Source organism: Monodelphis domestica, chromosome 5 (genome assembly GCF_027887165.1).
Source record: "Monodelphis domestica isolate mMonDom1 chromosome 5, mMonDom1.pri, whole genome shotgun sequence".
Taxonomy (NCBI): Eukaryota; Metazoa; Chordata; class Mammalia; order Didelphimorphia; family Didelphidae; genus Monodelphis; species Monodelphis domestica.
The window spans coordinates 308,071,313-308,359,670 of NC_077231.1; the positions used below are offsets into that span (position 1 = coordinate 308,071,313).

The window sequence follows — 288,358 nt, forward strand, 5'->3', positions numbered from 1 at the left end:
CTTTCTAGGTCTGAGTTTTTTCACCAGTAAAACAAAGAGGATGAAGCACAAGATTTCTAAGATCCCTTCCATCTCTAAAGTCTATGATCCTTGCTAGGCCTCAATTTCTTTCTCTGTCTATAACCATGCACTAAATGATCTTCAGATTACACATGGAAATGACTGGTGAGCTTCTAATGCTAGGAAAACATGGTATTGCTAAGAATATTTCATCAGATTGCAGCTGAGCTTTCTAGCCCTTTAAATCAGCCTGCCTTGGGGAGGAAAGCAGGGGATTTAGAGTCAGAGGACATCATTTGTAAACTTGGTTCTCCTATTTACTACTACCTCTATGACATTGGGGAAGTCACTTTCCTTCTCTGGACACAAGTTTGCCTTTCCCTATTTCTCACCCATGATACCAGAAGAGTCATAAAGTCCCACTCAGCAGCCTCAGGATAGGCTGGCTTCCAGAGAGCAGGGAGCAGTCTGTAGGAGTGTCATTAGCTAAGAAATTGCTGAGTCTTATGCAATTATCATGTTAAGGAAAGAGCAGTGGTCTAGCAATAGGTCAAATAACCAGTGTGGTTTGCTATTTGTGGAGCCCATCCTAGCAGAATATAAAAATAATTATAAGCACAGCACAGATTTTCAAAACTGCTTATTTCGTTTTCTAGGTCAGGAATTCTGCAAGTTTTGTTGCAAGCTACTGTCAGGCCAGCAGGGCTCCCTGGCTTTACCCATTTCAGTATCCATTTAGGAAATGTTCATCAGACAAGAGCCTTTCAATCCACCCCCCTTCATTAAAGGGTTTCCTAATAAAGGGTTTCCTTCTTCCTTAGGTAAAGGACCTGAACACCGGGCAGACCCAAGGCAATGCCCCAAGAATAGTTAACACCCAGTTTTCCCAGGAAACAGTCAGGGCCCAGGTGCAATAAAGTTTGAAAGAACTTTGAACCAACACCCCCAAATAAGGAGAGAGGCTTTGAATATTGTCAGGCCAAACAAGTATTCCTTTCATAGGCAGAGCTAAATTAATGGGAAGACATGCAAATTTTACCCTTGTCCCAGTTCTCCATGGCTTCAATAATTTGCAAAGATTTTGCATGACTCTCCTCTTTTGCCTTATATGGAGGGAAATAAGTTGATACCTAAGTCCCTGCAGCCCCAAGCAAGCCTTTAGTGGTCTCAGAAATTCAAAACATCCCCTATCTTAAACCAACAGAGACTTGAACCAATAAGAGGAAAACAAGATTGATGGGGGAGGTGGGTAGGAAAAAAGAGGAGAGGCTAAAAGGAAGTGGGTTCTAAGAAAGCCCAGAAGTATCAAGAGGGGTTGGGGGAAGAGCTTGAAGGAATCCAGCTTAAAATGATGGCATCTAGCAAAAAAAAAAAATAGAATGAAGGTCATTTGCATAGATCTTCTAAGGAAAGAAAAACAAAAACCAGATTTCAGATCTTATGGCTTCTCATAGTCAGAATATAGGGAGGGAGGGGGGGGAGGGAGGGAGGGAGGGAGGGAAGGAAGGAAGGAAGGGAGGGAGGGAGGGAGGGAGGAAGGGAGGGAGGGAGGGAGGGAGGGAGGGAGGAAGGAAGGGAGGGAGGGAGGGAGGGAGGAAGAAAGGAAGGGAGGGAGGAAGGGAGGGAAGAAGGAAGGAAGGGAGGGAGGGAGGAAGGAAGGAAGGAAGGAAGGAAGGAAGGAAGGAAGGAAGGAAGGAAGGAAGGAAGGAAGGAAGGAAGGAAGGAAGGAAGGAAGGAAGGAAGGAAGGAAGGAAGGAAGGAAAACAGGCTTGGTTTACAAAGTAAAATTAATTATATGCTATCATGTTAAATGAAGCAATAAAACTTTTATCCACTAGATAATAAGGTCAATAATAAAGCTTTTTTATTTTTTAAGGTTTTCACTTTACATGTGTTTGGGTGGATGATCAGGTATAGAAGATTCTTGTTTAGGAATGGGTTAGAACATCAGGAGAATGTAAGCTCCTTGAGGGCAGGGACTCCTAGTGACTGATAAATTATCCTTGAATTAAAATGGAATTGACTAGATGGCCTCAGAGATCCCTTCCAACTCTCTTACGGTCCATGATTCTGTTCAATGCTGGGTATAGGAACTGCCCTTCCTTTCTACACCCTCCTCATCCTTCCATATGAATCCTCTGGCCATGGACTAGAGCAGGAGCCCAGTCCTAGCTTCCTGCCTTCCATTCACACCTCCTTCCCTCAACTGTATCTCTCAGGCTTCAGAGCTTCATCCTCCTGGAGATAAAATCTTGTAGATCATCTCATCTCTCTGGGCTTCAGTTTCCTCATCTGTGAAATAATGGGCTTGGACTAGCAGGCCTCAAAGTCCCTTTCAGAACTCTGGCCATGGTCCTAAATCCCTTGATCTCCCTGGGCCTCATGGTAAAATGAGGGGGTTAGTTACGCCAGTGGGTTTCATTGGTCCCTTTTACATGGGATGCTCCTGCGCTCTACAGTTGCTGTTACAGTCCCTTTGATTTCTCCTGGTTTCACTACACACGCTTCCTTGGCCAGGGCTCCATGACAGGACACACAGGTGGGGGGGGGGCACCTTCCTTCACCTTTCCCCTTCTTCCTCCTGCCTTCCATTCATGTTGCTGAGTCACTGGCCCTTGCCCTTCTCCAGGGTGATTCTGCTCAGGGCCCCGGGTTTCCCAATAGCATCAGAAATACTTGGCACCTACAGGGGATGATAGCAAACAGTTCCCGCCCCCTTCTAGCCCAACGAGGGCAGGGATTGGAAACACAATGTCAATTTTTGCTTGCTTGTTTTCTGGGAAAGTTAAGGATTCACGAAAGCAGGGCCTGAGCCGTGGGTGCCCTTTGGTTTCTCCCACTGCCGGATGAGTGTCCTGGACGGTGAGTATTGATAGAAGGATTCCCAGGAACCCTCCTCCAGCTAGAAGTAACAGACAAGCTAGTTTGGGGAGGATCGGCCCCTGTGCCAGGACATTTTGTCTATTATGAATCCAATGTGACCAGCTCTGGGGGAGAGAAAGGGCTTCATGGAAGACGGCCATGGCTCAGTTTCTTATCGGTCTGGTGGGCCTCCCTCTCTGTCCTCAACATTCTTGAGGAATGGAAGGAACAGACTATCAGGTTGGGTGTGATAAGGGGTAGAAAAGAAGGGGGAGGAGGGATGAGCAGGCACTGATTAAAAGAGGAAGGCCCAGCTGTCAATAACCAGAGCAAAAAATGCTCCAAGAGAGACAGCGGGGTGGCTCAGTGGATGGAGAGTCATGCCTAGAGATGGGAGGTCCTGGGTTCAAATCTGATCTCAGACACTTCCCAGCTGTGTGACCCTGGGCAAGTCACTTGACCCCCATTGCCTAGCCCTTGCCACTCTTCTGCCTTGGATCCAATACACACTATTGACTCTAAGATGGAAGGTAAGGGTTTAAAAAAAAAAGAATAAAGATGAAAAAGGGCATTCGAAACTAATCATTTCATTCTCCTACTCACGGCTCCCTATTGACCCTAAGTTCAAAGGCAAACTCCTCTGTTTGACATTTCAAACTCTGATCTATCCTAAATTCCAGCCCTCCTGAAAACTACTTCCTTTCCCAAATGCCACCATACAGTCAAAAGGACCTTCTAACTCTTTTTCAAGACTCTTCCATCTCTTTCCTGTCCCCTCCTCTCCTCTCCTCTCTTCTCTTTCCTTTTCTTTTCCTTCATCTTTCATCTTAGAATCAATACTGTGCATTGGTTCTAAGGCAGTAGAGTGGTAAGGGATAGGCAATGGGGGGTTAAGTGACTTGCCCAGGGTCACATAGATGAGAAGTGTCTGAGACCAGATTTGAACCTAGGACCTCCCATCTCTAAGAGGTCTGGCTCTCAATCCACTGAGCCACCCAGCTGCCCCCTTGTCTATTTTCTCACTGTGTTTTGCCCCCAGAGACATATTAAATGCCAGTTTTTAAAAACTCATGGGTCCCAGCTGTGTGACCTTGGGCAAGTCACTTGAACCCCACTGTCTAGCCCTGACCACTCTTCTGCCTTGGAACCAACACACAGCATTGACTCCAAGACGAAAGGTAAGGATTTAAAAAATAAAAACATCAGAGGGTTGTATTCACACTATCTTGCACTGGATTGTAAGACCTGATTGTAAAACTTTCAGCAGGAGCATTCATTCATACATCAGAAATGGCAAATGCAAACAAGTCTTGACTTATTGTTTTGCTGATTATCTACACTTAAGAAAGCCATGGAGAAAATGTAAAAAATGCAGATTAAACTTAAACACGGATCCTACATACATTTTCTTTTTTGGAAAGATGGTTTTTCACATTTCCCAGTCCTCCCCTGCTGTGAAGCCATTATTTCTCTAGACCTACAATCATTTCAACATGAAATTTTATTACGATAAAATTTTATTAAATTAGTTCAATGCAGAATCGGGCTAGAAAAAAGACCTACTGAGTGGATAAATGAGCACCCCATCTGGAGAGAAATGTGAGCACAGCAGACTTCCTTCGAGATCAGTTCTGGGTCCAATCTTATTTTAAATGAATATAAATGATGTGGCTCCTGAAGGGCCTAGTGAAGCCTCTGAGTCCAGGTGTATGAAGATTTCTAGATAATGAAACACCAAAGTGATGGGGATAACCTTCAGGACAGTCTCAAAAGCCTACCTGACTGGGCAGAAAAAATGGCTGGAGAGTTTTCTGTGTGGCTCTAGAGTAAAGACAAGTCTGCATTAAGAGGGGAAACATATCCAAGTCCTATTTCGAGGATGATGGGCTCTGAGCTATCTATTATTTGCCAAGAAGGAGACCCAGAAGCCATTCCTTACGGTCTGAAGAGAAGGCTGAGAAGGGATATTCTCAGGTTTTTAAAATTACAAAGGCTTCGGCTCCAAACACAGACTTCTGTAAATCTTGGCATACTAGGGCTGGGGAGCACCCCGTGAAATTGGAAAGAAGCAAATTGAGGAGAAATAAACCAGAAACACTAACTTATACAACAGGTAATAAACCGAATTCATTATCCCAGGAGGTGATCAAGGCTAAAACCATAAAGTAGCAGAGGGGAGAAAGAAAGGGGAGGTAAACTCCACGATGGGGGGCCCACAATATTATTAAGGAAAACCAGGGTGCTTAGAGGCCACCCCTAACCTTGAGGTCCCTGTAAAGTGAGATATGCAGAGCTTTTCCTCCAAAACCCATTGGATAAGACAATGGAGGGAGCCCCTTCCATTCAAAAGATAAATGTCTTCTTATAACAGCATCTTACCATTAAATGTAGTAACATTGTCTAAGTGTAGATCTCAAGGCAGGATGGCATTATCCATAGAGGGCTGTGCTCCTAGGAATCCGGAGTCCTGCCTCAGATATCCACATAGGGGCATGACCAGGGGGCAACTCAGCTCAACTTTGGGAGAGCAGATGAATGCACAGTTTGCATTGGTATGTCCTAGGGGTCTCCATCCCTCCAAGCTACCCACTTCCCCAAGGAAATCCCAAGTCTAGACCAAGAACAATTAGATTCCTCATTGGAATTTGCTTCAGTTCTAATCTGAATCCAATCTAGATTGGGAGTGTTTTCACCTAGATAAGTCCTGGTAGACTGCTTTTCTTCTAAGCATTCATGAATTTACAAGGGCACTGGGGTATGATGGGTAAACCTCTGAACCTGCAGTCAAGAGCCAAGTGTGATTGCTATTTCTTACATTTGCTACCCCTGTGACTGGAGGAAACTCACTCTATCTGAGCCTCAGTTTACTCATCTGTAAAGTGAGGAATAAGAAGAACCTGTCGTACTGACCTCACAGGGTTATTGGGGTTTTTTAAAAGGGTAAAGTATATATCAAGAGACATCTAAATGTTAGTTATTATTCAAAATTTATGCTGCAAATCATCTGTACTGGTTAACTAAATTCTTTAGCTCCTGTTGCTAGCCAAAGGGACCAAACTTGACCTTGAATATTCTCTTTAGTAGTAGTGGTAGTCTCTCAGTGACCAAGAATGACTACTGTCTTTGTGCATTATCATCTATTGATGTACCCTCATGTGGCTTTGGAGTCCAAAGGCTGAGGCGCAGAGTTTGTGGCACATGGGGCATGGGACGCCAGTTGTTACGGGAGTATATTCTCTTTATTTTATTTTTAAACCCTTACCTTCTGTCTTAAGAGTCAATATTGTGCATTGGTTCCAAGACCAGAAGAGTGGTAAGGGCTAGGCAATGGGGGTCAAGTGACTTGCCCAGGGTCACACAGCTGGAAAGTGTCTGGGGCCAGATTTGAACCCAGGACCTCCAGTCTCTAGACCTGACTCTCAATCCACTTAGCCACCCAGATGCCCCCCCCCCACCTCATATTCTCCTAATGGTGGAATGGAAACTCCTTGGGGGCAGGAGCTGTTTTCTTTTTTCTCCCCTGTAACTATCAGGGAGTTTTATCTAGTATTTTTTCTTTCTTTGGTCTTTATCCTGGACATTAGCCACAAGAGACACTGAGTGACTAATAACGAGTGGCTGGCTCAGAGATAGGTCTGAAAAGCATCTTCCCCTCAATCCTCTCTACCACCCCCAAAAAACAACTTGAAGGACACACAGCCCCTACACACAAGCTGGCTCAGTGATGTGGTCCATGACTGTGAAGGACAGCACATATTATTTACATAAGACACGCTCGGTAAGAGATCCTTCACTACCTATGGAGAGAAAGAAAATGGCACCCCCACGAAATGCCCAATTATTCTATTATAGAGTCCATGTGAATAAGTAAGTAGAATCAATATTAGACTGCAGAAGGCTGTGTGTTAATAGCTGTGTGAGATTAAGATAGCCCCAAGTGCATACTTTCATTACTGAAAAATAATGTTTTCATTGAGTTACACTTTCCCCATAATTTGTTTATACCTTATGTGAATTTGTTTCAAAGGGAATTGTGTGGAACCTCAGGTACTCGCCACGAATACACACAACACCCACTGCTATTGGTGACATTAAGCCCACTCTTCCGAGGCTACCAGCTCAATAAGAATTATGCTCCCAAGAGGAGAAAAAACAACAACATTCCATTCCTGAATCTCCTGTTCTTTTCTTTGTAGGGAAAGAGAATATACAAATCTAGCAAGAAAATAAAGCCTGGAATCATGGGAAGGGGGGAAAAGTTGCCCTCTGGAACCTGAGGCAGATCCTGAGAGCTCTCTCTGTTTTGTAATCTCTCCCTTGAACATCACTTTGTTCAATCAATCATGCAGCATTGATTTGTAAGCTCCTACTATGTGCTTCTGAGCCAGGGGTGGATAAAAACAGCCAAGAGATCTCAGAAGTACATTGGAATCTCCCTCTAGTCTTTGTACAGGAGACAGCTTGGGATGTGGAATATTGCCACAACAGCCTTCATTGTTGTATTAATTGGTTGTATTGAACTGTTCTTTTTAAACATTCTCATTCTCTGGTATATGGTGGGCTCCCTGGGTGGGGGAGGGGAGGGATAGGAAGGGGGTGCCTGCTGGGTGTGCCAGCTAGAATAGGTCAGACAATCCCCCTCATCACACCTCCTCCCTTTCCCCCCTTTTCTTTCTCTTTTCTGCACACCTGCTACACAGGTCAGGAAGGACTAGGTCAACAACAAAGAATCCCCCTTCTGTCTCCCCTAACCCATGGAGACTAAATCTGCCCTGCAACTTGGCTTGAGGTGAGGACAAGGCTGATTGGGGTTTGAGAGGTGTGCTCACGCACTGGAGAGGGGCACGGTTGGGTTGAGGAGAGCAATCACAAGCCAGGAAGAGGATAGGGTTGGATGTTAGATTGTGAGCCCTTCTGGGGCCCCCTTGGAACTCTACTTAACTATCTGCCTCGAGTTCAACAGATGCCTCCCATGGCAGATGCCCCCTTCCAGAAGAGAAATCAAACCAGCTTGCTGCTTCGTCATTGAGAGTCTTGGTTTGTTTGTTCTTTTTGAGTCAGTGGCCTCACATCCCATGCACATTGTTCAGGATAGAAGCAGATGCAAAAACGAAGCTTATCAAGAAAAATGGGAATATTATGAAAGTAAATGTGCTGGGCTAGGACTCACTGAACTGAGTGGTCCATTAGAGAATCATCTAATCTGACCGTTAATTTGTCCTATACCTGACTGAGAATCCCTCCTGTGACTTCTAATAAGAGGAATCCCTCTCGCTTAATATATATATCCCAATGGGTCAAACTTGTGGTCCTCTAAGCCCCTCAGATTTTTTTTTACAGTTATTTCTTGCCAGGATCCCTCCATTTCCAGTGGAGAATTTGATTTGTTGAACTCTCCCATAGGACACTTTACACTGACCTCTAGTAAATGTAGTCTGGCTAGATTCGGTTTATCATTTCACAGAGGGTGGTGGGTATGCAGAGTATAATGATATGGCATAGATCTTTCCAGCTCTAGCAAGGAGAACTCAGAGATCATTACTCTGATGTCCTTATTTTACAGGGGAGGAAATCGAGATCTAGAGAGGAAGAATTTGTCCAAGGTCCTTCCTACAGGTGGTCTGCAACTAAGTGGGTCTTTGGAATGAGGTTGTGAGCTTTTCTGAGGACACCCAAAAAGAGACAAGCCATGCCTACAGATTTGCATTTCGTTATCAAGGGATCCTTGGATCCTTAAGAGCCTGTTGGGCTATTTATATCCATGAGATCACATGCCAAACACTCTGCATTCCTTTCCATGCTGTGAAGTTAGAACAACCAACATTGACCTTGGAGAAGAGATGAGAAACTGAACCTTCTTCCTTTCTTTGGAGAAATGGGAGACTATGGATTTGAAAGACTGCACACACTGGCAGACATAGTTAATGTATGGTTTTTGGTTTTATTCTTGGCTATGTAAAAATGGAGACTTGAATCCAGGACTTCAATCCCCAGAAGTCCTTGCTCCACTTCCCCAGAATGCCTTGTAACCTCACCTGGGCCAAGAGCAAGATGGGGTACTTAACTTGGTTGTAAAAAGGCTCAGCCCTTCTTTCCTACTTCCGCTTGGGAGCAGATGCAGCTCTCCACCCAGCAGACAAGATGAGAGTGGTTGTGATTGTATGTAGTCTGGCTCTTTGGGCCTAGACACGTGCCTCTCTTACTTGTATTTTCTTTATATTTTAATCTTCAATAAACCTCTAAAAATATAATACTCCTGGCAGAGAGACACTAATTTCTACCTGCCCTCAGTTTCTTACAGCTATAAGGGATGGCTTGATGAGAGGATTCACAGATTAACAAAGCAGAGCCAGAAAGGAGCCCAGAGACCATTTAGATCAATCTTTTATTCAACAGATATAAGTATTATAGACCAGAGTTGAAATGACTTCTTGAAGGATACAAGCAGTACCCATCAGAGGTGGCATTTGAACTCAGACCCTCTGGCTCTTTGACAGCTGCTACCTCCTACTGCCCAGGGATGCCTCCTTGTTCTTCTTGTCCATGCTTCCCAAATCAACCCCATTGTCATTCTACAATATTAATAAGTGGCATTGACAGAGTCCTCTAACCTTGCAAATCCATTGAAGAACCAAGCTGATATGAAGACAAAAGATAACAATAACAATTTAAAAATCAATTAAAAAACACTTTCCTGCTCAGGAATGGGGCGATAGTATGTGCTCCAGAAAGCAGAATCCTTTTCCTTCCTCAGGAGCCGGCTGCCTTCTGCCTCTAATTGGGACTCACTTTTCCCAGTCCAATACAGTGAAAATTTCAAAGACTGACTCGTTCATAAATCTCCATCCGTTCCACCCCATAAGCAAAGGCTCTTGGGGAAACACAGCGTGTTCCCACTGATGTTCCATGGCAAACAGACGGATGGCTAGAAAGTGTACCAGCTGGTAGAGAACGTTCTTTTAATGGCATGGCTTAGAAATGCTATCATATACCCATCTTCTTCTTCCTGTGTGTATGAACCACTTTGATCCTTACACAATAACTCCATGATGGAGGTGCTATTATTATTAGCATCCTCTTTTTACAAATGGAGAAACTGAGCCTGGGAAAAGATAAGTGATTTGTCCAGGGTCACATAGCTATCGTGTAGCAGTCTTCCGGTTCCCGAGTTTAATGTTCCTTCCACTAGACCATCTAGGAAATTCAAAAACAAAACCAAAAACGCCTTAACCTTAGAAGACCCCAAATATCCTGGGATCCTAGAGTGAGGAAGGATCTCAGAAGCCAGCTAATCTAACCCTCCCATTTTACAGATGTGCAAACCGAGGTCCAGAAGTGAAACACCACAATCAAGGTCACATAGACAGTAAGGATCAGAGAGGTGAAGTGAGCTTAGAAGACCCCAAATATCCTGGGATCCTAGAGTGAGGAAGGATCTCAGAAGCCAGCTAATCTAACCCTCCCATTTTACATATGTGCAAACTGAGGTCCAGAAGTGAAACTCACAATCAAGGTCACATAGGCAGCAAGGATCAGAGAGGTGAAGTGAGCCTAGCTTATCTGACTCCACTGGACATACCAAAAGAGTGGGAGCCCCAGTTGGGGAAAAGGACTATCAATTGGGACATCCAGTCTTCTTGCCATGCCTTATTGACTTCCCTTTTCTAGGTATCTGCTGTTTAGTGAAGTGAGAGACTGGTCCTATGAGCCTCTATGCCACAGCATGATAAAGATGGCAACTTCTCCTGGTGACAATGAGCTTTCCTCATGCCTCTTTCAGAGGCAGCAGGTTCAGTGCCTAGAGACAGGAAGACCTGTGTTCAAATCTAGCTCAAATTCTTATGATCTTTAGGAGAAAATCACTTTCCAGTTTCCTTAAGTGTAAAACAAAGTAATAATACCACCTAGCTTTCAGGGATGTTGGGAGGATCAAAGTGCTCAGCCGAGAGCCTAACCAAACACATAGTAGTTGCTATTATTTATAAATCACTTAGCATTGCAGCTAGCACATAGTAGGCTCTTTGTAACAGTTATCTATTTTTATTAGTAGTAAACACTTGTCATTGTGCCTGACACATAGTAGGCACTTAATAAAAAATATGTATCCTTTTCTTCCTTCCTTCCATGAGAATAGCACATAAACTATCCTTTCCATATAACAGATGGGAGAAAAGAACCTGAAAGAGGAAATAAGTTGCCGGAGGGTCAAACAAGTAGCAACTGTCTGAGGCAGGAGTTGAACCCACACCTCTGGACAGCACCCACCCCTCAATAAATTAAATACAAAGTTCTTTTATTCCTTATTTTTGTCAATTCTAAAGAATTCTTCTTTTTTTTTCCTCGTAAGCCTGAATGAGCCAAAGAACAAGATTCGGCAGGAGATTCTCCCGGGATTAGACACAGACTTCAGCTACCCAGAAACTTCAAGTCAGTCTAGCTGAATTTCCCTCCACTGGAAGAACAAGAGTGAAAGACAGCCCGTTCCCAGAGTGCCCCGTCGAAAAGCCCGGCATTTGCCCTCCCCTGTAATTTCATCCTGAATCCTAACCAACATTCCCGCCTCCAGCTGTGACCTGGGAAGCAGACCCTGCCTGGATCCCGGAGGACGATGGCTCCAATAGTTGGCGAAATGATCCCGGGCTGTCTGGAGCTGCCCTGTGCGACTGTGGCGCCGAGGCTCCGTTCATCAAAGGAGATCAAGGGGCTATTTCTAGATCTTTGAATGAAAGGCAGTAACTGGCTGAGCACAGTCACCGGAGGATGCCTCCATCCCGCCCGCTCCCTCAGGGAAGCAGGACAAAGCTGCCCCGAGCCCGGAGAAGCCTGCTCAGAGATGGCCATGTTTGGAAGAATGGCACAGAAGGCACAGCCTGGCTTGGGACAGGCACGGAGACCTCAGCAAGCCCTTGGAGCTCTCTCCTGCTGCAGGTCACTTTCTAAGATGGCGAGTGACAGAGGCATCACGTGGTAGATGGAAGCCCTCTCGGGAAGGGCACTGCATGGAGGCTATCACAGGTCCACGAAGAAACCCCAAAAGGTGGCATTGACACGGCCATTGAAAGTGTGCAGATAGGTTTCAAAAGTAGAATTTGAACCCGAGCCTTTCTAAGTCCGAGGTCTGAACACTGCACTCCCCCTCATGGAGGAAGTCAAGTAAGATGGAAGAATGCTCCCACTCACTCACTAATATTTCTATTAATGGAAAGGCTGCACTAGAACAGTTCTGAGAAACTTTGTTGGCAGGATTGCAGAAGACCACCAGAGGAAGCAGGCTACATTTCGGGACCCGGTCAAGGAGGGAGGCTCCCAGAATCCTGGGGGGCTCCTCGCTGAAGCTGCCTTCCAAAGGGGTAGCATCACAGATACTCCCAGGGCTACGGAGACCAGAGCTTGACCCCCCCTCCCCAGTTGGCTTTGTCTCCAAGCAGCTTTTGGTCCACAATTCCGTTCTTTAATTACTCCATCCATTCCTCTCGTGGGTAAAGAACTACGTCAGATCTGGGAGCCCAAACTATCCCATCAGCCCCTGCCCTCAAGGAGCTTCATGTTGTTTAGAAACGGTCCAGTTAAGCAAATACAGACTAGCTGTTGGAGGAGGAGGAATCAGGAAGGGCTTCAAGAAGGTGACATCCAAGAGGAGCCTCAAAGGGACTCGGAGATTTCAAGAGGCAAAATGGTCTGGAAGGAGAGCGTTCCCAACATGGGCAACAGGAGTAAAGAATGGGATGTCACATAAGGGGAAGAACAAATAGGCTAGTTTGTTAGGAATGTAGAGGAAGCTCAAAATGTGAAATCAGGCTGATAAAACAGCCTAGAATCAGCATTGGGAAGGGTGCTGAATGGCAAACAGAGTTCATATTTTGTCAAAGAGGCCATTAGAGAGGGAGCACATAGGTGGCTCAGTGGAAAGAGACAGGAGGGTCTGAGTTCAAATGTGACCTCAAACACTTCCTAACTATGTGACCCTGGGCAAGTCACTTTACCCCCATTGCCTAGCACTTACTGCTCTTCTGCCTTGGAATCAATACTCAGTATTGATTCTAAGCTCATTCTAAGATGGAAGAAAAGGGTTTTAAAAAAAATAAGAAGAGAATAGGGAGCCAGTGCAGTTGCTTGAGCAGAGGAGCGGTAGAGTCAAACATGCATTAGGAATATCAATTTGACAGCTGAGGAGAGGAATGGAATGGAGAGGGAAGACACTGGCATGAGGGAGATCAATGAAGAGGCAGTTGCTATAGTCTTCTCCAGAGTGATTGAGACTGAACTAAGATGGTGACCTTCTGAGCAAAGAAAAGGCATCAGACTAAGTGGGTGATTATAGTTTTGACATAAAGAGTTCCAAAATAAGAGGGCCAAAGTAATTGTTAATGCTTTATCTTGAAAAACTATTGCAACATTTGGTGTTGTTAGGTGTTAAGCTGTGAATGTGTTCACAGAAGAAGCTCTGGAAGGGATCCTAGTAACCATCTGGACTAAACATCTCATTTTACAGCTAAAGAAACTGAGGTTTAAAGAGTAACAGGAGCTCAAAGGGACCCATCACCATATTTAGTTCAACTTGTTCCTATTACAGTTGAGGAAACTGAGGACAAAAGAATAAAATGACTTAGGCTCACAAAAGCTAGTAAAATGGCAAACCTGGAATTCAGGACTTGGGACTGGAAAGGACCTCAGTTCATCTAGAACAACTCCTTTGTTTTACAGATGAAGGAACTGAAGACCAGGGGAGTTACATGACTTCCATCATAGGATCCTAGATCCAGAGCTGGAAGGAACCCAAGAGGACATCTGGTACAACCTCTAATTTTAAAGATGAGGAAACTGAGGCCCAGAGAGGGAAGAGACTGACCCAGGTTCACATGACCAGTCATTGATAGACCTAGAACTCATGATTTTATATCTTAGAACTGCAACGTCACTCAAAAGCCTTGTAGCCTAACTCCTTCATTCTACAGTGGGGAAACAGAGTCCCAGAGATTCAATAACATGTCCTGGGTCACATAGTTAGTGCCACATTGATTCTCTAAGTAAAAGCTTACTGGGGAAGGAAAGATTTTATTAAGATGCAGAACTCTGATTGACCAGCGTTCACAACCCACCCACACCCAGGAACATAGACATCCACTCCTACTAGTCACATCGCATCGCTCCTTTCAGTGACCTGCAAAAGCAGAGATGAACAACAGACTGGTCCCCAGCGTGAGCGAGCAGGTTTTTGGCTAGAGCCCGAGTGAGAGCTCAGAGGAACACACACACACACACACACACACTGCTTGTTTAAACAGGTTACCACATTGCTTTGTTTTCACCCACACCCCATTCTGAACAGAAAACAGCTCACTTTGACAGGTGACATCAGGTAAAACATTCCAGCGACTTTCTCAGCCAAAACCCAACTGGAGGGAGACAGCTCCAGAAGGAGCCCAGGGAGCTCTCCCTCTCCCCCTCCCTCCCTCCCTCCCTCCTTCTCTCTCCCTTTCTCCCTTTTCTCTGTCTCTGTCTCTGTCTCAGTCTCTCTTTTCTCTGGCTATGGCTGTCTCATCTCTTTTTCTCTGGCTCTTGCTGTCTCTCATCTCTTTCTCTCTCTGTGTCTCTTTTTCTCTGTCTCTGTCTCTACTCTGTCTCTTTCTCTCCACCTCTGTCTCTATCTCTATCTCTGTCTCTGTCTCTGTCTCTGTCTCTCTCTCTCTCTCTCTCTCTCTCTCTCTCTCTCTCTCTGTCTTTCTGTCTCTCTGTCTCTCTCTCTCTCTCTCTCTCTGTCTCTCTGTCTCTCTCTTTTCTCTGGCTATGGCTGTCTCATCTCTTTTTCTCTGGCTCTTTCTCTATCTCTCCTTTTCTCTGGCTCTGGCTCTCTGTCTCTCATCTCTTTCTCTCTCTGTGTCTCTTTTTCTCTGTCTGTCTCTACTCTCTGTCTCTTTCTCTCCACCTCTCTTTCTCTCTTCTCTCTCTCTCTCTCTCTCTCTCTCTCTCTCTCTCTCTCTCTCTCTCTGTCTCTCTCTCTCTGTCTCTCTGTCTCTCTCTCTCTCTGTCTCTCTCTCTCTTTTTCTCTGGCTCTTTCTCTATCTCTCCTCTTCTCTGGCTCTGGCTCTCTGTCTCTCATCTCTTTCTCTCTCTGTGTCTCTTTTTCTCTGTCTGTCTCTACTCTCTGTCTCTTTCTCTCCACCTCTCTGTCTCCCTGTCTCTATCTCTGTCTGTCTGTCTTTTTAGGAAGGCAGGGGCTTCCAGGGCTGCACACGTAGCAGGTGAAAACCTCACCAGTGAAATTGGGGTGATGGAAGGTCACCCAAACAACAGCAGGAGAGCGTAATCCTAAGCACAAATCTTTGAACTGAGGAAATGGGTTTCCTGGGGGCAGGGCTGGGGAGGATGTCGAGCTTCAGGTCAAAAATACAAGATTTTCAATCTGAAAGTCACGTTTGCTAGGAATGCCCCCTTTGTTGGTCCACCCCAGAGAGCTCCCAGGGGCGTGATTGGTAGAAAATGAGCAGATACACAAACGTTCTTATCTTATTTGAGGACAAAAGCTGTGAGGTTGGGGATGCTGCTGTCCCCGTTTTGCAGATGAGCAAATAGGTGGCAAACTCCAAGCTCCATATGTGAACCCAGAGCTTTCTGATTCCTGAGCCAATGTTCTAGCCACTAAGTTGAGGCCCTGATTGCCATGAACAGCAAAAGTCCCCTTAATGCTGGTGCCTCACCCTAGAGATCATCTCCAGTGAGTCCCTGTTTGTTCACAGTTGTTTGCATATAGTCTTCCATTCTCTTCCATTCGATTGGGAGTTATTGGAGGGCAGGGACTGTGTTTTGCCCTTTTCTATATTCCTAATGTCTGGCCCATTTTCTTTTAAACCCTCACCTTCCATCTTAGAATCAATACTGTCTTTTGGTTCTAAGGCAGAAGAGCTACTGGGCTAAGCAATGGGGGTTAAGTGACTTGCCCAGGGTCATATAGCTAGGAAGGATCTGTGGCCAAATTTGAACCCAGGACCTCCCATCTCTAGGTCTGGCTCTCAATCCACTAAACTACCCAGCTGACCCCATTTTTGTTGTTTCTCAGTCATGTTCATCTCTTGATGACCCCATTTGGGGTTTTCTTGATGATACTGGAATGACTTGTCATTTCCTTCTCCAGCTCATTTTACAGATGAAGAAAGTGAGGCAGTTTGGAAGTTTTCTTGGCAAAGATACTGGAGTGGTTGGCCATTTCCTTCTCTAGCTCATTTTACAGATGAAGAAACTGAGGCAGTTTGGGAGTTTTCTTGGCAAAGATCCAGGAGAGGTTGGCCATTTCCTTCTCCAGCTCATTTTACAGATGAGAAAAGTGAAGCCAACAGGGTGAAGTGACTTGCCTAGTCACATAGCTACTAACTATCTGATACTAGATTTGAACTCAGGGCTTCCTGACTCCAGGCCCAGTTCTACCCACTGGGCCATCTCACTGCCTGTCAAGAGTCAGTGCTTAATAAATGTGTTTGGATTTGACCTAATTTGACTTTCCTATTTTGCAGCCTCCATCAAGGAAGGGGACACAGAAAAGGTGTGCCGCTACTTTGGATTTCCTGGGTCAGCACCAAAATAAAACCATCACCAAGCCAGACTTGCCTTAGAGTTCTATTTAAGAATAAACAAAAGCCAACCCACTTCCTCTTGTCCATCTTCCAATGGTGGCTTCGAGGCTCGGCAAGCCTACTGCATTCACTTTCTCCACACACAAGAATCTTGCAGGTGAGCGAGCATCAGTGCCCGGCAGCTGCCATTCCTGTGATGGGCTCTCAGCATTTCCTGTCTCCAGAGGGCTCCTGACTATCAGGTACCCCCCCACCACCTTGGTCAGCTCCTGGAAGACCTTTTCTTTCACAATTACTTTCCATGTGTTAATTAATGTGTTCCCTCAAAGGAGTCACCAATTTGGGAATGAAGTTGCCTTCACACTCACACACACTCACACACACACACTCACTCACACACACACACTCACACACACTCACACTCACACACACACTCACACACACTCACACTCACACATACTCACACTCACACACACTCACACTCACACACACACTCACACACACTCACACTCACACACACTCACACTCACACACACTCACACTCACACACTCACACTCACACAAACTCACACACACTCACCCTCACACACACTCACACGCACTCACTCACACACTCACACTCACACACACTCACACTCACACACACACACCTCAATTCAATTATAAACAATATCATAACAAGATTAATAACGTTCTCGTCTCCAAATCAATCATTGTTTATTTGGAAACATCATCAGCCGTGATCGATTTACTAATCTGCTGATTTCAGGTGCCTTTTTCCCAGGCATTTCAAACAAGGAAGAATGTTCTCGAGAATTGCTTTCAACATATTTTATGTGCATTGTTTGTTTCAAATCCCCCCTAAAAATAATAGCAATAGCAAAAATAATACCACGTTTATTTATTAACTCGAGGTTTGCAAAGTGCTTTGTGAGTATCACTCTGTGAGCTTAGGTGCTATTATTAACCCCATTTTGCAGATGAGGAAACTAAGGCAGGCAGATGTTTAGAAAAACGTGCTCAGGGTTAAACAGTTAATAGTGTCTGAAGGCATATTTGAATTCAGGACTTCCTGTCTCTCTTCCTAGCTGGCACTCCATATACTTGTGCATACATATATAAACACACACACACTACCAAGTTGCCTTTCTATACCTTTTTTTTTTGTTGTTGTTAAACCCTCACTTTTCGTCTTGGAGTCAATACTGTGTATTGGTTGCAAGGCAGAAGAGTGGTAAAAGCTAGGCAATGGGGGTTACGTGACTTGCCCAGGGTCACACAGCTGGGAAGTGTCTGAGGCCAGATTTGAACCCAAGACCTCCCCTCTCTAGGCCTGGCTCTCCATCCACTGAGCCTCCCTGCTACCCCCTTTATACATTTCTTGAAAGCAGGGATGGTTTCATTCTTCACTTTGTATCCTCAGCACCAATCATAGTCCTCCTTAGTAATAGGAGCTTGATAGATGCCTATTGATGTACTAAGGACAGTTTGGTAGTACAGTGGATAGAGGACCCACCTTAGAGTCCGGAAGACTTTCTAAGTCCAAATCTGGCCTCAGACTCTTAGTAGCTGTGTGACCCTGGGCAAGTCATTAACCCTGTTTGCCTTAATTTCTTCTTCTGTAAAATGAGCTGGAGAAGGAAATGACAAACCACTTCAGTATCTTTGCCAAGAAAACCCCAATTGGGGTCACCAAGAGTTGGATATGACTGAAAAACAGCTAAATGACAACAAATACACACATACACATACACAGATGGTGCCATTCCCATCTATCCAGGAGAACAGAAGCACTTTGATGGCACACACTGTTTGGCTGTTTGTCTTTGCATCCCCATTACCTAACGCAGTGCCTGGCACATAGGACATGTTCCACAAATGTTTACTTAATTGAATGGAGTCAAACATTGCTACAAGCCTGGGAAGAAGATGAAGAACATTGTCCTTTGAGTTAGCGGACCTGGGTTCCAGTCCTACCTCTGTTACTCATTACCCAGATGACCTGGGAAAGGAAGATGCTTCCCCTCTGTGGGTCTCATTTTGTCCTCTGACCAATGAGGACTTGGGCTTGACCATCTCTATGGTTCTGAGTTCTAGATTCTGAGAGAACCCTCTAAAAGTTCTCTTTCCAGCCACTCTTATGTTGTTCTATAATCCTGACCTCTCCTGATGATTTCTCAGAAATGGGACTGTTTAAAAGTGAATTTGAAATGTGGCATCTCCACAGACCACCCCTCTTTCTTGGAATAAGTGGCAAATGTGGTCCAAACGTCAAGTCGGAGCCTCATCTCAGAGGAAGTCGATTCTCGCCCCAGGCTGACTGGTCAGCATCAACGGGTCCCTCCAAAATGGGGAGAGCAAACGGAGAGCAAACAGCCATTGCTCTGTGAACAGCCTGGGAGCTGCAGACACGGTCCTACATATGGAGGCAATGATCTAGGAAAGGGTGCGCATCCACAGAGAATCAGAAAATCTTAGGAGAAAGGTCTGAAACCAAGATCAGCCACGATGTGCGGAAGAAGCCAATCTGCTACTTTTGGGGTAATTTTCTCTTCCCAGTAACTCCTGTCAGAAGGAATTTACCTCTTCTTGTTGTTTGCCCTTCATTTAAAAAAAAAAACAAAAACCCTTAACTTCATTTTTAGAATCAATGCTGTGTATCCATTCCAAGGCAGAAGAGTGGTAACGGCTAGGCAATGGGGGTGAAGTGACTTGCCCAGGGTCACCCAGCTAGGAAGTGTCTGAGGCCAGATTTGAACCCAGGGTCGCCCGTCTCTGTCCATTGAGTCACTCATCTGCCTCTTGACCTTCATTTTAAAAAAAAGGAGTAATGATATCACATGGCAGCATTTGTGCACAATGACACAACAGTTGGCATATACTTCCCAGAACTCAAAGCTGGAAAGGCTCAGAGAGGTTGTCCAGCCCATCCCTCTCCCTGTACCGATAAGGCTCTCTGAGAGGTGGACTGACTTTACTGGAGGCTACAAAGGGAATCAGAGTGGAGCTAGGATGGAATCAGGTCAAGTTGGAGGTGGTATGAAATGCCTACTATGTGCCAGGCACACTGCTAAGCCCTAGGGACATAAAGAGCCAGAGAGCCTCGCTGCCCTTCAGGGTTTCTGACTCCAAATTCAGAATCTGTTTCACTGGACTGAAAAGTCCTCCAATAGACTCACAGAATGTACAAGTTGGAAGAGACCCTGGAGAGGATCTACTCGAACCCCATCAATTTCCTGAGGTCCAGAGAGGAAATTCCTGGAAGGCAGGGACTCTATCTTAGAGGTCTTGGTATTCCCCACAATACCCTGCACATGCTAAGAAATATTTATTAGTAGGTTGGCATATTGGACAGAACACTGGACTTGGCTTCCAGAAGACTTGGGTTCAATTCTCGCCTCAGAGACGTACCATGTGACCGTGGGGCAAGTCACTTGCACTTCCACTTCCTTCTCTGTAAAATGAGGAGGCTGGCCCGAGCCTTCCAGCTGGGAATCTGCGATGCCATTTGTTCTCTTCGGATTTACACATTTTGTGTCCCAGAATAAAATGTAAATTCCTTGAGAGCAGCCACTGTTCCATTTTCATCTTCGTATCCCAGCACCTGGAAGAGCACCTGGCATGGAAGAGGGGGTCTGGGCCTGCCAAGGCCAGCTCTCCCTCTAGCCACTGTCCTGAAACGCCTCTGCCTGGCGCAGGGGGAGGAGACCCTCTGGGTTTGTCGATTTCCTGGGTTGAATCCCACTCTCGGTTTTTATGGGCAGCCCCAGGCAAGTTACCTCAGACTCTCTGGGCTTCTGGTTCCTCATCTGTAAAATGGGAGCGCGATTCCCTGGCAAGCCTGCCTCACCAGGTGATTCTGAAGTTTACCGAGATAACGTAGGGCGAGCACTTTCCAACAAGTCCAGCTGTTACATGGGAATCTATTTAATATATGTTCTAGCCTCCTAAGTCCTATAGAAGTGTGTACATATATTTACACGCCCAGAATATACCCATTAAACATATATTCACATAAGCCCTCACCTTCTGTCTTAGAATCAATACTGTGTGTTGGCTCCAAGGCAGAAGAGTGGTCAGGGCTAGGCAATGGGGGTCAAGTGACTTGCCCTGGGAAGTGTCTGAGGCCAGATTGGAACCCAGGACCTCCCATCTCTAGGGCTGGCTCTCCATCCACTGAGCCACCCAGCTGCCCCCCACATGCATACTTAGAGTATGTGTTTAGTAACTCAATTTCAGTACTGCTGGCACATCTAGCTATGCCGACAGCTGCCACCACCAGCAGATCCTTCTCCTTCCCCAACACTCACACACATAAATAACATGGCGCCTTTTGTAGCCTTCATGATATTCTTGCCTGTTGAAAATGACATTCTTTTTTAAAAATATTTTATTTGATCATTTCCAAGCATTATTCATTAGAGACAAAGATCATTTTCTTTTCCTCCCCCCCACCCCCCATAGCCGACGCGTGATTCCAATTCCACTGGGTATCACATGTGTTCTTGACTTGAACCCATTGCCATGTTGTTAGTAGAAAATGACATTCTTAAAGCAACTTGTAAGTAAATAATCACTGGGGAATTAGACAATACAGGATGGTGTACTATATCAATTCTCAGCAGGAGTTACTATCCACGTGCTGCCTCATTTCCATTAGTATTGAAGAGAGCTGGGCACAGCCAGGTCTGGAGATGAGAGGTCCTGGGTTCAAATTTGACCTCAGACACTTCCTAGCTGTGTGACCTTGGCCAATTCACTTCACCCCCATTGCCTAGTCCTTGCCACTCTTCTGTCTTGGAACCAATACACAGTATTGATTCTAAGATGGAAGGTGAGGGTTAAAAAAGGAGAGAGAGAGGAGAAGGGGAGAGAGACAGAGAAAGAGAGACAGAGAAAGAGAGAGACAGATGGAATCAAGAATCCACCAGTGAAAGCAAATGTTGGAAGCACTCTATACCACCTCATTTGCTGAGCAACTACAAGCTCCAAAGCTTACCCAAAACATACAAATCAACACTTTGGATCATGTTACTTTGTCCTCAATAAACTCCAGGGCCTCTCTCTTGCCTCCAGAATCAAATGTAAATTCCTCTCGTAGGTATGAGATTCATCTTTCAGAGTTCAAATCTGGACTCAGACACTAGTTGTGTGACCCTAGGTAAGTCACTTAACCTATTTACCTCAGTTTCTGCATCTCTAAGATGAGCTGAAGAAGGAAATGGCAAAACATTCCAGTATCTTTGCCAAGGAAACCCCAAATGGGGTCATGAAGAGTCAGACATGACTGAAAATGAGTGAACAATAAGAGCACAGGCATTTACAGCCCTTCCAGACCTGGCCCTCCACATACCCAGCTTCTAGTCTTACTGACTGCTGTTCCCCTCCATGGACACACCGGCCATCTTGCTCATTCTCATACAGAGCACTCCTCCATGTCCCACTTCTATGCCTTCCAGCTAATTGTTAGCCATGCTTGGAATGAATGCATACCCTCCTCATCTCCTTATTTTTCATTCAAGGCTCAGCTCCAGCTCTAGCACCACCTTAGGCTGAGCTCCTTCCTGGTCCCCTTCTGCTACTTCCTTCCCATCTCAGTCAACTTCAGTCAACTTGACATCTATTTTGGAGATGAGTGTGTTCTCAAACATGCGTAGTGTCTTCCTTGGATAGAGTGTGAACTCCTTGAAGACAAGGGCTGCTTTCACCCTTGTCCTTGTATTCTATACTCCTAGTGTTTTAGCAAGGTGTCTGGCACATAGTAGGTCCTTAAAAAATGCTTATTGATCGATTGGGTTCTCTTCAAGCTCACTGAAGCAAAACCACATCTGAAATTGGAGCAGGAACATACTTCCCCATTGCCTCCTCATCCTTCCCTGCCATCCCTCAAATGCCGGGTCCTTTCTGACAGGAAGTCCTTTGAGGCCAGACAGGTCTCACTACCTCCCTTTGTGTTGTGGACTCCAGGACACTTAACTCAGGGAACTGCAGAGTGCGTCTGGGCCACCGAGGAAATGCCTAAAATAGGCTCTAGCGCTCTTCTCAGAAGTCAAACCACAAGACAGTCAAGTTGCTGCTTTCAAAAAGATATGACTTGATGGCCCAATTGGCAACTGGAATCTTGGTATGTATTACAACCTGGCTATTGAGTTGCAAAATAGATCTATTAGTTAGCTACTGAGGCAGAGGTTCTTTCCCATCAGTAAATTTGCCCCCAAAGGTATAAGATGCTTTTAAGGTCCTCAACTGTTGCCACGTTGCAAAGTTCAGTAGGTTATCCTGTGCAGCATGACCCAGTTAGTTATGTGTCCACAGATAGTGTCCACTTCGTGGCTGCTTGACTTTAAAGTGACCCGAGGTGGTTTTTGTTGTGTTGCTTGTTTTTTAATGGCGTCCATTTTTTTTTAATGCTAAAAAAAAAAAATCCACAACAGAGAAAGCTATAACTAGGACATGGCAATTTGAGCTGTGTCCCATGAAGCAGATAGATAGGGTTTTTTCTTCCTGCGCTTCATGATCCTCAAGCAGATGGGACTTCCTAGTGCAATAGCTCCTGTTTTCTTTCCCAGGGTCACAAGCCAGGGGCCAGTAGGCTTCCATTACCCTGGCTACCTTCTTTCACCCTCTGGCCTCCATTACAAATTCAGTTGGGGAAAAGGGCAGCTGAGCACAATAGATGGAGTATGGCAGAGAACTTAAAGGCAATCTAATCTCAATTTAAAATATAAAATAAAACCCTTATCTTCCAACTTAGAAATACTGTGTATTGGTTCTAAGAGTGGTAATGGCTAAGCAATGGGGGTTAAGTGACTTGCCTAGAGTCACACAGCTAGAAAGAGTCTGAGGCCAGATTTGAACCCAGGATCTTTTGATCCTAGCTAGCTACCTAACTGCCCCCAATCTCTGTTTTACAGGAGAAAAAATCAAGGTCTGGGGAGCTTACGGTAACACAGCACTGGAACTCAGGTCCTCTGGCTCATTCATTCCACTGCACTACATTGAATATTTTTTACCTATTATTGCACATGATGTAACATGTCAATAACATATCCTATATAATACATGTTGTGCATTTCTATGTGTATGTGTGCATGTATCCTGGTCGATACAAGGACTGCCCAAGAGCAGGAAATTTGCTGTCAGTCTGTCAGTGCCTCTAAGACTCCCCACCCTGTGTTGGATGCGAGTGTGCTTTGGGAATGGATGTTGTGACACCCTCTGCTGGAGAAGAAAACCTGCTGCTGGCAGTCTCCAGCCAGCCTTCACACCACCACCGGCGTCCGAGCCCAGTTTGCCCCCTTGCAGCAATCTCGCAGCTAGGGCTCCCACGGTTGGGATGCAGGCTCCCCTCACCATCCTCAGGGGCTCCGGACTCCTGCGGTAGTCTATCTATCCCCAGGAACCCTGAATCACTTTGGCTTTTGTCATTAAAGTTTTCAACGACCTGAGAGGGACTCCTGTCCTCCGTGGATCATCCTGATTAGAAAACTGTCATGCACAGAAAGCAGCGGCCCGCCTCTATCGATCGCGAACTCCTTAGCTCGCTAGATCAATTTTTCCTCTTCCCTGAGACCTGCTGACCAGCGCCTGAGCAGCAGCCAGCCTGGGTTCAGGTACTCACTCAGGGCAGGTAGAAGTGTGCACAGGAGCTCGAAGAAGCCTCGGCAAGGGGCCTCTAATCGGGAACTCGCCCCCCCCCCCCCACACACACACACACCACTTGTAAAACAGCAAAGAGTGAGCAGCTGGCTCGCCTTTAAGCGGTAAGAACAAGAGAAAACCCCCTCCATTCTTTCCGCCTAAGACGTGCCCCAGGAACGCACAAGTCTCCTTTAACTGCGCCTACCCTGTGCTAATTTCTGAAACAAACAAAGAAAATCCAGGAGGCGAAGAAAGGGGGTTCGCTCTCCTTTGGCTTCTGAGCCCTGCAAGGTAGGGGCGCTGGTCCTCCCCAGCCTGCCTCCCCTGGAGGCGTCGCCCCCACCCACTTAGGCGGCCGAAGTCCGAGTGCCCTTTCCCCTCCGCTCTCCGCGGCTCCCGGCGTCTCAGGAGCCCGGGCGAGCTTTGCTTCGCTGCCCAACGACGCTCCCGCTTCCTTTCCCACGTCTGCCCCGGGCAGCAGAGGAGCGATGCCTCTGCTCTGGGAAATAAGAAGCAGCCGCCGCCCCCCCCCAAACAAGTGGCACGCCCGCCAAAAGGCAGGCGAGCGCCGCTCCAGGGACTGGGGCGCCCGCAGCCGAGGACCGGGAGTGAGCCTGCTGCTGGGAAGGATGGGGAAGGGGGACGCGAGGCCAGCCGACCCCCACGCTCGGGCGGATGGCGGGCAACTCACTACTCACTCACCCGAGGAAACCGAGGAGCCCGACAAGCTGGAGTTGCTGGACGCTGCCATCATCCCCCGCTTTCTCTCCTCCCCGGCCGCCCCTCTTTAGCTTCTGAGCCAGATGTGGGCGCCGCAGCCACTGCTGCTGTCCGGGCGCCGCCGCCGCTGCTGCCGCCGCCGCCGCTGCCCCCAGCCCATGGCAAAGTCCCGGGGACGCAGAGCGCGAAGCGGCCGCCTACTCCCAGCCTCCCTAGCCAGCCAGCCAGCCAGCCAGCCAGCCCAGCGCTTCGTCCCCCCCCCCCCCCCCTCCGGGACGGGGCTGCACTTCCTGCTCCGCCAGATGACGCGCGGCCAACGCCGCTATTTAAGTGCGCTTTCCTGCCCTCGCAGCTCCGCTCCGCACGGCTCTGGGCGGCCCGCCGGAGGTGCCAGCGGAGCCGAGCGGAGCCAAGCAGAGTCGGGAGCCGGGCAGCCAGGCGAGCAGCGCAGCCTGGGTTCCGGCCTCAGCCCGGGTTCTGCTTTAGTTTCTCCAGAGCTTGGTCCCAAGCTCGAGGGGAGCGTCCCCCCGCCCCCACTATCTCCTCCGCAGCTCCGGGCAGCCCCAGCAGGAGGAGGTGTCACTCCACGCACACACACACCAGACCCTGACAGACAGACAGACACGAGGCGCAGCCCCCCTCCCTCCCCTCGTCCCGCCTCCCCCACTCCACGCGCCCACACAAAGGAACCGGGAAGGCGCGGCGGCGGCGGCGGCGGCGGCAGCAGCTGCTCGCTAGACAGCTCTCCCGGTTGCAGCCCGAGGCGGCGCTGGCTCGGCTGGATAGGCTGGGCCCGAGGGAGCGGAGCCGGGAGTGAGCCCGCCGGGCCAAGCCTTCGGCACTCCGGGGCCCCGGGCAGGGCAACGCCTGTGCCAGAAGCGACTTGGGGTCGGGGGTGGGGGTGGGGGTGGGGGTGGCTGGCGTTACCGAGGGAGGTGCCGCCGGGGCCAGGGGCCAGAGTCCAGCGAGGCAAACGGGCGCTAGGCTGCCCAGAGTTCTTTGCCCCCCCTGGAGGCTGGCCACCGGGTCTCAGCCCTGCCAGAGCGGGGCTTCCCCGGGTCGGTCAGACCCAGGACAGCGCTCTAAAGGGGGGCTCCAGGCGCCGCCGCCTGCGCCCTGACCCCGAAGCCGGGACAGGACCTACCTAACCCGCCCTTCCAAAACCCGGGCTCTTTTCCTGGTGGTGCCATGTCTCCCTTGGGCAGTTAAGTCCACTGAGCCCTGGGGCTCCGCATCCTGATTTTAATCGAACGACCTAGAACGCCCAGGCTTATAGAGGGGGTCACCTTTGGGGGTGAGGAATGCGGTTATCATTTATTTTTAAGCCAAGTTTGCACACCCAGAGTAAGAACCCCAGGTTTCAAGAGAGGCGCTAATGCCGGCAGCCACCAGTTACCCAAAGCCCAGCCAGACCCAGGTCAGGCGGGTTCAAGGACGAGCGCAGCTTCCCCGGATCTCCTCAGGCCGGATATTCTGGGTCGGGCAGTCTAGACCACGACCACCCATGCGTCTGATCTGGGGCAACGTTCTACAGGGAGGCTTTCATGTGGTGGGGCCGCCCCAGAAGCCTTCTGCCTGGGGAGAAGAGAGCAGAGGCAGAGGACAAGGCAGAAAGGGGCGCGAAGGCGCGAGGGCTATCTGCCTTGGGAGCTCTCCCGTGTCCTGACCCTCCCCTCCCACACCCCCGACCTAGTCCTCGATTGGCCTTGGCCAGTAACCGCTGCTGGTGGCCAGCCGGGCTGAGGAGCCCAGGCCTGGAATAATCCCCTCCCCCGCCCCCCCCCCCAACCTGTGACTGGAACCCTTTGGGAGGCTGGATTTCTAAGCAGCCCCACGAACCAAACAAAAGCCCGACGTCTTAGGGGGCGGGAGCTGGGCTGGAGGGGGGGGGCGGGGAGGGGGCCTGCCGCACCTTAAATACACCCTTTGGCTAAGTAAGATTTAGCCGCAGGCCAGCGGGTGTCCTTGCTGGGTGGGGACCTGCGGAGGTGGGAGAGAGAAGGGCTGCGCCATTCCTCGTATTTAAAGCGAATCAATTTCCCTGGAAGGAATATCTGCCGCCTCTAAAAACCCAAACCTATTTCATGCTCCCAGCAGGGCAACCTGTTCATTTAGACCAAAAGCCGAGGCAAAACTGTGAAATGTGAACAGAAATGTTTAGATCAAAGGCAAGTAAACATTAAAGGAGTGGATGCAGCCTCGTTAGAGCCAAGCGCAAAGGGGGACGCCGGGCTCGGTCCATTTTGTAAAAGCCCCGTTAGAGGGACGCAGTTAATGGACAAATTAGCTGAGACGCAGGAACACTAACCGAGTCCTGCCAGCTTCCAGGCTCTGGCAACGCTTCACAGACCGCGTGTGCAGAAGAATGCTAACGAATAGGGCCGATTTCAGCGCACTCTTGTCTGCCAGAGCGTGCCTTTCATTTCACTGGGTCTGATTTAACAACTGGGCTTGGAACTGGAACCCAGCTCTGGGTGGGCAGAAGGGCAGCTGGTGTAACAGAGCATTGTCTATCTAGAGGCAATACGGAGGCAGCTGGGTGTCATATAGGGGTAGAAACTAGGCCTCCAGTTAGAAAGGCCTGAGTTCAGATCCTTCCCTGTGGCAAGGTGATAACCTCCTTTCTTAATAATAACCTTTCTTATATATAATATTATAATATAATTATAATAACTTTTCTTAATCTGAGAAATGGGAAGGGAAGGGGAAAGAGTCGTGCTTCCCTCCTGGGAAAGCTTATTTTTACAAGAACTGGATCCCCCACTCTGTGTCTCATGAACTGACCTCTCTCACTTTCCCAGAGGAAACTCAGGTTTCCTCATCTGCAGAATGGAGTGGTTGATTCCTTTTAGGAGAAAGGTGAATCACCCACGTGAAATGTTCATACCATTCATCAGCAAGCATTCATTTTTGTTTTATTGTATTTTTATTTATTTTTGTTAAACACTTTGCAGTTATGTTTCTTTTTTATTTAACATTCATTTTTTAAAAATTGGGTTCCAAATTCTCTTTCCCTCCAGCCCCTTCCCCTCCTAAAGTGTTAAGTGATTTAATCTGTAGCCAACGGGTGTCTGAACTTGAACTCAGCTCATCCCAGTTCTGTGATTCTAAGGTCTATTTTCCATCTACACATCAGATCTCTCTTGAGAAGGGATAGTAATGTATTTTAAAGCATCGATAAAATATGTAAACATAATGTCAGTGGATCCAAGATCTCATCAGTGTATTCCCCACAGATTGCAACCCAGTCACACCTGCCCCTTCTATTGTCGACATGGAATCTAGAAACCCCAAACTTGTGCCCTAGTAAGATCTGATGAACCCCAAGTTTTAGGACTAGCTCGTAAATTGGAGATTCCAAAGCTTGTTCCTGAGAGAATCCACCCAGAGGGGAATCTCAGATTAGCAGTTTCAGACTGAATAATGGACCCTAAAGTAAATGACAATCCCAGTTAGGTGGGGCTAAACAGAAACTGAGTGACTCTTTTTGCCTTAGAAGCTTCCCATTGTACCACCTACTCCTTTCGGGATCAAACTCTGGACCTTCAGTTTACAAGACTGATGTTCTGCCTTCAGCTTGGACTTGGCCCCACCTAACTAGGATTGTCATTTACTTTAGGGTCCATTATTCAGTCTAAAACTGCTAATCTGAGATTCCCCTCAGGGTGGATTCTCACAGGAACTGGGAACAAAGACAAGCTTTGGGGTCTCCAACTTACAAGCTAGTCCTAAAACTTGGGGTTCATCAGATCTTACTAGGGCACAAGTTTGGGGTTTCTAGATTCCATGTCGACACTCTAGGAAACTCTTGTCCATGGTGAGTTCTATCATAAAGAGACCCATAGTGACCCCCCCCAACATACCTTTCCTCATTTCTTTCTTGATATATCGAGGCTGCCAAAGTCACAAATAGGCTGACCAATAATCATTCCTGCCTCTTAATTGCAGATCAGCCTATCTTTTCTTCCCACAGATGGCATATGTTATTCCATTTCTCTTAATAATTCCTTCATCTCTTTTGTCCCTCTCCATTGACTTATAGCATAGCCATCCTCATTTTTGATTTTTTTTGGAGGCTGCAATGTTCCATGCCTCACAGCCAGACCTTACTGGAGAAATATTGGTGTCTAAAAGATGGGTGGGATTTGTTTGGGGGGATAGTGTGTGTGTTACGATTAAAATAAAATATCCATTTCCTAAACAATATACCTGGGAAAAACTAAGAGTATAAAGAATGCCGGGTTTCCTCACCTGGAAGTTCCCCTATTCAAATCAAATCAGAGTTCTAGTCTTTCTCCTTCTTCAGATGTTCCTGGCACTCCACTAGACCAAATGAAACAGCCCCTGCCCTCAAGGAGCTCACATTCTATTGGGAGAAATAATGTCCATACACATAAATATAGATACAAGATGCACACACTGAACAGGAACAAGGTAACTCCAGAAAAAGGAGCACTCACAGGTGGGGATACCTAGAAAGGCCTCCTTTAGAAACATCAACAGTATTTCTGGAAGCCCAAATTTGTCCCTGCCCTTGGGAACTTGCCTTAAGGGAAGTCCCAGACTGACCTTGTCTCAGACTCAACAATGGACCACTAAGCATCCATTGAGCATCCTGAAAGGGGTGATAGAAATGCTGAAAACCTCAATTACTCTTTTATCTTAGAAGTTTCTCCCATTGCATTTTAGGCCACTCCCAGCCTCTTTCCCATGCCTGCTTATAACTAGTCTCTGTGTGTTTTCTGTCCTTAATTCCTCAAAAGGTATAAGGTATATAAGACCCTAAGTTCTAGTGCTCTATGGAGAATCATCTTTGGTGTAGCATTCTCCCAGAGACACTAACCCCAGAGTCCCAGAGCTCTGTGTGGGGGCCGAATATTAAGGATTTGTCTCTTATCCCGATTAAAGATTTGGTTTTTCTGACCATTTTAGTGATTCTGTGTTTTCATTTTATTTTTATTATTATTTTGTAAAATTCTTATCTTCTATCTTAGAATCAATACTGTGTATTGGTTCCAAGGCAGAAGAGCGATAAGGGCTAGGCAATGGGGGTCAAGTGACTTGCCCAGGGTCACACAGCTGGGAAGTGTCTGAGGTCAAATTTGAACCTAGGACTTTCCATCTCTAGGCCTGGCTCTCAATCCACTGAGCTACCCAGCTGCCTCCAGTTCTGTGTTTTAAAAATTGACAGAAAGTATTGATTGAATTATCTCATTCTGCCTCAGTTGCTTCCTAACAGGGTAGCAAGTCACAACCACACTGAACTTTCTTCTGTAAAAGAAATATAATAATAGTATCTACCCCATATAATCAATGTAAGGTTATGAGGAAAATACTAAGTAAATGGTACCTTTCTTCCTCTTTCTCTTCTCTTCATCATCACTATTATAAATATTTGGTGATTCTCTGGAAAATCAGCTTCTTCATAAGGGACCATCTCTGTGCCTCAGGCTACAGAAGGAGTAGAGAAATGGAGGATCCCAGGTGCCTCTTTTTCTCTGACCAGAAAAGATGAAAAGGATAAAGAATCCAAGCCTAACCTTGGTTTGATGGTGTATGTTTTGGGTAGATGGGTAACTGCTGAGGATGTCTGGACTTCTTCCTCCCAAGCTGGACATCACCTGCTATTTTACTTGCTGTAACTGACTCTAGAGGGCGGGTTCTTCTGTTTATTCTAGTTTACTATTATTTTGAAGTTTAAAAGCTAATGTGGAAACAGGAGGGAAAAAAATGGCAATCTGGTGGTTGGATCAGTTCCCGCTAGAGAGAAGGAGCATTCTAGGCTTTGTGGCCATTCTTTACAAAGATCTGTCAGCAATGACAACAGATCCTTGGCTTCACCCACAGCAATGAAGCCAGGCATCTATAGGGCTGACAAGGTGCTTTACATACTTGAATGAGCACTTGGGATCCTCACAACAAACCTGGAAGATAGATGCCCACTGCTTCTCAATGAAGCCATTTTGAAATCTGCAGATTTCTCCAAGATAAAAGATGGGTGTGTTGGGAGTCAGTGCAGGCCAGTGGAAAGGATGCTCAATTTGGAATTAGGAGCCTGGGTTCCCAAATCCCAGTTCCTCTGCTGAATAATTGGGTGACTTTAGGAAGGTTCCTTTATCTGTAATTTCCTTTTCTATAGCCCATCTGGGTAGGGTGCACTACTTGGCCTCAGCTTTTCCAACTTCTACCGAGGGTTGCATAGCCAGTAGATTTCATGGGTAGGATTTGAAACTTGGGCTTCTTGACTCCCAGGCCAGGGCTCCATCCACCACAACCATTATAATAGCTGACATTTACAGAGCACTTTGTCTCATTTGGTCCTAATAGCCCTATGATGCAGGTACCATTAATAGTGCTATTTTACAGGTGTGAAACTGGAAGTGTTAAATGACTTGCCCAGGACCACACAGCTGGTAAGTACCAAAGCCAAGATTGATTTCCGAGTCCAGCCTGCTATCTACTGGAGACATCACCAAGCTCTTACACATAGGTTAGGCTAGGCAGGGAAGAAATCCTGCACCTCCTATCGATCTGCCCTTAAATGATCAACATCCACAGATTTTTTCCTACATGATATTTTTTGTGTTCCTTAATTTCAAGTGTTGTTGTATCCCCCACCCACCCATCCCCCCCAATCCCCCTCCACCCCACCCCCAAGGATAGACCGCTTCCCACCCCCGATTTAGAGCACTGATTCTGAAGAGAGTAATTGAATGCAAAATTAAGAAAGGCCATTGCCTCTGAAGTGGGCTGGTGGAAGAAGAGGCCTGATCAGCAGCCCCAGCTGCAGATCTATCTGGGTGGGCGGGGCCAGCCACAAGTTAAGGGTCTGCAATCTAGAGCCGGTTCCAGCAACCCTAGGATATAGAGAGGAACCAAGGGCTCTGCAGTGAAAATTCTCATTTCAATGGTAGCTATTGTGGAGCCCCCTAGTGGTAAAGAGAAACCCAGCAACAGGCACAGAGGTAAGTATAGAAGCTGTTTTCCACACTAGGTGAGATACCTGGAGAGCAGGGGAAGTTTTTACCTGCCTAGACCTTTCCGGAAGACAGAGGATTCCCCCTCCCCCTTTTTAGTGAGTTTGTGTATGGCTGATTTGTTCTCGTTGCAAATTATATTACATTTTTATTCATTCATTTGTGCCCCATGGACGATTTCTGACTTTTAAATCTATTTTGATGCTTCAAATGCCACCTTCTACCTGAGACCTTCCCTGATCTCAGGTGCCGGTGCTTCCTGCTTCCCTCCGAAAAACTGACCAAATCAAATCTACTTTGTACGTGTTTATTTTCTTTATTTGCATACGGCAAGCAAGCTAGCTCCCCTAAAGAATAGAAATTCCTACCAGGCAAAGGACGATTTCATTTTTGCTAGCTCAATAGAGCTGTGTGAAAAATGCTCTCAGTTACTAAGGTTGAGTGAAATGCAAGTGAAATCAACATTGAATTTCTACCTCATTCTCATCGGGTTAACAGAGGGGAAATGACAAATGCTGGAGGGTCTGCGGGGAAACAGGCACCTTAGTGTACTGATGGTGCAGGTGTAAGTTGGTTCAGTCGTCCTGGAGAGCAATTTGCAAGGATGCCCCAAAGTGACTAAACTGTGCATATAGACCCTTTGACTCAGCTATAGCACCACTAAACCAATAACCCAGAGAAATCCGACCAAGAAGAAAAGGATTTAAATGCACAAGCCCCAAACCGGAAAATAAGGAGGTGTCTTCCTATTGGGGAATGCCTAAACACATTGCCCTATGTGAATATGGTGGGATATTTTTGCGTCCTAGAAATTACCAAATGGACGATTTTAGAGGAAACTGGGAAGACCTCTAAGAACTGAAGCAGAGTTCATTAAACAGAACTAGGAGATCAATTTATATAATAATAATAATACTATCTTTGAGAAAAACAACTTTGAAAGACTACAGCTTCCTGATCAATACAATGATAAACCTCAGGTCCAAAATAAAGATGAGGGGGCAGCTGGGTAGCTCAGTGGATTGAGATCCAGGCCTAGAGAGGAGAGGTCCTGGGTTCAAATTTGGCCTCAGACCCTGAGCAAGTCACTTAACTCCCCTTACCACTCTTCTGCCTTGGAACCAATACACAGCATGGATTCCAAGACAGAAGGTAAGGGCTTAAAAAAAAAAGAATGAAGATGAAAAAGGGCATTCAACTCCCATCGGAAAGGTGAGAAATTTAAAATACTGAAGACATTTTCCTAAATGGCCACTGTAGAAATATGAATTGGTAGAGACTATGCATCTATGTACTGAGGACTTTTTTTTAATCTTAAAAAATTGGCTCAGTTGGGGCAGGGGAATAGTGAGAGAGATGATTAAAGCATGTAAAGAAGGATTGAGCTTGGATTGAATGTGGCATTTCTGAAAGTTTCTAAATGTGATTCATGACAGGATTTGGACAATCTTTGGAAAATAAATATAAAAATGTGGATTTGAAATTATTTTGGCTGACTAAAGTTTCCATGTTTGAAAAAAAAATCTGTCTTAATACCTGGCATTTAATAAATGCATAAATGCAGCTCATCAGTCTCACTCTCTGCCTCATTTAAATCCAATTTACTCAAGAGCAAAAAAAAATTCATAATAAATGCTTATTGATTGACTGATTGGTTGATATTTACGTGCTACCCTGGATGTATAATTGTAAACATCTGGAGATGAGAGGAAGGATGGCTTTGAGGGCTGTTCTTGACCATGATGACAATAATTTTTTTCCTGCTTATTCTTATGTATTTAATAGTATTGTATTTATAATATATATTGTATTATATCTATGTACGTATACATATATGTATACATATATGTAATTATATATAATAATATATAATATATATAATGTATTTAATAGTATTGAGCTCTTCAAGATGTCTTTTTTTCTCCACAAAGACTAAACTGTGATTCATTTGATCTTATTCCCCCCCACTCCACCCCCAGAACAGCAACTGGTTGTACTATTGCTTTACTATTGTTATAAAATGTGATACATCCTCGATCTTTGCCTCTTGCATAGATTTTCATTATTATCTGTCTCCCCTGATGTATGTGTTTACTAAAACTGAAGCTCACCACCTGATCCTGCCCCTTTAATATATTTTTCCCTTTAGTCTCAGATGTTTTCATTGCCCCCATTCCACAACACAACCCTCTCAGCAGTGTCCCTCCCTGAGAGAATATGTGAATTTAGCACCCCTAGCCTGAGGCTCAGTATTTGTTGGTAACTGGGGATTACTGACTGGGTCAAGGATAAGGCTAGCTTTCATGAGACTAAGTATATGGTTATCCAAATAGCATGATTTGAAAGAATGAAAAGTCCTCACTGATAATCGCTTCTAAGCCTTCCCCCACCCTCAGCTTCCGGAATTCTTGAATTAGAGTTTCATTTCTTTGGCTTAAGTCCAAAAGAAACTTCATCACTGCGTAAAATGAAAATACTCTGAAGCAATGATGATAATGATGATAATAATGACAACAGCAAAGACTCCTCATGCTTATATAGCATTTTAATGTTTATTAAGGATTTCCTTCACTTCAAGACCTTTGAGATAGATAGGACAAATGCCTTTATACTTTAAAAATAAATCACTTCTATACATCAATTATAGTTGCTTCTAGGTGTAGTTTGGGCCTTGGAGATGAAAAAGAAGAGAAAGAAAGAAAGAAAGAAAGAAAGAAAGAAAGAAAGAAAGAAAGAAAGAAAGAAAGAAAGAAAGAAAGAAAGAAAGAAAGAAAGAAAGAAAGAAAGAAAGAAAGAAAGAAAGAAAGAAAGAAAGAGAGAGAGAGAGAGAGAGAAAGAAAGAAAGAAAGAGAGAGAGAGAGAAAGAAAGAAAGAGAGAGAAAGAGAGAGAGAGAGAAAGAAAGAAAGAAAGAAAGAAAGAAAGAAAGAGGGAGAGAAAGAAAGAGAGAAAGAAAGAGAGAGAGAAAGAGAGAAAGAAAGAGAGATAAAGATTCTTCAAAGAGGGTTTTCTTTCTTTCCTTCTTTCTTTCTTTGAAGAAATTTTTGAAGAAAATTTTTTAAAGAATTTATTAACAAACATGAATACAAATCACCAGAAAAAGAAGGTAGGAATCCATCACCTGGAAGAAACTATGGATCTTTTAAAGTAACAATGTTTAATTAAGATATAAGTTGATATAGTAAAAATTATACGTCATCTATGCCCAGGTAGGGAAGGAAAGAGAGAATGAAGATGGGCAGTGGGGAGAGGACTTGCCCCTGAAGTGGAAAGACAGCATCAGGACTAGAGACAAACTAAGCATTTGGGTTCAAATTCTACATTTTCTACTTAGAGCTTGGATGTCCTTTACCTCACTGAATCACAGTATCCTCTTCTGGAAAATGAGGGCTTAGCTAGATGACCCGGAAGTCCAGGATTTTTAGCCTGAGATTCATGACCTTAATTTTTTTAACAATTGTATTTCAGTCTAATTGATTCCTTTTGTAATTTTATATATGTCGTGCATTCAGAAAAATTCTTCTGAGAATGTGGTCCAAAAAGCTCCCAAAGGAGTTCAAGGCACAAATATGATTAAGAACCCCTTCTCTAAGTTCACTTTGAACTTTGAAACTGTGGTCATTCTCGTGACTCTGTGATTACTTCATTATTATTTTGCCCATCTTTACCAGGCTCTAAGTAAGGAAAAGAACCTTACCATATCCCATTAAGTCCCAGACCTGCTATTGAGATTCTGGAGAGTTCTGAGTTACCTAATAATACATGTTTAAGGGACAATTGAAAATAATAGTTTTCACATTTGAGTCCATTTTGATCTTTTTTTTAAGTCTTTCTTGAATTACACAAAAGATTTCTTCAACTCATGAAAAAACAAGGAAGAAGGCCTAAAACTCAGAGGTTTCACCTCAAACCCCAAAAAGTAGCAAAGAAGACAAGTGATAGAAAGTCAGTACTGAAGAGGCTATGGAGAGATGGGATCATTAAAACACAGTTGCTGGAATCATGAATTAATCCACCATTCTGGAAAATAACTTGAACTTAAGCTTTTAAGGAAGTGCCTAAAATTTCCCTACATTTAACTTAGAGATTCCATGAGCAGACATGTATCTTGAAGGAGATAAAAAAAAGAGAGAGAGAGAAAGAGAACCCATATTTAGCCACATAGTCATAGTAACCAGCTGTGTAGTAGTGATGAACAGGAGACAAAGTAGATGCCCATAAGCTGGAGAAGGGCATAAACACCCATGTTGGTGAACCTATGGCACATGTGCCAGAGGGGGCTGCTCCCTTCCTCCTCTCTACGTGTGCTGAGGACATTTCTCACTATCATCTGTCCCTTTGCCCAGCAGCCCAATGGGAGCACTTCCTTCCTCCCCTGTCTCAGATAAGGCAGAGGGTTCACATGCTGTGTGAGGGTTGCAGTTTGGGCACTCGGTTTCTAAGGTCTCTAAAAGGTTCACCATCACTGACTTAAACAAATTGTGGCATGTGAATATAATGGAATTTTACTGTGCTTCAAGGAAAAATGACTATAGAGAAGTATGGCAAGACGTCAATTAACTGAAGAAAATGGAAATAAGCAAAAGTAGGACAATACTACTAAATACTCAATGTCTATAATATTGTGAAGAGAAAGAAGAAATCTTAATAATAGCTAATGATTACGTAGCTCTTTAGGGTGGAGGGTTGGCTAAGCATTTTACAAATATCTCATTTAATCCTCATCATAACCCTGGAGGTAGATGCTACTAGTACCTTGATTTTACAGATGGGAAAACTGAGACATAGAGCTTAATGACTTACCTAGAGTCACAAAGCTAATCTCTCAGTCTGGATTGGATCTCAACTCTATACCAACTCTAGGTCCAGAAATGTATGTACTGTGTTCCTTTGCATGACTCCATTGGCTCTGAATGGTATGTGATTAGAATGACCAAATAATGCCTCTGGAAAGAGTTGAGAAAATGCACCTCTCTCCCTTCTTTACAGAGATTAAGAACAAATAGGTGTGGAATATTATACATGAAGCCAGTCTCTGTTATTGTGAGTTGGCTTTGCTAAACTGCTTCCCCCCCCCCTTTCTTTTCTAGTCTTTGTTACAAGAGATTGATGACTACAGAGGAGAAGAGTGCTATGTTCTCAGAAATGAAGGTGATGTTTGAGAGATTTTGACAAAACTCCAAGAACAAAAATATTCTTTGCAATGGTCGGTCCTAACTATGCCTTCCCTGCCATGCCCCACCCAACAGGGCAGCTGTCAGAGAAACACCTGGTTTCTCTCCAAATCCACTCTATCATTTCTCAATCAGAAAGGAGATTAGAGAAGGGATTTTCAGCTTAGATAAGGCAGGAGCACATTACTGATACTCAAAAAAGAGAAAAGAAAAGTCCTTCACAACACAAAAATGGTTTGGAAAAAAATAACTTCTTTCAATTTCTAAACATATGGAAACTCAAATTGATGCTGGGTAGAAAGAAGCTTCCTCCTTGGCTCCCTAGACTTTCACCTCTGAGTTATTGATTACAACCAAGAGCCACACACAAGAAAACTCATTTAGTTTATTCTTTTCTCCCCAAGGACTTTCTGTCTTCAAAAATCTCTATATAACTGGCATTTCCCCAGGGCTGGGACTGAAAATGTAACAAATGCACTTATTCCCAACTACATCAACATTAGTGTCATTAGATGCTACCACTGTAAGGGATCAAACCCCCCTTTTAATCTCTTCTGTTCTCCCAAGAAAGCTTTCAGGGACAGCATGATGTATTTTCCTTCCTAGTGCTCAATGATGGGCTGCTATGGATGAATGGTGGATTTGCAGTCATAGAAGCCCTAGCCCTGCTTCTTATTACACATGTAACTGTGAGTGAGTCTTTTAAACTCCGACCTTAGTTTCCCCTTCTGTAAAATAAAAGGAGGCAGGGAAAAGGTAGGGGTGGAAGTGGTATGAAATTGAATCATGGTCCCGCATCTAGATCAGTTAGACTGGGAGAGATGGGCTAGTTTATATATGCTCAGGCACTGATCAACTGGGTTGAACCCAAGGGTAAGAGCTTCAACTTCTTCAAGCACTGGGGAAAATCCAGGTCTGAGGTGGGGTGGAGTGAGATCCTCAGAGTCAGGCAGGTGGTGAGATCACCTGGGTGGAGAGCTGAGTGACTAGAAAGGATTGGAAGATGACAGGGAGTATTTAAAAACCAAACCAACCATCCTTTAAAGCCTCAATAGGCTGAGCCTAGCCAGTGTGGGCAGGAGGAGTGAACCCTCAGATAATAATGAAAATACATTCAGAGCTTTTATACTCTAGGTTTTACCTAACTTGAGTACAGCATTGGGTTTGGTATTAGTGACAAAGACACAAACCAGATGATTCTTACCCTCAGTGCCTTTCATTCTGCTGAAGATCACAAGGAAGTTGCAATATCAAGGCACAGATAACTTTCCATCATGTTAACGGTTTCCTACCTCCTTGTTCCATGGACCACATCGGTGTCTCCTGCGCTTCCTCAGGGCTGCTCATCCTCCTTTGATTGTCACCTGAGATAAAACTCTCACCTGTGACTCCAAGAAGCTGTGGCATGTGTGCACCCCCATAAAACCATCTCTGTAGACAGACTAACCTAAGTTAAGGATAATCAACAGCTTTCAAACCTATCAGGGAGTAAGAGGGATGTCTACCACAAGCAGGGCAAGACTTCCCCCAGTGGACTGGGTGGATGAGAACAATTCATTCTAATGGCCACAAAGGAGACTGAAGCAGGTGCTGTGAAATGATTAGAGCTTGGTCAGACACTGAAAATTCCCAGGTCATCCACTGCTGAAGATCCCTGGCCATCACCAGTCATCCTGACTTTTGTCTTGCCACTGGACTTAGATGAATCTTTTAAGGAGAGTGAGGCTGATGACTTTGTGTAACTGCCTCACTTAAATCCAATTCATGCACAAGTCAAGATATCACCCTGTGATGTCATTGGTCCTCTTTGCAGATGAAAGACAAACAACAATAATGACCATCTCACAACAGAAGCCAGCTACATTACATGCCCATATTTGTGACTTCATTAATCAGAAGACAGTCAGATGATTGATGAGTGTTATTTCTCAAATTGCAAAATGGTTAATGACTCTTTTTAATTTCCAGGGTACAAAGATAGCCAGTGGCTTATCTCAAACTCCCTCCTGGACATCTCTGAATTCCCCACTTCCATATCTTCCATCATCCATTGCTAATTCCTTCCTGTTCTAGAGGAAGGAGTTTGTTGACGATGATTTATTTAATCATTTATAGCATTTTTGTTTTCATAGACAAAGCAGACGTTTTAAAATCCTCTGGGCACATGTTGGTATTTTAGGGTTGTTTCTGCCAAATTGAGAAGCAAAGAAAGGCTAAAAAGCTGCAAAAAAAAAAAAAGAATCCATCAGCTCTGAGACGTTTTATAGGCACAGGAGGAACAATAATGTATGAATTGGGAGAAGTGAAAAATTTGCATAATTAATTAAGGGACATCTTCATTCTCAGTGGTGTTTTTAAAATCCCTACAGGGATGAAGAATAACCTGAAAAGAAAAAAAAAGCAAATAACTGAGGATCAAGCAAATCCTTAGCCATGTAAGTGGGCTTAATGCTCACAGAATGGAAGGGGGATAAAAATCCAGTGACCTCAGTTTGTAATGCAGAAGTTAATTTGACAAGGGTAACCAAGAAATCCCAGAACTCAATAATAAGGGGTGGGGAGAGCATAACCTACCCGACTTACTGAGAGCACTTAACAACAACAAGAAATAAATGAAACTTGCAAGAAGCATCAAAGGGCCATCTCTTTCCACCCTGAACTTTCAAATTGTAAGCTAAAATTAAACATTTCCTAATATGAGCAATAAATACCCAGGAGCCATGGAATGCCTTCTACTTAATGAAATGATGGGCGCCATTTTTCATCTGTTTTGATTGTCACAGACCTCCCAGCAATGACTAGGGCTAAGAAGAGCTGACATTAATATAGTCCTCTAAGGTTTCCAAAGGGCTTTTGGTACAACATCTCTTTTGATTTGCACAACCACTGTGAAGGGTGGGACCATATGACAATAATAACTAGTATGTAAGTAGTGCTAGAAAATCTGCAAAGGGCTTTATGTATGTTCTCATCTAATCTTCACAGCGAAGACGGGGTTATTATTATCCCCATTGTACAGGTGAAGAAATTGGAACACAGAGTCACAGAGAGAGTTACTGTTGAAGATGGTTGGGGACATATTTCAGATATACCACAGAAGCCAACATGGGACTGCTGGTGCAACACAGATCAGGACGTTGAGCCCCCATGAACATCCCACATTCACCACAATTATGACAAAAGGAGAAAGCCTAGGAGTCCTAACTTTTAATTGTTTATTTTATTAATTTATTTTATTATTACAATTATATTTTATTAAATTATTTTTGTTAATAAAACATTTTAAGAATTTATTCTAGAAAATCATATGTTTTATATTATATATAAATAATAATTTAAATAAATTATTATTATTTCTTAAGGATACTACTACTAATTGCTCATTTCAGTCACCCGATCCCTCTGTCTGCATTCTCCCAAGCTCTCTCTCTCAAATATAGCCTGTTCTGCTCAGTCATACACCAGCACTATTTCCTTCCTCTCACTCTCCCAAATAAAGTTTCTAACTGAAGATGCTTGTGGAAGCAAATCAGCATCTAACTCCATTTAGTTTGGGAAATAGGGCAGCGTGATGGAAACCACATTGCCTGGCATTGTAGTCTTAGGACTTGGGTTCAGATCCAGAATCTGACATTTTCTACCTAGGACCTTGGACAAGTCACTAGCCCTCAGGTTCCTCTTTGGTAAAATGAGAGTTCAGGAGTGGCTGATCTTTAAATGCCTTCTAATTCCCAGTCTGTGATTCTATGAGCATGTTCTAGAGAGAAGATATTAATAAACAGCTAGATAATCCTAGTATTTGAAGTTAAACTTGACCTGAAATAAAGTTTGGCTTCTGCAAATAGAATGCAACAAATATCGACCTCAGTGTGGTCCTCTTAATTGTTTCCTACACGTGGATGCAGCCTTTTATATCTGTTGTATTCTGTAATGCTGTCTAGTTTCCAGCAAGTATTTGAGCTTTTTAATTTTTAATAATAATAATAATTAATAACTCACGTTATTAGATTCTGTCTGTCTCAGAGTTTTTCTCCCCCATAACCTTGTCCAAAAACAGAGCTGAAAGTCTTTGAATTGAAAGGCACACCCAGTGGGCACTCAGTAAAGGCTCCGACTATTTGGTTTTTGAAAATGCTCTGCAGGCTGTTGTAGCCTCTGGAATTCCAGCTCAGTTAATTAGGGGCCTGGGTTCCTTTGCCAGTCAGTCCTGGGGCTGCGGACCCACTGAGGGTCTCTTCTATTTCATTACCCATTTGTTCTGTCAGTTGACTCTCCATGGAATAACTGAAGCGAATGAAATTATTCTTCATCTGCCTGTCAAATCCATTGGGTGCTTCCAAGTGCTGTTGGTATGCCAGTCATGGCAGCAAGAATAATGTAGTGGCAAGTTTGTACACGCCAAGCAGGGAACCTGACATTACCGACGGGTCTTAGGTTGTCGAATGTTAGATCTAGAGCTAGAAGAGCCTCTTGTTTTACAGATAAGCAAACGGGAGTCTAGAGAATTCTCATGGACTAGCCCAAGTCAACGCTGTGTTCAGAGGCAGAGCCGAGATCTGAGGCTCAGTTTTCTAACCCCTAACTTCATTATCAGGACTAAAAAGGGCAGTCGAGGATCCTGAGTGCTTTTCTCTCTTAAATGTCCACATGTGCATTGATTTTCCATATGAAATGAATCTCCCCTGATTTTGGAGATGGGTCAGTTGAGTCCTAAAGCAGTTCATTGTTAGCTGAGGCCTCATAGATAAGAAAGTCACTCAGGGAAAACCCAGCAAGTTCAAGCAGACCAGTGGCTGTGATGGGGATGCATTTTGTCTTTTATTTTTGTAATTATTAAATCTCCAGAATGGTCTAAACTATGATTGTGTATATGCAATGAGATTGGGACGCTCTTGGTTGGGACTTATTTGTTTTTTTTTAATTTGGAAATTTTTATTTAATTAATTTAGAATATTTTTCCATGGTTACAAGATTCATGTTCTTTCCCTCCCTTCCTCCCCCCCTCCCATAGCTGATGCACAATTCCTCTGGGTTTTACATGCGTCGTTGATCAAGATCTATTTCTATATTATTTATATTTGCAATGGGGTGATCATTTAGAGTCTACATCCCTGATTTTATCCCTATCAACCCATGTGATCAAGCAGTCGTTTTTCTTCTATGTTTCTGCTCCCACAGTTCTTCCTCGGAATGTGGATAGTGTTCTTTCTCATAAGTCCCTCAGAATTGCCAGGACTCATTTGTTGGTGACTTTTTAAATTTGATTTTATTTTTTTAAACCAATTTTGTGTAATGACAAATTTCCATAGAAGTTTCCCAAAGTTATATGATCCAAATTGCCCCCCTCCCTCTATTCCTACTCCCTTCCAAAGCCCAACTTAGATTTTATTTTGATAACTTAAAAAAAAAAAACAACTATGTGTGACCTTGGGGAAGTCACTTAACCTCTGTCCATCTCAGTTTCCTCATTTGTACAATGGGGATAATAATAGCACCTACTGGGGCAGCTAGGTAGCTCAGTAGATAGAGAGTCTGGTCTAGAGACTGGATTCAAATCTGATCTCAGATACTTACTGGGCAAGTCACTCAACCTCTGTCTGTCTCAGTTTCCTGATCTATAAAATAGGGATAATAATAGCACCCACTGGGGATGGGAGGTAGCTCAGTGGATAGAGATCCAAATCTAGGTCCTGGGTTTAATTCTGGCCTCAAACACTTCCTGGGCAAGTCACTTAACTCTCCTCTTCTGCCTTGGGACCAAGGCTTAGTAAGACAGAAGGTAAGGGTTAAAAAATATAACCGGACCTACTTCCCGGGGTTGTTGTGAGGCTCAGATATTTGTAAAATGCTTAGCACAGTGCTTGGCACATAGTAGACTCTTTATAAATATTAGTTGTGATGATGGTGGTGATGATGATATCACGGTCATCTCCAGAAAACACACACACACTCACACACACACACCTTTCTACCCAGCACCAGAGGGTTGTAAAGAAAACCCATTAGGCAAAACAAACCAACATAATGGTAGTGATTGACCATCTATGCAGCATTCCATGCCAGTAGTTTTCCCTCGCCACTTGCAAAGAGTCAAGCTTGGTCATTCCAGTTAGTCATGGGTCACCCATCTAGTATGTGTCAGAGACAAAGTCTGAATGCAGGGGGTCCCAGTTTCCAAGAGGATTGAGAGTAATTTCTATTGTGCTAAGATGCCTCCTGTAAAGCCAATGAAGGACCACAAGCCAGGCGTGGAAGATGTGCTGGGGCGGAAGGAAGGGGGAATCCAACACAGGCTTGGGCAGAGCATTATTAGAAATGGAAAGGTCCAGTCACCAGATCCCCAAGGGGAAGCTGTTGAGTGTTGTGTTTCGTTTAGAGAGATGCTTCCAAAGTGTCTGAATGATGGACTGATCTTTTCCGATGGAACTACTCCAATAATAGAGTGCTGAAGCCAATTTTAGTGCCGCTGTCTATTGTGGCTCCTGTGTCTTTAAAAAAGTCCTGTAAATACAACTCAGAGACTTTGCAGAATGAAAATTGAAGAAATAAAACAGAATTGAAGAGAAGGAGGAAAGCTCATGGTTTATTATGAAGGAAATCAATTCCTTCTTATGGCCATTAGGAAGACATAAAAACCAAGCCCGACATGATTTCATTTCCCTGATAGTGTCCTAACGTGCCTCTTGGACCATCATTTTCAGGAACAGTATTTATTAGGCACGTCTGCACTGAGGAGAGAAAAGATGGTGGCCAGGATCGCCCTCTTTCCGAGGTCCTTCAGGGTATTAGCAACTTCGACATTTAAATCTCCAAATGCTTTTCAGCCATTATCTCTTTGGATCCTCACAGGTACCCCTGGCGGGTACAGATGCTGAGGAATAATTATCTTCATTTTGCAGGTGAGGGAAATGAAGTATACAGAAGTTAAGTGAGTTGGTCAGATTCACATAAACAGAATCAGAGGGAGCCCATTTTACAGATGGAGAAATGGACTCAATCTGGACAATTGGAAAGTATCAGAAGATAGACTTAAACCCAGGTCCTACTAGAAGGTAGAATCTAGAAATGAGTCTAGAAAAGTAGTCCAGAGTCATTTGTGAAAAGTTTTAAATGCCCAGCGTTTTAACTTAGAGGCAATAGGGAGTCATTGGAGCTTCTTGAGCAGGGCAGTTATATGTTCAAACCTATGTTTTAGCAATATTATCTTGAGAGCTGTGTATAGTATATAGTATATATTCCAGTGTATAGAGCTGTGTATGTGTGATTGGAGAATGGAGATACTAGAAATAGGGAAATGAATAAGGAAGTTGTTGTGATAATACAAGCAAGGAATGCTGTAAACCTGAACTAGGTGAATGTGAATGTGGAGAAGATAAGATACAGATGTAAGACATTGGATGTGAGATGTAAGACACTGCAAAGACAGTAGTGGTCAGGCTTAGAGAACAGGAGAGGGAGATAAAGAAGAGATGAATACAGGATCATTCTTGTGAATCAAAGTGACCAGAAGGATGCTGGTGCCTTCACACAGGAACAGGGATGTTTGGAAGAAAGATGGGTTTGAGGCAAAGAGAAGGGGTTCCATTTGAACTAAGTTGAGGTCGAGATAATGGGAGACCTTGAAGATTTTTCATCAGGAGAGGGAGAAGTGAAAAGAATGTTTGAGCAATCTTAATCTGGTGAACAGTATGCAAGATGGACTGAAATCAGGGAAATGAACCGTAGCCCCCCTCCTTTCCTGTTGTTCTTTCTCTCTTTCCTCCTCTTCCCCTTCCTTGTCTTGCTTCCCCCCCATGAAGACTTCCACAGTGGCCAGGTAGGGGACTACATTCAGAAGGGATGTTATCATGGACTTCATTCCAGAATGTTTTTTCCCTTCACCTTGGGTCCTGTGGTTAAACATCGATCTATAACAGACAAGTTGGAAGATGGGATCTCCTGGGAATCTCAGCTCCTCTGTAAATGGGGATAATAATAGCACCCCTGTTCCAAGGTTATTGTGAGGATAAGTGAGATAGGATCTGCAAAATAATTTACAAACATTTAAGTGCTATTATTTTAATTATTAGCTTGTTGTTATTTGTCCTTTGTTTTTCCAAAATGACCAGTGACATCAAGGAGTGATGAATTGTATTTAGATGAGGTAGAGTTGCATAAAGTCATCAGCCTCATTCTTTCTTCCTGAGTCATTCAAGGCTAGTGGAAAGATACACATTAGTTGGACTAGTGTTGGGCTGGGATGCAGTGGATGACCTTGGTGTCTTCCAAGTCTGACCAAGCTCTAGGTGCTCCACAAGCACCTGCTTCAGACACCTTCATGGACATTGGAACAAATTGCTCTTATCCACCCCTTCCACTTGGGGAAGTCTTTGAACGCATTAACTCAGCAGTGGCTTTGAGGTCTGGTGATTACCCTCAAACTGAGTTATCCCAGTTGTCAAGACATTTCTACTGGGCTGTGGCTACTGCACATGCTACAGTTTCTTGGAGCAACCAGGGAGAGTTAGGAAAAAGGTGGGTGAGCAGCCCTGAAAACCCTCAATAAGCCCTCATCCCAGGATCCATAATAGGCAAGCAACCCCTATAATAGGGGCCATTATACAGTGCATCTAGGGGAGTATGAGGGCCATTGTACTACTGTTTCCCCGAAAATAAGACACTGTCTTATATTAATTTGATCCCCCCAAAACAGCGGGTGTCTTATAACACCCAGTGGCAGTGGTGACTTCTCACAGTAGAGGCCGTCACAGGCCAGATCACCGCTATCTGATGCCTATATACAGTTCTGGAGGCGGTGCTGGACCTGTGACACTGTATAGCGCTGTCTGGGATAGCGGAGGCTGCAGCACTGGCTGTGATGGGCCTTGCACAAGCCCATCACTGCCACCACTATACCGGGCAGCAGTATACACAGTGTGGAATCCCCTCCCCCAGATCCCGCTCACCATGCTGACATCTTCCATTGTGCAGTCACACAATCCTTTGAGTGGCGCCTTGTCCTTGTTCAGTTACTCTCAGAACAAGGAGACATGCAAAGGATGATGTCATCGGAAGTAGTGCTGTAATGAGTGACACCGCCATATACAGTGCTCCTCTCATTGACCACCAACGAAAGAGGTGCCCCTTCCAGAAGTGTGGTGGGGGCTGGATACATGGCCTCAAGGGGCTGCATGTGGCCTGCAGTCTGTAGTTTGGGGACCCCTGCGATAAACTATTAACTATTGCTCTGGAGAGGGAAACCCTGGGAGAAGACAAGTCACTCCAACATCTTTGCCAAGAAAACTCCAAGTGTGGTCACAAAGAGTCAGATACAACTGAAATGACTGAATAGCAAAAAACAAGAAATAATTTTCTTTCTTTCTTTCTTTCTTTCTTTCTTTCTTTCTTTCTTTCTTTCTTTCTTTCTTTCTTTCTTTCTTTCTTTCTTTCTTTCTTTCTTTCTTTCTTTCTTTCTTTCTTTCTTTCTTTCTTTCTTTCTTTCTTTCTTTCTTTCTTTCTTTCTTTCTTTCTTTCTTTCTTTCTTTCTTTCTTTCTTTCTTTCTTTCTTTCTTTCTTTCTTTCTTTCTTTCTTTCTTTCTTCCTTCTTGTTGTCTGAATGCACAAATATATGAGAGAGCCCACAGTGTGGACAATTCCCTGGGAAACGTGGATTCTGCCCAACTAACAAATGGTCTGAAGGCTGATGCCTGATGATTCCCAGTGCTGATCAAACTGAAAGAGCATTTCCATGATCAGTCATTACTGTCAGCAAACCAGCTGCAGATTCCACTCTGGACTTTGTGGCAGATGTTGACAGAGGCACAAATTTCATGGTGTGGCTGTTGCTTACTTCAATGTTCCAAAGAACTGAAATTTTGTGGGTGTGGGAGCCTCCTCTAGAGACTTGGATTGCAAAGCTTCCATAGCCCAGAGTTGGTCGTTAAGACTTGTTGTGGCCAAGATTTCATTCCCCTGTGGCTAAATTAGTGAGGACACTTTCTAAGTATAGCTAGATGGGACCTCAGATGATATGGCTTCCAGCCAATCATTGGAAGCCATTGTAGCTTGTGCCCTGCTATCGTAGCCTTTGAGACTCTAGAGTCACTTCCGTGCCACTGTGAGGTACCCGAGGAAGGCTTTAGTGGAAGATGGCTACCCTATTTCCCATACTTTTCCATCTCTAAAGGAGCTGAATCTTTGGCATTAGGTGACTCCCCCAAAGAGGAACTTCTGAGAGAAGAGATCAGCTGCAAACTCTCTCTTTATAGTAAATCAGTTGGGTCTCAATTAGTATGAATCCCAAATCCCTTGAAGTGGCTGCATTATTGAAATTCACACTGCATATATCCAGTGAGCTGGAACACGAATCGCATATGCCACCCGTGTGGAAGTGAAGATTAATAGGAGCGCCTCCATTATAAATACTAATAAACTTTTAAAGGCTACACTTCAATGAAAGAGCTGAATTTTACTCTATCCAAGGAATTGTTACCGCAGAGGTTATTGTAATTATACCCTTTAGCATACGCTGGTCTTGGGTCTTTATCATCCAAGCTAGTGCTGGCCATGTATAGAAATGTATTGGTGGAATGCTGAGATTAAGCCCAGAATCTAATTCAGCCAAAGACATACTAGTATAAGAATCCTTCTTCTGCCCACAAATGGTTATTCAGAGTTTCAGGAAGGAGAACTCACTACTTTCCAAGGCCAGTTCCAATTCCGGGCAGCTCTAATGGTTGGGATGTTTCCCTTTTTCTCAATTTTAAATCTATCTCCAACTGTTACCCATTGCTTTGTTTTTACTCTCACCAAGGATGGAATAAAATAAGCCTCACATTAAGAAGTAAGTGGTGATTCAGGAATAAGAACTGACCTCTGAGTAAGGAAGATCTAGGTTCAGTTCCTACCTCTGACATACTCTGGTTTTCCTAAGCACTGAGGATATCAAGGTAGATTTAAAGATGAGAGGTCCTGAGTTCAAATCTGGCCTCAGGCAAATCTAACTTTGTGACCTGAGCAAGTTACTTAACACCCCTTGCCTAGCCCTTCCATTCTTCTGCCTTGGAATCTATATAGAGTATTGATTCTAAGACAGAATGTAAAAATTAAAAAACAAAAAACAAAGAGAGATAAAAAATATTATCCTTGCCCTCAAGGATCTCACATTATAATAGGAAAGACAACATATAAGTCACTGAGTATGTGCAAAATACATCCAGAATAGGTGGAAAGTAAGCTGAAAGAGGAAGGCACGTCTAGACTGAGAGAACAGGAAAGGTTTCCTGAAGAAGCAGGGATTGAGCTGACCTTGAATGAAGTCAGAGATGCTAAGAAAGAGAGAATGGGGAAGAGGCTTTCAGGGATGGGGACAACCAGTGCAAAGGCATGAATTCCATCAACCCATCCTCACTTGGCATGGTGGTCACCCCATCGCCCTTCTGTAGACACACTCCAGTTTTGTCAGTGTCCTTCCTAGACATTGATACCCAGAACCAAATACAATAGACTCCATTTATTAAACTTCTTACCGATGTTTAAATCTTACAGATATCTTTGGACACAATGATAGGATTAAGCTGTGATTGCAAGAAGTTCTTGCAAAGTTTTTCTCTTATTCTGGGGGGGGTGGAAATTGCTAACAAGAAAAAATGACATAACCCTGAAAGTCAGCACAGTGATCATGCAGCAACTCCAACTTCCTCTCTGGTCACTGAATTCATTATCTAGTACTGTATTCACTAGAGAAACTAATATGAGAACAAATTAAAACCTAACTATTGCTTATTAAAAACCTATTAATTCATTAGATAACTCCAGTATCTGTCATCTTCATTTTCTCTTTGGGCTCTGGGGAGTAAAACAGCATGCCTTCCTGGGGGAAGGCAAATGGATCTGAACTCTCAGAAAGGGAGTCCTGGATCCTTCTCATATCCAGAGGAATACCATATGGCATGGCCCATTTTTGTAGTGACAGAGACCTGGGGCCATATTGGCATATTGGGGATTCTTAGGTATACTGTTCTAGAGGTGTCTCTTTCTCACCTTTAAACTAGATCAGGTGGCTGCTGAAATGTACAGACCCCAAAGACCCCTTAGCTCCTAAGCAGGACCAGGGAGCAGTGTTTTTTCTCTTCTCTGTATAAAGCTTCAGAGAAAATAATGATGTTTTTCTGTCTTTATATTCTAAGTGCTTAACAGTAGCTAGCAAATAATAAGTACTTACTAAAAGTTTGGTGATTAGTTAGATGAATAATGAAAATAAAAATAATAGCTTAATATTAGTATAGAACCACATTGGCAAACCTATGGCACGTGTGCCAAAGAGGGCTGCTCTGCTCCCCCTCTCCACTGCACTTGATGACATTTTTCACCTCACCCACCCCTCTGCCCAGCAGCCCAGTGGGAGTGCTTCCTCCCTCTCTTGTCTGGGGTAAGGCAGAGGGCTCACATGCGATGGGAGGGTAGAGTTTGGGCACTCAGTCTCTAAAAGTTTCACCATTACAGATATAGAGTGATTGGACAAAGAGTTGAACCAGTCATGTATAAAGGAGGGATCAAAGGATCATAGATTTAGAACTAAAAGGGACCTGAGGGATCACTGAGTCCAATACTTTCATTTCACAGATGAGGAAACTAAGGTTCAGAGTGATTAAGCAAGGTGGGCAGGTAGGTGGCTAGGGGTTGGGTTTGGAGGTAAGGCCATCCAAATTCAAATCCAGACTCACATATTTACTAACTGCATGACCCTGGACAAGTTGCTTAATTCTTGTCAGCCTCAGGTTTTCTATCTGTGAATGGAAGATAATAATAGCACCAACCTCATAGGGATATTGTGAGAATTAAATGACATAATCTTTATAAAGTACTTTTCAAATTTTAATAGCTAAATATGTACTAGATATTATTTTTGTTGTTGAGGGTTACACAAATAATATGTGGCAGATGAACATTTCATGCTATACTGGTACTCATGGAACATTAAAGAATTGAAATGAATACCTTTCTATGAAGGATTCATAGGAGGAATTGGGAAGGGAATAAACATCTAATAAATACCTTCTATATACCAAGTACTATGTTTTGACCTGTACAGGTATGATTTGTTGATTCTCACAACAATCTTGAAAGGCAGGTGCTATTATGTTCCCCATTTTACAGGTGAGGAAACTGAGGCAGACAGAGGTTAAATGACTTTCCCAGGGTCACACAACTAGTAAGTGTCTGAGTTTGGATTTTAACTCAGGTCTCCCTGAGTCCAGACCCTGTGCTCTATTCACTTAGCTGCAAAGAATTACAAAGGATAAGAAGGTGTGGATGGATTCATTTGAATTAATCACTAAGAATGGCTCAGGAGATGTTGGCTCCATTAAAGCTCTGAATTATATGTAATAGTAACTCATATCTATAGGGAGACCAGTGAGGTTGGTCACTAGAATGCTAAACAAAGCCCAATGGTTTTGTTGCAAATAAGTAGGGAAAGTCACTGGAGAAGAAATTACAAACCACTCCAATATCTGCCGAGAAATCCCCGAATGAGATCACAGAGAGTCAGACATGCCTGAAAAGCAACTGAAAAGCAATAATACAACTACAAAAGGGATAGTAAAGGAAAGAATTCTGAACAAAGGAACTAAGGTGGAGACCATTGGCTTTCTTCTTGCCACAGGTTCATTTGGAGGAGCTTTGTAAAGGGCTGAGAGAAACCTCATGCTCCCAGCTCCTTGGGGCAGAATAGAACAAGGAACATTGGGTAGACACATCTGAGAAGCAGCTTTGGACTCGAGGTAAGAAAAGAACTTAACAATGGGAGCCCTTTCCGAAGTGGAAGTGGACCCCCCTATCCCTGAAGCTTGTCATGCAAAGGATCTTGCTCATCATGAATTGTGTTGAATGTTCTCCAAAGTCCTGCTCTGCTCTGGAATTCTGTATGGCTCCCTTTTGCCTTTAGGATACAATACAAACTCTCTTCGGCATTGAAGTCCTTCACAATCTGGCTCCCACCTCTCTAGACAAATTGTGGATTGATGCCCTTCACATAGTAGAACCAAACTGGGCTATTTGTTCCTCTTGATGATGTTTCATTCTCTGCTTCTCAGCTCCTCCTCATGTCTCTTCCTCTCTTCCTTCTCTGGGAATTCTTATCTCTTCTCAAAGCCTATCTCAGCCACCCTGTCACCCTCTCCATGATGCTTTTTTGGATTCTTTCAAACGTTAGTGTTCTCCATTGTCTATTTCCCTGGCCAATTCTTAGTATTGACTTTTCTTTCTTCCCATTGTTTCCTCTCTGTAGAGTGTAAGCTCCCTGAGGACAGATTGTTTTATTTTTTTCTTTTCATTTTAAAATTTTTTTATCTTTCAATATTTTATTTTTTCCAACTACACATAAAAACAATTTTTTAACATTAGTTTTTTAATTATGAGTTCCAAATTCTCTCCTTTCTTCCTGTCCTCCCTGCCTGAGAGAATAAGGAATTTGAAATAGTTTATACATGTGATATCATGCAAAACTTTGCATGATATCACATGTATATCACAAAAATAATGCATATTTCTACATTGGTCATATTGTGGAAGAAGACATTAAAAATGAAGAAAATAAATAGAAAAATAGTAACATTTGATCTTCATTTGGAAATAGTTCTTTCTATTTTCATAATGAGTCCTTTGGGATTTTCTTGTATCATTGTATTACTGAGAATAACTAAGCCTTTTATTGTACAATATTGCTGTTACTATATACAATGTTCTCCTGGTTCTACTCATTTCACTCTGTATCTGTCACATAAGTCTTTCTGAAATCATTCTGCTTATCATTTGTTATAGCACAATAGTATCCCATTACAATGACAAAACACAACTTGTTCAGCCATTTTCCAGTTGATGGGCATCTTCTCAATTTCCAATTCTTTGTTATCACAAAAAGAGCTGCTATAAAGACTTGTGCACAAATACATCCTTTTCTTCCACCTCCACCCTCTAAAATCACCCTAGACAATATAAAATACTTAGGAATCTATCTGCCGAGACAAACACAGGAACTAGATCAACACAACTAGAAAACACTTTCCACACAACTAAAACTAGATCTGAGCAATTGGAAAAACATTAACTGCTCATGGGTGGGATGAGCTAACATAATAAAAATGACCATCCTACCCAAACTTATTTATTTATTTAGTGCCATACCCATTGAACTACCAAAAAACTTTTTTACTGAATTAGAAAAAAAACATAACCAAGTTCATTTGGAAGAATAAAAGATCAAGGATATCCAGGGAAATAATGAAAAAAAAATGAAAAGGAAGGTGGCCTTGCAGTCTCAGATCTCAAACTATATTACAAAGCAGCGGTCATCAAAATAATTTGGTACTGGCTAAGAGACAGAAAGGAGGATCAGTGGAATAGACTTGGGGTAAGTGAACAGCAAGACAGTCTATGACAAGCCCAAAGATCCCAACTTTAGGGATGAAAATCCACTATTTGATAAAATCTGCTGGGAAAATTGGAAGACAGTGTGGGAGAGATTAGGCTTGGATCAACACCTCACACCCTACACTAAGATAAACTCAGAATGGGTGAATGACTTGAACATAAAGAAGGAAACTATAAATTATGTGAATACAGAATAGTGTACCTGTCAGACCTTTGGGAAGGGAAAGATTTTAAAACCAAGCAAGATTTAGAAAGAGTCACCAAAAGTAAAATAAATAATTTGTATTACATCACATTAAAAAGGTTTTGTACAAGCAAAACCAATGTAACCAAAATTATAAGGGAATCAACAAATTTGGAAACAATCTTCATAACAAAAACCTCTGACAAAGGTCTAATTACTCAAATTTACAAAGAGCTAAACCAATTGTACAAAAAATCAAGCCATTGATAAATGGGCAAGGGACATGAATAGGCAATTTTCAGTCAAAGAAATCAAAACTATTAATAAGCACATGAAGAAGTGCTCTAAATCTCTTATAATCAGAGAAATGCAAATCACAACAACTCTGAGGTATCACCTCACACCTAGCAGATTGGCTAAGATGACAGCAGAGGAAAATAATGAATACTGGAGGGGGTGTGGCAAAGTCAGGACATTAATTCATTGCTGGTGGAGTTTTGAATTGATCCAACCATTCTGGAGGGCAATTTGGAACTATGCCCAAAGGGCACTAAAAGACTGTCTGCCCTTTGACACAGCCATAGTACTGCTGGGTTTGTACCCCAAAGAGATAATAAGGAAAAAGACTTGTACAAGAATATTCATAGCTGCGCTCTTTGTGGTGGCCAAAAATTGGAAAATGAAGGGATGCCCTTCAATTGGAGAATGACTGAACAAATTGTAGTAAATGTTGGTGATGGAATACTATTGTGCTAAAAGGAATAATAAAGTGGAGGAATTCCACGGAGACTGGAACAACCTCCAGGAAGTGATGCAGAACGAAAGGAGCAGAACCAGGAAAACATTGTACACAGAGACTGATACACTGTGGTACAATCGAACATAATGGACTTCTCCATTAGTGTCAATACAATGTCCCTGAACATTCTGCAAGGATCTATGAGAAAAAACACTATCCACAAGAAGAGGACAAATTGTGGGAGTAAAAACACTGAGGAAAAGCAACTGCTTGACTACAGGGGTTGAGGGGACATGATTGCAGAGAGACTCTAAATGAACACTCTAATGCAAATACCAACAACATGGAAATGGGTTCAAATCAAGGACACATGTGATACCCAGTGGAATCGTGCATCAGCTATGGGAGGGGTGGTGGGAGGGGGGGAGGAATAGAATATGATTTTTATAACCAAAGAATAATGTTTGAAATTGACCAAATAAAAATTAAAAAAAGAAATATTTCCTGAAAAATGCCCCCCCTCGCTTTCAGCTTTCCTTCTAATCTTGATTGCATTGATTTTATTTGTGCAAAACTTAATTTTTAAAATATAATTAAATCATATACATTTTATATCTTATGATGCTTTTTTCTCTTTTGGTCATAAATTCTTTCCTTCTTCATATAACTGACAGGTATTTGCTTATGGTATCTTCCTTTATGTCTATAGCATGTACCTATTTTGACCTTATCTTGGGATGTGGTGTGAGACTTTGATTTAAACCTAGTTTCTGCCATACTGCGTTCCAGTTTTACCAGCAGTTTAGGTCAAACAGTGAGTTTTTATCCCCAAAGCTTGGGTCTTTGGGTTTATCAAACACTAGATTGCGCTGGTTTTTAACTACTGTGTATTATGTACCTAATCTATTCCATTGATCCACTATTCTTATTTCTTAGCAGTACCAGACTGTCTTTATTGATGACCACTTTATAACACTGCTTGAGATCTGGTATGGTGAGGCCAGTTTTTTTTTTTTTTTAATGTTTGGTGGATAGACTGAAACACAGTCTCTTCATCTATGGATGAGGAAATGGAGATTATAAATAGCACAGGCTTGTTGCAGTATCAAATGTGATAACAAATATCAATCCCCTTTGAAAACCTTAACGTGGTATTAACAGTAGTAGTAATCATCATTGAACTTAATTGTTGAAGATGGGCATAAGCCAACTGGGGAAAAAATAACAATAATAAAGTACAAGAAACATTTCATGAATTCATTCACCAAATATCTATCGAGTGCCTATTTTTATATACGAAGACATATAATGACTCAGGTGCAAGGGTCCAAATAATAACCTGGCAATTTGGGATGGTACAGAGCATGTGATTGTTGATTCAGTTCTGGGCAGCACCTCAGTTATAGTCATCTACTCCAACCCTATCATTTTACAGATGAGGGAACTAGAGAAGTAAAGTCATTTCCCAAGATTCTATGGGTGATAAATGGCAGAATCTGGGTTCAAAATCATGTCTTCTGTCTTCAAAGCCAGATTTTTGGTCGGTTTGTACCGTAGCAGCCCATAACCAATAGAGGTATATCAGTTCAAACAATTCTCAGGGATGTTCCTGGGAGGAGCCTCATTAAGGTACAGCATTAGAGGAAGAAGCTGATTTCACATCCCCATTGACATGAGTTTTGAGCCTTTGTTTTGGCACTGATGTTGTCTCCCTTGTACTGGCTACTTATGATCTCATGGACCCCACCTTAAGGATGACTGATGGAAGGAAACTGCTATGTAGTATAAAACTCAGATGGCTTGTCTGTAAAATGAGAGGGTTAGACTAGATGACTTCTAGTCTGCCTGGATGACTTTAGTATGACCCTAAATTTGTCTCTTCTAACTCTAAATCTATGATCCCACAATCTGTGCAGCATTTACTTGACCATAAATCTCCCTCTACAATACATCTGCCACATGATCACTCGACCTTTGCTTGAAGACCTCTGATGAAGGGGAATTCTTTATTGGCCAAAGCAGCTCATTCTACTTTGGAATAGCTCTGATTGTTAGGATGATTCTCTTCTTATCCATTCATCAAGCAATCAAGGAGCATTTATTATCCCCCTACATGGTCCTAGGGGACTCAAAAGAAAAAGTGAAAATAATAATCGCCTGCCCTAGAGGTGCTTCCAGTCTATCCAGGGATAAGTAGGTGCCAATGGTTCCTCCTTCACTTTCAAAGATAGCAGTGACATCTTGGGGTGATGTCTTGACTTGTGCATGAATTGGATTGAAGGGAGGCAGAGATACACAAAGTCATCAGAGTCATCTGAGCCCACTGGCAAGATGAAAACCAGCATGACTAGTGATGGCCTGCATGCAGCGGAGGACCTGGGCATCCTCAATGTCTAACCAAGCTCTAAATGTTCCACAGCACCTTTTTCAGCCAGCTTCATGGCCATTAAAACAAACTGTTCTCATCTGCCTCTTCTACCTGGGAAAGTCTTCACATGCATGTTGGTTACCCTCTGCCCAAATGGTTTTACTGAGTGTGGCCTCTGTGCATGCTACAGTTCTTGGAGTCACAAGTGAGAGTTGGCTGACCAGTGGATATCAAAGGGGGATGAGATCCCTGAAGTCCTCACATGTGAGGGCATGTATAGGTGTGCATGGAGGATCTAAAGAAGGCAGGGTAATTGGGTGTGTGTATGTTTGGAAAAGAACCTCTCAGGTGTCTTGTCTTTTAGCTCTTATTCCCTGGACTCTGCCAACACTCCCAGTTCTGGGTCATCTTTGTTTGATTTCTCGGAGCCTTTGAAGGGTTGCTTTCTCTAAGAGCCATAATCTTTTGCCTACATGGTAGATCCTCCAACTAGGCTCAGCCCTTTCCCTTCCTAGGGGAGAAGAGAGCAGCCTGATTACCATGGAATTCTTACATTAGCACCATGTAATTGCTTATAATCTGCATTGAAGGAGATTTTTCAAATGCATCCCTTTAAGTGACACTTGAAACCCTCCATGAGTGTGCCAGAGGCTGCTGCAGCATCATTTATTCTAGCAGCAAAATCCCCATTTCTTGCTATCATTAGATCTTGCCCTGGTCACGGCAGGGCTGCCAGTTGCTGGGAGAAGCAGGCAGAATCTGCCTTCCATGCCCACTTATCCCAAAAATAATCAGAGAGATAAAAGCTTCCTTTATACCAGCCTGACATTCAGAGTACAACAGAAACACTGGCAAAATGCAAACAACAGTCCATTTCAATGGAAGTTACCAGCCCTGAATGCTGGGTTTCTGTTGAACACAGTTGCCAGAGCATAAAGCAGGATGATGGGGTCCTTGTCCAGGCTGAGGAAGTTACTTCTACCCACATTTATCCATGAGCTTTCAGCTGGTCCTTGGGGTGATGTGGCTCCTCTCCAGAAACAGAGCAGGGAGTCATGTGGCTCCCTAAAGTAAGAGTGGATAGTAATGGGAAAGAGAGAGCCTCACAGAATCCAAGATGGATGGAGATCGGCATGGCAACAGGCTCTAGGGGTTGGCATTGGAGGGGAAGAGTGCCTATTGGTGAGTCATAGAGCCTTAGCTGGAATATCCCTCTACTACTTACTGCCTGGATGACCTTGGGCAAGTCACTCAACCTCTAGGAACATTTCCTCCTCTGTAAAAGCAGGGGATCTGACTAGATGACCTCTTAAGGTGCCTAAAGCTTTGCTTTAGGTGCCTGTAAATTCCCCATCCTTGGGGTACTTTGCCCATTTATTTGTGGACATCTAATATCCAATTCAGCAAGCATTTTGAGCTCCTATTAAAGGGGATAAGTGATTCAGGGTAAATGTAACACTTTATAGCTCTCAGAGCACTATATAAATGCTCCCCATTATTGTCATTTTTCTTCTGATTATGATTATTATGCCAGGCACTATTCTAGGCTTTGAGATACAAAGCAAAACAACAAAAAAGAGAAAAACAAAAGAGTCTCTGTCCTCAAGTTGGCTTATGTTTTACTGGGAAAAAATAGCTGGAACACAGAAAAATGTAAAGTAATTTTGTGGGAGTGGGTGGGGAGGAGAACACCAACAAATAGGGGGATTAGGAATGACCTCACCCAGAAAATGGTACTTGAGATGTGCTTTGAGGGAAACTAGGAATTGTATGAAGCAGAAGTGAGAAGGGGAGGCACTCCAGGCACCATGGACAGCTGTACAGAGGCTGGAGATGGAATCTCCTACTCAAGGTAAACCATTCAAATGCTTTCTTTTTGACCTTGAGCAAAGGACAAGAAGTAGAGGCCCCAGAGGAAGAGAAGAGAAATGGGTTTGTTCAAGTAGGTGTCTTGGGGACATTCAGAAAAAGAGACTGGAGCCAGGTAGATTTTTCTTCTTGATTAGGTCAGTTTGTTCCCTAAGTGTCCTGGATCTCAACAAGGGTTACTGACTTCAGGTAGGAGGGTCAAGAAGATAAGCCTTAGCTACAAGAAACAGCCTCCTAAAAAGGAAGAGCCATAACTGGAGTTCACATCTCATTATACAGGCCTCTTCCCTATTCTCCTTTGCATATGAAAATGCTTATGTTTGTTAATAATTACTAAGCTCACAATAAAAATATTTAAAAATATTAAAATAATAAATAAATATTTATTTTTTTTTAAATAAAAAAATTATTAAAAAAATAAAAATATTTTTTAAAAAACAGGGATATAATTCAGTGACCACAAGGCCATTTTACTTTCCTTAGATATGGTCATGTCACTAGCTTCTTTTTTGTAAACCTTAAAATTTCTTAGACTTATGAATGTTGGAAATTTCCCCATTGGGAAATTTCATACTTGAAAAATTTCCTACTGATAGTAAGAACTCTATTGGAATGTGAAACTCCTTGGCATGGGAGGATCCTTCTCCTCCCTACTTAAGACTACTTTAGGACAGAAACCTTTTGCTAAACAATGGAAAGGGCTTTGACCTATGCTTAAGCATAGAACAGGAAGTTCTTTGAGTCATGATTGATTTTAGAATTGATACAATAGAGATACTTGGAATGACAGAACCAGGTCTTGGAAACTACAATCTCCACCCTACTCAGAGTAACAGGATTTAGGAAGGGCTGCAGCAAAGATCAAGATTTAATTATTTGAGAATATGACCTTCAACAGACATGTGCAAAGGAAACAGACCTCTGGGCAGTCCTGGGTTAAGCTAGAGCCACCATTGGCACAGGGGAGACATCGACAGTGATTGGTAGATGTGAGAACTGAGGGGAGGGGTCTTAGATGTTTTGCTTAAAGATAGCAGGGTCTGAGGACAGGGGGAGGAGGTTTTGCTCTGGGAGGTTTTGCTCTGGGAGGTTTTGCTCTGAGAGGTTTTGCTCTGAAGGAGTCTGAGAGGAGAGAAGTCCTGGAGGGAGATCTCCTGGAGAGATCTGAGAGGAGGGTTTGCTCTGAAGGAGGCTGGAGGTGGAGGCCCCTGAGACTGTTTCTCCATTTTGGTCACGTGAGTGATAGGGACTGATCTCTTTTCTTTGCCTCAGCTATCTAAAGGCTTGGGCCTTTGGCCCAGCCTAAGCAGAGGGGGTATTTAAGCCCTATTCCCTTCTCTCCCCTTTCTCTCTCTCTGTCTCTCTCTCTGTCTCTCTCTCTCTCTGTCTCTCTGTCTCTGTCTCTGTCTCTGTCTCTGTCTCTCTCTCTCTCTCTCTCTCTAATACCTTTCTTCCTCCTGTTTGTAATTAAAAACTCCATAAAAGGTTGACTGCTGACTTGGGTTTTCATTTAGGAATTACATAGCTGAATTCCTTGGCGACCTTAAATTAATATGTATCAGTCTTTTAAAGTGATTTCCATATCACATTTTACACCAGGTATGTGCAAGGGAGTGGGGAGAGATCAATTCCAATGAGCCTGGGGGTGAATGGGGAGAATGGGGCCAATGGACCCAGAAGAATTTTTGCCTAAGGAAAGCTCTGGTTTGAAGGCTGGTTAGCCATCTGGTCCTAAACTAAATTCAGACCCTAACCTGACTGGCTCAGGGTTCTTCATTCAGGATTCAGGACAATGTTCCCCAAACTCCCAGGCCTTGTTCATTACACAGTTGGTAGTCTTGCTTAGCATTTAACTCTTCTGGACTTTGTATTTAGGGTGGATGAGGGAAAGAAGAGGAGGAGAAAGAGAGAGGGGAAAGGGGGAAAGAGAGAGAATCAGAGAGACAGAGACAGAGACAGAAACAGACAGAGACAGAGTCAGAGAGGGAGAGGAGAAAGAAAGAGGAAGAGAGACAGAGATTAAGAGACAGGGTCAGAGAGAGAAGAGAGGAGAGAAAAAGAAGAAAGAAAGAAATCTTAATTGCATGTAATGCCCTCATCAAGTGACTCCAGGAAATGAGAATATTTTGCATACTAATGAAAAGCTCCCTCATGAAATTTCATGCTAATAAACACCTTTTTTTTTTAATTGGAATTTAAAGGCATTAAAGGAAAAAAATACACATGACCTTTAATAAAGCTATTCTGATAGTAGTTATCAGATGCCTTTAAAAAATGGATAAATATTATGGGCATGAGTGTCAGCATGCTGCAGCAAGTAGAACACTGTGTCTGGAGGTGCAGGACTGGTTCTGGACCTGGCTATGCCACTTTCTATCTGTGTGACCTTGCACAGATCATTTCTTTCTGAACATCATTTCCTCCATTTGTAAGATAAGGGGATGAGTGAAGTGTGGGGCTGAACTTGAATTCACAGTATCTTCTGACTCTCCCTCACTAGCTAGGTGACCTCAAGACAAGACACTTTCCTTATCTGGCCTCAGTTTCCTCATCTGTAAAATGAGGGTGGTTAGGCTAGATGCCCTCTACGCTCCCTCCCAGCTGGAGAGCTCTGATGTTCTTGCTTCCTGTCAGGGGTCATGTTCATCAGTTAGAGACAATCAGGTTTTCCTACTCTTTAAAGGGGCCTCAGTGGAATAGCTGCTTGGGATGGCATCTTTGGGATTACCATCAGTCTCCCTTATTGCCTCAGAAAGATAACAAGTCCAGCCCAATCTATGCAGTTAAATTACGAGATTTTCAGGAGATGTTATTAGAACGTGGAAGACCAAACACTGAAATCCTTAAAAAGAAATATTTGGGGGCACATGCGTAAATGAGTATGGCTGACAAGCAACTTTAGTAGAGTGGATAGAAAGGTTCAAATCTCACCTCTCCTAGGTCCTGCCTGGGCATACCTTCCTCTGGCTTCCCTGCTCAGTGTTCTCAGCAATGATCTGAGAAGGTGGAAGAGCATTTGGCTCTGCAATGGTAGGGGGGATTTCTTCCTGCAGGGAGGTCCTTATACAGTGAAATCATGGATCGACTCCCTATTTCTTAGACCTGGAAAGACCTGACTGATCCCACATGTCCTCATTGCTCTCCTCCTTTCAGGCCAGAGGGTCATGTGCCCCAAAGCAGAACGAGGTAGAAGGAGACATCTGTGGTCCTCAGCAGATCCACATGATGCTGTTTTCTCTGGCCAATGTTGTGAGTCTGTCCCACATGGCCCATATGCTCCTGAGGCTGGAGAGTCAAAGAATGTGTTGGGCTTCCATTCCAGCTCTGCTATTTAGTGCTCGCGAGACCTTAGGCAAGTTGCTGATTTGTTCTTGGACTCAATTTCCTCATCCGTTGGGTGCAGAGGCTGGCCAAGATGACTTCTAAGCTCCCTGCCTTCCCATGCTCCTTCAACCACGATAATCTGAGTATATTCAAAAGTTTGAAAAGCACTTTACAAACATTATCTCATTTGATCGGCACTGTGATTATTACTTCCAATTTTTCAAACTTGGAAAAGGACGCTCAAAATGTTAAGTCACTTGCTCTGATCAGGAATTTACTAAGTACTACATGCAGGATTTTTGGGGAGGGATATGCAGCTGCGTAGTACAGTGGATAGAGCACCAGACCTGGCATCAGGAAGACTGAGCTCAAATCTGGTCCTTGACCTGTGAGACCTTAGGAAAGTCACTCTACCCTTTTTGCCTCAGTTTCCCCAATCTGTAAAATGAGCTGGAGAAGGAAATGGTAACCTACTCCTAATATCTTTGCCAAGAAAATCTCAAATGAGGTCATGAAGAGTCAGACATGACTGAGCAACCAATGCAGGATATGAATCTAAATCTCTCCTGATTCCAAGTCCATTAAGCCATACTGCCTCCGATGTATGACAGCTAGGTGTGGTGGTGCACAGTGTTACATTTAGAAGTGGGAAGACCTGAGTTTAAGTCCTGCCTGAGATACTAACTGAGTGAACCTGAGTAAATCTTAGCCTTTCTCAGTCTCAGTTTTCCTATCAGAAAAATGGGAATAAAAATAGCATTTTCTTCACCAAGTTGTGAAAATCAAATTATGTAATGTGCTTTGAAAACTTTCAAGTGCTATGTAAATATTGTCACAATTTATGTAGTATAACACATTGAATAACTTAATAATATTCATCATTATAGAATGAATTTATAATATTAGTTGTTATAGTTACATATACATAAAACTACATCCTTTTAAAAGTCACTCATATTTAGTCTTGGTGTTAATCTTTTGGGGAACCCGAGAATGCTGAAAAAGTCAGAAACGTGGAGAACAAAGATGTATCCTTATTCTTTAGGAAAAGTCATGTCATGTGGCAAAGTGTTTAGTCATTTGTATTTAATGGATTAGAAGCCGAGAACCTGGGTTCAAATGCTAACTTGTTTGTACAATTTGGGCAAATCCCTGGCTCCCACCCTTTTTATTTGTAAGATGAATGCTTTGGACTCTGTAGCCTCTAAGCTTGCCTTCAGCTCTAGATCTCAGATCTTGGAGCTCTTGGGGGCCTGTCCTGCCCTTCTGACTTAACCACAGGTAGAGCAGCCTGGTGGACAGAAGTAGTTGACCTCAGGCTCCTGTGTTTTGCTTTTCTTTAGCACCAAATTCCTGACAAAAAAGTTTATCATTTGATAAATCACTTGGGTTCTCTTTGCTCCATTTTCCACAGAGCTAGAGGGAATGGATTAATACCATTTGGGGAGATAGATGGATATCACATCTACACATCTGGATCAAACAGCTGGTAGGATTCCACCTTCCAGTGACAAAGGACAATGTGGGCATTGTGACCCTTCTTGAACCAAGTCCAGGAAGGCAAACTCCAGGAGAGAAGAGACTCTGTAGAGTGCTTCCCCTGTAATTAGCCTCACTCTCCTAGAGGAGATGGCCAAGGAAAACGGCACGCCATATTTCAGTTCAAAGGAACTAGAAGACTTCCCTTGAGCGACTTTACTGGGTCCCTTGGGAAAAGAAGTCATGGGATTAAGGATGTACAATTGGAATCTCCACAAATATTTCTTGAACTCATAGAATTGGGCTGTAAGTCAGTTACCAAAACTTCCCACAAACTCAAATCCACTAAATAGCCCTCATCATTCAGTGTATTTCACTGGAAGATATATGTCAATGCAAGATAATTTGAAGAGGGAAGGAACAAATAAATAAATGGCAATGATGCACATTAATCACAGCTACCCCACCCACGTGTTTTATCTGTTCATCAACTGATCATTCACCAAGTCTTTATTAAGAACCTACTGTAAACAAGACACTGAAAAGGCACTGATAGGTGCCTTTTCTGGAGACCAAACAGTCCCAGCCCTTGAAAATAGCACACAAAAAGTATGCATACAAGTAAATACCAACTATAGACAAAGCAAATGATAATAATAAACTGCATTTAAAGTTTAAGGCTTGCGAAGTGCTTTTTAAATGTTATTTCATTTGATTCTATTATTGTCTTCATTTTACAAATGAGGAAACTGAGGCAAATAGAGGTTAAGTGACTTGCTCAGGGTCTTATGCAACTAGTCAGTTTCTGAGGCTAGACTTAAACTCAGATCTTCCTGACTCTGGGTTTAGTGCTTTGATGGGTGTGCCAAATACAGGGTGGGGGACTGTGTTGCAGTAAAAAGAGCACAGATTCTGGCTTCTGGGTTCACTTGCTAGCTTTGTGACTGTAGACAAGTCATCTGACCACTCAATGCCTCAGTTTCTTCATCAGTAAAATGATGAGGTTAATCTAGCTAACCTCCAAGGTTCCTTCTAGCTTTGATTCTATGATCCTATCAGCTTCTCTAGGGTTCAGTTTTCTCATCTCTTACAGTGAAGACTATGCCTCATTTTTAGTTTTCTCATCTGTAGATGTGGGGGATGGACAAGGTGGTCTCTGAAATACCTTCTGGATCTAGGCTTATGATCCCATTTTGGGTGGGCGGTGGGGAGTGTAACATGCATTAACAACTGGGCATTTAGAAAAAGCCACCCATTGGGGCAATGCTTGAAATGAGCCTGGCAGGGGAGCTTGGGATCTAAGGAGGAAGAGGGAAGGATGGAGTCTGTAGAGGCTTCTTCATTTTGTAGATGAAGAAACAGTTCAGGAAGTGGAAAATAACTTCAAGGGTTTAAATTCAATTCTGTAAACATTCATGAAGCACTCACTTCCGGAGATGACCTCTATTAGGGGCTCATTTGGGGAAGATAAAATTGGAAACCCTTTTTGTCTTGAGGGAATTTATATTCTACTTGTTCTAGATTAAGCACCTAGGCAGCAAATAAACAAGAGTCAGGATTTGAATCCAGGGTCACTGCTTCCAAACCCCAGACTCTTTCTACCATCACACCTGGCAATCAGATATTATCCATCTTTCCAGACTTATAGGAAGGGGATGATTCTGAAGTGGGGCTTTCCTGTCCCTTTTCATAGTGGTAACTATTTCCCCCCTCTCTGACATCTACAATATCAGGCACATTAAAAGACCCACTAAAATGTTTACCGAGCAAGTAAATCTCTATAGCCTGTGACATTTCTCTTTTCAATGTGCCTCAGACAAGTGTTTTCCAGCTGTGCCTGGGCCCCATCGCTGATGAGCAGCAACACTTACTTAAAAGGGGTTATCATGGGAAGCCTGACATCTCCACAAAGCTGTAGACACTTGCTGGAGAGACATGCTGATTCCTTGGGCTCGCCAATTTTTCTGGTCTTCATCCAGGTCCACATTTGGCTTTGCTTTGGCATCGGCCATAGTCAAGACTAGGAATTCATAAGCCGAAGACCCTGCAATTGGATTTGCTCATTTGAGATGATGTGAACCTCCCTTTTCTTGTCTCCTCTTAATGGAGACACACAAGGAAATTTCCAGAACATATTTTTTATAGATTGGGATTGCCTTCCTTGTTGGGGATAATCAGAGGCTAGTTGGATTATAGCAGTGGAATAGTAGTAGAATGAGTGTGCCTAGGCAATCAACGCCCATGATGAGTCATCACTGATATTTCTCTCTCTCTCTCTCTCTCTCTCTCTCTCTCTCTCACACACACACACACACACACACACACACACACAATTCTATTTTTTCCTTTATATTTTCTTTTTTTAGTCCAAACTTAACAAACATCAAATAAGCATTTCCATCCAATGACGTAGTATTTTGCAAACCATGAATTCCAATATAAATGCTGACTATGATGATTATTATATAGTCGAACCAAAAAAAGCAGATTGTACATGGAACTGGGAATTTTTACTATTTTTGTTCAGCCTGCTTTCCTTTTGCATTTCTTTTGCCTGGGTTTTGTATTATTTATTTGTGTAGTGGTCCAGTTCCTTCAGGACAAGAGACTGGACTGTCCAGTTAAACTATAGGCAGATCTAGGGGAGTGTAAACAAGGCTTTGTCCCAAGGCAACAGCGATGGGTGGAGAGTGTGCTGCTGGAGGGCCAGATGGTCCCCTCCCCTGCCACTCCCTACTCCCCCAAGAGTTTGTTGTTTTATTTTTTTGCCCTGGGTGGAAAAAATGCAGTTGCTGTCCAAGTCAACAAATTTCACAGATGAAGAAACTAATCTACTGAGCTGGAGTCACCCAATAGCAGCAACATTGGGATCCAAACCCCTGGTCAGCTGGCTCTCAGCTAGGGCTCTTTCTCCTTGGATGGGTTGAGTGGTGTGGAAGGAAAGGAAATATTCTCAACATCTACTTTATGATGAAAATGGAAGTCTTGCCATCTGATGTTCAAAGAAAAGCAGACGAGGACATGGCGACTGAAGGATTGCCTTAGAATGGTTTTCTTTTCCCTTTCAAACAGCATGAATGTCTTTAGTTCCTCCATCATAGCTATTTCTAGGTATCTCTCCCACCCCAGAAGGAAGAAAAGCAACCCAACCAAGTCAACAGCCACAATGAGCAGGGCTGCCATTCTGCCCGGTGGTTCTCTTTTCACATGTCTGGCTTAGACTCCCAGCTAGGACATGGGCTATTCCTGCCTCTCTGTATTCCCATCAGAGCAGACTTGGGATCATGTAGGGGGAATTACCAGCATTTGCTGGATGAATTGCTGAAATGAAGAATCAGATAGAGAGTTCTTCTTCCCTAGAAGACAGAAGAGAGGGGACTTTCAAAGCAGATTTTTAATGTGGACTTTTATTAGGAGCTTGGATGGACTAGAAGGGGGAAATGGCATCTTTTCCCTAGTGAACAACCCCCAGCTTCAAAGAAATGTTTTAAAATAAAATTTGATTTTCTATGACTTCTGTGTCCCAAAGTGTTCCTCTTCCACATTCAGCTGGGGAGCTTTCCCTTATAACAAAGACAAAAAGAGGCCAAACTATGTGCTTCCACTGCTGCTGCCTCTCCTGGATCTTAGAGAGGCTGCTGGGGGTCATGGAAAGGGTTCCAGAGATTTGAGCTTTTTATTGTTGAGTTGATAAGTTGTGTCTGACTCTTGGTGACCCCATGGGCCATAGTTCTCCATGGGATAGTGGAGTGGTTTGCCCTTTTCTTCTCCAGAGGATCCAATGGATCCTTTTGAGAACCTTCCAAGAGCCTGGGTTCAAGTAGTGTCTCTGAAACTTACTGGCCATGCAACAAGGGCTGTTGATTAGTCTAGAAAATAATAGCTGGCATTTAATGATAAAGTCGTTTATGTCAATTATCTTGTCAGAGCCTCCACAATCTGGTGAGATAGCTGTCCAAATAATCCCCATTTTACAGAGGAACAAACTGAGAGATTTATAGCTGAAGAGGTTGGTCCGAGGTCACAGAGTTAGTTCAGAGTCCCAGTGAGGATTTCAGTTGAAGTCTTAGAGATCTGAAGTCCAGCGTTCTAGCCACAGAGGAAAGTTGTCTTGTTGTCCTGACCTCTTGGACCTCAGCATTCCCAGTCTGTAAAGTCTAAGTTTTGGTCTAGATGATATCTAAGAATCTGTCCAGTCCTTACCTCTGATCCATCAAATCCATAAAGAATTTCAGATTTAGACCCGAAAGGGGCCGAAGGTGCAAGGTAGTCCAACTCCATCATTTTATGGATGAGGAAACTGAGGCACAGGGAGAGGAAACGACTTTTCCAAGGTTACACAGCTGGTGATATCCAAATCAGACTGGGTGATGCCAGAGGCGGAGAGGTGGGGGTGGGGGGCTCTTTCCACTCGAGTGCTCCCCATGCCAGACGCTCTATTAACTGCTGGAGCTATAGGGAGGTAAGCTCCCGGGGTACCCCGAGTGCTTGTTCCAGTTTTGTCTTTCAGTCGTCAGCACCCAACACAGTGCTAGGCATACACAAGGCGCCTAATAGGTGTTTATTGATTGATCTCCCACTATCCAATATTGTTATTACTTTTTTCAATATTATTATTACAATGGAAAATCCCATTTCTTTTTTAATGGGCTCATCCGGACCAAAATGTCAATGGGTTCATTGAATAAACAGCTATTAAGCACCTACTATGTGGGCAGCCGCCGTGTTGGGCGGAGGTTCCACAGGCAAAAACAAAACAGGTTTTGCTCCCGCAGGGGAAGTGGGGGAGGGGAGGGAGAAAAGAGCGTTCCTTATTCGTGACTAATTCAGTGCCAAACAGACTCACCGCACGGGGGCTGGGGGGTGTCTAGGGGTCAGCGGGGCCCCGCGGACCGGTCCCGCAGGTGGAGGAGGGACCCGGGGGCCAGTGGCGCGGGGGAAGCAGCCAGGGGAGGGGAGGGGAGGAATTCGGCCGCCTGTCGCCGGGATCACGTGAGAGTCAGGGGACCTTGGACAGGCTCGGCGGAGCCGGCTCGCCTCCCTCTTCCTGCTCCTCCTCGTGATTGGGTGGCGCGCGCTAAAGGAGGCGGCTTCGTCCCCGCCGTCCCAGAGCAGCGGAGCTCCGGCCCGGCCAGCCCGCAGAAGCCTCCGAGGGTCTCCTGGAGCAGGTTGGGAGGGAGGGATCGGCTGCACCGCCCGGAGCGCCGTCCGGCCGCCTCTCGTGCCTATTGGCTGAGCCGAGGTGTGAGCGTCGGGTCCGGTGAGTGCCGCTACACTCGCAGCCCAGGCTGGGGGCTGCTGTCCCCTCTGGGCTCCGGGGTGCCGGGGGATCGGAGTGCGGGGACGAGGGCCCTAGCGCTGGGCCTGCAGAGCTGGAGGGAGGGCCGCGGGCTCGCCACTAGGAGGAACTGCCGAAACAGCGGCTCCCACCGGGACATTGTGAGTGGGTCATGGAGAGGCTGGTGTGCCTGGCATCTCCCGGAGGAGAGTGGCTCGGGGCAGACAGGGTTCAAGTCTAGCCTAGGGCAGGTCACTTAATGGCTCCGTGCCTCAGTTTACTTACCTGTAAAATGGGAAGGAGGAGCGCTGAGGTTCCATTTTAGCTTTAAATCTGGGACTCCTTTCCCTGAGGAAACCGGCTTTGAAGAGTGGAAAGAACTTGGGTCTTGGAGTCGTAGGACCCAGGTTCAGATCCAACTCTGCCCCTTCCCGTGTGACTCCGTCTTTAGGCCTCAGTTTCCCCAGGAGGGAGTTGGGGCTGGCGATCTCTGAATATGTCTGGTGGCTCTAAATCTTTGGTTCTGAGTCCCATCCAGTCAAAGTCTCCCCAAATTCTCCAGGTCAGATTTTCCTCCATTTGCTGGCTAGGCTGAGTGCTCTGAATGAATGATAACCGGGAAAGGGCTTCCCAGGAGACGTGTGGGGTGCTTGGGGAGGGCATAGGGGCCAGACTTCCTCAGGACTCAGTACTGAGCAGGGGAGATGGATCAATCAGATTTCAGCTGTGGATAGGGGAAAGGACCTGCCCCAATTGTTCTGTGCCTCAGTTTCCTTAGATGTAAAGCGAGGTAAAAAGAGGGGCTCCATGACTCCAAGAGTCTTTTCCAACCCTTACTCTAGGCTCAGATGACTGTGGCCACTTAAAGTTTACTTGGGGAGCATCGTTCTAAAGTTAGGCGAGACCAGTGCCGGCTCTATCACTCCGTCCACTCCACAGACGTGTCTATGTGTGGGCCAAGCAACAGTAGTGGGAGGTAGGCAGTCCTAGCAAGCCACGGCTCAGAGACATCTGGGCCACTTTAGGGCTACCATCAGCATCAGGTGCTAACAGGAATTCAGGGGATCTCAGAGCTAGGGACGAGGGGACCTCAAAAACCATCTAGCCCAATTCTGCTATTTTACTGATGAAGAAATTGAGTCTGGAGCCCCCCACTTGGAAGCAGTAGAGGCGGGATTTGAACGTAGGTCCCCTGAGCCAGCATCAGTGAGTGCTCTTGCCACCCCTTACTACTGGGTCTACCAGAGGGCCTGTGAATTAGGGGGCATTCATGCCACTCATGCCTCAGGCTTTTCAAAAGCAGACTTCTGCCTTCTACAGGGTAGAAGTAGCCCTTTGGCAGGAGTTTCACCTCATCCATCTTTTACTCCATGGAAGTGAAGAGGAAGGGAGTAATCTGGCGCCCGGTTATTGATAAGCCATCTAATGCCTGGGGCTTGGGCAGAGATTGTCTGAGAAGCCTCTGGAAGCTTGGGGACTGCCAGCTTGGAATGAGACAACCCGATGGCCACTAGGATCTTGGGCTATGGTAAGAGAGACATAACTCGAGGAAATAAAGTTGTGATCATCTCCTATAGCTCTGTGCTCTACCCTGGGCAGACCACATCTGATCCATGGAGGAAATAAGCCCTGGGGTGCCACCTCCCTGCCTACAAAGACTGGACCTGGAGTCAGGAAGACCCGAGTTCAAATCTCATCTCAGACTCTTATTAGCCATGTATGACTTGAACAAATTGCTTAACCTCTGCCTACCTCATTTTCCTCATCTGTAAAATGGGCATAATAATAACACCTACTTCCCAAAGTTGTGGTGAAGATCAAGTGAAATAACTGTAAAGCACTTTATAAATCTTTTAAGGATTTTATAAATGTTATCTATTATTATAATTATATTATTTCTACCACTAATAGGCAGTGAGTAGATCCCTAAGCCTAGAGTCAGGAAGACTTGAGTTCAAATCCTGGTCCAGACACTAGTTTTTACAGTTCCCTCAACTGTAAAATAGGGATAATAATTGTACCTGCCTCCCAGAGTGGTTGTGAGGACCAAATGAGATAATATTTATAAAATGCTGAGCACAAAGCTAGGCACTATAAATGCTGGCCTTTATTAAGTCAACCTCTCAGTCCTTGTTTCCTCATCTATGAAATGAGAGGGTTAGATCTGATGATCTCCAGGGCCCTTTCCAGCTATAATTTTATGATGCAAAGTCTCTCTAGGACTGTCTTGTGTGTGCAAGAGGGATCAGAGGTTTTTAGCTTTTGGGGGTCCCAAAGGGCAGAACTAGAGACAGGCAGAGAGAGCAGTTTGTATGTAAGGGGAGGCTTCCTGATGGGTAGAATTACCCAGAAGTGAGGGGGCAGACCGAGGTCCTTTCCATCTCCCTTACTCTGGACATCTGTCTATCGCCTGCAGTGGGTTAGGTACCAGGACAATATGACGGGCAGGCTAGGAGTGGCCAGTGCCCAGCGCTCCCTTGGTGGTCCCCAGTGCCCTCACTAGCAGCTTTGGAGGAAAGGACACATCGATAGCCAAAGCAGGACCCTAGAAGGCATGTGGGATTTCAGGGGAAGAGAAGAGCCTCTAGAGGGGGAAGAGAATTGCTTAGCTGCGCCCCCACCCCTCCAGAAGCAAAAAGTCAGCCACTGGGAAGTAGGAGAGCTGGACAGGGATGCCAGAAGGGCCTTTACTTCAAGGGAGTCACGCTCCTCTGGTCATATCCAAATGCCCAATACATGAAGACAGTTTAGGTGCTTCTCTTTTCCCTCTCTGCCCTCAAGTTGGCTTAGTGCCTGAAGATTGTCAGGAAACTGAGTTTTCATTAGACAATTAGGGAAATGAGTGCTTAGGCTCTATTTTATAAAAATATTTAAATTGTAATAAATTCATATATAATTAATATAATCATTAAATAAACTAAATAAAAATTAAGTAAAAATAAAATCTAAAAGTTAATAAATAAATAAAATCAATATAAATTAAAATTTAATAAATTAAAATAAATATGAATACATAAAAATAAAATAAAAAATTTAAATTGATAATAAATATATTTAAATTTAAATAATTTTTAATTTAAGAAATTGAATGAAGAGATATAGATATGCATATATTTCTATAAATATAAACTACCATTTTGAATAAGGAGATATATTTACATAAATATAAACCACCAACTTTTCAGAGGATATACTTATAATTGTCGTGTAAATATAGAGATATACACCCATACATGCATGAGTATGTCTGTGCAAATCTAGTTTCTGTAGCTCCATTTCCTGAGCTTACAAATGACCTCAGTTAAGAAATAGTAGCTGCAGCCTGAGAAAGGGGAAGGAGATGTCAGGAATTGGGGATAAAGAGAGAATTTGAAACTTGAAATTTTTTTAAAATGTTAAAAATTGTTTTTATATGCAAGTGGGGAAAGAAATAAAATATTATTCAAACAAACAAACAAATGAGGAAGGAGATGCAAAGCTTCTAAAACCCAGACTCAAGCCATTAGTTCTGGAGTCTGGTAGGGCAGGAACGAATCTTCAGCCATAGCCAAGTCCCTTCATTTTCTTTGAGCCTCAGTTTCCTCATGTATAAAATGGAGGTCAAGGGGGCTGTAGAAGAGCTTCAAGCAAATTCCAAGCTCTGAGGCTCCAGGATTGTACTTAACGGTGCTCAGAAGTACATGGGGAGATTTGAATCCAGGTTCTGCCCGTGTGCCTAGCCCTTAGGATGCTCCAGAGCATTTATTAAGCCATAGATAGGTGACATTTTCATTGTGGAGGGCACAAGGCAAGTCCCCAAGCATTTCTGCCATAGTTCCCATGTCATTATTGTTATCATTATCATTAGCAGCAGCAGCGTAATTACAATGATTAAGCGGAGGATCCTGCTTTCGAAGCCAAGTCTTCTGCTCCTCCCAGGCTTGGCTTCCTGTGTGCCTCAATGGGGTCCCCAGCATGGCCTTGTAGAACCCTCCAATCAGATCTTTGACTTTCTCCAGTTTGTAGACCTCCAATTTATCCTACCTGTATCTTGTTGGACAGAGCTGTTAGCGTGTCGTGGCCTCTTCTGGACTCCTTGAAGGCAGGGGCGGGCTTTGGCTTTTCTCTGCTCTCCAGCTCTTAGCACATAGTAGGCTCTGAATAAATGTCTGGCCTGATGCACAAGGGAAGGGTTTATAGTGGCCCCAGACCTGGAGGCTTTGGACCGCACTTGCCTGGGCTTGCTGTCGTTTCCCTGACTCCTTCCTTATTTTCAGGGTGCCAGCAGACGGGTCTTGCTGTGGTTGGTGTATCTGCCTGTCCCAGACCGTCTTTCAATTTGCCGCTGTGGGCTAGAAAACCACATAATGGAGCTTGTCAGAATTGTGTCTAAGGCAGGAATACATAATAGGTGGCTGATTAAAAAAAAAATCAACAAAGCATTACTAATGGGCAGAAGTTGCCCTTCCTAGGGAGAAACACAGGGTATTCATAGAATCTGAGGTCTAGACGTAGAAGGGGCCTCAGAGATTTTCTACTCCAACTCCCTCCTTTTACAGATGTGGAAACTGAGGGCTGGAGAAATTAATGACATGTCTAAGGTCACACACAGCTTCGAAGAGGTAAAGCTAGAAAGGACTTTAGAGGCCATCTAGTTCGATGTCCCTTTTTTATTTAATTTATTTATTTTTACAGATGAGGAAACTGAGGCTTTTCCCACATAGTAAGTGGCATATCTGGGATTCAAATTCAGGGCCTTTGACTCTGTGGCTGGTGCACTTTCCAGCTGGCCTCTCAAGTAGGGATGTGTTGAAAGAAAACATGTTGGGAAACAATTCTACATCTCATTATCAGTAGTTTTGAGTTGACATCAAAGGACTTTGGAAGCCACAGCAAAGGTCTGAGAATGGAAACCCTTCCTGATGAGACTTCCTTGTGGAGACTGTTGTAGTAACCACTCGGGGGACACTGAGCTTTGAGGGATGGTTTTTGACTGAGATTTGGGGAGCCAAGAGCTTCCTGGGAGTGGGAAGAGACACAAGGAGATCTCCAATCCTTAAACAGACAGGGCTAAAAGGATGGACTTTGCTATTCTTCTGCTGATCCCTGACAGGTGCCTCAGAGACCAGGAGGTCATTTGGAGTGTCTCTCTCTGCCTCTCTCTCTCTTCTCCCCACACCGACGTCTCTCTCCCCCTCTGCCTCTCTCTGTGTCTTTTCTGTGTGTCTGATTTCTGGCTTTGCCGGAAAATGAGCCCTCTTTGCCAAATACAGTGTAATAGGAACCCATCTTAAAGTGTCTGCCCCACACAAAAGCCGGCTCAGGTTTCCCACAGGGTTCTAGAATTGCTGACCTGCACAGCTTGTTCCCTGCACCCAGAACCAGGCAGACCTTCATAGGGACAGTCCATTAGCTGAGCAGTCCAAGTGACTTGGCTGCTGTTGAAAGTTCAATGGGTCATCTCTCTTCCCTTGTTGGTCAGCCTGAGTGTCCTTGAGAATCTCTGACTCTTAGAGCTGGAGGAGACCTCATCTGAAGACTGAGGAAATGAGGGCCCTGGAGGGAGCCACCATGGATAGCTAATGGTAGGGCTGGGATTCTCTGTCCTGCTTCTGAACTCCAAAGACTAAAATCTCCCAATGGAAACAGAAAATCCAGAGCCGCCATCTTCCCCTGCAGTTTCTTGTTTGTTTGATTTCATTGGATTTTTTTTTAAGTATTGCTCTATTTTGTTTTTATATCACTATCATTTTCTGTCTCCCTCCCCTTCTCTTACATCATGAGACCCTTCCTGGTAACAAAGGAAGACACTTACACCAGATTCAGGCTTTCTCTCTGACAGAGTATACCATATTCCACAGCTGTTGTCCACCACTTCTTTATTGTGCAGATATTCTCTTTTTAAAAGCCCTTACCTTCAAGGTGACTCGGTGGTTTGAGAGTTGAGTCTAGAGACAAGAGGTCCTGGGTTCAAATATGACCTCAGATACTTCCTAGCTGTGTGACCCTGGGCAAGTCCCTTCACCCCCATTGCCAGCCCTTACTACTCTTCTGCCTTGGAGTGAATATCCAGTGTTGATTTTAAGATGAAAGGTTAGTATTTAAAAAAAAGAAGCCCTTATCTTTTGTCTTAGAGTGGATATTATAGGTATCCATCCTAAGGTAGAGGAGTGGTAAGGGCTGGGCAATTGTGATTAAGTGACTTCCCAACTACAGACCTGGAGCTGTATTCATTGTGATACCTAACCACCCCTGAGCCTAGTCTTGAAGGAAGCTGCTGATTCTCTTAGGCAGAGTTGAGGAGGGAGGGCATTCCAGACATGGGGGATAGCCAGGACAATGATAGAGAGAAAGTAGACATAAAAAAAAGACAAATGAGAATATGGAGTTTGAGGACTAGCAAGGAAATCAGGATAGGTTGATCAAAGCAGAAATATAGCAATAAAAAATCATATTGGTGGGAGAAAATGAATGGAGAAGAAGGGTGTCCCAGCACCTTGGAGGATGTGAGTAGAATCTAAATGATATGGTAAATAATTCATGAAAGGATCATCAGCAAATAAATTAAACTTCACTAAAAATAGGTAACTCACTGAAGGACAAAAATGGAATTAAGAAGACCAGGTGAGAAAGAGCCAGTGGTCCTAGTAGCAACATGCTGAATACTCAGTGATGATGTTTCATTACCATGGAAGCATGATCCTGAGATGTGGGAAATTCTCTCCACTCCCACACTCATTGCCACTTAGAATCAGTAGGCAGTGTGTCTAGTCTTAATGTCAGGATTAAACCCCACCCCCCCAATTTGGGGGGAATTGCGGAAAATGTTTTTTTTTAATTTTATAATATTTTATTTGATCATTTCCAAGTATTATTCACTAAAGACAAAGATTATTTTCTTTTCCTCCTCCCCCCCCCCCCGTAGCCGACACGTGATTCCACTGGGTATCACATGTGTTCTTGATTTGAACCCATTGCTATGTTGTTAATATTTGCATTAGGGTTTCCTTTAGAGTCTCTCCTCTGTCATGTCCCCTCAACCGCTGTGGTCAGGCAGTTGCTTTTCCTCCATATTTCTACTCCCACGGTTTATCCTCTGCTTATGAAGAGTGTTTTTTCTACTGGATCCCTGCAGATTGTTCAGGGACATTACACCGCCACTAATGGAGAAGTCTATTACGTTCGATTATACCACAGTGTATTAGTCTCTGTGTACAATGTTCTCCTGGTTCTGCTCCTCTCGCTCTGCATCACTTCCCGGAGGTCGTTCCAGTCTCCATGGAATTCCTCCACTTTATTATTCCTTTTAGCACAATAGTATTCCATCACCAACATATACCACAATTTGCTCAGCCATTCCCCAATTGATGGGCATCCCCTCGTTTTCCAGTTTTGGGCCACCACAAAGAGCGCAGCTATGAATATTTTTGTACAAGTCTTTGTGTCCATTATCTCTTTGGGGTACAGACCCAGCAGTGCTATGGCTGGATCAAAGGGTAGATATTCTTTTGTCGCCCTTTGGGCATAGTTCCAAATTGCCCTCCAGAATGGTTGGATCAGTTCACAACTCCACCAGCAATGAATTAATGTCCCCACTTTGCCACATCCCCTCCAGCATTTATTACTTTCCTTTGCTGTTATGTTGGCCAATCTGCTAGGTGTGAGGTGATACCTCAGAGTTGTTTTAATTTGCATCTCTCTGATTATAAGAGATTTAGAACACTTCTTCATGTGCTTATTAATAGTTTTGATTTCTTTATCTGAAAACTGCCTATCCATGTCCCTTGCCCATTTATCAATTGGAGAATGGCTTGATTTTTTGTACAATTGATTTAGCTCTTTATAAATTTGAGTAATTAAACCTTTGTCAGAGGTTTCTATGAAGATTTTTTCCCAATTTGTTGTTTCCCTTCTGATTTTAGTTACATTGGTTTTGTTTGTACAAAAGCTTTTTAATTTGATGTGGTCAAAATTATTTATTTTACATTTTGTGATTCTTTCTATGTCTTGCTTGGTTTTAAAATCTTTCCCCTCCCAAAGGTCTGACATGTATACTATTCTGTGTTTACCCAATTTACTTACGGTTTCCTTCTTTATGTTTAAGTCATTCACCCATTTTGAATTTATCTTGGTGTAGGGTGTGAGGTGTTGATCCAAATCTAATCTCTCCCACACTGTCTTCCAGTTTTCCCAGCAGTTTTTATCGAATAGTGGATTTTTGTCCCCAAAGCTGGGATCTTTGGGTTTATCGTATACTGTCTTGCTGAGGTCGCTTTCCCCCAGTCTATTCCACTGATCTTCCTTTCTGTCTCTTAGCCAGTACCAAATTGTTTTGATGACTGCTGCTTTGTAATATAGTTTAAGGTCAGGGACTGCAAGGCCCCAATCATATGTGTTTTTTTTTTTCATTATTTCCCTGGATATCCTTGATCTTTTGTTATTCCAAATGAACTTTGTTATGTTTTTTTCTAAATCAGTAAGAAATTTTTAGGGAGTTCAATGGGTATGGCACTAAATAGATAAATAAGTTTGGGTAGGATGGTCATTTTTATTATATTGGCTCGTCCTATCCATGAGCAATTAATGTTTTTTCAATTGCTCAAGTCTAGTTTTAGTGGTGTGGCGAGTGTTTTGTAATTGTGTTCATATAGTTCCTGTGTTTGTCTTGGGAGGTAGATTCCTAGGTATTTTATTTTGTCTAAGGTGATTTTGAATGGGATTTCTCTTTCTGGTTCTTGCTGCTGAGCTGTGTTGGAGATATATAAAAAAAGCTGATGACTTATGTGAGTTTATTTTGTATCCTGCAACTTTGTTAAAGTTGTTGATTATTTCAATTAGCTTTTTGGTTGAATCTCTAGGATTCTTTAAGTAGACCATCATGTCATCTGTAAAGAGTGATAACTTGGTCTCCTCCTTGCCTATTTTGATGCCTTCAATTTCTTTTTCTTCTCTAATTGCTACTGCTAGTGTTTCTAGTACAATGTCAAATAGTAGAGGTGATAATGGGCATCCTTGTTTCACTCCTGATCTTATTGGGAATGCATCTAGTTTATCCCCATTGCAGATGATATTAGCTGATGGTTTTAGATATATACTGTTTATTATTTTTAGGAACGACCCTTCTATTCCTATGCTTTCTAGTGTTTTTAATAGGAATGGGTGTTGTATTTTATCAAAGGCTTTTTCTGTATCTATTGAGATAATCATGTGGTTCTTGTTGGTTTGCTTGTTGATGTGGTCAATTATGTGGATGGTTTTCCTAATATTGAACCAGCCCTGCATCCCTGGTATAAATCCTACTTGATCATGGTGGATGACCCTTCTGATCACTTGCTGGAGTCTTCTTGCTAGTATCCTATTTAAGATTTTTGCATCTATATTCATTAGGGAGATTGGTCTATAGTTTTCTTTCTCTGTTTTTGACTTGCCTGGTTTTGGAATCAGTACCATGTTTGTGTCATAAAAGGAGTTTGGTAGAACTCCCTCTTTGCTTATTATGTCAAATAGTTTTTTTAGTATTGGGATTAACTGTTCTCTGAATGTTTGATAGAATTCACTGGTGAATCCATCAGGCCCTGGGGATTTTTTCTTAGGAAGTTCTTTGATGGCTTCTTGGATTTCATTTTCTGATATGGGATTATTTAAGAATTCTATTTCTTCTTCTGTTAGTCTAGGCAGTTTGTATTTTTGTATATATTCATCCATATCACCTAAATTGGTGTATTTATTGCCATATAATTGGGCAAAGTAATTTTTAATGATTGCCTTAATTTTCTCTTCATCGGAGGTGCTGTCCCCCTTTTCATCTTTGATGCTGTTAATTTGCTTTTCTTCCTTCCTTTTTAAAATTAGATTGACCAGTACTTTGTCTATTTTGTTTGTTTTTTCAAAGTACCAGCTTCTTGTCTTATTTATTAAATCAATAGTTCTATCACTTTTGATTTTATTAATTTCTCCCTTAATTTTTAGGATTTCTAGTTTGGTTTTCTGCTGGGGGTTTTTAATTTGATCGTTTTTTGAGTTTTTTAATTTGCATTTCCAATTGATTGATCTCTGCTCCCCCTAGTTTGTTGATATATGCACTCAGGGATATGAATTTACCTCTGATTACTGCTTTGGCTGCATCCCAAAAGGTTTGAAAGGATGTCTCGCCATTGTCATTTTCCTCGAAGAAATTGTTAATTGTTTCTATGATTTTTTCTCCAACTAAACGATTTTGGAGTATCATATTGTTTAATTTCCAATTAGTTTTTGATTTAGTTTTCCATGTACCATTCCTGAACATTATTTTTATTGCCTTGTGATCTGAAAAGACTGCATTTATTATTTCTGCTTTTCTGCATTTGTGTGCCATATTTCTGTGACCTAATGTATGGTCAATCTTTGTGAATGTGCCATGTGGTGCTGAGAAGAAGGTGTATTCCTTTTTATCCCTATTTATTTTTCTCCATATGTTTATTAATTCTAATTTTTCTAAGATTTCATTCACTTCTTTTACCTCTTTCTTATTTATTTTTTGATTTGATTTATCTAAATTTGATAATGGTTGGTTTAAGTCTCCCACTAATATGGTTTTTCTGTCTATTTCTTCCTTCAATTCTCCTAGTTTCTCCATTAGAAATTTGGGTGCTATATTATTTAGTGCATACATGTTGATTAGTGATATTTCCTCATTTTCTAAAGTCTCTTTTAACAAAATATAATTACCTTCCCTATCCCTTTTGATCAGGTCTATTTTTGCTTTGGCTTTATCAGATATCATGATTACCACTCCTGCCTTCTTTCTGTCAGTTGAGGCCCAGAAGGTCTTACTCCATCCTTTAATTCTAACCTTGTGGGTATCAACCCACCTCATGTGTGTTTCTTGAAGACAACATATGGTAGGGTTTTGGATTCTAATCCATTCTGCTATTCATCTACGTTTTATGGGTGAGTTCATCCCATTCACGTTCAAAGTTATGACTGTCATTTGTGGATTCCCTGGCATTATGATATCCTTCCCTAATTCTAACCTTTTCTTCTTCAGCTCTACCTTTTAGTCCAGTGATTTACTTTGAATCAGTCCCCCTTGTCCCCTCCCTTGATATGTTTCCTTTTTTAGTCCCTCCCTTTTTGTTCCCTCCCCCTCCCCCCTTCACTTTCCCTCCCCTTTTGTTTTCCCTCCTCCCTCTCCCCCTTGGTTTTCCCTTCTCCCTACCCTTGTTGGGTAAGATAGAATTCAAGATCCCAATGGATCTGGGTGTTTTTCCCTCTCAGAGTTGATTTCCTTGAGATTAAGGTTTAAGTAAAAATTCTCTTCCTCTCCTTCTTATAGGAGTTTCCTTCCCTTCCCCTTCCCATGTGAATCTTTGTGTGAGAAAGATTATTCTATTCGTCTTTCTTTTCCCCCTATTTACACATTACATTTTCCCCACATGTCAGTATACATAGATTGATACAAATATAGTCCTTATAGAAGAGAGTTTGAGTAAAAGAAGAAGATAACATTTTCTCCTTTTCCCTTTCCTTCATATTTACCTTTTCAGGTATTCCATGCTCTTTGCTTTTCAGTGTCGAACTTTCCAAAGAGCTCTGGTCTTTTCTTTGCAAAAACTTGGAAATCTTCTATTTTGTTGAATGCCCATACTTTCCCTTGGAAGTATATAGTCAGTTTTGCTGGATAGCTGATTCTTGGTTGAAGACCCAGCTCTCTTGCCTTTCTGAAGATCATGTTCCATGCCTTACGATCATTCAGAGTAGAAATTGCAAGGTCTTGTGTGACCCTGATTGGCATTCCTTTATATCTAAATTGTCTTTTTCTGGCTTCTTGTAGGATTTTTTCTTTTGTTTGAGAGCTTTGGAATTTGGCAATTACATTCCTGGGAGTTATCTTTTGGGGGTTTAGTGTAGAGGGTGTTCTGTGAGCTCTGTCAGTGGCTGTATTGCCCCCTTGTTCTAGAATCTCTGGGCAATTTTCTTTGATTATCTTGTAGTACGATGTCGAGTTTGCTGTTTATTTCTGGCTTTTCTGGAAGTCCAATTATTCTTAAATTATCTCTTCTCCCTCTATTTTCCAAATCTGTCACCTTGTCAGTGTGATATTTTATGTTCTCTTCTAATTTCTTGGTGTTTTGGCTTTGCTTTATTAGTTCTTGCTTTAAAGCCTGGTTTTCCTTTTCAATTTGGTCAAACTGGTTTTGTAGATATGTGAATTTCTTTTGCATTATTTCCCATTTTTCCTCCCAGAAGGCTTCCATCTTTTTGATCATTTCTGATTCATATTCTTCATGGGTTTGTGGAGAGTTTCCATTTCCTTTGGAAGGTTTTGGAGCATTTGCTTGTGTTTCCTCTTCTATCTCCTCTGTATTTTGTATTTTTGCTCCATAAAATGTGTCCAAAGTCTTCCCCTTCTTCTTGTTTATTTTTGGAATTTTGGTTTTTTTGTGCTTCTGTGGAGTTTGCCATCTCTATCTGAGTGGGGAGGATTAGCTTTTCTTATCTCTGTCTGGTGTTCAGAGGTTTTAGCCCTAGGCAGATTGTCCCTTCTATGTCTTGGCCCTTGTTTCTGTGCCTCAGCCAGCACTCTGAGGGGGGAGGGGCCTCGGCTTCCTGGAGCTCTGAGGGCTGTTGATAGGATTAACCTCAGACTGAGTATGCCCTCAGGCAAGGACCTTCAGTGAGACTCAGATGGAAGGATCTGGTCAGGGGGCTACAGGCTCCTCCTGTCTCTCTCTGTTTCCCTGCTGTCTGGGTGCCCCCTCGACTGGGTCAGGTTGTTTTCAGGATTTGGCCTTCAGCTCCAAGGCCCTTTTGCCAGCCCTGAGGGTTACTGTTGTTTCAGATGACCCTCCACTCTGAGGGGGGAGGTTCCATGGCTTCCTGGAGCTCTGAGGGCTGGTGATAGGATTAACCTAAGACTGAGTATGCCCTCAGGCAGAGACCTTCAGTGAGACCCAGATGGAAGGTTCTGGTCAGGGAGCTACAGGCTCCCCCCACCCGCACCCCCCCCCCCCGCCTCCCTGCTGTCTGGGTGCCCCCTCGACTGGCTCAGGTCGTTTTCAGGGGTCGGCCCTCAGAACAGCCAGCTCCTGAGGCCCCCCTGCCTGCCCTGAGGTTCCTGCTGCTGCCTCGGACTCAGCACTCTGGGTTGGGGGGGATGGGTCCTGGGACCTTCCCTTTGCCTTCCCCTTAGATCCGAGTGATCTCGGGCTCTGACTCTTGGGGGGCCGTACTTTTTGATCCAGGTCCAGGAGGAGTGTTTCTGGGGTCTGTTTTGAATTTCGATGCCCTAGGAGCATTCCGTTTGAGATAGGTAAGGAAGGTTTTCTCGATCTCCGAATTTTAGCTTTCTCTAAGCTGCCATCTTGACCGGAAGTTGTGGAGAATGTTTTAAAAAACACTCTTGAGAGAAACTTAGAGGGGGTGGAATGAAGGTATCTGGGGAAAAAATAGGAAAAACAGAAGGCAACCTGGCATAGAGGATAGAATTCTAGAGCTGGATTTAGGAAGATCTGGGTTCAAATCTCATCTTATTTACTAATCATGTGACATCTGGACCTTGGCTTCCTTCTCTAAAATGGGTTGGTCCTTGCCAGCTCTAAATCCCAGATTCTATAGAAGGAGAATTTGGAGGAATAAGCTCATTATGGGCTGCAAATACCTTGAGAACCTAAGAGTACTCTATTTTTTTTATCATAGCAACTGCCCAAAGAGATTTTTTAAATGTCTTTATACACAGCAAGAGGGAGGAGAGATTTCTTGATGAAGAAAATGAAGTGTAAAAGGCTGTCATGGAATCTTCCAGAAGGTAGAGTAGATAGATGCTCTCTCAGAAGGCAGAGTAGATAGATGCTTTCAGAAGGCAGAGTAGATAGATGCTCTTTCAGAAGGTAGAGTAGAGAGATGCTCTTTCAGAAGGCAGAGTAGATAGATGCTCTTTCAGAAGGCAGAGTAGATAGATGCTCTCTCAGAAGGCAGAGTAGATAGATGCTCTTTCAGAAGGCAGAGTAGATAGATGCTCTTTCAGAAGGTAGAGTAGAGAGATGCTCTTTCAGAAGGCAAAGTTTTCAGAAGGCAGAGTAGATAGATGCTCTTTCAGAAGGCAGAGTTTTCAGAAGGCAGAGTAGATAGATGCTCTTTCAGAAGGCAGATAGATGCTTTCAGAAGGCAGAGTAGATAGATGCTCTTTCAGAAGGTAGAGTAGAGAGATGCTCTTTCAGAAGGCAGAGGAGATAGATGCTTTCAGAAGGCAGATAGATGCTCTTTCAGAAGGCAGAGTAGAGAGATGCTCTTTCAGAAGGTAGAGTAGATAGATGCTCTTTCAGAAGGCAGAGTAGATAGATGCTCTTTCAGAAGGCAGAGTAGATAGATGCTCTTTCAGAAGGCAGAGTAGATAGATGCTTTTTCAGAAGGCAGAGTTTTCAGAAGGCAGAGTAGATAGATGCTCTTTCAGAAGGCAGAGTAGATAGATGCTCTTTCAGAAGGCAGAGTAGATAGATGCTTTTTCAGAAGGCAGAGTTTTCAGAAGGCAGAGTAGATAGATGCTCTTTCAGAAGGTAGAGTAGAGAGATGCTCTTTCAGAAGGCAGAGTAGATAGATGTTCTTTCAGAAGGTAGAGTAGATAGATGCTCTTTCAGAAGGCAGAGTAGATAGATGCTCTTTCAGAAGGCAGAGTAGATAGATGCTCTTTCAGAAGGCAGAGTAGATAGATGCTTTTTCAGAAGGCAGAGTTTTCAGAAGGCAGAGTAGATAGATGCTCTTTCAGAAGGTAGAGTAGAGAGATGCTCTTTCAGAAGGCAGAGTAGATAGATGTTCTTTCAGAAGGCAGAGTAGATAGATGCTCTCTCAGAAGGCAGAGTAGATAGATGCTCTTTCAGAAGGCAGAGTAGATAGATGCTCTCTCAGAAGGCAGATGCTTTCAGAAGGCAGAGTAGAGAGATGCTCTTTCAGAAGGTAGAGTAGATAGATGCTTTCAGAAGGTAGAGTAGATAGATGCTCTTTAAGAAGGCAGAGTAGATAGATGGTCCCGGTCTAGAATGGTATGGACGTTGTCCAGCCAACAGGATTATAACCCTCAAGATCCTTCTTCTCCCAATGATGCCCTGATTTTTGCAGAAGGAATGCTAGAAACACAGACTAGATTCCTGGTAGCCATCTAGTACAGTCCTCTCTGAATAGGGCTGTCCTTTTACATCTTCCCTCCAGCCTAGGCTTGGAGACCTTCCTAAGCTGAGGTTCCCTCAAGGTCTCCATAGGCAGCCCCTTCCATTTTAGAATGGATTTGCTCCTTAGGAAATTCTTCCTAGCAGCCAGCCTCCATCTGCCCCTCTGCAGGCGCCTGTACCTACCCTTTGGAGCCTGTAGAAAACAACCAAAGGAAGCTGGGCCACAGGAGGAGTTGGACCAGGAGGACCAGGTGGATGAGATCCTGCAGGACCAGAACATCTGGTTTTCCGAGTCTTCTCATTGATTCCACCCTCTTGCCTTTTCAATGAGTCAATTAATTCCTTCATTCAGCAAGCATTTATTGGGCCTTTGCTGATGGTCAGGTCCTGTGCTTAGAGCTGGAGGATATACAAGGATTAACTGGAGCCTGAAGGGCTATTCCCCCAGCCCAGTCCAGATACCCCTTTGCCTTTGGCACTGCTTGGCTCCCTTGGGCAGCTGCCTGGGGCCATGTGCCTGCCTCTGGGAGAGGCCCCGCAGGTGCTTGTGAATGCTGCTGAATGGAATTTGGCCTCATTCACTGCTCTTTCCTTGGGCTGGGTGGGGAGAGGACATTTGGAATGTGAGAGACTCCTGGATTCTTGGTCTGGATCTTATCAGGAATGAATCCCACAGGGCTTGGGGCTAGCCCAGACTCCTGCTGCTCAGTACTGTGGGCCAGGGAGGGGGAGATGGGGGCAGTCAGAGGACTTTGAACTATTCCTCCAGGAAGAGCCTAGACTTAAGAGCTGGAAGAGAGCCCCTCATCCAGCTCTCTCATTTTATAGATCAAGAAGAAAGGTCCAGAGAGCTAAATGGACATAGAGGATTATGGAGTAAGAGCCTGGGGGGACATTGGAGGTCATCCAGTACAACCCTCTCCTTTCATGAGGTCTGAGGGGATGAAATGGATTGCCCAAGGTCACATGGGTGGATTTTAAGCATCAGAGGCAGGATATGAATTCAGATCCTCTAACTCTACTAGCTGTGCTCTTCCCATTTCTAGATGTGGATAGACTTCCTGGAGCCCTGAAGGAAGACTTGAGTTTAAATCCATTCTCAAACATTTACAATTTCTGTGGCACTGCCCCTATCTGCCTCAGTTTCCTCACATGTAAAATATGCATAACAATACTAACTAGTTCCCAGGGTCATTTTGAGAATCAAATGAGATAATAATTGCACCATGCCTGGCACGCAGTTAGCACTTAATACATTTTGTTCCCTTTCCTTCTTCTATCTCTGTTATCTATTACTAAGTCATTCAATTGGCAGACAGTTTTGGAGTTCTTACTATGTGTCTGGCACTGGAGTGAGAACTGGGAAAGGTACAAAGATTCAGAAGTTCAGTCCCTGCTTGAGTTTTGAAACCTGCCTCAGATACTTACTGTCTAACTCTATACAAGTCACTTAAGCTTGATTTACCTCAATTTGCTCATCTGTAAAATGGGCATAATCGCGGCACCTCTCTTCTCAGGGTTGTTGTGAGGATCAAATGAGATAAGATTTGTAAAGCACCTTGCCTACCTTGATGCTAGTATTATTTATTTTTAAAATTAAATTTACATTTTTCTCAGTCAGTAAAAATCCACCTTTTCTCCCTCTTACCTTCTACCCCTTATTGAGAAAGAAAGAGAAACAACAGCCCTGTTACAGACAAGCAAAACAAATTCCCTCAGTAGTTTGCACATATATACATACATGCATATTACACATATACAATATATTAAATAAAAGACATATCTTTCTATATCTGTCTGTTCATCTATCTGCCTATCTTTCTACCCCCCCCCTTTTGTTTTTACATCACTTTCATTTCTCCAGAGAGCCAGTTGCCTCCTTTGGATGGTATTATGAAATAAATCTCCCTCCTCTTCCCTTTTAACTTTAGTATTGCTCCTTCCTTCAGATACCTTGAGATTGAATCCTTCAATGACTTCATAGCTGTCATTTCCAGCAATAGACTCCTCTGTGTATATTTGGTCTTGTCCAACCTCATTTTCTGTCTTTGCTGTCTGAAAGTGGACATTCCTATAGACAAACCTACCTCTGTGATGTTAATAATAATTTAAAAATATTTTTCCTTTTTTTTAATTAAAATTTTCCCAATTACATGCAAAAACAGTTCCCAACATTTCCAAAGAATATTGAGTTGAATTCTATCCTTTCTATCCCCTGACCCCCACCACTGTTTTGATGGTAAGCAATCTCATATAGATTTTATGTATGCAATCATATAAAATATTTTCCCATATTACTCCTTTTGTGGGAAGAAACTGAAATAGAAAAAAATTAAGAAAGTGAAAAAAATTTGCTTTGGTCTGGTTTCAGACTCAGTCCTTTTTCTCTGGAAGTAGATGGTATTTTTTTATGAATCCTTTGGGATAGTTTTGGATCAATATATTGCTAGGAATAGCTATTATTCACAACTATTCATTGTAAAGTATTTCTGTTACTGTACAATTTTTTTTCCTGGTTCTGTTTATTTCACTCTGCTTCAGTTCATGTAAGTTTCCAGGTTTTTCTGAGCTCCTCCTGGTTGTCATTTCTTACAGCGTGTTAGCATTCCTATATAATCATATGCTATACGCTACTCAGCCATTCCCAATCGTTAGGCATCTCCCTACTTTCCAAATCTTTGCCTGCCTAAAAAGAGCTGATTTAAATATTTTTACACATATAGGTCCCCCCCCCCTTTTTTTTCTGGTTGGGATACTAACCTAGTAATGGTGTTGCTGGGTCAAAAAAGTATATTCTGATTTATTGCCCTTTGGGCATAGGTCCAAATGGCTCTCCTGAATGACTAAATCAGTTCACAACTTCTTCAGTAGAGCATTCATGTCCCAGCTTTTCCATATCCTCTCTAAAAGTTTTCTCATTTTCCTGTTCTGTCATAATAGCCAACCTCTAATAGGTGTGAGGTGGTATCTCAGAGCTGTTCTAATTTGCATTTCTTGAAATAAGAGTGATTTAGAGTATTTTTGCATAATTATAGAAAGCTTTAATTACTTTGTCTGAGAACTGCCTATTCATATCCTTTGGCTATTAATCATTTGGGAATGGTTTGTATTCTTATATATTTAGTTCATTTCTCTTTGTATTTGAGAAATGAAGTCTTAATGATGAAAAAAATTGTATCATTATGATTACTGTGTATTACTCTCCATTCTATTTACCTATTTACCACCTCTCCAATTTGCCCTCTTTTTTATCTTCTCTAATCCCCTTCCCCCCCTATTTTCTTGTAGGGCAAGACAACTTTCTATACCCATAATTGTGTATGTTTTTCCCTCGTTGAGCCAATTCTGATGAGAGTAAGCTTCACATGGCTCCCCTTCCCACCTCTCTCATCTTTCCTTTCATTGTGAATGCTTTTTCATACCTCTTTTAATACAGTAGTTTACCCCATTCCATTTTCCCTTCCCCCTCCTCCCAATGCATTCCTTTTCCTCATGCCTTGATTTAACTTTGTTTTTTATATCATCTCATCCTTTTCAGCTCACACCTTTGCTTTCTGTTTATGTATACTCCTTCTAATTGCTCTAATAATAACAAAGCTCTTTGACATTACAAGAATCTTTTCATTTAGGGAAGTACACAGTTTAAACTTACTAAATGCCTTTTGATTTTTCTTTACTATTTACCTTTACTCTTGAGTCTTATTTTTGAGGGTCAGATTTTCCATTAAGCTTTGGTCTTTTTATCAGGAATGTTTGAAAGTCTTCTATTTCATTGAATACCCATTTTTCCCTCTGAAGGATTATACTCAGTTTTACTGGGTAAATAATTCTTGGTTAAAGTCCTAGCTCTTTTGCCTTCTAGAGTATCATATTCTAGGCCCTTTGATCCTTTAATGTAGATGCCGCTAAGTTTTGTGTTATTCTGACTGCAGCTCCATGATGTTTGAATTGTTTCTTTTTAGCTGCTTGCAATATTTTCTCCTTGACTCATGAGTGGGGATTTGGCTATTATTTTTCTGGGAGTTAATCTTTTTTGGTTTTCTTTTAGAAGGTGATCATGGATTCTTTCAATTTCTATTTTGTCCTCTGGTTCTAGAATATCAGAGCAGTTTTCCTTGATGCTTTCTTGAAAGATGATGTTTAAGTTCTCTTTGTTCTTATCATAGCTTTAAGGCAGTCCAATAATTCTTAAATTATCTTTCCTGGAATTATTTTTTCATCAGTCTTTTCACATTTTTAACCCTTACAGTATGATGTAAGGAGAGGTGGGTTTAATACCCTGTGGACCTGTGCCCTGGTCTCGGAGTAAGCATTCTTTTACCCCTTGGAACTGTGACCATGTCCCCTGCTCCAGTGAGGCTGCAAATGCTGGTATATGCTGGTGCTCCTCCTCACCCTACAACTGTGCCTCAGGACTGTGACCTTATTCTGAGTATGGGAAATGAGACAAGAGTTTTGTGTCCAGAAACAGCAAAGGGAATCTGTAATCTCTTTCCGAGTAGTTGTCTGACCCCACTTACTCTCTGTGGCTGAGAGTTCCAGAAGTCTTGGCTGTTGCTTCAGCTGTGCTGAAAGCCTATTCACCCTGGTGTACTAGATGTGTTATAAATTGTTTTGGGATTATTTCACTTTTTTTTGTGGGTTATGCTGCTCCAGAATTCATTTTGAGATATTATATCATTGTTTATTGGAAGGTAATTTTGATAGAAATTGTATGGGTCCCCTGTACTTTCTCTGCCTTCTTGGATATGCCCCTGATGTTAATAATAATAATTAACATTGATATAGCATTTAATTTATGCTAAACACTTTGCAGTTACTTTCTCATTTGAGATTATTAGGTTCCAAATGCTTTGGATCCACTGTCCTTAATGGTGTAAAGTATATGTTAAAAAAGTCTTTGCAGATCTTTTCAATTTTTTTTGTCTATTGCTGTCTTTACTCCTTGGGATGACTTTGCTTAGTTGGATCTCTTGCCAAGCTTTCTTTTAAATTGATTTTATCTCCCGCTGCTTCTCTGTTGTTTTTTTTTTGAGGTAATATTATTTATAATGTTCCAGACTTCTCCAAAAGATTTAATCAACAAGTTCCTCTTTGAAACTTGGGACCAGAACTTTCAAACAGCATGAAACATTGTTGTTCTTGGTTACCATGTGTCTTTGCTTGACTGTATCTTAATTTATAATTAATTATTAAATGAATTAAAAGGGCATGTCTGAGAAAGAAGTGTTGTCTCACACCAAAATCCTCACCAAAGAGCAGCTTCCTCTCCCCAGATCTCTTTAACCTACTTGTAATGTCGCTTTTCTGAATCCCTCTGATTTGGCAGTCTCCGACCTTAGTCTGGTCCAGAAGCTGGTCTTCAGGATGCCACAAGTCACATGGGACAAGAGGCAAGCAAGGCTTTTGGCATCTTCCCAGAGTGTGCATGCATTCTGTTATATAGCTAGGTCTCAGGCCTTGTCAATCAAAAGGCAGGTTGAATTGCAACCTCAGCGAATGGGCTGTTTTCCATATAAAACTTTACCTTTTAAAATCCAAGGTTGATCTTAGGGTATCAAGAAAGAAAAAGGTTTTAGGCTAATGTTAAATCCTCATAGGCAGTTGTTCAGCTCTTTGGGGTTCCTTGTTATAGTGGTCAATTTATGCAAACTAGCCTATTATTATTATTGTTGTTTTTGTTGTCAACCTCCTTTCTTCCATCCATCCCCCCCCTTTTTTTTTTAACCCTTATCTTCTGTCTTAGAATCAATACCAAGTATTGGTTCTAAGGCAGAAGATCAGTAAGGGCTAAGCAATTGGGGTTAAATGACTTGCCTAGGGTCATATAGCTAAACTGTGTCTAAGGCCAGATTTGAACCCAGGACCTCTCTACTCCAGATCTGGCACTCTATCCTCTGAGCCACTCAGCTGCCTCTCATCTATATCCTCTTGATTGGCATGGTTTGTTTTGATTAGGTTGGAGCTATTTTAGTTGCATGCCATCTTAATTTTGTATTAATTTTATACTTTAACAAGGTGGTTGTCTGACTGCTCATAGATAATTAATTAAGGAATGATTTTAAGTGCTTTAAGATTTGCAAAATACATTACAAAGACCTCACTTCAATCTCAAAACAACCCTGGGAGGCAGGTACTATTATTATGCCCATTTTGCAGATGAGGAAAATGAGGTAGAGGTAAAGTAACTTGCTCAGGGTGCCACAGTTAGTGAGTATCTACAGCTAGATTTGAACTCAGGTCATTGTGGCGCTCCCTAGGACCATAACACATGATTTCCTAACTGGTTAAATATACTCAGTTTCATTTAGGGTGATGATGTTCCTTGCTGTTTGCCAAGTCCAGTGACTTCTGAAGTTTCTCCTGAAGACAAATTCATGTGAAATTACTTTGTAGTTTATAAATCTTGGTTTTTCTCTCATTCTTTCCTCTTGATCCATATTTTCCCCATCTATTTGCTTCTGTCTTTGCTTGTCCCCCATCACTGAAGATACCAGGTATCAAAATATATATTGATTGAATTAGGAGGATTTTATTGGGTTCCTCGGAGAGTGTCTCTGCTTTTCCATCTTCTCCATCTTTACCATGTTGAGATTTTTGCAAATACTATAAACACTGCAGTAGGAGATAACTACATGGTCTATGATATGATGTTCCTTGTTGCCTTTAGATACTTGATAAACCCAATCTTCAGGAGGCAATGAAATGAATGCCAGATTTGAATCCACTGGTCCTGGGTTCCAATCTCAGCTCTGCAACTTACTACCTATGTGACTTTGGACAAGTCACTTGATTTCTATGCTTCAGTTTCCTCATCTGTAAAATGAGGTTCGATTCAATGATCTGTGTGTTTCCTTCTAGCTTGATATGTCAGACTCAAATGTCCAAAACAGATCTCTCTCTTTCTCACTAAACCTTCCTCCTCCTCCCCCCTTTCCTGTTAATATAGAGAGCAACACCATACTTCTATTCTGACTCAGACTTACAAACTAGGAGCCATCTCTACTCTCCCTCTCACTCCCTATATCCAATATGGTGCCAGGGCCTATTGATTTCACCTTTGTACCATCTCTTGAATAAGCCTCCTAATGTCCTCTGACACTGACACTGCCCTGGTGCAGACCCTCATCACCTTGTGCCTGGACTATTGCAATAGCAGCGGAGGGTCTGCCTGCCTCTAGTCTCTCTCCCTTCCATTCTCTCCTCCATTCAGCCATTAAAGTCATTTTTCTAAAGTTGCAGGTCTCATCATATCACCCCCAACCCCCTACTTAATACGCTCCAGTGGCTCCCTATTGTCTTCAGGAGCAAATACAAAATGCTTTGTTTGGTGTCCAAAGTCCTTCATATCTCCTCCCCCCATGCCCCTTCCAAAGCACACTTTTCCAGGCTTCCTACGCCTTACTCTCTGCCATGTATTCTTTGATCCAGTGACCAGCTGTTCCAGGAACAAGACACTCCATCCCTGGGCTCTTGGAGCTCTCTCTGGCGGTCCCCCATGCCTAGAACCTTTCCCTTCTCCACCCAATGAAAATCTCACCTTCTGTAGCAACGGAGTTGAAGTCAAATAGGAGCGGGTCCTAGTAGGTGGCGCAGAGCCTTAGGTTTCATACCTCTGCTCTACACTAAGCCTTTCTCCACCACAGTAATGCTAGTGCCTTCCCCATCTTCATGACTACCTATTAATCTTGTCTAGAGCTTGTGTGGACAGATTTGCGTGCTTGTTGTTTCTTCCTTCACCTTGGAAGGTCCTTGAGGGCAGGGAATGCCTTGCCTATTAGTATCCCCACTACTTAGCCCAGTGTCTGGCACATAGTAGGTGTTTAATCAGTATTTCCCAACTGACTGGCTGACGTCTGTGACCCTCTGGGTTGCTTTATTGCCTCTCCAAGGATCTGTTCTTTGATTTAACTATCACTTCTGCCTTTTAGTTACATTTACAGTTAAAACGTCAGGCTAGATACGATTCCTTTTCTCTAGCAGTATACCCATTCCTTGGTCGTGGGGCAAAATCTCACATTCAGTGTCAACTGCTAAGGTTTATTTGATAAAAGAAGTACATGATTCCTAGCATTCTCTGCCCCATTTTCTACTCTTCTGATACTATCTCTGCCATTTTGCTTTTTTCTTTATTTTGTGGGTTGCCCGGGCCATAGAATTTATCACTCAGTGGTCCCTCTACTGGGGATGAACTTCTTTGTACTTAGCTAGGTCGGCCCTCCCAAAACAGACGGCCTCATCTTTGCTAGGAACATAGTCAGTGCCTTCCCAATATAGTAGAACGTGCCAGAGCTTGTGGTCAAGAGCCATAGCCTTCTAGAATTCAGGTCACATCAGGCATGGGAGGAAGGCTTGGCTTCAAAATAACATGGGTCCTTTAAGGGCTGCAAGGAGAACTTGGCTGCTTTAATTAACTGACCAAGGAAGCTTTTCCTTTCATGGTGGCCTCATCAAATATTAGTTGTAGAGCTTAAATTGGAATGACTCCTGCTTCTCTTTATTCAAATCCCACCAATGAAACCAAGGCCATTTTGGCTCACTTTTTCCTTCCTCCCTTTGAGTTTGCCTCTGATTATAGGGAAAGGGCTATAACTTCCCTAGCTATTTAAATATTAATGGCCTCCATTAAAAAGGCCTTGAGGTTTGTCGAGTGAAGATTGAAAAATATGGGTCTTGATGGGTTTCTGTTTTTTCCCCTCAGGAAAAACCACTTACCGAAACAGTTCCTTCCATTTCTTACACAACAGACATTTTTCTTTTAAAACTGTTTGCCTGGAGGATGATTGTCTTCTTTCGCTCTTCCACTCAAACATTTGGCCAACAAGTTCCATATCATTTAAAAATATTTTTTTAGAAAAAATCGTTCTTTTCCCGAGCCATAGCGACTTGCTGGCCCCAAGCTTCTTGAGTCTGGTTTGATTTTCCAGCATCATTTCTCTCCCTGCTCCCCCTCCCCTTATAGACACTGACAGTGAAAAACATTTCTTAACCACTCACTATATTCAGTTGGGCTTGTTTATATTAAATACAGGAAATTCTATTATGCTAACCATAAGAGAAATGCTTGTGGCAATCAACTCTTCCATCACATTACTGTGATGAACTTTTCTCTTAACAGGGAAATGGAGCTGAAAGACATTTTCACTTTGCCAGTGTTGTGGTGTGAGAAGTGTGTGGGGTCCATTGAGTTTTACACATTTTTGCATTTCCAAATCACTTAACATTTAAAGGACTGCATGGTGGAAAGGGGCCTTGGCATTAGCATAATTGCATATTACTTTTTCTGCTCAGCATCTTTGGTCTGTGGTCTTCCAAGCTTCACGGACATGGGAGTTGGAAGGGAGCTCAGAGGTTACTGAGCCCAACCCCTACATTTCAGAGAGGAGTATCCTGAGGGCCAGGGAGTGTGAGCCCTCCCCAGGGCCACACACTGAGTGACTGAAAGAGCTCCAGGTTTGCAGATGGTCAGGCTTCTGCTTCTTCCTTTGGTTCATGAAAGTGGTTTGCTTTTAAGACTCACATGTCTGGATGAATGATTTTTCCAGTTCAGTCCAGCATACAATTATCAAATAGAGATAGCTATGTGGTTTTGTGGATGAGATGCTAGAGTTGGAATTGAGACTACTTGGATTCTTTTTTTTTTTAAAGCCTTATCGTCTATCTCAGAATCAATACTAAGGATCAGTTCCAAGGCATAAGAGCTAGGCAATTGGGGTTAAGTGACTTGCCCAGGGTCATATAGCTAGGAAGTACCTGAGGTCAGATTTGACCTCAGGACCTCCCATCTCCAGGTCCGGCTCTCCATCTACCTAACTGCCCCAGTACTTGGGTTCTAATCCCACCTTAGACATGATCTCTTGGTCTGATCCTGGGCAAATTAATTCCTTTCTTCTATTTGCTCATCTGTAAAATGAAGGTCAGACTAAGGGGCCCCTAAGGTTCCTTCTTGTTCTAACTTTATGCTCCTTTGTCTGGCTGTAATTGAGGACTGGGAACCGAAAGATCAAACTTGCAACTGTATTTGCCTTTGAGCAACTATTGGGGGGATACAAAAGATGAACAGGTAAGAATACATGTGACTATTTGAGGAGTAAGGAGAGTAAACATACAACTGTGGAGAAAGGAATAGATGAAGAAAATAAGACAATCAACTCTAGGGAGCTGACATTCGAACAGAGGAGACAAGACGTTAAAGAGATTTTAGCTTCCAAGTCAAATGGAAAGCCTTGAGGTTTAATATATATAAATGAATTATATATTATCATGTATTATATATGTTTATATATAATTACATAAATAAATATAATAAAAATATAATAATAAACTAAGAGATATATACATATTTTTTTATATGTGTGTATATATATATATGGGAAGATTTATCTCTAGGGCCTAGCACATTGTCTGTGATAGAGTTCTTCCTGCCCCCATTCTGTGAAGGTAACAATGACCACATCACCACGGTTTGGATATTCCTGACTAAACGCTCTATTGAGACCAGCTGAATGAGAGATTTTGTCTCTGTTCCTTAAAAAATCTCAAACCTGCCTGGTACAGGAAAGTATAGAAACAGTGATTCTAAACCTGGGCTCCATTTTTCCCTTGTGTTTTTTTTTCTTTTTCTTCTTCTTCTTTTTTTTTTTAAACCCTTACCTTCCATCTTGGAGTCAATACTGTATGTTGGCTCCAAGGCAGAAGAGTGGTAAGGGCTAGGCAATGGGTGTCAAGTGACTTGCCCAGGGTCACACAGCTGGGAAGTATCTGGGGTCAGATTTGAACCTAGGACCTCCCATCTCTAGGCCTGGCTCTCAATCCACTGAGCCACCCAGCTGCCCCCTTCCCTAGTGTTTTGATAACTGCATTTCAATAGAATTGGCTTCCTTTATATTCCTATGCAGTTTTCTTTATGCATTTAAAAGTATTCTGAGAAATGTCCCATAGTTTAGCCAGCCTGCCAAAGGGGATCATAACCCAGAAAAAGTTGAGCCTGATTTTTAGAAATGTCAGGGTACGGGGAAGCTTTTCAAGCTGCTGAAATGGGTGGTAGGAACAGAAGAAAAGACCAGTGTGGGTTCAGAGAAGAAATCCCTAAAGAAACATGGCCTTCTGGTCTTTGTACTCTTAATCCCTCTGTTTTGAGTTGCTCAGTGCTAGAGGTGCTACTTTTCTATCTTTTGAGATGTTGTAGGAATACTGGAGTACTAGGACATTGGGAGAATGAAAGCTCTTAAGGCAGAGAAGTTTTCATTTTTGCCTTTGCATCCCCAGCACCAATATGGCAGTTGGTATGCTCGATAAATGCTTATTGATTAGCGTTTTGGAAAGCCCAGTGAGTCTAGAGTCCAAGGACGTGGATAAGAATTCTGGCCTGCCACCTATATGGTAGCACGGTAGCACACACTCATTGTTCAGTCCTTTTTTCAGTTATATCTCACTCTTCCTGAGCTCATTCAAGGTTTTCTTGGCAAAGATGATGGAGCAATTTGCCATTTCTTTCTCTAGTTCATTTCACAGATGAGGAAGTGAGGCCAACAGGGTTAAGTGGTTTGTCCAGGGTTGCATAGTTAATAAGTGTCTGAGGCTGCATTTGAACTCAGGTTTTCTTGACTCCAGGCCCAGTGCTCTATCCACTTTGACCCTTAGCTGCTCTCCTAAAAATTAGAGCTATCTAGAAGTGAAATGGGCTGCAAATGACGGTAGATGATTCCTTGATGACAGCTACCGAGGAGGGAATTCTTGGTCAGGCATAGTTTAGACTAAAGAGATGACTGATGAGGTTCCTTCCAACTCTGAAATTTTATGATTTCATAATGCTGTGTCTGTTTCATCTTTTTAACTTTAAGCTTCAGTGGGGTAGGGACTCATGGCCTATTTTCCCGAGTATATAGTATGAGAAACATTTGGAAATAAATCGAGGTACTGGGTCCAAATCTACCTTTGCCAGCTACAATTTTTATAAACTTGGGCCAGTCATATAGTGTCTCTGGGTGTCAGGTTCCTCAGGTCTTAAATGAAGGGCTTATAAATGGATGACATCACAGGCCCCTTTCTAGTTGGAAGACTATGGTCCAATGGGGGAATGGGGTGGTCTTAGAACTGAAGTCAGAAGAGCTGGCTTTGAAACCTGGCCTTGAAGCTTATCTGTGAGTTTATAGTCATAGCCTATTGGAGCATCAGTTTCCTCATCAATAAAATGGACATATTAATATTGTGTTGTCTGCTGCAAGGGGTTCAGATCATGGCAGTGAGGTGTGTGTGTGTGTGTATGTGTGTATGTGCATGTGTGCGTGAGAGAGAGAGAGAGAGAGAGAGAGAGAGAGAGAGAGAGAGAGAGAGAGAGAGAGAGAGAGAGATTGGATGTGTTGTTAGTGAATATGGTTAAGAGCATGCCTCATGGACAGTGAGAACACTGGATGATTCCTTCTGTTTTTTTCTTTCTAGAGGAGTTATTGGCAAGATGTGGAAAGCAACCATCTTTTTGGTCCTGCTGACCCTGGACTCCAGTGAAGGCATTTTCCGTTCCTTGTATAAAGGTTATTCTGTTTCTACCCCAAGCCATGGTGACTCAGGACAGCCTCTCTTTCTCACACCTTACATCAAAAGTGGAAAAATTCAGGAAGGTAAGCTCGGCCCCTTCCCTTTCTATTTCCCTTGAAGTAGACAACAGATGGGTACATCTGGCTTGGGTGGTTTTTTAACTGGCATGTTGTGTGTGTGGAAGAACAAATGTCCTTTTCCACTCATTCATTTTTCCTTTAGATATGAATACTTATTAAGTCACTTACTGCCAGGCATAGGATAGGGACCTAGTGATGCAGACACAAAAAGGAAGCAGTTCAGCATGTACACGGAAAAAGTAAATTCAAAATCAATTCTAAGTAATACAAAGAAATTGGGTTGTTGGGTGGTACACTGGATAGAGCCCTAGACGGAGTCAGTAAGACCTGAGTTGAAATCCTACTTGAGGTATATAATCTATATCTGCTTCTATTCCCTATCTGTGAAGTGTGAATTATAATTGCACTTCTTTCCCAGAGTCATGAGGATCACACATCCGTAAAACTCATTGTAAGCCTTAAAGCTCTGTATAAGTGAAAGTTATTTTTACTATTGTGATTTCTGAGTGAAAATCTGAATGGAATGTATCCCCAGCAGCTGAATCTTAGATTCTCTCTACTTGGAAACTTTGAAGTCCATCTTCATCCCTCCATTTCCTTCCTGTGTAATCTTGGGCAAATTGATGTATCTCTCTGGGCCTCAGATTCTTCATCTTTTGATCTTACGATCTCCAATGAACCTAGGAGTCATCCTGGTTTCTTTACTCTCTCACTTACTAAATCCAATATGGTGCCAAGGTCTGTTAGTCTCACCTCTGCAGCATCTCTCACTAGTTTCACTTTGGTAGCATCTCTGGTCAGTTTCACTTGTGCAGCATCTCTGGTCAATTCATCTCCTCAGCATCTTTCATCACTTGCACTTCTGTAGCATCTCTGCAGCATCTCGTGTGACTTGCACTTCTTCAGTATCTCTCATCAATCTCACCTCTGTAGCTTCTCCCCAATCTCTCCATTCTTTCCTGTGACACTATCCTCACTATGACGGCCCTACCCTTATCATCTCATGGCTGAACTTCTGCTATAGCCTGCTGGGGGTCTGCTTGCCTCCAGTATCTCAGCTCCAGTCTATCTGCCATTTAGTCACCAAAGTGATTTTCCAACTACGTAGCACCCTTCACTCCAGTGGCTCCTTACTGTCTCCAGGATCAAATGCAAAATGCTCCATTTGACATTCAAGGCCTTCCATCACCTGGCCCCCTCCTGCCTTTCTAGTCATCCTCCACCTTATTCTCCCGCACATACTATTAGATTTAGAGACACCAGACTCCTGGTTTTTCCATGAACAAGATACTCCATCTCCTAGTTCTGGGCATTCTCTCTGGCTGTCCCCCATGCCTGGAACACTCTCCCTCTCCTGCTCCAACTACTGACTTCTCTGGCTTCCGTTAAGTCACAACTAAAGCCCTGCCTTCTACAGGCAGCCTTCCTCAACCTTTCTTAATTCCAGCACCTTCCCTCTGTTAATTATTTCTAATCTATTCTGTATATAGCTTATTTGTATATTGTTTGTTTCTTATCTGCCCCATTAGACTGTAAGCGAACTATGTTATTATCGTTCAGTCATTTCAGTAATGACTCTGTTTTTTTTTTTTTTGGCAAGAATACCAGAGTGATTTGCCATTTCCTTCTCCAGCTCATTCTACAGATGAGGAAATTGAGGCACACAGGGCAAATGACTTGCTGAGGATCACACAGCTAGTAAGCATTGGAGGTTGGATTTGAATTCAGGTATTACTGACTCTCTAACCACTATGCAACCTGACTGCCCCTCCTTGAAGGCAGGGACTATCTTTTGCCTTTTTTTTATATCCCTACGGCTTAGCAGAGTGACTGGCACACAGCAAGTGCTTAGTAAATGTTTATCATCTGGGGGCAGTGGATAGGGAGCCAGGCCCAGAAATGGGAGGTCCTGGCTTTAAATCTGGCCTCAGACACTTCTTAACTGTGTGACCCTGGGCAAGTCATTTAACCTCTCTTGCTTAGTCCTTACCACTCTTCCAACTTAGAACTGTGAAGATGAGATTGACTCTCCCTTTGCCTACTTCTAATATTAATCTTACAAGACTGAAGACCACCCCTTGGAGAGGAAGTTCATCATCTTTTATAGTTCTTTTTTATGTCATTTCCTGTTCCTTCCTCTACTGTATGGGGACCAATTACAGTCTTTAAATTTGCTTAGAGCTGCCCAAAGGGCAGTCAGTCACTTTTGGAGGTGTATCTCACTTTAGTAAGTGGTTTATGAACCTCCCTTATTTATTGTTAAGTAGGGGTGTCTTCCCTTTTGGTTGATTAAATTTAAAAGTAGGCAAAGGGAGAGTCAATCTTTAGCGATGTAAGTTGGTTATGTGTACTGATTCAATGGGGAAACTGGGAATGTTAATCTGGGAGATTTCTACATGCTTGTTTTCCATTGGAATCACAGGGGGGATTGTGTAATTAAAATTTTATGCACCAGGACTCCATTTCCCAGAATCCCACTTTCATCCTCACAGTACATCTTTACATTTTGGAGGTAAAGTTTCTGTAATACCATCTCTCTCTTATCCCACTAAAGCATTCGGGAAAACTTCTCTTTACTCAGGCTTTTACTTTTGCCTTTTTATGTTCTCTACTTCAAGTGATTATTAATAAACCGTATAAAATATAATACTTGTAGTCATTGGATATTACTTTAAATCTTACATTTCGTACACAGTATTAATTCTAAGATGGAAAGTAAGGATTTATTGACTAACAGAAAACTCAAGATAGAAGAAGGCACTTCTAAGGTCATCTCATGTCTTTCTGAATTGCTTAATGTCTGGGTCACTCATTCATAGCTCAGTGGATTTTCTCTGTAACATCAGCAGACACCAAGATGCACTTTTTATGGTCATAAAATGTTTTCTTCTAACTGGGCATTTTAGGGAACAGATTCATTTAACGTCTGAAAGGACATTTAGATGCTCTCTGCCATTCTATAACAATGCTCACTTTTCAGTTTGACTGCTTGTGCAACTAATAGAATATGACCAAAATATGTATGCGTCAGCACATCATCCCATCATTAAAGTTTTTACAGAAATATATTTTAAATGAACAACAATAACAAAAAATACTCGGCCTAACTTTGTTGTCTTCTCCATGTGTGAGTGTGGATGTCTTTCCAGCTTCTCCCCAAGGTTCCTCATTTTGTCTTCTGCAGCTCAGCACAAGGAGTCTAATTCTCCTTGCCTTTGAACATCCTTCAAACACTCAGGATCAGAGAATTAAGAATCATCAGGGACCTCAGAGGTACCTAAGTTGGATGTCAAACTTGAATGGATCTGGTGGAACCAAGATTAGAATTCTCAACCTCCAACTTCAAATTCAGCACTTTTTGTCCCAGCTTAGCCTTCTTCAGGCTTGACATGCCAGGACCTTGAACATATTCTTATTTGGGTCCTTGTTGCTCTCCTAGGTATTCTCTAACACTAATATTCTTTCTGGGATGTGGTGCCCAGAACAGAGCTAATATTCCAGATTGTAAGGTGTGTGTGAGTCACTAGTTAGTGCTTGCCAAGCCTGGTATCTTTCTCTCCCTCTCTCCATCTTCCTTCCTTCTTTCCTTCCTTCCTTCCTTCCTTCCTTCCTTCCTTCCTTCCTTCCTTCCTTCCTTCCTTCCTTCCTTCCTTCCTTCCTTCCTTCCTTCCTTCCTTCCTTCCTTCCTTCCTTCCTTCCTTCCTTCCTTCCTTCCTTCCTTCCTTCCTTTCTTCCTTCCTTCCTTCCTTCCTCTCTCCAATTGGGGTTAAATGACTTTCCCAGCATCACACAGCTAGGAAGTATCTGAGACCAGATTTAAAATTGGAACCCCCAGTTTCTAGGCCTGGTTCTGTATCCACTGAGCCATCTAGGTGTGCCTAAGCCTGTTTAAATTTATTTCTTAGAGAACATCTTCATGGTATATGTATATCAGATCTTTGCCTCATCTATCATCTTTGGCCTTTCTTGTTCCTTACCACTGACCTCTTAACCTGTATCCATATCCATTCTAAAATAGAATGCTCACTCCCATATCCAGTACTCTTTATATAATCTAACTAGGGCAAAAGATAGTGGAATTATCATTGCCCTCCTACTAGACCTTATGTATATATATATTGGGGGCAGTTAGATGGAATAGTGGATGGAGTGCTAAGCCTGAAGTGAGGAATACCCATGTTCAAATCCTGCTTCAGACCCTGGACCATTCCCTGTACCCCTGTTTGCCTCAGTTTCTTAACCTGTAAAATGGGGGGTTATAACAATTTATCAGGATCAAATGAGATAATAAAGGAATATAAATAAAGTGCTTTGTAAATCTTAAATGATACATAAATATTAGTTATTATTGTTATTAGCAATAATAATACAATCTTTGTTTTTTTTTTTGTGTGTGTGTTTTTTTTTGCGAGCTACCATAGATTATTCCTAACTCACTGACTTTTCCAAAGTTTCCACGATTCCCTTGTGAGGTGACCCAGTGGCATCCCTGGCCTACAGATGCTGCCTTAGGGAGTAGGAGTTAGGAACAAGGTCAGATTATGAGATCCAGATAAAGAATGCAAAGTGGCATCTGACATTACAGCATCTTTGTGACTGCACTGTGTGGAGGTGTGAGAGCCTCTTGGGGCATGACCCTCATTGGCATTACCATTGGGAACACCTCAAAGAGAGCAACTCTTGTCTCCTGGCAGGGTGCTGATAGCACCTCCCACATTCCTTTCCCCATGGAATCTTTTCACACCTGTCCATTGACTCTCACAGGTCCAAAATGTCCAAATAATTCATTCTTTGAGTATTCCTCCAGGCTTTACATAAATAAATGCACCAGACTCGTGAGGTTAATTCATGGAATATCTGGGAATGACTTACTAGAGTTCTCAACTCCTCTTTCTCTATTTACTGAACAGCAGAGCCCCTGGACTCCTCTCTACACCAGAATGGCCAAGTGTTCCAAATTCCTTTCCCTCTCACTTTGTACTGATTTAGGATTTTTGGGACTCTAATACAATATTTTTATATTCATTCTATAAAGATTTATTAAGTACTTACTATGAGTCAGTCACTTTGCTAAGTGCTAGGGATGCAAAAAGAGTAAAAGATAGTCCCTGCCCTCAAGGAGCTTACAGTCTGAATATGAAATCTAAGTCCCTCAATGTACTTTTTATTTAACCTTCCACCTTAGAATCAATACTTTTTATTGGTTCCAAAGCAGAAGAGTGTGTATGGGATAGCCAGTGAGGGTTAAGTGACTTGTCCAGGTTGCAGTCTAAATCCAGATTTGAACCCAGGACCTCCCGTTTCCAGGTCTAGCTTTCTATTCATTGAGCCACCTAGCTGTCCTCTCAACACAGCTTTGTGATTTGGCTGTTATCAGATACTGACCTAGCAGGCTGTAGTCTCTCCATTCCATTATGTTACTTTAATCTTCACTCAAATACCTCTGTGACATTTATAAATTTTCATATGCAAGTTTCAGACGCACACCCTGCCTGTCTCCTTTTTTTACTTAATCTGATCCTTTTGAATAAGATAAGTTTAAGAAGTCTTTAAGAAGGCCCTGTGCCTTCCTTACTCATGGGTGCCAGCTTTAGTTCTGTTCTGGACAGGTGGGTATGCTAGATAAGTCATTTCACTAATAGATGATAGGTTTAGAGCATAAATTCTGAGCACGCAGCCTTGGTGGTGATATAAGACATGCACGTGAAGGAATTAGGAAATGAGAACAATCATAATAATATTAATATTATTATAAAAATATAATAAAATTTTAAATTATGTATATCAGCCAATAAGTTCAAAGGAGCTCAGAGAAGAGGGAGAGTAGCCTGGGCTAAGTAGTAGGGAAAGACTTCTCTCCTCTTGGCAGAGAGGCGGGGGATTACAGGGCAGAATATGGTATGTTTAAGACCTAGTTACAATGTGTGTGTGGCTACACATACATACATAGATACATACATATATATTTGGCTTAACTGCTTTTCTTTGTTACAAAGGAGAGTTACATTCACTTGGCACGGGAATGGAGTTGTCCATTTTTTCATGGGCTGATAAAACAAAAAGTAGACTAGATCTCTTTTTCTGCACGGAGGGAAATAGGCTCTGAGCTTTGGTAAGATTGAAAGAAGCTCAGAAAAGAAGGAGGTCATTCTGAGCACAAGGAATAGTGTAAACAGAGGTACAGATTCAAGGAAGGCAGAGTCTGTGCCCTTAAGTGAAAATGTGGGAGATCATTGGAAGTGATGCCCTGGAATTCTGCACTACTCATTGCCTCAGCATTCAGCCAGCTTCGCTTACAACATCTCAGGAATGAACAGGAGCACAAGAGAGGTCTCTGGAGCATCTAAGTTTTCTCTTCAGTCCTTCCAGCTCTCAGTTTGATGGGTGCCTCCTCAACTGATATTTAGACTCTGAAACCCAAGGCAGGATCACTGGTAAATCATGCCACGAGGTCACATTCTGCCAACAGAATTTGCAGTTCCTCTTCTCAAATCTGGCACATCTGGGTATGGAAATGAAATCTTGACAACATAATTAAGGATAATTTTATTCAATGGCAACCTGGAAAGTTGAGAAGGATCTGGACAGATGGTCAGCGCCTAACTCCAAATCCCTTTTGTTTATCGAGTGTGTCAGATCTCCAGTCCCACTGAGTCTTAGAGCGGTAGAGAGAGAGCTTCAGTGATTGACAGGCTTTCCCAGGAAGACAACTTTTCCCTCCTCCACCCTCCCATCATCAGCCATTCCTCCTTTTCTCTGTTTAGTGGCCTTAGTTTTTCTGTATTTATAAGTGTGTTCTAGCTTTAGTGTGCTTATCCTCAGAAGCAAAATAAACAGACACGGCCAATTTTCATGTATTAGCTGGCATTGTGACATTTTGACAAACTTTACAAAATGGAGTTTACAGTCCATTCCATTTTCCTCTTCTGTATTATGGTTTTTGGTATTTTGTTGTTGTGCGGTCATTTTTTAGTCATATCTGACTCTTTGTGACCCCATTAGGGTTTTTTTTTGGCAAAAACACTGGAGCAGTCTGCCATTTCCTCCTCTGCCTCATTTTATAGACTAGGAAACTGAGGCAAACAGGGTGAAGTGACTTGCCCAGGATCACATAGCTAGTAAGTGTCCAAGACTAGATTTATACTCAGGTCTTCTTGACTCTAGGCCTGGCACTGCACCACCTAATGGCTCTTTTGGTTTATTGCTTACTGCTATTGCCAAAGGTATTTGTGTCTCTGTGAAGGGCACAGCCAGTTAATAGATCTGAGCCCCTGCTCCCACCCCTTTGGTTATACTATAATCTTTTGGCAAATAATTAATGGTGGAGCCATTGGTTGGAGCAGTCAACAAACTAGGGGGAGGTGATGGTGGTATAAGGCAGCTCTACTTTCCATATCCATGGATGAATCATGATTTTATATATAAATAAATAAATAATAAATATAATAAACTGGGTCAATTGGGTATTTGACACATTCCAGTAGTAGAATCTGTGAGGCTGAGCTTCTGATTTGTAGAATATCAAAGATGTAGAACTGGGAAGGAGCTTAGAGGTCATCAAGTCAACCCCCGTGGTTGTCATATCAGGAAATTTCTGGAAGGAACCTTATTGGCAATAACTAGGGTAGAGTGACTGGAGCTTTGAACCAAGGGACTGATATCTACAGGCCCATTTCCTTTGTTCTATGCTAGTTTTCCAGACTAACATTGGCATGCCTTGTAGTCATAGAATTGGGAAGGACCTCCCAGGCCAACAAATCCACCAGATTCATTTTACAGGTTCTATTGCGGGACTTTCATAAAGCCTCAGAGCCAGCGAGCATTCACGAAGCCCCATGCTATGTAGCATTGCCCAATAGGGTTCTCCCTTTCTGCTAGTGAGTGCCCATCTTCCCTCCTCTTCCCCCTCCTACAGCTTCTTCCCATTTCCAGCTCAAGTGAGAAGATTGAGAACAAGGGGGCAGCTGCTTTTGTTTTAGCCGTTGGGTCTACATTCCTGGGAAGGGGATGAGGTACCCTTGCCTACTTTTCCAGCAAAAATGCATCTGACTGAGATAGTCTTCTTTAAATATCCTAACCTCAAATGAATTTGTCCTAGTACTAGAATTCCCAATTACAGTTCTACCTCAAATAGCAGCTAGTCTACCCCCTCATATTTTTTTGTAAGATGTATTTATTTTTAAAAGCATTTATCATTTTTCCCTCCCACTACCTTCTTTCCTCTTCTACTGAACTTTTTTTCTTCTTGAGAAAAAAAAAAACCTTCATAACAAATATGCACAGTCTAGCAAAATAAATTCCTACACTGGCCACATCCGCAAGTGTAAACCATCCCCTTTCTGGCAGGAAGTAGTTAATAGGTTTTTATTTTCTGTCTTCTAGACAGAATTGGATTATTGCATCAATCAGAGTTCTACAGTTATTCAGGGTTCTTTTTCTCTTTCTTTTTCTTCCAGACAAAGGTTTCAAGTTTATCTTAGGCAGTGAAAGAAAACAGAAATGAAGTAAATTGTAAAGAATACTTTGTTATAGTTGGTTTAGTAATTTTATTTTTTTAAAAATATTCTAAATGTTTACAAATCCAAACATAGAAGCATTTCCATATGTAAAGAAAAAGAAGATATTACACAATGAAAGAACAAGTTTCCTGTGTGTTTAACTTACTTTTCTTTGTATCTACATAGTAGATGCCATCCACAAGGGTCCCGATCCCTCACCACCTTCTTTGTATCACATAGAATAGGCCAACATGTTCATATAAATTGTCGTTCGTGTTTTAGTTTTCTGTTCACTTTCTGGAGGTAACATTCTCATTGTATTCTTCTAATATTAATTCTGTGACTGTGTATAATGTCTTCCTGGTTCCATTCATTTCACTGTTCATTATCTTGTATAGTTCTTTCTAGATCAGGGCCATTTTTCTTTAAAATGTTGTCATTGTACAAATTCTTCTCTAAATTCTGCTCGCTTCAGTCTGTATCAATTATACAGGTCTTCCCAGTTTCCTCTGAAACTGTCCTTTTCATCATTTCTATGGCATTCCATTCTGTTACTTCAATTAATAGGTGGGCACTCCCTTAGTTTTCCGTTTAGGGTTACTACAAAAGAGGGTGATACATCAATGTTTTTAATTTTTAATTAAAATTTTTTTTCAAAACCCTTACCTTCCGTCTTTGAGTCAATACTGTGTATTGGCTCCAAGGCAGAAGAGGGGTAAGGGCTAGGCAATGGGGGTCAAGTGACTTGCCCAGGGTCACACAGCTGGGAAGTGTCTGGGGTCAGATTTGAACCTAGGACCTCCCATCTCTAGGCCTGGCTCTCCATCCACTGAGCCACCCAGCTGCCCCCAATATCAATTTTAAACACATCAAAACATTGTTTATTAAGCATCAACTATGTGCTAGACACTGTGTCCTTATTTTCCATGTGAGAAAATGACTGCCCTGAGAAATTAAGTGATTTTCCTTCCAGGTCACATAGGTTATATGTGGCAGAACCAAGATTTAAGTTCAGATTCTCTGATTCTCCATCTGCTTCTCTTTCTCTCCTGGCATCTCTTGTTTGTTCTTCTGCTACTCTATTGGAGGAGGAATTTCACCTATCAAGCATGATGGAGTACTCTAATGAGGACCAAATATTGAAGTAACTATTTTTAAACATCTGAAAAACAGACCTCTTAAGATGTCAATAAGGACACCCGGTTGCTTTCCTAGAAATATACCTTGTGAATTTGTTAACATGGCAGAGTAGACAAAGGAATGGGCTTAGATCACTAACCTCTAAGGAGATCAAGCTTTCTCAGTTATAAAATAAGCCAAATCATATTTGCATTGCTATTTTCCTGATTCTGCCTATTTTGTTGGTTTTTTTTAAAGCGTATTTTCCCCGCAGGGTTGTTGAGAGGGAAGTATTTGTAGGACACCTTAAAGCATCATACAAAAATGATCTTAGGGGAAGGAGATGGTGGTATAGTCTCAGAAGGGATTGGGTGATTGAGTAGAACACCCCTCATTTTACAGATCAGGAAACTGTTGGAAGGGGTAACACAGCTAGAATTTGGTTGTCATTTTTGCCTTTGATTCTTTCATTCAACAAATCTGTCTTCAGCACCTGTTTTGAACCTGGCTCTCTATAAAGGGCTGTTGGTATACAAAGAGTAATAAGGCATGGCCCTACCTCCCTGTCCCCTTCTCTCCCTCTGGGAAGCTTTTAATTGCCTAAGCAAGATAAGACCCTTGCATAGAGGGCACATAGACAGGATAGGAAGTGACTAGTGCCATGAGAATTACGTGGCAAGCTGTGGGAATCCAAAGGACAGGAAACAGGAATCCCAAGTTCGATTTCCTAGAAAGGACAAACTACCTGGACAACAGACTTGAAATTGAACCTGACTCAATTGGCCTTGACTTTGTTTGGAAAAGCTACTTGGAATCTGAAGACCTGACTTTGAAATCACTGGCATGATTCTCATTGCCTGCTTCAGGAGCTACTAAAACCTTGAAGTTTTCTTTTTCTTTTTTCTGTTGTTTTTTACATTTTCTTCTTCTCCACCCAACCTCCTCAAAAAAATAAAAAAAGATTCTGAGGACAATGACAGAGGGCCAGGACCTTACAAGAATATTCATAGCAGCCCCCCCCCTTTTTTTTAACCTTTACCTCTCAATTTACAAACAATGCTATGTATTGGTTCAAATGCAGGAGAGGGAAAGGGCTGGGCAACAGAGTTAAGTGTCTGAGGTCAAATTTGAACCCAGGACCTCCTATTTCCAGGCCTGGCTTCCATTGAGTCATCTAAATTTTAACTGACAAGTTTGTCATTTCCCAATATATTCTTCTCTTCTCTTTCTAGAAGGTTAGGCCTTATAATGAAGAAAAAGATAAAATATTTCAGCAAACCTAACCAATATATTGGAAAAGTCTGACTTTGTATGCAGTATTCTGTAACTGTAATTCCCCAGTTTTTCAAAGAATCGAGGTGAAAGGAGGAGGCTTAAGTGCCTTTTCTTATTTCTTTGGCCCAAGTTGGCTTGCCATACTTGGATAGCCATCAGTTTTGAGGATTCTAGTGTAGCCATTTCTTCCACTGATGCAGCAGTGGTCACTGGGCTTATTGCTTTCCTGGTTCTGCTTCCCTCTGTTCAGATCAGTTCCCAGCCTTCTGATTTATTGTTTTTGTTATTTCTTATGGTGCCAGGATGTTCCGAATAGGTATGGACCACACTGGCTTAGCCAGTCCCCAACTGACAGGCATCCACTTTGTTTCTAGTCTTCTGTTCCTACAAAAAGTGCTTGTGGCAGCTCTTTTTATTGAGGTACAAATAGGGACAGAGAGGGAGCCTGTCACTTCACTGGCTGACCAATTGTCACTGTAACAGCCACTGGATAATTTGGACAGCGTTTGAAGGCTTGCAAAGCACTTTATATATGTTAACTCGGTTTGGTCCTCACAGCAACTGTGTGGGGTGGGTGCGTGCCATCATTGGGAAATGAGCCGAAGCACAGAGGAGTTAAGTGACTTGCCTGTTAATTGGCACTCAGCTAGTATGGGTCTGAGGCCAGAGTTGGGTTCCTGACTTCCTGATCCAAGCCCTATTTTTTGTTGTTGATCAGTTATTTTGGTTGTGTCCAACTCTTCATGACCCCATTTGGGATTTTCTTGGCGTAGATACTGGAATGGTTGGCCATTTCCTTTGCCAGTTCATTTGACAGAAGAAGAAACCAAGACCAACAAGTTAAATGACTTGTCATATAGCTAGTGAGAGTCTGAGGTCAGATTTGAACTCAGACCTTCCTGTCCTGTTCAATCCACTGTGTCACTTACCTGCCCAACTATGCCACTCATTTGCCTATAAACTCTAGCTGTCATATAAATCTTAATGTTTACAAATAAGACTCAGAATGATGGTCATTGCCTTGCTAATTATTATTTAAATCTAGATTTCTCATTCCATGTTTCCTTTTTCCATGTTTCTCTACTATCCAGCCAGGAGACCCTGAACTAGTTACTTCATTTATGTGAGCCTCAGTTTCCCCTTCTGGAAATAAGGATAATAATACCTCCAGAGACTACCTCAATAGGGTTGTTGTGTGGCTCAAATGAGGCAGTGACTGTAAAATGCTTTGCATACTTTAGTGTTCTGTAAATGCTGATGATTATTGTTGTCTCTCCCTCTTCCATAACCTTCTCCCAACCTTTCCTTCCCTTTGTTCTTTAGTTTTTCTTCTCCCTCCTCCTCCTTTCCTCTCAGACTAAATATGTGTTTGGGACAAGTTAAAAAAGGAAATAATGTGAACGTGTGTGTGTGTGTGTGTGTGTGTGTAAGATCTGCTCAGCCCTGAAAGATGTCCTCTCTGGAGAAAAGGGTCAGTCAGGGTCAGTGAAAGCAGCAGTGAGAAATAATAGCCCTCCGGAAAGCTCACAAGCAGCGAGAACGTCTGCAAGATGATAACCGGCTTGTTGCAAGACCCAGATTATTGCAGAGACTCCAGGTCTCCCCTGATAATAAAAAGAGGGAGTATGTCTATATTTTCTTGATATTAAAAAACTGTACAAGTTGACCCCCTGGCCTTCTCCCTCCCAGGGTTGGGCAGTGGGGCGTGAGGGACAGGGATTCCTCTGTCCACAGTACCCAGGATTATGTGGAACTAGGGACACTTGGCCGGGAAGGATGTTCAGATCGCTGCCTGTCTGCTGGTACCTTAAGTCAGGAATTGGGCCCCAGCATGCTTCCAGCTCTCTGGGCAAACCTTCCTGCCTTCGGAGGGCTGAGGAAGAGCTCTTGGCATTTATCACCTTATTTGGCTTTGCCTGCAGCCTTGGGAGGTGGGTCCTAGACGTGGTATTATTTGCATTTTACCCAGAGGAGACTGAGAGGGGATGGGGATTTGGGGGCGCCAGTGTCAGAAGCAAGATTCACACCCAGGGCTGTCTTGCCTAGGCCTTGCTAGCTGACAGAAATCTTTTCCATTTCCTATTTCCTGTCCATTGCTTACTGGCCAAGACCATACCCTCATGCTGACCTCTGATGGTCTGTCTTTTCCATCCCACCCATCCCAATGGCCAAGTCCCTGAGTGCATCAGATTATCTAATTAAACTGTTCATACCGAGGTCGTAGGGAGGCTCGCTTCCTTCAGGGGCATTGGCATCTCTGAAGAATAGAAGTTAAATTGCCCCAAGAGGCCAGGAGAGGCCAGGCAGGCTGCCCCATATTGCCAGGGAGGGATGAGCCCTGAGAACTAGGGCAAAGGCTGTCCTCCAGAGCCTTCAGCACCTTCATTGTGACCCCTCGAGCTGGGGTGAATTTCTGGGAGGGCAAGAGTCACCGAGATAGGCGGCCCAGCTATCCTGGGAGGGGATGCCCATGTGGATAAGTGGACACTCCGTCAGGGTGATGGACAGCTGAGTGTTGAAATATGGAGAGGGCTGGAATGATGAAGACTTGAGTTCATTGTCGACTCTGATGTTTACTAGCTGTATGATCTCCGGCCAATCATTCAGCCTCAGTTTCTTCACCCGTCAAGTGGGGGTGATAATAATAGCACCTGCTTTACAAGGCTGGTATGAGGATCAGATGAGATAACATGCAAACATTAAGGTGTTACATATAATTACTAGCTATTATTATTGTTGTAATTGTTATTCTTATTGAATTATTATTGTTGTTGTTAGGGTGGGGATCTTCCCTGTCACCTTACATTTAGTCTCTCTGCCAAGCAGGGAATTCTCACCCTCAGCCTCTAAGCCAGTCTCCCATCTTAAGCCTTCTTCCCTAGAATTGGGGTTCAAGGGATGAAACATGAATGGAGCAGTGAAGGGTTCTGAGTTCTTGTCTCAGCTCCGCCCTTCACTAATTGTGTGACCTTGGGCAAATAAAATAACTTCCCTGGGCCTCGGGCCACTCATTTGTAAAAGGAGGAGATTGGACCAGAAGGTCTCTCAGGTCCCACCAAACTGTAAAGTGACATTCCTAAGAATCGGGAGTCTTGGCTAGAGAAAGGAGGATCATGACATGGCCGATAAAGGGATCCTTTTAGTGCCATACATTTCCCAAGCTCATAGAGTTAGAGCTGAAAGGGACCTCTGAGGTCTCAATGGCCATCCCCTTCCTTTTACAGAGAAGGAACCTGAGGCTCAGGGAGGTTTGATGATCAATCAAAGGGCACAGAACAAGTGAGCTCTTGAGAATTCCATGTCAGTTCTGTCTGTGGGACCACACTTGTCCCTGCATTTCTATTCGTGTCCTTTCTACTCACTCCATATACTTGGATTTAGGGTTAATGGAAGGGAAAAACATCTTCTCTACTTTGACAACGTTCCAGAAGTAGGCTGGGTTGCTTCGGTTTCCCCTCCCTTTGGCAGTTCTTTGGCAGAGCTTGGATGGCTGACTGTGAGTCTGCCATGTTGTTGAGGAGATCCATTTTCAGATGGCCACTGGGGTCCCTGGTGAGTCTGCCATGTTGTTGAGGAGATCCATTTTCAGATGGCCCCTGGGGTCCCTGGTGAGTCTGCCATGTTGTTGAGGAGATCCATTTTCAGATGGCCCCTGGGGTCCCTGGTGAGTCTGCCATGTTGTTGAGGAGATCCATTTTCAGATGGCCCCTGGGGTCCCTGGTGAGTCTGCCATGTTGTTGAGGAGATCCATTTTCAGATGGCCCCTGGGGTCCCTGGTGAGTCTGCCATGTTGTTGAGGAGATCCATTTTCAGATGGCCCCTGGGGTCCCTGGTGAGTCTGCCATGTTGTTGAGGAGATCCATTTTCAGATGGCCCCTGGGGTCCCTGGTGAGTCTGCCATGTTGTTGAGGAGATCCATTTTCAGATGGCCCCTGGGGTCCCTGGTGAGTCTGCCATGTTGTTGAGGAGATCCATTTTCAGATGGCCACTGGGGTCCCTGATGAGTCTGCCATGTTGTTGAGGAGATCCATTTTCAGATGGCCCCTGGGGTCCCTGGTGAGTCTGCCATGTTGTTGAGGAGATCCATTTTCAGATGGCCCCTGGGGTCCCTGGTGAGTCTGCCATGTTGTTGAGGAGATCCATTTTCAGATGGCCACTGGGGTCCCTGGTGAGTCTGCCATGTTGTTGAGGAGATCCATTTTCAGATGGCCCCTGGGGTCCTTGGTGAGTCTGCCATGTTGTTGAGGAGATCCATTTTCAGATGGCCACTGGGGTCCCTGGCACACCTGGAATTTGGTGGCTGTGATTCTGGTCCAGCGGAGGTCACAGTCCCTAAGAGAGCTTGGTGCCAACCGTGTTCCTCTCCTAATGTGGGGTTCTCATTTTCTTTCAAGGCAAGCAGTTGAGTTTGGTCAGCCCATTCTCAGGAATCAACGTGAAGAGTTACTCTGGCTACCTCACTGTGAATGAAACTTATAACAGCAACCTATTCTTCTGGTTCTTTCCTGCTCAGGTAAGTAGAGGACCACGCTAGGGTACTATGGTGGCTGAATGAGAATTGGATTTAGGAACTAGATTCAGACTCTGGCTCTGCCACTTAGGAGCGGTGAAATCCTGGGGAAATCCTATTATTTATCCAGGCCTCAGTTTCCCCATTTATGGAACAAAGTTAACCTCAACGAGTTCTCAGTTCTTTTCCAGACTTAAGGCTATATGTAATCTTTTCTTTAACTTTTAAAAATTTTTATTTATTTAATTTAGAATATTTTTCCATGGTCACGTGATTCATGTTCGTTCCCTCCCCTCCTCCCTACCCCCTCCTGTAGTTAAGCCTATATGGGTTCAGGGTTGCTCTATAATCCTACCAGGTAGTGTAGTGGATAAAGTGTAGGATCCAGTCAGAAAAACCTGAGTTCAAATTCTCCCTCAGTCATTTACTAGCTGTGTGGCCCTGAACAAATAACAAAAACAAGAACAAATAACCTCTCAGCCTTAGTTTCTTTGTCTGTAACATGGAGATAATAGTAAATTGTTCCTAACTCCCAGGTGTGTTGTGAGCATTAATGTAAATAACAATTGGAAAGTGTCAGTACAGTGCCTGGAACAAAGCAAACGCTATATAAATATTAGCTATAAAGTGCTCTTTTGTTGTGTTGTTTATTTGTTTTTCAGTTGTTTCTCACTCTTTGTAACCCCATTTGGACTTTTCTTGACAAAGATACTGGATTGGTTAGCCATTTCCTTCTCCAGCTCACTTACAGATGAGGAAACTGAGGCCAACTGGGTTAAGTGACTTGCCCAGGGCCACTTAGCTAGTAAGTGTCTGAGGCCAGACTTGAACTTGGAAAATGAGTCTCCTGACTCTAGAGCTAGCACTAGCCACTGTGCCCCTCTAGCTTCCTCAGAGAATGAGAAAGGTCATTAAACCTTCAAGTGCTGGAGAAATTCTCCTTGGTCTATTTAACTGTTATGTGTCTACAATGGCACGTAGTACGGACTCAAGAGAGGTAGCTGGTTGCTCAGTGGATAGAGAGGTGGTCCTGAAGTCAAGAAGACCTGAGTTCAAATAGGACCTGAGACACTAGCTGTGTGAGCCCGGGCAGGCCCCTGAACCTCAGTTTACCTTCATCTGCCAGAGAAGGAAATGGCAAAGTGCTCCAGGATCTTTGCCAAGAAGAACCCCTGGATTGTGGGTGTGCTGTGGGCCGCGGCGTCCTGAAGGCTTGCCTGTCACTTAAGTGACTGAACAACAGGCATTCCCTGAAATCTGCACTGAAAACACATTTCTGAAGACGTCCAAGCACAGGGATGGACAGAACTTGCTTCTTTTCCTGTGGAGACTGTTCACAGGCTTGAGGTGACCTGAGCGGAGGGGCAGAAGCCAGCAGAGGGTGACTCGAGACAGTCCGCTGGGCTCTCGTCCCCGCCCGTGGGCACAAGGAGTCAGCCAGCCAGGGACCCTCGATCTCAGGAGCAGACATCGGCATGTTTCCCCCAGGAGATTTTTAGCACCAAGAGACAATCAGAAAGAATAAGGCAAGCAAAAGGGAGCGATGTTCTCCCGAACAAAGAATCTTAAGGTAAAACAGAGTATGCCGTTCCCCTGGAAACGCCCCTGTAAAAATGAAATGATAATCTCTAAGAATAAAAATGTTATAGTTTAGGAGGTTTATTCAATGATCATTAGAAATCCAGGAATAAAGAGGATACAGAGTAAAGACCACGTGCCCATGGCTGGTTAGCCATTTGAAATGCCTGCCTTTAGCTTACCACCATACTTGCGGCATCATCCAAAGAAAGAGCACGTGGGAGGAGTTACTGCCAGTTAAGTACCAATCACGTGACCCTGCCACCCTGGGGACATAGGAGAGCTTATAGGGAATTCTGGGAAATACTCAGGACTTCTGGGGAATGAAGTCAAAGGTTCAAAATCTCCATTTGTGCACCCCAACCAAACAAATAGTTCTTTGCTTCTTATAAAGAGGGGCAGCCAGCAGGATGCGCAACGCACGTTTTGAAGTTTCATGGATCTCACCGCCATTTCCAGATCTATCTGTCCCCCATCACCACCGCGGCTCCTGACCACCTCCGGGCTCCTATCACCATCATCCGGCCTTCCCTTAAGCCAAAGCCAGCAGCCTAGAAGCCGGGTGGCCCTTTGTTTGGGAGCCAGAGGCCTCTGCTCGCCCCCACCTGCCTTGGGAAGGTGCTTTCATCCGTCTCCGTCTCAAGTTCCTTCTCTGTAAAATGAACTCGATGGCCCTCCAAGACCCCTCCGGCTTTGACATCAATGATCCTCTGATGGCGTCTGGCTGGTGGCTTCTGCACCCCAGAGAAAGCAGGAAGGCGTGTCCCCAACCCAGCATGGCAATGCCGCTCCAGGAAGCCCCCGCCTGGAAAGGGCAGAGCTCCATTTCGAAGAGTCTGGTGAATGAGGGCCGGAATTGGCGGAGGCTGCTAGGAGGGAGCCACTCTACTTGGCTGTAGTCAGGAAGATGTGAATTCGGGATGGGGCGGTGGGCAAGGCCGTAGCTGACAGCCCGCCTTCCCAAGGTTGGGGCGAAACGCAGAGAAGGTAGAAAAGGAACGGAGGGTCTGGAGCGTGGCAGGCACTTGATGATGTCTGATGGATTCCTCCATGCACTCTGCAAACCCCAGCATGCCAGTAGACGTCCCACTCACCGCTTTGCTTGGCTCCCTTGGTGGGGACGGGGGCTGAACAGTTTCAGTGCGGCCCCCTCTACTGGTAGCCCAGCAAACTGCCCAAGGCCAAGCCCTAAGCAACAGCTTCGCTCAGTGACCCCCAGCCTGGCTCCCCCAGGGCCAAGAGGGAGGGCTCCGGGCTCTGCTGCCGAAAGAGCGTCTCCCTCCGACCCCGGAGCCCAGTTCTGAAAGGAGAGGAGACCCCTCGAGGCAGACAAAGCCCAGAGGGAAGGACGGGATGCCGCTGGATGGCGGTCCTGGGAGACGTTCCTGGAGAGCTCTTACAGGAGGCTGCCCAGGAGGCCAGGACCGCGGGCTCCTCACAGTAAAGAGAACAGACTTAAGGGCAGCCCTCTCGAGGTCAGCTTGGTGAAGCAGTACATCAGAGCGCTACTTAATAGCCATGTGACCCTGGATGAGTCTCTTGACCCTGACTGCCTCAGTTTCTTCATCTGTAAAATGAGCCGGAGAAGGAAATGTCAGACTACTCCAGTATCTTCGTCAAGAAAGTCCCACATGGGGTCATGAAGCGTTGGACAATGAGTGACAAGTGACAGGACAACAGAGACCTCCAGGGCACAGAGTGGTTGTGGACTTATAATCCAGGCAGGGAAAAACATGGAGTCTTGGACTGGGTGAAAGTGTAGTTGGGTCATTCTGGAGGCGGGTGTGTAGCGGAAGTCATTGTCGGTAGCAGACAGGGGGGTCCCAAGATCTGGTTTCACATCGTGACCCTGGGCAAATGCGATGTCTCTGAGCCTCAGTCTCCCCATTGCGATCCCTGTAGATCTACCGATAGTATCGATGGTAGAGTTCAGAGGCTGGACGCCAAGAGCGTTAAGGCAGCGTCAGGCTCACTTGTTACCGTGCGGCGACAGTGGGTTGGGTCTTGGAAGCACGGTCAGCCCTGGAAGGCACCGTGAAACAGTCGATGAGAAGCTTCAGCGGGGTGGCTCAGTGGAGGGAGAGCCAGGCCTAGAGACGGGAGGTCCTGGGTTCAAATGTGGCCTCAGACACTTCCCAGCTGCCTTTGCTACTCTTCTGCCAATTCTCGTGGAACCAATATTTAGTACTGATTCTGAGGCCGAAGGCGAGGGTTAATGGGGGGAGAAAGAGGAGGAAAGCGCATAGAATTGTTCTAAGAGAATTTTCCAAAGAAGACTGAGTGGGAGCACAGAAGGCATGGATGGATGGAGAGCATTCAGTCGGACGTTCTGGGGGCAGAATAAGGAAAGCCACCCAGCCGCTGCTCGCCAGGATCTCATAGTCCTTTTTTAACCCTCACCTTCCGTCTTGGAACCCATACTGCATATCGGCTCCAAGGCAGAAGAATGGTCAGGGCTAGGCCATGGGGTCAAGGGACTGGCCCAGGGTCACCCAGCTGGGGAGTGGCTGAGGCCAGATTTGAACCCGGGGCCTCCTGTCTCCAGGCCTGGCTCTCCCTCCCCTGAGCCACCCAGCTGCCCCCTGGCCCTCATATTCTAATAGGGAGACCATGCACAGAGGGGAGCGGTGGCCGGGGATGAGCGGCACTGATGCCTGGTCTGGACCGTCTCTTTATGGAGTAACTAGAACGCTCCTCTGCTCTCTGCTGCTCTGCCTGAGACGCCCAGAGGGCCGGTGCGCAGCCTGCGCTTTGGAGGGAAACTAGGCGAGCGGGTCTGGCAGAGTGCGGCCGGCGGGGAGCCCTGTAAGAAGACCCTGAAGACCCCCAGCGCTGATCTGGAGAGGCGGAGCCTGGCTCAGACCCTCCTGGGGGTGTCGGGATGCCGGAGGCGCCGCTGCGCCAGGCGGCCACCAGAGGTCAGCAGAAGAACGGAGACGCTGGCCCATCCCGGCTGGGCAGCATCGGCTCAGCCCCGCCTCAGCCCTGTTGGCCTTCCCTGGGCTTGCCGGAATCCGCTCTCTGCCGGGATGTCTCACACTCCAGTTTCTCTTCTCCAGCCTGGTCATTTCTACCCCCGCTAGAAGGTCTCTAAGACGCAGCTGGAGGGGTTCGGGTCTGGCCCCAGATCCTTCCCAGCTGGGTGACCCTGGGCGAGTCACTTCCACCCTCCTCTGCCTTGCAGTCCTGCGCAGTATTCATAGTCACAGATGGAGAAGTGGAAGAGACCTGGGGCTCATCCCATTCAAGCTCCTCCCAACTCCCACTTTTTAGATGGGGAGACTGAGGCTGGGGTGAGTTCAAGGATTTGCTCAAGAGCCAGAATTCAAGGCCAGGGCCAGAGCCTGGATCATTTTCAGTTCTGCCGGAGGCTTCACAGCCCATTTGGGGATTCTTGGTAAAGCAAATGGAATTTTTTGCTATATCTTTCTCCAGCTCATTTGACAGACGAGGAAACGGAGGCAAACAGGATCAAGTGACTCTTCTAGGGTCATACGGCTAGTGAGTATCTGAGGCTGTATTTGAACTCAGGTCTTCCTGACTGGGCTCAGTGCTCAATCCACCGAGCTCTCCGTTATGCCACAGGTTCAATCTTTTTTTTTTTAATTTAGATCTTAGATTTAAAGCTCGAAGGGACTTTGAGAGGTTATCTCGGTCAGTCTTCATTTTACAGACCGAGAAGCTGAGGCTCCCAGAATCAGAGGTTCATGTTGGAAAGGACCTTTAAGAGGTCTTCTTGTTCCACTGCTCTTTTTACAGCTGAGTAGATGACAGCCCAGAGAATTTAAGATGATTTGCTCAAGGACATCTGTGTAAGCAACAGGTGGAGGATTTGAATCCAGCACTGACTCCAAGTTCTGCTTTCTTTCTCCATTATTGTGCTGATGAACATGCTTTATTCCTTCCTTCCAGCTTCACAGTTAGCAATTTCCCAAAGACCTTCCTTTCTGTCTTAGTCACAACTCTTAAGACAGGAGGTAAAGTGACTTGTCCAGAGTCATACAGCTACGAAGAATAATAGTCATTCGATAAATATCTTTCAGGTGGTTTCCCTAATTTTACAATCCCTTTAGTAATTGAGTTGGGGCAATGCGGTACCATGGGAGAGGTCTGTTTTGGAGTTGGAGGATATGGGTTCAAATCCTGAGTCCCTCATTTATTGAGCCTCAGTTCCCTTGTCTGAGATTGCCCGTTTGGGGGCCTCTCTGAGTCCTTTCCGACTTCTGATTTGGGATTTTCATCACCATTTGAGTTTGCCGTCTTTATGCAGTCGCCTTGTTTGAAAAGCGGCTTTAACTTTGACTCTTCCCTCTTTTCAAAAGAAAAGAAAAAGGCAAGCCGGGAAAAGGCCCCGATTGGAATGTGGGAAATGCGCTGCCCCAAGAAGGAGTGTGTGCTTGCTTCTGGGGACCCTGTAAACAGGCCATCAGAAGGAGGCAGCCACAGGCCGAGAGCTCTCCAGGCTCCTCTCACGATGCCAATAACTCTCGCCTTATTTGAACAGAGCATGTAAAAATGTGTTTGTCCCCGTCACTCTCTGCCTCTCCTTCTGCTAAGGGGCTCTTGGGGCAGCCTTGTGCCTAGAGGCTCCCGGGCTGATGAGGGCCCCCCGCCTCACCTTCCTGCAAAGCCCTGCCTTCCAGGATGCGCGTCAGCGGGCTGGAGGCCACAGGCCAAGCCCTTCCTATTTAAACATCTCAAGAATGCGGCTCCCCTCTTTAGAAGTTACACAATAAAGATGTGGGGCCCCTCGGCGGAGTTCTCTGGCTTTGTAGTGTGCCCTCTGGGGTCAGGCAGCCCGCTGAAAGGTGGCCAGGCTCCATGTGCCAGCTCGTGAGATGGAACAGCCAAGAGGAGAGGGTCCGCCGGCTGGGGAATGGAGACGAGGCGCAGGGCTAATCAAGGCAGCCTGACCTCCTGGGTGGATCATTGGGTTTGGAGCTGGGAGAGCCGGGCTCAAAGGTGTCCTCAGCTAGTGTTAGCTGTGTGACCCTGGACAAGTCATCACTGTTTGGATTTGGAGCTGGGAGAGCCGGGCTCAAATGTACCCTCACCTAGTGTTAGCTGTGTGATCCTGGACAAGTCATCGCTTTAGAGCTGGAAGAGATTTTAGGGGCTATTGAGTCCAGATTCCTCATTTTACAGAGGGGGAAACTGAGGACCAGGGAGGTGGAATGGTTTCATCATAGAATCTTTTGATCGAGGGCAGGAAGGGACCTTCTGGTCTCATTTTATAAAGAAGAAACTGAGGCTCAGGGAAGACCAGGGACTCGCCCGAGGTTACACTGGTATTACATGGCAAAGGGGAAATTTGAACCCCGGTAGTAAGGGTGAGCTCATCAGCTGGCTTTGGGTGTCTGTCAGAGTTCTGCTCAGCTGACTCTCAAGCCTCCTCAGCCACACTAATTAGTTGCCATCAAGCTCGGTTACACTCCTTGGGCTTCGGAGAACTCTTCTCGTAGCTTATTAAAGAGAAGGGCATCTCCTTGTGGAATACCAGGTAGCAGCCCCTCCCCGCCCCCTCCGATTGAGGATGGGCCTCGCTGGCTTCTCTGGATGGAGGCCATTTAGCCACGTGGCAATCCCAGACTTCCTTCTACCTGATCCTGAGTCAGCTTTCAGTTTTCCAGGAGAACCACTATCGGGCGACTCGGCTTCTGTGTTCCCACTCCCGGCTCCTGAGGAGCTATTAGAGAAGCAGATTACCCACAATCCCAGGGACAACCACTTCCGGCTCCTGAGGCGCTATTAGAGAAGCAGATTACCCACAATCCCAGGGACAACCACTTCCGGCTCCTGAGGCGCTATTAGAGAAGCAGATTACCCACAATCCCAGGGACAACCACTTCCGGCTCCTGAGGAGCTATTAGAGAAGCAGATTACCCACAATCCCAGGGACAACCACTTCCGGCTCCTGAGGAGCTATTAGAGAAGCAGATTACCCACAATCCCAGGGACAACCACTTCCGGCTCCTGAGGAGCTATTAGAGAAGCAGATTACCCACAATCCCAGGGACAACTCCCCCCCAAAGTTTCAAAGACCCGGTTTGGGGGGCTGGTTAAGGGGTTTCATGGCCTCTCACTTATAGTGGTCCGTTCGGCTTGGCTGGGAGATGCGATTAGACCCTTGCGGGCCCTTCCAGCTCTTGAGCCTCCTGCCAGGCTGGTGCATGCGATCATCTCTCTGTGCTCTCTTCGATGTTTCAGGAAAACCCCAGCGATGCCCCGGTCGTGCTCTGGCTCCAAGGGGGCCCGGGCGGATCCTCCATGTTCGGCCTCTTTGTGGAGCACGGGCCTTACGTTGTCAACAAGAACCTCACCGGTGAGCCTTGGTCCTAGCTGTTCCTTTTTCCTTGTTCCTAGCTTGTTCCTGCTGTCTTCTGTGTGTCCTGGGAGGCCTAGTGGGACAAAGCCTAGAAAGGGCTCAGCCTTCCACGGACTTGCTCAGGGTGGGAAGTCTCCCTCTGTGCCTCTTAAGCTTTGCTTTTGGTCTGCATCCAGACAAAGTCCAAGAGGGCACTGATGGAGGAAGGGGGAAACTGTCAGTCTGGCCACGGAAAATAAGAATCTGCCCCACAAGTTCAAATCTGGCCTTGAGCAGATCACTGGGTCTGCCACAGTTTTCTCAGTTGTCAAAGGAAGTGGGCACCCACTCTCTGTCTTTTGTTTTTATTTGAACCCTTATCTTCCATCTTAGAATGGATACTAAATACTGGTCTCAAAGCAAAGGAGAGGTCAAGACCAGGCCATGGGGATTAAGTGACTTGCCCAGGGTCTCACAGATAGGAAGTGTCTGAGGCCAGATTTGAACCCAGGACCTCCCATGTCCAGGCCCGGCTCTCTCTCCATGGAGCCACCTAGTTGCCCCCACTCCAGTGTCTTTGCTAAGAAAATCCCAAACGGTGTCATGAAGAGTCAAAGATGACTGAAATGACTAAACCGCAGCAGGAGCACCTTGTGCAAAGGATGCAGGGCCGCTAGTGAGTCTGTCTTTCTGGTGTTGTCAGCGCAGCCCCCTTTCGGCTTGGCGTGTCTGCTTACTGATGTGACAGCGGGAGCCCGCGCTTCTCTTTCTTACAGTGCGAGCGCGAGACTTTCCTTGGACTGCGAAGTTCTCCATGCTGTACATCGACAACCCGGTGAGTAGTCGGCCTGTGCACACCCGACTCAGCTCCTTCGGCTTGTTCCTTCCTCGCACCTTTTTGTTTGTGCTTTTCTTCGGCAATCCTGGGCCCCGAGCCCCCCAGTCCGGGAGGTTCTCCTACAGGCTGCTCCCCTTCCTGTGTTCTTGGGTGTCTGCCCACAGAGCACTCCCTGTACGGAGCGGGCTGTCGTTGATGCAGACCAGGACCTCCTTGGCAGCTTTCTTAGATCTGGGCCACTTCGAGGACTTCCCCAGGGCCATGCAGCTCCACTGTCAGAGGCAGAATGGGAACCCTTGTTTCCTAGGCTGTGTCGCTTCCAGGAAGGCTCCTTTCTGCTAGTCCTCTTTATCCATTAAAGAAGGCTCAGCAAGCGCCTACTGTGTGCCAAGACCCTGTGACCAGCCCTGGGCCCCCAAAGGCAACGTGAAGCCATCTCAAGGCGCTTTCAGACCTCAAAAGGGGTGAAGCACTAGAAACAAAGACTTGTGAGCCAAGGGACCACGAAGAGCGCCCCACTAGTGTGGTGGTTGGGAGCACAAAGTTGGGGTCTGAGCCCAGGCCTGCCACAGGAGGGCCGCTGGGGCCCAGGACGAGGCAGTTCGTCTTCTGAAGCTTCAGGCACGGCTTCATCAAATGAAGTCCTGCTAAGAGATGGTGTGGCCTCGTGGTTAGCGAAGGGCCATGGCGTCCCCCTTGGTGCCCCTTGGTGCCCCTGGGCAGCTCCCCAGGGCTGCCGTGTCTTGGGAGGGGATCATTGATCTGTTGGGGATTCCTCCCATCTCAGAAAGCTTTTCTCTGCCCGCTCTGGGCTGGCTCTTCCTCGCCTCGAGGCGCTGCTTGCTCACCCTCCGCGCCTGCTTGTTTTCCCTTCAGACGGGCACCGGCTTCAGCTTCACGGAGGATGCCCGGGGATTTGCAGCCAGCGAAGACGACGTGGCAAGAGACCTTTACAGGTGAGGCAGCCTCCCCTCGGCGCCCCCTCGAGACCTTTTCACTGGGTTGGAGGAGGGATCTGGGGGCAGAGCTGGCACGAGAAGACAAGACACACGGCGGCCTTGTTGCTTCCGTGCGGTGGCCGGGACGCTGCTCTCGAGTCAGAGAGCCAAAGGCACGAGTGAATCCCCCTCTGCCTGCGCAAGAGCACCCATTAGCGGTCTGTGGGAAGGGAGGGCGAATGCGCTCAGCGTAACCTCGAGACATGGAGAATAGGACGCTGATGTTCGCTCCATACAACTGGGATAAGCATTTATGAAGCACCTACTATGTGCCAGGCACTCTGCTGGGCGAAACAGCCCCTGCCCTCAAGGGCTTCCATTCTACCAGGGGGACAGCAGGGAGAGCTGTCCAGAGAAAATCAAATGCAAGCTATAGTGATATAGACACGTGTGTACATACATGCATGTGTATGTATGTGAAAAGATACACATATGTGTGCACAGACACATACATATAGAAATTAAAATATATGTAATCTCTGGCCACATACCCATTTACATATCTATAACTCATATAAACACATTTCGTTCTAGATGGGTGTATACACATAATTTCTAAGAGGAAGACAGAGGTCTCATGAAGGCAGTTTAACAACAGATCAATTATTCAAGGAACATATAGTAAGCACTTACTGTGTGCCAGACATTGTGCTAAGCATTTAGGCTACAAAGTCTAGTGGCAACAGCCTTTGCCCTCAAGGGGCTTCCCTCTAAAAGGGCAGATGACAAGCACATATGCACGTAGGCAACATGTTCAAGGGGGGCCCAAAGAAGCCGCAGATGGATTGGGGTGGAGATGGGGGCAATGGAGGGGGGATCCCCTTCTGCCAAAGTGAAACTTGAGTCTGGAAGGAGGCCAAAGCATTTCAAGGGGGTCAGGGCTTCCCCAGGGCCCACTGCAAGGGCAGGAAAAGGGGATTAAGACCCAGAGGGATGGGACTGTGACATATGGAGGAGGGAGCGGGAGAGGTCGCCAGGGAATTGAACTTCAACCCAGGCAGCCTCCTAGGTTGTCACACCTTTTACGGTAGCCATGATGATTTCCCCAAATTGAAGACTCCTGAAGCCTGTGCTGTTAGCAGCATCCGGAGATATTCTCGAGAGAGAAGACAGAGAGGAAGGCCGATCTCCATCTGAAAGGATACTGACACAAAGAATTCAAAAAGTCTGTCCACAGTTCCCTCTTTCCCTATATTTTTCTTTTCATCATATTACAATTTGTTCTGGCAAAAAAAAAAAAGATCTTATGATTGATGAACACTCTGGGTGATGGAGTAATAAGAGGAAATGAAATCTTAAACCCTAGCTTGGAGCCTGTGAGAACGTCTTCTAGGAAACCATAGGGAGCACACACGGCAAAATGTGTTAAAATGTGATCCCTTTCAAGGCTTTCAGCCAGATGCTCAGGAGGAAGCCAGAGGGATGGAGACAGGGCTCGCCCGCCCAGGAGCCCAGAGGTATCATCGTGGTTCAGCCACTGGCTGTGCTCCTTACCTCCCTCTGTGACTGTGACCAAGGTCCTTCCCCTCTTGGGCCTCAGTTGTCTCCTCCATAAAGCGAGGGGCTTGGATGACCCCTTAAAATGACTCCATGATTCACAGCATCCACTGGCCTTCAGCTTTGTGTTCATCCCCAACGTTTGCCCCTGAACTGCTACATTCTAGGCTTTCCCCCTCTCGCTTTCTTTCTTATATATAAGAGTGAAAAAAAGGTTAGTTATGTAAAAAGGTTGGACTGGATTATATTTAAATAGGGTTGCCAAGAATTTAATTTATTCCAAAGAGATTTATTTACAATTTATTTACAAAATGTAGAAAGAGTGAAATAAGAAAATCAGAGAAAGGATGGGGTAAGATATCTAGCCTAAGCACTAAGTAATTTACTCTGACCCCTGGATCAACCCTGGCAGGAAGAGTTAGTTTCAGTCGGCCTTGGCAAATGTGAGGACCTGGAGAAAACTCTCAAGAGGTAGGTCTCTCCTGAGGCTAGTTTCTTCAGAAAATATCCAGGAAAGGAGTCAGCCTTTTCACTCACCATGTGTCAGTCCAAAAGGAAGAAATTTAAGAATAGCCTCACCAGGAACAGAGTCTCAGATCCAGTCAGCAGATTCTTCTCCAGTCTCAACTCCAAGAATGAAGAACTATCTCTCACAGGAAGTTCAACTCCAAGTAGAACTGCAGGCAGGAAGTTGTCACTCCCTTTTAAAGACACTTTCTTTTGTGTCACTTCCTGTACCTTCCCCTAATTTTACATCTACCAACCACAGTTGAAGCTTTGCTTTAGGACTGCCCAGGGACAGTCAGTTTAATTATGATTGGTCACCCACTATTGCACACATGGGTCACAGACCTCCCCCACTCAAGCGTGAATGGGGTGTTTACATCTTTGGTGATTAAATCTAAAAATGGGCAAATCTCCCCACTCAAGTTTTAAGTAGGGTATTTACACTTTGGGTGATTAAATCTAAAAATGGCCAGGGGAGTTAATTTCATTTTCACAATCATGGGAAAGTTAATTAATCTCATTTTCTTAATCAGAGGAGAGTTCAATTTAATCTTCCCACATAGACCATCACCTTCAGAAGTGACTTTCATCCTTAGCTGGTCATCAGATGACTTCCAGCCCAGAACTTCAGATTTCGGGTTGTCACCTCTATCTTCCCAATAGGACATCAACTCCTTGAGAGTAGAATTATTTTCTCTTCGTCTTCATGCCCTTGAGGGTCCCATGTTTAACGTTCATTAATTAGAAGCAAAGAATTATTCTGTAGGAAAAGTGAGTTGAGAAAAATGGTGTCTCTAAGAATTCTGGCTGTGAAGCCCATTACAGAAGTTATGTCTTTTTTTATTGAAAAATTTTATTTAATTAATTAGTTTAGAATATTTTTCCATGGTTACATGATTCATGTTCTTTCCCTCCCCCATAGCCGACGTGCAACTCCACTGGATTTTACATGTGTCATTGATCAAGACCTATTTCCATATTATTAAAATCTGCACTAGGGTGATTGTTTAGAGTCTACGTCCCCAGTCATGTCCTCATCGAACCATGGGATCAACAGAAGTTATCTCTTCCACCAATCCTGTGAGATAACCTTCCTGGGTTTCGTAAAGATTAAAATTTAGGGGAGACTGAGGCATCTGAAATTAGTTTCTCTCTACAAGGAGTATTATATTTTTAGAGGTTTATTAAGGATTAAGGATTAAAGAAAATACAGGATAAGGAAAACGTGCCTAGGCCAAAGGCCTAGACAAGACCTCACCTACATTATGGAAAGAGCCACATCTGCTCCAAAATGGAAGTCCAAAAAGAGAGAGAGCTCAAAAGCCTTTGCAATCAGCTTAAGTACCTTCTCGATCTCGCCCACCTCAGAATTCCGTGAGATTACAAAGCATTTTGGGGAAGTGGAGCAAGGGCTTGTGGGGATTGAAGTCCAGAGTTCAAATCTCAATTTTACAGTTTCCATTTCCGCTTCTGTAAAATGAAAGGGCTAAGAAGGGCAGCTAGGTGGCTCATTGAGTAGAGAGCCAGGCCTGCAGGCCCTGGGTTCAGATGTGACCCAAGACACTTCCTAGCTATGTGACCTTGGAAAGTCACTTAACTCCTATGGCCTGGCCCTTACTGCTCTCCTGCTTTGGAACTGATACTTAGTATTAATTTTTAACCCTTCCCTTTCGTCTTAGAATTAATAATGTATATTGGTTCTCTGGGCCCGTGATACTTAGCATTCATTCTCAGAGAGAAGGTAAATATTTTTTAAAAATGAAGGGGCTAGGGGGCAGCTGGGTGGCTCAGTGGATGGAGAGTCAAGTCTAGAGACGGGATGTCCTAGGTTAAAATCTGGCCTCAGACACTTCCCAGCTGTGTGACCCTGGGCAAGTCACTTGACCCCCATTGTGTAGCCCTTACCTCTCTTACACAGTATTGAACCCAAGATGGAAGGTAAGGGTTTAAAAAGAAAAAAAAAATGAAGGGGCTAAGCTAGTACACATATCCCCATGTTATAGATGGGGAAAATGAGGTTCAGTGATGCTAACTTACTCACCCATGGTCAGAGAGCTAGCAAATATCAGGGGTAGGATTTGAACTCAAGTCTTTCTAACTAATAAATTTATTTAGGTGCTAAAGCATTCTACAATCATATATAACATATTACTATGACACATTATTAATTACATTAATGATATAGTATAATGTATATGAGTTTTGCAAAGCAATTTACAAATATAATCTTATTTGATCATTATCTTTTTTGGGGGGCTTTTGGATAGCATTTTCATCGTGAGCCCTTTGGAGTTACCTTGGAGACTTGCTTTGCTGATAATGGTTAAGTCCTTCACAGTGGATAATTCTATATTTCTCTTACTCCTGGTTCTGCTCCTGGTTCTCCTGGTTCTGCTCACTTCACTTTGTATCACTTCCTATGTCTTTTTTTTTTTAATTAAAAAAAATTTTCCCCCTATAAGTCTTTCTAGGTTTTTTTGAACTCATACTGTTCATTGGTCCTCATGGTGCAATAGATTTCTTTTTCAGCCTTATACCAGAACTCATTTAGCCATTCCCTAATTGATGGACAGATTCCAATTTTTTTGCCACTATGAAAAGAGCTGTTAAAATGTTTTTGTACAAGTAGGTCCTTTTCCCTGTCTCTGGTCTCTTTGGGGGTACAAATCCAGGGGTGGTATTGGTGGGTCAGAAAGTAGGCAGAGTTTGGTTTGAGTCTGGTTCCATATTGCTCTCCAGAATGGTTGTATCCGTTCGCAGCTCCACCAACAATGTAGCAGTGTCTCAGTTTTCCTGCATCCCCTCCATTTTCCATTTCCCTTTTTGGCATCTCAGAGTTGATTGAATTTGCATTTCTCTACTCACTCGTGATTGGGAGCATTTGGGGGCCTGCCTGTGGTTTTCACTCCTTCCTCTGGGAATTGCCTGTTCACCTCTTGACCATTTCTCAATCGGAATGCTTTGGATTTTTACAAATTTGACTGAGTTCTCTCTCTGTATTTGAGAAATGAGGCTTTTGTCAGAGGTGCTTGCTATAAAACACCTTCCCCTCCTTCCCACAATGCATTGCTTTCCTTCTCATTTTGTGGCATTGGTATTGTGTGTAAAATCCCTTTTTAATTGAATGTCATCGAGGTTGGCCATTTCGGCTCTCTCGTGCTCTCTGTTGTTTGCTCATAAGCTGTAAATTAGTTGCAGAGAGGCCAGCCTCTTCTCCAGCTGCTGAGGGGCTGGTTGGGATAGTCAGTTTTACTGCACAAAGAATTGCTTTGCTTTGTGTAAGTCTGGCTTCTAGAGAGCTCCCAAAGCTGCTCAGCGGCAGGACCCTCTGGACCCCCCATTTACAGAAGAGGAGAAGGAGGGGGACCAACTTGTTCCTACCCACAGTTAGCGCATGGCCGGGCTTCACTTGAACTCAGGTCTTCTCCCTCTTAGCCTGGTGCCTTTCCTCTCCCCCCACCCCCCATGGACTCCTTTCGGCCTCCATCACAAGCATCTGCTTTCTTCTCTTCCGTCTGCCCAGGGGAGGGCCCGGGTCCCCGCGGCTAGAAGGCAGAATATCCCGCGGCCCCCCTCCTGTCTCCCAGCCCCGAGCCCGCCATCCAGCCTCTACTTGCTCAGGGAGGGCTGTGGCCGCTGGACTCTCGAGGCTGGGCTCCGAATGGGCGTCCCTCCATTTCTGGGAAGGATGTCTTGGAGAGGAGCAGCTGTGCGAGCGCCTCTCAGCAGGCTGCCCAGCCCGGCAGCCCTCACAGGTGCCCAGGCCTCCGCCGCAATGGTGCGCTGCGCCCCCTCCCGGCCCCTCACGCTCCCCCGGCTCCCTCGGCCCAGCTCAGGCCCGCCTTCTTTGGCCAGCCAACACAGGGCGAGCTATGTTCAAGCAAGAAGCGTCTCCCCTGCAAGACAGAGCCCGAAAGAAACCCGTCATTGTCCCGCTGCCCCCACCCGGCCGCCCCCTTCCCTTCTTCCAAACGCCGGCTATTGACTGCCGACAGACATGTGGTCCGGCCCTTCTCGCGTGGCAGGGAAGGAGAGCCAGTTCAAAGCCCCCTTTGTTTAGGGAGATTTCGGTTCCTTTCCCTTCAGGCTCCCAGAACAGGGAAACAGCCAATCAGAGGGAGGGCAGAAAAGGAATTTCAGCTGCCTGCTTTATAGCTTTCAGATTGTGTGTGTGAGCGTGATTGGATATGTGTGGATGTGCACATGTGTAAAGTACATGTGTTACTAGACATACATGCAACCTGCCATGTGTGGTCAGCCACTCATGAGTGTGCATTGAGTGGTTAGACATACATGGGAACATGCATGTGTGGTTGAACATGTGAAGTACAGGTGTGTGTGTGGTTGGACATGTGTGATTGGACATGTGTGAGTGTGTGGGATTAGCTGTGTGTGAGTGTGTTGCATGGTTGGACATACACGTGAATGTGCATGTGTGTGATTGGATATATGTGTGAATGTGCATGTGTATGATTGGGTGTGTTTGAATGTGCATTGTGTGATTGGACATGTGTGGAGTGTGTGTGTGTTATTAGACATGCATAGGATTGTGCATTGTGAATGTTTATGTGTAACTAGACATGGGTGAGTGCATTGTGTGTTTGGACATGTGTGGATGTGCAGGTATGTGATTGAACACATGTGAGGTGTATGTGTGTTATGAGACACGTGTGTGATTGGACATGTGTGAGAATGTGGATGTGTGTGAGTAGTGGAGGGCTATGAGGATGGGGATGAGTGGGAGAAGGTGTGTCATGCATGTGGATATGGATATGTGGGTGAGAATGTCTGTGTGCATGATGTGGGATAGGTGTACATGTCTGGGAATACATGGTGTGTGTGACTAAGTGTGAGAATGTGTGTCATGTGTGAGTGTATGGGGGAACGTGTGTAAATATAAGTGAGTGTGCATGTGAATGTGCGAGAATACATGTGATGTGTGTGAACCTGTGTGCAAGTGTCTATATGACTGTGTGCCATATGTATGACCGTGTGTCTGTATGGTGTATGTATGCGTGTGTGCATGTAATTGTGTACGGGCTCATTTCCTCCTCTATTCTCCATCTATCCAGACGGGTGTTGGAGGCAGGAGGCTGCCTGGAGGAGGAGTCCTCAGAGTTGGAGAGTAGTCGTCTTTCTCTACCTGAAAAGGTCCCCATCTGTGGCCTCCCATAGCACAGGAGTGTCTGATGGCCAAGCTGGTCCCCGAGGAGAGGCGGGAGCGGCCACATGTGGGGGACTGCAGCTGAGGAACCCTACCTGCCCTGTCTGACTCACTTGGGGTGCTGGCTAGTTTTGATGAGTCTCTGTTGTCCCCCCCTTTTAGTTCTTGGTTACCAGGTTCAACTTCCTGGGTAGGAGAGGAGGGAAGAAGCGGCAAAAAGATGAGCCCAAATCATTTGTTTAGAACAGTGCACGGGTCCACCCAATCACAGGGAAAGCCCGAAGCGTTGACTAGGCCCCTATTATGTGTGAGGTGCTGGGCTAGATGGGATTCTAGGAGAACCCATAGCCGGTCCTGGCCATCCAGGAGCTCTTGTTCTATTAGGGGTCATGATGGGCAGAGTGCTTGGAGGGTCCACCTCGGAGCCAAGAAGCTCTGGGTCCAAACCTTACCTCTGACCCTGGGAGGCCCCAAGTTCAAGGCAGTTGCTTGGTGGAATCACACCTGTCATGTGACCCCTGTCAACCTCTTGACTGTACCTCAATTTCCTTATATGCAAAATGAAAATAAACTGCCTTTGTTGTACTCTGCCTGATGGCAGGAAGGATGGCGGGAGCTCACCTGGCTTTATAAAGGTTCCTCAGAGTGGGAATTGTGGGGATGGGAAGAGAGGCTCAAGGGTGGGAAATTTGTGTCCTCTGTGTCTAGTGCCTAGCATGGTGCTTGGCACACAGAAAACACTTCATGAATGGTTATTGATCGGTTGAAAAAGAATAGTTCTCGTCTGCTAAAAGAGAATATTCCCTTCTGAGAACCCCAGAGCCCAAAGGGGTTCTGGGACTCTTAGACCTGACTCCAGCCTTCCCCTGATGATTTAGGGCGGACTGTAGAACTAAACAAGAGTCCAAGGTCATTCGACAGTTAATAAAAGGGCTGCTGAATTTCCTATCAAGGTTTACTGATAAAATAAGCAGTAGCGAGGGAAGGCTCTTCTACAAGGATAGGCACTGATGGTACAAGAGCTAATTTGGCCAAACACTTCCTTTGTTTGAATTGGCCTCTTCGGTCTGTAATAGTTAAAATTAAATTATGAGGCTGTTAGAAGCGTTAGTAGCTTTATTATATCAAAGTAGAGATAATAAAGAGAGGGAAAAGTAGGAAAGAGGTGGAGTTGCCTAGCCTACCACCCTATGTGCCGTTCTGATGGAATCCAGCTCACCACCAACATGTGTTCCTTCAGGTCAAATCTCCAGTCAGACAAGCTCAAGAGTCTCTGAACGGAGCCTTGGTCTTGCCTTTATAAGCAGTTTTTTCCACCCACTAGCTCTCCCACGTCATGTCTCAAGAACCAATCATAGTTCCTTAACTTGTCTGGCACTGCTCAGGGGGGCAGTGCCTATGGAATCAGTTTCCCATCTCGTTGATTTCAGCTTCCTTTCTCGGAGGCTATGTCTATTCCTGCACCTCTCAATGGTTAACGCTATTCAATTTCATCAAAACAAAGTGACATAATGCAGGGAGGAGTTCCCTTCCCAAAGGTCCACAGCCTAGCATTAGTGATGACCCTGAGCTAGTCATGACAACTTCCACAACAGCCTAAACCAGTGATGGAGAACCTTTTAGAGACCAAGTGCCCAAACCCTCACGCCACATGTGAGCCGCCCCCTCACCCTATCTGGGGAAGGAGGAAATGTTCCCCTTGGGCTGTTGGGCAGAGGGGCATGATGTGAAAAATGTCCTCAGGCATGGTGGAGAGGGGGAAGGAAGCAACCCTATCCAGCACACGTGCCATAGATTCACCATCATGGGCCTAAACCTTTATACCCAGAGCCAACTAGGTCTTTAAGGCAGTCTCAATATCTTTTGGCCTCTGGGTAGAGCAGTGTATAAAGCACTGGGCTTAGAATTGGGAAGATCCATCTTTAGGAGATCAAATTTGGCCCTAGACACTTACTAGCTTAGCTATATGACCCAGAGCAAGTCATTTAATCCTGTTTGCCTCAGTGTCCTCACCTGTGGAAATGATTTGGAGAAGGAAATGGCAACCTCTCTAGTATCTTCGCTAGGAAAACCCCAAAACAGGTCACAGAAAGTTAGACACAAGAATGACATCTTTTAAGGAAAAACTAACCCAACTCACAAAGAGGCAACGGTTAGGTTCTAGTTCCTACCACAAAAAGGATTGATCAGGTAATAACACAAGATAGAGCCAGGCTTTGGAAGTCAGATCCTGCCCTTCTGCCTTGCTTTTACTCAGATGTTCAGAAAGCTCAGCAGACCTGAGCATCCAAAGATCAGAATCTCCAAACTTTCTGTAAAAGCTCTTTCCAGTATTCCCTGATGGGACCAAGTTTTATCTCTTTGGTTACTTCAGACTTTTTTTCTTCAAAAGGGCTTTTGCCATAGCTTGGAATAGTTGAGAACGGGCTCTGTTGCTGTATTTTCTCTATGTGGTTGTGACATCTTTGGTGGGCTTATGTGATTTTAAGGGTCATCTTTTCCAATCTCCTTATTTTACAGATGACAACATTGAACCCCAAAAAGTAAAGCAATGACCCCAGGAGTAGCAGAGTCAGAATTTGAACTCAGATCTCTTGACTCCCTATATTTGGCCTAATACAAGCAGAACCAACATTTGTCCTTAAAAACCTTCTCAGCTTGGTAGAACCTGCTAGAGCTCAGGCTTCCTAAGCCTAGCCTTCAAGGAACCAAAGTCATGTTGAAATACTAAATGGGACTTGGCTAGTGGAGGGAAAAACCCTTTTCTGATAGTTTGGGAAGTCAGATTCAAAAATCAAGACTCTCAGGGGTTTCTCTGGAAACCTGCCTGGAATTCAAAGAACATTGGAAATATAATAAAGAAAACTTAGATCCAAGTCCTAACCCAGCTTCCTGCTACCTGTGTGTCTTTGGGCAAATCCCTTCATTTCTCTTGGCCTCAGATTCCTTTTCCTAAAGGATGGGGATGGACTGAAGGACCTCTAAAGTCCCTCCCAGCTCTGAATCCTAGAGCTCCCCATTTGGAAGCCAACCAGGTCAGTGAGGTCCAGTAGAGAGAGTGCTTGATCTGGAGTCAGAAAAACTCTCCTCCTTTCTCCTACCCCTTCTTCTTCCTCATTGTTCTCTTCCTCTCCTTCTCCCCTTCCTTCTTTTTTTTTAACTCTTATCTTCCATCTTGGAGTCAATACTGTGTATTGGCTCCAAGGCAGAAGAGAGGTAAGGGCTAGGCAATGGGGGTTAAGTGACTTGCCCAGGGTCACCCAGCTGGGAAGTATCTGAGGCCAGATTCGAACCCAGGACCTCCCATCTCTAGGCCTGACTCTCAATCCACTGAGCCGCCCAACTGCCCCCTCCCCTTCCTTCTTAACCATTCTTTCCCTCTCTTTCTTCTCTTCCTTTCTTCTTTTCTCTGTCTCTCCCCTTCTCCTTCTTTTCCAGAAGGGCATTGCTGCCTCCTCCCATCTCATGACTCACATTCGATGAGGCAACTCTCACATCGAGAGTCCCAGCTCTTCCACTCACCTGTGTGACTTTGGGGAAATGATTTAACTTACTCGGAGCCTCAGTTTCTTCCTCTGTAAAACAAGGGTTGGACTAGATGACTTTGGAATTTCCTTCCAGTTCTTTCTCTACATCCTTCCCTGAATCTAATCACACTAATCCAGTGAAACGTTTTGCCGGCTTGGCCAAGGTGTGTTATTTGATGTTTCATTTTTCCATTCTCCGAGCCCTTGACCCCATCAAAGCCTTTATGATGCTTTTCCAAGGGCAAGGAGGGCAGGCTGCCATAACTTTCTCCATTTTCTACCCTGTTGTTATAGTGACATCAAGAGCGTAATTACCTCCTCAAGCCAGCTCATCCAATAAAGCCTGTGGCCGTAGAGGAACAGAATTTCCATTCTGGGAGGGACCCTCGAGAGCATCCAGTAGAAGCGCTCGAGTCAGAGTCTTGGAGGAAGCAGTCCATAAACTGACACAGCGAGCTCTGGGGGGACTTCGTCTATTAAATCTGCCTCTGCCTCCCAGCCAAAGGAAAATGGAAAGGAGCAGTAGTTATTAGCTTTGGGGCGCGAGGGGGAAGCCTCGTTTCTAGCTCCAGCAGGCGCTTTACAAAATGTAATGGCTCCAAGCCCCGCCAGGACAATAAAGAGAGACGGATGCCAACACACTCACCGTCTGAGCGGAAGGGGAGACAGAGTCGCCCCCGGTGTGGTGTAGAGAAAACCGTGGGACGGGGGTCATTGGAGGGGTCCATCTCGCCTCTGGGTGCCCTCTGACCTTTCACCTTCCTGGGGTTGCCAAGCAGCTCCCCGGCTTTCATCTCGGTGGGAAGGTCGCCCTCGCTTCTTGAGCCACAGCGTGTCTCGAGATCTGAAGCCCCCTCGTGTTTCTCTCTAGAGAAAGGAACAAAGCACCCCCCCAACCTCTCCTTCTTAGAGTCACAGATGGCGTTTTCCTTCTGTCGTGCGTGTGCTTAGAAGCCGTCGGATAGGGCGTTGTTGTCCTTCAGAGCCCGCCTTTGGGTGCTTCTTTCTTGCACATCTCGGAGTAGCTAATGTCCCGTTTCCCCCTTTTCTCGGCCAAGCAGTCCTCGTTCTTCCAGACAACAGCAGTCGCAACATTCATAGTAAAAGCCGGCGCTGCAGGCCTGTGCAGGGGCCTCATCGGCTCCCTCAGCTCTTCTTCACCAGGCCTGGACTCGGAGACTCGGGCTTGTTGGGGGACGACTTCCCCCCGGGAGGGCTCACCGTCCTTACCTGTAAAAACGAGGGATTTGGCCCAAACGGCCTCCAGCGCTGAAGCTCCTCAGGGTGGTTTCCTTCCGTCTCCACTGGGGGCTCGGCGCCGGCCGGCCTCAGACTCCACGGCTCCCCGGGCTCTCTGCGTTGGCCCTCGTGGCCCCTCTCTGGACTGCCGGGTGTCTCCATCAGGAGAGGTGCCGACTTGTGCACCCTCCCCGCCCCTCCGGACTAAGGGTGTGATGGGGCTCCCGGAGCCCTTGGAGTCCTCGCTGTCAAAGTGGAGGCCGGCCCCGCATCTCCTCCCCCTCCCCCGGGGCCCGAACCCTGAGCCGGTGGTTCTGGAGCGTTTCCTGGGAGACAGCACTTTGCATCAGGGATCTGCTTTTTTCCAAACCTTTACCTTCTGTCTCAGAATCAGTACTAGGTGTTGGTTCCCGGGCTAGGCAAGGGGGGTCACCTGAGTTTCTGAGGCCACGTGTGGACCCAGAACCTCCCATCTCCAGACCCAGAACTGCAGCCACCGAATCACCCAGAGGTGAAATGACTTGTCCGATACCACGCCGCTAGGGAGTGTTTGAGGCTAGATTTGAACCCAGGACCTCCTGTCTCTAGGCTTGACTGTTAAGCCACTGATTCACCTAGCTGCCCCCCTGTGCCTCTGGTGTCCGCTCTCCTATTAGTTTAGTCTGGCACCAGGTCCTTAGGCCGGTGGTGACTGATTAATATGTGTAGTCGTGTTCGTGGCTCGCCTGAAATCGACCGTCTGCTTGTCCCTTTCCTGTGAAACCAGTCGAGCAGGAAGTGCTTATTGAGCATGCTCCTGTGGGGCAGCAGCCTCTCGTTCGCAGTATCTGTGCAGTTGGCCTTTGTTCCAGCACAGAGCTGATTACACGGGCTCCGGGGCTTTGGAAGCAGGCTCTAGCCCGGCACGCTCCCTGCCTTCAGGCCCCTCCCGGCAGCCTCACACCCGACGTGTTTTGACCAAGACGCGTCCGAGTTTGACCTGCTCAGTTTAGATGTGCTTCTGCTAAGAAATGACCTTGTATTTGCTTATATCCGCATGTGAGCATCTTGTTTCCCCTGATAGGACGGTAGTGCCTCGAACCCAGAGCCTGTTTCCATTTTTTTCTTTAACGCTCCAGTGTCTGGCATACAGCAGGTGCCTACTAAATGCTTGTAGGGTGATGGGCTGTTTGTCTGGCGTTTAATCTCATTCTGGCCCCGACTTATGATGGCTATTTTCCTTTTTCCTGCAGCACACTCACTCAGTTTTTCCAGCTGTTTCCAGAGTACCGGAAGAATGATTTCTATGCCACTGGAGAGGTGAGTGCAAGTCGCGCTTTCTCAGGAGGGTCAGATACCATCTAGACTGAAGTCAGTCTTTATAGCATTGAATGTGCTCCGAAAAAGATTAGGGGGCCATCAGAGGGTGACAGCGTGGTGGGTCTAGAGCTGGAAGGAGCTTCAGAAGCTGTAGAGGCCAATCCCACTATTTACAGATGGGGAAACTGAGGTCACACAGCTCACCAGCATCGGAGGTGAGATCGGATCCACACGGACTCCCGAGATGGAAACTCAAGGAAGGGAGGTGTCCTCCTCTCCAGGAGCGATGAGGGAGGGAGCGAGCCTGGGGCCTCCTACGAGCAGGCCACTTGCTTGACCATCCACCAGCCAACGCCGATGGTGGAGGAGCTCATCACCAGCTCGTGGATGTTCGGACTCGGACGAGGTCCTTCTCCTCCTGCCCTGCCTCTGCCTGCTTCACTGGAGCTCTGCCAGACACAGCAAGGAAGAGCAGAGCAGGCGCAGCTTGAACCCGCCTGCTTCGGCCTAATCCATCCCACTTGGAGCTGCTTAATGGACGTGACTGAAGGCAAAGGGACTCTGTCCTCCCCAGGGACGTTCAGGCCGTCCCTGCTGCCTCTGCTGGGCTGCTGAAGCCCCTGTCAGATGTTTAATGTGCAGTTGTGCGGCCGTACCTGACTGCGCCCCCACGGACCGTAGCTGTCCTGGGGACCTTCTTGGCAGTGAGAGTGAACTGGCGGGCCCTTTCCTTCTCCGGTGGATCCTTTTGTCAGGCCATCGGAAATTAAGTGACTTGCCCAAGGTCACAAAGCCAGGAAGCTTCTGAGGTTAGATTTGAACTCGGGTCTTCCAGACGCCAGCCGTGCGCGCTATCCACTGACTCACCGAGCTTTCTCTTTGTCCGTTTGGTACCATCTCTCTTTCCAGACTTATTCTGCATTTCTCCTGCACTCCATAATCCAGCCAGATTAAGGACCAGCTCCTCTCCCGCTCCACACCCGACAGCCCTTCTCTTCCTGTCCCTTAGACTCCCTGCCTTCTCTCTGTCCGCTCCTACCTTCCCCTACCAAGCCTTTCCGCTCTCCCCCAGCGGTTGGTGTTGCTCTCCCTTCGGTTACATCTCTGGGTATCTGCAGCTTGGCAGAGTAGATAGGGAATGTTCTTGGAGCCCAGGAGGGCCTGGATTCCAATCTCGCCTGTGGCACATCTGGCCTCCGCACCGTTTCCGTGCTCCGGGCAACCCTCTAGGACTATAAGTTGCAAAAGTTTGGACCCGCATCCGCTGAGGGAGTTTTCTCGCTCGAGAGATCCCCAGATCAGTACGATCGGCAGCCTAGACCTCGTTCCTTTGAGTTTTAGAATTGGTTACTTGTTGTAGAATGGAAACTATTGAGATCAGAAATCGCTTTTAGTTTGTCTTTTATACTGAAGACTGGACACTTACGTAGGCCGTTAGAAGGTGCAGCAGATAGCGTTTTGGACATGGAATGAGGAGCACTTCAATTCAAATCCTGTATCAAACGCCTGCTCTGGGGTGCCAAGGAAATGTCTTACCTCTCTCAGCCTCAGCTTCCTCACTTGTTAAATGGATGGGGTTGGACTCAGTGGCTCAGATACTTGCTAGCTGGGTGACCCTGGGCAAGTCACTTCACCCTGTTGGCCTCAGTTTCCTCATCTGTAAAATGAACTGGAGAAGGAAATGGCCAACCACTCCAGCATCTTTCCCATGAAGACTCCAATAGAGTAAAAGAATCTAGACTTAGACATTAATTAGCTGTGTGATCCTGGGCAAGTCACTTCACCCTGTTGGCCTCAGTTTCCTCATCTGTAAAATAAACTGGAGAAGGAAATGGCCAACCACTCCAGCATCTTTCCCATGAAGACTCCAATAGAGTAAAAGAATCTAGACTTGGACATTAATGAGCTGTGTGACCCTGGGAAAGTCACTTCACCCTGTTGGCCTCAGTTTCCTCATCTGTCAAATGAGCTGGAGAAAGAAATTGGCCAACCACTCCAGCATCTTTCCCATGAAGACTTCAATAGAGTAAAAGAATCTAGACTTAGACATTAATGAGCTGTGTGACCCTGGGAAAGTCACTTCACCCTGTTGGCCTCAGCTTCCTCATCTATCAAATGAGCTGGAGAAAGAAATTGGCCAACCACTCCAGGATCTCTGCCAAGAAAATCCCAAATGGGGTCATGGAGAGTCAGACACGATTGAAAATAACTGGACAACAAAGGACTCAGTGACTTCTAAGGTTCTTTCTAGTAATCTGTGAGGATTTGTATAATAGCGTAACGTACTATAACATGACATACAATAATCGTGCTCGAGAGAGATAATATTTGTAAAGTGCCCACCACCGTGCCTGGCACAGAGCAGGCGGTCCAGGAATGTGCCTGGTAGGTAAATGCTTGGCGAACAGTTGTTTACTCCCCTCCACGAGAGCAAGCATTTGTACAGGGCTTTGAAATCTGCCAAGCGCTTTGCAATCTTAGCTTGTTTGATCCTGGTCACAACCTCAAGAGGTGGGTGCTAGTATGATCACCATTCTACAATTGGGAAAACTGAAGCAGACAGAGGAATTGACTTGTCCAGGATCACACAGCTAGTAGGTATCCGAAGCAGAATTTGAACTCGGGGCTTCCTGCTTCCAAGTGGGACATTCTATCTACTATGTCACCTAAGCTTCATCAACCCTAACTGAATGGAACAGAAGGGGGGAGCAGTTTGGGCAGGCGTCCCTTGCCTCTTACCTATGGATTTAGATACAATTGGGGGATTATTGGCAAGGGTCCTGTGATTATGCCGCAGTACTACAAAGTCAGCCTGGCTTGTTACAACTCCTGCGATGTGCTGGAGGCAACCACCAGTGTGGACCTGGGCGCTCTCTGCTGGGGTCTCTCCACCCCACCTCAGGGTTATCAACTCCTTGCAAGATTCCCTGCCTTGCAAATAACACGGACAAGTTATGAATGAGACTGTTGGACTTCCCCAAGCCAAGTCTTGGACAGAGATTTTGGCCGGGCTCTTCTCTTTCTGCATGGTGGTTTTATGCATGTAATTCCCTCCTGTGTGTGGGAAAGAATCTTTTATTACATTTTTTTTTTGCATTTTCCACTGCCAAGATTAATACTCACAAAGAACCCCATGCCTCAAAGTGATATCTTAAGCTGAGTTAACCTTTGGGAGGAGGCGGGAGGAAGCTGGACTATTTTCTCCTTTCTAGACTATCATTGTTTTCATGACAAAAAAGTAAGTGTTAGACATTTAAATTTGGTGAATTAAAATTTTTTGAATATTTTCCAATGAATAAAATCATCAAAAATATTAATTTTCTCTTCCTCTAAATGAAAAAGGAGAAAAATAGCACTCTTGTAACAAATTTGTATAATCAAGCAAAAAAAAATTTCTGTGCTGGTTGTGGCCATACATACATTTTATTCTATGCCTTGAGTTCATCAGCTCTCTGTCAGGAGATGGTTAATAGTCTTCATCCTTAGTCTAGTGGAGTTGTAATTGATCAGTGTATTGATCAGAATTCCAAAGTCTTTCAAAGTTATTTATTATAATATTGTTGTACCGGTATACTTTTCTCCTGGCCCTCCTCAATTTACAGTGCATCAGTTCATATAAATCTTCCCAAGTTTATCTGAAATCTTCTCTTTTATCATTTGTTATATAACAATCATTTCCATTACATCTCTAATTGATGGGCATCTACTTAATTTTAAGCGATAGAATTCCTTTTTCCTCCCTCCCTCCTTCCCTTCCTTAATCTCTTCCTCCTTCCTCTTTCACTTCCTTCCTTCCTTCCTTCCTTTCCATTGGGTTAAGCCTCTTACCCAGCATCACAGAGCCAGGAAGTATCTGAGGCTAGATTTGAATCCATGTCTTCCTGATTCCAAGCCTGGCTGTCTATCCATTGAGCCACCTAGCTGCCCCAATAGAATGATTTCTTCACTTTGACACTAATCACCAGCCACCTTTCCCTTGGCACCCAACTGGGGAATGAGTGTAGGGGAAGGAAATTCAGACAGGACACACAGATAAGCAGTTCCTGCCTAGACTGGCTTTTTAAGGACTCAAAGGAGCATAATTCATGGATTCCCAAAGAACATGGACCTTTGTGAATCCCCTACAATTCAGGAAGGAGGACTGGGGAGCCCAGCCCCAAAGATACCTCTGGTCAGGTCACTGGGTCTCTTGGTCTGCTCTCTCAGGATAGTCTTTGTTCACTCCCAGAGCGGGCGTAGAGGAGCGTCTGCTGATGGTACTCCAGCTGTTGCACTCCAAAATATCCAGGTAGATGTTGTTTTAGGCAGAAGCAAAATAGGCACCCTCCTCAGTCCCGCTTGGGAGGCAGTAGGGGCTAGTGGAAAAACCATTCTCGTTGTACCAGTAATTCTGGCTCTGCCCCTTATTACCCTTAGTTGGGGCAAATCACTTAATTGAATTCAAGATCACACATTTTGTGAAAAGAAGCTGCCAAGCCCAAGACTGAAATGAAGCACCTCCTGACCTCAAGGAGCACCTTCTGCCCCAAGGGAAGAGGGGCACAATACATGCCTGAGAAAGTCAATATAGATGATGAAAAAGTAGTTCAGGAGTGAAGGAAGGCAAACTCTGGACTCTGAACTTCCTTGTCAGCCCATATCCTACACACTCTGATCTCCAACCCAGGAGTTGGAGGTACTTTTACTCTGCTGCAGAACGTGCCCATCTGCCCCTTCTCCCATTACAATTATTACAATTCAGAAAGGGAAACCCCAAGCAACCCATTCTCAGGCATTTATTGTTCTCACATAATTGTGTTCTCCCATCATCTGTTATCACCCATCGCACTACTGTTCTCGTGTCCCTTGCCTCCTCTTCAGGGTTTTCTAGGCAACTGCAGCTTTTAGGATGCCACAATCAGAGTAGGCTTTGTAGAAAAGGAACCATAGTTGCATCATCTGCTGATGGAGGGGTTGAGGAGTGGTCCTAAAGCATACTCTGTGTAACCCCTGGACAAGTCTCTGGGAGTCTGCTTTTTCAGCTTTAAAATGAAGGGAATGGTGCAGAGCAGAGGTGCCAAGCTCAAACAGAAACAGATGCATTTAACATAGAAAACCACAAATTAACATCATCTAGGTTGTATTATATTTTAATTTATTTTTCTTAAACATTTCCAATTACATTTAAATCTGGTTAAATCTGCACTCATTTTGAAGATTAAAGCTTACATGTAGCTTTATTCTTTTTGTCTTGATGTTTCCAATTATATTTCATTTTTTCCCAGTTATATGTAAAAACTATTTTAAACATTTTTTTAAATTTGAACATCCAGATTATCTCTGTCCCTCCTTTCCTTCCTTCATCCCTCACAGCAAGCAGTGAGGTTGTACCTGAGGCTGCACTCATTTTGGGGGCACCTTGAGTTTGACACGTCTGCTATAGATGATCTTTAGGGTCCCTCCCAACCATATTCCGCTCAGTAGAGAGGGAGTAGACTACAGAGGAGGAAACCTGCATTTGGTGATGTTTGTTTTGCTTAACTGTCTATGGAAGAAGGTTGGGGGTTCTTTAGAGGTAACAATGATGTTAACCCTAACAATGAAGAGCTTACACTAGATGTTATCAAAGGTCCTTGCAAAGCTGTTCCCTTGCTTTTCATGTCACCGGTTAGAAAGGGGAAATGAACAGTGACCCCTACCTCAGGACGTGCCATTGTCCGCTTGGTTTGAGCATCTTTCAACAATTCTGGAGCCCAAAGAAGGATCTTTCTGGCAAACTATCCACATCAACTCGGAGATAAGGAGAAAGCTTCATATCTGCAGAACTGTTTAATAAAAGGGAAAACAAACGAGAAGAAAAAGCCAAACATCCCTCGCCTCCCTGTGCCTGCCTGGCCAGTGGAGATGCTCAGAGCCAGAATTTATTAGCGTCTGCTTTCAAGCTGTTCAGAGGAGAATGAGTAAACATCTTTGCCTCCTTTCCATCTCCCCTCCCTGCTGCCCCAAATACCAACTGGAATGAATTTTCTCTAAAGAGAGACAAATGTGGCTGGTAAATCACCCCTCCTCCAGGCAGGAAAACCGACTTCAAAAAGGGAAACAAGCTGCACTTAATTCCCATCATTAACTTGCTTCAAAAGTGTGATCCACTCTGAGCCAGGCACTGGACTAGCTGTTGGAGCTCCTGAGGCAGAAGCAGGGGGTGGGGATCTTGGCACTGATGTGACCCTGGCCAGACCACAGGGAAGCAGGGAGGTGATGGGCAGAAGAGAGGAGTTCCCCCGAGACCCTGATTTGGGACCTTATGAACAGTTAGGGGCAGGGCAGGGCAGGGCAGGGCACATCCCCTAGTGAAGGGGAGGGATTCAGTTCATCCTGGCAGGACTTGTAATGAAGTCTGGGTGCGTCCTCCTGGTCCACAAGGCGACAAGTACTCTTTGCAGCACTTTTGCAGCCAGAGTACGCTCGTGGACCATAAGAGACCGAACTTTTAACTCATTTCAGACACTGTGATTTTATTTGCGACCTCTGTCTTTTACAGCCATCCTCATAAGAATCATATTCCTAAGATAATGAACATTTCTATGGTGCTTTATGTAGATTATCTTTCTTGAGCCTCACTGCAGCTCTGGGAGGTAGGCACTATTATCATCTCCATCTTATAGAAAGCTGAATTACGGAGGATTTTATTTTATTTTTTAGTTACAGAGGATTTAACTTGCTCTGGATCACACAGCTAGTAAGTAGCCGAGGCCAGATTTGAACTCGGGGAGATGTGTCTTCCTGACCCCAGTCCCAGTACTTTGGCTGCTCTACCACTCAGCTCCTTCTCCCTCATGACAGACAAAACTTTGGGGGCTTCTTCATTTAAATCCTCCATCCATCCATCCACCAATCCGCCTGTTAATGTGCATTTATTAAGTGGTGGAAGGTACCATCGTTTTCTCTGTCACCCAAGTCACTACGTAGGTGTCATCCTTGACTCGTCCCTCTCCCTAATGACCTGTTATGATGAAAATTATCTCAAGAGACTGATTTGAGGGTAAGAAGAGAAGTTTATTGATTAATTACATCAGATTGATTAGTCAGGCCTGCAGTGTAACTGATAAAGTGACTGAGGTCTCCATGGCTCCCTCCTGACTAGGGATGGCCTGAGCTGGGTCAGGTGGCCTAATGAATTGATTTTTAGGGTGCAGCTGGGTGGCTAAGTGGATTGAGAGCCAGGCTCGGAGATGGGAGATCCTGGGTTCAAATATGACCTCAGATACGTCTTAACTGTGTGATCCTGGACAAGTCACTTGACCCCCATTGCCTAGCCCTTACTGCTCTTCTGCCTTGGAATCAATACACAGTATTGATTCTAAGACAGAAATTAAGAGTTTTAAAAATAAATAAATAAAATGAAATAAATAGATTTGTAGGAGCTCGGTATTCAGCCTCTCCCTTAAACATCCCAAGACATCTTCAGTTGGTGATAGCTAATTAAGAGATGGTCCATCAACCTATCCACCCCTCTCCATCCCCACTGGTAGGTAGGTCAAGTATGCAGAAAAAGAACCTTTGTTCCCTTCATTTATTAACCAAATTCTGTTTGAAAGGGAGACCTTTGGGGGGATTCCCAGAGACCAAGAAAATGTAAAAAGCAACCACCTGGATAGTATCTCTGTCCCTGTTTCTAGACCCAGGAACACACAGCAATTCTCCTTAATATATGGGGATTAACGTAACATCTGCAATTACATTCTCACAGACCCACATCAATCAGTTGCCTAGCCCTGACAGTGTTCCCTTTGGATCATCTCTCTATCCACTCCTCTCCTGCTTCTCCCAGCCTGGTCGGGATCCTCATCACCTCATGCCCAGGCTTTTGCAGTAGGCTGCTGGGCAGGCACTTGCTTCAATGCTCTCCCCAACTCCAGTCTATCTTTCCCTCAGCTATCAAGTGGGCACAGTCGGTGCTTGTTCAGCAAACTCCAGCAGCTCTTCATAACCTGGTCCCTTCCTGCCTTGCCCGTCTTCTTTGATTTTGCTTCCTGCTCTAATCCATTGACACTGGCCTCCTTGCTATTCTTCCCACAGCATAGATCCCCCTGTACATTTTCATGAGTGGTCCCCAAGCCTGGGATGCTCTCCCTCTTCTCAGGCTTCCTTCAAGTCCCAGTTAAAGTCTTCCCTTCTGCAAGAAGTGTTCTGGATGCCTCTTTAGTCCTAGTGCCTTCCCTCTGTGGATTGTCTCCCCTTTATCCCATCTGTACCTCGTCTGTATAGAATTATTTGTATGTTGTCTCCTCTGTTAGACTGTGAGCTCTTTGAGGTCAGGGATCATCTTTTGTCTTTCTTTGTATCCCCAGACTTTAGCACAATGCCTGACATGGAGCAGGTGTCCTGACACATTCTATTCCCTTCCTGTAGAGAACTGTAGCTCTCAGGTAGCCAGCCAACAGATTAAAAGACTTTGATAGATTAATGCCCTTTGGGGTGGCTGAATAACAGTGGAGAGAGAGCTGGCCTTAGTCTCCAAGCCCAGGATTCAAGACCTGCCTCAGAACCATTCTGTTTGGGTAATCCAGGATCTCCCTTAAAGCAGCCTCAGATAGCTGGTCCTGTCATATCGTGTTGTGACAGGAAGTGGGGTCTGATGTATAAAGAGGAGACCTCACAGCTGGGGAGACAGGTCGGAGCCTGCCTATGACCCATACTAGCTTTGTGACCCTGGGTGGGTCACTTAACCATGCAGTGCCCCCAGACAATTCTCTGAGAGGGGCAGAGCAGGTGCTCAGCTGTGTTGTTGGTAGAGAGAATTTCCTCATTGGGAATTCCACACATTTAATTCATTTTGGGTTTTAGTACCCAAAGACTCCCAGAACCTTTTCAGATAAACTGTGTAGCTATACCTCTTTCATCTTGAACTCAAGGAAAAAGATGAGTTTATCCAAATTAAATCAGTCAAATTAGCCGCTCTTTATTGGGGACTGATTTTGTGCAAAGCACCAACTCTGGAGTCAGGAAGGCCGGAGTCCAAATTTGGCCAAATGACACTTCCTTGCTGTGTGACCTGGGACAAGTCACTTAACTCCCATTTGTCTCAGTTTCCTTATCTGTAAAATGAGATCCTAATAGCACCTACCTTCCAGGGTTGTTGTGAAGATCAAAGGGGATAATAATTGTAAAGTTCTTAGCATAGGGCCTGGAACATAAGTACTAGACAAAACTGTTAGCAATTATCACTATTATTCTCATTAAATATTTATTGACTGACTCTCCTCGAGACTTTAGGGTACAGTATGAGTAGCAGTTAGCCTCGGCTTGGAGAGAAAGGACCCCAGCAGATTTCTAAATGGGAAAAGCATTAAAAAGGATGAGCTTCTTGCTATTAAATTTCACTTTAGTTCTTCAGTGGAGGCAGGATCTAATTCATTAATGTGGCTCCTTGGCCCATTGATGAAGACCATAACCCACTGGCATCTTCTCGTCCTATGTGTTTCTTGTCTGCAGTATCTCATAACTCTTCTCTAAATAATCTAGCCAATGCGAGGCATTCCCATTGGTTTTTCCCCATTCCGTACCCTCAGCCCATTTGCTCAGTGTCCCATTTTCCAATCACACATTTCTCTTATGGCAGACCTCATGCCATTTCTTTACGCAGATCACCATTGGCTATTCACCAGCACCTGCAGATTGCTATAACTCGTGTCTTGGCCATCTTTGGTGAACCTGCAGTTCTGATTCTTTGGAGTCTGATAGGTCATCACTGAGAATGTGTCACTTTAAAAAAATTATTGCTCTCTTTTGTTTTTACATTGCCACCATTTCCTAAGTCATTCCCCTCATAAGAGAGTAAAATATTTATCTGTTTAGTCAGCCCTTCCCTTCGGTCATAATATCAGTTCTTGATCAGAAGTTCTAAGTCAGAAGGACTAGGAAGTCAGGGTTAGTGTCTTACCCAAGGTCACACAGTGACAAAGTGAGGCCAACTCTTCCTGACTCCAGACCCGGAGTTCTATCCATTATGCTACCTCCCTACTCAAAATAGTTTATTAAAAAAAAAACCAAACACTTCAGGAAAACTCATCAAAATGTCAACTGAGTCAGATAATATATGCACTACTCCCCAGCTGTAGCACCTCCCCCCCATCTTCAGACAAGTGGGGATGGTGAATTTTTTCATCTCTTGTCTTTGGCCAAGTGTGGTCAGTATAAATCCTAGGAGTCACTTACGTCTGTTTCATTGCTCTTTCCATTTATGTTGTTATAGTCGCTGTGTATGCATATTGTTTTCCCCTTTCTTCTACATCACTCAGCCTTCTCTGAATTTTTCATATCCATTGTTTCTTGTGAATTACTGCTAGCTTCAAAGATGGTCAGGCAAGTCTGGAAGCAGCTTGGGATCGTATCTGTAGGGGTGGCTGGAGCACTCCTTCTATAAAGTGAGATTAATGACAACTTCTGGGCATGATTAGAAACTAGGCTAGAAATCTAGAAACTAGGCTGATTTCCCTGGTTTTATGCTGGCCACTTTTGGCACTGTACCAAGGGTACATGTAAGGACAAGTGATGGGGCATCCCTCATGGCTTCTGCCAGAGAAAGACTCAACCAAGCACACAAAGAAATCCCCAGCATAATCTCCATTTAGGAGAGAGTTCTCATTCCCCAGCCAGTCTAAGCAGCCAGAAATTTGGCTGGGGAACAAGACGCTTTTTTCCATATGTCGAGTCCCACTGGTCTCCTTTTGTTCTTTTCCATGGATCCAGTGCAAAAGAAACAGGAGACTTTGAGGTGAAAGCAAAGACTGTTGTAAGCCCTCCTCTTTCCCCTTCTTTCTCAAAATTGCTACAGTGTGGTCCTCAGATTACATGACACATGGTCTAGAAATGTCTAGGAAGTGGCGGTGTTGACCACAACATGGAGAATCTAGCTTTTCTCATTCATTAATTTTGGGACCAGCCCTCCTGGAACATCACACCTCTCCTCTCTCTGGAGGGAGTCAGGAAGAGCCAGTGAAGTCAGTGGGCTCGCCTTTCCTGACCTCATCCTCCCAGTTGCTACATCTTGTGCTAGTCATGTCAATACAGAGTTTTGGAGATTCTTAAAGATCCTGACAAGGTTTTTCATCAATAGGGACCCCTGCTCTCCAATATATATATGGGTCAACTCATTTGCTCTCCCCCTTCGTCCGCTCTTGAGGTGATCCCATCAAAGCTTATAACTCAGCAGGCTTGGTCGTGCCCAGAGTGAGGGCAAGATGAATGTGACCTTAGTCCAGCAGGAGTTTCTCAGCTTAGCTTCTCCTGGGAAAACTAGGCAGGGAAAGGGGGAGGCAAGAGAGGTGATGGTTTAAAGGAGAGCGACTCCCGTGGGGAGATCTGCCCATCCCTGTTGGCTCCCCTTCATCAAAGAGTCTCAGCAGTATCTGGACAAATAATGGGCCACATCTCTTCCTCTCAGGGTCAGCCTGGTGGCCCTGCAAATTGGTACCAGACCTTGTCATCTCTGTTCTGAGTAAAATTACCCTTTTGCATTAACTTGGGCACTTTTGGATTCAATGGACCAGTGAAAATTCCTGCACAACTTTCTAGGCACACGTGAATGTTTCCACCATTCAGAGATGTGTGACTGGGCAGTGAATCCCTTACCTTATGAAATCTAATGAGAAAGGATGAGAATGTAGGAGGGGGTAATTGTATCCGTTTCTCCTTTATTTTTTTTCCTTTTAAACCTCCCTAAGAAATGTAGCAGACTTGGAGTAACTGCTAACATATGTGAAATTCCTGTAAGAGGAGACTGGTGCCATTATAGTCTTATTCTCTGACACTGTTTTTTCTTTCTTTCTTTCTCTTCTTTTTTCTGGAGGGGGTCGATTGAATCTTGACTCCAGACACGAAACCACGTCTTCTCAAAAAGCACCAGGGTGGTGGGGGGCTAATAAGCTTGACGTGGATTTTGTTGAAACATGTAAGACAGGAGAGTCAGACAGTGCCCATAATTACAAGTTTCTTTAAGTCCATTTTCATTGTGCCTTTCCACATCTGGATAATTAGCAGAGCATTACATCCTCCTAAGAATATTTTTACAAGTACAATATGCTGTTAACATGATTTCTATTATTATTAGGCCATTCCAGACATCATATAGTAAGTGTCTCACAACGATAGCAAAACACAGAGATGAAACTCATTCTTTAGAATATGGAGCTTCGAGTAAGAGGGACGGAGACCCAGGAGAGCCTGAAATAAAGCCCTGGTCTTTGGGATGCTTTTCCCAATGCTGGAGCTGTCTGATATACTTTGAAACTATGTTATTTCCTGTCATAGCTGAGATCAGTATCAGCAAACTCTTTGAGATTAGACATTGTTTTCCTTTTTTCTTCATCTTCTTCCTCATATCCCTATGCCTAGAAAGAGGGTCTGGCACAGAGGTTCTTAATAAATATTAATCTCTGACCAATTGATTGAGGAGGAATCATTCATTGGGATCTTTTTGTTAGTCATAGGCTAGAACTTGGGATGGATAAATCATTTACCTAATCAAATTCCTCAGCCAAATGGTGCTTTAGAAATCAGCATGGTACCATAGAAAGTACATTGGATTTGAACTCAGGATCTGGGTTAAAATCTTACCTCTAACATTTATCATTTGTGTGATCTCAGGCAAGTTAGTTATCTTCTCTGGGCCTCAGTTCCCCTCGAGTGCCTTGGACGGATGACAGCTTCCAGCTCTAGACCCAGGACCCTGTGATTGTCGATCTGGTTTCTAGTCTGTCACACTTCTCAACATCTCCTTGACGATGGCTTTGATGCTGTTGCCGGCACTTAGGAACACAAAGCCTCATCAGATGGTTGATGTTAAGTCACTAAGTTCATGGTTTTCCCCGGACAGCTGCTGGCCATATTTATGGAGTTCCAATAATTCATTAGTGAAAGCATAAGGAGAACTCATCTGGATTCACGGTTGTGATTTAAGGGAAACTTTGGTTTGGTGTGTTTTTACAGAACATAGTTTGAAGTCAGGCTCCCACTCCTACCCCTGGCCAAATGACAAGAGAATATTACTCATTTATTCAGCAATTGTTAAATGCCTTCTGCATGCCAACCTACTTTTGAATGCTTTTTATCACCATAAAGATAGTCTAAGTATTATTATCCCCATTTTCCAGATGAAGAAACTAAGGATTTGAGAAAGGAGGTGACTTACCCAGGGTCACACATTAGTAAATATCAGAGACAGAATTTGATCCCAGATTGTGTGATTCCAAATCCAGCACCCAGTGACAGAAAGTTGAAGACTTTATAGAGTAGTAGTGCTAAAATGGATACTTAAAAATATTTAATTCTATCACATATTTTGGTTTTAGTCTTCTTTATTTTCAGATGCATCCCTCATCCTTTTGGGGTACACCCAGTGACAAATCTCTGTAATAAAGGGTAAAAAAAGAGGGGAAAGAGGCATTTAGCAAAGTGGAAGAGGCCATCACTTGAGTCTGTCTGTGCATGCACTGCTCCATCCTCATGGCCCTCCACTTCTATACGACAAAGGGAGAAGTAGAGTTTCTCATCTCTTCTCTGGGGCCAGGATTGGCCATTGGATAAAGTGAATATAGACATCTTGTCCAATTTTTATCAGCCTACCATCATCTCAGCCCACCCAGCTTAATGAAAAGCAGTGATGGAGAATTTTCCACATTAGAAGAGAGTATGAAAAATGTATGGTGACTTGGAGGGGAAGGTGAAAGTAATTAAGGAAAATTATATTTTATATATGTAATAAAATTAATTAAGGAAAGGTAATTACTATTAAAAAGCAATTGCATTGGTAAATGTTGACATAACAATATGATAATAACACATTTCTAGAGCCCTTTAAGGTTTAAAAATCACTGGGTGAACTCTTGATGAGTCATCTTTCTGACCATGGGTGTGATAATAGAGGGGAACATTACATTTTAGCTGTTTCCCACCATTAGCTTTTCCCTTCTAGTTTGTTCCTGACTGGTTGGCTTAAGTGGTGGTGTGGTTCAGTTATTTTTCAGTGGTGTCCAATTTCTCAAGACCCCTTTTTAGGAGTTCTCTTGGCAGAGAAACTGGAATGATTTGCCAATTCCTTTTCCAGCTCATTTTACAGATGAGAAAACTGAGGCAAATGAGGGTCAGTGATTTGTCCAGGGTCACACAACTAGTGAGTATCTGAGACAGGATTTGAACTCGTGAAGATGAGTCTTCTTGACTCCAGGCCTGCCACTGTATCCACAGGGTCATTTAGCTGCCTTCGTTTATATTGGGCTGAGAAGCCCAATATTTGATCTGTATGTGAATCATTTAACTTTACTCCTTCTCCTCTTCTCCCTCTCCAGTCCTGGCCAGGGCTTGTGCTGTATTGTATTTCTGCTATCTGAGAAGAGGAGATCTCGCTAAATTGGAAAGGCTCATTGCCATGTTGATGATAGGGATCAGGCCCTTTGGTTTTATTGGGAACTCCTAGATGAGCAAACTCCCTCTATTAATTCAGGTTGGTACCTTCTTGTTTTAGAGTTGACTGGAGCATTGAATGATTAAGTGACTTGCCCAGTGTGACCCAGCCAATATTTATTAGAGGCAAGACTTGAACTCAATTCTAAGATTATATATGTTGCAAAAGAAGGTACCAAACTGCATTGAGTAGAGGGAATCTCCTCACCTAAGAAATCTATTTAACCAGTGAAATCACAGATCTTTTTGCTGTCCTTATCTATTAATTGACTGACACTGGGATTTTCTTGATAAGAAAATTTCTATCAGAATTTTTGGAGTTTAATGGAGAAAAGTTCATTTGAGACAAGAATCAGTGATTGGTTTTATATTGTCTAGTTCTGGAAAGAATTCTGAATGTTCATTCTTTTTTCAGACATTTTTATGGAAGCTTGAATTGGTATCTAACACTGCTCTGGGTATTTATTTTTCATGAACACAAAAAGGAGGCATCATGGGGGCAATGGAAAGTGCCCTTAATTTGGAATTGTGTATACGAGTCAGCTCAGATTTTTCCCCTAAGTTCCCTTGGGCATATCACTAATATCCCAAGGCCTCATTTCCCTTCATCTGTTAAATGAATGCTGCTCTAAATGATCCCTGGGCTTCCTTCCACTTTGAAATCTATAATTTTATGATAATCGACCAGCAGACATTTTGTAAATCTCCACTCTATACTGCGCCAGATGCTAAAGAAACAAAGGCAAAAAAGAAGCCATGGTTCCTGCCCTCACTGTGGTCCTTTCTTGATAGAACTTCTTATGAGAAGTTTAAAACAATAGATGCTCAATTGACGATATGGAAAAGAAAGTTAATCTTCCATTGTTATTTCAATTCTCTGTGCCACCAGTAATATGGATATCATCTGTTGTGCTCCATTTCACTGTCTGCATTTCTAAATATACCTTCCATTGTAACTCCCATTCTCTTTAGTCTTATGCAGGGAAATATGTGCCTGCCATTGCCCATTACATCCATATCCTCAATCCCACGGCCAAGGTCAAGATCAACTTGAAAGGTGTTGCTATTGGCGATGGCTTCTCTGATCCAGAAACTGTAAGTTTTGCCTTTCCTCCACCCCCCTCCACCCTTTTTATTGTGCCCTCAATAAGAAGAGAAATCGTCTTTAATTAGATGGAATGTTTTCCTGAAGTTACAGTGCTAACTTGATAAAAGGAATTACTATTCCCCAGTTGACTTTCTAATGCTTTTATACCTTTAATTTTTGCCAAATGTTTCACGGCAACAAGCTGTTGGAGTAAATGTGTGTGAGTGGGTGTATGTGTGTGTGTGTGAAAGAGAGAGAGACAGAGAGACAAACAGAGAGACAGAGGGACACAGAGAGACAGAGGAAGAGATAGAAAGACAGAGAGAAACAGAGACACACAGAGAGAGAAAGAGAGAGAGAGATTTAAGTTGTAATCCTTGATTGACATTGCCAATTGATCTAGTGTTAAAGAAAAATTATTTCACCCAATGCCATCCTAACACCTCCCTTTGTTTTTCTGTTGTGTTGTCTGCCTGCTGCATCAGATCATAGGAGGCTACGCGGGATTCCTATACCACATCGGCTTGTTAGATGAGAAGCAGAAAAAATACTTCCAGAAACAATGTGCTGAGACCATCAAGCACATCAAGGAGAAGAAGTGGAGGGAGGCCTTTGAAGTATGTACCGAAGGGTTCTGATCTGTGCCTCAATAATCCAAACCAGCTGAGCTGAGTAGGGGTCAGAGAGAAGCAAAGGGAGTGGGGGTATCAGGCCTTTCTCGTTAAAGATATTGCCCGTAATGCCGAGGAGGGAATGGGCAAAGAGGAAATCCCAATGAACACAAGCTCTGTCCACATGCCTCTGAAGTTGCTCTAGCTCTGCCTCATGATCTGTGAGTGCCTTGGAAGGGTTTATACCATGAGATCTTTGCTGAATAAGCCTTTTTGATTCTCTCTTTTAAAAAAAAACAAAACCCTTACCTTCCATCTTAGAATCAATATTGAGTATCAGTTCCAAGGCAGAAGAATGGGCTCCACAATGGGGATTAAGGGAATTGCCCAGGACTACACAAGTAGGAGGTGTCTGAAATCACATTTGAACCCAGGACCGCCTGTCTCTAGGCTGGCTCTCAAGCCACTGAGTCTCCTTGCTGCTCCTGTTTGGACTCCTCTTATTGCTTTGTATGTCCTGGAAGGTTTAACCTATCACATGGAAATCAGGAACTGGATGCATCTAGTCTGATTTATGCATTAAAACACCAGATCTGCAAACAAGGATCCAGCCCTCAGTAGGATGCTGGTCAGTAAAAAATGTCCCGTGTCTCCAGTGTCATTCAGCAAGATGGTTAAAATGTGGCAGCAACCATGAACCTGGTACAGAGATTTGTAGCCACGCTTGCTCATGCTTACCTTTTAAAATGATATTTAAGACATCAGATGAAGTTTTAAACTCTGCAAATGACTTTTTGGGACTGATTTATAGTCAAGAAAGAAGTATTATGGTCATATGATTATTAGTATATGGTAATATTTAATTAACTATTAATAATAGCAATATTTCTAAAGTTTATAATAAACTATAGAATATATTATAAATAATAAAATTAATAAGAAAATATTTTTTAAAAATCAAAAATCTGAAAAAAATCAGTTATGTTGTAATTGCTCCCTTTAGGTTATGCTTCCTATAATCCAATCCAGTCCTATATAGCAAGCATTTATTAAGCACCTACTGGATGTAAGTACTGAGTACTGAGGATCTAAGGATAGGATTAAAAAATAGCTCTCTGCCCCCAAGAAGCTTCCATTCTACTTGGGCAAGAAGGGAGGCCACAACCTGTAAACAGATAAATGTATGATCATTTGGAGATCCTCTTACACTGAACACATTAACATTATTTAGTGAGTATAGGAATTGTTGTGGAGTCCCCTTGGAAAGAGTGGTTTTCTGTCCTTCTCTGCCTAATGGGATTGGTCTCTTTGGACCTGATGGCTAAAATTCACAGTATTCTTAGCATGGCACAAATGCCATATTTTAGTGGATCGTCTCCATTAAGACCCAAGTAGCTGATGCCAGATGCCTTGGGTGGCACAGATTTATAGCAGTGAAATCTGAAACTCTAAAGCCCATTGATGATCACATTTCAAAGAAGCTTGAGTAAAACTGAGGTCACCAAGGAATGTCGGTGAGGTTCTTGACCACTGAACACTGGGACGAGAAGAATATAGCCCTTCCTTCCTGTTAGAAGATCATTTATGTCCATAAAGTTACTAATGTGATTTTGTTGTGTGGCTCATAGAAACAGAGGAGGGAGATGCCCTGAGAGTGGGAGCCCATCATCTTATAGACTGAGTCCTTTCTGGCTTGAGATGCTCCAGGAGAGACACAAGGACTTGTGGGTGAATGTCAGTCTATGAACAAAGAAATGTTATTTAGTACAAAGGTGGAAAAATGGGGGCAAAAATTGAATTTTGAGTCAGAAGGTCTGGATTCCAATCCTGGCTTGGCCCCTTACCACCTGGGTGACCTTGTAGAAGTGCTTTATCTTCTCTGGGCACCATTTTCTCATTTTCATTAGACGGCCCCTCTGGCTCTTTCTGCCTCCAGAATTGTGGGGCCGAGATCTCCTAAACGAGGTGGTCGGATGAGAGGACTTTGAGGGCCCATTTTCATTCTAAATGCAGAATCCTGGGAAGCCCAGCTTTGCGTGACATTAAACATGTCAGCAAATAAGATATCCGGCCTGTTCCAAGAAACGTTTAAGGAAGCTTCAGTAATATTAAAAACAAGAGGCTGTTTGTTGGAGGGGATGCGGAAAAATGGGGACATGAATACACTGTTGGTGGAACTGTGATCTGATGTGGCTATTTTGGAAAGCAGTCTGGACTTGTGCCCAAAGAATTAGAAAGCTGTATAGTCTAAGAGCCGGCAGTGCCACTGTGGAGTCTGTATCCCAAGGTGATCAGGGAAACAGGAAAAGAACCCATACGTTCTAAGGTGCTGATGGCAGCTCTTTGTGGTGGCGAGGAACTGGAAACTGGAGGGATGGCCGCCCATCCATCGGGGAGTGGCTGAACAAGTTGCAGTATATGATTGTGACGGAAAATGCTTGGGCTATAAAAAATGATGAGCAGGTTAATTCCAAAGAAACATGGAAGACCCGCAAGAAATATGAAAAGTGAGGCTGGTAGAACCAAGAGAACATTAGCTACAGCCTCAGAAGTGATGGTGGAAGAGAAGAAACTGATAAAGAGAAACATGGTGGGGGAGATAAGTTCTGGCTGCCCCCCAAGGTTTAAGGAAAGTAGGGAAACAGGGCCGTACACACTGGGCCATTGCTTTTCCTCCTATTGTATCTATGGAATAAGCAGCATTCCTTCAGAATACCTTGATTCAGGGGGCAGCTGGGTGGCTCAGTGGATTGAGAGTCAGACCCAGAGGCAGAAGGTCTTGGGTTCAAATGTAGCCTCAGACACTTCCCAGCTGTATGACCCTGGGCAAGTCATTTAACCTCCATTGCCTAGCCCTGACAACTCTTCTGCCTTGGAACCAATACACAGTAGTGACTCCAAGATGGAAGGTGAGGATTTTGAAAAAATAAAAAAGACTACATTGATTCCCCCAGAGACTTGTTTTAGACTTCTTTTGGCATTGAGTCAATGGCAGAAGACTGATGGATCTGGCATGGCCTCGGTGGACATGGACCACTGGTGGCACTGGGTGCGAGTAGAGCAGTATCTCCTTTAACTTAGAGCTTTTGAGGGAAGTTCAGTGATTTGCCCAAGCCACATATCAGTGTGGGAGGCTTTGACCTTAGACTCCCATCCATAATGACACATGCATATGACTAGTTTGTCCCTCTGTCTTTTGGGGTGAACGCCTGCATCGGGACATTGCCTGTGCATGTCAGTGATTTTCCTCTTCTCTCTCGCCTAGGTTTTTGACAGCTTGCTGAATGGCGACTTAACGAGTTCTCCTTCATACTTCCAGAATTCAACAGGATGTTCTAATTATTTTAACTTTTTACAGTGCCAGGTAAGGACTTCCTTCGTTATTAAAGCTATAAATAGTAATTTTGCTCATTTAGACTTTTTAACAAAGATAGTTTATTGGAAAGTGTGCTGGATTTTGAATCAGGAGAGACCTACCTGGGTTTGCATCCCACCTCTTACACTTACTGCCTCTCCAGGTAATTATGTCTTTGAATGAACTCACAGTCCAGCCAGACTGGCCTTCTTGCCCTTCGCAAAGGCCACTGCAGCACTCAACACTAAAGCTTTGCATCAGTGGTCTCTTTCTCATTCTGACCTATTAGAATCCCTCTCTTTCTTCCAAGCTCAGCTCAGATATCACCTTCAATATAAAGCCTTTCTTCATTGCTTCCTCCTCCCAGCTGTAGCTCTCTGATAGGAAGTGACTTAAAAAGTGAGTTTCCTCATTTGGGAATTTCCTGTATCAGTGAAATCACAGGCACCTTCTTATCCTTGTGTGCAGAGCAAGGGGAGAAGGAATTGGTCGCTGAGGTCATGTAGGGCTGACCTTGGGCACCCACAGACCTAAAGAAGTGGGATCTGCCATGGACTAAGACTAGGGAAATGGAGAGTGAATTTCTCAAGCCAGATATTAGCCTTGGGTCATCTGATAGTGACCCTAAACATACTCGAAATGATGCCACAATTGTCAAGTCAAAACTGGAGGTGAGAGACCTTGGTCCCACCAGCTCCTCACCCATAGTACCTTGTCCCCTAGGAGAGTGGGGAGTGAATGGAGAAGCACTGAAGTATCTACTAGGTTCCAAGCACTATACCAAGCCCTGGGAATACAAATGGGAAAAGAGGACTTTCTCCTTGCTCTCAGGGAGTTCATACTCTTAACTGAAGAAGACATCAAATAAAAGAGAAATCAGCTACAGTACATAGAGCAAGGCCTAGGGATCCTTAGAGTCCTTAGCCGGTTAGATGACAGTGCCCCAAGGGATGCTAGAATAGCTAGGCTTGAAGTCAGGAAGACCTGTTCAAATCTGGCCTCAGACACTTGTCAGCTGGGTGACCCTGGGCAAGTCACTTAACCTCTGTCAGCTTCAGTTTCCTCATCTGTAAAATGGGGATAATAACAGCACCTACCTCTAAGGGTTGTTGTGAGAACCAAATGAGATAATAATTATAAAGTACTTAGCCTAGTGCCTGGCCCATATATTTATTGATTATTTATTCATTCATTAGTATTTATTATTATTTGGAGAAGAGAATAATCTTTTAGAGAAGCTGGTACACTACTTCCCATCACCTCTGTACGTGTCCCAGCATCTTTCCTCTTTTGCCTTTTCCTATTCAGGAACCAGAAGAAGAAAGTTACTTCGGGGACTTTCTGTCGCTACCAGAAGTGAGAAGAGCCATCCACGTGGGCAACCTGACTTTTCATGATGGTTCTGAAGTTGAAAAGCACATGTGGGCAGATTGGTTCAAATCGGTGAAGCCGTGGTTAGTGGAGATCATGAATAACTATAGGGTAAGGAAAGAATTGCATACACAGTCTATTCTGGGCTTTCTGAAATGACCCAGGGCAAGCATGACTTTTGTTTGAAGGGTTATTTTTAGCCCACATTCTACATTTCTTCTCCTTTTATGGCATTTCAGCCAAACAAACTCACTCCAAACTTTTGATTTTCCTGAATTAAATACTACCCTCTCCTCAATGGTGCCTTCTTTCCCCCTTTCCCCTCCTCTAGATGTTTTGCTTTCAAAGTTTGCCCTGCTGATGCGCCTCATTCTTGTACCCACTCACGTTGTCCTAAAACATTCTCATGCAGTTCACCTTAGGCACCCTACTTGTGGTCCCCCGGCTCAGCATCATCACCCTCAACTCTTCCCTCTCCTCAGCCTCCGTTGCCAAGCAGATGCCACGTGTGACCTATTCAGGCCGCTCAGTGGTGCAGTGGATAGAGGGCCAGGCCTGGAGTCAGGAAGTCCTGAATCCAAGTGGCCTCAGACCCTTACTAGCTCTGGGACTCTGGGCACGTCACTTAATCCCGTTTGCCTCCGTTTCCTAATCTATAAAAGGATCGGGAGAAGGAGATGAAAAACTCTCCAGTGCCCTTGCCAAGAAGACCTCCAATAGAGCCTCAGTCAGATATGACTGAAGCCACAGAACAGCAGTGGTCGGTTTTACCTCCACAATATCTCACAGGGTGACCCTTTCTCCACCCTGCTTCTCTCCTGGCTCCCAGTCAGTCCCTTTCCAATATGATCTCCACACGGACATCAGTGTTATTTCCGAAAGCACAAATCTCCCGACGTTACTCCTCTGACCTCCACCAAATAAACTGGTACCCATTCATGATAGACAGGAAACAGACTCCCCAGATCTTCAGTGCAAGCCCTTTAAAGTCTCGAGTTCCTCTTTGCAGACATTCACACCTACATCTGAGCTTGGCATTCCATCCTTGGCCTCTGGCTCCTCTCTGCCTCTTTCTTGTCCCTTCTGTTTCGTATTGATGTCATGTGTGCCCCTTGATGGCGGAGATTGCTGGGCCTTTGTGTCCCCAAACCTAACAAGACTGTACTAAGGGCAAGATAGATCTTCTCTTCATAAAAGAGAAACTTTCTGACGATTAGATCTGCTCAAAACTGGAATCCACCTCCTCGGGAGGAAATGGATTTGTCCTCAGTAGAGATCTTCAACTTGTTGAAGTTGATATGATATGATATGAAGGGATATTATTATCCCCATTTTACAGATGAAGAAATGACTTGTTTCCATTTGTTTTCAAGAGGATTCCTTTCTCGGTGTCCGTGGTCCCTCCCAATGGGAGAGGCTGTGATTCTTCCCTTCATAGTTATTCTCCACTTTTGTAGTTCTTCAGAATGGAATTTCTCTTTATCATTTCTCCCTTGTGTTTCCAAGTACTATCTAGAATGCCGAGGATTTTTGTAGAATCATTTTGTATTTTGAAAGTATACCACAGTTATAGACTTCATCTCTATTTGCCTCAATTTTCTCATCTGTAAAATGGGAATAATACTAATAGCACCTACCTTCCAGGATTGTTGTGAGGATCAAACGGGGGTATATTTGTAAAGCATTTAGTGTAGTAACTGGCACATTGTGGGTACTTAATAAATGTTTGCTTCTGCCCCACCTTCCCATTGTGAATCCCACTTAGTCATCATGAATTATTTTCTAGCTGTTTTTCTTTAGTCTCTTTGAGAGGATTTCATTTTAAAATGTTAATTACGATCCCAGCTTAATGTATGCTAGAGGTCAGGAATATAAAAAAGCGTGCTCCCGGCTTTATTTCTCCCTTCTTTGGGTATCACTAGCTGTATCTTTAAAAGAGAATTTGAAAGAATGTTGCTCATTTCTATTTTTAATAATAATAATAGTTGACTGTGTATATATATATATATATATATATATATATATATAGTTTACTATGTGCCAATTATGTGCCAGTATAATTATTCTCTCATTTGATCCTCACAATAACCTTAAGTGGTTAGGTGCTATTATTATCCCCATTTTACAGATGAAGAAACTGAGGCAGGCAGGTGTTAAGTGACTCGCCCAAGGTCACACAACCAGTAAGTGCTTGAGTTTGGATTTGAACTCTGGTCTTCCTGACTTTAGACCTGAGGTGTCACCATGATGCTTAGTGGCTCCTTATGTTCATGGCTGCATCTGTATTTTAAATGAATTTTTTAAACTAATGCTCTATCATATGTCACTTGACCCCCATTGCCTAGCTCTCACCACTCTTCTGCCTTGGAACCAATACCTAGAATTAATTACAAGTCAGAAGTAAGGGTTTAAAAAAAAAGAAAAGTCTTTCTCCTCCCCCTTGTCTATAAAATGATGGTAATAACTGCCACCTCACAGGGTAAGATTTTAATTTTCTTTCAAGTGATTTGTGAGAATCAAATGATATAATGTCTACAAAGCAATTTGTATGCATTCAAGTGCTTTATAAATACCAGTGATTTTCTCTAACTATTCCCATTGCTTAGAAATTATTTTTATTTTTATTTTTTTGCCCTGAGCAATGATTTTCATCCTCATTGAGAGATTCTGGTATGGAAATTCCCTCCATTATTACCAATCAGCAATTCTATATCCCTTCTAGTTTTGAGAGTTGCCTGGACTCCTGGGAGACTTGCCAACATCACACATTCAGAATGTGTCCATCAGGACTTGAATTCAGAACTCCTAAACTCCAAGTCCAGCCAATATCCTATTAGATGTTCAACTAGTCCTAAAGCTATTCTCAGGCCTTTATTTCTCCTCAATGTGAATGTTTTCTAAAACCTTTAAACCCTGAATCCGTTCCCAGTGAGAGGGGCCAAAAAGCCGTGAGCAGTAGTAGCATGGCAGTCAGTGTCATGGGAAGAACGTAGCCTCACTGCTACTGGAGGAAGAGGACCGAGCAAGTTGTCCCTTTAGAGGGGAACAATGGCGGGCTTCCTCCCAAGCCCTTGTTGGTTTATTCAGCTGGAGCCGGTGATGCGTCCTGGTCCCCTTGCCAGCAGCGGTGAACCACAGCGTGTATGTAATAAGAGCAGAACAGCCCGGGCTGGCTTCAAACATTGGTGCCCCGAACACCAGATTTACTGAAGACCCAACTTTAATTTGTCATCGAAAGCCGCACAGATTTTCTGTTCCCAGGGAAGAGTAGAGGTCTGTTGTGAGGGCCAGGATGCTTTGAGTTCAGCTCCCCACCAGCACCAGGTAGGCTTCCCCAGCGGCTGGATGGTTGGTTGACTGCTTTTGTTTTCTTCTTAAAATCCTTCTCTTCCATCTTAGAATCTGTATTGGGCATCGGTTCCAAGGCGGAAGAATGGTAAAGACTAGGCAATGGGGGTTAAGTGACTTGTCCAGGGTCACCCAGCTAATAATAGCATTAGGAATAGTAGAGCCCTTTCACAGAGAGGAGAAATAGGGGAGAAGTTAAGATATTGCTCAGGATCACACAGGAATAGTAGAGCTGGGATTTGAACCCAAGATCTCTTTGTCCAAATTCAATACACTTTCCAATGGGCCACTTGGGCTGTCTCCTGTCATCTCTTGTCTCATTGGCTGGTCCATCTCCTTTCTTGTGGTCATATCTTCAGGAATTCTCTTCCATCTTCTGGCCTGCCTTTGTCTCATCCACGAGGGAGGCCCTCCTCACCTCCACCTTTTAAATCCTTGCTCCAAAGCTCCTCCATGAGGAAGCCTGTCTTAATCCCCCTCAGTAGACCCACTACTCCCCTTAGTGATTACTTTTGTTATTTATTTATACCCATTTTGTATTTTTAAGCCTATTTTTGGTCCACCACCCCTCCCCCCAACACGGAATGTAAATTCCTTGAGTCACCACCTGTTGGGTTTTGCTTTTTTGCCTTTGTATTCCCTTCCGGGCACTGTTCCTGACGCAGAGTAGGTTCTTAATACATTCTTGTTGAACAAATCTATGCTGTCTTTGGTGGGGGACTCTGCTAGTAATATAGTATTGTTTATTGACGTTCAGTATCTCTCTTTCCATTTCCCAGAGTAAATAGTGACATATAATCAGTTCTCAATTATCTGTACTAAGGGAATGAAGCAATAATGTAAATAGCCCCAAAGACTGGATAATCCAAAAATAATATCTATTCAGTCTTGCAAAATTGCTATTGCCTTTTCCTCGCCGGCAGACTGACCTTCATGATGTTTTGTTTAGACTCCTACTAAAATCGGTTTGAGTTCCCAGAGGGTGTCCTCTCTGGTGCCCCTAAAGATGCCAGCTGCCAAAGGGAGCCGTCAAGCATTTAGATTTTGCTAGAAATCGCCCACAATTTGGCTAATCAGAAACCGGTTGTCTAGTGAGGCAACAGAAGTCAATAGATGCTCAGAACGATGATCCAGGGCTGCACTGGTGGAGGATGGGATTGGAGGAAGGAAGATGTGGGTCTCTCTGCTGGGAGTGCCAGGGAACCGTCAGGGTCTCTCCTTCTGAAACTCGGAAACCCTAGTGGAGACGGTGTGGGATCCATCCCAGACTATCTCAGAGACCTTGACTTATGTTACACAGAACATGATCTTCTTTATCTAATTAGTATTTTATGAACGTATTTGTAAAATCATAGATGGAGAACTTGAAGAGGTCATTTTAGAGGACTTCTAGTCCAACCTCCTCATTTTGGACCATTGGGGAAACTGAGTCCCCTTTAGCCCACCGATGCCGTTGTGGTGTGCAGCCCCACCAGACTCTCTTACTAGAAGCAGATACTGATAGCAAACTTCAGCTGGCTCCAGTTGCCCTTGTGAATGCTGTGCTGTGCCTCCACATGGTTATGTTTTGAAAGGTTCCATTGCCTGGGGGTTGGGCTTAGCTCTCTGTTTAAGAGTTCATCCGGTCAGGAAATTGTGGTTCTAAAGTTCCATTGCCCTGCCACTCATCATTCTGCAGCCCATTAAGTCCCAGCTAATTGCATCTTTAGGATTGGGATCTTCATTACTGTGCTGAAGCTTTAAGCCCACCCCCTCCATTAGCTTTTTCCCCTTTCCCCCCCTCCCTGTGCTTAGAATATACTTATCAAAAGGAATCTGCCTTTAAAAGTGTCCCTTTTCTGATGAACAGACACATCTCATGGTGGGGGAAGGGGGGCTTCTAACAAACAATGGGGCCCTCAGTTGCTGCAGACATTCCTGAAAACCCTTGCTCCTGGAGGCGTCTTTTCTCTGGCAAACCTGGCCCAGGAAACTAGATCAGATAGAAACTGAAGGGTTTTTTATAGGCCTGGATCTTCAGCATGGGGGAGGGGGTGTGTGTGTGTCAGAATCTGGTCTTCCATTTGTCACTTGGAAGGCGAGAGAATGGCTTTCTTTTTTTTTTTTTTATTAAATAAGTAGACATGATTCCCCAGGTTTGCATGGCTAATGAAAAGTAGTCAAGTGATACTGGATGACCATGTTAGGATATCAAAGGATCTTGCTAGATTAGAACATTGGGATGAATTTAATAAGGGGAATTGATTTTCTTGAGGATAAATGTAAAGTAATTACTTGGGTCCAAAAAATCAACCTTATGGATAAGAAGTGAAAGGTAGTCACGACTTGAGAGCAGTTTGACTGAAAAAGATCCAAGGGTTTTAGTGGTCCAAAGGTCCAAGGCAATTCAGGGGTGTAATATGGAAACTAGCAAAGCTAAGGCTCTTGGCTGCATTGAAGGATATCGATGCCTTCCAAGAACAGAGAGGCGGTGGTTGTGTTGCAATCTGCCCTGTTATATTGAGCTCACTTCTAGGCACTGTCAACTTGGAAAAACACAGAACTACTAAAGTAGTCAGAAAAACCAAGTCTTTAATCAGGAAAGAGATAGGTCCATAATAATAGGCCACTATCACCAAGCCAAGGGAGCTGAAACCCTGGGGCTCTGGGGACTGTATCTCTGGGAGACTGCACGGGGAGATGATTCTCCAAAGAATAATAGAAGGGGGGATCTTTTGTACCTTTTGGGGAACTCTGGGTTTCAAACCTACATTGACAGGTTGTAAGCTGGCTTGGGAAAGAGACTGTAGCCAGGAGCTAGGGTATCTGGGAGTTTTCTGCTACAATGGATACTAAAAGGATGGTTCCTGCACCAGTGTTGGTCTTCTTGGGAAGGATCTCTGATGAAATGGGGAAACTTCAAATACTAAAAGGATACTTAACATTTGATTAGGTCTACTAGTTGTGAACTGGGACCATTAAGTACTTTAAGGTCTATTGTTCAGTCTGAAATGGGTGAGACTGGGACTTCCCTTGGGGTGAGTTCTCAGGAGTCTGGGGCAAAGTTGGGGTTCCCAAAAAACTCAGTTGACAGCAGTCATTTACGGAGGATATTGACAAAAAATTGGAGAGTGGTTTGGGGGGTAATCTAGACGGTGAGGGAAATGGGTCAAGAAAGTGGGACAGTTTAGCCTGGAGAACACTAGTACTGGGCTTCATGTATCTGAAGGGCTGTCAAGTGTCAGAAGGTTTAGACTTCTTCTTGGCTCTCAGAAGGCAGACCTGGACACGGTGGGTGGAAACTATAAAAAGAACCACTTGGGCACCATGTCAAGAACAACTTGCTAACAATGAGAGCTTCCCCAAAGTGGAATGGGTTGTCTCTGAAAGCAGCCATCAGCCCCTTGTGGGCTCCCCATCTTTAGATGACTCATCATGGCTCGGTAAGCAGCTAGAGACAGGTTTTGAGGTCTTCTTGCTCTGAGAACTCTTTGAATTTGTCTTGATATAATTAAAACCTAGAACTAGCCCAGCTTGGCCTCAGAGAACGCAAGAAAGAAAGAATTCCAACCTTAAGAGTTGGAAGGGAGCACAGAAGTCATCTAGAACCAGAAAGAAACCCCTCCTTCACACCCTAACAGGTCAGTTGGTTTCAATTTGAAAGTCTTCTGGAAGGGAACTCCTTTCGGACCCAAACTATCCCACTTTTAGATCACTCTCATTCTTAAGTAGGGTAGCTAGGTGGTGCAATGGATAGAGCACTGAGTCTAGGAGTCAGGAAGACTCATCTTCCTGAGTTCAAATTCAACCTCAGACACTTACTAGCTATGTGACCCTGGGCAAGTCACGTTACCTCATTGGCCTCAGTTTCCTCATCTATAAAATGAGCTAGAGAAGGAAAAGTCCAACTACTCTAGTATCTTAACCAAGAAAACACAAAATGAGGTCATGAAGAGTTGGACATGACTGAAAAAACAATTAAAACAACAAAGTTCTTAACCTCTTATGGGCCATGGACTCCTTGGCCTTCTGAGGAAATCTTTGAACCCCTTTTCAAAATCATGGATTTAAATAACTGAAGCAAATCACTGGGTCTCTTCTCCTTCTCACTCCTCCAACTTTTAAGCTGTCTTTTAGGTGTCATCTTTTCCCATTAGAATGTAATCTCCATGAGAGCAGAGATTGTATCCGCTATTCTTGCCACAATGCCTGACTCACAGCAAGCATTTAACACTTATCGGCTGGTGATTAAGTGGCCTCGTCTTTATCGCCTCTGTCACCTGGTCTCTCCTTCTCATACTAGAAGCCGAGTCTTTTCTTCTCTGAGCTAATTATCCTTGGTCCCTCCATTGAGCACGAATTTGGGGTCCTCCATCCTCTAGGAGGACCTCCTGAGATCATAGTCCATTCATTCTCCATAGGTTCTCCTCAATCCAAGATGGACGGAGAGTGGAACCAAACGCTTTCATAGCTGGAAATAGTCCTCTTTGGGTTTATGGTCAGTTTAATGGGCACTTACTGAGAGCACAGTGGGGTAAGTTGTTCTTTTCACTGGTTCTGCCTCTGAAAGAGCAGATAATTGGGTTAGCTGCATTAATTGGCCTCCTGGCATGGCCTTGCGGGCTGAGAGCTCTCATTATTTTGCTGGGGCTTAGTCTGACAAAGTAGTGCTTGTTCCAAACTTTGGGAAGCACATTCATGCCATGGAGGTTAGCGGATTCAGAGAAGGACAGTTTAAACCCGAGAAGATAGCTCAGATATTTAGGGTGACAGCATAGAGGAAGAGTAGGAAAGTCAGAGCGAGCCCTGGGACAGATTCTGGGACACGTACAGTAGAGAGAGTGCAAGGTCTGAGCTGAGGAAGACTCATCTTCCTGAGTTCAAATCCAGCCTCAGATACTTCCTAGCTGTGTGATCCTAGATAAGTCATCTCATCCAGTTGGACTTAGTTTCCTCATCTGTAAAATGAGCCGGAGAAGGAAATGGCAAGCTACTCCCATGTTTGCCAAGAAAACCCCAAACGGAGTCAAGAAGAGTCAGAAACAATTGAAATGGCTGAACAAGAACACAGATTCTAGGCAGCCAAGGGGCCATCATGAGGTCATCATACACCAAGAATCGGACGGGGCCTTAAAGGTTCTCTAATCCAACCTTCTTATTTTGTGGTTGGAGAAACTGAGACCTGAGAGATTGAGAGATGATTGAGGTGACCCAGGGAGTAAGCAGCAGCGTCCTGATTCTGGACTTCTAACTCCAAGCTTGGTACTCTGCATGCAGGGTTCTACCCATGGCCCTTCCCTACCTCCTGATACACCATTTTGCTTCTTAGAATGACTAGCTATGTTGTGGGTTTACCCCAGGCTCCACCTCCCAGACAAACTCTTCTTCTCGTCCATATGCCCTTCCTCGATTAATTCAGTTTCATAAAATGCTTCCTATATGCCAGGAATTGGTTTTGGCATGTTTACCTGCTATGACTTTCTCCCTCTCCTAGAATAGAAGCTCTTTGAGGTCGGGGGTGATTCATTTTCATCTTTGTTCCTCTTGTGACTTACGCGAAGCCTGTCACTTAATTAATATTTGTTGAATTGAGGGGAACCAGGTGGCTCAGGGGGTAGAGAACCAGGCTTAGAGACAAGAGGTCCTGGGTTCAAATTTGGCCTCAGATGCTTCCTAACTATGTGACTTTGGGTGAGTCATTTGACCCCTATTATCTAGCCCTTACTGCTCTTCTGACTTGTAACCAATACTCTGTATTAATTTTAGTACCGAAGGCAAGGATTTAAAGACATATATATATATATATATATATATATATATATATATATATATATATATAAAACATTTCCATAGGGACCTTAGTGCAGGGCCAGGAGCAAATGTGAAGCATGTGTGTGTGTCCCTGTAGGGTTGAGTCAAACCAAAAAGCAGTCAACTACTCAGCACAGGACTGAGTACACAGTTGGTGCTTAACAAATGCTTTTAAAGCACTTCTCTTGATAGGTCTCTGGCCTCCCTCTCCTCTCTCTCTCTCTCTCTCTCTCTCTCTCTCTCTCTCTCTCTCTCTCTCTCTCTCTCTCTCTCTCTCTCTCTCTCCCTCCCTCCCTCTCCCTCTCTCTCTTTCCTTCTCCCTCTCTATCTCTATCTCTGTCTCTCTCCCTCCCCCCATGTCTCTCTCTGTCTCTGTCTCTCTCTCCCTCTCCCTCTCTGTCTCTCTGTCTCTCTGTCTCTGTCTCTGTCCCTCTCCCTCTCCCTCTCTCTCTCTCTCTCTTTGTCTCTCTCTTCCCCCCTCTCCCTCTCTCCCTCCCTCCCTCTCCCTCTCTGTCTCTGTCTCTGTCTCTGTCTCTCTCCCTCCCTCCCTCCCTCTCTCTGTCTCTCTCTGTCTCTCTGTCTCTCTGTCTCTCTGTCTCTCTCTCTCTCTCTGTCTCTCTCTCTCTCTCTCTGTCTCTGTCTCTCTCTGTCTCTCCCTCTCTGTCTCTCTGTCTCTCTCTCTCCCTCTCCGTCTCTCTCTCTGTCTCTCTCTCTGTCTCCGTCTCTGTCCCTGTCCCTGTCCCTCTCTGTCTCTCTCTGTCTCTGTCCCTCTCCCTCTCCCTCTCCGTTTCTCTCTGTCTCTCTCTGTCTCTCTCTGTCCCTCTCCCTCTCTCTGTCTCTCTCTCCATCTGTCTCTGTCCCTCTCCCTCTCTCTCTGTCTCTCTCTTTCCCCCTCTCCCTCCCTCCCTCCCTCCCTCTCCCTCTCTGTCTCTGTCTCTGTCTCTCTCCCTCCCTCCTTCCTTCTCTCTCTCTCTCTCTCTCCCTCTCTCTCTGTCTCTGTCTCTGTCTCTCTCCCTCCCTCCTTCCTTCTCTCTCTCTCTCTCTCTCCCTCTCTCTCTGTCTCTGTCTCTCTGTCTCTCTCTCTCCCTCTCCGTCTCTCTGTCTCTGTCTCTGTCTCTGTCTCTGTCTCTGTCCCTGTCCCTGTCCCTATCCCTCTCCCTCTCCCTCTCTGTCTCTCTGTCTCTCTCTCTCCCTCTCCGTCTCTCTCTGTCTCTGTCTCTGTCCCTCTCCCTCTCCCTCTCTCTCTCTGTTTCTCTCTCTCCTTCTCTGTCTCTCTGTGTCTCTCTGTGTCTCTCTCCCTCCCTCCCTCCTTCTCTCTCCCTCTCCCTCTCCCTCTCCCCATCTCCCTCAGCTTCCTTGTCAGCTGACTTTACTCTGAAAAAGATAAGGAGAATGTGAGGGCCGTTCTCCCTAATGAGATCCACTGAGGCTCTAGTTGGTCTTGGCTGCACTGTCCGATTGTCCAAAATTGGCCTCGTTCAGCTGTATGCAGGAATTCCCCAGGGCATTTGTACCCATGTCATGGTACTGTTTAGGGAACCCCCAGGCTAAAGGGTTAGAAGGAAGGCTGGGAGCCCCTGGATAGCTGAGGGCCCTCCTGGGCCAGCTCCCCCTTGGCCAGAGAGCCCCGTCTCAGAACCAGCCGCCGGGGCTGTCAGTAACTCCGGAGATGGCCAGCCAGCGTCATGGAAGCCCTCTCCAGCCGGGGTGGCTCTATGGCTCAGGCGTGGCTCCGTCGGATGCCCCGGATGATGCCAGCTCTCGGGTTCGCATCTCTGGAGAGCTCTTCAGAGGACTCGGGATGCTTACTGGGAGGAGAGAAGACGTACCCGGGGGTCTGGGCCATCCTCAAGGATCTCAAGGGCATCCTATGGAAGGCGAAGAAGCGTGCTCTCCTTTGGAAGGGGAAATGTTGACCCTAGAAGGGAAAACTAAGGGAACCGGTAGAGCTGCAGAGAGGTGGGTTTGAGTTCTGGGAGAGGCCGGACTTCCTCAGATTTGTTGCCATTCCGCACTGGACTGCGCTGCTCTGGGGTGCTGTGGAAGCATTCCAGCAGAAGGTTGGGTGCTGGGGAGGCCTCTGAGGGCCCTCCTCACTCTGGGATCCTGGAGGACCGGACCCAGCAGAGCAGACGCTCCCTGAGGGCAGGCTTTGTCGTTCCACTTTTAAATACCCGTGGCTGGTTCCGTGCTTTGCTGGGCAGAGCTATTGGTAGCATGTTAGCTGTCCAAGGCCAAGGATTGTTCTATTTTGGCTTTGAAGTCAAGTCCTTAAAAAGCATGAAGTAAGCACAGACTGTGTACTGGGCCCTGCGCTGGTTGGTCAGTTGCTTCTTGGTTTGACGTGGTCCAGCTGGGACACTCACACCCATTCCATGTACTCCTGGCTCTGCACTGAAGCCCTTGATTCAAATCTCATCTCTAACCCTTAGTACCCAGTGACCTTGGGCAAGTCCTTTGTAGGCCTCAGTTTCCTTAGTGTGTAAAATGAGGAGCTAGAACTAGGTAGCCCTTGCCGAGGTCCCTTCTAGCTGTAGGGCAGAGTCGAGGACTGTGACGGGGGCATAGATTAGGAGTTGGGGTCATAGGAGGCCATCCAGGAGTGCCCACAGTCATTAATTTTTTAAATTAACCAAAGAAGTCAGTTTGACCAGGGGCTTCTGCTGTTTCACAATCAGCCTTTCCTTCCCCTCACAGGAAAGTGTGTCTTGGTGAGGTAGTTGGAGGAGAAATCAGTTCGTGACTTCTGCTCATTCCCAGGGAGCAGCGGGGAACCCCAGTGGCCTGCCACTTTGGGAAACTTTGCCTAGAGACCCCCTGGCATGGGGATTTGCCCATCCTGCTCGGGGGCATTTGTCCAGCCTTGCTCATCTCAAATGCTATGGGCCACCTCTTTGCCCCTTTGAAACTCCCCAGGTCAGATGTCGTCATAAAAACTGGCAAAACCAAAGGAGGTTACCGTGTTACATGGGGACCTCCTGAAAGGTGGAGTCCCCGAGGCCCCTTTGGGGTGGTTTTATTCTTTTTCTGAGGAAGGCCTATTGCTGCTGGCTGCCCCCACCTTCACCATCTATCTTTGTCCTCGGGTAACTCCGTGAGCGTTCCGTTCTGTTCTGCCGGTTCCTGTATCGATTACACTCATTTGCACAAGCCTTTCCACCCTATTGACTCGCCTGTGCGACATTCTCCGGAAAGGGGTAGCGGCAAGGATGCGTTACTGCTCCAAACAAGGGGCATCTGTGTTTTAGGGGGGAAGACAACAAGCGAGGAGGGTGGCCTTGGGGAATGAGACCTCAGAAGACTCCTGATCTCTCTGCTGACTGACGCCGTGGTTTTTGCATTGATTAAAAGCAGGAAGTCCGTGGAGGATCAGTGACACTGGATTCTGTTAAGAAATGGATGCTGGGTGGCCACTCTGTAAAGGATGCCAGCTTGGCCATCTGGAGGATGGCATTTTGAGGGTCACCCATTGAGCTTAGACACCTGAAATGACACACTTCTTTTCACACTTAGCCCTCTCAGTCCTCTAAATGATGTCTAGAGTGTAATAAAAGTATTATTATCCCCACTTTATAGATAATAAAACTGAGGGAGAGGGGCGAGTAGGCGGCACAGTAGATTGAGAGCCAGACCTAGAGAAGGGAAGTCCTAGGTTCAAATGTAACCTCAGACCCTTCCTAGCGGTGATTCTGGGCAAGTCACTTCACCCCCATTGCTTAGCCCTTTCTACCCTCCTACCTTGGAACTAATACACAGTATAGAGTCCAAGACAGAAAGTAAGGGTTAAAATAAAAAAAAAAACTGAGGTGAAGGGAGCTTAAAGGACTTGTCTGAGGTCTCTCAACTAGTAATTGTCTGTTGCTGGATCTGGGCACCAGTTTTCCTGATGCCAAATCTGGCGTTCTATCTATTGCCCGTATTTGCATCTATGAGTGCAAGCAGAGCCTGCCCTCCCAGAGCTTTCAGTCTACTCGGAGAAGTCAATGTGTACGTAGATTGCATATATAAAGCAGAGAGGAGATGATTGAGGGGCAAGCGCTAGCTGGTGGGTGATGGAGAAGGGTTCCTATCGGTCATTGTACTTGAGCTGGAGCCATCCTGGCCATTCAGGTTCTAAGACTGGATATTTACCCATAACAAGGATGGTGGTGAGAGATTCCTGTGGAGAAATAGTGCGAAATGACCTTGGAGCAGTCAGGAAGAACCTGCGTTCTATCCAGCGTTTGACACGTCCTGGATGGAAGAGATGGGACAAACCATTTCATCCCTTGGTGCCCCCAGACAACTCTGAGACGAAAAGTTAGAGGTGGCGTGTGCCCGTGGAGGACATTCCCATACGGGGAGTTCCCTACCTTCATGAAGTTATGTCACCCCAAAAAACAGGGGAGGGGTGCAGAGAGGAAGTGAAGGTATTAGTGCTGGGGCGGGGGGACGTAGCTGCCCGGTTGAGTGCATTGGATCCAACCTGGGATTCCCCCAGCTACATCTGCCCTGGCTCCTGGCAATGGAAGGACTGTGGGAACATCTGCTCCTTTTCCGGATGAGCCCATTTTGCAGCCCGTTGGGTCCGCCTCCTCCACTGGCCGGACTTTGCTCTTCTAAGAAAGGCTGTCCGTGGGCCATTTGGCAGTGGTTGGGGAGGGGTCCCACAATGCCTGGAGAGTGCGAGCCTGCAGTCACTGGACCATAAATCAGTCATCCTTTGGCTTCTGCAGGGCTTCTCTGTTTAGGGGGCGTCCAGAGTGAATGTGGGTCGACCAAAGCCGTCCCTTTAGTAAAGAAATCAGAGGCACGGTTCATCGTTTAGAGCAAGAGCTTTGGGGCAGGATGCTAACTTTCCTCGTCTAAGTGGACAGCTCAGCTCCCAGAGCCCCCCAGCCCTTGGAGGATGACCCTCGGGGGGTCATGCTCGGAGCCTGCATTCCACATGTCAGGGGAGGAAGCTGACCCGTCCCCCTAGCTTATTTCCAGCTCATTAAAACTGGGTTATTGATGGCTAGCAGGGGCAAGCCTGAGCCCCTGGGCTGAGGAGGGGGTAGGGGAAGGTACATCTGGAGCAGTCGGTGGAATGTGAGGCCGAGCAAAAGAATCCCCCGCCCAGCCCTCCGTAGGCCTGTGTGAGGAGAAAAAGATGGACGTCGGTGCTGGAGATTCTTGTCCCCCAGTGAGGAGAAAAGGAATGTCCGCCTAGGAGGGTTGTCGTTGTCCTTTATTTGTGTTCTTTACCAGTGAGATGAGATGGTTTTCTCTTCCAGGCCTGGCTTCTTTTTATTTTCACTTAAAAAATAAGTTGACTGACGCCTTTTCTTTTCCAATCACCGTCCATTCCGGAAATGCCTCCTGGCTCTCTCCTTCCCTTCCAAATGATGCCTCTCTCATAACAAAGAAAAATATTGAGCAGAAACGCCGACAGAGAGTCCGTGTCCGGCCCAACATACGCCAAGCGGTCATGGCGGTCCCTCTCATCTGCAGAGAGGAGAGCCTCATGTCTTCTTGTCAGCTCTCTGGGCAACTCATGGTTTTTCTTTATCTGCTCAGAATTCAGCTTTGAGTGAATGAAGGAAAGGCCTTCATGGAGTATTTGCTGTGTGCCTAGAACCGTGCATCCAGACCAAAAGCGAGATAACCGCTGCCCTCGAGGAGGTTACATTCTCTTGTGGGGAGACCTCAGAGAGAGCCAGAGAAGGCCCTTTAGGTCTGGAGTCACGGGATGGTGAACAGAGCCATTGAGCAGTGGTTGGGCGTGCCTTTGTAGAAGCAGTGGCGCTGTAATGTGATTACTGGGCCCTGCGAGGTGATAAAGAGGGTTGCTATGGATAATTGAGCACTTCTAAAACTGTTTTAGACCTCCTTGGCTCTCTAATAATAATCATAATCATAGCAACCATTTATGTAGCCTGTACCAAGGTCTCTGCTAAGCCCTTTATAAGTATCATCTCATTTGATCCTCATAACAACCCTTGGAGGAGACATTATTGTCCCCACTTTACAGATGAGGAAACTGAGGCAAATGGAATTTAAGTGACTTGCTCAGCCTCACGCAGCTGATAAGGGAAGTTTTGAACTCAGGTTTCCCTGACTCCAGGCCCAGGGCTCTATCCCCTGCCTCACTGACCACTAGTGGGACCATTGGGTCGAAGGCCATGAAAAGTCTCCTCATCGCTTGACTTGTGACTGCCCTGGATCGCTTTTTAGAGAACTTTGGCAGTCAGGGCTGGTGGGTGTCCTGAATCCTCTGGCATGTGGCCTCTCCTTTCCATCTCCTTTAAAATCCCCCCATGTTTCGAGTCAGAGCACAACTGAAGAAGCATTATCTTCGATGGGAAAAGGCCACTTGTGTCAGTGCTGGCCGGAGTCCCAGCTTTCTTCTCTCTCCCAAGGCCAAGCAGAAGCCGAGCTGGCAGAAACGTGGGCTGGCAGGCCCCAGGCTGCGCACTGATACCAGGCTCTTGTTGAGTGAAAGGCCACCTCGGGAAGGCTTGGGCCCCAGGAGTGGTTCTGAGGGTGGTCCATGGGAGAGTTGTGCTTCCGCCTCCCCAGACCTCCCAGCAGGCACTGGCCACTCAGGCTTCTTGGACAAGACAAACCCCAAAGGCCAGATGCAGGATGTCTAAGCCAAAGGCCATATATAAGCAAAGACCTGGATGTCTGGATGATGGAAAAACACTGGCTGGGGAGGGGAGGGGTGGCCGGAGTGCGAGGGCAGCTGTCCAGGAAGGTTTATGCTTTGGGATCGCACAGGCTCTTTAATGGATTTTCAACTGCTAGCTGCAGGTCAGGTTTTTTCGTTTTGATCCTGAGCCTTGGAGACACGTGGGATCTCCCTTTGCGAGGAGGAGTTTCAGTGAAATGAGTCTCTGGGCAGAAGCTTTGGGATGCATCGGCGAGGGAGGGGGCAGCGTTCACGGGCCGCCATATTGCTCCAGGAAGAAAGGGCTCCCTGCCCTCAGCAGCTATTTATGCCCAAGCGCGGCCTGCAGTGGAGAGAAGCAAAGGAAAAAAGGCAGCCAGCTCCTGCCTCGTGGATTTAGCATCTGGAAAGAAGGTTCTTTCTTGTTGTTTTTTGGTCCAAGGACAGGAGCGCATTCAGAATGAACAGAGATAGCAGCCAGCTGGGAGCCTTGTACGGGCTGGAACAGCTCGGCTTCAGGATGATCGCTTCCCCAAACAGGAAACCACAAAATGTTCGCGATTAAGGTCACTGGATCAGGGGGGAAAGCACACAAGGGTGGCTGCAGGCTATCCGGGGGCTCTGTAAAAGCGACCAAGAGGGCACCACCTGGCAAAAACACAGAGGCTTCTGGGACCCGGGGACAGAGCCGGAAGGCAGACTTAGATGAGAGAAATAAAAATGGCAGCCTTCTTCTACCAACCAAAGCTGGTTGAATTTGGTTTTCCTGAAGACTGAAGAACTAAGCGTAAACTTAGAAATGGCCCCAACAGGACTTGTTTCAGTTTTCTCTAACATATGGACTGCTGGGGATGTGGGATGGAGTAAAAACGACTTCCTCTCAACATAAACTGTTTACCCAGATTATAGGATTTCAAGCAGAAAGGCTCTGAGAGGCCAGTGAGGCCAGCTCTTTCATTTTCCAGATGAGACAATCAAGACCCCAAGAGAACAGTTTTATAGGATCGCAGGAAAAGGGATTCAGAGCCGGAAGGGACCTTCGAGGTCGCGGAGGCCAGACCCTTTTTTTCATTAAGGATAGATAATGGTGAAGAGTCCTGTCCATTCACGAGTGCCATTTTTGAAAAATTACGATCCTGACAGCCATCCAGTCACTTCGTTTTACAGCTGATAAAACTGAGGCTCGGAGAAATGAAACCGGCTGGCATTCAAACCCAAGTGCCATGACTCCAGCTCTCTTATTCTTCCCCTCATTGTTCTGAGCCTGCTCAGAAATGCAAACAGAGCTTTAGAACTGGAAGCCATCTCGTCCAACCCCTTCATTTTACCGAGGAGGAAACGGAGGGGGTGGGCAGGAAGTAGACTTGCCCAAGGTCACATAGTTGGTGGCAGAACTGGGATGATTTACATTTTTCAACAATGATTTTTTTAAGAGTCATAGTTGTCTAAGTGGCGTTCTTCCCTTCCCTTGAGAAGCCCGGCAAGTTTTGCACCTTGGCTCTTGGGCCAGTGAGATGCAAGAACTCATTGCATTAAAATACGAGCTTGGATCATAGGAAGGTTCTCAGGAGCCTAGAAGGCCAAGTGGAAAAGGAGCTTTTGACTAATGGTGTCAATTTAGTGATTGAAGATCTGGGTTTGAATCCATCCAGGCCGACTTTCTGCCTCTTGGCTTCCTCTTCTTTAAAGGGAGAGGGTCAGACTAAATGAATCTCTTCCAGCTGACTCTGTGGGCTGATGACAAAACTGCTTATTTCTGACATTAAAGCCTCTGTGAATAGTTACCCCAAAGTGAGCCCAGAGTGGCACTCAAAAGGTGGTAAAATCAGTGAAATTAGGAAGGCAGCTTCTTTGTTCTCCTACTGTATTTGGAAAGTTGACTCTGAGCTGGGAGGGACCTCAAAGTTCATTTTATAGATGAAATAACAGGTCCCAGAGGTGAAGTTACTTATTCAAGGTCACACTGGCAAAGAAGCATTTATTAAGTATCTACTGTATACCAAGCACTGTGCTAAGCCCTGGGATGCAAAGAGAGTCAAAAGATGGTCAGAGGGAGCAGCTAGGTGGCTCAATGGATTGAGAGCCAGACCCAGAGATGGGACTGGCTTCAGACACATCTTAGCTGTGTGACCCTGGGCAAGTCACTTAACCCCACTGCCTAGCCCTTAGTGCTCTTCTGCCTTGGAATCATTACATATTATTGATTCTAAGACAGAAGGTAAGGGTTAAAAAAAAAAAGATAAGGGATAGAGTACAAATAGCCATGAACAAGATTAGCAAGATTTATCCTGATGATAGTGTGCTCAAATAGGATGGTATAAATGGATTACCTTGTTGCAATGAGAGCCCATTTGAAATTATGAAACCAATTTTTAAATTTTTAAAAATTTTATTTAATTGATTAATTAAGAAAATGTTTCCATGGTTACATGATCCATGTTCTTTCCCTCCCCTCCTCCCACCCCCCTCCTGTAGCCAATGCTCAATTCCACCAGGAAACCAATTTTTAATAGAGCCACCTAGCAGGTATGAGATGACAGAGCTAATTTTCAGATCTAGGTCATAGATCATAAGAGCTGGAAGGGACCTAGAAAGCTATCATATCCAAGAGAAAACTTAGGGGACTAACTCAGGGTCACATAGTCAGTAAATGTCTAAGGTGGGATTTGAACCTATGTCTTCTTGACTCCAAGTCCAGTGCTTTCTTCCCTAGACCATGCTGTTTCCTCTGATTCCAAAATATTATCCTGGGGTTGGAGGTGGGGCAGAGGATGATTACTTGTAGGGATGAATTAAAGTCTTGAATAACCTGGTGATTCATCCCCAGACAGACTCTGAAAATAGACTATCCTGCCATGTAGTAGAATTTGGGTTATGAAGTATTGTGCAAAGGGTTAAATAAATGGAATAAGATAAAGAAATGAAATCCTATCCCTTTGATTCCTCCTTTAAAGAAAGACAAAGAGATTGGCCTTAGTCTTGAAGCTACCTTTTCCCTTGGATCACTGACCATGGATGGAGCCCAGGCATATGAGGATGGGGAGAAGCAGCAGCTCATTGGTTCAACACACCTGCCTTTTGGCAGTTGGTGTGACAAAAGCTGCTCACATCCCATTTTGATCTCAGCCTTGTTGTTGGCTCTCTTTATTTCATCAATGTTAGATACAGACTTAACCCTTGCACAAGGCTATGTTTAATAAGTTATGAGGCCAAAGTGGTTTAGAGGGGGCTGGATCTGAATGAAATAAAGTGGGAAAGGCTCCAAAGTCTTAAGTCTTTCATGGTTCTGTCTCAAAGACGTCGCAGCCACTCTGGAGCTTATTTCTGAAGGCCTTTGTATTCTTGGTGCCTGGCCCATGGTAGGCATTTAATTTTGCCATCTTGGCTTTCCTGGATCGTGTCTTTTAGGCTGATGCCATCCACAAGTATTCACTGATAACTCAAGAAAAAGCTTCATAACTATTCAATCCCAATTTTGTGTTTCCTGCCTTCTCAATGGATGGGGTGGAGGCCAGGGAAGAAGAGAATTTGGATATTATGAGACATTTGGAGGCGTCAGTTCTTCCTTGGAGTGAAATGAGAGATAAATCATGTGGCATTTCTCATGGACCTTGAACAGAGTTATTTTTTTTAAGTGGATGTTATCATCCTGGACTAAGGAGGGTGATAACATGTAGGCTAAATTTAGAATCTGAGGTCTTGGTTTCAAAATCTGACTCCCTGTGAGACCTTGCACGTGGCGTGGCACTCGGGATCACTGGAATTGCAAAAGGGATTGAGATGGTATTAAATGGATTGAAGGAACTGGAGGTGTTTGGCCTGAAGGAGAAGACCTAGGGAAGAGAGGGGACCTGATAGCATTTGGAGGCTGTCATGTAGAATAATGTGGAAATTACAAAGATGCATTTGATGTAAAAAACACAAAACACAAAAAACCCAACCCCCCAGTACTTGGAGCTCTTCAAAAGTGGAATAGACTTCCCTTGAGAAGCAATGGGTCCCCCTTCCCTCTTCAATCAAAGAGGGAAAAGGAGAGAAGAATAAAACCTTTACAAAGTACCTACTATATTCCCAGAGGCACTGGCTAATTGCTTTATATATTATTTCATTTGACCCTACCCTGGAAGATAGATGCCATTATTATTCTCATTTTACTGATGAGGAAACTGAGACAGAGGTGAAATGACTTTCCCAAGATTATGCCCTTAGTAATTGTCCAGGTCTAGATTTGAACTCAGGTCTTCCCAACTGTAGGCCCAGTGCTCTATCCATTGGACCATCCAGCTGCAAAGATTAGATAACACTTGTCAGAGATGCTGGGAAAGGATTTCTTGAGAGGAGGGATACACTTTCCACTAAATGGCCTCTGAGATCTGGTCTGCACTGAGATTTTGTGATTCTGTGGCCTTAGGCAACTTCCTTTTAAAGGGGACTGTGTGTTAAACTGCCTTTTGCAAGCTTGGAAATGGAAATGGTTCCTTTTGACCTTGACTGTCGAGTTAATGTCAAGAAATTCCATCCAAAGAACGCTTGGCTTATTTATGGCATTGACCCCCCAACCTCTGAGAGATGGCTGAGATATGCCATAAACTAGCAATGGCAAGACTGTGTTTAGTAGCAAAAGCAATTTTTTTCTAGGAATTTTTATACATAGATTGAATCTCCCCCTACCTCAGTAGTCTGTGTCCCTAAGAAATGAGGAGGGTGACCATGTTTTTAGCACCTGAAGACTATGATTTTCCTCTTAAGTTCCTTTTAAAAGTAACCCTTTTCAGCAAATATTGACAAATATCATCAGCAAATATTGATGAAGTACCTACTTTGTGCAAAGACAAAAATGAAACCAGTCCTGCCTTCCAGCAGCTCACATTCTGCCAGAGGTCAACATGTGCATAAATAATACACAAAGGAGATTCCAGGTAATTTTGTGGGGAAAACCCCAGCTGCTGGGGGCCAGGGGGAACCCAGAGAAGCTTCCTAGAGGACTGGGGCTCTCAACTGGGGTCCTTGACCTTGTTGTTGTTTTTAAGCTTTTTGATAATCACATTTCAATATAATTGGTTTCCTTTATTATTCTATAGATGTTATTGTATGCATTTAACAAAATGTGATTCTGAAGAGTCTGTAGGTCTCACTAGGCTGCCAAAGGGGGCCATGACATTAAAAAAAAAGTTTCGAACCCCTGCTTGAACTCAGGTTTGGAGGCAATGAGGAGTTCTAAAAGGTGGAAGTAATGAGAGTAAGCTGGGAGCAACCAATACAAAGGCACAGAAATAAGAGATGGTATATATGAGAAAAGGGGGGAAGGGAATGAGTATTTATATAGCTCCTACTATGCGCCTCGTACTGTGTGCTAAGTGCTTTACGAGTATCATCTCATTTGATCCTCACAGTATTGCCCCCATTTTATAGTTGAGGAAATTGAGGCAAATAGAGGTCAAGTGATTTGTCTTGCATCACACCACCAAGGGAGGTCTAAAGCTGGATCAGGCTTCCCGCTCAGTGCCATTCGCTACCAGCTGCTCTAGAAAGAGTGAGAAGGTCCTTGGTTATGTGCTTGCCAAGAGTCACTTGTCATGAAGCCATGGCAGACAGGAAAGCCTGAGTTTGAATCCAGTCTGACCGTGAGTGGCTCCCTGCATTTCTCTGAGACGTGGGAATCTTGGTGCCTCCCTCCCTGGGCTGTTATAGGTCTCCCTCCATCCTTCTGGCTCCCCGAGCCCCCAGCGGGGATGCTGTCATAGTATATGGCAGAATAAACATGGTGAGCAGTTAAAAATACAACTGCTGGAATTCTTCCTGGGGGAGGCCCACACTGGATCCTTGGTCTGATAGTCTTACCCATTGCATCTCATTTGTGCACAACTGAGACGTTAAAATCGTCTTACTCGCTCGGCAAGGAAAATGCTTCTGCTTGCCAAAAACAATAGACGTTCTCTGACAAAGGCAAGCTCCATCCTTCAGTCCCTGGAGCACAGGGACTCTGCAAACTGAGGAACTGCCTTTGCACGATGGCATGGTCAGGGATAAACTGTTTCATTAGAGAATCCCTTGGAGTGAGTGGATTATCGTCCTTTTTCGTGTAACTTGTGTCTTTCCCCGTCTTCTTTGTATAGGAAAATGTTTGCCTTATAAGAGGTCCTGGCCACTCCTACTGTAATGGCCACTAACTTTTTGTAGAATTTTACAGCTTATAAAGGGCAGCTACCTGGCCCAGTGGAGTCAGGAAGACTCATTTTCCTGAGTTCAAATCCAGCCTCACTCACTTACTGGCTGTCTGACCCTGGGTGAGTCAATGAACTCTGTTTGCCTCAGTTTCCTCATCTGTAAAATGAGCTGGAGAAGGAAATGGCCAACCACTCCAGTATCTCTGCCAAGAAAACCCCAAAAGAGTCGGACACAATTGAAAACCACTGAAAAACAAACAAATGTAAGACAGGGATATGGATAGAGTTTAGCACTGCAGGGAAGGCAACACAGTGGAAATTTCCAAGGGCTGCCATATCTGCCTGTGCTATGGCTATGTGTGTGCAGACGACATATTTTGTTGTTATTTCTGGTGTATCGGGACTCACTCCCTTGATAGTGTCAGTAGGGCATCCATATGCAAGGAGGAATGAGGAACAGACCGAAGATGACAATCTAATTGCAGAGAAGTAGCTCAGCTCTGTTGTTTCTGGAACGCTGGGTATTTGTTGTTGTTGTTCAGTCATTCCAGTCATGTCTGACTCTTTGTGACCCAATTGGGGGTTTTCTTGGCAGAGACACTGGAGTGGTTTACCATTTTCTTCCCCAGTTCATTTTATAAATGAGGAAACTGAGGCTAACAGGGTTAAATGATGCTCAAGATTGCACAGCTGGTCAGTGAGGCCATATTCAAGCTCAGATCTTCCTGACACTAGACATGGTGCTCTGTCTGCTGAATGGGTTTCTCCTTTGTGTCTGAGTCCTGCCTCCCATTCCCAGAGGCCTCTGGGAAGTCCTGTGCTTGAGTTTGCCCAGAGCATCTCTGAGTGCATCGTCAGTTACACTTCGAGGCATTGGTCCATGACGATTTGGTGCCTCCAGACTTCTCAGAAGCTCCATCCCTGATGGGTATCTCTGGAGATCTCTCCCTTCCTTCAAGGAATGGCTGCTAGGAGCCAGAGGAGCCATGAACCGACGCATGACCCAGAAGGAGATGGAACGAGTTAGGCGCCCATCTGAGCTGTCTTGGGAGTAGGGCCAGGGATGAATGACTTTATAGATGATTATCTTAGCCAATCAACTCTAATCAGTGTGTGCAGGGCCATGTTGTAGCCCCATCCCCTGGTCCACATCAGCTTTAATTATTTGCACATTGTTCGAGCCGGCAGCCGGGGAGGCTTTTGCGAAGGCTGTAAGGAATCAAGGTCTTTGAGGCGGCTCTTTCAAATAAACAATACAAAGAGTCTAGATGAGATTTTGAGAAGACCCTTTAAGCCCATCTGACTCTTTTTTCTTCCTTTTGGCTGAAGAAGGGGGAGGGGAGTGATGGTAACTGAAGAACAAAAAGGGAGCATGTGTTTCTGTATTAGAGGCACAAGGCGCTTTTATCTTACGGGCAGCCGGATCTGTCCTGCTGCTGGAGGAGTTGGATTGTGTTATTAAATTGAGTTTAAATCTTTAAAGAAAGTCGAGCCTTGGGGGCAGCAAGGTGGCTCAGTGGATAAAGAGCCAGATTTAGAGACAGGAGGTTCTGGGTTCAAATTTGACCTTAAACATGTCCAGCTGTGTGACCCTGGGCAAGTCACTTAACTCCAGTTATTTAACCCTTACTGCTCTTCTGCCTTGTAACCAATACGCAGTACTGATTTTAAGATGGAAGGTAAGGGGTTTAAAAAAGAGAATAGACAAATAAAAGGGATGTCTGTCCTCATTTTGTGGTGAGTAACCATATTGGTTTAACTAGAAACTTGGGGTACCTAAAGAAGAGTTTGAGAATAATAGAAATATGGGACATCAGGTGGGTACTAGCTTTTTTTTTTGCCTTAAATAGGTTGTTTTTCCCTTCAAGTGAGAGTCACAGAGGAAAAAATCATGACTATATCCTGCAAAAAGGATGAAAAATAAATTTAAAAGTATATTCAAAAAAGTCTTCCAGAAAACTTGAGTGGCCTTTAATTTAACATTTCACTTTAAAATCCCCGTCCTTTCAGCTCACACCCTCTTCTATCCTTGGATAACAGAAGATGGCTATTTCTCTCTAGCCAGTGTTCAGATTTTTGTACATTCTTCTGAAAAATACTAGAAATCTCAAGGGGAGAATCAGGGCTTCTTAACTTTGTTTCAGAAGAAGATCTGGGGGGCTTAGTGGATTGTAAGCTCAACATGAATCGGTTCACTAATGCAATATTGGTTACTTTTAAGGGAATCAGAGCTTTCAGAAATAAAGAGGTGAGAGTAGCACTGTATATCCGCAGCTCAAGGCAGACCAATATGGTTGTAATTGAGGTCACCGTTGAGGAAGGCTGTTGAAAAGCTGGAGAGTGTCCAAAGGAGGAAACCAGTTTGGGGAAGGGGTTCAGCCATGCATTGTGATTAAAAGGAACTGGGGAGGTGGAGCCCGGAGGAGAGAAGCTCGGAGGAGGGCAGGGACCCACCCTCACGCACTTGAAGGAGGGTGTCGGGCTTGTTCTTCCCAGAGAGCAACGAGAAGTTCTGAAGCCCCTTCCGGCTCGGTGAAGGACAAACCTTCTCCACGAGAGCGTCCAGCCTTTGGGTGGCCGCCTTCCTCGCTGCACCTACGGAAGCAGAGTATTCCTGGACCCTCGGCGGCGCCGTGGAAGGGGTTCTTGCTGAGAGTCGGACGTAGCCCGGCCCCTGAGGTTCCTGCCAGTGCGGGGGCCGCTCCGCTGCTCCTTTACTTGCTCGGGTGAAAACCAATGCCACCGCTGAGCCGCTGAGCCCGTGTGCTCAGGGCTGACGTGGTCAGTCTGTATTGTGCGGACGCATGAATACAAACACACATACATGTGTGCAGTGCAGGGGTGTGCACGCGTGTGTGCGTGTGCACGCGTGTGTGCCGACCAGCCCCCAGGGCTAGCCTGCTAAGATTCCGCTCCATCTGAGCTGTGTGGTTTCTTCATGCCACGCTGGCTCGGGGAGGGCCGGAGCCGTTCTCGCCCTGGCCGTGTCCCCAGCACGACGTCCACGGGCAGCAGCACCTAGGGGCGATGCTGGGCCGTCCCCGCGGCGGCTGTTCTCGTGGATCTCGCGGAAAGCCCGCTCTAACCCCCGCCTCCCGTCTGGCTCTCCCCGCAGGTGCTGATCTACAGCGGGCAGCTGGACATCATCGTGGCGGCATCCCTCACCGAGCGTTCCCTGATGGCCACAACCTGGAAGGGCCTCCACGACTACAAGAAGGCGGACAGAAAAGTGTGGAGGGTGCACAGCTCGGACGTGGATGTGGCCGGCTATGTCCGGCAGGTCGGGGACTTCCACCAGGTATGAGGTCATCTCGGGCGGGGAGAGGGCACCCCTCCCGAGGGGGGGGAGGGGTTGTAGGTTTCCCCTGTTGCCCAGTGGCCATAGGAGGCACTGTTTCTGCTGGGCCCTCCTGACCTGGAAAGACGGCCAGCAGGAGCTCCGGGGGGAGCGCCGCCCTTGGGAAGCACTTTCTGGCTTCTGAAAACCCGCCTGCTCCGCTGCCGCTGGCATGGGTGGAGGTACCCCCGTGTGGCTGAAAGCAGAGACCCGGCGGGTCCTGGGGCCTGCTAGCCTCCTGGGCCCAGAGATGTCGTCCAGTATTTCTGGGCTACCAACGCCAGCGGCCGCCATGAATACAGGGCCGCGTGGGAAGACTTCCGTGAGCCAAGAAAGCAAGCTGTAAAAGCGTGGAGCAATGCAGATGGAAAGCCCAAGAATCCAAAGGGAAAGTTGCGAAATGGCTGATCGAGGCTTGGCCCCCCAACGAAATGTGTGAGGCCAGAGGGAGGATGAGGCAGGGCCCAGCGGTGCCAGGAGCCATGTCACGGCGGGGCTCTTGATGCATTGGTGGGTTTTGCTGGGGGTTTCTTCTTCTTCTTTGAATTTTTCTGCCTTTTGGCACAAGAGATGACTCTTAAGGAGGGGACCAGAAGAGGAAGACAGAAGGTCATTTTAGCAATGTAAAACCAAAAAGATAGCAATCCGTTTCATTTGTAAACATAAAAAAGAAGGCCTCTTCGCTAGGCTGCAAAAATGTTTAATGTGATTGAGGGAGGCAGGAGGCGGCTCGCTGGATGAGAGCCAGCCTCAGCTATTTCCTAGCTGGGTGACAGTGAGCAAGTCACTTGGCCCTCATTGCCCAGCCCTCAGCACGCCTCTGGGTTGGAACCAATTCCAGTAATGATTCTAAAGTGGGCCTCGAAGGAAGGAGATGGCGAAGGGGGCGGGGAGGTCCCGGCCTCCCATGGGGGAGATGGATGGCAGCGGCCCAGTTCTGGAATGGCGGAGGATCCAGGAGGAAGGAAGGACTCGCGGCAGGGAGGGATCAAGAAAGGCCTCGCGTGGGAGGCCTTGAGCCAGGCTTGGAAGGCCGAGGGGGCTGCCGGAAATATGTTCCGGACGTGGCAGGACCCACAGCTGCTGCCTCCACCTGTTAGTGGCGGCCCGAGCCCCCGAGGCAGGGGAGACCTTCCCTGGCTGGCATCTGCCGGGTGGGCTCCGGGCTCTGTCTGCTGCCTCTCCCAAGTGCAGGCCCGAGGGGGAAAGGCCCTGGCTGTGGGCCTGCGGAACCTTGGGGAGGCAGGACCACCTGGGCACGAAACAGGACTTTTCTGGCTGCCAGAAATGGGGTGCAACGGGAGCGAAAGTCACGTGTGCTGGCGATGGGGGTGTGTCCCCCCCCCCCCCCCCGGGCTCTGCATTTTCTGTCGGTGATTTTAGAATGTTGGCCGGGTCTGAAGGCTGCCCGTGGCAGGGGCTGGAGACGGGGAGAGGAGGAGGAAGCCGCGGAGCAACAAAGGCGCTCTCTGTGCGGCTCGCTGCTGGAACGCTGTGCAAATGTCAAGCGTCTAATAACGAAAAAACGGGCCTCGACTGTAGCCTTGCTTTTCAGCATTCAGTGCCTAAAGCAGAAGCGCGGCTCTGTTTGCCAAGAAGGAACGCTTGCTGTCTGCCAAGCGCCACAGCTCTGAATGCTAAAACTGAAACCAAAGTCTGCGCGGGGGCCCAGGCTGTCCTCTACCGGGGCGACAGCCTCCCCGGAGGCCCCGCAAGCTTCTCTATCCACCAGAAAAGGACCCTGACCTTGCCTGCGGCTCCAGCTGGGCTCTCAGAGATGGGACAAATGGGCAAATGTAGGGGAGGCTCCGTCCCCAGCTCCCTTTTTAGTTTCTAGACTGGAGTTTTTAGGAACCCCAGAATTGGAAAGAGCTTTAAAAGCTCCAGCATTATTGGTGTGTTCTCTCAGACCTCACTTGATGCCCTGTAGTGATGGGGACCTCACTACCTCCTAAGGCATACCATCTCTCTTTGGGGTGACTCATTGCCAGGAAAGTGTTCCTTACACCAGGGTCAATCTACAGAAACGTTTTGTATATGACTAGCTGTGAGACTGTGAGCAAATGGCCTCATCTGTTGGTCCAAAAGAGCTGGAGGGACACAGTGACTGCAGTGTTCTTGCTCTAGAACTCTGCCATTCTGGGGGCAGCTAGGTGACTTGATGGGCTTAGAGACAGGAGGTGGGTTCCAATCTGGTCTCAGGCACTTCTTCTTTCCCCCCCCCCCCCCCCCCCCGCCATAGCCGACGCGCAATTCCATCGGGTATCACCTGTGTTCTTGATTCGAACCCATTGCCATGTTGTTGGTATTTGCATTAGAGTGTTCGTTTAGAGTCTCTCCTCAGTCATATCCCCTCAGCCGCTGTAGTCAAGCAGTTGCTTTTCCTCGGTGTTTTTACTCTCAGGTACTTCTTAGCTGTGTGGCCCTGGGTAAGTCACTTAACCCCCATTACCAAGCCCTTACTGCTATTCTGCCTTGGTACCAACACATACTATTAATACTAAAATGGTAAGTAAGTGCTTGGTTTTTTTAATTGAAAAATAAAAAGTAAACTCTCTAATTTTGCAACATTTCATGCTTCGAGGGTCTCTGATTGCACTAGTGAGGATCCACCCTCTAACAGGCAGCACAGCCCCAGCCTCTAAAGTGGTAGTAGCTGAAAAATCCATCTTCTGGCAGCCACCCTGATGCTCAGTTTCTCTGAACTTAGCTAGTCTGGTCTTTGGAAAACAGACGTGTGATGTGTTTTCCTGAAAACAGATAGTGTTTCAGTCTTGTCTGAATCTTCATGACCCCATTTGGGTTTCTTGGCAAAGATATTGGAGCAGTTGGCTTTTTCCTTCTCCAGCTCATTTTATAGATAAGGAAACTGAGGCCAACAGGGTTAAATGACTTGCACAGGGTAACACAGCTAGTAAGAGTCTCAGGCCAGATTTGAATTCAGTCTTCATGACTCCAAGTTATGTCACCTAGCTGCCCTGAAAACACATATAGTGCCTTTCTAAAGGGTTTTTAAACTGGGTAGACCAGATGAAATGTTTATTTAGAATGTAAACTCTATGGGTGAATTCATCCCATTCATATTCACAGTTATGACTATTAACTGTGTGTTTGTCCCTGTTTATCCTTCTTTTCCCACTCCATTCTCTCTCTCTGTCTCTCTCTCTTTCTCTCTCTCTGTCTCTGTCTCTCTCTGTCTCTCTGTCTCTCTCTCTGTCTCTCTCTCTGTCTCTCTCTCTCTTTCTCTCTCCCTCCCTCCTTTTAGCTTTTCTCTGTTTATATGTTTTGCTTTTGACCACTGCCTCCCCCAGTTCACCCTCCTTTCTTCATTCCCCCCTTGCCTTATTCCCCCCACCCTCCTACTTTCCTATATATTAAGGTAGGTTTCTATAGCTGATTGAGTGTGGGTAGTAGTCCCACTTTGAGCTCATTCCAATGAGAGTAAGGTTCAAGCAAAGCTTCCCCCCCCCCATCTTTTTCTCCACTATATTGATTCTTATGCACCTATTCATGAAATAGTTTACTCCCTTCTGTCTCTCCATTTCTCTTCTCCCCAGGGGTTCATCTTTCCTGCCCCTTGATTTTTTTTTCTCTTTTGGATATCAGTCTCTTCTATTCAGCTTTCTTCTTCTTAGAACCAATACTTGGTATCAATTCTAATATGGAAGGTAGGTTTAAAAAAAAAAAAGATGCATCCTGAGTATCACCTTCCAAAAAAAAAAAAGATGCATCCTGAGTATCACCTTCCCTGTGGAGCCATCCCTAATCCCCTCAACTGCTGGAGTCCTTCCTCTCTAACCACTTGTATTTTATTGCTTTATATTTTGTTGTACTTAACTCTCTTTCTTTGTGTTCTCTGGGTTTATAGATGCCCTTATTGCTTCCACTATTAAGACTAATCTCCTGGTTGGTAGGTCACTTCTTTTTTTTTGTCTTTATATCCACTGAATTCAGGACTGAAGATACAAAATTATAATTTACAATACAATTCTAAACATTTCTAATAACAGCAAAAAAGAGTAGATACAAAAAGACAATGTGAGTCTTAACAAATGTTTGCTGCAAATATTTAGCACCAATAGAGGGTGCTTAATAAATGCTTACTGATTGATTAATATGGGGGAAAGAATACTGGTTCTAAAGTCTGAGGCTCTGAGTTCTAATCCTACATATGATACTTATTTACCTGTATAGCCCTTATCAAGTCACTTCACCTCCTGTGCAATCTCAGGCTCTTTATCTGTAACATGAAGGAGCTCAATGGCCTCTGAGTGCCTTTCCAGCTCTAAGGCTATGATTCTATGATCCATTGATGGTATTAGCATGAATAGCCATTCTTCTCATTTAGTGCATTTCTGTTGGCCTTATTCCATTTGTGGAAGCTCATAATGTTTATTGTAAAGTTCAGCCTGAGCTGGGGCTTGTAAAGAAAGCTGAGGACAATGAAAAAGGACTTTTTTAGTTGTATTGGAGGAAGGAGAAGAATCCCTGAAGAAATAGCACCAGTTGGGGGGCAGCTGGGTAGCTCAATGGATTGAGAACCAGGCCTAGAGATGGGAGGTCTTAGGTTCAAATCTGACCTCAGACACTTTCCAGCTGTGTGACTCTGGACAAGTCACTTAACCCCCATTGCCTAGCCCTTACCACTCTTCTGCCTTGGAGCCAATACCCCGTATTGACTCCAAGACGGAAGGTAAGGGTTTAAAAAAAAAAGAAAGAAAGAAATAGCACCAGTTCTTGGAGTGAGTGGCTAAATGGCCATTTTTAAAAATCTCCATCTGTGATCTCATTCACAACTCCTTCTTCCACTGCAGGTCAGTCTTCATCTTTTGTCTACTTAAGGTCTTTGAGACTTGCCCAGGAGAATTAAGCCACTTATTCATAGCCAATATGGGCTCAAGCTAGGACTTGAACCTTCATCTTCTTGATTTTGAGATTGACTTTCTTTCTTCTCTGTCCAACTGACTCTTATAGGTCAATAAAATAACCCAGATAACCAAAAGAAGACAGGATTGTGCAACTCCAATTTTACTTCTATTATCTCTCTACCACTGGAAATTTCCCCCCTGAAAGGGATAGAAAGAATGGCTAATGGAGTTGAATCCCAAGTGAATTGATAGCCAGAAAGCATCTAGATGCCCTTAATATTTGCAAGTCACCAAGTCTAGACAGACAACATACAACCCAGTCTATTAAGCCACTCTCTAATGCCTCTAATGGCTGTCAACTTGGGTAGCATGGAGGAAGCCCATTGAGAATGAGCCCCATAGAAACCCAGGACTAGTGCCTGCGGTCCAACAAAACTAGATGCGGAGAGGTTCTTTTTCCCTAAGTTGGCTACTAGCAGATGGAGGAATCATTTGGCCACGGCAACCTGTTAAGCAGAGAAACACGAAACTCCTCTGTCCTTTCTTCAAAGAGGGTGGGCACCTGTAAGCACTGACCTTACCTTTGGGGGCACTCATTGGGAGATCCTTGAGCAGTGACCAACAGGTCCACAGAGGGGGCAATCCAGAATTGACCATCTGTCTTCCTTGCTTTGTTTTTCTCCAATAATTAAGACCTTTCCCCCACCTTGATAATGCCTTCTTTCAAATCAGCAATGCCTCCCAGCGTTTATGATGAACTTCCAAAGGAACAGATTGTTTGTGTGGCATCCTTAGGAATCCTGGGCTAAGACAACTGCCAGACTAGGGCTTCTCCACTTGGTTAATAGTGAGGAGCAGGCAAGAAAAGGGTTGAATCTTGTTTTCCTGTTAAAGAGGAAGGAAACTGCTAAGTAGATTTTGGACAGTGGCTAGAAGATGGGTTTGGCTTTGCTGGAGTAATTGTCCAGCTACATCTCAAATGAACCCCAGCCCTGTTGCCTCCTGCTAACAGAAGGACCTGAGGTCTAGAGCATTTCGCCAAGGTTCCAGGTGCGAGAAAATATGATTCATGTCAATGCAACATTTAGGAAGCATCTACTACAGGCTGGATACAGGGAATACAAAGACACCAAGAAAGGAATTCCTGTCCTCAAGGAGTTTACAGACTACTAAGTATACCAATTAGAAAATATCAAATAATTTCAAGGGAGTGAAAGTACTACTAGGGGGATTAGGAAGGGCTTCCTGTAGGAGGTGGTACCTCTACTGTGCTTTGAAAGAAGATAGGTCAAGGAAGAGGTGACATCCTTGATGAAAGGAAATTCTGAAAGCACTTGGAGATGAGGTTGATGCACACTCCATGCTCCCTGAATTTCAGACACTAGGGTCTGGCCAGTACAAAGTACAGGGGTAGAGAAGGAGTGATGAACTCTGGGTAAAGTTGGGAACCTAGTCTGGCTGCAAAGGAGAGTGATATGAAATAAGCTGGATAGGGGGGCTGGAAGAAGATGGTGGAGGGCCTTTCCAACCAGAAAGAGGAGTTCACCTTTTGTTACCTTGAGAATAAAAGGCTTCCTGGGCTTCCCTGTGGGTGTGTCAGCAGTTTGAATGGACTGTTACATCCCAGGCATTGATATGAAGCAGCCCGTTTTGTCAAAGGGGTTGGCCCCCATGTAGGGAAGGGCACAGCCTTGGTTGTCTGAAATTCTCATCTGGAATCTTCCCCATAATTCCCCACATGGCAGTTCCCATTGGCAGTAGGCACGCTGCAGACTTACAAAGCAGCCTTTGTCCTCCTCCAGCATTGAGTATCACAGGATATCACATCTCATTGGCCTCAGCAGTCATTTAGATCCACCTGTAAAAGAACAAAGAATCCCCTGCATAACCTGCCCTAAGCCTCTGCCTGAATACCACCAACAAGGTGAAAGTGAGCTGCAAGGAGCTCTGCAGAGTTGATGGGATTCTGGGCTTGGAGTTCAAGGATTCAAATTCCTACTTGATTACTTATATCTTAGGTGCCCTCAAGCCAGCCACATAACCTGTCTTGGCCTCAGTTTCCTCACCTGTAAAATGAGCCTCTCATTTCCCTTCTATCTCTAAATCTGTGCTTCTTTCATTTATTCAATGGATTGCTGTAAAGATCAAATGAGATGGTGCTTTGTAAACCTTGAAGCTCCCAGGAGATACTACTTGTTGCCATTGTCATCCTGATTTTCCCCCAAAGGGAAGAGAACAAGCATGTATGCTAGACAGTGCAAAGCACTTTACAAATATCATCTCATTTGATTCTCACAACAATCCTGGGAGATAGGTGCTATCATTATCTCTATTTTACAATTGAAGAAACTGAGGCAAACTGAGATCCAGTGACTTCCCCAGGGTCACCCAGGTAGTCCTTCATCTCTCTTCATCACTGTTTTCCTTGGATCATGCCTGGCCTTTGAGAGATAATGTTTATTTAAAAGCTAAGGTGATGAAATGTGCTAAATATTATTTATTGGACAAGTCTTAAGCTAGCTCCTCAGTATCCAGTTACCGCTTGCCTGTGGCTCAGAAACATTCTCAGGGAGAGGTTGGGGGAGAGGAATTTCACATCTCCTTAAGTTATGACTAAGAACAGTAAAGAAAAGTGGCTATTTGGAATGATGAGCCTTTTAACAAACATGGCGGACATGATGATAGAAAGCTCTCTGAAACATGTCCTCCCAGATTGTCAAGTATTAAGTATTTGCTGACTTTATACATAGCAGGCTTCCAATCCATATGGGAGTGTGAGGAAAGAAAGACAGAGCTGGAATTTGGATCTGGGGATGAAAACTGAAAAACAAACTAATGACAACCACCACCAAAAACAGCCCACCAAAATATTTGGCATCCTTTGTCCACAAAGCAGATGTGAATGTTTGTATTCTTAATAGTTATTCTTCTTCAACAGGGTTTAGACTCTGACTCCTTCTAGCCATCTAAATATCTGGATACCCACCTCTTCTTTTTGCCTTTTCATACCCTTCCTTTTTTCTCCATATTCTCCCTCAAGCTTCCTTCCTTCCCTCCCTTTGTATATGCATTTACCTTTCTATTCTCGAGGGGTGACAATATTTCTTTTTGTCTTTGTACCATTAGTGCCTAACAGACCAGGTACACACGAGATGGTTATTCTATGCTTGCTGTTTGATTCATCTTTAAACAGGGCAAAAGTAGAAACAATGTTTAGCCCTAGTAATTGTGAGTTTCCAAATCAATGACTTTCCACACATAATAGGTGCCTAATCAGTGTTTGTTGATTGACTGATTTAGGATTTCCTCTGTTTTCACCAGCCCATTCAGTTTAGTGCCAGATTGGAATTTCCTTCAACCCCTCATTCCAATTTGATGGTCATAAGTTCATTTTGATTCCAAGGCTGTCCTCAAGCCTTGCCTCAATCTGAGGGCTACAGAGATGGGTATGTTTCAACTTTAGTTTCAGCCACACACAAGCCTACCTTGGAACATCAAGCAAAGGCTTAGTCTTTATATCCTGCTCTGCTCTACTGCCAGAAATCTACATCAGAGAATAGACTTGGCACTTTTCTGCCTCTTCGTTCTTCTGGGGCTTCACATGCTGGCACTTACTGGCTATTACTCACCCATTTGTGCAGCTGGTGTTCCCACATCTGGTCTGCAGTACCCTCTTCTCTGTCCTCATTTCCTCGTACCCTAGGGGAAAAGCCCCTGAGTGCTCCTCCACCACCACCCTTTTTAACTTGAAATTACATCAACTAAGAGCACTGAAGGAAGTCAGTTATTCATTCAACACACATTTATTAAGCCAGTTATTGGACTAAAGAATTAGACATTGTAATAAGGGTGCTGAATTGTAATACAGGATTATTTGAGTGGTAAATGATAACTAAAGATCAGATCTGCCAATCTTCTCCCTTCCTCCCTTCCTTCCTTTAACCCCTGGTTACCTCCCTCCTCCCTTCTTGTCCCTCCTCCCTTCCTCCCTTTCTCCCTCCTATTTCCTGTTGATTCTTCAGTTGGTCTCTCTCAATCAACTCCGAGTGGTATATCAAATAAATCACTCTTTTCTCTTCTCTAAGATAAGTAAGGGATTTATGGGGAGAAAGGGAAAGATAAGAAATGGAGGGAAAGAGGGTTTGGGGTTTCCCTAAACACTAGAATAATTCCTAGGTAGGAGGATGGAGGTATATAGTTCAGTTTGGGAAAATGGGTTAACAGGTCTGGAAATTCAGTCACTGTAGCACAGCAGAGACATCAGAGAGAGCTGGATGTTGTCCTTCTTCTTTCTGTCCCCAAGCCCAGAGACCAGATTTCCGTTTGTTCTGATCCTTCTCCACAGTCTTTTCTGGTCCCCATTCTAATTCGATGTTCTCCTTGAGTGACAGCTCTGGAGTCGTGGCTTTTCCAGCCTTTTCTGCAGACTTCTTTTTCTCTCCTCCCCAACACGCAAGGAAAAGCAAAAACACTCCCTGCCTTCAGGGAGTTCACAGTCCATTGGTGGGGTAGACAAAATGTAAATACGTTGTATACACGAGATATATAAAGGGAAATATCATTGTTGGGGCACTTTTGATGAGTGCAGAACTATAGTTACTATTATTTTTTTCTTTCTTAAAACCTTTATCTTCCATCTCAGCATCAATACTGTGTATTGGTTCCAAGACAGAAGAGCAGTAAGGGCTAGGCAATGGGGGTCAAGTGATTTACTTATCCAGGGTCACACAATTAAGAAGTATCTGAGGCTAGATTTGAATCCATGACCTTCAGTCTGTAGGCCTGACTCAATCTACAGAGCCACCCAGCTGCCCCCATTACTATTATTTTTCTTAACACTTTGCACTGTGGGCTCCATGAAGAAGCTCCTTTTGCCCAGGTTTTTTGCATATGATCTAGGAAAATGCTTCCACCGAGGTCTTAGTTTGCAGGGGATGACTGTTACATTCAGATTCTGTGATTCTGAAAAGGCACCACCCATGGCTCTAATTCAGGCTGTAGGATCCCAGGTGGAGGGCTGGGAGGGGGTTTCCAGCTCATCTCCCACATTTTACAGGTAAAACAAAAACTGAGGCCCAGAAAGGTTCCAATTCACTACGTAGGGGCAGAGGTGGGATTCAAACCCAGGCCCTTGCTTCCCATTGTTCTTTCCACAGGCGTGTCTGAGCATCCAGGGTTCCAGGCTCTGACAGGCTGCCTCCCAAGAGTTTCGGTGGGTTCCGGCTTTTCTTCCCCCTCATGTCTCCCCAAAAGCTTTTGCTGGCCTGCTGCAGCTGCAGGACTGGCTGCTCCCCAGTTGTCCAGGGAACGTCGTGGCTGGTGATTTCATCAGAGTGCACAAGAGCAGCCACTCATCGGTGACATCGCGTTTGGAAGGGCTGCTCCAGGCACTGAGAGATGAAGCAGCTTGCCCAGGCCACACAGCCGCTCTGCGCCAGCGGCCGGGCTTTGCCACCCATCCCCACCGCCAGGCCTTTGCCAAGCTGCCTCTCATCCCGGCTCTGCCAGCAGAATAGGGGGCTAGAAACACTTCTCTTGGAGCTTTGCTATTTCCCCAGCTGTCCATTCAGTCCATCAGAGCTTCTTCCCAATGCCACATACAAGAACAAAGGAGGCGGCAGATCCAAGGACGAGGGTCCTGTCTGTGGAGCAGGGCCCTTGGGCCAAGGCAAGTCGGCGAGCATTTATTAAGCATCTACTGTATGCCAGGCACCATGCTAAGTCCTGAGGACCCAAAGGAGGGAAAAAGAAAAAGAAGTTCCTGTTCTCTGGAGGAGACAACACACACACAACTGCATACCAATAAGATATGCCCAGGATAGATTGGGCAGCTTGGCTGTGCGGTGGAGAGGGAGCCAGACCTGGAGTCAGCAGGACTCATCTTCCTGAGTTCAAATCCAGCTTCAAATACTTCTTAGCTCTGTGATCCTGGGCAAGCCACTTGACCCTGTGTGCCTCAATTTTCTCACCTGTAAAATGAGCTGGAGGAGGAAATGGGAAACTAGCTATGTGACCCTGGGCAAGTCACTTTACCCTGTTGACTTCAGGTTCATCATCACCTATAAAATGAGCTGGAGGAGGAAATAGAAACCCACTCCAGTATCTCTGCCAAGAAAACCCTAAAAGAGGTCACGAAGAGTCAGACATGACTGAAAAATGACTAAAGATCAATAGGAGAAATTGGAGATAGCTTCAGAGAGAAGGCACTAAGGTTGAGGAGGGCTGGGAAAGCCAGGTGACCGAAGTTGAGAGTACCTAAAACTTGAAGGAAGACAGAAAAGCTAGGAGAGATGAGGAAGAGCATTCCAGGCAGGGAGGACTGTCAGTGCAAATACCTGGAGTCTGGAGATGGGAATATCTCCTGCAAGGAACAGCAAGGAGCCCTGTGTCTTCGATCCAAGGTCTAAGAAGTCTGAGAAGTAAGGAAGGGGTCAGGCTATGAAGGGCTTTAAAGGTCAAATCCAATTTTACATTTGATCCTGGAGGAGTTGATTGACTAGGAAAATAGGATGGTCAGACCTGGGCTTTGGGAAGATGTAGTCTACAGGAAAGTGGAGGATAGACTGGAGTAGGGATTAACTTGAAGAGTGGGACCAACTAATAACCTAGTGTTGCAAATATCTCTGACTCTTGGCTGCATGTCCTTGGGCAAGTCACCGAATCTCTCTGAACCTCAGTTTCTTTTTCTGTAAAATGAGGCTGCTGACCACTGAGGTCCCTTCCAGCTTCAGAATTAGAGTCCTATGAGCTGAGATGCTAGAAGGGGAAGCAGAACGGAGATCGGCTTAGGCCAAAGGATTTTCAACTCCGAAATATTTCTGTCCTTTTCTGAAGGAACAATGACTTGGGGAGTTTCTGGGTTGTTGTTTCTTTTTCCTCTGTCTTTAAAAAACGCCAGTTGGTTCCTGAAGGCAGGCGAGGGAAATCATAAACAATAGCGACTTCCAACTCAACTCAGTATTTGCCAAGAGTTGGAACAGAATTCTCACATCGTTGTGTCTTATTCTAACAGGCTGATTAACATAAGAAGAATGCTTCTAAATTAAGCTCCCAAATATGCACTTACTTAATCATCAGGGAGCTAATTTATTGTATTATTTCCAATATAAATGGGCTTGCCCATCCATTTACTGTCTAACAGGCAGTTCAGCTTGCGAGGGAGAGTTTCTCGGAGCTGTTGCACCATCCACTGTGAGTGGTTTTTAATCATCTGCTCCAATTTTGCAGACAGTCATTTTATTAAGTGGAAAGTGGATAAATACTTATTAGGAAACCTAGAATTTAAAGCCCAAATTGAGTGGCTTTTGGAAATCAATGGGCTTCGGGGAGGAAAGAAATGGGGTGGTGGAGGGAGGGGGAGAGAGAGGGGAAGGTGAAACACTTCCATTTGTTCTTTTCATTTGGCAGTAGCTGAAATGAGCCCGGTGGCTTGTAGGGTTGTAAAACAAAGGAGAGACACAGAGAGACAGAGATTGGAAGAAAGAGAAAGGAGAGAGCGAGGAAATGGAGGAGAGGAGAGAAAAGAGGAAAAAAGGATGGAGGAGGGGCTAGCTGCAGGCAGACTGAATAATTTTCTTTCCCTGGAAGTTGGCTCTGGATTGGCAGTAAGCTTATCTTGGGTGGTGGTGTTCAGTCACTCAGTCATGCCTGAGCCTTCATGACGCCATGGGCCACAGCACAGCAGGCATTTCTGTCCCCCACTGTCTCTCAAAGTCTGGCCAAGTTCACGTTCATTGTCTCCTTTCTATCTTGGGTGAGGACATGGCATTTCAGCTTTGTGCGAGCTCGTCTGGTGGGAGGCTGGCATTTTAGTGCAGATGGCACCAAACCAACCCGTGTCAGTATGGCCATCCTCCTGCCATCTGGTGGGCCCTGAATCCTAAATTCCTGGATTCTAGGAGCAGTGGTGGGTTTAGAACCATGGAGAACCCCAAACCTTGCTTCATCTAGAGCTGTCTCAAAAGTACAGGCCATTTCTAAAGAGACTGGCAGTCTTGAGTCAAGAAGGCTTGATTTTAAATCTAGCTCCTCAAATACTTACTAACTATGTGAACCAGGACAAGAAACTTAACCTCTGTGCCTCTGTTTCCTCATCTGTAAAATGGGGATAATAATAGCCCCTACCTCCCAGGGTTATTGTGAGGACTGAATAAGTATCCATCCATCCATCCATCTATCTATCTGTCTGTCTGTCTGTCTGTCTATTGTGAAAGGTAACTTTTTTATCTTAACTTAATCAAGTATTTGGAGTGCTCCACCCTTTTAACTTAAACAGTCAGGAACTTGAGGACCCTTTTGATAAAAGCTCACACCCTCAGAGGATGGGAGGTGGATCCCACAGTCACTGCCCAGGGTCAGTGCCAGGCAAATTAAGAAACTGCTTCCTGAGATGCGAGGGGAGAGCTGATGGACGGAGAAAACTGCATATAATTGGGAGCCTCTGTAACCCTTTTTGGCAGCTCAGCCCTTTGGTCTTTTGTGGCTCAGCTTGATTAGGCATTCAATTCTGTCTTCGATTCAGCATTGGTGGCTCAGGGAGTTTGGCTTTGGTGACTTGCTTGAGTTGAGGAGACCCCGGCCAGAGACACTGGCTCTTCGGCTCTTCTGTCTTTGGTGGGATGCTCTCTTAGGTATGAAGGCCCTCAGATCCAGACTCAGGGTATTTAGCTAGGCAATATTCCCTGTCTCCTTCCTACCTTTCCCCCATGACTATCTCTACCTTGCTGTAGTAAAGCTACTAAAGCTACTAACAGCCTTCTGACTTGAGTTAATTTATATAAATGGCGACCACAATGATTTTTAAATTCTTATATTTGCCAAACCCATTTTAATGATTATACTATTTTTCTGTCTGTCTAATCTATCAATCTATCTGTCTATCTCTATCTAACCATCTCTCTTTCTCTGTATATATTTATATCTAACTAACAATCTGTCTAACTGCTATCTGTCTTTCTGTGGCTTGTCTGTCTGTCTGTCTAAGCATCTCTATCTCTATTTATCTAACTAACTGCCTCTGTAACTGCTGTCTGTCTTTCTGTGGCCTGTATCTAGCCATCCATTCGTCTGTAAGGGGAGGAGGTTGGACTACATGGATTCTGTGGTGCCTTCCTGCTCTACTGTTATGATCTGAAGGAATACTCAGGTGCTGCGCGGTCTAAAGACCCTGCGGAGGCCGGACCCTGGTATCTGCTCCCTTTCCTAGCTCTCTTGGGATTCCAGAGTAGTGCAGGACCTCCCAGAGCCCTGGAGTCTCCTGCTGGACCTTGGGAAAGAGGCCTGGAGGGGGACTGAACTGCCTCCCTGCTCTCTGCAAGGCCAGGCAGGAAGCTGGGGTCACAGAAGATGTAAGCAGACACCAGCTCCTCACTGGGCCCATTGTTCTTGGGGACAAAGTCTGGAATCTCTGAGGCCTCTCAGGGCACCAACCAGCAGCAGCGTCTGTTCTCCATCTGAATGTAGAAGCTGGGGAGCAAGGAAGAAGGCTTTGGTAGCGCTTAGCCGTGTCTCGTGCTCAATAGACTCCAGTGGCTCCTTCCCTCTTCCCTCAAAGGCTTTAAAGCCCTTCCCAACTTGGCCAGCTCGTACCTCACCAGTCCATGTGCTTTATAATCTAGGCACAGTAGTCGGTTTGCAAACCCTCACACAGGACGTCTCCTGACTTCCTGCCTTTGTCTTGGTCATCCGCCATGCCTGCATCATTCTCCCTCCTCACCTCCTCCTCCTGGCCTCCTCCAAACTCACCTTCACTCTCATCTTCTCCAGGAGACCGCCCTAGCTTCTCCCAGGGGTGCCTGCCTTCTGAGATGGCTTTCCACTGTTTTATCTTTCCCCAATGACACACAGACTGTTAACAATCGTTTTTTAACATTTTAATCCCAAATTCTTCCCCTCCCTCCCTTCTCCCGTCCTGAGATGATGAGTAATTGGAGAGAGGTTTGCCAGGGCGATGGGGCCAAGCCGACTTTCCGTTTATGTTGTAAACAGTTTGTGTGTAAATAGCTGTGTGTCACCTCCCCGATTAGAGTGCAGGTTTCCTGAGGACGGCTCAGCTCTTTCCTTCCTCGGCATCCCCAGGGCTAAGCCCAGTGCCTGACTGAATCACTGATTGGCTGACTCGGGAAAGAAGAGGGAGGAAGAGCAGAAGAAAGGGGTTGTGTTGGGGCTTTGGTAGGGCTGGATGCCTCTGGGCATTGGAATTCACACTGTAATGTCTAATTTCTGTCTCAGTTCAGATCTCATCCTCTGCCAAAAAAGGGGGAGAAGTAGGCAGGGAAAGGGCCATCTTCCTCCACCGAGCGCCTCTTCCTCAGGGACTTCTGAAAATCTTACCTCTTTCCAAGATGGGAAGGGAAGCAATTTTTTGGAAGATCCACTGCTTGAGACCTTGCCCTTCCTATGCCACAAGCAACACGGCTGAGCAAATAGTGTGGACGGGTGAGGGAGAAGGAGCAGCTATTTCATCATCTGTAGAATAGCAGAATCAATCCTTTCCAACGTGAAAACCTGAGTCACATTAGAGATGCAGGGGGCCATAGCAGAAAGAGTACTGGATGGGAAGCTAGGAAGCTCAGTGGTCAGAGAGCCAGGCCTGGAGATGGGAGATTCTAGGTTCAAATCTGACCTCAGATGATTCCTAACTGTGTGACCCAGGGCAAGTCACTAACCCCCATTCCCTAGCCCTAACCACTCTTCTGCCTTGGAACCAGTATACAGTATTGATTCTAAGCTAGGAGGGAAAAAAGAAGTTTTAAGAGAGAGAGAGAGAGACAGAGAGTCAGAGACAGAGACAGAGAGACAGAGACAGAGAGACAGAGACAGAGAGAAACAGACAGAGAGAGAGACAGAGAGAGAGACAGACAGAGACAGAGAGACAGACAGAGAGAAACAGAGACAAGAGAGAGAGACAGAGAGAGAGAGAGACAGAGACAGAGACAGAGAGAGAGAGAGAGACAGAGACAGAGAGAAACAGAGACAGAGAGAGAGACAGAGACAGAGAGAGAGAGAGACAGAGAGAGAGAGAGGGAGGGAGAGAGAGAGAGAGAGAGAGAGAGAGAGAGAGAGAGAGGGAGAGAGAGACAGAGAGAGACAGAGAGAGACAGAGAGAGAGAGAAACAGATAAGCATGAGGCTATTGAAATTCCAGTTGAAATCTGTCCTCTGACTCTTATTCCCTGGGAGACCTACAGGGAATTGTCTAGGTGTTTCAGGAAGTTCCCTAGAATGGGTTTGCACTAGTTTTGCTGGAGGGGGTCCCTTCCAGGAAAGACTCTTTCCATATTTTATAGATGATGAAATTGAGCTCAGAGAGAGTGAAAAAGATTTCTTCATGGTCACAGGAATAGGAAGAGATGGAGTCACTGGAAGGAGACCCCTGATCTCCTCACTGTTTGCATTAGACCTCAGGCCACCTCTAGTGGGTTGGCATATGTGTAGTACATCAACATGATGGCGTGGACCATTCCAGGTTCCACTGTCTGCTCAGCCTCCTGGACTCCAACTTGTCTATCCTTCCTAAAATGTGATGCCCTGGACTGATCACTGTGCTGCCTAAAGTGGAGTATAATTGGACCGACACCGCTGTCAATAACTCTTTTTTTAAAAACCTTTACCCTTCATCTCAGAATCAATACTGTGAATTGGTTCCAAGGCAGAAGAGTGGTGGTAAGGGCTAGGCAATGGGGGTCAAGTGACTTGTCCAGGGTCACACAGTTGGGAAGTGTCTGAGGTCAGATTTGAACCCAGGACCTCCTGTTTCTAGGCCTGGTTCTCAATCCACTGAGCTACCCAGCTGCCCCTTCAGTTCTTTTTTTTTTTTAATGGAACTAGTCAGTACCTTCTTCTTCTTATACTCATAGCATTGATGTTTCAAGGCCAACTACAGAAATTTTCACTTTTCTTTCTTAAGTGAGGGCAGAGACTGTCTTTTGTCTCTTTTTGTATTCCCAGCAGCTAGCAAAGTGTCTAGTAAATGTTTGTTGATTGACCATTGATCCAGCTAGTTGCACTAGCATGTTGAGATGGTTTTAGACTTGGACGTGGTCACCTCTTCCTCAGTGTCTAAGTCACTCTCTTGAAGATGAATGGACAGACACATTAAGCTATAATTTATTTATTCCCACTTACAAGTTAATGACTGCTTGAGAGTTAGTGGAGCACAGTGGACAATATAATCCATCAAGCTTTTAAGTTCACATTGAAAGGCAGCATTTGAAGTCCATTTTACTTTATTTTGTTTTGATATTTAGAAAATGATACTCTTTGGTTTAAATAGCCTCCAGCCATAAATACAAATAAAATTCACTCCCATCCAAAGGACATGAGTGGTTTGGCCTTTGGGGTCTTTATATACACAATATCTACTACAGCACCTAGTACAGTATCGAGTAGGAGCTTAAATATTTGTCTGGCTAAGTCCAAATAAAAATGCCATATAGAAAAGAATAGCTCATTCAGTTTAATTCACCAAGCATTTACTAATCAATTACTATTATGTGCAAGGCATTGTGCTAAGACAATAATTTAAGAAGATGCAAGCAGCTAAGTGGCTCAGTGGATAGAGAGTCAGGACAGGAGTTGAAAAGTCCTGGGTTCAAATCTGGCCTCAGTTACTTCCTAGCTGTGTGACCCTGGGCAAGTCACTTAACCCCAATAGCCTAGACATTGCCATTCTTCTGTCTTGGAAAGAAGGAAGGAAGGAAGGAAGGAAGGTAGGAAGCTTACCTAAGAATGAGAAACCAGATGCATAGTAGGTCCAATAGCTACCTCATTATTATTGAGTAATGACAATAACACTGTTGCAGCCAGGGCAGAAACATTTTGCTGGCTCTTAGTATAAACACCTTTCTGTTCAGGGTTTCCATCTTTCAGTTCTTCTCTGTTGAAGTTATCCAAACAGAATTGAGAGGAAGAAAGAAAAAAATATATTCTTCCTTACTGGAGTTGTGATAATAGCTAAAATTATGTGACATTCACTTACTCTCTCTTGGCCTCAGTTTTGTCATCTATAAAATAGGGATAATAACAGCTCTTATCCACCAGGGTTGTTGTGAGGATCAAATGAGAAAATATTCATTAAGTGTGAAGATTAAATTTAACTCTCCCCTGATTGTGAAAATGTAAATAATTAACTCTCCTGATTGTGAAGATTAAATTGTAACCCTTGCCTATTCTTAGCTTACTCACCAAAAGTATAAATACCCTACTTAAAAGTTGAGTAGGAAGATCTGCCCATTTTTAGATTGAATCACCAAAGGTATTAACACCCCATTCACACTTGAGTGGGGGAGGTCGGTGACCCATGTGTGTGATAGTGGGTGACAAATCAGAATTGACTGACTGCCTCCTGGGCTGTCCTAAAGCAGGACTTCAACTGTGATTGGTAGACGTAGAATTATGGGAAGACACAGGAAGTGATGCAAGAGAAAGTGTCTTTAAAAGGGAGTGACAACTTCCTGAGTTCCTTTCTACTGGCAGTTCTTCATTCTTTGAAGTGGAGGCTAGTGAAGAATGTGCTGACTGGACCTGAGACCCTGTTCCTGGTGAGGCTATTCTAAAATCTCTTCCTTTGAACTGACACATGGCGAGTGAAAAGACCAGCTTTTTCTGAAGAGACTTTCCCAGGTCCTCAGCTTTGCCATAGCCTAAGGACTAACTCTCCCTGCCCAGGGCCAGGAGTAAATTACTTAGTTCTTATGCTAGATATCTTACCCCATCTTCTCTGATTTTCTTACTTCACTCTTTCTACATTTTGTAAATAAATTATAAATAAATCACTTTGGAATAAATTAAATTCTTGGTGACCACACTCTTAAATAATCCAGTCCAACCTTTTTAAAAATAACCCCCTTTTTCCCCTACAAAAGAGCTTTGAAAACCTTAATGCACTGTGTAAATGATGATGATGATGATGATGATGACAAATGGTGATGGTGATGATATAATTATTCTAGAGGAAGCCTGGTATAGGACATTGAAGTGCTACATTTGTAAGCATGAAATCTCCATTCAAATCTTACCTTTGATGTTAGATGTGTGACCTTGGTTAATTCATTTCATTTTTGTGAACACCTAGTAGGTGCTATATAAATGCTTATTTCCTTCCCTTTTCCCTGGACTTGATTTGTCTTATTTAATTTACAAGGAGAAGAGGTTGGCCCATGATTTTATTGGTGTGGGTAGAGGCGCCTTCCAACAGACTTTGGTGCTTTTGCCAAATGATCATTTTTTTTTTAAACCCTCACCTTCTGTCTTAGAATCAATAATATGTAATGATTCCAAGGCAGAAGAGCAGTAAGTGCTAGGCAATGGGGATCAAATGACTTGCCCAGGGTCACACAGCTGGGAAGTATCTGAGGCCAGATTTGAACCTAGGACCTCTTGTCTCCAGGCCTGCCTCTCAATCCACTGAACTACCCAGCTTCCCCCAGATTTTTTTTTTAAAAAGAAAGGAAAAGATACTACTTTATTCATTAAAATGACATCCAAAATGAGCTAGACTCTGAGCCACCCAGCTGCCCTGCCAAATGATCTTGACCTTCTGGGCCCAAGAAATTTATTGTCCACTGGCCAGCCTCTCTGAATATCATTTGGCTGGGCCATTAATGATAGATAGATAAACCAACAGACAGACAGATGGATGTGTGGACAGACAGATAGATAGATAGATAGATAGATAGATAGATAGATAGATAGATAGATAGATGGATGGATGGATGGATGGAAGGATATATGGATGGATAGATAGATAGATAGATAGATAGATAGATAGATGGATAGATAAATAGATGGATGGATGGATGGATAGATAAATAGATGGATGGATAGATAGATGGATGGATGGATGAATGGATGGATGGATGGATGGATGAATGGATGGATGGATGGATGGATGGATAGATGGATAGATAGATATCAGCCAGACTCTGAGCTTTATGAACGTGGCCCCCAAGTACCCAGGACCATCATCCTCTTCCAAGGAGGCATCAGTCAGACCTTACTGAAGGAAAAAGCCAAAGAAATCTGAGGACGATTAAGCAAGACTCGGGCTCTGCCCTCTGGGAGTTTATAATCTCTTCTTATGGTAGGGGAATTGACTACCCACACAAATAGCTATAATACCAAAGGGGATATGAAGAATTTATAAAAGAACAAGCAGAAAGAATGTGTGGTGTGTGGGTCAAGGTAGCTTGGAGCCTTTCCAACTGGCCTAGGAATGTGTTGTGGGCGGTTTCTCTTCTACCCCTAAAGAAGCCCACAATCTACTTGGAGTCCCTCAAAGAATGGTCTGTTCTCTTTACTTGGGGCTGCGAATTTGAAGCTGGGTGCAGCTGACTTCAGAAATGGACCGTGGAGGTGGGGAGATGGACACCCGGGTTGTTTTGCCTAAAACCCAGGCTGTGTTTGCCAGCCTGTCACAGCCAATAATGGAGATTATGGTAATCACAGAGGGAGGATGGATAGCTCTAATTATATGCATGTGTGTGTCCATGTATGAAATGAGGAGGTCAAACTCCATTTATTCAGTAATTCAGCAAACAATTCGCAGTCAAGAAACATTTCTTTTTCTTTTAGTGTGTTTTTTCCCCACCAAGCATTTATTCAATTCTCCTTCCTGAAAGGCGGAGGAGGACCTTCCACGGTGACCCTCCAAGCCATTCTCCAGCAGCAGTGCTGAGTTTGGGGGGCCGGCACCCAGGGGGAGCTGAATGACCTCTGTTCCCCCTGTATTGGGTTCTTGGCCCTTCCCGAGCATTTCTGCCAAAACCATCTCGGGACTCAGCAGCTGCATTTTGTCACGCTCGTGACTTAGCGAGATCTCACTGGAGCTGAGATTGGACAGAGTCTGTGTCAGTTGACTGCCAAGACCAGATTTCAAGGCTGAGGATGTGTGGGTAGAGGGTCTGCTCATACATGTGCATACATGTATGTTGTGGGGTGGAAGCCAGCAAAGCGTACCCTTGGAGTCCCATGAAGGAGGTCTTGTCAGATAGATTGGCTTCTAGTTTTCCATGACACAAATGGAATATATTTATTTGCTGATGAAAGCTTAGACTTGGACAGGAAGGGGTGATAGTTTAAACCTTAACAGCGTGCCAGTTAGACATGCATTAGCATCAAAGACGTAACTAGGGCAGGCCACCAGAGCTTTGTCGGAGGGTGCCAAATTTAGAGAATGCTGACAGCATTTGGCCTTAGGTGCACTGGGATAAATGCCTCCCCCATTCCTGTTATTCCCTTCCTCCCACCCCTCCTCCAAACACCCATAAACCTCCCTAGCACTGGCCTCAAACTAGCATCTCAGTGACTCTGCCTCCACTTGGAGTCATATGAGCCAAGTTTTATCCAACTGCTATTCTATCTGCCTACATGACCTTGTCCAAGTCACTTCTTTGGGCTTAATTCCCTCATCTTTAAATGAGGGAGTTGGAATAATTTCTTTGGTCACTTCTATATAGAGTAACATTCTCTGCTTCCAAATGAAGATGGATACAGTGTGTGATGGTCACCCCAGCATGGTGGCTGGAAATCAAGATTGCTGGTCACTTGCTTATTTGAGTGCCATTCTGGGCTTCAGTGCTCATCTTTAGTGTAAAAGCATCACTTATTTCTCCATGTTTCAATTCTCTTTCCTTTTCCTTCCCATCTTCAAAGGTAATTGTTCGAGGTGGAGGACACATCCTGCCCAATGATCAGCCGCTCCGATCTTTTGACATGATCAACCGCTTTATTTTTGGAAAAGGATGGGAACCCTACTGATGGCTACCACAAATACTCGAAGGAACTCAGGGGCTTTACGGCTCAAGAGAAAATTTAGGAAATTGAAAACAATCTGTGATTTCTAGAAATCTACTTACATCATTATCACTGTACTTGAAGTTTAGGAAAATGTTGTTTTATTAGTTTAAAATGTATTTCAAACAAATAATGTGTATTTTCCCAAAAAAAATGAACTTTAAGAAAATATTGTATAGGCAAGAGGATCATGTGATTTATTTTAAGGTAAAAATGAGTTGTGGAAAGAAGCCTGGCCAGGATTCAGGAGGCCAGAGCTCCAATTCCAGTCCCAGCCCCATATCTGGGTGACCTTGGACCAGTCTCTTGAACCTCAGGCTCCATGACTGTATAATGGGGAAGCAAGGGGATGCTTTCGTTGCTTCATCTCATTGAGGTAAAGAAAACGCCCTACGCAGTGTGACTTATTATTATATTATGACATTTATTCAGTTGGGGAGGATAGATAGTTTCAGAGAAATGGGGGAAGATTTGTAAGAACTGATGCAAAATGAAGTGAGCAGATCCAGAACAATTTATGTATAACAACATTGAGAAGGCAAAAAATTTGGAAAAATCAAAGAATTCCAATCAGTGAAGGATCAGTGATGAAGAATGCCATCTACCAGAAAGGTGACATAGAAGAAAGTGGCTCAAGATGCAGAAGAAGACACAATTTTGGATGTGCCCAATGTGGGACTTGGTTTTGATTGGCCATATTTCTTTGGTACTGTGTTCTTTCTGGTTTTTTCTTTTTTTCCTAGAAGGAAATGGAGAGAGGTGGGAGAGAAACAAATTCTTGTTATTTGAAATATAAATAAAATACAGTTTTAAAAATTGAACTTAAAGATCAGATCTGTGATTTCTTTAGGGACTGGAAGCTTTCGGCAGATGGCTCAATGGAGACAGTGCCAGATCTGAAGTCAAGAAAACTTGGACTCCCCCAAAACAGATGGTCATGCATCTTCCTTGGGTCAAATGATAAAACCAAGCCAGCCTCTGATGTAGAACCACTCCCCAATGCCAAGAACTTTGGCCTTGAGAACTTTCTGGTTCTCTAGTCACCATGGTAGCTGAGAACGTGGAGGCTGCAGTGTTTGTACATGAAGTTGCCAGGTTGCACCTTCATGGTGGTCACTTCCCCAGAGGATGACAGAGGCAGACTGAAAGCAAGGCTGGCAGTCTGTGGGGGAAGCTCTGCTATTCCTGGGGCTCTTGGGTTTGCTTTCCTATTGGTGACATTTGGCTGGCAGTTGGTGTTAGAAGCAGGGATTTTTTCATAAGGATTCCTTCCTTGGGGATGACTTCAGGACCTGGAATGGGATTCTGGGGGTGCTGCTATTTCCCAAGCTCTTGATCCCAGGGTCCTGGGCTGCCTTCACCATGGTCTAAGCAGAGCTATTGGATGAGGGTAGCATTTGCCCTGCCTGGCACATGCTGTCTTCTGCCTCTTTTTCAAAGTACGGTGCTGCTTAAGCTAGATTAAATTGCCTCCCCCCAGCAGTGGTTGTTCATTGATTAGAAAAGAGTCAAGATGATAATAAGAATTAGCATTTTTATAGCACTTTGAGATTTTCAAAGTGCCTTTCATAGGTTCTTACTTGATTCTCATGATTGTTGTCTCCATTTTATAGATGGGGAAACTGAGGCACAGAGAGCCTATGTAACTTGCCACCGTAAATGTCTGAGGCAGGATTCAAACTCAATTCTTTTGGTCTCTATGACCAGTACTCTATCTACCCACATTGCAAAGATTTCACCATCTTATTTCTAAATCAGCTCCTTTAGTTGTCTTGGTTTTCAACTTAGAAATATATGAAGACAAATATACTAACTCAGTCCAGAGATTGGTTGAGGTGAAGCTTCAGAAGATGCTCTGATTGCTGCATTCATATACTTCATACATGGGATCTCCAGTCCGAAGAAGAAATATTCAATCCCATAGTTTTGTGGAGTCGAGTGTCCCCAATGATACACAGCCCTCATCTCAACCCCCTTCTGGAGGTTTGAAGTTTCTTTCATTTGTTAAACTTTGTCACTTCCCTTAAACTTAGGATTGTTCCTTCACAATAGTGTAAGAATTAATGACTGGTCACTTGACATAGTAAATAGAGAGCTATGTCTGGGGTCAGGAAGCCTGTTATGGACTCAGACCCTTTGGATCAACTACCAGACTGAAACAGAAGCTTACCTTCTATCCTACTTCGGGTAAATATAGTCCTTCTTGGACAACCCATGCGTATTCTGTTTGTATTACTCAGTGGCCTCAGTACTATATATCATAACTCTAATTTAAATGCTAGAGTATGCTGCTTGGTGAACTGGAAAGACGTGACCTTGGGCAAGTCATTGAAATGGTTCTGATTCTGACTGCAATGGACATTTCCAGAAAAGATTTCTCATTCCTCTCTTTCTCCATCCCCAGTCCATGTTGCCCCCCAAATTGCTTATTTTCCTATTCCCCAGAAAGGATCTTCCCTCCCCCGTGTCTGTACTTTTATTCAGGCTGTACCCCATAACTAGACTGCCCTCTTTCCTGATCTCCAACCCTTGGAACTGTTGGGGGTTAAAAGGATTTGTGGGAGTTTGATAAAAGTTACTGAGAACAGTTTGTTATACCATCGACATATATTCACAGGAGAGGCTGGGATAGGAAACAGGAGGTAAGAAATAGGAGATTATAGCTCTTAATTGTTATACTATGTCTAAAATCCAAAACCTATACTAAAAGTTCTAAAAAAAACCCAAATCTAAGGATCTTCTTGCCTGGCAAAGCAGGCCTAACTAACCTATGCTGACTATCTAAAATTAAATCCACTGTCTAATCGTCTAATCTACCTAACTAATACAATAAGCCTTTATCTTCTCCAACCTCCTTATACCAGTCTCTGAAACCAAACTGTCAGAAGTAACTGCCAGATCCTCCTAACAGAGAGATACTGACACAGGCTGTGCTCTGTTCAAAACCAGAGAGAATGGACTTCTTTCTTAACTGACTCCTTTTTTATAGTTGGTCCCTTAAAGAGACAGAGGGCCAGAGCTATCTGTTTCTGCATCTTAAAAGAGACATAGTGAGATTAAGTAACTCTCTCCAATATAGAAATCCTGCTCTTAACAAGACAGAGTGAAAAGAAGAAAACTCCTTATAACAATACTCCCCCATCCAGATCTTTTGGGAGAATATTCTCCCCAATGAATCTTACAAACAAAACTATTCTATATTCTATATTAGAAATAGGGAGAAAGAAAGAAAGAAAGAAAGAAAGAAAGAAAGAAAGAAAGAAAGAAAGAAAGAAAGAAAGAAAGAAAGAAAGAAAGAAAGAAAGAAAGAAAGAAAGAAAGAAAGAAAGAAAGAAAGAAAGAAAGAAAGGAAGGAAGGAAGGAAGGAAGGAAGGAAGGAAGGAAGGAAGGAAGGAAGGAAGGAAGGAAGGAAGGAAGGAAGAAGGGAGGGAGGGAGGGAGGGAGGAAGGAAGGAAGGAAGGAAGGAAGGAAGGAAGGAAGGAAGGAAGAAAAACAAGAGAGAAAGAAAAGAGAGAAAAAAGGAAGAAAAAAGAGAGAGAAAGAAGGAAGGAAGGAAGGCAAATCTTGCAAAAATGCAAGTCTTGGGAGCAGCTGGGTAGCTCAGTGGATTGAGAGCCAGCCCTAGAGACAGGAGGTCCTATGATCAAATCTGGCCTCAGACCCTTCCCAGCTGGGTGACCCTGGGCAAGTCACTTGACCCCCATTGCCTAGCCCTCACCGCTCTTCTGCCTTGGAACCAATACCCAATATTGATTCCAAGACGGAAGATGAGGGGTTAAAAAATTGCAAGCCTCAACTTACATACAGTTACAGTTATTTACAGTTACAGGATAACATACTTCTGACTATACAGAAACAAGAACCTAACAATGTTCATTCAAATTCACCTTACAGTTACTATGTACAAAAAATAAAATCTTGCAAGAACAGCCCCCACGGCTCCCTTCAGGGGAATCCATGCCCCTCTTCCAGTGATCCCCCCCCCGGGACATTAATGGCCTTTGGTTCTTGCTCCCACATTCCTTTGTGTACATGCGTGTCTTACCCCCACCCACTCCCCTCTCTACTAGAACACTGCTTCGAGGGTCAGGGACTGTTTCATCTGTTTCTGTCTCTCCAGCACTGAGTGGGCTCTTCTTCGGGTCTCCCTGAATCGAGTCCGATTGCCCTGAACTTCTGTAAAATGAGGCAAAGCTAGGACACCACCAGATAATCTGAGTCTGTCCCAGCTCTAACTCCTACAATCTGGCTTTTCCCATAACTGTGATTTCACTTAATGGCCTCATCTTCCTTTAGTATAATCATTTGTTCTTCTAGAGAATTCAGTCTTTTAAAAATGATTCCACTCCCAGGGCTCCGTGAAGAAGAGCTGCAGGACTAAGAGGCAGGATGTCTAGTTTTATGCACCATTTATGCAAGTGAGCTTAGGCAAGAATCCCTTCACCTCTTGGAGTGCCTCAGTTTCCTCATTTGCAAAGTAAAGGGGTTGGACAGAAATGTTTTTCTGCTTTAAAGTTCCATGACTCTAAGAATAGCAAGACTTGCTGGGATATCAACCCCAGACCGGGGGGAAGGGCAAGGGCTTGTATGAGAATGTTTTGCTTTTTAAATTGGTTCCCAGAAACATCTGGAATCCATGTTGGACACAGCATTTGTCCTTCCCTAAAAGAGGCTCATGCATATGTGTGCTGGCCCCGTTCTATGAAGGGTCTTCAGAGCTGTTGCCTTTTAAAAGCCTAAAAGGTATTAAGATCCACGGCCCCTCCAAAAGCCGAAGCTCCCAGAAGGCTCCAGTGATGTCTGCCCTGATTTGTTGCCATGAAAATCTGGAATTGTCTTCATTTCTTCTTATGGACAAGGAGGCGTCCATGCTCAGCACTGATGATGGAGGAGCCTGGCCATGTCAGTCCTCAAGTCATTTAGTCCAGGAAGAGGCCCGTTCTTAATGCCGCGGGGGTGGAGGGCTGACCTCGTGGGTGATGCCAGCCCCGGAGAGGATGGCTGGCTGGTGAGCTATGGGAGGTCAGGGCCAGGATGAAATATTGGGGCCAATGAGGAAGTGTTTCTCTGCCTTGCAAACAGCCAGGACCGGCAGTGACTGTCATCGGTTTTTTGTTCCTCAGAAATTCTTTTTGTGCCATCAATCGTGGACTCAGAGATTTAGAGCTGAAAAGGGCTCTTGAAGTCCCTGAGGCCACCCTTGTCATTTTACACATGAAGAATCAAGCACAAACACGCCAACTGTCTTGCCTGTGGCTGCCCAGGTGGTTGGTGTTGGAGGCAGGATTTGAACCCCACTTTTCCTGACTTCTGAACTTTGGATCAATTATCCTACTTCACCTCACTGGAATATTGACCTTCAAACGACTGGAAGTGATACATGAAAAATGTATCTGTCAGGCTTTTACTTTGTGCCAAGTAATGGGAACACAAGCTCAAAAGCCAAGATGGTCCCTGATCCCCAACAATCCACTATCCTAACAGCAAGAGATGACCCATCTTGAGGGGGAATGAAGGAACCAAAGTGGAGCATTTGGGTTTGGAAAGAGAAAAGGATGGTGAGTGGCGTCCTGGGCCTCCTGGAGCAGGTTTAATAATTGCAGGAAAGGAAGGCAGGGTATGTAGAGTCACAGGGGAAAGTATCTGATCAAGGCCAGCTGTAGTGCCCTGGGATGGTAATGCAGCAAGAGAGAGAGGCTTGGCTTCTGCACAGGAGATGCCAGGCCAGGGAAATGGAGCTTTTGCTTATTGAAAATAGCCTGCTGCTTCCCAGAAGCAGGTAAGCCCACTCTCCGGCTCAGGCCTGGACCCAGCTCCATTGGCAGGGTCTGCCCAAGATACATGTGCTTGTGATGGACAAGTCTCTGGAGTTGGGCATCCACATGAAGATGGTCCCATCTTCTACCTGCTTTTTAGCATGGGGATAAACTTTGGAGTGACCGTGGATCTCTTAGAGACCCCACTGCATTGCCGTCAGCACAATGCCACCGACCTTGTAGAAAAGCCACAACAAGAGCCAGGGAGGATAGATGTCAAGAGAATCCAAGGCAGGCCCCCAGCCTATTGAGTAGTACTGGTTTAGGCCAGCAATGGAAGGCCAAGACAACTCCTGGGATAAGCAGGAGTGGATGGATGGGTTTCATTGTGCCCCATTAAAGGGAATATCCACTTGCTGAGATCACAGACCTACCGGCATAAGAGTCCTTGAGTTGTGTCTTTGTTGCTCCATTTTAAAAAAATGTAAGAGTAGATCATGGCGTAAGACCTAAGATAAAAAAATATTGACGCAGTCAAATATTAGGGTAACACCAACCCAATCTTGGAGGCCAATGCTTTAGCCCTTTGGGCTATTGCCTTACAGTGACCCTATCAACAAGGGATATCTTCAGAGTTCCTGTTTGCTGTTAGAGTTTATCATGACCAATGAGCAAAGTGGACCCTGAGCTCCAGTACGTTTCTTTTTTCCAACTCAAAGATCTTTTATTTTCCCAATTATATGTAATAATAATTTTTAACATTCATTTCCCAAAATTATAAGATCCAAACTGTCTCCCTTCCTTCCCTCCCCCCACCCCCCATTTGGAGACAGGAAGCAATTAGCTTTGGATTATGCATGTATTAGCATGCAAAACACCCTTCCATGTTGGTCTTTGTTGTAAGAGCACATTCATAAAAATCCAAACAAAACCATAAATAAACTAATGTGAAAAATCATATGCTTTGTTCTGCATCTGACTCCAACAGTTCTTTCTTTGGAGGTGAATAGCATTCCCCATCATAAATTCTTCAGAATTGTCCCAGATGAAAGTAGCCAAGTTGTAAGTTTATCATCCTCCAGTGTTGCTGTTCCTGTGTACAATGTTCTCTCGGTTCTGCTTATTTCACTTTGCATCAGTTCATGTAGATCTTTCCTGCTTTTTTTTTCAAATCATCCAGCTAATCATTTCTTATAGCACAATGGAATTCCATCACCGACATATACCACAATTTATTTAGCCATTCCCCAATCAATGGGCATCCCCTCAATTTCTAATTCTTTGCCTCAGTGAAAAGAGCTCCTATAAAATCTTTGTACAAGTAGATCCTTTCCCCTTTTTATTATCTCTTTAGGCTACAGATCTAGTGTTGGTATTATAGGTCCCATTTCTGCTATCCTTCTAGGACTTTGGCGAAGCCATTTGACATCTTTGGGCTTCAGTATTCTCATCTATAAAATGAAAAAGTTGAACTCAAGCACGAGCAGCTAGGTGGCTTGGTGGAGAGAGTGTTGGTTCCAGAGTCAGGAAGATCTGGTTTCAAATCTGACCTTAGACACTTCTAGTTGTTATGACCCTAAGCAAATCATTTAATCTTGATTGCCTACCCCTTGCCACTTTTCTGTCTTAGAATTAATACTAAGAGAGAAGGTAAGTATTTTTTTTTTTTAAAGAGAGACTGCACCTTAATGGAGATGGTGAATCAGGGAAACTGAGTTAGGTGTTTCCTGCATCCTTGTCTCTCTCAAGTATGCTCCAAACCCTCAATCCAAAAGTCTTTATGAAACATTTGCTATAGACTAAGCACAGCATATGGTTCTAAGATGAAACAGGGCAGGCCCTGCCCTCAGGGAGCTTCCATTCTACTGAGTGATAAGATACCTGCATCATTTTAAGAGGAAAGTCAGAACTCTATGAAATGTTCTGCCTGCCTTTTACATCTGTGCTCTCTCTCTCTCTCTCTCTCTCTCTCTCTCTCTCTCTCTCTCTCTCTCTCTCTCTCTCTCTCTCTCTCTATCTCTCTCTGTCACTCCCTCCCAACCCCCCCCCCCCATATTTGTTGGCAGTCCCAAGCTACTGATCCCAACCTCTCTTATGGGACTGCATCCAACTGGCTCCCCTAACCAAGACTAGTTTTCTTTTTTCTTGAAGAAAAGTCAAGGATCAAAATCCCAACCATGTTTTCCCTCGTGTGTCCCAGCCTGAGGCCATGTGGACATGGAACATCTCACTGCTGACATCCTAGACACTGCTCCTGGCTGGGACTGGCTGTCACTGGCCATCCATCCTCTGGGTCTCCGCTGGGAGGAGACATTCTTCAAAGAGGTCATTATTGTCCCACTGCCTGCCCCTTTCCAGGCAACATGACTCACCCAAGGAAAATGCTAGGGCTTTAGGGGCAAAAATAAACAAGCCCCAAAATCAGGGAGATCCTATGAAAAAACAAGAGTCCAGGGTCATGTTTTGGTGGAAAATTCAAGTCAGTCTTGGACCAAATGCAGCAGGGTTGGAGGGTTGCAAGAAGGGGAGAAATGGGAGTTGTTGAGTGTCACCTACAAAGTAACTTATTTGTGGAGAGTGTGGCTTTGCAATATATCCTCTTTCCGTTGGTGAAAGGAGGTGCTATTTAATGGGGAGACGGTTGTCATACAAAGTCTTTAGTCAGAGAACTTGAGTTCAAATTCTGCTTCTGCTGATTACCACTTGTATGGCCTTGAGCAAATAACAGTCTTCCTGGGCTTTACTTTCTTCATCTATAAAATAATGGGGTTGGATCAAAGAGTCTCTAAGGTACCTTCTAAATATATGAGATTCTCTGCACCTCAGTTTCCTTATCTGTAAAATGATAGAGTTGGACCAGAGAGCCTCTGAGATGCCTTCTAGAAATATAAGTCTCTCTGGGCCTCAGTTTCCCCATCTACACAATGAAGGGGCTGTTCTTCAGGACCTCTGAGGCTTCTTCTAGCTTGAGATCTAGATTCCATAGATACTCCATGAGCCTCAGTTTCCCCATCTATAACACAAAGGGGTTGGGCTAGAAATTTTCTGAGGGCCCTTCTAATTCTAAATTTATAATCCAACATCCACTGATCTGCTTTTCTTCTCCCTGTTGATTTCCGTAGTCCTAGAGTCTAGACATTTGTTTCAGCCACCCTTTATTTAATAGATACTCTGTGCTGGGTACTAGGGGTACAAAGACAAATAGAGTCAAATTCTGCCTTTGAGGAGCTTCAGTCTCTTACATGGGGTGTCCCCCAGATCTTAGAGATCAATCCAAAACAAACAATGCTCATAGCCCCTCTCACACAGGGTTTAAAAATTGCTTTGTGAGCTAGAAATCACTATGCAAGGGGCACTTGCTGGGTTTGATCAAAGGGAACCTGTGCAGTGTTGAAATCCAGGGCCTGGCAGTCTCTGATTGCGTGCCTGGGTGGTTGGGCTTTTTCCCGGGAGGGGTAGGGCTGGGTGGTGACACATCTGGATGTACTACAAAGCAGCAAAAAGAATTCTCCCTCCTGGGTCTGGTAGAGTCTGCCAAGTTATGGCAATTGAGATCAGGTGACTTTAAACCAACAACAACCCCGGTGCCCAACAAGTCTCATGATGCATGCACAGCCCCTTATCATGGCGGATGTTGGTGATGGAGAGGGGGAAGAGTGGGAGGGCTTGGACTCCTCCCTTCTCCATCCTCTCCCTTACAGTGTCTCAGGCATCATCTGCTTCCCCAATGGCTGCCTCTCCAAGTGGCCACTGCCGCTGTTCAGAAACACTCTGGCTCCTCTCTGGAGCTCCATGAACTCCTCACAACCTGTACCTGAGAAGTGACTGGGCTCCCGTGAAGACCTGGGAGCCCGAAGGCTCCGGGAGGGGAGGCAGAGGACCAGGATTCTCCAGGAGAGTCCCAGAATGACCAAATTTGAGAGCCGGAAGGGATCTCAGCAGCGTCCTGTCCGGCCCGAACAAACAAAGGGATCTTGACAATCCTGTACCCAACAGATGGTCCTCCAGCCTCTCCTTGAAAGCTTCCAAGGAGGAGGAGCCCCCCCGCTCTGGGTGCAGCCTCCTCCATTTGGGGACAGTTTGAAGTGCTGGAGCCTTTTCCCTCATATCAAGCCTCAATTTGGCACTTCCACCCCCTGGTCCTGGTCTTACCTTTGGGACCAAACAGAATCAGCCTGCTCCTTTTTCCATGGCCCAATGCTTCACTATAATGATCTTGCTTTCCCCTCACTCTCTTCTCTAGGCTAAAGAAGTCCACTTCCTTCAGCTGATTCTGCATGGGGAATCAACTAAGTGGCTTTAGTGGATAAAACGTTGGATCTGGAGTCAGGAAGACCTAAGTTCAAATCCTTCCTCAAACACTAGCTGTTTAACCCAGGGCAAATCACTTAACTTCTGACCACCTCAGTTTCCCATTTCTGTAAAATGGGGATAATCGTGAGACCTAACTCGGGATTGTCGTGAGGATCCCATGAAGCGCTTGGCACAGTGTGGGGCACTTAGCCCCAGTAGGAACATTAGCTAGTCTCTTAGCTAGGGGCTTTCCTAGGATCTACCTTCTTATCTTGGCCATCAGCTCCTCAATAGTCCTCCTGGTTCTATCATCTCAACAGAGAAAATAGAAGCAAAATACTGATTGAGCAGCCCTGCCCCTTCTCTCTTGGGGCTCCCATTTTCCCATCTGCCTCAAGCAAGGCAGATTCCTTCTCTGATTCTCCTTTTTCTCCAAATAGAACTTACAGGAGAGAAAAAAACACCCCCAAAATGCCTTTTGTTGTCTCACATTCATGAAGATGGCGATTGACCAATGTGATAACAACAACGATGACAAAAGCAATAATAATAATAATAAGGACTCACCTGTCTATAGTGCTTCAAGGTTGGCAAAGCATTTTCTGTTTATCCCATTTGATCCTTCTGGGTAGCCTGGAGAGCAGGGAGTGTCCGGCTTTGCACCATTTTAGAGATGGTTTCCATCCTTTGGGTCTCATCCGGGAGAACCCATTCCCCTTCTATTCTTACTGTATCTAATAACAGTACCTGACATTTGAACCAACCCTCACCTTCTGCCTTGGAACCAATCAAGGCAGAAAAACAGTAAGAGCTAGGCAAGGGGTGTGTGTGAAGTGACTTGCCCAGGGTCACACAGCTAGTAAGTATCTGAGGCCAGATTGGAACCCAGGACTGGGTTCAGGTTCTGGCTCTGGCTCTCAATCTGAATAATGTTTTTAAGTTAGCAAAGCACTTTAGATATGATTTCTCACAGTCACTCAGTGGAAGCCAGGGCTAAGAAACAGTAGTAGCAGCTGGCATTTCTAGAATGCTTTAAGTTACATAAAGTACTTTACATTGCTATCTTTTTTGATTCTCGCAATAATCCCATGACACAGGTGATGTTAGACTTTTACAGATAAGCAATCTGAGGCACAGAAAGAACTTAAGTGACTCACCCAAGGTAACAGCAGTAGTAAGTGTCAAAGGCAGAATTTGAACCCAGATCTTGCTGACAAGTCCAGCATCCAGACCAGTACACAATACTATTTCCCACAGATTCATCTGTTAATCAATCTATAAATATTTATTGAGTACCTACTATGTACCAGGCACTGTGGCAAGCACTGGTAGAATTCTGTGTATGAAAAAGCTTTATTAGAACCCAAAGTCCAGGGTCTCTGTGGATGACTCCTGCTTCTTCTTTTCCATAAAGAATCCAGTGCGGGGACAGGTAGGTAGCATAGCAGATAGATCACCTAGCTTGGAATTGGGAGGTCCTGGGTTCAAATCTGATCTCATATACTTCCTAACTGTGTGACCCTGGGCCAGTCACTTACCTCCCATTTGCTTGCTCTTACACCTTTTATCTTAGAGTTGTTACTAAGACAGAAAGTAAGAGGTTTTAGTAGAAGAGAAAGAAAAAAGAATCCCAAGTAGGAAATTGTGCTGGAGACAAAGGCTATTGTAGAGAGGGTAAAATGTGACCTATCAATTGATCTTATACCTTCTGGGATCAAGCCAGAGCCCCCACATTGGAGACCATTCTCTGCAAGAGGCACAGTGAAGAGAGAGCTGGGGCCTGGAGTCACAAAGACTCAAGTTCAAATCCAGCCTCAGATGCGTCTAGCCGTGTGACTTTGGGTATGTCAACCTCAGTTTCCCCAGCTGTAAAATGGGGATATTAACAGCACCTATTTCCCAGGGTCATTGGGAAGATGAAATGAGGTCATGACTGTAAAGGATGTATTAGCCCAGGGCACAGCACATAGCAAGTATTATATAAATGTTAGCTATTATTGTTGTTCTTAAAGAGCTTAAGAGGTTTCCCTAGTGTCAAAGAGCTAGCAGGCATCAGAGGCAAGACTTGAACTCAGGTCTTCCAGGCTCCAAGGCCAGAATTCTAATTTCCAACCAGGCTGCCTTTCCTGGTGCCTCAAAGACAATGAAAGGACGCCCTCCAGGAGCTTATGCTCTACCGGAATGGAAGGGAAGCCCTCCCCTGCCTTCTCTGTTCTTTTTTGGGTGGTTTTCCTGGTCTTGACCTTGGAGGCAGAAAGTTCTCCTGGGCATTGTGGGAGCCGTTTCCCTGTCTCTGGCGTATCCGGGCAGCTACGCTGAGAGCAGAGCCTGTCTGTCATCTGCGATGCAGAAGAACTTGATTTATTTCTGCAAAGAATCTTGGAAGAATGCAAAGTGGAAAACCATAGCTCCGAGGAGACGGGAGACCCAGAGAATGTGTTCTGGCCCCTAATTTACTGCCAAGCGCTGATTACGTTAGAGAACCTTAGCGGTCTCTGAGGGCACCAGGCAAAAGCCACAAAGGAAGGGGCTGTACCTGGAAGATATCACAGAGAAACAGGATATTATTCCATTCCTCAAACGAGAAACACGATGCAAAGTCGACCTCATTACCCAGAGCTGTGGGGCGAAGGGCAGAGCGAGTGCCCTTGGAGTCAGGAAAACCCTCCCCGATCCACGTTCCCTTGGTGCCCCGGGCAAAGCAAGTCACCTCACGGTCATCCTGACGGCTCTCCGGGAGAATAAGATGCCAGAAGGGACCAACCTGCACAGGTGGAGAGCGTTTCCTCCTCTGGGAGTTCTCCACACTGATGAGCTCTCCCTACCACGAGGGCATGTTGACTAGTATTTCTTTTTTTCCCCCTCTAAACCCGTACCGTCTGTCTTAGAATCAGGACTAGGTATCATTTCTAAGGCTAGGCTATTGGGGTCAAGTGACTTACCCAGGGTCACCCAGCAAGGAAGTGTCTGAGGCTAATTGACTATTACTTCTAAATGAATACAAAACCACCTAACAATCAAACTGGGAAGTGCAAAGATAGATTTATGGGAGAGAAGATTTTTGACATCCTCTGAAGTTCTAGCGAACCATTACTGACTACTCTTTGGGTCCCGCCATTACTTTAGTCACAAATCCATTGTATTTGACCATCATTGCTTCATCTTATCCACAAGAATAGGCTGAGAGATGTTTTTCTTGGCCATGCCTCACTGAAAGCTAGTTAAATCATATTGGCTGAATTTCCCTGATCTACCAGAAAAACAACTTTATTAAAAAAGAAAAGGGGGGGGGGATAGGGCAGGTTGGTGGCTCCATGGATAGAGCACTAGGTCTGGAGTCAGGAGGTCCTGGGTCCAAATGTGGCCTCAGACACTTCCCAGTTGGGTGACCCTGGGCAAGTCACTTGACCCCCATTGCCCAGCCCTTAATATTCTTCTGTCTTGGGACCAATACCCAATTATGATTCTAGGACAGAAAGTAAAGGTTTGAAAAAGGGGAGGGCGACAAATCATCTGATTTGAGCTGTTTTGGATGGTCATGCTGGCTTGCTGTGCTCATCATTTCCTTTTCTTGATGTTCACTCACCACCTCGTGAATGAGACACCGGAAGATTTTACCTGATACGGAAGTCAAGCTCAATGGACTGGAGCAGGTGGCTCCCCTGCTCTCCATTTCCATCCTGCCCTAAGCTCTCTCAGCAGTGCCAGACTAATGTAATGGCGGGACCCAAAGAGTAGTCAGTAATGGTTCGCTAGAGCTTCAGAGGATGGCAAAGATCTCCTCTCCCATAAATCTATCTCTGCAGAAGCCTGCGTCCTTCCCCTGTTCTCCGTGGTCTTACAAAGCCTGTGGCTCAGTAATCCCACCGGTCAATCAAGTCAGTGTGCCAGGAATCGGGCCGAGTACCAGGGACACAAGGACAAAGGAAGGGGCAAACTGTCCCTGCCCTGAAGTGCAGGAAGGAGGCAACCTCACCAGCAAGTCCTTCTAGAAGGAGGGAACTAGATAACACAATAAATACAAAACCGACTCAAAGACATTTTGGAGGCGAGGAAGTTACAAGCAATTCAGGGTGGGGATCAGGAAGGACTTTGCCTAGAAGGTAGTGTGTGAGCTGAGCCTTGAAGGAAGTTCAATATCTTAAGAGGTAGACATGAAAAGCGAGTATATTTCAGGTATGAGGAACAGTCGAGGCAAATATTCAAAGGTGGGAGATGATAGAGATAGACAGGGATAAGATAGATGAGAGATGGATGGATAGACAGAGAGATAGATAGATAGATAGATAGACAGATAGATATAGATAGAGGCAGCCAGCAGATAGATATTGTATATATGTGTATAATATATTCTATTTGACTCTATACTTAATAGGGAGACATTGGACTTATCAAGGGGTGGATGGGCAGGGTCAGATCTGCTAGTCCCCTTAGACCCCAAAGATCTAGTCCCCCTGGGATGGGCATCTTGACCTCATCAAGGGCCCCTTAGTGTTCTCTTGATCTTCCCACCTATATATCTTATCAGTTCCCCACTTGTCATTTTTCTTTTGATTCTTTCATTTCTAAGCAAAATTCATTAGGTGTTGCAGAAAAAAAAATAGGAGCAAAATACATATTTAGGCACTCTACTTCACCTTTCTCATCAAGTACCCTTGTCCCATGTACTTCAAGCAGTGATACTTCTTTAATCCCTTTCTTCTTCCCTGAAAACTGATTAAACACACACATGTACACACTCTCTCACACTCACCCACCCCTATTGTTATTTCTTTTTTGAAAGTTCTTGCCAGACTCAGTTCTGACACGACATCATGTCTTTATAATCATACTTTGTTCTCTTTCCTCACTTCCATCCTTTTATGAAAGTCTTTAAAAAATATAAGTTGTGGGGGCAGCTGGGTAGCTCAGTGGATTGAGAGCTAGCCCTAGAGACGGGAGGTCCTAGGTTCAAATCTGGCCTCAGACACTTCCCAGCTGTGTGACCCTGGGCAAGTCACTTGACCCCCATTGCCTAGCCCTTACCACTCTTCTGCCTTGGAGCCAATACACAGTAATGACTCCAAGATGGAAGGTGAGGGTTTTAAATATATATATATATATATATATATATATATATATATATATATATATATATATATAAGTTGTTTTGTGAGTTCCCTATGTAGCCACATCTGTTTAGATAATTGGTACTCTTCATCTGAAACACTCATCTTTGTGGCTTCAGAACTCAATGACTGAGAACTTCCCATATATCTTGGACAGAATTCTCCTCTAGAATTTCATCCCATGGAACTTTAACTATCGTTCCTCTTCACCATTTGAAGTCAGCTTTCAAAATCTTGGGTCCAGGTCAGACTCTACTCAGCTTCCTTCTCCTATATCAGACTCTAAGATGGAATGGTCATGTATTCCCATCTCCAAGATTCCAATTTCCATCTTGAAAATGAACTAGTTCCTCATAATGGGAGAGGATCAGATCCAAAAATACATTGCCCTTATTAGTTCCACCAACTTTTGAGAGACAAAAAGCAAGTCAAGAAATTAGTAGCCTCAAAAAATTGGAAAATGAGGGGATGCCCTCCAATTAGGGAATGGCTGAACAAATTGTGGCATCTGATGGTGATGGATACTATTGTGCTCAAAGGAATAATAAACTGGAGGGATTCCATGTGAACTGGAAGAACCTCCAAGAACTGATGCAAAGTGGAAGGATCAGAACCAGGAGAACGTTGTACACAGAGACTGATACACTGTGGTACAATTGAATGTAATGGACTTCTCCATTAGTGGCAATGCAATGATCCAGAACAACTCAGAGGGATTTATGAGGAAGAACACTATCTACATTCAGAGGAAAAATTGTGGAAGTAGAAACACAGAAGAAAAACAACTGCTTGATCACATGGGTTGAGGGGGATATGATTGGAGATGGAGACTCTAAATGAACATCCTAGTGCAAACATCAACAACATGGAAATAGGTTTTGATCAAGGACACAAGTAATACCCAATGAAATTGCATGTCGGCTATGGGAAGGGTGGAGGGAGGGGAGGGAGGGAAAGAATATGTTCTAAATGGACTAATTAAGTAAAATTTTCAAAATGAAAAAAAAAGAAATTATTAGCCTCCCTGAAGTTATCTGTCACTATTATTTCATGCCACCAGACTCGTTATCTGTTCTTTCTAGGGAATTAAGTGCTAGACTTGGAGTCAGGAAGACTTGAATTAAAAATCCTGCCTTAGACACTAGCTATGTAAGCCAGGGCAAGTCATTTAACTTCTTTTGGCTTCAGTTTTCTCATCTATAAAATGGAGATGTTAATAGTACCCACCTGATAAGAAGAGCAAATGAAATAATGCAAATGTGCTACATAAATACTAGTCATTACTACTTAATTCTTCATTGCTCCATCTTTCTGCCCTGATGATCTGTAGTACATTTCAAATAGATGCCCACTATTTTAATAGGCTTTACCTATGAATCTGCCTTGGAGAAGTGTTTCCAAGTTACCACCCACAAAGAAATAGTTATGAATATAAATTTATAGATATGCATATACAGTTATGTTGCTTCTGGTTCATTTACTCAGCAGTAATTTAACTTTAGACTCATAAGAAATAGAAATGTTGTTAAATTGACCTTCTAGAACATTTATGCCTGTAAGATGGAGAGATGACAATATAGTCATTGTGTTAATTCTACAACCTTAATGTTGAATTAAGATGATTAAATGACTGTCTTTCATAGAAAGATACTAACGATGCTGTTAACCAAAATACAAAGGCCACTCCACAGACCATTCCTGCAGAGTAGGTTGACATGGTTATATCAGTCATGAAGTGGAGACTTTCACCTAAAGGGGGATTAATGGATATTTTCCCCCTCTGAGCAGAAAACAGTCAGGTGATTGTGATTCTGGGATTCTTTGGTAGCAGAAAGGAATGTGATAAGCCTTTGAGAGCTCAGAAAACATAACAGGAGCTAAATCGCAAGCAACAGCATGTCATCAGAGAATATTTCCATCTAAAAAATGTTCTCCTGTCTCCCAACCAGGAGTCTCGAACCCTGGCTTCTTAAAGAAATTGGCTTCTTTTGCTGTGAAAGTAGATGCAAGTTCAAGCTAATTGGTTAATCTGGAAAACCAGGCAGACAAATATAATATATACTTTTATATTGTCTAAAATTACTCTTATTCTACTCTGCAAAAGGACTTTTCACTGGTGTTTTTATTTTTGAGAAATTAAAATAATTTTATTTTTTTCTGTTTGTTCTATTTTTTAAATTTTATTTTGGAAAGTTTTGTTTAAGTAGTTAATTTAGAATATTTTTCCATGGTTACAAGATTCATGTTCTTTCCCTCCCCTCCCCCCAACCACCTCAAGTAGCCAATGTGCAGTTCAACTGGGTTTTACATGTATCCTTAATCAAGTCCTATTTCCATATTATTGATAATAATTGTACTAGGGTGATCATTTAGGGTCTACATCCCCAATCATATCCCCATTGAACCATGTGATCAGGCAGTTATTTTTCTTCTGTATTTCTACTCCCACAGTTCTTCCTCTGAATGTGGATAGCGTTATTTCTCGTGAGTCCCTCTAGATTGTCCTGGATCATTGCATTGCATCTAGTAGAGAAGTCCATTATGTTCAATCGTGCCACAGTGTATCAGTCTCTGTGTACAATGTTCTCCTGGTTCTGCTTTTTTCACTCTGCATCAATTCCTGGAGGTCCTTCCAGTTCACATGGAATCCCTCCAGTTCATTATTCCTTTTAGTATAATAGTATTCCATCACCAACAGATACCGCAATTTGCCCAGTCATTCCCCAATTCCCCAATTGGAGGACATCCCCTCATTTTCCAATTTTTTGCCGTCATAAAGAGCATGGCTATTTTTCTTATTATCTCTTTGGGATTGTAAATCTTGAAATTTCTCAGACTTGTGAATGTTAAAAATTTCCACATTGAGGAATCCTCCATTGGAACAAATTCCCTACTGGAAACATTCCCCATTTTGATGTGAGAACTCACCAGGATCAGAAATTGGAGGATCTCTACTCCACCCATACTTAAGACTGCTTTAGGGGAGAAAACTCCATGCTAAACAATGAAAGTACTTGGACCCATGCTTATGATGAGGCAAGGAGTTCTTTGAGCCATGCCTGTTTTTAGAATTGATACAATGGGATGCTAGGTACCTATAAAGGTCGGGCAGGTTTTCTCTTGATGGGATTAGTCGACTCAGCTGTGTTTTCTCTGGTTCAGACTTACTTAGTTGACACAGCAGTGTTTTCTCTGGTTCAGACTTACTGAGGGGATTAGTCGACTTTGGAATTTGGCAATTACATTCCTGGGAGTTGTCTTTTGGGGGTTTAGTGTAGAAGGTGTTCTGTGAGCTCTGTCAGTGGCTGTATTGCCCCCTTGTTCTAGAATCTCTGGGCAATTTTCTTTGATTATATCTTGTATCACCATGTCCAGTTTGGTGTTTATTTCTGGCTTTTCTGGGAGTCCAATTATTCTTAAATTTTCTCTTCTCCCCCTGTTTTCCAGATCTATCACCTTGTCGGTGAGATATTTTATGTTCTCTTCTAATTTCTTGGTGTTTTGGCTTTGCTTTATTAGTTCTTGCTTTAAAGCCTGGTTTTCTTTTACAGTTTGGTCAAACTGGTTTTGTAGATGCGTGAATTTCTTTTGCATCATTTCCCACTTTTCCTCCCAGAGGGCTTCCATCTTTTTGGTCCTTTCTGATTCAAATTCTTCATGGGTTTGTGGAGAGTTTCTATTTCCTTTGGAAGATTTTGGAGAATTTTCTTGTATATCTTCTTCTATCTGCTCTGTATTTTGTATTTTGGTTCCATAGAATGTGTCCAGAGTCGCCCCTTTCTTCTTATTTTTCTTGGTATTTTGGGGCTTCTGTGCTTCTGTGGAGTTTGTCATCTCTGAACGTGGAGGATTGGCTTTTCTTGTCTTTGTCTGGTGATCAGAGGCTTTAGTCCTGGGCAGATGTTGGTTCTATGAGCGTTCCCTGGGTTAAACTGAATATGCCTCACTGGAACTGGAATGGAAGGGTCGGACCACGAGGCCACACTCTCCCCCTGGCTCGATTTCCGGAAGTTGCCTTCAGAATCCCTGGCCGTGAGGCTGTTTCGTCGGCCTGCGGGGGGATGGGCTGCCGCTTCCCCAAGCTCCGAGAGCACAGACTTTCACTGAGACTTGGATAGCAGGATCCAGCCCGTGAGGCTGTCTTGCCCGCCCTGAGGGTTGCTGTTGTTTTGACCAGCTCTCTGCAGCGGAAGCCCCAGGCAGTAACTTTCACCCGGACTGGGACTTGGGTAGAAGACCCTGAGGGTTGTTGTTCCTCAGACCCTGCTCTCTGAGCCCGGCGCGGCTGCCGCTTCCGGGAGCCTTGGACTCTGCGCTCCTACCCCTGAGGTCCGAGGGATCTCGGGTTCTGGCTTTTAAGGGGAGCCGTACCTTTTGAACCGGGTCCAGGTCCAGGAGGAGGGTTCCCAGGGTCTGTGCTGTTGATCGTTTTGAATTTCGGCGCCTTAGGAGCTTCTAGTTTGAGATCGGTGGGGAAGGGTTTTCCGGAGATCTGAACTTCAGCTTTCTCTAAGCCGCCATCTTAACCGGAAGTCTCGGGATTAGTCGACTTAGCTGGAATTCAGATGGGCTGTCTTTTAGAAAACATCTACGGTGATTGGTAGATGGAAGAACTTAGGGGAGGTGACATAGGAAAAAAAAAACCCTATATAAGAAAAGGAATCTCTTGAGCAAGGGATTCCTTAGATTCCTTGGAGATAGATCCTTGGAGACATTTTCCTTGGAGATAGATCCTCTTGGAGGAGGCCCTTTGAAGATCTCTTGAGAAGAAGTCCCTTGGGAGGCCAACTCTGGCTGGAACTCCCTCTGGGGAGACTTTGTTCCCCAGACATCCTTGCTTAAGACAAATCTTGTGGTGAGTGATAAAAAAAATTGACTGATTCTCTCTCTCTTAAGACTCAGGTCTACGCCGTGTTGGCTTAAGGCCCTTCATACTTATACTTTATTCTCTCTCTCTTTCTTTGATTACTCATTGCATTATTAATTAAATTCTCTATAAAACCCAGTTGACTTGGGCATATTCATAATTGGGAATATTTCCCTGGCAGCCACCTTATATTTTGATTTAAAACCAAGACACTGTAGTGAAACATATTTTCTGCAGTCAAATTTACTCACCCACTCTTATATCTAGCATAATTTGTATCTTCCACCATTTTAACTCACTACAGTTTCTAACCTCAACCATTTTAAATATAACAGTTTATAGCACCAACTATTTTAATTATTACAGGGTACAAACCCAGCAGTGCTATGGCTGAATCAAAGGGCAGACAGTCTTTTAGCACCCTTTGGGCATAGTTCCAAATTGCCTTCCAGAATTGTTGAATCAATTCACAACTCTACCAGCAATGCATTAATGTCCCAATTTTGCCACACCCCCCTCCAACATTTATTACTTTCCTTTGTTGTCATGTTAGCCAATCTGCTAGGTGTGAGGTGGTACCTCAGAGTTGTTTTGATTTGTAAGAAATTAAAATAATTTTAAAGGAAATCAGGAAGAGGGACCAAATTTTACCTTCATTCCACCATATTCTGCCTCTTCATTGGAGTTTATCTCTGCCTAGGAGGGGACCTTAGCACAATTTATGCCATTGAGATGTTCCCCCTTAGCCTCAAGCTAGGAGGAGCTGCAAAGAGATAATGAGATTAATGAATGAGGAATAGGAGAGAGCTCAAAAGGCTCAGAGATCCCATCAGAGAGTTCAGAGGCCAACTAGTTCAACCCCAACATTGGACATGTGGCATGGGTGGACTGAATCAGAGGTACAAAACTTGTGGCCACTGGTCCTGCCCACAAAACTCCCCAGCAACCCAAGTCAGATTAAAATGTTATTGGGAAATGTTTAACAAAAGAAACAAAGATACAATACAAATAGAAAATGTTCATCTGTGGTTTTCTACATCAGTATGTGCCATTATCCCTTCCACATTGCAACTTTCTCTATTGCAGTTTTGATAAATCATGGTGGGTCAGCATAAGAAATGTTTTTAAATTTAAAAATATTTTTTCATGCTTACATATTTCATTTTCTTTCCCTCCTCTCCCCCTCCCAGATACAATAAACATTTCCACTGGATTATACAAATGTTATCACTTATACCCATTTCCATATTTTTCATTTTCCATTTTTGCAATAGAGCACTCTTTTGAAATGAAACCCCCCAAATCATATATCTATGCAAACAAATGATAAGTCATTTGTTTTTCTTCTGTGTTTCCACTCCCACAGTTCTTTCTCTTAATGTGGATAGCACTCTTTCTCATAAGTCTCTTGGGATTGTCTTGTATTAGCAAAGTCCATCACATTGGATTGTTCCACAATGTTTCACTTTCTGTGTACAATGTTCTCTTGGTTCTGCTCATTTCACTCTGCATTGGTTCCTGGAGGTTCTTCCAGTTCATATAGAAATCCGCCATTTCATCATTCCTTACAGCACAGTAGTATTCCATCACCATCATATAGCACAATTTGTTCAGCGATTCCTGATCGAGGGACACCCTGTCATTTTCCAATTTTTTGCCACCACAAAGTGTGGCTTTGAATATTTTTGTACAAACATTTTTCATTATTATCTCTTTAGAGTATAAACTTAGTAGTGGTATGGCTGGATCAAAGGGCAGGCATTCTTTTAAAGCCCTTTGGGCATAATTCCAAATCAACCTAAGAACTTAAATGGGAATTTTAAGGGAGGTTTGTGGAAGCTACAGACCACACAGAAAAGATTCAGAAACTCGGAAATGTATATTTATTCACAAATTACCATAAAGTACTATAAACACCTCATAAAATAAAGAAAAAATTCAGAGACTTCTTTGGTAAGAAGGGAGGACCCAAACATTTTACAGATTGCCTCCAGTCCCTTTGATATGGAAGGGCTAACGGTACTCTGGATTTGAGTTTGACACTGAACAGGACTATGAGGGTCCATCTCTCCTCCCTGCTTCTTACCTAGGCAGGGTTCCGTGACATGGATTCTTCGGTAAATGTCGTGAAGCTTCTGGATCCCTTCTCAGAATAAAGTTTTTAAATGCATGAAATAAATTACTTGCGATTACAAAGGAAACTATTTATACTGACATAACAATAAACATATAAAAAACCCAATAACAACAAAAACAAGTCCAGAGACCCTGGTTCTGTTCTGACCCAAACCCATGGAAACTCTGGGAAACCATTTAACCATTTCTGGCCATGAGTGACGTATGGGTTGGTACTGTGGGACAAGATGTCTTCTAATTGATGCTGGAGATGGAAGAATTGATTGCTAAGACATTTTTGAGGCATCATATCCATAAAGGGGGCAGCCCATCCATCTCTCGCTCTTTCATTGGCCTGTCCAGGCAGAGAGAGTTTGTAAGCATTTCCAGGTCTCGAGAGATTTCAAGGTGGCATCTGGCATCTTCTCCTCACTTGTGGAAGTTACAGACCACACAAAAAAGATTTAGAAACTCGGAGATGCATATTTGTTCACAAATTACCATAAAGTACTATAAACACCTCAAGCAGAAGTTGGGGAGAAATTGCCAGACATAGCAGAGTGGCCAAGCCCAGCCGAGAAGAGTGCTAGCCACGGGCAAGTGACACCCAGAAGAGAGCCACACTTAGGAGGATTCGTGAGGAATGCAGTAAGGGAGGAAAGGACTTCCAGGGCTAGGAGTCCCCCGTTTCAGGTCAGAGATGCCCATCTCCCCATGGGTTGAATCTGTAATCCTGCTCTGGGTCAGAGGGTCATAGTTCACAGTTCAGTCTCCTTTCCCGGTGGTAGGTATGATCAGTTGGCTAAGGCCCAAAGTCTTGATCCAGGTCTGGGGAAATGACCCTTTGTGGCTGCACCTTCGATGTCCCAGTTCCCTTCTTCTCTTGGATCTTCACTGGAATAGTGAGGGAGAGCTAGACTCTACTTCTTCCTCCTCCGCCATGTTTGCTCATCTCTCTGTATGTGTTTTCCACACATAGACTTCTGTTATCGATAGTGCTTTAGGCTGAAGCCCACTCTTCCCTGGGGACCTTGTGAGTGCCGGAGGACCGAGGAAGAAACTCAGTCTGAAGAGGAGAGGGGACTTGGTCTTGGCCATACCAATGGTAAGTGGCAGAACCAGGATCTGAGCTCACATCCCCTGACTGAAAATGTGGGCTTCTGGATTCAGCTGGGAATGGTGGTCAACAGAGAGGGATTCCCCTTTCTGTGTTTATTTAGTCAGATGCAAATTTTCACAGGGGAATAGAGGTAGGAATGGCCACGGGATCTTTCTATCCATCAGCCAGAGGGACTTTATCCTTGATGAAACAGATGGGAAATAAACCCCACAACCGCTTCTTCCCAAAAACCAACTCCTAGTTTTGCTGAGTTGATCATGAGAGCCAGATGTTGAATGGACCCAGGTGAGCAACCAGACTGCTCACGACTCTGCGAGGATGGAGACAGCTCAGCCAGAGAAATACATCTTCTCAGCTCTCTCAAGATGCAGGGGGAGCTGCTTGGGATCGATTTCCCTATTCTTCCCTCCACAGGAATGACGATGCTCTAGGTTGGAGTCTCTCCAATCTATTCCTACTAATGAGAAACCCCAGGACATCTGGCTGGGTACCCAGACTAGGGAGGGACCAGGAATTTTGTTGAAAAGTAATGCATCTGTGATTCTAGATATCCTTTCTAGTCATTTGTGAGGGGGAGGGGGATGTAGTTGAAAGGTGTAGGCTTAAAATCAGGGGATCTGGGTTCAAAACCTGTCTTTGGTGTTTATTAGCTGGATGAGTCTGGGAACGTCATGTCTGTGATAGCCTCAGTTGTTCCATCTGTAAAATGGAGATAACAATAAAAGCCCCAAACACACTTCACAGAGTCATTGGGAGGAAAGCACCGGACATGTGTGCCTTGTTAGCCTTCCATGTCTGTTGATTTCACAATAAAGTGGATGTCCCCAACACCACACATCACGTGGCCATCTGCCTTCTTCTAGAGAGTGGGGGCGGGTCATCTGATGCTGTGAGCTTAAGCAGGCTCCTGCCTAGTCTGCGCCTAATTCTATCATGTGAATCTTTAATACCATCACATAGAGCATCTGGCAGAAAGTTCCCCCAAACTATTTTCCAAAGGCAAATATCGTCTCCCTCTAGTAATCATCCTGCCAGAACCATTATAGCATAACGTCTGAGCATCTCCAGAAACAAATACCTTTCCTGGGTCAACACAGGCTCCACAATGACCCTCTACAGGAAGAGTGAAGAGAAAAGATCCTCTCACTGGGACAAGTTTACTGGAGAAAAAATCAGACTTGTGTGAGCCACAGTGAAGAAGACAGCCAAGAAGCGGAGGGGCTTTCCCTCCTATTGGCTGTTTTTACTGAAGGCTGACTTCCTACCAGTAACCTTACACCTTCAGCCAAGGACGCCGGTTTAGAAAACATGATTCATTTATTAAAACGTTCATACTTGAAAGAGTGTCTCAAAAGAAAAAAAAGAAAGAAAGGATTCATGGAAAAGAGGTAGGACCCTCTTTTGACATTTGGGCCAGGCTTTACTCCTTGGCAGATCATAGAGTCACAGCTTTAAATCCTGAAGGGACCCCAAAAGCCATCCAATTCCATTCTCTCCTCATTTTATAGAGGAAGAACCTGAGGACCAGAAAGGGAATGTCACTTCTCAAATGTGGTAAATGGGAGAATCGAGATTTGAACTCAAGTTTTGTGACTCCAAGGTCAGTGCTTTTTTCACTGCTCTGGCCTGTAGATCCTTCTCCCCTTTCTTGCTCTACTGCCCAAGAGGAGATGTCTACAGATGTCAACTTTAATTTAAAGCACAAATAGGTATTTGGCTGAAAAGAGGGAGAATGGATAAGATGGTAGGACCAATGATATTCATTCCCTTTTGACTAGAGAGAAGAATACCATGGCGGATAATGGATATTTTCAAAATTATTTCAAAAGGACCCCCCCCCCCGGAAGTCATCCAAAGTGTTAAAATTTTTATTTGATGGAAAATTTGACCTGGAATGAGAAGTCCTTTGGTAATTTTTCTACTGGATTGTTTACTCTGTGTTAAAGTCAGCAAACCATTATTGTTTACTATGTGCCAGCCACTGTGCTAAGTTCTGGGGGTTACAAAGAAAGGAAAAAGATAGTTGCTGGGGGTGGGAGAGCTAGATGACTTAGAGAACCAGACCCAGAGATGGTAGAGCCTGGGTTCAAATTCGGCCTCAGACACTTCCCAGCTGTGTGACCTTGGGCAAGTCACTTGACCCCTATTTTTTAGTCCTTACCACTCTTCTGCCTTGGAACTAATACATAGTAATGATTCTAAGACAGAAAGTAAGGGTTTAAAAATGAACAATCCAAGCTCTCAAAAAGATCATAGTCGATGGGAGAGATGATACGCAAGAGAAACTGAAAATAATTAGCAGAGGTAAGGCACTAGAATTAAGGGGAATCTATTCCCCTAAATGTATTGGAGTAATAACATGGACTCTAACTATCCTTTAAAAAAATACTTTGGTGTGACCCTGAGCAAGTCACTTAACCCCCATTGCCTAGTCCTTACCATCTTCAGTCTAGGAACCAATATACAGTATTGATTCCAAGAAGGAAGGTAAGGGTTAAAAAAATAAATTTTTAAAAATAACGATTAAAAAAATACTTTGGGCTTTGATTTGGTTCTGGTCCTTTTTTTTATTCAGACATTCTATAGATTCTTAATTTACCGATTTGAGTACTCTTTGAAATGCCTGTTTCTTTATGTCTCCCAGGAGATTCTATCAGCCCTTTCTATCTCCTCCAGCCTTAGAACAATGAGCCCTGTATAATACATCATCGTGTAAATAGTTAATAAAGTCTTGTTGCATAAATGAGGAGAAGTGGTAGCATGGAAACAAATCTCAAGATTCAGTCAGGCAAGGATTTCAATGCCTTTCTGTATCGGTGTGCTTGTGTGACTTTGGACAAGTCACTTCCACTGGGGGGCCTTGGTTTCCTCATTTGCATAATGAAAACAGTTGAACTTGGCCCCTAAGGTCCCTTTCCACACTACAGTTCTATGATCAAGTAGGTTGAGAGAATTCCTGGTCCTGTTACAGGTCAGAAGAAAACATAGCATTTGGGCAACCTCTTAAATGGTATCCGGATGCGTCGAGTGAATCGAGACAGTAAGACAAAGAGCCAGATGATTGGAATGGTCAGCCATCACGCCGTAATACATGGAATGAATTAGATTCTTGGATGGAAAGTGTGTTGTTGTGACTCTTTTTTCTTTTTACCGAGGAGAAGCAAAGGCTTGACCAGGATTAGCCTGATAATTGGTTCCGTTCTGCTCCCCATTTGGCGTCAACACAGCGAGAGTGAACGTCCATTTGTGAAGTCTGAATTGCCTCCTCCTTAATCATCCTTGACTCACTTGAGCCTGAGAAAAGAGGCAAATTCATTCTGGCCTTTTCCTAAGTGGGAGGAAGTGAATGAGCAGAACCCCATCGTGGGGTCACTGAAGTCCAAGGGCGGCTGGGCAGGCAGCGGGTTCTTGAGGGACTTTGCTTTTCAGTCACTTTGGCTTAGAACTGAAGTGCAGACCACTACTGGCCCTCTCTCAGTGAGCAAGTCTAGTTCTCTAAAGAATGCAAATAGTCATCACGAGGGGTGAGATGATGGGGAAGGAGCGATTCTTTGGACTAAAAGACGGATGGGATCCCTGAGCGTGGAATGGCTTCCCTCTAAACCTGAGCATAGAGAATAGATTTGGCAAAAGGGAAAAGCTGGTTTTTCATCATGCCTGAAAGAAAGCTGCTTACTTTTCCTAACTCCTTCCTGGTGTATGGGATTGTTCCTGGGAAAGTGGAGACCGCTGCGTTCAAGAAATCTCTGAAGAACCATAGGAATTGGATGAGAAAATGTCCACGTTCTTCCCCCTTCTAATCGTCCCAGTTTTAAGCCAATGTCCTCAAATGGGGTATGTGATACATTTCTCAACCCCTCTAGGGCTAGATCTCCTAGGAACAGGGGTCCCTTCTGAGTCCATCAGAGATTCATTTCTCAACCCCTCTAGGGCTAGATCTCCTAGGAACAGGGGTCCCTTCTGAGTCCATCAGAGCACTATGGTTTGGGACGCCTGTTGTTTCATTTACGTATACAGCCTGGTGGGATGCACGCTGATGAACAAGACACAACTCTTACCTTGACCCCAAATATAAAAAGGAAAAGTTCAAAACTTAATTTCCTGGATCTTCTCTTCCTCCTCATTGGAGCATTTGGAAATCCAGTTTGCATCCATGTGGGCTGATTCTGTCGGGCACCTCTGGTTCCAAGGCCAGGAAGCTTAGGAGAATTAGGGAGACTTTTCTCTTGGGACTTGGAGGCACAGAAGACATCATTTAGTCCTGCCGCTCCTTTCACAGATGAATCCTGGGAAGGTCAAGTAGCTTGCCCAAGCTCACCCAGAGACGAAATGGCCAAGCCAGGATTGGAAACCAGGTTCTCCAGCTCTTCCTACTGAGATGGTCTTTGTTCATTTGGCCCCCATTGAAGAGAGCAGCATAGGGGCACGCTGCTGAATTTCTGGGGCTCTGGTCTTAGTCCATAATTGGAACATGTCAAAGACAAATCTCTTGGAGGATTTAAGAGAAAAGGGGGACAAGCCTTAGCAAACAAAGCAAGATATTCCTGCTAGGGATTTGGGTCCCTCTTTCTCCCTGGCTAAGAGGCTCGGGACACTTCAGTATTCCATTCACACTCCAGGTCACTGTGAAAGCACAGAAAAAGCCTTCCAGCTGATGCTGGGATGGGGAGTTGGCATGGCAACTGTCAGGGAAGTGCGTCCTTCCTTGTCTTGGAAAATTGGAAAAAGAGAGAGAGCAGTAGCAGAGAGGGCCAGACTCCTGCTAACTCCTGGAAGTGAGGGATGACAGTTGCCTTGCTTGTAAAAGGAAGAAGATAAAAATGGAGGAGGGGGATGTCTGGGACACTATTAGCAGAAGGCTCCTTCTTCAGTCGAGAGCAAGGTAGAATATCATTTCGCTTAAAGAGACAGCTGAGACAGCCTCCAGTGGCTAAGAGGATTGTGCCAGCCTGGGCAGCTCTCCAGCCCTGGTGTGTGCCAAGAGAACCAGCTGAACAGGTTGAATACAAGTCTTTTTAAATGCAGTGCCAGGGGTCACACACACCACAGACCCAGGATCATTCCTAGGTCAGGAAAAGGCATTTTGAGGGAGAACTGTTCAATGGAAAGGGGTCGGGAGCAGCGAGAGTTCTGCTAAGAGTTCTTTCAATTAAACAGCTTCTTAATAGAGATCGCATTGGATAACGGATCAAGTTCTAGCTACAAGTTATACAATTGTGGCAAATCCCTTCATCTCTCTAAACCTCAATTCCTGTAATCGATGTAAAAGAGGAATAATGATGGTGTCAGTCCCTACATCCCAGAGTTTTCATGAGGTTCAAATGAGACAGTGGGTGGAAACCATTTCATAAACTCAAAATCAAACGTTAATTGTCCCTCGCGGTCCAATGGATGCCCAGCCCTACTTTGGACTCTGATGGACCGCTTTCAATCTCGGAGGGCCCAGCTGCCAAAGAGGATGAATTAGGCTTCTCTTGCTCCTTCCGTCTCATTGTACCAATCCTGGAGTTCCAGGGAAGTTTCTCTCAATTAAATTGAGGAATGGTTTGAGAAAAGGTACTCAAGGGGACAAGCGTGTAAAGAACAGCGATTTGTTTCCTTCAACATAACATAAATGCCGGCCACACTGAAGACTCACAACAACCACTTCAAACAGCATCCAACATCCAGCCCACAGCCTCCATGATCATCTCCCTGAAACTCAAAGGGATTAGTGAAACTACCAAACAGATACTCCATCTCCACCTCAGCCCTGCTCCGGTCCAGGGGCTCCTGAGACCCAGATCTGGTGGCCAATCAGTAGATTCCATTCTCCCTCTTCTCTGAGAAGGGATCCCGAATTAGCCGAGCAAAAGCATCTATCCAGCTCCGAGGGAGACGCCTCGTCCAGCAAGTGAGGGGAAATCCTGAGTTCTTCTTACTGTTCAGCTTCCTCAAAGTATGCACTAGGCATGATTGAGTGCATAAATGTCTGCTTTGAGAAAAACTTGGCACTCTGCGGAGAGAAAGGAAGAAGCGATCGACATTTTCCGTCATTCAAAGAAACCTTTTGTCTCTTGCTCTTCAGCTGTTTCAGTCATGTCCCATTCATCCTTCATGACCCCATTTGGGATTTTCTTGGCAGAGGTGCTGGAGAGGTTTGCCATTTCCTTCTCCGGCTCATCTTACAAACGAGGAACTGAGGTGAGCAAGGTTAAGTGACTTGCCCAGAGAAATACCTAGGTAATATTTCAGGCCACATCTGAACCCAGATCTTCCTGATTCTAAGCCGGGGGTGCCATCCATTGTGCCACCTAGCTGCCCCTTGACACAATGTAGGATATTAGATTTAACATTGCAGGCCCTGGAGGCCAATCCCCTCATTTCACAGTTGAGTAAACTGAGGCAGAGGATGTCCAGAATCACACCATCAGTAAGAGTTTAAGGTTGAAATTAAACTCAAGTTTTCTTGATTTCAAGTCTAGTGATAGGGACTAAATGAAACAAAGTCATGAACTTATTTTTCAAAACAGAATTTTAAGTCCGCCCTCATCTTTTATCTTAGAATCAATACTGTGTATTGGCTCCAAGGCAGAAGAATGGCAAGGACTAAGCAATGGGGGTGAAGTGACTTGCCCAGGGTGGCACAGTTAAAAAGTGTCTGAGGTCATATTTGAACCCAGGACTCTAGGTCTGGCTCTCAACACACTGAGTCATCCAGTTGCCCCCTCCACTAATTTCTTGACCAGGGCTGTTGTCCCTACACCATGGCTGCCCTACTGTGGTCTCCATTCTAGAGTGGGAAAGGCCAGCCTTACTTCTCAGACTGGTGCCAAGCACAGAACTTCACAGAACTGTCTCATTTTTGAGGCTTTCATTTTTCTAATCAAATGTCATGTCCAGTCCTTCTCCTGGTCCTTTTTTTCCTTTGGCAAAGAAGACAATTTTGGGTCTGGATTCAAATGAGCTTCCCTTTAAGCTTTGTGGGCAAGAAATGCTTGGGATGCTTTTGAGTCACAGCAGCAAAGTATTTAATAGAGAGATTTGCATTGCATGAAATAGAATGTAAATCATCTCCCCATGAATAATGGAAGATGGTTTGCCCAATGCCAGCTGAATGTACACATGGGTGGTCATGCTAACAGGCTATACGATTGCAGGCTTAGCCCAGGCACCAGAGAGTGGCATCTTTGACATGGATGCTGTGGATTATTATCATTCTCCCTTTTCTCTCTTTGGCCATGCTGGGTAGAAAACACAATGGCAAAACATTTTCTGAAAATGCCACGTCCTGCTAGTTCTCACTGAATAAGGAATAAGGACAAAGTGATTTAAAAAAACACACAGAATGTGCTAAGCCAGCTTCAGAAAGAAGTGCAGCCTCTCTGTAATCGAAGCGGTGACTTGGCAGAGAGCATTGAACTTGGAGCCAACAAGACCTGGGTTCAAGTCCTGCCTCAAACACTCAGTGGTTATGAGACCCTGGGCAAGTAAGTTATTGAACTTCTCACCTGCTATTATTCTCATCTGTAAAATGGCAATTACCAATAATAGCTCCTACCTCCCAGAATTATCACATGGATCCAGGAAGATGATATGTGGAGAACACTTCTCAGACTTCAAAGTTTTATACAATTAGTTGTCATCATCATCATTATCTCATTGATTGGGGGTAATCCCTCCCAAGGAACAGATCCCAAATATCCATGTACCATTTCAACCCAGGTGACATCTGTCCGTGTCCTATCAGCCTCTTGTAAAAGATCTGCCCAATTTGGAGGAGGCTTTTGAATATTCTGTGGATCTCCAGACAGCACTCAAATTGTCTACTTTCTGACCTTGCTAGAAAGCGACCTGCCCTTTTTCCTTTCCTGTAGATTGTTTTTATTAACAACTTCACCTCAAATGTCAACATAAGCACAAATACTCTTGCCCTGGAAATGAACTGATTCCAACTCCTAAACTATCAAAATACTTTTCAGGCCCTCCAAGAGCCCCATCAGGATCTTTTGTCCACTTTCTTCCAGCTCCCTTTCTTACCTATGATCATGGTTGACATACTCTCCATTCTTCTGGTTATGTTTTTCTTTTCCTTGTATTATTCCATTAAAGTCTTTCCAAATTTCTTTGACCATCTCATAAATTGTCCATCTTAATTGCATTCTAATATCCCATTATGCTCATGTTCCATAGTTTATTTAACCATTCTGCTATTGTTGGACATTTCAGTTGCTTCCAATTTTTTTTGCAATTACATATAATTCTTTTATGTGTCTGTTCAAAATCTTGGAATAATTATCTCTTCTTTTGTTTCTGGTAAAATCACCAGAGTATATTCCCAACAATGGAATTAGTGAGTCAAAAGGCATGTTAATTTTTGTAAATTTTCTTGCATCCCACAAGAATTCTCTTTGAATAATTTCTACATGTTCACAATTCCACCAGCAATGAATGAGTGTACCCATTTTCCATAACGTCATCATCAGCGAGTTTCACTGCTTTTATTTGTTTTTATCAATGTAATGAGTGCGAGGCAAGATCTCCATATTGCTATCATTTTCATCTCTTTGATTATTAGCGAGGTTGGCTCATTTCCTTTTCTAGTCCTACATTTCCTAAATGATGCCTTTTATGAACCTTCTGGAGCAGAAGTTAAAGTTGGTAATATGCTTTTGCCTATTACCAGAAGCCTGCTTCTGCCCACCACTGCCCTTGGGCCATTATCAATTCTGCTTCTTCAGAGGTTGTGGTGTTCCATGATTGGCAGCCATATGGCACCACTGGAAGAACATTGGTGAGAAACAGATGGGGTTTTGAGATGGGGAACAACTTGGGGTCCTTGAAAAGGCTCCCAGTTTCTCAAATATGAGCTTGGTCATTCTTCTCCTTCTAGTTAATTTTAGGTCCAGCTCAATTGCCCATCTGCAGTGTCTGTTCAAAATGCATGTACTGATGGACTTATTAATATGAATTAATTGGCTGAACATTAGCAAGAGGAAAAACTAAGGAGAGAAGAGGGAAAGGGTTAGTTATTAATGACTGCCAAAGCCCTAGACACAAACTAAGGAAGGATGAGTCTCTACAACAGGAACCACAGGATGCTAAGAGAAGTGACTGTGTCCATGGAAACCAAAATGGTTCTATTCCCAGGACAATGGCCACCATAAATAAATATTGGGCTATAAGTCAGCTCCTTGCTTCAGACAATTGGTGTCTTCTCTATATAAAAATGTAGGCTGTGAGCTATACTCATTGTAATGACCAAAATGGCTTTCTCCAAGGTTACCAGCCATCTCTTGATTGGTAAATCCAAAGGACCTTGCTCAGTCCTCATTCTTCTTTTTCCTCTTCCAACAAAGAAACCTTTTCTGTATAGAAAAACAAACAAGTCCTGATTGGTTCTGGTTAAGGCTGTACACCATGTCCTATTGTAAAGGTCATAGGTCAGGGCCCACAGTCAGAGTAAGACCCAGAGGAATGGTTCATATTGTATGTGGGTGCGTAGGGAGCAAAGCAAACCTAGAACAGTTAGTTCTGGACCTTCCCTGTGCCTACCTTCTTCCAGGCAGCATAAAGGCTAAGAGAAGGGGTGAAGGGAAGCAATAGAAAACACATGGGTGTTTTCTGGGTCTCTTTTTAATATGTTTTTATTTTTTATTATTATTAGAAATCTATTTTCTTTCCTTCCCACCCTTTGCCCTATTGGGGAAAAAATAAAAACAAAGTCTTAGTAACAAATCTGTATAGTCTATCTGATGGTCCTTTAGAATCATGGCTGATCATCCCATTAATCACAGTTTTTACAACGTTCAAAAGTAGTTTGTTTTTATTATATTGGTCTTATAGTATAAATTGTTTTTCTGGTTCTGCTCACTTCTCTCTGAATCAGTCCATGCAAGTCTGTCTGTGTCACTGAAATCATCTATTTCATCTTTTCTTATAGCACATTACATTAATATATGACAACTCATTTAGTCTTTCCTCAATTTTTGAATATCTTCATTTCTAGAGGTTTCACTCATTGCCACCACAAAAGAGCTACTATAAGTATTTTTTGTATGCATAGAATCATTTCTGGTAAGTCATTTTTTGTGCTTCATTATAAATTGCTATCCAGAATGGTTGGACCCATTAATGGTTCCCAAAACCACCATATCCACATGCCTTTTTTTGTTTGTTTTTTTGAAATTCCACCAAAATTGGTTAATTTCTTTTTTTTCGGTCACCTTTTCCAATCTGATGAGGGTCAGGTAGAAGCTCAAAATTGTTTCAAGTTGCATTCTTGTGTTATTATGATTTGGAGCACTTTCCCACCTAGCTTGAGTTTCTTCCTTTGATAACTTCTTATTTGTTTCTTTAGACCATTTACCAGTTGGAGGAATGACTCTTTTTTCTTATAAATTTGAATCAATTCCTTATATATTGGAAATAAGACATACATCAGAGAAAGCTGATGAAAAGATTTACCCCAATTAATTGTTTCCCTTTAGTCTTAGAGGTTTTTTTTAGATTTGTTCATGCAAAACCTTTTCAATTTTATATAATCAGAATTATCCATTTTATCTTCCATGGTCCTCTCTATGCCTTAACTAGAAACTTATCTACTAGGTGGTAGACAGAACCTTGGAGCAATCAGTACATCCCTCCCTAACAGAGACACATTCTCTGAACAGATATGGAAACAGAAAGACAATCATTCAAGGATAGAAGCAATTTTAAGGAGCAGAATCTCTGGCAGCAGAGAAGAGAACTGACTTTGGACTCAAAGGGAGCTAACCCTGCCTGGTAATTAAGACCTAACCTTTGAGGAGGAGTAGACTCTGGTAGAAGCAAGAAGGTTCAGCTAAGCAAGCTACACACTAGGGGCAAAAACTTTTGGTAATGAATGTTCTGAAAGAAGACAAAAGGCACTGAGGTCTTTTAGGTCCAGAATTGTGAGTTACCTTGGCCAAATATTTGATCCCTAATTTTGTATTTCACTCCCATGGCACTCACTCTTCCCATAAGTGCCCTAGGTTTAAGGGAAGTGTGGCATAACAAATGTTTTCACTGTGTCATCTCAGCAAATGCCTTTGCTAAGAGCTAATTGTATCTGCTGGTTGACTGGCGATGGGATGAACCTCACTGGAGGCTCTTGAACTATACTTTTTGAACAATTGCCCCACAGGAGACACTGAGGTAGCAGCTTCCCTCTTAAAAGGAACCCAGAGTGGGTGTTACACTGAAAAGTTAAAATTTTAAACTGCAGAACAAGTGCTTCTCTGAATTAAGAGAGAGTTACTTTACTGTCAGTTAATTCCCTTTGCCAATGAAATCACAGGCAAATCTCGTAAAAAATAAAATTAGGTTCTTGGAGGAGGAATCAAGATGGCAGGGTAGAAGCACAGAGAGCTGGAACTGCTCTGAGAATCCTGTTCAACCAATCTTAAAACAATGCCTCAGAACAAATACTGGAGTGACAGAACCAACAAAATAATGGGATGAAGCAACTCTCCTGCAGAAAACAACTTGAATGGTAGGCAGAGAGGCTCTGGTTCATTGGAGTGAATGGGGAGGGCTGCCAAAAGCAAAGCCACACTAAGGTGTACCAGCACAAGCCAATAGCAAGCTCTCCCACCTCCCCACTGTTCCAGGTTCTGAATTTGAGTCCAAGCCAATTTTTAGACCCCAACCGTGTCTAAGACAATAGTAGAGAACCCTATGATGGCCCCTTGAAGTTCCAAGCCATAGAGCAAGCCAGCAGTAAGACCCCAAGCCCCAGCACAAGATAGTCCGTGTTACTTCTGTTGTATGCAAGCTTAAGAGGAGACCCAGAGCTCCTGCCCAAACCTGTGGTGAGGCCCCAAACTCCATCACCTACCCTATTCTTTTTTTTTTTACCCGATTCTTTCAAGGTAGAAAATGGTCATTTAATAAAATAGAAGATTTCCAAGAATTCCTAATAAAAAGACCAGATCTAAAGAGAACATTTGACATCCAAATACAAATCTCAAGAGAAGCATAAAAAAGTAAACAAGTAAGAAATAATTAATGGGATTTGATAAGGTCAAACTGTTTATATTCTTACATGGAAAGATAATATTTGTAACTCTTAAAATTTTTATTATCAGAATAGTTAGGAGTATATATAAATAGAGGGTGTGAGAGTAAGCTGTTTAGGATAACATAATATGCAAAAAAATCAAGGGTTGAAAAGGAGGATTTCACTGAGAGAAAAGGGAAGACAGAGGTGGATTCAGATCAATTGTATCACTTTGAGAGGTTAGAAAACAACTATTATAGTGGAGGAGAGGATGAGGGTGGTGATGGGAAATGCTTAAGCCTTACTCTCATTGAAATTGGCTCAGAAAGGGAAGGATAACCATAATCATTTGGGTATAGAATCCTATATTACTCTAAAGAGAAGGAAGGGAATAAGATAGTGGGGGGGGGAGGGTGTAATAGAAGGAAGAGAGAAGGAGGAGAGTGATTAAAAACAAAATACTTGTAAGGAAGGGCACAGTGAAAGGAGAAAGAGCAGAATCAAAAGGGGAAATAAGATGAAGGGGAATACACAGATAGTAATCATAGCTATGAATGTAAATGGGATGAACTCACCTAGAAAATGGAAGTGGATGGCAGAGTGGATTAAAAAACGGAATCCTACAATATATTGTTTACAAGGAACACAGCTAAGGCAGAGATGTGAATTTTAGATTTACTCCACCCTGCTTAGTCTTTAGAATTTTAGAAACCAAGGAACGTATACACCCCTACTTAAGGATTAACTGTAGGAGAGGATGGTCTCTGACTGGCATATGCTAGCAAGTGACAAATCAGAAACAACTGACTGACTACCTGGGCTGTCCTAAACCAAGCTTAACCACCATTGGTACATCTGAGACACAGGAAGTGATGTAAAGAATGTCTATAGATTTCGTGTCACTTCCTGTGATCGGGCTCTCAGTGGCATTGGGAGCTTTTGGTGGCATTTGGCAGTCTTTGGTGGTAGATGTCACTGGGAGGAACTCTGTAGCATGGTCTAGGTGAGGTGATTTCCCTGAATCGGCCATGGTAAGTGATTAAGGCTGACTCTCCCTTTCCTTTACCTCCTGAAGGCACTATCCTCTTAGGAGGCCCTTCATCTTGAAGGAGGCCTCATGGCTGGAAGCCAAGCCGGATTTAATCTTCTGAGAAGGCCCCTTGGCTTGTGAACTTCCCTCGGTTTGTCCAGGCTGGAAAAAAATCTTATACCCTTCCCTTCTTTTCCTTCTTCGTAATTTCTTCCCTCTATTATAATTATATATATATATATATATATATATATATATATATATATATATATATATATAAAATCCCAAACTGACTTGAGTAGTTCATTGGGATTAAATTTTAATCCCTGGCAACCACTAATTTAATATACTCAGTCAACAACCCTAAATCCTTAACAGTCAAACATACACAGAGTAAAGGTATAGATGAAGCAGAATCTATTGTGCTTCAACTGGAGTAAAAAAAAAAAGCAGGAGTAGCAATCATGGTCTCAGACAAAGCTAAAGCAAAAGTAGATTTAATTAAAAGAAATAAAGAAGATTTTTAAAGGAGAAATTAACAGAGATTCAGTAGGAAATAGACAGTAAAACCATACTAGCAGGGGACCTCAACCTAATCCTCTCATAACTATAAAAATCTAACCAAAAAAATAAACACAAGAAAGAAGTAAAAGAAGTAAATGAAATTTTAGAAAAGTTAGATTTAATAGATCTCTGGAAATAATTGAATGGGGATAAAAAGGAAGATACCTTCTTTTCAGCAGTATATGGTACCTACAGGGCATAAAAACATCACAACCAAATGCAGAAAAGCAGGAATAATAAATACATCATTTTCAGATCATAATGCAATAAAAATTATAATCAATAAGGGTTCATGGAAAGATAAATTTAAATGAATTGGAAATGAAATAATCTAATTCTAAAAAAGGGGGTGAGTCAAAGAACAAATTATAGAAACCATAAATAATTTCATTAAAGAGAGTAACAATAAAGAGAGAACATATCAAAATTTATGAGATATAGTCAAAGCAGAACATAAAGGAATTTTATATCTCTGAATGCTTACATCAATAAAATAGAGAAAAATATCCAAATAAATTAGGCATGCGACTAAAAATAAACCTAGAAAAAGAACAAACTTAAAATACTCAAAGATAAAATTGTAAATCCTAAAAATTGAAGGAGAAATTAATTAAATTGAAGGTAAGAGAACTATTGAATGAATAAGATTAGGAGTTGGGTTTTTTTTGGGGGGGGACAAATAAAATAGATATAGCATTGGTTAATTTGATTTAAAAGGAAAGAAGAAAATCAAATTATCAGTATCAAAAATAAAAAGGGTGAATTTGCCACCAATGAAAAGGAAAGTAAAGTAATCATTAGGTTTTTTTTTGCTTGATTATATGACACTAAATCTAATAATCTAGATGAAATGGATGAATAATTACAAAAATATAAATTATTCAGTTTAACAAAAGAGGAAATAGAATACTTAAATAATCCCATCTCAGAAAAAATTGAACAAGTCATCAAAGAATTCCCTAAGAAAAAATCCCCAGGGCCAACTGGATCCACAAGTGAATTTTATCAAACATTTAAAGAACAATTAATCCTAATACTATATAAACTATTTGACAAAATAGGCAAAGAAGGAGTCCTGACAAATTCTTTTTATGACAGATACCTAAACCAGTAGGAGCAAAAACAGACAAAAAAAATTAGAGGCCAACTTCCTTAATGAATATCAATGCAAAAATCTTTAGCAAAATATTAGCAAAGAGATTATGGCAATATTATTAAAAGAATCATTCACTATAAGGTGGGATTTATTCCAGGAATTCAAGACTGATTTAATATTAGGAAAATTATCAGCATAATTGACCATATCAATCACCAAACTAATAGAAATCATATGATAATCTCAATTGATTCAGAAAAAGCCTTCCACAAAATACAACATCCATTCCTTTTAAAAAAAAACATTAGAAAGCATAGGAATAAATGGAACTTTCCTTAAAATGATAAATACTATCTATACTAAATAATAAAAATTAAAGCCATTCACAAGTATCATCTATAATAGATATGTTAGAAGTCTTCCCAGTAAGATCAGGAGTGAAGCAAGGATGCCCATTATCACCACTATTATTTAATATTGTACTAGAAATGCTAGCTTTAGCAATAAGAGATAAAAAAGAAAATTAAAGGAGTTAAAGTAGGTAATAAGGAAACTTAACTATCTTTCTTTACATATTTATGATGGTATATGTAAAAAATCCTAGAGAATTAACTAAAAGAACTAGTTGAAATAATTAATAACTTTAGCAAAGTTGTAGGATACAAAATAAACAAACATAAATCATCAGCATGCACATATATTTCCAACAAGTCAAGCAGCAAGAGATAAAAGAGAAATTCCATTTAAAATAACTCTAGACAATGTAAAATACTTGGGAATCTACTTGCCAAGACAAACACAGGAATTATATGAGCACAATTACAAAACACTTTCCACATAAATAAAGTCAGGTCTAAACAATTGGGAAAACATTATTTGCTTATGTGTAAAACAAGCTAAAATAATAAAAAAGACAATTCTATCAAATTAATTTGCTAATTCAGTGTCATACCAAACTACCAAAAACTAATTTTATAGAACTAAAAAAATGTGAACAAAAGTCATCTGGAAAAACAAAATTTGATCAAGGATATCAAAGGAATTAATGGAAAATAAAAACGTGAAGGAAGGTGACCTAACAGTACCAGATTTTAAACTACTATAAAGCTGTCATCATCAAAACAATCTGGTACTGGCTAAGAAATAGAATGGTGGAACAATGGAATATATTGTACTAGAATAGTAACAATATAAATGCTGGACAAATCCAAAGATCCCAGCTTTTGAGATAAGAACTCACTATTTGCTGCTAGGAAAAGTGGGAAACTGTATGGTAGAAACTAGGTTTAGTATAATATCTCACATACTATACCATTATATGATCAAAATGGGTATATGATTTAGACATAAAGAGTGATGCCATAAGTAAAGTAGGGAAGATTAGAACAGCTTGCCTGTTAGATCTATGGAGAAGGAAAGAATTTAAGCCAAGTAGAGAATATTGCAAGATGTAAAATGAATAATTTTGATTGTATTAAATTTAAAAGGTTTTGTACAAATAAAATCAATATAACCAAGATTAGAAGGAAAACAATAAACTTGGAGAAAAAAAATATAAAAAATGTCTCTGATAAAGACCTCGTTCCTCAAATATAAAGGGAACTAAGTGAAATTTATGAGAACACAGACCATTTCTCATTTGACAAATGGTCAAAGGATATGAGTAAGCAGTTTTCAGAAAAGATATCAAAGCCATCAATAATCACATAAAAAATGTTCTAATTTCCTCTTAATGAGAGAAATGCAAATTAAAACAACTTTCAGGTACCGCCTCACACCTATCAGATTGGTCAATATGTCAGTAAAGGAAAATGATAAATGCAGGAGGGGATGTAGCAAAATTGGGACACTAACACATTGTTGGTGTAGTTGTAAACTGACCCAACCATTCTGTAGGGCAATTTGGAACTATGCCCAGAGGGCTAGAAAGTTGCATACTGCTTTGATCCAGTAATACTGCTAGTAGGTCTGTATTTCAAATAGTTTTTAAAAAAGGGAGGAGGGAGGACCTACTTGCACAAAAATATTTATAGCAGCCCTTTTTGTGGTGGCAAAGAATTGGAAACTGATGGAAACTGTCCATCAATTGGGGAATGGCTGAGCAAACTGTGGTATACCATGGTGATGGAATACTACTATGGTATATGAAATGATGAGTAGGAAGATTTCAGAAAGAGCTGGAAAGACCTCCATGAACTGATGCAGAGTGAAATAAGTAGAACTGGGAGAACACTGTACATGGTAAGGGCAATATTGTGGAATGATCAACTGGGAAAGACTTAGCTACTCTCAACAATATAATGATCCAGGACAGTTCTGAGGGACTTATGACAAAGAAGGCAATCCACCTCAAGAGAAAGATCTGTTGGAGTTGAATGCAGATCAAAACATATGGTTTTTTCACTTTAGTTTATTTGTTTTTCTATTTTGGAGTTTGGGCTTTATATGAGTATTCTCTTACAACAATGAACAATATGGACATAGATTTTGCATGATAATACAAGCATAACCCAGATCAAATTGCTTATCATTTTGGGGAAGATGGAGGGAAAGGAAGGAGGGAGGGAAATCATTTGGATCTTTCAACTTCAGAAAACTCATATGGAAAATTGTTATTATGTGTAATTGGTAAAATATTTTTTTTAATTAACTGATATGTTCGGGGTGACGTCCTCAGTTCTACCCATATTAGGTGATATTATGGTTGGCACCTAATGTTCTGAATATTTGAATGGGGGAAGAGCTTTGCCTTCTCTCACCTAACTCACAAGAATAAAAATTCGAGATTCTAACCGCGACCAAGCAAACCATGGGATTGAGGAAAAGACTTTCCATAATGAATAGAGCTTTTTATCCAGGAATAGTCACTGAGAAGTGATGGAGACTAGTAAAGGGTGACAACTTTTTGTTCACATGATGACATCATGTTCCCCACATTCCAAAATGAGCTTCTTGAACTTTTGGTAAAGGAGGTTGAGCTGAAGAACACTGCTCTTGCATCAATGGGATCGTGTGAGCTGGCTTCTGCCAGGTCCTGGGGAATAATTATTTTTGACTCTGCTTTCACTTTTTTTCAGGGATCCATGAGGCAGAAGTAGTCTCCACTGCTTCTCCTCACCTACTGAAAAACAGAATAGGGGAGTTATAAGAAGTTTCAGCTTCTCTGTGAAGAAGGCTGCTCTTTTGATGACTGGAGGGATGATGAATGTCCCTTCCTTCCTTTTACCAATCTTCTCTCTCCTTTATCTCCTTTTTATGCTCTCTTTTCTCTCCTTTTCTTCCTTCCCTTATCCCCTCTCTTGTCCTCTCTTGGATATCTACTTTCTTCTCTGCCCCCGGTCCCCTCTCCATTTACTCACCTCTCCTCTCTCCACTTAGTTGTGAAATCTACATGTCCTCATGCTCAGTACAACTCTATGGAAGGGGTGAGTAGAGGGCTCAGTGGATAGAGATCCAGGCCTGGGGATTGGAAGTGGGAGATTCAAAACTGTCCTCAGATGTTTCCTGTCTGTGTGACCCTGGACAAGTCACTTAAGCCTAGTTGCCTAACCTTTACCACTCTTCTGCTTTGAAATCAATTCTTTTTTTTTTTTTAAACCCTTACCTTCCGTCTTGGAGTCAATACTGTGTATTGGCTCCAAGGCAGAAGAGTGGTAAGGGTAGGCAATGGGGGTCAAGTGACTTGCCCAGGGTCACCCAGCTAGGAAGTGTCTGAGGCCAGATTTGAACCTAGGACCTCCCGTCTCTAGGCCTGGCTCTCAATCCACTGAGCTACCCAGCTGCCCCCTTTGAAATCAATTCTAAGTCAGAAGGTAAGAGTTAAAAAAAAAAACAACCCTCTATGGGTCAAGGAAAAGTAATTTATAATTATTCATCTTAAAGGATATTTATCTATAAAACAATCTGGTGATGCCCAGTCTAGATCCAAACATTTATTGTGCTAAGGATGACTGTAAAGAATTCTATATCCATTGCACAGAAGTCAGTTTTTGAAGCCATCACCAGATAACCTATGGGCTTGGCAGTCGTACTTAACACAAAATTAGAGTGTTTGTCATTTAGCTAAGACTTCCCCTCTTCTCTGATCTCCTTTAAATGCATTTCTCTTAGGGGAAAATGAGCAAATATTGCCTAAAAAGGTGCCTGGAAGCCCAGTATCCTAACACATTGGAGGGTTCCGCGCACTCAAAAGCCAGCAGAAGTTGAGGGAGGGCTTCCCTTTTCTTCAGCAGGGTACATCAATGCTGAAAAAGATAGTGCCAAGAAAGGGGAAACTAAAGAGGCTCCGTACATGTGGGCCTCTTCGGGTAGATTTCATTTCAAAGGCAGGAAGGGGATGGAAAAATCACCCTACAGCATCCTGCGGGTCTTTGGAAAGAGACGTGCTGATTGCTCCAAGGTTCCAGGACTGATGCTGAAGGAAACCCTACGGATTCTGAAACCCCGAGTTGGATTTGGAGAGGAAAGTGGATCTCCAGCCTTGCCAGAGACCCTGCTTCAAGTGGCCTAATCCTGAGGGCTCGCTGTGAAAGGTGCTGGAAAGTATTTATGCACGTGAGCACATAGGAGTGTTCTGTAGATGGAGTGCGTGTGCCTGGGTGTCTATCACACAAGTATGTGTCTATTCTGTATATGTGTTTATATGTATGCATGTACGTTAGCGAAAGTGAAAAACAGAGAAGGGCATCACTTCTTATGCCCTAAACTCATTTACAAACATAAATGAAAGGCAAAGACTCAAAAATTATTGTGACAAGTACTTAAGGGATTCCATTCACTTGGTTATAAATCCCTGGGATTCTGGGGAGCTGTTTGCATTTTTCCTCAAGAACCTTGGCTGACTTCTGACTAATTGTTGGCCTCTAGAATGCCCTTCTTCTCTTTTAACAATTTTCTTTCAGAAACTATCTTGATTGTATCCAAATCGCCCCTTGCTTTTCCCACAAAATGATGAGGTAAAGTGAGCATTCCTGGAGCTACAGTCATATGTCAATACTTTAATGACCCCATATAAGTGTCTACCATACGGAGAGGTTTTTTAGATTGGGCGATACCCTAAGTCCAAAGCCCACGTACTCAACCACTGCATTCCTTACCCCTCCCAAGTTTCATTTTTTTTTAAGAAAAAGACTTTACAGGAACTCTTGGAAATAATTCCAGAAGGAAAAGAAAGGACGTAGTATTGCATGGAACTGAAAAGACTGCAGGAATTTTAGGGTGCCAGAGAAGAAGAGACTTAGGAGGTGGGGAAGCTGCTATCTGTGGCCTGGAGATGCCAAGACACCAGGAAGACACAGGAGAAGGAAGGCCTCAGAAGGAAGATAAGTAAAAAATCTTCCCTTCTTCCTCCCCCTCCTCCTCCTTATCCTTTCCCCTTTTTCTTCCCCTTTCTTCTTCTCCTTCCCCTTCCCCTTCCCCTTTCTTCTTTTCCTTCCCCTTCCCCTTCCCCTTTCTTCTTCTTCCCCTTCCCCTTCCCCTTCCCCTTTCTTCTTCTTCCCCTTCCCCTTTCTTCTTCTTCTCCTTCCCCTTCCCTTTTCTTCTTCTTCTTCTTCTTCTTCTTCTTCTTCTTCTTCTTCTTCTTCTTCTTCTTCTTCTTCTTCTTCTTCTTCTTCTTCTTCTTCTTCTTCTTCTTCTTCTTCTTCTTCTTCTTCTTCTTCTTCTTCTTCTTCTTCTTCTTCTTCTTCTTCTTCTTCTTCTTCTTCTTCTTCTTCTTCTTCTTCTTCTTCTTCTTCTTCTTCTTCTTCTTCTTCTTCTTCTTCTTCTTCTTCTTCTTCTTCTTCTTCTTCTTCTTCTTCCTTTCCTTCTTATTCTTTTCATTCTCCTTGTAACTAACACTTATGTGGAACTTTGAGGTTTGCAAAGTGTTTTCCATGTTCTCATGTTATCCTCACAAAACACTATTCAGGAGGTGCTTTTATTATTCCCATTGTACAGATAAGGAAACTGAAGCACTGGAACATTGAATGACATGTTCAGAGCCATACAGTACCTGAGGCAGGATGTGAATTCAAATCCTTCTGAATTTCAAGTTAGACACTCTGTCCACTATTGGAAACATACATATACATGCACATATGCAAATGCATACCACATACGATGTGTATAAAATTCTGCTTGAACAGTTTTAAATGGCATTGATAAGTATAACAATATGGAAATAGGTTTTGATTAAGGACACATGTAAAACCCAGTGCAACTGTGCATCTGCTAAGGGAGGGGGTGGGGGGAGGGGAAGGAAAAACCATCACTCCTGTAACCAAAGAAAAATATTCTAAATTGACTAAATAAAAATTTAAAAAATTAAAAAGAAAATTAAAGAAAAATAAATGGCATTGATAACTGCTTGATCACATGGGTCGATGGGGATATGATTGGGGATGTAGACTCTAAATGATCACCCTGGTGCAAATATCAATAATATGGAAATGGGGCTTGATCAATGACACATGTAAAACCCAGTGGAATTGTGTGTTGGCTATGGGAGGGGGTGGGGGGAAGGAAAGAACATGAAACATGTAACCATGGAAATTTTTTCTTAATTAATTACTCAATTAAATAAAATTTAAAAAATTAAAAATAAAATTAAATGGCATTGATAGGGCTAGAGGCATGCATTGGAGGAGTTCCCCTTGGAACTTGGAACTCCTTGGAGGAGCACTGCTAGCCATTTTGTTGGGCAGAATTCAGGCACAGCTATCTCCAAGAATTGCTAGATCTTCCTCCAAACCCTCCATAGAGGTCCTGTCCCAAATGTTGATTTAGACTTTCCAGCCCTGGAGTTGGCTGGCTGATATCTTTACCTAAGTGGCTCAGTTCCCAGAAGAAATATATTCAATTGAAGCCTCTGCCATCCGAGAACCAGAGCAACACACGCCCTTGGAGACTCCATCGCTATTTAGTCTGGCTTGTCAGCTTGCCAAATGCTCCTTTCACCTGTTGGGCATGGAGAACACCTGGTCACCACCTGTACTCTGATGGAAAGAAAAACTGAGCAATTTGCCAGTTTGATGTCGCAGGTGGAGAACAAAGTTACCTTCTGAGCCAACAAAAAGGCAGCATTTCTGGGGGACCAGTTAACCCCCAAATCTCCACAAATGGTAAAAACACTGCCTGAATAGCAGGTTGGGCTGTTGTATAGCCTTTCAGGTTCTAGGGACTATGGTGGTTGGGGTTTGCTTTATTCTGTGATGAGATTTTTTTTTAATTTTCTTTTATTTGCTCAATTGGGAAAGGAGCTGAACAGATCCTACATGCTTCTAAAGGATCCACATCATTAGAAAGCAACAATGGCTCCTGAAACAGGGAATCTTTCTGAAGAGTCAACAAACTTAACAGATTCACTCAAAATGTCCTATGGTGGTGGGCGGTGGGCCATGGGCAGTGGGCGATGGGCAGTGGGGGGCGGCATTCAGCAGATCTCATCCTTCTATCCAGGAGTTAGCTTTGCAATTGTAAAGATTAAAATTTAGGGGAGACTGAGGCAGGTAGAAATTAGTTTCTCTCTGCAAGGAGTATTTTATTTTTATGAGGTTTATTAAAAGTTAAGGATTAAAGAAAATACAGGATAAGGAAAATGTGCCCAGGCCAGAGAGGCCTAGACAAGACCTCACCTACATTATGGAAGAGCCACGTCTGCCCCAAAACGGAAGTCCAAAAGAGCGACAAAAGCCTTTGCAATCAGCTTAAATCCCTTCTCGATCTAGCCCACCTCAGAATTCCTTAAGATTACAAAGCATTTTGGGGAAGTGGAGCAAGGACTTGTGGGGATTGAAGTCCAGAGTTCGAATCTATTTTTTACACAATTCTTGTAGCAACTAACAAGGTGCTATGTATACAACAAGACTTCCTTAAGTAGAAATAACGTATAACGCATAACCATAACATTTCAATGTCTTTAAAACTCTTTACATTTATAACTGTGCCAGTGGTGGCTCTAGCTTAACCCAGGACCGCCCAGAGGTCTGCCCCCCTTTGCACATGTCTGTTGAAGGTCATATTCTCAAATAATTAAATCTTGATCTTTGCTGCAGCCCTTCCTAAATCCTGTTACTCTGAGAAGGGTGGAGATTGTAAGTTCCAAGACCTGGTTCTGTCATTCCAAGTATCTCTATTGTATCAATTCTAAAATCAATCATGACTCCAAGAACTTCCTGTTCTATGCTTAAGTATAGGTCAAAGCCCTTTCCATTGTTTAGCAAAAGGTTTCTGTCCTAAAGTAGTCTTAAGTAGGGAGGAGAAGGATCCTCCCATGCCAAGGGGTTTCACATTCCAATAGAGTTCTTACTATCAGTAGGAAATTTTTTCCAGTATGAAATTTCCCAATGGGGAAATTTCCAACATTCATAAGTCTAAGAAATTTTAAGGTTTACATAACACACACACTGATGTTTGTGTGTTTTGCTGTGGAGGATATAGTCAGCCTGCCAATACTGGTTAACATCTCCCAGTGATGCTCTGTGTCTCTGAAGAGCTGATCAGTCACACTTTGATTTATTTATTTTTGTTGTCGTGCAGAAGCCAATTCCATACTGGTCATTGCTGTAAGAGCAAAGTCATCCAGAACCAAACCCCCCAATAAAACCATAAATATGCTGATGGGAAAGACAACTCCAGCAGCTCTTTCTCTGGAGGTGGAGAGCCTCCCCCATCATAAGCCCTTCAGGGTTGAGGGCCCAAGGTATTAGCAGCATGCCTGGCTCATGATGAGATTCTCCCAGGGAGATCATGCAGGGAAAAAATCTTAGTTAAATGATATTTCAATGGAACCACCATTTTATAGACAGGAGACCCACTCTACTGAGGAAGAAGCCAATCCTTCCCTGCCTTCGCCTTCTTTGAATTCTTGTTCACGTTATCTCAAAAGTCCTCCGGAGATGAGATATATGAGTGTTTTCTCTTGTCGGAGGTCAAGAAAGGAGGTGGGCACCAGACCTGGGCTCCTTGACGGCAAAATCCAGCTTTGGCTCAGCATCTCCAACACTTATCACTTCCATGGCAACTACAGAAGAAATACTGATTTGACAGAGAGAACATCATCTACTAATGCAGATATGCCTCTACTCTGCAACTTAAAGTTTTATGTAGATAATTAGGGCAGTTAGGGCATGGAGAGTTAAAATCCAGCCTCAGATACTTATTAGTTGTGTGACCCTAGGCAAGTCACTTCACCATATTTGTCTCAGTTTCCTCATCTGTCAAATGAGTAGAAGGAAATGACAAACTGTACCAGTATCTTTGCCAAGAAAACTCCAAATGGAGTCACAAAGAGTTGGACACAACTGAACAACATTTAATTATGTATATAATGTCTCCCTAACCTGAAGGCAAGCTACTTGCTTGGCTTTGAAGCCCCAGCACAGTTCTTGGCTTTAATAAATGCTTATCAATGAATACTCATCAATTGATTCATTAGAGGGTTTCCAGGGTCACTCAAAGACGCAGTGTTGGACCCAGTATCTGTCTGAAGTAGATCTTGAATCTGGGGCTTTCTGATTCCAAAGTCTGTCCTCCGTTCTCTTCATCGTGTTGTCTTTCAGGTTTTTAATAGTCCATCTATATCAGGGGGGGAGTTGGACAATCTGGAAAGTCTTGTGACATATAGTCTTGGGGGAAAGACTTTAAAAGACTAAGTTTCTTCTTTAAAAAGTTAACCAACTTCACCATTTAAATTTTGTATTAAAGGTATTAGGAGACAATGATGTTTCCTTGCAGAAAAACAGATTCCTGGAATTTCAGTGCCAGAAGAGTTCTGGTCTAGATCCCAGAGACCCAGTCCAATTGTCATTGAGATCTAAGAATTTAGTTCAGCTGTCATCATTTCCACAGGATGAATGGCTCAAAGCCTGTAGGGCAGGGAGCTGGTGTACTGGATAGACATTTAAATTTCACCTCCAGCACTTATTAGCTGGGTGACCCTGAGCAAGTCCTCTCATCCTGTTTGCCTCCTTTTCCTCATCTGTAAAATGAGAGGGAGTAGGAAATGATGAACTGCGCCAGGATCGTTGGGAAGAAAAGTCCAAATGGGGTTACAGAGTCAGACACTGGGAAAATGGAATTAGACATTGAACCAGGGCATTTAAGGAACAAAAACAGGTTAGTAAGAGAGTGTGAACTAGACCCTGATCATCCCCAGGACCCCACTGGCTACTCCCTGTGAGCTGTCCCAGGTGATCAAATGGAGGCAGGCTTGGGGAACCTAACTGATAAGTGCATGATCGTTTCCCCTGAGGCTCAGGGTAGGCAGACCACTACAGATGATGAGATCATGCCAAGGTTGTTCCTATGAGGAGAGGAAGGGGATCCCTGGGCTGGGCTCCAGGGAGGGATGCAAGGCCGAGTCATCAAAGGGAGGTGTCCAAGCCTTCAAGGAGCTCCAAGAAAGCTGAAGAAACAGGCAAAACCAGCATATAATTAGGAAAAAAACTGGACCAACAAAAGCAACTGAAAGGTTGACAGAGCACAATCCTGTCCTTCCAACATCTGTGTGTGTGTGTGTGTGTGTGTGTGTGTGTGACCAATTGGGCTGATCCTTATCTAGTCTCTGCCAGTCTGTGTTCCTCGGCCTCTTCTAAATCCTCCCAAAGAAGGTATTCAGCCCACTGGAGGCCTGTTTCCAGATCCCTTGATAGTCACCCATTGGTCATCTCATGAATCTCTTGCTCTTGCCATCTTTTCTCCCTGTCATGTATTTCTCTGATAAATGACATCTCCTCTTTTCACTACTTCTTATGCAATTTTAAATGTGTCACAGAGGTGGCATAGTAGACAGAATGCTGGGCTTGGAGTCAGAAGACCTGAATTCAAATCTATTCTCAGATATTTTAACTGCATGACCTTGGATAAGTCACTTAAACCTCTGCCTGCCTCAGTTTCCTCAATTATAAAACGAGGATAATACTAGTAGCTTCCTCACAGGATACAGACAGTTCTCATTTTTTGTAAGTAGACCTCTTCACAGACCTCTATGAAAACTGACACACAAGAACAGATACCAGGTGGGTGGGTGGAGCAGAGAAAAGGTCTCCTTTCTCTTCAGAGTGTCAAAGCAAGCCCCTGCTATAGCAGTCTCTCCAAATCCATTCTGGTTTCACTTGAAGATTTTTTTTCTAGTTTTTTTTTTGGGGGGGGGGCTGAGGGATGCCACTCTGCACCTAGGTAAGGAACAGGAGGAAAAAGAGAGAGAGAGAGAGGCAAACAGACAGATAGAGAGAATAGTATTGTATAGTAAAGTTAAAAGAGATGATTTTCATTGGAATGCATATTTCTTTCAGAATTCTTTACATAGGGTCTAATTTGCATAATGCAAAATTATGTAAAATGAGGACTGTCTGTAACTAATGCAAAGCATTGTCTAATTGGTAGCTAATACTATTAATTAGGAGATATGTTTAATTCACATTCGCTGGCAACATTTTTATCTATTTTTCTAATAATTTTTTTTTCAAGATCAAAGTGGTATAGGGGGAAAAGTATTGGACCTGATTGTATAATTTTTTGAAATATATTTATTTAGAATATTGTTCCATGGTTACAAGATTCATGTTCTTTTCTTCCCCTCTCCCCTCCCAGAGATGACAAGCAATTCCAGAGGGTTATATATGTGTTAGTGTTCAAAACCTATTTCCATATTATTCATATTTGTAATAGACTGATCTTTTCAAACCAAAACCCCCAAACATATCTGGTTGTATAATGTAAGTGGCAACTCACAAATAACTTTCAGAAAATTTCCAGTTCAAACAGTAAAATGACTAGCACAGATTTTTCTTCATTTCCAAAGTGCTTTAACCAATAACAAAATGGACACCAAACACCTTCATGTTTCAAATATTTCAATTACCCTCTAGTTAAGGGAAAAATTAAAAAGAAATAATGTCGCCATGGACCCACTTGAGTTCTTCCAACAGAAGTCCTTGATCTTCCTGATCCTGATCCATGAGCCAGCTAGTGTCCTGGAGCTGTGCTGGGCCTCTTTGATCTAACCTCCCATTTTGGCATCTGCAGTGATGAAGCTTCAAAGTGCAAGTCTTTTTAGAAAATTGCAGAGAATGTGAAGAGTGGAAAGAGATTTCCTGACTCTCATTTCCTTTCTGGCCATGTCCTTTGGTCTTAAATACAAAATGTCTGTCCTTTAGTTGGAATCTGCAAACACTTTCCCAGTATCTCCATGAGCTAGAGTAAATTATCTGCCTACTCGAAATTGGCACAAAATTTCTCCTCCAAAGGGAGACATTCTTTTATCTGAGACAAATATGTGGATCTTGGGGATGTCCTCTCTTAAAACTATACCTGTGTGTACTTCCCCTGGTCACTTCCTATACCTTTAAATTAGATACAATAATAGCTCATAGCTAGAAGCTAGATAGTTCAGTGAATGGGGCACTGGCCCTGGATCAGGAAGTCCTGAGTTCAAATCCAGTCTCAGACACTCACTATCTGGGTCACCCTTTGCAAGTCACCTAACCCATATTGCCCAGCCTTTGCTGCTCTTTTGTCTTAACTAAGATACAAGGTAAGAGTTTATAAAACAAAATAAAATAAAATAAGTTGGAGAAAGAAATGGCAAACCATTCCAGTGTCTTTGCCAAGAAAACCCCAAATGAATTTGAAGAATCAGACATGACTGAAAAATAACAAAAGTATTTATATAGCACTTTGAGGCAGGCAAAGTGATTTACAAATGATCCTCATAGCAATCCTGGGAAGGAGGTGATATTATTATCCCCATTTTATAGATGAGGAAACTGAGGCAGGCAGAGATGAAACCACTCACCCAAGGTCACACAGCTAGTAATTGTTGGAGGCAGGATTTGAACTCAGGGCTTCCTGATTCAGGACTTAGCACTCTATCCACTCTACTTACTGCATGGCTGCCATAACAAGCCTATAACCAAGTGAATTATTACTCAATCATCAGTCAATAAACATTTGTTATACACAAGAATGAAATGACACCTAATATGAAAGTATTTAAAAACATCAATGAGCACTATGGTAAACCCTGGGGGACAGGGAAATACAAAGCTTAGAGAAGACTTAGTTCCTGCCCTTGTGGAGTTTACAGTCCGCTAAAGATACAAAAACTGGTATCCATGCAACAGAGAAGGATCATGGGAACTCAAGGGAGAAGAATGCCAGGCTGGGGAGTTTGCATTTTCCTGGGTAGCAACTGGAAAGCTCATGATGTATCCTAACACTTTAAAAATGAAGTTTCTGAAGTCAAGTACAAACATGAGCCACCAGAAGAGCAGGAAAGATGCCCTGGAAAACCCCGATGAGAGGCAGAGCATTTTTAAGGGACAATGCAACCTTCAGGAGAAAGAAACACTATTATCTCCGAAGAGTCTTCATTGTATCCCATTGTTGTGGGTGGGGAAGATCTGAGCCCTCCTACTGTTTTAGTTACATATAAACACACATCACCACTGTAACTATGGGGACTTGCCCTATTTCTTAGCTGCAGAAGCTTAGTCAACAGTTTGTCTTTCTCTGTCTTCTTCCAGATGTGCCTAGAGTGGGATTCAGCTGACTCTGTTCTGACATAAACAATCTGTTTCTATGTGTCAGTTTCCAAATGATGCTGCATCTTTGGATGGGTGGATGAGGATTTCTTCTTAGGTAAGAAATGCAGTTCTTTGAAAGCTATGTGCCTGGAAAATAAGTGATGCAGTGGGGAAAGTTCTAGCTGAAATTCTAAACCCAGATCTTCTGGTAACTAGCTGTGAAGCCTGGGCAACTCAACCTCTCTCTGGGCCTCAGCCGGCTCCTCTGGATGTTTGCCGTTGTCCAGAGCCCTCCTAAACTTTTGGATCACTGGATTGGGTGCAACTTTGGAGTCCTCCCCCAAAAGGGCACATTCTTCTTAGCTGTTTTTTTTTTTTAATCTTCTGCCTAGAGTTTACTCTGGGACATCTCTAAACTCGACAAACAATTAATTTCTAGTTTTTCACAAATGGCCAACAGCCAGGTGGTTCAGAAAAAAGACACAGTGGCCGACTTGGAATGAGGAAGACCTGAGTTCAAATTTGACTTCATAAACTTATGAACTGTGTGACTGTATACAAGTCATTTAACCCTTTCAGTTTCCTCATCAGTAAAATTAACTGGATAAGGAAATGGCAAACCACTCCTCTCTCTATCTTTGCCAAGAAAACTCCCAAAGTTGGACATAACTGAACTAACAATAACAAATTTCACAAATGTGGATAAAATGATCCAAGTTTCTATATGAGCATTGAAAATACCAAATGCATATGTGATAGATCACAGCTTTTATAGAAAATGCAAAAGGTACAAAGTGCTCATGGGAGCCCATAAACAAATATAGAAAACACATAAGGTACTCAGGCTAGCCCATAAGCAATTCTTTTCATTCCTTACCCACTCTGTTAGGTTTCCCTTTTCCCCAAGGTCTTCCAACTCAGTACTACCCCATGCTTGGACTTCCCTTGGAATATAACTGAATGTAGAATCAGGAAAATGCCCCGACATTCCAAAGAATTCCCTAGCTCTTACAGAGGGTCCTACACAACCCTTCCCAGACTTGTAGGGCCACTTTGTGATGTCTCTTCCTCCAGGAGATCAACCAGCCCTTGAGGATTTTGGATAGACGATTCTCTCTCATTAGATGTACACTTCTGAATAACTCACTGCAATAGTTGGGGAGGGGGCAAGGATGGCAAAGTCATAATTTCTTCTTTCCTCTGTGTTGTGGTCTTAGTCCCTTACTGCTCCTCTAGCTGTGTGGAAGGGTGGGGGAGAAATGAATGGGTGATCTCCTCTCTCCAACTGGCACATTAGATCAGGAAATCACCTGCAAAACAAGATCTCTAAACTCTTGAGGCAACTTCCTAGGTTGGTTCTATACAGGAAAGCTCTATATATCACCCTTTGACTAGAAGAGTAGGTACTGACTTCATACTGCCTGGGAAATCCATCCTTTACCTCCAATGCCCAGGAGGCTTGGATTCGAGAACATCATCGCTGATATCCCCTTAGCCATATGGACACAAGTATATGCAACTCCCTTCAGTGTCGCCAGGATATTCCACCTTTGCTTTGTCATTACCACCTCTTTTGGTTGGAAAGTCCATTCTCTGGCCTCTGGTCTTATCTGCTTAGAAAGCTAGAGGCATACTCATGTAGTGACCAAGTACTTCTATCCCAAGGCATTCAGGAATACTTCCTGGTGGAGGAGGAAAAGAGATCTCCTTCCTAACCCCGTGGACAAAAGATAGACTGGGAATATAAGCCTAAAGGATGGAGCAGATCTCACCTAACCCTCATTTCTAAATAGTAGCACAAAGTGTTAGCCCCTCCAATACTCCTGAATGATCTTGGAAGAATCCCTAGTCACAGGGACTCATGCCTTAGAAGGAACCAGTGGGGCAGTTCCAAATTAATAAATTCTTCATGGGATAGCTCCAGTTAACAAAGTTTCATTCAAAGTTGTTGTTTTTTTGTCTTCTTAAGAAGGTGCTGGGGGTGGGGGTGGGGGGGGCATTTGGGTGGCTCAGTGGATTGAGAGCCAGGCCTAGAGATGGGAGGTCCTAGGTTCAAATCTGGCCTCAGACACTTCCCAGCTGTGTGACCCTGGGCAAGTCATTTAACCCCCATTGCCTAGCTCCTCTGACTTAGAACCAATATCCAGTATTGATTCTAAGATGGAAGGTAAGGGTTAAAAAAAAAGGTGTGAGAGGAAGGCATGCCCACACACTATAGAGATGTGGACAATCAAAGGTTATAGATAAAGGCTCACTGTCCTGTAGATGCAGCATATTCATTAGGAGAACTCTTCTGATCACCACTTCCATATTTCATGGGGCAGGAGTGGAAAAGGAAAAGGGGTAGATCTAAATGGTCTTTAATGTTCTTCTCAAGAGGCAGCTAGGTCATGCAGGGGAGAGGGTAAGTTATCCTGGGCAAGTCACTTTACTCCTCTGAGACTGCTCATCTGTAAAATGGCCAGCCTCATGGATATACAATATATGTGTTCTGCATTATCTTTGTAGAGTAACTCTTGGCCTTCTCTCCCTAGGTATTTTGTATAAGGGAAGGATATGTCCCCCAGTTTGGGGAGATCATTTTGTAATGATCATTCTTGCTATGCTTTCAGAATATACCCTTTTGTAAAAGATAATTGGTGTTAATGGTTGGTTGAAATTAGTATATGCACTGGATTGGGGCTTGTGAGCAATAATATTAAAAGCTACAATCTCACAGTCCTAGACCCCTGAGGGGAGAAGTAGTCAGCTGCCTGCTGGGTACACAACAGCAGGAGTTGGAAGAGTGAGGTCAGAGGTAGTGTAACATCTTAATTCAGTCTGTGATCATCTTTGCTTTTCTTGGCTGGCATAGCAAACTTGAAACTGAGATTTGCTTAAAGCCTCAGCTCCTTTTCCTAATAAATTGCTATCTAGCCATCCCTCCTCTCCGGTCCTTAATTCTGAAGCTGATTGTTTGGACACAAATGTAACAGTATGCTTATCTTGATTAAATTTCATTTGCATCACTCCAACATTTTAGCTTGTCAAGATATTTTTGGAGTCTTACTTCAGCACACTTCATTGGGCCAACTCCTCCCCAGTCCCTTGTTCTTCAATCTTTCCAAGTTTTGAGGAAGAAAACAAGAATATTCCCCATCCTGTGGGGAATCCTGTGCCTCTTTGATAATAGCCATTGTCTTAATACATTCTGGATGTCTGGAACCTTTAGGTAAGATGTCAAGTATTCTCATCAAAAAGTCAAGCAATGTCATATTTTCTGGAGTCTTGTTCCTTACCTCTCCTCTTAGGTTTCCCCTTTCTCCTTCTTTCTTTTTTTCCTTTCTCCCTTCTTGCTTTCCTTTCTTCCTCCTTTTCTTCTTTCTTTACTCCCTGCCCAGAGTAGTGTGCCTTTTGCACACTTTCTACTCCGAAGAAATCTATATTTCCCTCTTTAGGAGTGAAAATAAAATAAAAAAAGCAATACTAAGGGTCACTGCCAACTTATCTGATGTAGCTATTTGGGTGGCTGGGTGGAGAGGTAGGGAGGGTCACAGATCAATCAATCATGTGATTAACAAACATTTCCTAGATATCTACCATATGCTTGCTTCTGGCCATACTCTTCAGCCCTTTAGAGTTCCCGTCCCTTTCACGCATATCACATCATTAGATTCTTATAACTTGGTATTAAAGGAGCTCCTCCTATCAGTGAAGGGGGAGGAAGGACCACAGAAATTCCAGATTGATAGATTAGGAAATTCAATTCAATTCAACCAACAGGCAGTAAATTCCAATTATATAACAGGGGTTTCTTAGAAGCTAGCCACAGAGACAAAAGGAGTAGTCTTGGGGCTCAGAGAACTTTCTTTCTCTCAAGGAGATAAAACTTGTGTAGAGATCAATAAATAGGAAGTCATTTCAGGAGGAAATTGAGAGACTGGAACTGTGTCAGGAAAGAGGCAATACTTAAAGGGTTTTTTGCTTCTTTTTGAATCTCCAGCATATAGCACAGTGCATGGCACATAGTAGGTGCTTAACATCTATTGATTAACTGTGCCCAGTGCCTTATAACATTTGAAGTTGTTAAATCACCTTTTCTGAATAAGACAGCTGGTCCTGAGTGCAGCAGAGACCCCAGAGGAAAAATTAGACTCCCTCCGGGCTAGGGTTTTCTACTGTTAGAACAGTCACCAAATAATTCCTTCTGTTGGTTAAGTAATAAAATATGTGTTCCCAAAGGGGAAAATCTAAGTAAGTGGAGAATGGAGGAGAAATAGGAGGTGTCATTATCCATGAGAACACCCACGAAGCTACCATTGTTTAAGTTTCAGCTTACTATTCTATTGAGATTTTACAAGCAAACCCAATTTAAGATCAAAGGCATCTAAATTTAGACCATAAAGGGACCTTGGAGACCATCTTGTCCAAGCCCTTGATTTTTACAGAGGAAGAAGCCTGGCCTCAGAGAGGTCCAATGATTTGCCTAAGATGACATAGAGGGTAAATGACAGAACCAGGATTGGAATCCAAGGCCTGTGACTCTGACCTCAGACCTCTTTTGTCTCTTCTTCTATGAAGGAGGGGAAGTTCACACTCTCAGAAAATCAAGATCAAATCCCACTTCTTTCCCAATACTTTCTTGAGAGCAGAACTTGGGCAATGGGTGGGAGGAAATTGAAGGTAATTGTAAGAAAAAAGTTCCTAACGAACAGGGAGAGCTCTCCAAAGACCAAATTTGGGTGGGGCATGGGGGGTGGGCAGGGGTAACAGGCCCTGGAAGATAGTGATTTTCCCTTGAATGAAAATCTTCAAGGTTAGATTGAATGATTCCTTGTTTGTATTGGGGATTTCTAGGCAAAAAATGGTCTAAATTTGATGACCTTCAGAGCTTCCTTCCAGCCCTGGGATTCTGGAATGACCGGGACTAACTTTCATCTTCCCCTCCCTAATAGACTTCCTTGTCTACACAAACCACTCCTTCCTTCTCCTAACCCTTCTCCAGAAGTATATCCATCCACTGGCCTGTTTCTTCCCAACACTTAAACAGGGTGAAATTCATCCTTCATTAATTCTTCTTAAAGTAAGTAAATAAAGTCTGAACCTTTTTCCTTTGACCTACCCAAACATTAATCTCTCACGGTAAATTGGCCCCATTCCTGGCCCCAGCTGGGATTGCTGTTATTTTTCTGAGTTTATGGTCATTTTTTTTAATGAAAAGAATTTTTTCAATTTCTCCCATAGTTTTAATGTCCAGCTTTGGTGGTCAACATCTCTCCAGATGACAGATCTGTCTATAGAGCTATCTATGATAGATCATAGAGCTAGAAGGGACCTTCAAGGACATCTAATCCATTCCCCTCGTTTTACAGATGAAGAAACTGAGGCCCTGAAGTCCAAGCGACTTGCCCAGTCTCAGAAGCAGAAAGTGACAAGATCCAGACTCCAGTTATTACACATTCAGAGGAATTTGCAGAGAAAAAAATGCAGTTTTTACTGCACTAAAAAATTAGCATCTGAATTAGGAAAGTAAAAAAAAAATCAGGCACAATATTGTGATATCCAAATGCTGTTTACTGATTAATAGTCAAACAGGGCTAGCAATAGGGGCTGCCAAACATCTCTGGGTCTGAGACCAGCACAGTTCTCAGGGGGAAGGAAGGGCAACAGCTCCCAGGGATGATTTTCCAGCTCTCCTCTTTTGTACATAAAAGGTCCAATCTCTGACAAGTTGTTCAGTTTTCCTGGCTTCCTAAGGGCTCAAGACTGTGAAAGGCAGGGAAAACAAGACTATCTCCTTTGACTCCACTTTCAGAGCTTCTCTCTGGGGACTTTTACTCGTATTAATGACAAAGGAGGGAGAAGGGGAGGAGAATGTGTTCATGGAGATCAAGGCTTGATCTTCATGACTTTGGCCGGGTTCTGAGAAACTTCCCCAGAGCCCAGGGCTCCTCTCTCACACAGCTGGCTGTTAGCTTCTGACAGGGGTCATGGCAAAATAAATAACAAAGGTGACAGTATGTTTATGGTCTGAATCTCTTTAATTTAACTCCTTAACTCTCTCAATCTAGACTTCAGACTTTTAAATATCTCATTGAGACCATAAATTAATTAATATTAATTTTCACTTAGGGCCGTGTATTTAGTAATTAAGAGCTGGAGTATCCTGCATTTGGGACATGGGCCAAGTCAAATCAAGTCAACAAATATTAATTATTAACTATGGGTTAGGTACTGTGCTAAGTGCAGAGGAATCAAATTCAAGCAGAAAAAGAGATCCTGTCTTCAAAGAGCTTGACTTCTAAAGGAGGAAGACACACAAAAAGGGAACTGAAAGGGAGAGTGGAAACCAGCCCTAGGGCATGGCAGAGAAAGTCTGGAGAGTTCTAAGTGCAGCCAGCCAGGAGAAGGAAGAATGCACAAATAGCCTGTATACCCTCTTTAAGAAGGGAGATTCTGAGAGGAACCAGCTAGTCTGCAGAAGAGATCAAAGTGTGCAGGGTAAAGAGGTTTCTGTGGTGTGGGGGAGAATGTGTGGAGATTGAAGAGTGCAGCCTACAGAAAAATGAAGTGGGCATAACCAGGGGTCTAGTAGAAGTCCTATTAAACACTATTATTGCCCTAGATGTCTCATTCAAATATATGCTTTCCCCAATTTTACCCCTAAAGGACACTTACCTTTGGGCTCTATGTAATAGATAAATAGACATTTAAGGTTTGCACTCTATTGTCCCTCTGGACCACTTGTGCATTTCCCAGTAGTATTTTGTCCTAGATTATTACTAGCTCTTAGGGGACAGAAAGCCAGTAAAATGGGAGAGCTGGACTTGGAATCAAAGCCTCACTCAACATTTGTTTGCTGTGTGATCATGAGAAAGTGACAACTTCTCTGAGTCATTTTTCTCATCTGCAAAATGGGGACAATAATCATAGCAGTATCCAGTTCCTCACATTGTTCTGAAGGTCATATATATATATATGTATATATATATATGTATTTATGTATGTATATAAAATTCTATTTGCCAGTCCATATTATTATTATTTTAATTAGACAAATTATTTTATGATGACAAGGAAGGAATTGTTGGTACCACCAGTTGCGATGGAAATTATGAGTATATATCTTCTGAATCATGTGTGATTTCCTTCAATTATTAGATTTTTTATTGTATTCAATTCATGAAAAAAGACTATCTTCACCCCCTGAAGAGGTGTATATTCTAGAAATAAACCAAATGACAAATGCCAAAGTGCCCAGAACCCAAGAACTGTAGGTCAGTGAAGACAGCCATATAAGCAAAGTACACGAGTTGTATCTAGGATGGGGGTAACAAGGACTTTGCCACAAGGCACTAGAATTTAGAGAGTGCTGACAGCATTGGAAGTTCTATTACATAGAATCAACTGAGTTTAGCATCCATTTGAAAGACTAAATAATTAAATTAGGAAGCTACCAGATGCTTCCATCCCCTGTTGGCCATGCCCCAGGGTGGACTCTCAGCCCTAGCCCACTCAGCTGTTTTTCCTCGTCCCCCAGCAGCCTCGGAGGCAGTTTGATTCTGTTTGTCCTGAGCACACACAAGGCAGGCATTGCTTGTAACAGCTCCATACTGAACATACCTTCTTAAAAATAAATACATACAGACTGGGGCAGGGTGGGGGAACTGTGGAAAGAGAGGCTGATTTCAAAGATCCAAAAGGCCACTCTTTACAGAAGTGGATTCCCTTAGGAAATGGAGAATTGATGAAACATCTGGGAGCCACGCCTCTCTCTTCTATTCCGGAAGGAGCCTAAATATATCGCTTTCAGCTGTGGAACAGGGGCTCCTGCTCCCATTCATTGTATGAATGGAGGGGCGTAAGTGGCACCTCTTTGTAAATGGGAGTAAACTATGGCATCAGAAAGCCCTGCTTATACTTATTTCAAATAGGCTCGACAGCAATAACTTCCAATAGCACTAACTACATATGGCATATGGATTGTTTTCGAGAAAATGAAGTGTTACAGCGAAGTGTTCATCTTCTGCCATCCAGACCCTCTGAAAGGTGTTTGATAGCTTCAGTATTCGTGGCAGAAAGAATAAATATCACGTTACAAAGGTAAAGAGAGCAGCAGCCATTCAGAAACCATGCACTGATTGGCTGTGATCACGTATCCCGGGACAATTATAAAAATCTCTTCCTTCTCTTCCTCCTCCTTCAATATTGTTGTTGTTCAGTCTTGTGACTCTTTGTGACCCCATTTACATTTTTTTTTTGGCCAGAGATACTGAAGTAGTTTGCCATTTCCTTCTTCAACTCGTTTTATTTTTTTTCCATTTGAATTAGTTTATTTAATCAATTTAGAAGATTATTCCTTGGTTACAATAACCACATTATTTCCCTCCCTCCCCTCCACCCACTCTTCCCACAGCCGACACTCAATTTCATTGGGTATTCCTTCCAACTCATTTTAGAGATGAGGAAACTGAGGCAAACAGGGTGGAGTAACTTTCACACACCTAATAAGTGTCTGAGGTGGAATTTGAATTCAGGAAGATGAGTCTTCCTGACTCCAGGACCAGAAAGAACTCTATGCACTGCCCAGTTAGTAAAGCTCATATCAGAGCCACAGCAGGTTTGAGAAGGCTTTTTTGAAGAAAAAGTTAGGCAGACAGAAAAGATGACCCTAATGGAGAAGATGAGAGATTAGTATCATCTTCCACTTGGTGCCATCTCCCCTTTTTACTTATAACTTCTGAAACCTAGCCCACGGCTGCAGGTACCAAATCCTTGTGAAAAAGCAAAAAGGGGATGAGCTGAACCTGTGGTTTCTTCCTTTCTAAGTCACTGTGAGGAAACAAGGTGCAGTGGGTAAGATGCTGGGCTTGCAGTCAAGATGATCCAAGATAAATTCTACCACACCAGAAATGCGGATTTCCCGGCTCCTTTTCATTTTTTGCCCCATTTCCAACCTGTTCTAAAATTCAGCTGGAAGAGGCAGCAGGGTCCCTGGTTGGGTGCCTAACTCCACTTTCGTTCCTTCCTTTCCCTAATTTCTGCAGGCAAGGATGTGCGGGAGTTCACTCATACTGGGGAAGGCAGTTAGTTGAATTTCCAAAGGGGGCATTTACACAGAAATAGTCAAGTCAGCAAACAACAATTCTGGACTTGATTTCTTGTTTTGTTGATTGTCTTGATTTAAATGGAGAAAATATTCAGTAATGCAGATTAAACTTAACTGTGTGCCTTTCCTTTTAATTTTTTAAAGCTCCTACCTTCCATCTTAGAATGAATACTGTGTGTTGGTTCCAAGGCAGAAAAGTGGGAAGGGCTAGGCAATGGCAGTCAAGTGACTTATCCAGAGTAACACAGCTAGGAAATGTCAGGTACCAGATTTGAACCCTGGACCTTCCATTTCTAGCTCTGGCTCTCTATTCACTGAGCAACCTTGCTGCCCCCACCCCCTACTCCTTTTTTTTTCTTTTTTCCTTGTCCTTTGGATAACCAGTTGTTATAGTCTTAACAGCCAACATATCCCTACCCCAATAGCTTAAGCTTAGGGGTACGGATCTCTCTTAGGATGCAGTTTCCTTTTCTTTCTACTTGTCCAAATAGGCTTGACTTGAACCCCTCCTCAGCCAACAAGCCTCTCATCCCTGATGCAGCTCCCAGGGATGAAGATGTCTTTCCTCTGAAGTCTTTTATCTTTATCATTCATTTGGCAAATTCAGCCCATTCTCTAACACTCAACTCAAATAGGGCTCCTTTAAGAGAAGTCTTTATTACCCCTGTAGACAGTAACAAAATCCCCTCTCAGATGGCACGTATTGATGTTTGCTTTCTAATACTCTGATACAAATAAGATTTAATCTTATATATGACTCTCCAGGCTGGTGTCTTGTCCCATAATGAATGGAAAGGACACTGAATTTGGAGTTATTGGACCTGCATTTGAATCCAGGCCCTGTCACTATCTGCTTGACCCTTGTTTAGTCATTTCTCTGGTTCTCATTTTCCTCATCTAAAAGGAGGAGCTTAGAACAGTGTCCTCTAAGGTGCCTTTGAAGCTCTAAATGTGGGATCTAGACAGAATCTTCTGAAGGTCAGAGCACTTACTGGTCTTATTGGAACTCTGTATAGCAGCTAACTCAGCACTTAAAAAAACACACCTTATTTTCTTAGTGCCACTTCTAAGACAGAAGAATTGGGGGTAAGTGACTTGCTCAGGGTCACATAGTTAGAAAATATCTGAGACCAGATTTGAACCCAGGTCCTCCCAACTCTAGGCCTACCACTTTCTCCACTGGGGTATCTAGCTGTCTCTCTGGACACTTTATCATTCCTGATTTACTGCACTGTATGGATAATTCATGGTGGTTTATTGCTTTTCATTACGATTCCCTATACTAGGTTTATAACTGCAAAATACAGAGTAATTTGCAAAAGCCTTTTAAACTACAAACACAGTGCTTAGCATACAGTAAAAACTTTAATAAATAAGATTTTAGTCATTCATTCATCCTCTAGTTCACAGCAATGGTAGAGATGGGTACTACTGGTCTTATTGTCCCCCATTTACAGATGAGAAAATTGAGGCTTTGATTACGTTAAGGGACATAAGTAGGGCCACACAGCTAAGAGGCAGGATTTAACCTCAAGGTTTTCCTGGCTCCATGTCCAGCCCTTGTATCTCTCCATCATTCTTTCTATCACTCCATGCTGCTTTCTCCAAAGCAAAAATGTTGCAGGTGGGCACCAGAGAGCCTGGCAAATCTCTCCAGTAAGTGCCACAGACCTTAAATGCCCCCTGCAGAGATTCATTCTAGAACCCACAGAAACTGACTTCAAGGGCTTAAAAGGCCATAATAGAATTCTTGGGACTTGACTACAAAAACTGACTGGCAGTGGTCTGCCAGGCTGGCCGCCGGTGCCAACGCCCACTCTCTGGGAGCCATGTTGGACAAGCTTCCCTACCAGGGGGCTGACGGCCCGCTCCCCCACTGCAGCCTCCTTCCCCAGATACGCGGGGCCAGAACTCAGGCCCTCCTATACATGGCCCGCCTTTTCTATCTGTAGGGTAGGTAGTGACAGCGCCGGCTCACCAGCCCTCTTCAGACAGCCTTGATGTGCCTGCCAAAAACTTCCTATATAATGCTGATGGCCCCGCGCCAAGAGCTGGGAAAACTTCCTGCCCCAACTCCGGGAGGGTGGTTCCTCTCCAGGCAATTGACTTCCACCGGATTGTTCCAAGGGGACTCTCTCTCGCTGCTGCTGCTCTCGGGAAGGGGCCAGGTTACTCTTTTCTAATAAAAATGCCCCTGTGTGTCTGTAGATCTCCACGGCCTCCCTGCTTATGCCCTCCCGGCTCCCGCTCTCTGCAGGCTGTCCCCCTGCCCCCACTCTGCTGGCTGTCCCCCTCCTCTCCACCTTCCCTCTCCTCCTGCTTCCCCCCTCCCTCCTCCACCCCGCTAGCCCTCCTCCCCCGGCCCCCGCCTTCCCGTCCGTCCCAGGCCCCGCAGCTGGTTCCAATCCGTCCTTTCCCATTCGGAGGCCGCTCTCCCCGGAGCTGCCCAGAAGCAGCGCGCCGGCGGCTTCCTGCTCCCCCTCGCGGGGGGCTAGCTCCTCACCCCGCCGGATCCTCTTTCCCGCCTGGTGTCCCAGGGGGGCCCAAGTGTGGGAAGTACGAGTTTCCGGCCCCGCTTGGGTTCCCTCCCCCCCTTTTCTTTCTTCTTTCCCCTCGGCACTTTGGGCCTTTCGGGCTCCGGCCGGCAGCTCCAGAGTCTGCTCGCCTGCATCTTCCAGGCAGCGGTGTGCGGACACCCTCTCCGAGCAGCCAGGGTCCCCTTCACGAGTGGATCCCCGGGGCCAGGCGGAGAAGGAGGAGAAGGAGGAGGAGGAGAAAGAGGAGGAGGAGCAGCAGCAGCAGCAAGGAGGAGGAGGAGGGGCAGGAGCCATGAAAGTACTCAGAGACTGAGACTGGGATTAGACGGAACAAGCACGGACCGGGAGCTCTGGGGAGAACTGAGCCAAGTCTCTCCCGCCTGCAGCCGAGCCATTTGGACCGGGCCGAAGATCAGGCCTTGCTGCAAGCGCTCAGAGGAGGGAAGGAAAGGAGGAGAGGGCTGACTCGTGCCCCGCCTAGGGGGTGCTGCTGCGCTCGGTCCTCTGGCTGGCAGGCAGCCGCCGGGGAGCGGATGGTGCTAGCGCGCCCTGGCTCCAGACAAACTAGCTTCTCCCGGTGCGTCCGGCCAGCCAGGAGCCCTTTGGGAAGACCCGCCCCGAGGAGAGGGAGGGCTCCTACGGAGCTGCCCGGGGAACAAGCAGAGACTGCGGGCAGGGAGAGGGGCATGAGGCAGAGAGCACGGGGCTGCGGCCAAAGCAGAGGCCCTACCCGCGCGCCGCGCGCAAGCAGTCGGTGGGTCCGGGATGGAGGTCTGCTGGACGGTCAGCTTCTTGCTGCTCCTGGGCAGCTGCTTCTCCCTGCCGCCCCCGCCGCCGCCATCAGAGCCCATCTGTCCGGAGCGCTGCGACTGCCAGCACCAGCAGCACCTCCTGTGCACCAATCGGGGGCTGCGTGCAGTCCCCAAGACCAGCGCCCTGCCCAGCCCGCAGGAGGTGCTGACCTACAGCCTCGGGGGCAACTTCATAGCCAACATCACAGCCTTCGACTTCCACCGTCTAGCTCAGCTGCGGCGCCTCGACTTGCAGTTTAATCAGATCCGTTCCCTGCACCCCAAGACCTTCGAGAAGCTCTCACGTCTGGAGGAGCTCTACCTGGGCAACAACTTGCTCGACGGTCTGGCCCCGGGCACCCTGGCGCCCCTGGCCAAGCTGCGCATCCTCTATGTCAATGGCAACGAGATCGGCCGGCTTAGCCGAGGCTCCTTCGATGGCCTGGAGAGCCTGGTCAAACTGAGATTGGATGGCAACTCCCTTGGCTCGCTGCCCGACTCGGCCTTCGCGCCCTTGGGCAACCTACTTTACCTGCACCTGGAGGCCAATCGCATCCGCTTCCTAGGCAAGAACGCCTTCGCGCACTTGGGCAAGCTGCGCTTCCTCAACCTGTCTGGCAACGAGCTGCAGCCGTCGCTGCGCCACCCAGCCACCTTTGGGCCTCTGCGCTCCCTCAGTACTCTCATCCTGTCGGCCAACAGCCTGCAGCAGCTGGGCGGCCGCGTCTTCCAGCATCTGCCCCGCCTCGGTCTGCTTTCCCTAAGCGGGAACCAATTGACTCACCTGGCCCCCGAGGCCTTCGTGGGACTGGGCGCCCTGCGGGAGCTACGCCTCGAAGGCAACCGGTTGCGCGAGCTGCCTGCGACGCTGCTGGACCCGCTGGGCAGCTTGGAGACCTTGGACCTGAGCCGCAACGACCTCTCGGCCCTGCACCCGGCCGCTTTCCGTCGTCTGTCCCGGCTGCGAGAGCTCAACCTGCGGGAAAACGCTCTAGACTCGCTGGCCGGGGATATTTTCGCCGCCAGCCCAGCCCTCTACCGCCTGGACCTGGACGGCAACGGCTGGACCTGCGACTGCCGCCTGAGCGGCTTGAAGCGTTGGATGGGCCACTGGCACTCGCAGGGCCGCCTGCTGACCGTATTCGTGCAATGCCGCCACCCTTCCGCCCTGCGCGGCAAGTACCTGGACTACTTGGACGACGTGCAATTGCAGAACGGCTCCTGTCAGGCTCCGGCGGCCTCCTCTTCCTCTCCTCCCTCAGTCCTGCCTGTGGTCTCTACGGCCTCTGGGGCCAGGGAGGAGCAGGGAGCTCCCCCTCTTGGTGGTCTGGGGAAACCCCAGCCGCAGCAGCAGCAGCGCTGGCGAGCCCTCCCCGGGGTGACCTGGGACGAGGGGGTCCAGACACACAGCAACAACCAGAGCGGCCTCAAACTAAGCCGGCGGGGTCCAGACCTCCAGCACGCGTCCCCCTCTTCAGCACCCGTGGATCGGGTGGAGGAGCCCGAGGGGACGCGCCCAGCCTGGAAAGATAACGGTCCCTCCTGGTCTACCCCGAGCTTTCAAGGGGACGCCTCGTCCAGCTTTGCCCCTTCGCCGGCCAGTGACTCCTGGCAGAGGGCGGAGAAGCAGCGCCTGGCCCTGAAATCTCAGGAGCGGGCCGCTCCATCCGTGGCCCAGGAGATGCTGCCCCCACTGGTGTCGGATCCGTGCGACTTTAACAAATTTATCCTTTGCAACCTGACGGTGGAGGCGGTGGGCACCGACACCGCCACGGTGCGCTGGGCTGTTCGTGAACACCGCAGCCCGCGGCCGCTGGACGGCGCCCGCTTTCGTCTGCTCTTCGACCGCTTTGGTCAGCAGCCCAAATTCCACCGGTTTGTCTACCTGCCCGAGCGAAGCGACACTGCCACCCTGCGGGAGCTGCGAGGAGACACTCCCTACCTGGTGTGTGTGGAGGGTGTGCTCGGGGGTCGGGTCTGCCCCGTGGCCCCCCGGGACCACTGCGCGGGTCTAGTCACCCTGCCAGAAGCCGGGCACGTCGGGGGCCGCCCTGGAGGTGTGGACTACCAGCTGCTGACCCTGGTACTACTAGCTGTCAACGCTCTGTTGGTGTTCCTGGCACTGGCGGCCTGGGCATCCCGCTGGCTGCGGAGGAAGCTGCGGGGTCGCCGGAAAGGGGGAGCCCCCGTGCATGTGCGTCAAATGTACTCCACCCGACGGCCTCTTCGCTCCATGGGCACCGGGGTCTCCGCAGACTTTTCGGGCTTCCAGTCGCACCGGCCTCGCACGGCAGTGTGCGCCCTCAGTGAGGCGGATCTCATTGAATTTCCTTGTGACCGATTCATGGACAGCGGGGGTGGCAGCGGAGGGAGCAGACGGGACGACCATCTCATGCAGCGCTTTGCCGACTGAGGCCCCTGGAGGTCCCTCTCGATGGAGCAAACTCCCCCCTCGAAGGGTCCCCAGTAGGGAGCTCCTTCCCTCCAGCCTTCCCTCCCTTTGTGTCCCTTTTTGCCCCGGGTCTCCAGCCCTCAGTACATGGACTTAACCAAGCCAGGAGAAAAATCAGGCTGGGGGCCAGCTGATGTGTGAATGGATCGGGATCCTTTCCTCTGCTATCATTCCCAAGGGGGCAGCTTTGGTTTTGTTTGAGTAGAAAATGGATGAATTAATTGTGATTCTCCCACCAGCTGGATCCCGGGACTCTGCGGCCAGAGGCGGGCGGGAGCCCTTGGGCCAAGCCTTGGTGTGAAATCCCTGCCGTGGAGAAAGACACACCTTTGTTTGCGTTTCCAAAACCCGAGGAACTTTCGAGCCTCCTGGAGAGGTCCGGGCAGCCGCCCCTTCTGGCCCGGAAGTCCCCGCCGAGGTAGGAAACAGGTGAAATTTCTCCAGGCTTAAGCCCTGGGGCACCCTATTCCTGCCTGCTTAGGGATCATTCAGGTGCTGTTCCGATTTCATCTGCTGAGACAAATAAAGCCACATGAATTCTTTGAAACTGTGAAGCGGACTCTGCCAGTTCTGACAGTGAACCAACTCCTACGTACCACTAATGAGCACGGACGTTGGCTAGCCAGCCTCGGCCTGAAGCTATCTGAAGTTCAATAATGAAATAACGAAGTAGGCAAACGGGCAACCGGACTTCAGGCTGCGAGCTTTCCTTGCTGGAAGCTCTGGGTACCAGTGGTGGAAGACCTGCCTTCTCCCTCTGCGTTTGTCCATCTCCTCTTGCCTGCCTAAGGCAAAGGAGGATCAGTGGCTGGTTGGATGCCAAAGGAATGCCTGAAGCTGACTTGAAGGACTCTGGAAGCCTCTGGTGGGTCTCCTCTGCAGCTCTGACATGGGGCATTAGAATAAACGTGAGGGGGGCTTGATCCAAGATTTTGCAGAAATCATCCAGTGGCCCCGTTCCTTTGTGGTCTGTAATTAGAAGGTAAATCTGGCTTCCTAATTGGAGAAGTGAGTGAGGAGGCAACTCTTCAGCGATGTTCAGCCATGGGTGAGCCCTTCAATGCCTTATTCTATATTGAATGGAAGAAGTTGTGGACACCATGTGAAACTGCCCTGTGCCAATGAGTGTCTTTCTACTAAAGCCAGCAGATTCTTTTAGAATCACTGTGAAAGAACTATTATTTTTTTAAAATTAACCCATATGTTAAATGCCCAGTGTTTGACTCTGCTATCGACTCTAGATAAAGTTACATCCTAGCTTTTAGAAAACACTTGTAGTCTTTTCTTTTGAAACCTGGTTTTGTTTCCAGAACTTAGGGTAAAACGCTTGAAACTTGGAAGTTCTTTACTTTATGGGATTGTTATTCCTTCCTTTGTATTTACCCAAGTCTGCATCTGACACTAAATATAGAGCTTTGGTTTACATGAATAATCCTGTGTGTGTGTGTGTGTGTGTGTGTGTGTGTGTGTGTGTGTGTGTGCACCTTTACGTGTGTTGGTCTGGGAGCACTGTCTTTTAGAGGTTCTTAACTGTGGATCTGTTTCAGAAGGGGATGCTTTGGAGACCAGTAGACTGATGCTAAGTCTCCTTTTTTGATCTTTTTATTTAGTGCATTTAAAACTTCCTGGGGGTCTGGATAGCTCCCATTTAGGGCATCACACTGGGTCCAGATAGGCCTGGACTAACAGTGCTGCTATCTAATGGTTGTGCTGGGGACCATCAAGCTAACATTCTTTGCCTTATGAGCAGCTATACCAGAGAGCCCAAGAGAGCATAGCCTTGTGCTAATTAGTCTGCCAAGCCTCCTTTCCCATCCCAGATGGGGAAACTTGTGTTGGTCCTTTCTGTCCAACACCTTTCAGATTCTTTTATTTTTTTCCTTCCCATAAGTCCTCTGACTTGTATCCATTTCTTTTGCTCATGATTATATTCATGAGCCTCAAAGGAAGAGTGATAGAAGAGGCTATTGTGTTTGCTCTCCAATATTCCATGGTTGAGCATCCCTGTATTAGCAAGGCATGCATCCTATTCCCAATCCTTGTCCTGGCTCATCTTCCAATAGGAAATGCTCCCATGCTGTATGTGTTTATGGTTAGCTACATCAATAAACCCATTTCCTAATAGAAATGTCTAAAGGCTGGAACATGTTCTTCTGACTCATTTCCATAACAACACAACGCATCATCTGCTTATAGCTGTCCATACCAGGTTTGCCTGTCTTCCTTCCATGACTGCCCAACCTACTTTTCCAGTTTTACAGTGAGTGTCCAGATTATTTTACTTGTCCTCAAGAAAAGCTGGAAAACGTCTTTGGGTGACTTGAAACAGCCTAAAATATGTTAAAATTGTTCTGGAAAAAAAGGAGTTAATTTGACAATAAGGTGGAAAAGTCATGATTTGAGTAGCAATGGCAACAAGGTGACAGATTCCCAGCTACCCCTGCCTATTGGAAGGAAACTGGATTCAAGTCTGAGGCCTTTCACCCAGATGGTCATTAACAGGCAGGAAGCAGCTTGAACTAAAGGTCATTACTGCTGCTACAGAACTCTTAAAGCAGCAGATTCATAAAGACCATAAGAGAAAAAATGAATTGTGGGAAAGTTAAAAATTATTATTATTATTTACATTATTATATTGTAATAATGCAGCTGGGCACTCTTGTTTAATCTCTTCTCTTAATTGGTATATTCAAAAATACAGTATAATAATAATTGGGTTTTAATTGGCCCTGGTTTTAAATAACAATTTGTTTTATATATATATCATATACATATACAAGCACTTAACTCATTCTATCATTTGACTCTCACAAGAACATTACAAGGAAAGTGTTGCAGGCATTATTATTCCCATTTCCCAGATGAGAAAAATGAAACTGGAAGCAGTTAAGTGACTTACCCACAGTCACACAGGTAATATATCTAGGTCAGGACTCAAACCTGGGACCCCCAACTTCAAGTCCAGTTCTTTAGTCACAATGCAAAACTGCCCCTTAGAGACACTGTGCCAATCAACAGCGGCAGTGCTTTGGAGAAATATCTCTATTTCATCTAATTTCAACAGAATCCAGCTGACTGGAATGCTCAGTTAACCTGACTCCCTTCTACCTATTCCTCCCCAATCCTAGGCATTCTACGTGTGGGACCAAATGACCACAAAATAAGCCGAAATCAGGGCAACTTTTCAAAACATCCAGTGTCAGAGTATGTCCTGGGTTCAATACAGTTCCATACCAATCTCCCTAAACTTTCCAAATCAATAGAGTTGTACAATGAGACATTGTACACAGTATCGGGAAATCTCCAACATGCTGACTCTGAGATGCTGAAATCACCAGAGGAAAATGATACTCCTTTTCTGTTCTAACCCAGGCAAGTGGATGAAGGCATTTCTAGAGGAATTTCCAACCACAAAGGCTCAAACAAAGGATAGCATCTGGCCTGTCCCTCATTAATCAGAAAATGCAGTTAAGAGGGCAGCTGGGTAGCTCAGTGGATTGAGAGCCAGGCCTAGAGATGGGAGGTCCTGGGTTCAGATCTGACCTCAGACACTTCCCAGCTCTGTTACTCTGGACAAGTCACTTGACACCCCCTCCCTCCCCTTGCCTAGCCCTGACCACTCTTCTGCCTTGGAACCAATATACAGTACTGATTCCAAGACAGAAGGTAAGGGTTGAAAGAAAGAAAGAAAGAAAGAAAGAAAGAAAGAAAGAAAGAAAGAAAGAAAGAAAGAAAGAAAGAAAGAAAGAAAGAAAGAAAGAAAGAAAGAAAGAAAGAAAGAAAGAAAGAAAGAAAGAAAGAAAGAAAGAAAGAAAGAAAGAAAGAAAGAAAGAAAGAAAGAAAAAAAGAAAGAAAGGAAATTAAACAGGACAGAAGGTTTTGCTGTCATTTACCTTGGACAAGGGGGTGGAGGTGTATTTCTATGAGTGTTTAAGTAGATATTAGCATCTTGAATTCTCCCTTAGGATTGATTGGAAGACACCTTAAGGCTACCTAATGTAGCTTAGACCTGAACAGCCACCCTCCCTGTCAAGCATCTCTTAGATATTAGCTGATCACTTGCCCAGTGTCCAGATTGGCCTCATTCTTTTGTAGACACAGATTGGATTTAGATGATCTCAGGTCCCCTCTGATTCTATTTGCTTCCAGAATGTGGCATCAAGAGGTGCAAAGTTCCCTATTCTTGAAGGTCTTCAAGTAGAGGCTGGTTGGATAACCACTTGTCAGATCTGTTACAGTGACAATTACCTTTCAATATGAATTGTACTGATGACTGCTAAATTCCTTTCCAACTCTCAAATTCTGTGCAGCTTCCACAGGGTAGCTATTTAACTTTAAGTCATTAGAATATTAGAATATTTTTCCTGACATTAAGTTGAAATTCACATCTCTAAAACTTCTATTCTTTGCTTCTATTTTTGTCAATGACATCAAGAATATATATGAGTGTGAATGGATATATATATATTCATGTGTATATATATATGTATATATATATTCTTGACTTTAAGTATTATAGAAACATGTATATACACATATGTAATCCATATATTTCTTAGCAGTGGTGATAGAAATATATAGATTTGTATATATAGATACATATATGCATATTAATACATGTATATAGACATAGATACCATGCATCAATTATAGATACACTCAGAAATTATATAAATTAGTGGAGAGGCAGGGTGGGAGGGCAAACAGAGTGCTAGTCTTGGACCTAGGAAGACATCCATCCATCCATCCATCCATCCATCCATCCATCCATCCATCCATCCAGCCAGCCAACCAGCCAGTCATCTAGCTATCTATCTATCCATCTATCCACCTACCCATCTATTTATCTGTCCACCCATCTATCCATCCATCCATCCACCTACCTATCTATCTATCTATCTATCTATCTATCTATCTATCTATCTACCTACATATATTTATCTATGTATCTATTTTTTTCTTTCACAAGAAAAATCTTCAAATCTTTGGAGAGAGACTTTATGTTTACCCCTCCTCCCTGACCTCCAAGTCTTTTTTTCTGGGCTAAGCATCCCCAGTTCCTTCCATTTTATGTGACCTCTGGAAAAGATATTTTTGAAGGTGTGAACCAAAAGGAGAGAAGTTAAAATTCAATTAGCTCTCCTATGTTTATTTATCACTGAAAGTCAGCTCATTCAGTCTGGAGCTAGTTTGGGATGCTTGACTGGTGAAATCTAGTTCTGGCCTGTTCTGAATTTTAGCCCAGAACTAAGGGTTAGGACATGTATGTGCACATTTCTACCCCCTCTTCCTTCCAACTTAGTCTTGGCAATGCCAAGAAACTGTCCTTTGTTATTACTCCACTGAAAGCTTATTCTTTGCATTTACAAATTCCATTTGTTGAAAGACCTTCAGGCATTAAAAAAAACCAAACTTTTCCTCATTATGTTTCCCAGGTAACTCCTGTGATGATGGTGAGGCAAGGGCTGGTTATTGTCTTTTCTTTTTTTGTTTTAAGAAAAATGAAGCTTTGGGGATTCTCTGAGTCAGTGGAAAAGCTGGATGGGAGAGTGAACAGAGGGCTAGCCTTGGAAAACCAAAAACTTGGGTTCAAGTTTCTCTTTCTCTCTCTCTCTCCATAGTTTCCTCTGAACCAGTTAGAAATTCTAAGGCACCTGCCAGGGGAAAGGAGTCTCAAGTTGATGGGCCTTTCCTCACACCTCCAGAAAGGGCAAGGAAGGAAGTCAGCCTTTACACTCACCATGGTAACCATCTAAAAGGAAAGCAGTCTGAGTTCTCCTGCATGAGCTCCTCAGGGGATCCAGTTCCACAGCCAAGTGTCTTCACTCTAAGTCTGAGTGAGAGTCTGTCTTCCAGTCTCTCCTCAAGTGTCTGTCTTCCCTCCCGCTCTGAGTGACTCTCTTCACTCCAACTCCTAGTGACTGTCTTCCAGTCCAATTCCAAGTGACAGAATTCTCACTCTAAGCCCAAGTGACTGATCAATCACTGTCTGTCTGTTTCCACTATTTAAAGACCATTTCCTCTTGGGTCACCTCCCCAAAATTTTACATCTACCAATCACAGCCTATGCTTTTCTTCAGAACTGCCCACTCTTTCACATGTGGGTCACAGACCTCCCATTTAATGAATGAAATGGGTGTTCATACCTTTTTGTGGTGAAAATGGGTAGATCTACTTTAAGTACTGGGTTTACACTTTTTGGGGATTAAAATCTAAAAATAGACAGGGGATCACAATTTAATCTTCACAATAAAGGAAGAGCTAAGTACCTTCATTGTTACAATCCCCGGAGAGCCAAATCCAATCTTCACATCCTCTATTAATGGAATCATAGATCTGGTCCTCATTCCTATCCCTGAAGTGAATGGAGGCATAAGGAATACTTGGATCATGTTTGAAATGCCTCATTTTGCCTTTGAGGAAACTGAGGACTAGATTGACCAGGTGACTTGTTGAAGTCTCCTAGGAAATGAATGCCAGTGACAGAACTTGAACCCAGCTTCTCTGATGCTCCACCTGGTATAACCTGCTTTATTTTGGTTAACAGGTAGCATTTGGATACTGCTTTTGGTGGTGGGCTCTGAATTCCCACTTTGGTCTTCTTTCCCTCTCAGCTGTCCTGGCCTTTCTGATATTTCAATAGAGTTTTTGAGGCAATTAAGCATCATGAACTGATAACTCTGGCTTAATTGAGAGGTTTAAAGGGCCAGGAGTCATGGCAGTCTCCCTGATTGGGGGAGGTGGGTGCAACTAGGCATTAGAACCATTTTTTTTGTCCTTGTAGTATTTGTGAGTGCAGTTATGCTGGTGAGCATCCTTCCTGCTCCAGGTTTTCCCCCTCCCAATGTTTTCTCTCTTCTCCATTTAGTCCTGCCCTCTCCTTGCTCCTTAGGTTGTCCCCAATCATCTACATTAGATCTCATTGAGATCACCTGGAAATTTCATTTGCCCTTTGGAGTTCTGCTATCAGAATGATACTAATAGTTCCCATTTCTAAAGCACATTAGGCTGATGAAGTGCTTTCTTTGAGGCAGCCCTCTATTATTAACCTTATTTCTCATTTAGGGTTAATGAGGTTTTGAGGAGTCCAATGAGATTGGCCGTGGAAAGATCATTGAAAGTGGACTCATGGGATCCCTGGTTTAGGTCTAGAAGGACACTCCAGGGCCATCTCGCCTAGTTCTCTCATTTTATTGATGAGTTAGTTCAGATCTAGGGAGATGAGGTGACTTGCCTAGGATCACATTATAAGTGAATTGAAGGATTTCAAATGTCAAATGATGGTTCTTTCCACTGAACCATAATGCCTCTTGTAAAAGGGGCTGAGTTCAAATCCTGACCTTGTACCCTATAACCTCCATAATGTTCAGCGAGTCACTTCATTTCCCTGAGCCTCAGTTTCCTCATCTATAAAATGAAAGAGCTGAATTAGATATGGTCCCTAAGGCTAGTGTCTGTTTTTCTAAAACTTGTCCAGGCTTACACAGCTTGTGAGTGACAGAAGTGGGATTCAGACCCAGGTGTCCTGACTCCCAGTCCAACACCCTTTTCACTCTGCCATACTTGAAGGCAACATTGTCTTCTTCCCCCTCTCAGCTATTCCTGCCTTCCATTCTTGTGAAGGGTGTTCTTCTTTTGATGTGTGTCACCTCTTTTAAAAATTTGTTGGAATTATGCCAGAGATGTGGTTCATAGGCTCAGTCTTGGGACATAGAGACACAAGTGACCCAAACCTACACTTCCTTTTATAACAGGGAGAAACTGAGGTCTAGAGAGGGAAAACGACTTATTTGTGGTCACAAGACAGTCCTATGGTCATAGAGTTAGTGCTAAAATGTACTCTGGGCATCACTGATTCTGATCCCTTCATTTTATAATTCAGTGGCACCTTAGTGCACAGAGCACTAGGCCTGGAGTCAAGAAGAAATCAAATCCAGGCTCAAACACTTACTAGCTGTGTGACTCTAGGCAAGTCTCATAACCCTGTTTGCCTCAGTTTCCTCATCTATAAAATTAGATGGAGAAGGAAATGGCCAACTATGTGACCCTGGGCAAGTCACTTCACCCTGTTTGCCTCAGTTTCCTCATCTATAAAATGAAATGGAGAAGGAAATGGCCAACTATGTGACCCTGGGCAAGTCACTTTACCCTGTTTGCCCCAGTTTCCTCATCTATAAAATGAGATGGAGAAGGAAATGGCCAACTATGTGACCCTGGGCAAGTCACTCACTTCACCCTGTTTGCCTCAGTTTCCTCATCTATAAAATGAGATGGAGAAGGAAATGGCCAATCACTCCAGTATCTTTGTTAAGAAAACCCTAAATAGGTTCACAAAGAGTCAGACATGACTAAACAACAAATTTTACCCGTGAGGAAACTGAGGCCCCCAAAGGGGAAGTAACTTATTCAAGACAGGAAGTAGCTAGACTAGTATTCGAACCCAGGTCCTCAGCTCATACATATATTGGTCTATCACAAATATAACCTTGTCTAGTCTATACTTTACCATTAAAAACAAACAACATCAAACTTCCCTGATAACATATTTTGGGTTTTATCTTTTTTCTTGTTATACTGGAGGTTTCTTCTTCCTTTCTTGTTCCCCTTCCTCTTCCTCTATTAGTAGGCATCCTCCTTCTTCCCTATAGTGCCCAGGGCAGGTCCAAGGCTATCTAAGCTCAGGTCTTCTCCCTATACTTATTTGGTAGAGAACGTTTGTCTGAGCTTGAAAAAGGAATTGGGTCACCGAAATCTTGTCCACAGGAAGGCTATTGTCTGAGTTAGAGAGAGGTATGTGGGCATGTTAGGAAACAAGAGCCAAAGTCCAGGAGGTCTTATTGGTACCTTCACCACTCTCTGTGTGTGTGTGTGTGTGTGTGAGTGAGTGTGTGTGTGTGTGTGTGTGTGTGTGTGTGTGTGTGTGTGTTCTTGATTTTATTGTAGAACAGATTGGGGGTTTGGTTTGGCTCTCTGTCTGCTACTCGTCCGTGCTCTGTGTACGCATATACACATATAAATTGTGTGTACAGAATATCTTCATTATGCACACGCAAGCCCCCTGGCCACTTTGACACCCCAGGCCCATCTCTTTTACACCTCTAGTTTTCAATGCTACCACAGAGCTATGAGTCATGCAATACCCCAACCTCCAAAGAATTTAAGTTGGAAGTCACCCACAGGGCAGTGAGGAGGGGAGTGTGAGCAGGCTGTAACACATTACCAGGGAGGGACCATGCCAGAAAAGTGCTGTAAAGAATGTCATACATGGCCAGAAAACATCCTAAGACCTCAGATTTCAAGCTGGGAGGAAGCCTGACCCCTCATTATACAGAGGAAGAAACCAAGGCAGAGGGGCTTGCCCAAGGTCATCTAGCTCATGCAGGTTGGAGCCCTGGGCAAACCCTTGTCTTCCTGCCCCAAGTCCAGGGCCCTCTTCACCACATCTTGCTCCACCTAGCAAGAGCAGGGACTAACCAATGGGCAGCACTATGTGCTCTCCTGGTACCCAGTGTAATGTAAGAAAGAGAGATGCAGGGAGTTGCAAGGCTAAAGGAGAGATCAGCTGAAGAGCAGCGGAGAAGGGGCAGAGGGAGAAGCCTGTCCAAAGAGCCAAGGATGACCTTCAACAGGGGGAGTGAACATGGACAAGAGTCATGGAAAATGAGAAGGACCTGCAATCACAGATCTGGTAGCATTGAACAATACGTGGTTTCCATAGCATCCCTCCCACTCCGCCCATGGCTCACTTCTCAAAGATTTGTTGGCTTCCCTTCATCAGGCAGGAGAGCAGAGGTCCCTTCTCCCCTCTTATTTCAGGGATGTTCTGCTCTTTCTATGGCCCTACATTGTTTCCCAGGGGATAAAGTCTGAATTAGTTCAGTCTTTCTAGATTTCCTATCAAACATAAACTATTTGAAATGGTTCCCCAAAGAATATTTATCTAATAATCAGCTTAAGTCACTTTTTCCTGATGCTGACTATGCATTAAGTGACTCCAATCTAGCTGTAGCTCTTTGAAGAAAGAACGTCCATCTTATTCTTCTTTGAAAGCCTTTAATCAAGATGCTAGGACAGCTAGGTGGCACAGTGGATAGAGTGCAAGGTCTGGAGTCATGAAGACTCCTATTCCTGTGTTCAAATCTGGCCTCAGACTCTTACGAGCGGTGTGACCCTAGATAGTTACTTTACCCTCTTGACCTCAGTTACCTCATCTGCAAAATGGAAGAGGAAATGGCAAATTTTCCAGCAAGGTCACAAAAGAGTCAGACCCCCAACTGAAATGACTGAATAACAAAAACAAATTAAGATGCTGAGCCAGTAGCACCCTCTGTGAATAATGATTGTCTCCAGTTTAGAACTGGTAGGGATTCAGAGGGCACCTAGTATAATCACTCTTCTTTTCCAGGTGCAGAATCTGAGGCATAGAGAGGTGGGTTGATTTCCCTGAAGCCCAAACAGGGAGTAAATAGCCTAATTAGGATCTGAACTAAGTGGCTTAGACCTCAAAGCCAAGCACCAAGTTGTCAATCAGTCCCTAAGAAAATAGCACTGTGAGAATGTGGGTACAGCCTCATTCTTCTTGCCATATTAGAAATGGAAGAATATTTCCCAAAAGATAGAAATGGGAGACATGTGATGGATTTTTCTCTCCTTGTGTGCCCTGTGTAGTTAAGTAGTACTAGAGAAGTTGCCAGTCAGTCCGTATCTTTGAGCCTAAAGGAAGGAAGGGTGACCAAGAGGTTTTAGGATGCTTTATCAGCTTCTGGGCTCTTTCATTTCCAAAAAACAAAATCTTATAGGACTGTATAATTATTGCCTTTGTATTCTGAATCCCCATCACTTAGAATGATGACTAGCACACAGTAGGTAATTAATAAATGCTAATTGATTCATTGACTCTGATGGATATCCTAGAGTTTCTACAATAAGATATTTGTTCCACTGAAAGAAAATAATCAGCAGAAGTAAATTGGAAGGGGACAGCTAGGTGGCTCAGTGGATTGAGAGTCAGACCTAGAAATGGGAGGTCCTGGGTTCAAATGTGGCCTCAGACACTTCCTAGTTGTTTGATGCCCTTGCTGCTCTTCTGTCTTGGAAGTGATTCTTTGTATGAATCCTAAAATAGAAGGCAAGGACTTTAAAAAAAGAAAGAAATTACATGAACAAATTATAAAGGATTAATTCAGTAATAGTCATGGCTCTTTTGTTGTTATACTTTCTGACCCCAGCATGTAGCAGTCTTGCCAGGCTCTCTGGCACATAGTAGGTGCTTATTTAATCGGAGCTTGCTGAATTAAATTGAATGGATGGGCCACCTGCTCTCTTCCCACTCCAGGCTGTTTCTATTTCTTCCCTATCCTTTAGCCTTCTCTTGTCATCGTTATTCTCTCTGACAAGCCATATCAGGGATTTAAACAAAAGGATTGCTTGCTTTAAGGATTCCTCTTTATAATTTTCTCCAGTTGGGAAAGACACAATAAGACAAGTGTGTGTATGTGATAAGAGCCACTGAACCCCCACCCCCACTGTGTGGTCTGACTTGAAGCTGACTAATGACCAATGCCACCAGGTAAGAGGGTTATCTCCATTTCCAGAGTGAGTGGCCTCCATGGAGGATGGGGATGTTGGCCTGGGCCACATTTGTCATCATTACCATGGGAGACAGAAATCAATATGTCTGCCCTTGGGAATGCGAGCTTAAGAAAGGGCAGGAGACAGATTCATACTTCGAAAGGAAGACTTTTGTCCTCGTGTGAATTGCCTTTCTTTGGTGGCCTGGGTCCCTCCGTGAGAATTCTGATTCCAAGTGGACACCCCAGAGGGAAAGGCTCCAAGTGGCATAGTTTGTCCTTATAAGGGAGTCAATCATGGGCTGAGAAAAATGAAGAATCTGTCTGATTATCTCTCCTACATCACTGGATGCCTGATTTGGTTGGGGGGGGGGTAGGGGAATGAATACAAACTTAGATAATACTGAGTTATTTGGCCAAGCATTCAGCTTTCTGGCCATTAGTTCCAAAGACAGTCTGGGTTCTCTGGGTCACAGAGAGTGCCAAGGTCAAGAGCGGCCGCTCTGATCTGGCTAGTGTAGAGAAAAGGCAGGTGGGAAGTGCGAGTTCCTTTTTTTCTAATTTAAATCAACCAAAAAAGGCTCTGGGAATGGAGTCAGAGAACAGAAGAAAACTCTCTTTTGACCAAGAGACAGTCTTCGGTCACTCAAGAGAAAAGTGGTTGACTCAGCTGGAAAATTTTTATCTTGTTTATGAATTAAAGTAAATAAGGCGAGAGCTCTCTGATGGCAGATGGAATGGTTGATTTCTCCTGGAATCCAATAGGGATGTGAGAAAAAGAAAAGCCCTGCAGGGAGCCTTGATAGGATTACCGCCAAGTCACTTTCTCAGAGGCCATCAGAAGAGGCATCTCTGGGAGGAATTTAATAGATCTCAGTGCTTTTATTGGCCAAAATCCTCCTGCAAGGGCAATGGATTTGAAGCAGGGACCTTCAATCCCTTCTCCAGAAAAGTCTCAGGCTCATAAAAGCTTTGGAAAACCATGAATGCTTTAAGCATGAACTTCAAGGAAGCAAATACCATTTTGCAAAAGCCCTCTCTTATTGTGCTGCCCTCCCAAGCACACCTTGAAATATGAATTGTGTAGCTAGATTGCTTCTTTTCTGAGTATTCAGGCACTAGAGGACAGAACAGAAACCCCAGCTTCTAAAGAGAATGTCTCTAGGGGGCAGCTGGGTGGCTCCGTGGATTTGAGAGTCAGACCTAGAGATGGGAGGTCCTGGGTTCCAATTTGACCTCAATATACATCCCAGCTGGGTGACCCTGGGCAAGTCACTTAACCCCTATTGCCTAGCCCTTACCACTCTTCTACTTTGGAGTCAACACACAGTATTGACTCTAAGACAGAAAGTAAGGGTTTTTAAAACAAACAAACAAGCAAGCAAATAAATAAAGAGAGTGGCTCATTCCCCTTCAATAAGCCCTAAACAAAGCATTACTAATGGAGCCAGGATGCTCCATCTAGCCTCCCTGTCCTAAAATAAGACGAGGTACATCTCTACCTTTCAGGATTTTAAGGGCTTCTCTTGCTTGAGCCCCCATCAATTGTTTTTCCCTCCACTGTTTAAGATGCCAGTAACTGACTAGCACTTAAATATTAGATTATACAAAGGATATTTACTCCTAACACATAACATGAGCAAAAGTATAAACATTTCCCTTCACCATTTGGGGGCATATTTTTTTGCTATCTTAAAGACTTATTGTGGATCAGGTCCTATGCTAGGTCCTGGGGGCATAAATAGAAAATAGTCTTTGCCCTCCTTGAAGTTTGGTTCCCATAGGAGGTGGCACCTGATAGGAACCTTGAATGAGATTAAGGAACCTAAGTAGAGGAAAAGAGAGCATACCAGATGGAAGGGACAGCTTGGACAAAGATATGGAGGCAGGAGATTTCAGCACAGGGAGTAGCAAGTCAGATACTTTGTCTGAAATGCAGAGTGTAAAGTGGAGAAACATGCCTTAAGCCTAGAGAGGAAGGCAGGAGCCACTCTACGAAGGGCTTAAAATACCCAGTTGAACAGTTTCTAGGTGACAGTGAAATTCAAGGTATTTGATTAGCATTATAATCAAGTAACTTAAAACCCTCAACATTCAACATTCGACATTCCTTTTATATAATCAAGCATATAATAGATGTTGTGTTTTTTCTTCCACCAAAATTTAACTCGTAGAACAAATCTGTTTTCTGTCAACAGAGAATGTGCCTTAAATAACAATAAAACACACTCTCTCTATTTTACAAGGTCCTGCTGTTTCCCAGAATGCACCTGGCATAGGACTAATAAGTCACAGGGAAGATGCTACTGACTGGAAGGACAAGTTATGGCAACGCCATGCTTCTAGCCCGCAGCTCTGAATTTCTCTCAGCCCCATGGCATTGAGAGCTGGAAGGGGAGCTGGACCTAGGAGACCCAAATGGGTAGTTGGCCATTCTAGCTCATTTGATCCCACATTCCCAGCTGTAGAGATCACCTAATTCAACCCCTGAACAGTCTGCTTGGAGTTTATGCTGACCCTCAATAGTTAGCCCATGAATGGGGGTTATGGTCTATTGGAGGAAGGAAGGTGGCATGGCATAGTGCATAGAATGCTGGGCTTGGAATTGGGGAAATGTGGGTTTAAATACTGCTCTGACACATGTTGTGAGGCTTAATATTCACTGGCCCCTTGAATTATACCGCCAGTCAGTCAATCATTTCTATATTTTTTATTCTTTATTTTGTGATATTTGTTTTATTAGTGGTCTGGAGCCAAACGCAAAATTTCTCCAAGATATACCAGTCCTTCAAAGCAATAAAGCAAAGTACATATTAGGACTGCCATCTTAGCAACGCGCTACAGAGGAATATAGTCACCAGACCTACGTTCTTATCCAGCTACCACTACATAATTCACGCTCAGTCAAGTTTTTAAGAGATTGCTCTGTTGATATCCTAAGTAAATTGGGGGGACATGGGAAAACATAACTGTGAGATCTATGAATAAAGGAAGAATTGGTGAATAAACAAGAAAAAGAGAGGATTATGAGAAAGAAAATAAACAGTTTTGATTACATAAAATCAAAAAGTTTTTGCATGCACTAATATAGCCAAAATGAGGAGGCAAAGAGGAAACTGGGGGGAACGTATGGCAAGTTTCTCAGATAAAGGCCTCATTGCTCAAATATATAGAGAACTGAGCCCAAAATATAAAAATAAGAGCCATTCTCCAGTTTATAAATGGTCAAAGGATATAAAAAAGCAATTTTTGAAAGAAGAAATCAAAGCTATCAATAGCCACATTTAAAAAAGGCTCTAATTCACTACTGATTAGAGAAATGTAAATTAAAGCAATCTTACACCTATCAAATTGGCTGACATGACAGAAAAGGAAAATGACAAATGAAAATTGGGATACTAATATACTCTTGGTGGAATTGTGAACTCCAAGCATTCTGGAGAACAATTTGATACTCCTAAAGGAGTACTATAAAATCGTGCATACCCTTTGACTCAGCAATATCACTACTAAGACTGTGTCCCAAGGAGATCAAAGAAAAGGGGGAAAGATCTATTTGTACAAAAATATTCAGAGCAGCATCTTTTGTAGTACCAAAGAATTAGAAATTGATGGGATGCCCATCAATCAGGGACTGGCTAAGCAAGATGTGGTATATGATTATGATGGAATATTAATGTGCTATAAGAAATGACAAGGATGATTTCAGAGAAATCTAGGAAGACATATGAATGGATACAAAGTGAAGTAAGCTAAAGCACAAAAACACTACACAGGAACAGGTAGAAAAGAGGCATATTGTGAAGAGCTTTGAATGTCAAACAAGATTTTATTTAATCCTGGAGTTGATAGGAAGCCACTGGAGTTGACTGAAAGGGGAGCTTTTCACAGTTGAATGGAGGGTGGATTGGAGTGGGGAAGAGATTGGCTGAGAGACCAGCCAGCACACTAGTCCAGTTGTGAAGTGATGAAGTCTTGGTGTGTATGCGCACATACATATGCATACATTGATGCACATATGCACAATATACGTACACATGCATGCACACACTTGAGTACACACAGACATCTTTTTTCTTGGTTCTATATACTCCACGCTCCATCAGTTCATGTAAATCCACACTTCTTTGTATTTTATCAACTTTGTTATTTCTTAGAACACAGCAATATTCTATTACATTCATGTACTACAATAGGCTTAGCCATTCCCCAACTGATTTGTCTTCAAATCTTTGCTATTACAAAACAATACTGCTATAAATATTTTGATGTATGTGGGGATTTTCTTCTCATACCCTCCTTGGGGTATAAGCCTAGTAGTGGAATCTGACTCAAAGGATAAAGATATTTTAGTCACTTTATTTGCATAATTTCATTTTGCTTTCTGTTATGATTAAAATCCTCTGGAGAGTGTATCTTAATTTATAATTATTTATTAAATAATAAAGAGTGGATCAGAGAAAGAAAAGGCACTAGCTATGTGCAGCTGGCCTCCTTAAGCAGCCTCCTCCCTTTCTGGCTGCACCAACTCTGAGCCAGATCTGAGCCAGCGCTCTCCTCTGCAATTCTGAACCATACCACCCAAGCTGGCAATCTCTTAGCCACCTCTCTCCCTGCCCTCCAGCCAGCTGTGCAATCACACCATTGGCATGCCAGCACTCTCTTAGCCACTTCCTCTGGCAGTGATTCTGAAGCAAGAGGATCCTACTTCCTTCCCCTACTCCAGTGTATGCTCCTCATGATGTCCCTTTCCCAAGCCCCTCTGATTGGGAGAACTCTAATCTCAGTTCAGACAACAGATAGATCTTCTGTACAGTCTTCAGAATGGTAACATGGCACTGGTCCAGTGTCTTCTAGCAAGGTAGGGAGGACTCCACCCATCGCCCAGAGATACATGGTTCAGGGGTGCAGAAGCAATATCTGCTTCAAAATCAAAAGGTCTCAAGGTGCCATAAAAAATAAAGGTCCACAAGAGGGATTTAGAACATTTATGTAACTATTGATAGCTTTGATTTATTTATCTGAAAACTATCTATTTGTAAACACTTATCAATTGAGGAATGATGTGGGTCCTTATAAATTTGACTTATTTCTTCATATATTTGGGAAATTAGACCTTTGTCAGAGAAATGTATTATTAAAAGTTTTCCAAGTTTGTTGTTTCCCTTCTAAAAAAAAATAAAGGTCCAGGTTAGTGTTAAAACTCCACATTTCCAAGATGTTTGTATCAATTCACAGGTCTACCAACAATGCACTAGTGCTCTCATCTTCCCATAACCTCTCCAACACTGACTATCTCCGTCTTTCATCATTTTTGCATATTTTCAGGTTGTTTTGATTTTAATTTCTCTTATGATTTTTTTGGGTTTTCTTTCATATGGTGGTTAATAATTTGCAATTCTTTTGAGAATTATTTATTCATGTCATTTGACCTCTTATGTATTGGCTTTTGTTTCTACATGTATCTATTCATTTGTATATCTTATATACCAAATCTTTATCAGACAAATCTGATACAAAGATTTTTCTTTTTACCATTTGACTGTTACGTTTTGTATCCTAATGCATTGTTGTTCCTGCAGAAACTTTTCAGTTCTTTTGGAATCAAAATTATGCATTTTTTCTATTATAATTGCTCCTATTTTTTTAACTAAGAAGACATTTCCTACCCATAACTATAAGAGATCTATGATCTGTTTCTCGTTTAAAAATTTTTTATGATATCATCTTTATTATTAAGGTCATGTATCCTTTGGAATGTATGGTGGAGTACAGTTTTTAAACCTAATTTTTGCTGGACTACTTTCCCATTGTCCCAGATTTTTGAAAAATCAAATAAAGATTTGTTTTCTATGTAGCTTCCCTGGAGGCTGTCCCCCTCCCCCCAACCCAGACTAGGAACTTTCTCCCTCCTCACCTTCACTTCCTAGCTGCTCACCAGGACTTTTCTTCATCTAAATCTCTTCTTCTATCAGTAGTCTTTCTCAATTCCTCTTAAGGTTGTTACTTTCACTTTGAGTTGATCACCAATAGGCATTGTATTGACTTGTTTCATTGTTGTCTCCTTCATTGGAATTTCAGCTCCCTGAGGGTAGGAACTGATTTTCTCTTTCTTTGTATCCTCCCTGCTTAGCCCCGAGTCTGGCACTAAACAAATTCTTGTTCCCTGAAAGAATGACTTTGGTAGGGAAAGGAGGTGCCATCAGTGAGGAACACTGTGCCAACCACCGGCTTGGTCTTCCTGTAATTTGATTTTCCTGAAAGATATTGGATGATGACTTTGGTGTAAGAAAAAAAAAAAGAGTCATAAAGCCTCTAGAGAAACAGTTCAGACAGTTGAGATTTGAAGGTGTAAAGTGGAGCTGTTCTGGCTTCTATATTCCCGCTTGATGGTCCAAGTGTGACTTCAGTGTGTACAGCTGACATCAGCACCCCACTGGGGGCTCGACTTCTTAACCAAAGTGCCTCATCAAAATATTCTCTGCCCCAAACAGGGTATTTTAAGGAAGGAGAAAATACCAACTATTGGGAGATGTGGGAGTTCTAGTATCAGAGAAGTTTTGCCTGGGTATTTGCTTATTTTTCTTGTTTTGTTCAATTGGTTTTTGGAAAATGTTAATGGTATTAATGTATGCCACTATCCTTTTTTTTTTCCCCTTTAAGTCCTTCTCTTCTGTCTTAGAATCAATACTGTGTATGGGTTCCAAGGCAGAAGATAAGTTAGAGCTAGGCAATGGAAGCTGAGTGACTTGCCTAGAGTCACACAGCTAGGAAGTATCTGAGATCAAATTTGAACTCAGGACCTCCTGTCTATAGGCCTGGCTAATGAATTTGCTACTTCTTACATGGACTTCTGCAACAGTTTCCTAATTGGTCTTTCTGTTCCCAGCCTCTCCCTCTTCTAAACCATCCTCTTTACAGGTGCCCAAATAACCTTGATCTCTTGAAAACTCCCATGCTCAAGAATCTCCAGTGGATCCCTGTTGCTTCTAGAATAAAAAGTATATTTCTCTGCTTGCCACTTACAGTTCTTTTACATTCTGGCATGTATGCCACTTGCTGAATCATTTAGTGCTAATTGGATCATGTTTCTGACAAGGTAACATTGTGCCATGGGGACTGCAGTTCTCATTTCTCTCTGGAAAGAAATGAAGCTTAATGGAGCAGAACAAAGGAGAACCAAAAACACTCTTAAATAGTTACTTGCATGCTCAAACAAAATGGGGCTGTCATTAAATATGTGTGCAATTATGCAATGGACACCAGCATATTCTCTCTAGATCTGTGATTTCCTTTAGCTCACTTCTATTAATAAGAACCCAGGAAGTAGAATGGATCAGGAAGTCTTGAGTTCAAATCCTGTACTTAATACTTATTAGCTGTGTGACTGGCTGATAGGTGGCACAGTGGATGTAATGCCAGTCCTGGAATCAGAGAAGACTCATTTGCCTGAGTTCAGATCACACCTCAGACACTTATTAGCTATGTAACCCTGGACAAGGCACTTAACTGTGCTTGCCTCAGTTTCATCATCCATAAAATGAGTTGGAGAAGGAAATGGCAAACCACTTCAGTATCTTTGCCAAGAAAATCCCAAATGGGGTTATGAAGAGTTGGACATGATGGAACAACAACAATATTATTATTTTTTTATCTTGAGAAAATTTTATTTAATTAATTTAGAATATTTTCCCATGGTTACAAGATTCATGTTCTTTCCCTCCCCTCCTTCCACCCCCTCCCATAGCTGATATACAATTCTACTTGGTTTTATATGTGCAAAACAATATTATTATGATTATTTGTAATGATGATAAAGATGATGCCATGAAAGGCTACTTTGGGAATAAGATTATGTGGGTATAATTCTGGAAGAAACAGGATTTGAATCCAGGACCTCCAACTTCAGTGTTCTTACTACACTACTATTATTGTGTTCTTATAATAAAGACATGCTAACCATCAAAAAAAAAAAAGCCCAACATCATTGAATTAGAGCTAGAAGGAAACTTAGAAGTCATTCAGCCCAGGAAGGAAAAGGCAACCTAATCTGGTGGGAAGGGCACAGGACTTGGAATGAGTTCAAACCAGAGATACTTTCTGTGTGACCCTGGGAAAGTCATTTTCTCTTTTCAGGTCCCTTTGGGTTCTTTTTTTCACTGTAAAATGAAAGAATTGTCTAGATGGCTTCTGAGAGACCTTAGGTCATATGGGAAGGATAATGGACTCTCCTTTGCCCAGATGGCAATAACTAGGGAGGTTACTTTGAGTCACTTTGGCCCTGGGATTGCTGGGCAGCTTTGATTCAAACTGACTGTATTACCTCATCTGGTCCTTCTTGGGCAGGTGACCAGGGACAGGACTTGACTAGATGGCCAGAGAACAGAGCAAGACTCCCTGAAGTCCTGTGGAGTCAGGGATGTGCCAGCTTTATGTCCTATTTGATGGATGAAGTTTTTTGTTTCCTTGTAAGTTAGTGTCCCTGGAGGCTCTGTACATGGACTGAAGTACACAAGACTTAACTTATCAGAAATGTCTGCCTGAGCGATGGGAGGAAGCTGATAATGTTGACACATGGGTTCGACTAGATGGTACCTGAGATCTCTCCCAGCTCCGAGATTCTGTGATTCTGCTGGGGACATGGGAATTATGGGAAGGGGCATTAAACTTGGTACATCAATTTAAATAAAGTTAACCGGGGTTCCTATTTCTGAAGCCTGCTGGGTTCTCCTCTTACTCTCACCCCCAGATCCCCTTCTGGCCTATTTGCCCCTAGGCCTGCCTTTGGATAAAATTCTGGAACTCACTTACATGGGTGCCATATTTTAACCCATCAAACTCATCCACCACAGACTTGTGGAGATTTTCGGAATCAGAACCCTTCTAGTCCAAATCTTATTTTATAGATGAGGCACCTAGAGACCAGAGGGGACAAATTACTTATCTAAGGTCACACAGGAAGTAATGGCAGTGCTAGGATTAGT

At 44.1% G+C, this 288,358-nt stretch overlaps 3 protein-coding genes and 1 long non-coding RNA gene across 4 annotated transcripts in view; 3 read left to right on the plus strand and 1 right to left on the minus strand.

The window, feature by feature from the left end:
• Nucleotides 1-25,406, minus strand: part of CHN2 (chimerin 2) — a 311,920-nt gene extending 286,514 nt beyond the window's left edge. Inside the window, exon 1 of the mRNA XM_007505262.3 lies at nt 24,774-25,406. Coding sequence (XP_007505324.1) covers nt 24,774-24,825 — 52 coding nt within the window. The 5' untranslated portion in view covers nt 24,826-25,406. The remainder of the gene's footprint in view (nt 1-24,773) is intronic.
• On the plus strand, nt 2,731-16,459 carry LOC130454677 (uncharacterized). Its single transcript, XR_008912513.1, has 2 exons — nt 2,731-2,862; nt 11,210-16,459. It is a non-coding gene; the product is annotated as an uncharacterized LOC130454677 (long non-coding RNA).
• A 41,952-nt stretch (nt 25,407-67,358) lies between the features above and the next one.
• CPVL (carboxypeptidase vitellogenic like) lies at nt 67,359-202,305 on the plus strand. The gene is made up of 13 exons (XM_007505266.2): nt 67,359-67,574; nt 95,156-95,334; nt 110,618-110,736; nt 118,519-118,633; nt 119,392-119,450; nt 120,330-120,409; nt 133,618-133,684; nt 149,099-149,221; nt 149,699-149,830; nt 153,090-153,188; nt 154,488-154,661; nt 179,602-179,784; nt 201,344-202,305. Exons 2-13 carry the CDS (start codon nt 95,172-95,174, stop codon nt 201,446-201,448), a joined length of 1,419 nt encoding a protein of 472 aa, XP_007505328.2. The 5' UTR covers nt 67,359-67,574; nt 95,156-95,171; the 3' UTR covers nt 201,449-202,305.
• A 61,542-nt stretch (nt 202,306-263,847) lies between these two features.
• On the plus strand, nt 263,848-269,932 carry TRIL (TLR4 interactor with leucine rich repeats). The gene has a single exon (XM_016426489.2). The coding sequence runs from the start codon at nt 265,327-265,329 to the stop codon at nt 267,763-267,765; it is 2,439 nt and encodes an 812-aa protein (XP_016281975.1). The 5' UTR covers nt 263,848-265,326; the 3' UTR covers nt 267,766-269,932.
• The last annotated feature ends 18,426 nt before the right edge of the window (nt 269,933-288,358 follow it).

Excerpts from the sequence above, each read along its gene's own strand:
- CPVL (XM_007505266.2), top strand. The coding sequence starts at position 95,172 with ATGTGGAAAGCAACCATCTTTTTGGTCCTGCTGACCCTGGACTCCAGT. Across the intron at positions 95,335-110,617 it reads AAGTGGAAAAATTCAGGAAG|GCAAGCAGTTGAGTTTGGTC; the intron begins GTAAGCTCGGCC and ends TTTTCTTTCAAG. Across the intron at positions 154,662-179,601 it reads AGATCATGAATAACTATAGG|GTGCTGATCTACAGCGGGCA; the intron begins GTAAGGAAAGAA and ends CTCTCCCCGCAG.
- TRIL (XM_016426489.2), top strand. The coding sequence starts at position 265,327 with ATGGAGGTCTGCTGGACGGTCAGCTTCTTGCTGCTCCTGGGCAGCTGC.